This window comes from Sander vitreus, chromosome 11 (genome assembly GCF_031162955.1).
Source record: "Sander vitreus isolate 19-12246 chromosome 11, sanVit1, whole genome shotgun sequence".
NCBI lineage: Eukaryota > Metazoa > Chordata > Actinopteri > Perciformes > Percidae > Sander > Sander vitreus.
Genome location: NC_135865.1, coordinates 17,034,245 through 17,293,777, shown reverse-complemented (window position 1 = coordinate 17,293,777; position 259,533 = coordinate 17,034,245). Strand labels below are relative to the sequence as shown.

At 39.0% G+C, this 259,533-nt stretch overlaps 6 protein-coding genes across 7 annotated transcripts; 3 read left to right on the top strand and 3 right to left on the bottom strand.

Moving 5' to 3' along the window:
* Positions 1-14,265: 14,265 nt before the first annotated feature.
* LOC144525829 (protocadherin-17-like) lies at positions 14,266-25,270 on the top strand. The gene is made up of 4 exons (XM_078262894.1): positions 14,266-16,734; positions 17,843-17,901; positions 18,051-18,220; positions 24,693-25,270. The coding sequence occupies exons 1-4, from the start codon at positions 14,266-14,268 to the stop codon at positions 25,268-25,270; spliced, it is 3,276 nt and encodes a 1,091-aa protein (XP_078119020.1).
* A 19,960-nt stretch (positions 25,271-45,230) lies between these two features.
* slitrk5b (SLIT and NTRK-like family, member 5b) lies at positions 45,231-50,129 on the top strand. The gene is given in 3 exon segments (XM_078262823.1): positions 45,231-45,238; positions 47,474-47,498; positions 47,501-50,129. Coding segments are annotated over 3 exon segments (2,646 nt in total). The 3' UTR covers positions 50,114-50,129.
* A 19,369-nt stretch (positions 50,130-69,498) lies between these two features.
* Positions 69,499-73,202, bottom strand: fastkd5 (FAST kinase domains 5). 2 transcript variants are annotated; one of them, XM_078261978.1, is made up of 2 exons: positions 73,117-73,202; positions 69,499-72,046 (listed from the first exon to the last, which is right to left on the bottom strand). In XM_078261978.1, the coding sequence occupies exon 2, from the start codon at positions 72,040-72,042 to the stop codon at positions 69,598-69,600; it is 2,445 nt and encodes an 814-aa protein (XP_078118104.1). In that variant the 5' UTR covers positions 72,043-72,046; positions 73,117-73,202; the 3' UTR covers positions 69,499-69,597. The 2 variants fall into 2 exon arrangements, with proteins under 2 accessions (XP_078118104.1, XP_078118103.1); XM_078261977.1 differs by having other exon boundaries at positions 73,123-73,186.
* Positions 73,203-106,703: 33,501 nt separating this feature from the next.
* Positions 106,704-203,171, top strand: gpc6b (glypican 6b). Its single transcript, XM_078262810.1, has 10 exons — positions 106,704-106,854; positions 129,984-130,142; positions 143,622-144,013; positions 150,805-150,970; positions 175,993-176,123; positions 176,764-176,907; positions 177,916-177,945; positions 200,362-200,498; positions 202,044-202,219; positions 202,802-203,171. Exons 1-10 carry the CDS (start codon positions 106,704-106,706, stop codon positions 203,011-203,013), a joined length of 1,698 nt encoding a protein of 565 aa, XP_078118936.1. The 3' UTR covers positions 203,014-203,171.
* A 2,698-nt stretch (positions 203,172-205,869) lies between these two features.
* Positions 205,870-213,252, bottom strand: dct (dopachrome tautomerase). The gene is made up of 8 exons (XM_078262809.1): positions 212,964-213,252; positions 212,317-212,616; positions 209,245-209,345; positions 207,695-207,861; positions 207,387-207,566; positions 207,152-207,287; positions 206,857-207,058; positions 205,870-206,045 (listed from the first exon to the last, which is right to left on the bottom strand). The coding sequence occupies exons 1-8, from the start codon at positions 213,250-213,252 to the stop codon at positions 205,870-205,872; spliced, it is 1,551 nt and encodes a 516-aa protein (XP_078118935.1).
* A 19,506-nt stretch (positions 213,253-232,758) lies between these two features.
* On the bottom strand, positions 232,759-235,815 carry sox21b (SRY-box transcription factor 21b). The gene is made up of 2 exons (XM_078261975.1): positions 235,564-235,815; positions 232,759-235,418 (listed from the first exon to the last, which is right to left on the bottom strand). Exon 2 carries the CDS (start codon positions 235,401-235,403, stop codon positions 234,669-234,671), a length of 735 nt encoding a protein of 244 aa, XP_078118101.1. The 5' UTR covers positions 235,404-235,418; positions 235,564-235,815; the 3' UTR covers positions 232,759-234,668.
* Positions 235,816-259,533: the final 23,718 nt, after the last annotated feature.

The following is a 259,533-nucleotide window of genomic DNA, read 5'->3' as shown; positions in this document are numbered from 1 at the left end:
ATTTATAAGGCACTTGCTTGTCTAGTTTTACTGTCCTATTTACAGAAAATGTCACTTTTATTAAGTTCAATACAACCATGGGTATGTAGGGCAAGTGCAAACTGTCTCTGGTCACGAATGATTTATTGATGAGACATTGATGAGTGTAAAAACCATAACCAACACTGACAAACATCACCCTGACCTTGAATACTGGTTAGTAAATGTTGAGCTTTTATATGTAGCACAGCTGAAAAAATACAATTATACGTTTGCATTATTTTTCTTAGATTTCCCAAAATAGAGCAGCAACAGAATTTTAGTAAATCCAGGACACAGAGATGCAAGAAACCAGAAAGTCTAACTAAATTATGCAAGATAAAATCAATTAAATATATCACTCAATCAAGGGACCATGTCCATGGGGAGGTCCATGGGTTTTTATCAACAACTTCAAATGTACAAGTCCGCTTTAATATTGCTTTTCATCATTTTAGACTCTCAAGTTAAGTAACTGAAAGGCTAACTCACAATATGCATTTTAAATCATATTAAATACCTGTTGATTTGTATCGCATATACTAGTTTGCCACAGTATTTTGTCCTCATTATTTTTAAGGTCACTTTAAATGAGCTTTAGATGTATGAAAACAAATGAGACAAGAGTAAAGCGTTTTTTACAAACTACATAATAGCTATCTAAGGGCCAGTCCTGAAGAGAAAATAAATAGTTTCCAAAACTGCTGCCAAGGAAGAGCTGTTAGTGAAAGCTGACAGCAGACTGAGCCATTCATTTTGTTAATTAATTAATTAATTCATTTATTTATTTTCTGTTCGTCTGCAGGAGAAGGGGGCTAAAAGCAGTGTTCATTTGCATACTCATAAATACCTGCTTTTTGATAGCTGTGATAAAAGCTGGTATTGAGCGGATTAGATACCTTTTTACATAACTGTGAAGCACTAAACAGAGCTCTTACACATTACCACAATATGACTCATGAAAGAAGCACAGTGTTCAAATTATCTTTTTCCTATTTAAGTATTTCTGATCACCTTTTTAAATGGAATACTCCTAGTCTGCAAAGTCACGACAGTTTGGAAATTACAAAGTTATGAACTTTATTTTAGGCATACAGTTCGCTGAGGATTCAAGGCCATGTGATACAAAAGGCAAGCATAAGAAAGGTCATATATGTGCCCCAAATGATGTGAACTTGTCTGACAGGTAGCCAATTGCACATAGAGGGAAAATGCATTTATCAATCAATACAATATGATTCCCTTCATCATTGCTTTGTATGCTCCTTGTAGGTCAAATAGTTGTGCAATGACCTGACAATTTGTGCCACAAGGTATATTCATCTGCACAGTTTGGTTTAAAATGTGTGCCTGTTTGAAAAGTCACTGCTGGCAGGCACTGTGTTCATTCATTTCCAAATGGACTTCACATTAATGTCCTCCAGCAGCTCTCGCAACACATTTGAAATCTCCCGAGGTAATAGAAAATGAGTGTTTTAGAGACGGTTTTCAGCTCATCAACAGTCCACTGACAAATGAGTCAGATCTGCACACTTCATTTCTAGCCTCCTCACCTGTTGGTGTTTGGGGTCTTTTTTGACAAATGGCCAACTGTATGACTGTGATTACGTTGTTATAACCTCTTAGCATCTCAACTGTAAGTCCCCAGTGTAAGTGTGTAACGATGGAGCCTTTCTGATTCAATGTCATTTGGTGCTTAAGGCCCATCCCACAATGCAATATTTTGTGCTATTCGCATCTTCAAGTGTGGATATTGACTTTTGGATGCTTTGAATTGAGGGGCTGGTGTGTGAAAAAATAACACTATTTGTTTTCCACTTGACAGTTTATCTGGAAGGAGAAGCTTTGTCTATTTTATTTGCCATTAAGATGATGTCTGCTTCATTTGCAATAAAATCCCATCAAAACCTGATACTTTAAGATAGTTAAAACACGAGGAAGGCAAAACCAACAGTTTCTACTAAAGGGATGGGATGGGATGGGATGTTATCACTGGACTTTGTCATCCTTATGTAATTACTGTTTAAACAAACAGCATGTCATAGACAGAAGAACTTATCAATTGTCTGGACTGAGCTATACTTTGGTCTTTTGTCACCTCAACACATTGGGTTTGGTTTGATCACTCACAGTCCAGTCTAGTGCAGATGTTAAAAGTAATTTAAAGTTCAATATTTTGGAAAAAATGTTTATTTGGAAGTGGTATTGATCTTCTCATCTAACTCTCGGAAAGACAGCAAATAGGGCTAATTCCCCAAATGAGGAATTATTCCTAAAATGGATTAAGCACGTACCTTCCTCTGTTTTCTTGCTCACTCAATCATTCGATAAATGTTTTGATCTACGTATTCTAATCTCAGTTGAGAACATTGTTTTCTCTCTAAGCCAAATTTTGCCATATGCTTGTGCCTGCCATAGTACAAAGCTGTTCAAGTGGAAGTCTGGGCCCAGGGTTTGGATCACAAGCACCAGGCAGCTCATTGTATTACACATGTCAGAGCATCAGACTGTGGTCACAGGACGCTGTCCTCAGTTGCACTGCTGCATGATTCAAGGTATCATTTTGGTTCTCAATTGTATTATTTTATCTGTACAGTAGCTACCTTGTAACACATGGATTTTCTGTAGTCTTTAAATGTGTGGTTACATTTGTAATATTTGCAAAAACAAGATTTGCAGTAGACCTATACTTAAAGTAAGGAAGGCTTTCTAAATTCAGTGAAATAAGAAGTAAAGGCTACTCATAGTATGGGTGGTCAAATAAATTGCTCATTTTATCTTTATATAAGCATTTTCGTTCAGCTGTGGTGTTTTTTATGGAAATGTGGAGAATTGTTTTGTTTTGAAAACACTATAATGTGTTACGTAATATATTACATTATAGTGCGATATTACCTATTCTTAGAAGTGCAAAGTGCAACTAAACTTGGAAGTGATGATTGCAAGATTGAACATGTTGTAGTTATGTCACTCAATGATAAATCCGGAAACAATTCTAGCTATGAATAAAACACAAGCAATTATGTTTCTGCATCTTCTTTTATTAAATCCACCAATAATAGGCATCTGAACATACAAGGATGCAATATGATTAAAATGAAGATTGTTTAAAGCATGAACAATGAGGTGCTGTGTCTCATTCTCTCTAGACATCTGTGCTTCTGTGGGTTTGAATATACTCAATTGATGTGATTGATGTGATATATTTGCTGCATTAATATGATGTGCTAGACTTCTTTTGTATCTCGAAAGTCAGATAAGACAAAGAGAGATAAGTAGTAAGACACTAACATCAATTCATCATAGTAAAAAGAACCCATTTTAAAGGAAATGTTGTCAGATGATATAATATAGAAGTCCTCTAGCCATTATAGTGGTTCCATCAATCATTGCTGTTTTTACATTATTATGTTAGGCATTTCCTACATTTATAAATGTTTAAAACAATCCTAGACAAGTGAAGTCATTATTTCGACTTAATTCTCCAGTGGATATAAAGTGTATACAAGTACAACTATACAGTATCTATCCTAAACATTGATTATGATTTCTTTCTGTGCAGAACTGTGAGGCAAACATTCATACAGGCGAAGTAAATTTACATAGACATAACATATTGTCTGATTAATCAGTAGACAGTGTATGTAGCTTATAGCAGCACTGAGCAACATTACCAATGTCTGTCTCTTCTATTTGAGTTCTCATACCACTAGGGGGAAACATCACGCTATGCAACCTCAAAACAGGCTACACATAATTTACATGTATGGGGTCACAGTATTATATACAGCAACCTGGCTAAAACTCGATAAGAACAATATGATCGAACAAACTAAGCAGCATATTGAATGTACTGCTATTGGGATTGCTTTATTGGAACTCAAAGAACTGTCTCTGCTAAAGCTGGGAAGTGTAATTTAGGAGCTGTTTACAAAATGCCAGTTTTTTTAATGGAGTTCTACTTAATGACCCACAAAGCCTGTGTTTAACAGTAACATCATGTAATGTAGCAATATTGTGTCAGTACTGTTATATTCACGCTGCTAAAATGTGTTCTTTCATTGTATGAGTGCTTTCAGTGACAAGTTCACCAGATAGCAGTGTCATTGCTGTTTACATAATTTAATTAAGAGGTACCAGTGAGTTAAAATGGTCACCATATGTTGCATTCAAGTCCGGTGAACAAACAAATGATAAGTACATTTTGTGGGACTTTGGCAATCAGACCATTGAGTGCTCATTTTCAGCTGAGGCACATCCACGAGCAATTAAATGCTATGAATTCCATAGTCTGCTCTTTTATCTTCATCCTAAATGGAACCATGAACCAAACCCACACACAGTACAGACGCAAATTAATATTCTAGTTTTTTGCTTTCACTGTAAATTATATTCACGATTCCATAGAAACACTGGGGATAACTAATTCACATTCCTATTGAGTATATTTACAATACTGTACAACAAAAGCTCAAATCCCGATTGAGCTTGTATCCAGGATGAGCTTCAGAATGTTACTTCAGTGACAGAAGAAGAGGCAATAAAAATAACAATAAACATAAATGATCTCCCTTTAAGCCTCTTTGTTATATAGCATCCATATAAACCAATTGAAAAACAGAATGCTTCATCTCGTCAGGCAGACAACCCAAGGAATACTAATTCAGTTTATCACGGCATAGATGTACACATGGAGTGGCTGCTGCTTTCTCACTTCAGTAACAGACTGCTTGACCTCTGTCTTAAACAGTAATGGCAGTGCCTGTAGTTCTCTATCTGCAGAGTGTGTCAGCTCACACATAAAGCTTTGGTCCTGATCTGATGATGATAAATCTGTGCCAGTTGTTCACCAGTTGATTGTGGTTTACTGCTGAGCTGGGTGAGTGTCTCATTGTGTCAGTGTGGGCTGTCATGGAGACAGCTGCCAAAGGAAACAGCCTTTATGCTGTTCTCCTGCTATATGGAAGAAAGAAATTAGGGAGAGAGGGGAGAGAGAGAGGGGGAGAGAGGGAGCACAGAATAATATGTTGCATCAATCAGTCTAAATGACTTGCGTATGTAATTAGCTAACAATGTTTTGTTTCTCCGTTTCCCTGAAGTTATTAGTGGTTCACAGCTAACCTTGAAGTAATTGGAAAGGCTTTGTTGATGTGTAATGGAACTGATAGTTTATTTTTCTTCTCTGGATGGCTTCCCTCCTCTTTTATGTTAGTATTTATGAATTAGTTTCATGTCACTTTACAGTACAGCCTAATGCTAATTGGTGGTGAGATATATGGGTTATTCACATCCCACTAGGTGGCATGCTGTCTTCCTTCCTTCCTTCCCGACATTAACATGACTGAGAATTGTTGGCTCTGGTTATACTGCCGCACAAATTACATCTTCCTTGAAAATGGCATCATTTTAAACATAAATGTATACACTAACTCTGCAGCCAATGCTTCTCCAACTAGTCCCTGACATTTTAATTTGATGTTTCATCTGCAATTAGACATGCACTGCATGGCCATTGGCTAATTTTTATAAACTTTTTTGAGAATCAAACATTCACTTTGGAATCCCCTTCATTTGAAACGAGAGACTCAGTGCAGGGGATCTACCCTCAGTTCTTATTAAGTATTAATAAGTTGAACAGTGTTTTGAATGACTTCAGCTGTCATGGTTTTGATGACTATCATATCAGTGGCATGCTATGGGACACAATCCGGTTGCCAATGGAAAGATGAATGTGTTGTCAGAACGAAGATGATGAGCTGTGTATGTGAGAAAAAGTCTGCTCCTCATTGTTTGAATTTATCATAAGAAAAACATCCAAAAACAAAAAAAGGAAAAGCAATCTGTTACTTAGGGAACATCTTGGAATGTTTGCGTAGCCGTTGCTTTGTTCCATTTCTATTTCACACAGGAACATTTTTTTCATCTTTTTAATTTTCTGATAGTCCCTTGCCTCTGCTGGCCACTTTGCTGGATAGATATCTGCCCGAGAAGTTAATTTAAATGACTTTTTGAGGATGGTGATTGATCCATTGCATACTAAATAACTTTCCCAGCCTCAGATAAAGTGCCACTGCAGAAAGAATAAGGAAATGTCATGAGTTCTCCTAAATCGCACTGCTATTGTATCTATCTATCTATTACCACTGTTTCTATCTAATTTTGTAAGCGCTGCTCGTTCCATGGCTCTCACCTTCCAGAAATCCCAAACAGAATACTGAAATCTAGTCATTGTCAACATCACATATCTTGTAATGAATTCATCATACTGTTGTATACTTCTGTTATACTCTGACATTTTTTAAGCTGTTTTTCAAGGACTTCTGGCTCATGTCTAATATTTAAAATACATAAAAACAAAAAAGGGCTTTGTTTTTTGTTTCCTTTGGGATTGTCAAGGATCGTCGAGAAAGAGGCAGGTTTTCTTTTGTTTATCCAGGAAGATCACAGCCTGGGTCATATTAGAGATGTTTACTCCTCCTGTCAAAGGATAAGTTGTAAATTTTAGCTCACAGGAAATGAAAGATGTAGTGGCGCCCTGAGTACAGACACCAAAGTAATGTCACCTTTAGTGAGCATTTTTCTTGTCTAGACTGGCAGGTGATATAGAGGATAAACTCTGTTTTGACCTTGTGTTCACTCATCACAACAAAAATAAAGAAGACAGAAGAACAGCACCAAAAAAGAAGAAGAAAAAAAGAAAAACACACCTGTCACATTTCAAATATTATTGCTTCAGTCAGCTGATATCACCTGTGACGCCTGCAGATAACTGCACTTCACTCTGTCTGGAGCAATGGATGGCTAGGTTTGATGTTAACGCTGTTATTAAAAATGCAAAAAAACAACTAAACATATCTTCATTAACATTCAGTGCCACGGAGGTGTGATTGATTCCATCATCAACCAAGTCATTTTCAGCCAGCATAGGAACATCAAACACCATGACCTCCATTATTTCCCCTTTGAAAATGTATTCACTTTACTTGCCTCTCTGGCTATCCAATACCTTGAATCATTTCTCCTGGGAGGTGTTTTTTTTCTAACCTGCTGCTTCTCTGCTTCTCCTAAGAGCAGTGTAACCAGCAATTCTCTCACACTGTATGTGGGACACTTGAGCTAAGAGTGAGACAAGGCATCTGGCACAACCTTCCTGAGACTGTGCACTAGATTCAGCTGAGTGAAATTTAGACAGAGGCCCCCAAAAATAAACTGGCACACCTTATATTTTTCTTGATAATATATGATTCTTTTGTGGCACAAATCAAACTCACTTTTCGATACAGAGCACAGGGTTTGAGAAAACCGAAAATAGATAGATTTAAACATTTACATTCACAATACGTTTTTGATCTGAACTTGTGTACTCCCAAAGTCCCATTAGGTAGAGTAAATAGATAAGCTTTAGTCTCTACTTTATATGATTATTAAAGGAATAGTTCAACATTTGGGGGAAAGCCCTTTGCTTTAGTATCAAGTAAGGACAAGTGTCAAGTATACTGTCTTTCAGGTGGTGTTTCAAAGGTTTGACAAAATAATCGTAATGTATAAGGACCTTTGACCCCTTCCTAGTCAACGCTTTGACCGATTTTGGTCAAAGCTGATGCTGTCTGTAAGTCTCTTGTCCAGGTTCCTCGTCTTTTTTTATCAATACAGTCCTCCCCACAGATGTCACATGGGGTGTATGTCATTTACCACTTCAGTTCTTCACTCCAGGGAGGTTCCTATATTTAGGGCGTGCCAGCACAGATTTTAAGGTGTTGAATGGTTTATGGTAAGTGCTGACGCCTTGTGACTTTAAGACTTTGGCTAGATGTTCTGAAATCACAATGGACGTGTCAGACAGGAGAAAAAAGTGCCCTCAACTGAGCTTTCAACTGTTGTTGAAAGCCTTACTCAAAATTTCGAGCATACAAATATTATAGGATATTCCTATGAACATCAAAGACAAATACTCTTTCAGCAATTGTGATCATGTGTTATAAGCTTGTTTTGAAATTTAAGTATCAAACTGTTAGCGGAGCCTCTAAAGCTATGTGGCAGGTTGTAGAGTACTGAAGTCTAACAAGTCAGGACATGAGGTCCTTACTGAGGTTAATAATCAATATATTTCTGGATGGGTGGTTCTTCCTGATGCCTGCAATACTGTAGTCTTTGCAACTCAGGCTATTTACAATTACGGGACTAATTTGTAATAGAAATTCAGATTCTTTAATAAAACCCACCTGATTAAATGGTAAATAGTATGGATTGGCTGAAATATGTACAATGCATGTGTGTTTTGTCGCTGTTACAATAGTGTGACCGTCTTTCATTTACAAATTATCATAAGACAGACACTAATATTTTACTGTAATTGATTGTATTTTATTGTACTAATTTGTGTTCTGAACAATAGACAAAACCAGCAGCCATGACAAAGTGAAGAGAAGTGAAGGAATTATTTAACATGTTTGACCTAATGACATTTGGGTTTGTTTAAAAGCAAATAGGAACTTGCCTTGTTCTAACCCTGACCCTTTAACATCACAATATGTTGTTCAGAGTCTTCCTGTCATTTATTGTCAGAGCAGAAACTCAAAGGGTTGTCTTTTGATTCATCGAAGGTTATGGTTTGTTTTCTTGTTTCTCATAATTATATTCATTATTCCAGTCACAAATGATTGATGTGAATTGATTGTGAATTCTGTTCCAGAGAGTACAAGTTTCAATACCAATGTGTTTTGTGTTCAGAGCAGTGTATTACACACGTGTTTTCCGGACTGATTGACAAGCAGGTCATTTCAGGATTTTTAGGCGCATATTTGTATAAACCCTTTAAAATTCTCTACAGACAGTCACAGTCTTACCTCTTTCCCCCCCAATACAGATTAGGTTCAGAATTTATTAAACCCATTTTACTGACCACCAACCGAAACTCCACTGGAGGCTATAAAAATCCAAAATGCTTTCAAGTTGGACATTCAGTTTCGAGAATTTGGCAGAGGGTTGACTTAGCTATTGAAGCCCCAGAGAGAAGTTAGACAAAAACATCAACTCTTGGCCCCATACACTCTGGAGAGCAAGGCTCCACTCCTGAGTTTTGATTCTGAATTTAAATGTTGGAGAATTGGCACAATGACCCTTGAGGATTTGCATTTACATGCAAATCCACAGCTGGTCTGTAACAACAATTATTTATTCGACATGTATCATGATAACACGATTTGTGAGATGTGTGAGGCTTGTTTTGTTGCACCCACAGTCAGGCCAGCTTCTCTGCCTCTCTGTGGAAATCACTCATGATGTGTCAACCTCCAGAAATGCAGGCATAATGGACACTAGTGGAAGGCCAAGGTCTGGTAATGCTGTGTAAAGAAAACATATCTCTATTCTATACCTATATTTAGTCTTACAATCAAACAAGATTTTATTTCTGACATGTTTGCATTTAACTAACTTTGTGGTCTCTCTACAGTAGAGAGACCACAAAGTTAGGGGAGAACACAGGGGGAATGACAACAGAGGTCTCCAGCTGGTATCAAATGAGGGGTGATGCGATAACACAACATGCACATTAGACCATTACAGCAGGCCATAGTTCTATCTTAATGTAAAGGCTCATCAACAATTTGTTTAGTTTTTATAAGCTATATAAAGTTTAAATGATACAGGCCATACATTGTGAGTAGGATATTGGTGTTGCTCTTGTTATTGGATTTGTTAACGATAAGCAAAATATAGAATATCACCACACGTATCTTTGAAAGAAAAACACACATTGACACATGTTGATGTAAATACAATATTACTGGACACCCCCATACCATAGGAAAGAATTTCAGTCAGTTCACAAAATAAACATTTTCCCACTTGCCCCTAGTGACATTGAGCCATGCATAAAGTGTCAGTTTTATCTGCTGCAGTTTCAAGATGTCCCATTCTGCCGCCATCCAGACAGAATGGAAGATAATTAAATTTTGTGTTGGTTATTTAAATCATTGGATAATGACATGCAAAAGAAAAACTGCTTTCTAATGCCCTGGTCAGTCTGGATATAGTCACAGACTTCTGTGGACTACTTTCTACGAAACATCCACACACCATGAAAAGTGTGTACGGTATGTTCTGAGGATTATCCAAAGAATCTGGGAAACTGTTTCTGAAAAACATGCTGCTAATAGGCAGAGTTGGCTTAATATTACTTTAGGCCCTGGGGCTATGGATGTTTTGGAGGCCCTTCACAATATGCCACAGCAACATTAATTCAGAACTCCCTGTCATTGGACAGCTACAAATAGTAAATTAAGTGCCCTCCTACCATAATCAGTAAACGGAATAATGAAACTCATCAGTATAAGACAATACATCATAGGTCAAAGTCTTCCAGCTTTTAGGTCGTCAAAAATGGGGTCCTTTTTCAGTGTATGTCCTTTTCATCCAATATTGAGTTATAGATATGTGAGAGAGTAGAGTAAAATGTCCCCTGTGCTGCACACTGTCGTAGTCTTCTTATTTCATGTGTAGTGCTGTCCATGGTGCTGATCATGCAAATGTCACAATGTTGAGTTTGTTTTGCACTAATACCGATCTTAGCCCTCAGACTGTGTGTGTATGAATTGTAAGGTTTAATAGCGGGGTGAGACTACATGACTTTAGCATACCTTGCCATTCTTATAAATGATAGGCTGCACTGTCCGGTCTCAATTAATTCATATAGACTGAACCGAATTTTAAGTGTCATCATTAAAATATACAGTAAATAAGCATATCATTCATGGTCTTCTACCATATCGCCTGCTATTAAACAATTCAATATGAATCCATTGTTTCATTAAAAAGGACTTTAATTGTCAGGGCCCGCCCATAAAAACCAAATGCCTGGCCAATCACATTCCTCTGGCCGGGACTGACTGGAAGCAGGAAACCTCTGTGACTTCCCTGACCCAATATTGTTCATGACAGCGGTGGTGCCAATATATAATATTATAATTTACTATATATATATATATATATACATATATAAGTTTATGTCTTGTGAGGCCCCTGGTACTCGGTCGGAGGCCCGGGGCCCCCTGGGACTTAAGAGCCGGTAAGCCTGTGCATTAAGGCATTGCAGGGATTTGTCTTCAATTGTCTTTGTAGCAAAAATTTCAATTGTATTTACCCCCATTGTACTGGACTGACTGAGTTTCAGATGTGAATTTCTCAACATCTTGACACATAGAACTAAACCATTATGCATGGCTAGAGTCAACTGACCATTTAAATTGGGTACTCTGCTGAGGTGTCATGACACATGGATTATGCAGGGATATGGATCATTATAACAGTATAGAAGACACATGATAGTGGGCTAGAAACTGGAGTATAATATTTATTCATCAGAATAGTATTGTGGTAGTGGTAGGTTTAGTATTCAATAAAATTAACTTTTATTTGTGTTTACTTAGACAAACTTTGGGAAGTTACGTTATTGTTGTTTAACATTGTATTATTTCTCTTTGACTAAGATAATTTTCTTAAAATGCTGTTTAACTGCTAAAAGAAAACCTTCCTCTTTTACGTGTAAAATCAACATGTTTACACAATGTCTCATGGAGAAATTTGTTCCTAACAGACTTGTTCTCGCTTGCATTTACTCTGCAGCAAAATTCAGTGACTTCAGTGTTGATCATCATTCTCACTCACCACCATCAGGATTCCAGAGTGCTGCTTGAGGAGTGGTGCAACCAGAAAAGGGCGCAAAAACAGAATGATAAGCAACTTAATCTCACCTCTAATCATGCTTGTGCGGAGTGGTAAGTGAATCACATGAAAGTGATGCAAAGATATTGCAGGTATGCTTTAATGAGCACAGCTACTGTTTGTTATTTCAACCTCAGTGGAATTACAACAGGTAGGATTTTACACCAACATAATAATGTGCTTTCAAGTAAAAATGAATTCGTCATGAAACAATTGATGCTTCTGTGGCTTTTTACAGCCAACAAAGCAGCAGAGATGGCAGTTCATTCCAGGGTGGGTGCTTCGGTCTTATTAGAGAAAGTTATCCATGACAAAGTCAGTTCCTGCAAAAACAAGGCAGCCAAAGCAACACTTTAGGATGTGGCCTATGTATTAAGGATATGAAACCCCCTCTCTTTCAGAGTTCAGATCATATTAAATGGTATGACTGTGACAATGTAGATACAGTTGTCAATAGCAGTTATTTCCTGAGGTTTTAACATAGACAGAATGATAATTAGTTTCCCTTTGTTGTCCTTATCTCTTACCTGCAGAAATGGCCAATTTATGCAGGCTGCACCCTGTCCAGGCAAAGTTGATGCTCCCCAGAGGAGGAAAGCAGCAACGTTTCAAACAATGGAAATGAACTCAGGGACAACTCAAGGTTGATTTAGATCCTGAGCAACATGGAATTAAATGAGGAACCAGGCCACACCGAGCTCGCCCTAATGTTGACACAGCTTCCTCTACTCTCACAGTGTACCTGCATCCCCAAGGAGCCCCATGCGTCACTGAGATCTGGTCAAGTGAGAATAAAAATGCAAATGTCATATTGTTGAAATGCTGACTGAACTAAATGTCAGTCCATCTTTTCAATATAAGATATGAGATTGATGTGGATAGGCCATTGAAGGCAAGTGTGATAGCTGCAGAAGGCAGGTTATACCAACAGCTGTGATATTTGAGCTGTGAAATAAGCCTTGCTTTTTTCAGAAGCATAAGTAATTATATTGTCCTTTACAGAGATTATCCTGAAAACACCCACAGTCTGTCCTTTATTTCATCTTGTGGCTGGATTTTCTCAAAACTATTGACAAGGTGCAACACGTGAGACAGGTGGTATTGTTTTTAATTATTGAAAATAATATGTAGTTCTGAATTTCCAAAGAGATTTATTGAGAACACAGCACTCAGAGGGTAAGAAACCCAGTTAATCTTTTCATTTACGTTTTCCACACCATTTTGCCCATCTGATCCACTTCTTCTTAAGAGTGACCACTTGTCAAGTCCTCACTGCTTTTACTACATCCAATCCAGGTACAATTTCGTCGATCTATTCACAATCCCTAGTTCACATCCACATGCATTAGGAGCAACATCCTCCAGCACGTTTTCCCTCTGATGCTGCTGCTCCTCTGTGCGCGCACATCAGTAAATGAATCACGTAGCACTAGAACAGCCCTTCTTCATGCGATCTTGCCAGACCTATTGGAGAAACCCCCCAAGGCAAGATCTGTCACTGTTCACTCATTTGCTGGAATACGATCAGAAACTATGGTAAATGCACCAAGAAATACACTGGTGTCTCTTATAAATGCGTCGAGAGGATTCTGGTCAGATCTCATTGCGAAGGGAGCAGGTTTCAACAGTTGACGCGGAGAGAACTGAGCGTAGGAAAAGCGATTAATTTTGATTATCTGAAATCTTCCAGTACCTCTTTTCACGTTTTTTTTTCGGGCAAACGTTCACAGGGGCAGTGCAGAAGAACATTGTCCGAATGAGGAATGCAAGAGCACTGGGTCCAATTGGACTGGATTATGGGATTACTGGACTGATTATAGGACAATCATCGGGCAAAAGTCGCAGCCGTGCTATAGATGCTCTTGAATGACGGGAACACAAAAGGTTGGACAGGATTTACAGCTCTATATCCTGCTTTTATTCTACTTTGTGGCATGAGCAGGCTGTGCAACACGAGCAGAACCCATATGCAACAGTGTGCCGCACAGGAGAAAAAGTAAATGCATTGTGAATGGTAACATCGGACAATGCTGCATTTTGAACGGGCATGTCAGTATTTGCTGTAGCCTAGGTGTAGATGTCGCATGAGGGCAATGCGCTTTTGTAAGCGACGGTCTAACCTTCACCACAGCGATTCAAACGCTTTAACCTTGGATGCAGTAGGGAATATTAATACTTTATAGTCATCGATTATTCATCAAGTCCCCCCTCGTGAGGAAAAACAAAGCATTTCTCGTTCATTATGTTGAATTTGATCTTTTATTCATGCATTAGGTGTCGTCGGGCGGTCATCTTTGTTTACAGAAAGAGTTCATCATAGCCGAACGGCATGTGAAAGAGGTTAAAAAACAGATTAAAAGGCAATAAGGATTTACACATCGATTTAATACCCAATTAATTTGGGATCGGCGTCAACCACTTGCCTGGTTGGGGTTGAGTCCTCTAGGTTTGCCGTAATCAACAGGTTGAAAGTCAACGATTTTTTTCTTTCTGTCTGCCACTACCGCATATCCAGTTGAAGGGATGCGTCTCTCTGTACCCATTTTCTTTCTGCTGTGGGTTAAAGCCCTGACATTGAAAAATCTCAATTATTCTGTCCCGGAGGAGCAAGGACCCGGCACTGTTATAGGTAATATAGCAAAAGATGCCGGATATGGGACCATGGAGAGGGGGAAAAAATCCAACTTCAGAGTACTGGAGAATTCTGCTCCACATCTGGTGGATGTTGACCCGGAGAGTGGACTAATCTTCACCAAACAAAGGATTGACAGGGAAACGTTATGCAGGCGCAACCCAAAGTGCCAGCTCTCGATGGAGGTGTTTGCCAACGACAAGGAAATATGCATGATCAAGATTGATATACAGGACATAAATGACAACTCGCCCAGTTTTCCTTCAGATCATGTTAATATTGATATTTCAGAAAACGCAGCTGCTGGGACACGCTTCCCTCTGACTATTGCACATGACTCAGATTCTGGGGAAAATGGGATAAAGACCTACCAGGTCACGAGAGATGATTACAATACATTTTCTTTGGATTTAAAAGTGAGGGGTGATGGGACTATATATCCAGAGCTGGTGGTTCAGAGACCTCTGGATAGGGAGGATCAGAGTCATCACACCCTCCTCCTCACAGCAATTGATGGTGGGGAGTATCCAAGATCAGGCTCCATGCAAATCAACGTCAGAGTGACTGATTCAAATGACAATAGCCCAGTTTTTGAAAAATCCTCTTATGTGATTGAGATTCTGGAGAATTCACCTCTCGGAAAAGTACTCATAGATTTAAACGCCACTGACCAAGATGAGGGAAGCAATGGGCAGGTGGTCTATTCCTTCACTGGATATGCATCTGAGAGAATCCAAGATTTGTTCTCCATTGACCCCAATACTGGCGTCATCAAGGTCCAGGGAGAGATTGACTATGAAGAGAATCCAATCATAGAGTTTGACGTACAGGCTAAGGATCTCGGGCCCAATCCGATACCAGGCCACTGTAAAATTACTGTCAAAGTGCTTGACAAAAATGACAACTCGCCAATAATAAGTTTTGTCTCTGTTCGGCAGGGAGCCATTAGTGAAGCAGCACCTCCAGAATCTGTCATAGCGCTAGTGAGAGTAACAGATAAAGACTCTGGGCGTAATGGTCAACTTCAGTGCAGGGTGCTCGGTAATGTACCCTTCAGACTGCAGGAGAACAATGATAATTTCTACACGCTGCTCACAGACAGACCCCTGGACAGGGAAATGAAAGATGAATACAATGTAACAATCGTGGCGAGAGACAATGGGATCCCCTCTTTGAACTACACTAAGTCGTTTACTGTGAAAATCTTGGATGAGAATGACAATGCACCACGCTTTACAAAGACAGTGTACGTGCTACAGGTGCCTGAAAACAACATCCCAGGGGAGTATTTGGGCTCCGTTCTGGCCCACGACCCAGATGTAGGACGAAATGGAACAGTGTTGTACTCCATTCTGCCATCACATATAGGAGATGTTTCAGTATACACCTATGTGTCTGTTAATCCCACCAATGGAGCCATATATGCCTCACGCTCTTTTAATTATGAGCAAACAAAATCCTTTGAGTTCAAAGTTCAGGCTAAAGATGGAGGATCCCCTCACATGGAGAGCACTTCAACAGTAAGGGTCAATGTCCTTGACGTAAACGATAATCTCCCAGTTATTATTTTACCCCTTCTGCAGAATGACACAGCCGAAATCCCAGTGCCCAGAAACGTAGGTATTGGATACATCGTGGCTACAGTGAAAGCAGTGGACCATGACCATGGAGAAAGTGGCCATTTGACCTATGAGATCACAGAGGGAAATGACGACCACCTGTTTGAGATGGATCCGGTGGGAGGGGAGGTCAGAACTGCTCATGCTCTTTGGGAAGAGGTCGCCCCAGTGGTTGAGCTGGTGGTGAAAGTAACTGACCATGGCAAGCCCCCCTTATCTGCCGTGGCTAAGCTGATCATTAAGGCGAACACAGAACCGGCAGCAGGAGGGGGTACCAGCGCAAGCGGGGAGCAGCAGCACTGGGATGTATCCCTGCCCCTCATAGTTACCCTCTGCATTATCTCTGTCATGCTCTTAGCAGTCATGACCGCCATCGCTGTCAAGTCCAAACATCAAGATAAAGAGACTGGGAATTATAACTGCCGCATGGTTGAATACTCCAATCCTCCAGTGGGGAAAGGCAAAAAGAAAAGGATCAACAAGAGTGACATCATGCTGGTGCAGAGTGAGATGGAGGAGAGAGATTCTGCAAGCAGGATGAATGTGGTGAGCAGTCCTTCTCTCATCACTTCACCAATATGTTTTGACTACCAGAGCCCTCTGCCGCTCACACTGCCCAGGTCAGAGGTCATGTACCTGAAAACCACCCCAAACAGCCTGACGGTCCCCAGGGCAGGTTGCCACTCCAGCTTTGCCGGGCTTAGCACAGACACTCCAGCAAATAGGATGTCAGTGATACAGGTAAGGAGGATGCCGCACTGTGTTCTTTATCTGCCCTTTATTCTTGCTTATCTGCACCCGCTGCTTTGCCATACAAATCTGACAAAAGAAAAGTAATCGAGTGAAAAAGAGAAACTCCGTCACTATGAGCAGACATCATTATCACTTTTTTCTTTCCGTTTTGAAACTATGAAATATATTTCTGCATGACATGGAACTTATTGCTGGACTGTATTCATGTGTTGTTAATTGCATAAAGATAATGCTCCGTTATAAACTTGCAAAGTGTACAGGTGGCCTGCATAATCAGTAAGTCCTCTCAGTTAGACATGCAAACAGTGTGAGTCTTGAACAAGGCTGCTATGGCCCTGCCAGATCCACTGCTATAGAGTGAAAACAAAACCCTGCCTGAAATGTGGGATTGGACAGGTGTTTGAGCAGCTTGTCCGATCACATTACTGAACCAATGTGCACCAGACAGCTAGATGCACACAGCATAACCTTACAATCGCATTTTTCGCTCCCCACAAATATGGGCCAAATCCACCCATCCGCATCCAAAGTTGGCACGAGAAGGCCATTAATAGGGTCCATCCATGCCTTGTAGAGATGGCAGGGTTGTATACACGAGCCAGCTAACATGCTAATTTGACAGCATGGGCTTGTAGTGCTGTTTAGCACAGCAGAATTATCTGTTGTAAACGATGTAAATATCTAGGACAGTCTCACAGACAGTCTCATTTAGAGATGATAACACAGATGACAAGGCCTGGCACTGTCACCAGTCACTAGGGTATAGGGGTGTGATCAACACAAACACATTATTGTCAAGATAGGGGAAAGAGGATGCTGATGGCAGTGGCTAATGTTTTTCTCTTTTGCTTTGCCAAGGCGGCACATATGGTCACGATAGAGATTTGTTCTTATCATGCCGTCATCACTGGCAGGTGTTCTATGGATTTCATTGACACTAGTTATTATTGTTATAATAAAGATATAAGAATCTGAAAACCATACAAGAAAATCTCTTTTTCTGTCTCAATGTCATGTCACTCAGGCTATTGTTGAAAATTGCATGAACATTTTAAAATGGCCAATGCAAAATATTATTTCCCTTTTTTATTTCCAGACGGAAAATTTCCCCTCAGAGCCCAATTATGCTGGCAGCAGGCAGCCATTTGTTCAAAGGTAAGAGCTCTATCCAAAAGCTTCCTGACCAGTGCATTTAGCTTTTTCATCTTTGTATCAAGCTAGCTGACTATGGCAATCAAATAAGAGCGCTCGCACAGAGGTAATGGCAACTTATGTTTCTTTTTTTCCCCTCCATTCTGCTGCAGCTCAACATTTAAGGATGCAGAACGAGCAAGCCTCCGAGACAGTGGCCATGGTGATAGTGACCAGGCTGATAGTGACCAGGATACTAATAAAGGCTCACACTGCGACACGTCTGCTAGGGAGGCCCTCAAGATGAAAGCAACAGCAGTTAATGGCCAGCCTTTTGAGCAGGGTGAGTGAATGCACTCTCTTCCTGACATCTTGAAGATGCTCAACTGACTATTGTACCCCACATGTTTGTTATACTTTATGCACTGAGAACATGCAGCTCATTGGTGTTTAAGTGGAGGTCCACCAGTCCATGGATACAGCCAACGCAGACAAATAGTTAACACAGAAGATGTAAATCCACACTGTAATCAGATGCAGGTCGTGTTACTTTGTACTGCTTTACATTGCAGACAGCCTGAGGTGTGTTGCAAAGATGACATGAAGGCACTAGAGTGGAAGGTAGATGGTAGTTTAAAAGGATGAAAGAGTCCGTTGGCTGAAGGTAGAATGTTCAAACATCTTGTGTCTGATTTTGCCATCAAACAGGCTCATATGCATGGCAAAGCGTACCTCCGTCTGTGTCTCTTTTGATCACGTCATTATTTGAACACAGATTCGTCGCATGGATGTCTTGAATGACACGACAGAGACAAGAAAGCGCGAGAGTGCAAAATGACAGGTATTTCTGGTGCAACATGACAGAGTGTTTCCACCTTTTGCTTGAAAAGATTTTCTCAGTTATTATCGGTTTTGCCGTGGTTACACTGTTTTGCGTAGAGCTTTGCTTTCTGAAAATAGAAATGTTAAATTTGATTTCACAAATCTGACACTGCCAGGAGTATAATCATAGATGATTGTCAATCTGTTGCAACCTGGCTGACCTGATAGGGACTGATATATTTAGCTATTGTGGATATAAACTGAAAATATGAAAGCAACTCTCACTGGTGAGATAAAAGATAATAGGGGACTTGATTGAAGTGGTGGTTTTTCTCATTTCCTTGTGTGAGCCATGCAAGGTACTCTGGCTCTGGTCATCAGGTCCCTATGCAGTACTTTCCACAACATTTACATTGCTATGAACTGTTTGTTTGTGGGATGCTCAGGAGGGCAGAGATGGAATCACTCTTGCGACTGCGGGAAGAATGTGTGAATCTCTCACTCTATCTCACTTTTGTGTGTGTGTGTGTGTGTGTGTGTGTGTGTGTGTGTGTGTGTGTGTGTGTGTGTGCTATGAGGAATTATGGCAGACCAAACTTGACTCTGTGGGAGGTGTAAATTCAATCACAATGTTTTTTGCAGCACATTTCTGAATCTGATTCAGCCGAAGTTCTAAGGCCAATCAAAGTTTCAGTTTTTATACATGCGAGACTGAATATTTACATGTGCAGCGCTGACGCTCGCTTGACAGTAATGTCAGTTAATTTAAAGACCTGCATTTGTTAGATAAGAGAAATGAAAAGAAGTGGGGCATTGCGTTTAATATTAATAGTTTTTTCTAATGCCTTTCCTGTTTGCATGTGAGAAATGTAGTTAAAAAACAAACTAATGGTCAGATTAAATGCTGTTTTCTCTCAGGGTTGGTCCGTTGAACATTAAATGGTGTCACTGTCTGCTTAGTACAAGATGGAAGATCTATATTACGCATAATGCCCTAGACCTGATCACACAACACATCACTCTCTAACCCACACACTCCTTCTGTCTCTCTCGCACACACACACACACACACACACACACACACACACACACACACACACACACACACACACACACACACACACACACACACACACACACACACACACACACACACACACACACACACACACACATATACAGGTACATTTATTGAACAACAAAGCCACTGGTTTGCAGATTCTGACAAGATAGCGCTATTATCCAAAATGGAGACACCACAGAATTATAGTTCCAAATGCACCAACACAAAAGCTTGTGGGTTAAGTAGTATTGCTTTTATGTCTTTACCTTTACCATCCCTTTAGTCTCCTGGCTGCTTTGATACAGGTAATATATGCACCTGTGCAGCTTCCACTATCATGCACTCTGAATATTTATTCACTCTCACAGACACCAGATGCACAGTGGATATGTTGCTAGGCTTTCTCGGATTCTATTTATAATGGGCAGGCAGTTTCTTTGTTTTTTGAGAACATGTCAATGTTCTACTCACAGTTGCTCATAAGATCACAGCTATTTTGTCACTTTGTCTTCATTCTATTATGTGACTATGTAAATGCATTGGACTATATAAAGCCATTCTATAACTCCACTCTAACTCTAACTGTCATTTCAGAGCTATTACTTAACACATTTGTATTCAGTGATGAAATGGAAATGGAAAGCCAATGCCAGGCACAACAGATGAGAGCACCCTAACTTCCTCATCGTCTTCCGTCTGCCTTTTTGTTTTTAAATAATAGAAATTATACTAACAGTAGTGTTATACATGTATTTTCCCCATATTGTTAAATGTAAATAATTTATTATGTTATAGAAAAACTATAGTGTGTGATTATGACTGGAAAAATAATACAAATCTTTATCTCTTGTAAGCATTAAGAATTACATGTAAACATTCAGACATGATCCTTAAATTGCTCCTGGTTATATAGCGAGAAAAATAGCACAATGACAAAAATACCTTACTGTGGTTTTGTTTAACCTTCTAAGCACATACATTCCTTTGCATCAGCGTCATCTGCTAGCTCCTCTGCAGTGGTGATAGGTACCATGGAAATGAATTCAGCATCTCCCCGCTTCTCCTCGCTTATGCTTATTGTTTTGGCCTTGTGTATTTGTGCCTAAAAAATACTTTTCTCTGTGGCGCTAGAAAAAAAAGCTGGGAGAAACATAAATACACAGGACACAGAGCTGTAATCTGAGGTGGAGTTGCTTCAAAGCGCATCAGTTTTAATATGCAGGATCTGTGTTGCAGTTTTGCCAAATCAAAGCCATCATTTAGTTGTCCCTTTTGATGTAAAATGCATTTTGAACTGAAATGTGTATTTTCTCTTGATCTTGGTCCTGACAGATATAGCACCAAAATGGTCTATGCTAAGGATGTAACAATGTAAATTCACATGATTATGTAACACGACAGGGGGGAAATCACAGTATGCAGCCTAGAAATTAAACTTGTTTAAAAAATCTAACAGTAAAAATGGCTTGTTTTAACTTATAGTTATATGTGTGTTGCACTACAAACTCAGTACTGAGGTTAATCAACATTAATTATTAAAAAACAGACTTTGCCATTACGCTACTACACATTTTACAACTTAAACTGTAATCACCATGCTTCTCTGTTGGTTAGCTGCCTATATACCTTTTAAAAACACAATACATCTTATTAGCCTCATTACTGTGATCTAATTTTATTTTAAACCCTTTAACCAACTTCATTTATGCTACATATGAGACATTCTCACTTTTTTTTTTTTATTTCAATCTCCTTTGTTTAACCAGTAAATGGCCAAGAGGTCAGCAGAAAAACACTGTTACAACAATAAATACAAACAGCATTAACAGACTGTCACACATTGCAAAAGAGTAAACACAAAGAATACACAAAGAGTTGAGTCGGTATCCAGGTAAAATGTCAACAGGAGGAACTTATTTTATTTACTTATATACTTATTTATATCATAATAAAGGCTGTTGCATGGATTATGATGGTATGTCACATTAGCAGGTAAATCATGGGAACATTCTTTGTGAAAGCCAAATAAGGTGGATAGTGTGCACATCCAGGGGTACAGGTGCAGAACAAAAAACAGCATACATAGGAAAGGTTGAGGTTTTCCACACAGTGACATTTACAATGTCCACAAAAATGCATTAAAAACGTTACGACCTGCAAAGTCTTTCTCAGTCAAACATCCATGTGAACAAAAAGCTCTTCCTATGATTAGATTGCATGATACAAAAGGGCACCCATTATCTTACACCAGTTTACTACGCACATAAAAAACCACATAATGTCATAAGAACATTATTGTAGCCCATAAAGGACATATATGATCGATTTTTCTTGGAAGAAAATGTGGAAATGCATTTTCCTTTAACATTTTTAACGTTTCATTATTAAATCTCTAAAACAGTTACGGTGTAAAATTAACAGCCCCATTTCGCTTTTTAAATCTCCGTCAAGTCATCGAATAATTAACTGTTCCTTTTGTCATATGGCTGGAAGTGTGCATGTTTGTGTGTGGGTGTTCATGGACCTGAGCAGATAGTGGTGGCACTTTGCAAATGAGCTTGCTAGCAAGTGTGGCACATGGTGCTGGCTTTCACATCTCTTGGGCTTGTAGAGCAGAGATGGTAGAACTTCCTCCAGTAAACTGGCCGAGGCTGGCAGGGTGAGGAAGGTATTGCTGCCTTTGAACAAGAGCAGCTCCACACCTCTTCTGGGAAGAGCCTTGTCATGTGGAGCATTCCCCCGTTCCAGGCTGATATTCTCGTTCTCATCAGGGTTAGGTTTAGAAATAAGATCAAATGCCTCATTCGTCACTTCGCTCATTGTCTTTGATATCACAGAATGACATGTGAGCAAGATAGAGAGGCCTTATTTATAGACCAAAGCTATGAGAGCTGATCAGTGGAGTATCAAGCCATGTTGTGATTGGTTATTCCCATAGAAAAAAATGGTTTAATGTTTTGGTTGGAATCTTTGGAGACAGATTTATGAGAGAAAACGGATGTGAAGTGTTAATGTTTGACTGTGTGAGTATGTTTTATATTTTCTGTCATAATATTAGAACATTTGGTTCCTGTGGGGAGAGACACCAAAATCTGGGAGATGTTGCAGATGTGATGTGTGTTGTATTTTATCTTTTACCTGCTCATTCATTTATTTCATACAGTTGTAGTTTTAACAGGAAACACAATGTACACAACTTAAATAAATAACCAATTTCTGATTGATTCAGTGATCATTATCTTCATTTTGTTTGCATATCTAGCTTAAAGAATGTCATTACAACCTCATGGCAATCACAGCAAAGAAAAAAACGTGTATTTAAGAAAGATCAGTCATCAGAACAACAGGACTTATTATTTTTCTAATTAACAGGTAAACTGTCATTTACTACCAATTTATAAAGACATCTTTGAGATATTGCTTCATGCCTCTACATGCAAAATACCTTGATGCATGATTGTCAAATAAATTTTGATAGCGTAGTGTAATGGCTACAGAAATAAAAATGACACCTTCTTCATCATAACGCTGTGGAAATTGGCTCATTCTATGCAACGCTCTCTTTATGCTTATTTCATGTCTACCAGGGTTAGATGTGGTGTGAAATGTAAAAGACTGATTTATGGCATAAAGATAGAACCTTACCCATTGCTCCACCTGACACTAATACACACGCTGTCACTCGCACATGTTGTACAGTCCTGTGGCATTTGGCTTGGTGTTCAGCATCCATCAACTAATGCAGCTGACGTCTACTACAGGCATGGGATAATCAGGGAACCACTTCAATCAACAAAAAGTGGTCAAGAAGACGAGGTTACATGTTTTCTATGCATCATCAACTGACATAAATGACCAGCCCTCAATTTGAAATGCTACTACTACTAGTGTTAGTCTACTGGCACTGAGTTAATACTTACAATGTGGACTATATTTAAAGCTAATTGTTTTTCATTTTTGCCAATTTTCACCAAAGCATATCAGTTCATATGAGTTTCCACACATACAAACATAGTTTGTAGAAACTGACCACAGTGTATAGTAAACAAGGTCCTCTAGTGGCAAGGACAGGTCAAATAAGTACATTGATACGGAGTGAAATGAATCCCTCAAAGTAATTAGAAAAAATACTAAAAGTCAAACTAATGAGTGTTTGTGTTACAAATTCCAAAGCTCCAACTTGAATTGTAATCTTAGATATAGATCTGATTGTCACCCATTTTTTGGATATCCAAAATAACCACCCATAAATTCCCATCTATAAATTGTGAAAAATACAAAACTGAAAAATAATGAGCCCTAATAATATTCTAACTAACAACATTCTGACTACAGAGTTTCCCACCACTTTCTGATCAGAAAAATTGTAAATATCACTGTGCATGTAAATTTTACAGTTGTTTTTCTGTGTATTCAACACAAACATGCTGCTGCTGGAAATGTAAATGAACAACACATCACTTCCTCTGCACCAGATGATATTTTCCTGGAAACACCTACACAGGTTGTTGAGAAAACCAGAGGGGAAAAGGTTTCATGGATAGCCTGACTTACTCAATTGCTACCTTGTCTAGCATGACGTTTGTATGATGTTATCATTTTAAGGTTATATTGTGAGTGATGTCTCAAATAGAAAAGCCTGTACATTACTAAATCATTACATTGCTAAATTTGAACTCTCCAATAACTGCTGCAACAGGCTGCTTATTTTATAAAAATTATTGTGATGCATATTAAATAACTTATATCAGGAAAGATAATATTGTTGGATTTTTATATGTAGGATTTTAAGAATAGTACTGGAAATGTGTGTTTGTTGAAGTGTTTTATTATTGTTGCGCATCCTTCAAAATGTCATCTACATTTTCTTCTTGGTTGTTTGTTCTTACCCCAGCAGGGTCCAATAACAAATGTTTAACTGTTTTTGCAGAGCAAGACAAATCAGTCCACTGCACCGATGAATGTCGTGCACTGGGACATTCTGACAGATGCTGGATGCCAAAGTTACGGGTAGGAAGCCAAGCAGACAGCGCCGATAATCGCACCAACCTTTTCATCCCTGTGGGAATGGATGCCATGGTAGAGACAGAGATTTATGGCACCATCAGCTGCAGCAGCAGAAAAACCCTCAGCACGTTTGGAAAGGAACAGCGGGACAGTACAATCCTTGTGGCCAATGTCAAACCTTACTTAAAATCACAGCGTGCACTAAGCCGACCGCTACAGGAGAGTCCATCTGAGTCCACTAGTCCCACCAAGAGTAGTATGCCCCTGGACTTGGCCAACCAAGAGTCCAAAGAAGAGAGGGAGGGGGGTTCAGACAGCAGTGCCTATGGCCCTCCAGATGGCCAGTGCTCCCCACTGCACACCGAATTGGAGGAGCCCTCCTACCTGACTTGTGAACTCAGGTCTAAGTCTCTGTCAAGCAGCTTCATTCACAGCTCTGTCATCAGCCAGGAGTGTGGGGGGTCAGATTGTGCTCTTGACCCGCGGGACTCTGGTAACTGACAGGCCAGGTGATCCCGCTCGCTCTCACCTGCCAGGGGTGTGATGATGATATCACAGATTAATGACCAAGAGGTGATTTATTTTGATCCACAGAGGTGTCCAGGCACACATTGTATAACCAAAAACCATCTGCTTTGTCTGTTTTTTTTTAGTTTGTGACTTGTTGTGTTTAGGTGAAATATGTGTCCTTGACTGATGTGAAGGTTTGGGGGGGGAAACCAGTGCTTACCTGACTTCAAGTGTTTTCATGGTGTACTGTACCTGTCAATTTAGGTGTCTGTATTTTACACATTTCAAGCTCCAATTTTGTGAGGCTGTGGAACAAATTGCTACTGTTAAACTATCGAGTCCTGTCTGCTTTTGTACAGTGAAGCTTCCTGTCTCCATTTAGTGTATAAGCAACATCTCTTTGAATATCACAGACAACTGAAATACATATCAGTGATGTTAAATACAAAAGTGAAGTGTCTTATGAACTGTTAATGGTGGTTAAACAGGGAATGTCCCTTTTCATAACACCATTTGAGGTTCTATAAAAACAGTTTTTTAAGAATGTATTTGTAATTTTATTGTTGTCCTCTGCAGTTTATGTGAAAATAAGCGGAGCTTACACGTGAATGTGGGCTACTGTACTTGTTGTGTATTTTATTAAATTTGTATACACTGTTTGCATGGAAGGCAATTATTTTCGACTGGTAACAACTTCTGAAGCTGTCAAGTTGTTATGTGAGGGAAGTGAATTTATGTGTACAAGGTGCTTAATACGTGTTCATGACAAAAAGCACTCTGCAAATGTGCCATCTTTAGCTATACTCTGTATACCAGCACATCTTATCTAGCAGTAGTCTAGATTATAGTAAGGGGAATTTAAAAGAAAAATCACAATCAACATTTTACACAGTTATTTATATTCAAAAAATGCAAATAAAACAGGCACTGTGTGTGCACCCAAGATAATATGAGTTGACTTCCTCTGCTCAATGCTTTTTGATAGGTATGCATCATAAGGTGGAAATCCTGCTCACGCTTTTGTACTCTAAAATTCAAAGTCATCAGAGCTGCTGTCAGTTAATGTCTACTTGTAATAATATGTTTATTTATGAATGTGTCTGACAAATAACTAGACATGGATCTAACAAAGAAGTTCAGCTTAAACTAGCAGTTACCAGCGAAGAACTTTTTGCAGTGTATTCTTTGATGAATTAAGTGACATTTTAATGATCACTGTGGAGAAAGTGGGTCATCGCAGCAGCAAAGGCTTGAACAAATAGTGCATTAAAGGTTATCACAAGTAAATAAAGAAAAAGAGAATTATCCAGAGGTCCATCATTTGCTCTCTTTTTTTTTTATCAGATAGATATATATAGTCTTTATTGTCCACTGGGGAAATTTGTTTTCACAGTCTGTACAGGGCCTCACAAATATACATACATACACATACAGTAAACATTAGATTTGCAAAGGTGCATGTGCAAATGTTATATAAGTTTATACTATATGCATTGTGCACTGTTTAGTATTCAATCAAATGCAGAAAGGATGGGTATAGTGACAGAAGGCCACGGTCCGCAGACATATTAGAACAGCCTGATCCGCTGCAATCCATCCACATTTCTTTGCAAACATAACCTGTATTATTCTTTCATGCAGATGACAAGGACATGACTGTTGCTGTGACCAGAGTAATGCTATTTATCCACTACATCTGCTGGACATAGTCTATATAGAATGATTAAGTATAAACATGGATGTATGTTTACCGAGATAAATCACTAAACTTAGGAATCCTGGAAATGTAAAAAAAAATATTGTTTTTCATCTGCAAAACAATCACACAAAAGCCTCCTGTTTCTTTTTTCTTTATTTATGTTGTTTTTTTGTTTTTTTTTACTTAGTTTAGTTTAGTTTCTCCATCTGGAGATACTGACTTTTGTCAGTGAGCGGTTTTCAGAATGCCTTGTTTTTCATGAGCTCTGTATAACAGAATCCTGTCATCTACTGAGAGCTGACTATAAGTACGACTCAGTACTTTCTCCTCAGGGAAAACACATTAATTTGGATTTTGATTTGCATTTGTTTTGGTGCTGGTATTGACACAATTCCAGACCTAGATGTCTCATCTCAGCAGGCAGCTCTGATGAGCTCATCTGCATAAGTTGAAATACTCTTTGAGAAAGAGATTGCGTGGGTCACAGCAACACATCCCATTGAAATACAGACAGAAACATCACATCATTTTATCTGTATCAGTCCCAGGGTATCAGAACACGGCGGATGAAGACAGGTGAGCAGAATGTCAAGTAAAAGGCTTGAACCATTTGCTGCAACACTTACTCTTCCAATTGTTTAACACTATATCACTGTTTTACATCACAAGGAAGTAAAACAGGTTAAACTTCCACTTCTGCCATAATTATGCAAAATTTGCTTTGAACCAACCCATTTCTTAATTAACACTGTGCTACAAGTACAGATGCTTGACAAGTGGTATGTTGTTAAGGGGAGCTGAATGCAGATTAAGGACTAGCATGCGGTGTTGAATGAATACGACTTGTCTCTCAGAATGATTACAGTCACAGTGAAAGGGAATTACAGACAATGAAACAGATCTGTGTAATACCTCCATTCTTCTACATTTTACATACACAAATGATCTATTCAGATGAAAATGGAATGAGCAGTGTAGCATCCAGTTGTGAAAAATTGACATGCTCACCCTGAGTACTTAAGCTTTTAATTCAATAATTCAATAACACAGCCGATTAAGAGCTTGTCTTCCACCTCCACCAAATGCTATGGGAGATGGTTCCACTTGGCTGAGAACTGTTGGTGGGGAAACAACAGCGAACACAACACATAAGCATTATTGAGAGTGTAGTTTTCATTTTAACCGAGAGATGTCATTGAGCACAGCGTGCATGCCTTCAGGTCAACATATTAAAATGCTGCTTCTAGGTTTATTTGCATGTTTGTTTTAAGTGTAGAAAACAAACTTGCACATAAATAGCTAAAACTGTACCCAATTAGGTAATGTAAATGTGACGCCTCTGAATTGAATGGTAAAGAGGGGTTACTTTGAGAATCACTTTGTATAATACACACTGTTAATTCATTGAGTAATTCATTGATGCATGCATTTATTTTTAATGAATTTAAAGTGTGCTAGAAATACTCATTGGTGTGAACATTTGTCATATTCCTTTTTCACCAACATTGCCACACCAAGTGACAAAATGCCTTGACATGATACAAAACAGGTTTCATGAATAGGTTTTATGAATAGCAGGTTGCTTCATTAGTTTAAATCTGGATTAAAATAATAGCTTGACATTTTGGGAAATATGCTTTTTTATTGCAAATATGATGCTATAGCCACTGTGATCACTTATCTTAGCTTAGCACAAATACTGGAAACAGGGGGAAACAACTAGCCTGTCTCTGTCCAAAGGTAACAAAAATCAAAGTCTTCAAATGCCTCTAAAGCTCACTTATTAACACATTATATCTCATTTTTTTACGTGGTGTGTGTTTTGTGGTTTTGTGTAGACAGAAGCCAAGCTAGCTGTTTTCCCTGTTTCCAGTCTTTCTGCTAAGCTAAGCTAACTGGCTTCTGGCTGTATAGTACCTTCATATTTAGCATGAGAGCATGATATCATTCTTTTTTCACATACCTCTCAACAGGAAAGCAAATATGTCCCAAAATGTCAAACTAATCTCTTTAAGGGAACTATTTTTAAAAACCTTGAAAGCTGTTTCACAGTTTTATACCATAGTGCACAAAGTCAGAATATTTTTTAGGTTACTTGAGTTACTGGGATAGCGATGAAATTATCCACTGACAGCTCTAACATTGGTTTATCAGCAGATTTTCTAAAGCAAATTGTAAGCTCACGAGTGAAAATTATCCTCATTTTAACCATGCAAGATCTCACCCAAACTTATTTAGGTTATACCCATAGACTGTTACAGTCAATGGTTATACCATAAGCATTCCAGAGAAATATTGAGTCTTATGTTACTTGGTGATATTGAAATACAGCCTAGTCTCTTCGTTGTAGCTTTGTATCCTTGTGCATTGGTGGAAGCTTAGAAAAGTGCTGTTTTTCTTCAGAGAGAAAATAGAGCTGTTAAAATGTCTAAACTAAAAGTAAACTGGTCAAAGGAGATGATTGTGACACCCCCCTGAAAACGGTTAACCAAATTGATTAATGTGTTGTTAAAATTTCTACGGAGCACAGTGACATGGAAATAAATGTAGCTAAATGTCAACTTTCACTATTCAGTAATGATTTCCTTAATTTGGATTCAAAGTAGCTGTGTAAGATATGCATGTGTTGAGGCAACTGAACTTTCACAATTTATTTTCCCCTTTTAACTGTAGACAGACCTGACAGGGCTGTCTGGGAGGCTTTTGCAAAACACTGTCCATTAAACATTGTTCTGCTCCTGTTTTTAGAGGAGTGTGACACTGTTGACTGCATTTAGCTTTCATTTAGACCCACAGGAATTAACACCCCTTTTATTGACCCCGTCTGACAGAAAATTCCAGACTGCACAGCCATTTCGTTTGGAGAGCTTGTTAAAAAAGGTGTTACTTATGGCATTGTCCTCTGGGACGAGTTCAAATGCCAGCCAATCTGTCAATCATGACTAATGTTTAACGCCAAGAAAGGATATAGCATAAGGGAAGCGATCCGGCAGGACTTCACACAGGTTTCACTATGTGTTACTGGGTCATGACACACTTTCCTCACTTTGAATTGGGCAAAAATAGTCCTCTGCAGGCCTTTTTAGTGGCAAAGTGGGCCAATATCTGCATGAAGTGGAAAAGCTAACGCGCTCTGTCATCTACTCAAAAGTCCTGAGTCTAAAAAGCTTCACCCTTTAAGTGCTTTGTCTGCCATCACAAATAAGATGGAAAATTTAAAGGTGAGACGGAGAAAGAGAGAAAGGGAGCACTAGACAGAGAGAGCCAGATTATAGAACATGCCCAGCTTTTTAGAATCAATAGACAGTTTATTGAATCAATACACAGTTTGGTGTAGTGCGTAACTGTTGTTGTCTGACGAAAATGGTAGATGTTGAATAGGGTGCCCCGATTAAGTGTCATGCAGGCATAAGTGCGCAGTGCTTGGGGTTTTCAGGGACAGCAGGCCTCCATACTGTTTTGCTGTTGGAATCTGTGAAGGTAACAGTAAAGGTAAGGATGTTTTTAAAGTTCTGTATAGCGCTCATTAAATATTAAGCTTTGCTTTTTGTATAGCTTCTATAGCTGTTAAAGAGGAGAGTTCTCATTAGCATTTACTGTGAGTTAACTCTGCAGTCAATAATGCAGCTAAATTGGTTGGAGGCAGTTTCAGTGTGAGTTAGTTGGGCTGTTTTATGGTTTGCCTGAGTTTGCATGCATTAGCACATTAACTAGATAAGTATTTGGATTTCTACTTCCAATAGGCAGCCATTGGTTTCTATCCATTTCAATTCATTATGTAAATCAACTTCCAAAGAGCTGAAAGGTGATCTACAGTGTCACACTGCACATTTATTTACTTTTACTCATCATTGTGTTGTACTGTAGTTGCGATTGTACAAAACCTCTCTTGGTGCATTCAAAAACACTCTAAAATCCTTGATTTGAGAGTCAGCTCTCAAAATAGATTGCATTTGTGACACATATTGTCAGACAATCTAACCCACAAGACAAAAAATAAGGCAACGTGGTAGTTGTGAAGATGATAATGTAAAGTAGTTTTTTGTTCTTGCATTTAAAAGTTTGCTGTTTTGCAGCAGTTTGACTGAAATCAAAGCACTTATACCCCCATGTTCCACCCAGGTGTTTTCACTCATTTTTGCCAATTAAAACTCGCCTGAGCTGAGGACTGTGTGGGTGTGTACAGATGAGCGCTCAACTGACTCCCTCACGCTCCTGTTTTATTGCACCTGTTAGGGTCAGTCGATTTACACCTTTATGATTATTAGTACATGAGAGTTTTGGGACCTCACATCCAACAGAGGTCTGATATGCCAGAATAACTGAAAATGCCTGTGCAGCGCCTTAAAGTCTGGGATGATCAGCATCACTGAATGCAATGGATATATATATATATATATAACAAATATGAAAGTTAACTTGAATGGATAACTTGTCACAGACAAGTTTGATATGTTATAGAAAATAAAGGCATATTATCAGTGCTTTTATGGGAAAATAAACAAACACTAATAATTTATCGATTTTAATAATTATTTTGCAATTACGTTTTCAAGCCCCTAAATTAGCACCGGAACTCAAATTATTCTTGAGTTGCCTTTTCTTCCAATGTCCCTTAAGACTCTTCCCATCTAACAAACAGCTTTCTGCTGTAGGACAGTGTTTGCAGTAATTGGCTATCTTGATTTGTTTATTGTTTGTCTGTTTAAACATGCTAGATATGGATTTTTCCATTCTACTGATGTGCTACAGTTTTTGGTGCCTTATAATGCTCGAGTAGGAATGTTTGTATTGGTACCCCGAGATGAGTAAGTCACAGTTTTATCATTGCACTACACAGCTCAGTCAATAAAACATTGAACATGTCAAACTGTGACTGAAATCAAGTCGTCTGGGTCATCTGTTGGTTACAAATCAGCAATGTAATCTAACAGCAATAGTAGTTTAAGGTTCACTGGTTGCAGCAACTGGTAGACTGGGAAATTCCAAGTGTAACCATGGAGATTTTCTCTCACACACTAGCAGCTTTTTGTCCACAAACATAGGTTATGCTGTTTTCATGCAACTTTGATACACCCCTCAAATGAGAGCACAGTCATCATAAAATAAAAAAATGTTTTAAGACAATATGCTTATCCACCTAACATGGTGTTTCACCCACAGATAGATCAGTTGGTTGGCATAAAAGTATGAAAAGCAGCTTCCAGCTACCCGCTCCCTCTTTCAATGAGCAAAAGTAGGTTAACTATAACGCTGTGCAAGTCGGGTAAATATCACAGCAAGCCAAGCCTCTTAACCTCACAATGAGATAATTTGTCTATATGAACTATTATAGGCCAGTTATAGCAGCTCCATACATCGCCCAAAAATGATATGAGAATCATATCACTTTTGTACATATAGACACATCTCAATACACTGGTTTATCAGCAGAGGTTGACAAATTGTAAGCATCAGTGTTATTATAGTGGACCGCATTATTATTGCAGTGTCCATGATTATGTGTAAGCTAGTCATGAAACACACTACACACACAAAAAATTATTTGCCAGTGTGGATGAATGTTGGCAGTCTTTTCATTTTCACCAGCAGCTGCTTGATGATGGAGTCTCGCTAAATGCATTCATCATCATTCATCTACAATGCAATTTTGCAACCAACTGACTTGACATGGATGTCCTGTGGTGCTGTTGTTCCACAAGCACAGTGCATGTATAGATTAGATTACAGTTAAGTTAAATTGCTACCCAGAGTAGCCAACAGTAATGCCAACTAATAATTTTGGCAGCTGCAGAAATGCATGTAAACAGTGTGACCTTAAGCTAAGATAAAAATATGATTTGTTTAAAGAAGTGCATGACAAGGTGCCATGGCACTTGAGTGGATTAGTGCAACCCTCCGGGAAATTATCCATTTTCAGCTCTTGCATGGGTCTGAATCTAATTGCATGCAATGGTGTTATATCTCTATTTTCAATCCTGTTCATCAACACTATATCATCTGAAAACCAACGCAAAAATTATGAAGACATATGAGTTTTCCTGCAACAGCATGCATGCACTTGGACGTATCTATAATTTGACAATAAATGCCCTTTCAACAAGGGTTTCTGCTCATTTCTATGCAGATAATTGTAGAAGTGAAAGATGCATTGCTCTTTATGCTTCTATTTCATCCTATATACCACTGAAACCTCACAAAGAATATCAGTCTAAGCCAGGGACAAAAACTGAATTGTAAGGGTAAATTTGCACAGATTCAGTGACCTCTGTGTTCATCCCACAATGATAATAATAGTCCATAATTAAAGTCAGAAACCTCAGTGCTTGCGCGGTGCTACATCTATGCTGATTAGAGGTTAAAAAGGTCTCAACGTTGACCTGAATCTTAAACTCGTGTCAGTAGGCGCACTGCATGAAAGCATAAGACACGATCAAAGAACTAGTTGACAGACAACCATGTCAAATGCTAAGTCATCAATTACATATCACATCTTTTAATAGCATCCTCACTCTGCTGGGCAAAGGCCTGTTTTGTCTTTTCAGGCAATAACTTGGAGTAAATCTGGATAAGTAAATGTTTGGATCAGTGGGAGCACTAGGATCAAAATTGTTTTTGTTATAGCCGAAACACTGTTTGCAATATTGACCACGGAGAGATCCACAGTTCTGCGTCATGTCCATCTGGCTGCGCCCCTTGCAGAATTTGTCACAGTAAAATGTAATATTCTCCAGTTAAGTTTAACAAATAGTTCTTTTGTGAAATAATGATGCTGTCAAACATCTTAAGTCAGATCATGTGATGTGTTACCGTTTACATAAAGCCCGAACAAAGCCAAAAGCAGAGGCGGCTCAACTAAAACGAGCTGCATCCCCATTTCAAACCTGCATGCTTTAACTGGCACCGACTGAAGACCCTGCATCAGACAGTGATGCAATACCTCCTGTCCAATTCACTCTCATTTCAATCCTCATTACAGCCTGTCTGCAACAAGGACGCAGCATCTAACCCAACAAAAACAACAACCAAAAAAACCCTACTATAACTCTAATCGTTCTGAAAATGATAACCTTGGTAATTAGACCACTACCCAATCAAGGTCATTATTTTCTTGTTGATAAAAAAAGTGCTGGCATCTACCAAAAGCTTCACTGAAAGAATGTGTCCGTCTCTTCAAGCCGTTATCACTAAATCCTGGGCAGGATTTCATGCAATTTGTGAAGGCAAATGTGTTCTTTTCACTATTCCCTTCCCTGAAAACTCCACGTGTGGATGAAAATGGCAGCCAAAGTGAAGTTTCAGTCTGGCTTAGATGAGGTGAGGGAGCATTTACATTCCCTTGATCCCTTATTTTTTTCTCCCTTTAGTGAGGGGTATAAAACTTAACCATCCAGCATGACGTTTAAATCCTACAATCCATCCAGCCTCCGTATGAACCTTCCTGCTCATTGAAACAAACAAATCGTGTCACTGATTAAACCCAAATCAAATTAAATGAATATACAATTAATTCAATGTATAAATTTGCCAAATTAAATTGAATTAAATTGGAAGGCCTGTCAGAAGGGTTGGAAATTATGGTGGTCATGCAGAAGCAGGAAACCTGTTTCCAGGTTATTTGATTGGTCGACATGCTACCACAGCACCACCCTGGATATGCACCAAAGGTACAATAAATGAGAAACTGAACACATTTTGAGCAGACTCGGACAAATTGAATGTTTATGAGGAGTTTCCTTTGGGGATTTAGTTCTTGCACCAGAGGGTGGAGTGATTGCGTGGGCTCTCGTCATCTTTTTTTCCGAATTGATTATAAAGCCTTTTCCGTCATATGTGATCCTTTTCCTCCGTCATCTTAAGAAAGAAGATTAGAGCTGGATCTGAATTCAATGTTGTGTATTTTTTTTTCACAACCACTTCTTTCTGACCTTGATGGAAACACGTCAAGTGTGGCAGGAAAGTCAAAGTTGGGAAGAGTTGAAATAACCACAGTGCTGAAATAATCCAGCTAAAAGAAAACTTGGCATATAATGAAGTGACAATGGTTGGACCTGACACCTGAATTGAGATTGAGTGTCATCTTTAAAATATTGCTGGAGAAAGGACATGTGGGGACTGCAATATTTCCTTCCTTTCAGGACAGTGCTGCTTTTCTCAGGCTAAAGGAAATAAAAGAAGGCACTGAAGAGCCTTATATGGCAGTTTTACTATTGACTTCAGTGCAGAATCTGACAGCCACTTAAATAACTTTATCTTTAGGCAGTTTTGCATGGAGCGCAGAAGTCGCAACTCTTTTCCAAACTAGCCTTTGTTCTACTGGCCTCAGCTCCACCATACATTTTCTTATGTAGTTTCTTTTATAGCCTTTCTGTGTAATATGATAACTGGGGGTTTTCTGCCCAATATGCTGAATTTAGTCTCACTACCAAGACTTGATCACGTCATATTTCCAAAGCTAAAATAAAACAGAAATGATTTTCTCAGCCTTCAACAACAGCTACTACTCCCATGTGGCTTTGATATAACTGAGTCCTGAAACTTGTAGTTGTCCTCATCCCCCCCAGACGGATGGAAGTAGCATCACAGTGCAGAGGGTAATTGGCCATTTCAGTGGAAGAAAAGTAATATAATAACATTGTATCTTCTGACAAACTTAGTAGCGCAGAATTATAGAGAATTTGCAGCTCAGAAACTGTCATCAAAACTGAAACTTGATAAAAAACTATAGCGTATAGCCTCAAATTAACTCATGGGATATGGATAATATCTTTTTTCCTGACCAGCTTTGTGTTAGCTTTTCATTCCATTCTCACAGAATGCCCCAAACACAAGTGACAGGTATAAATGCTAAATAATACACAAAACACCTTCCTCCACATGAAATTCACCCTTTCATCCACCCCACTCCACCTCGCTCATTACTCTTGCAGCAAGATTTGGAAGATCACCAAAGCTATTCAAAGGAGGACAACATCCAGAAGAAAGTGTTTTACGTGAATGAAAAACAGCATTACTGGCAGAGGCAGAGAGTAACTTATCATCAGAAAATTCATATAACCATGAAATTCATGACAACAAATTCTCAAGGCAAATAGATTCATTGTCTTCATGCTGAATCTCTGGAGGAGGTGTGTAATGTTTTGAATTGAGTGTCTCAGTGCAGCTTTTATATATGTCACATTTATTCAGTTTGACAGCAGTTAATGGACCCACATACTGTATGAGTCAGGTTTTGTTTTCTGGGCAACTTGATGTGCTCTGGAAATTATTATGTATGGTCAAAATGATTAAAGGTCCAGGTCTGTGAAGTGTGTGTGCAACTGCTGTCTATCATTTGCCAAAATTATGATTACAGCCCTATTGTTACTCAAAAGGTTAACAAGCGACATCAAGGCATCGACATCTCCAGTATGTGACCTTGGTCTGTCAGAACAACCTTTACTGACAAACCTGATATGACATTTTGAGTGGCTTGGGTTATTCTGTGAATGAGAGTTCAATCATCTCATCATTAATGGGTTTGGAGTGGGGCCAGTCATTCATGACTCTGTGCTTTATAGCTTTGCCAGAAATCTCCGTGCTGATATAAGAAGGTTGTAGATATTTTCTATGGAGCTATTTCCTGACCAGAGGGTGCCTTTGATTAATGCATTTTTCCCTGCAAAGCCATTTAGGTGATCCAAAAGAACAATATTCTCATGTCTTTGATACCTTTAACTGAGCAGGTTGACCAGGGCTGGCCGCCCCCTCCTGGTCAATTACTCGGCTAATTCGTATTTATGGCTTTTGTCAGCCAACAAGATCTTTTAAGTCAATTGCTCTGTCATTTTGCTCTTCATTTGTGTTTACATTTGTTTTGGTACATGGTGTATTAGCTTTAGTCTACCTCTGCTGCTGCAATAATAGCCACATGTATGAATAGGTACAGATAACCAATAGATCTAGCAAGGCTACTTTGCATGATTGTGTTATACAGTTCTAGTGGCGTCTAGGCTCTGTTTTCTTAGTTATTAAAGTTTTTTTTTTTTTTTATCAGCTAAGGATTTCTTTTGCACAAGAGAGCCCCAGTGTGGACTGATCCTGTCTGTGTACTGAAGTTATTGTTTTCTGTTTTTATTTCTTTTGAACGTCATGCATCCCGTCACTCTCTAGACTTGTAAAGCTTTATAAAAAAAAGAAATCCCCCAAAATCCCCCTTCTCAGTAAGTAAATATAACAGCTTCCCTTCAATGCCTGTTGATTGCTTCTCTTGACTCACATTGACTGGGCATTGCCCTGGAGACTCAGCCAGCTCTCTACACCACAAGTGTTAACGCCAATTAAACCCCTGGCACCACCCTGTCATTCTCCACATTCTGTGACATATGAGTGATAACACGGACCCTTACCTTCAGCCCTCTGCTGATGCACATTAAATGGCACAAGAACCTGGCGTTTCCTGACATTTTGCAGAAATCGATTGCAATTTAATCAGTGTGAGCATGCTGCTATCAGCCACGCTTGCACCAGCTGTTTTTGTGTTACCTGGGCTGAGCACTTCATGCTGAAAAAAAAATAAAAAATGTCTAACAGCAATTTCAAACTCTAACAATATGAAATTCTCATTAAATGAACTCCAAAAAAAAATACAAGATCACAGCATCAAAGTTGATCATTTTAATCACAGATTTGATGCTCCTGTGAAAGCATATTTCCATTCAATTTGCACGCTATTAGATTTATTGTCCATTTTGAACACTCATTACTCCCTTTCACCCTCCCTCCTTCTCTCTCTCTGTCTGTCTGTCTCAGTGTGTCTCCATCTCTCCCTTTCTCTCTCCCCTCTGGTGGTAAGTGTAATATTTATCCCATTATTCTTTGAAGTCTTCCAAGGCCCCAAAACAATCCCCAAACATGCAAATACACGGTCCTTTTAAGTATTTGAGGTCCTAGAGGTAGCCCACAGCTGGAATATTCTCTCTTTGAAATTCCAACAGGTCAAAATAAACCCCAAAAGAACATTGTTTTAAGGAAGAAAAAGCTAGGAGCTTGTCATTTACAGGAGCTTAAACAAAACACAAATCTTTTCTTTGAGCAAAGGTATACTGAGGCCAAAATTCTACTTCCAAAGATTATCTCTGAACTCTTAGCGATGTATGCCTCTTGAATCCTCATAATACCAGCATTGCTTAGTGAAGGAGGTTTTAAAGAGACTGCACAAACACACACAGATGCCTCAAGGTAAGCATAAATAAAGTCCATAGAGCTCAGAACTGAGAGGAACAGATTGAGCTTTCAAGAGACTGCTCGGTACCAATTTCCAAATGACTTAATGGGGTGATAATGTGTTAAAATTAAAATTTGTCTCTATTTTAGGAAGACCTTGAGATGTATTGCCAGCTGCAGATTCTCACACATTCACACATGTGCAAGCACACACAAGTAATTATTCCCTCATCCTTGCAATTAAGTATGCAATACAGACTGTCATCTTACAGAGAATTCAGGCTAAATGAATATGCTCTTATTTCTATGCACATCTAGACAAAATATTGATTATGAATGGCATCAAGAAACCTGGGCTATTAGGTTGAATAACATTTCACAAACATGCACTCTCACCTTAATTGAGTGAAGACATAAATGCGTCAGTGATGACAACTATCCAAGTCCTGCCTGCCACTAGGTATTACTCTGGGTTACTGCCTTAGGCTATACAAAGAAAATGAGCTGAACATGAAAGCAACTCCATAACTGTTTGGATGGGGGATGGTCTGATAAACGTGATAGAAATACTCATGCTGTTTATGTTGTCTCAGTCTGCACTTCCCTGCTTTATAACTAAATCCACATGAGCATGGAGAGAGGTGATGGTCAGCAGAATTATCATCGTTGGTGCGGAACAGGGACACAGCACAAAGCACCAAGCAACATGTTGATACATGCATACAAACACGCACAACCTCTTAAACATACAGTGACACACTGTCAGACAACATGACACAACATGCATGCAGAAGTGCACACTGTGAGCTAATTAGCATGTGTAAACAATATGTTTGTCATTATGAAATGCATACTAAATGAGTAAACATATGCAACCCCATAATTTATTCAGTACAGAGAATCAGTTCAGTATGAGTTGGATACTATCATGGCTGCAAATGTTCACCCCAAAAGATGTGAACAGAGGCTGTCAAAGGCACAATGTGTGTTACCGTGGCAACATCAAAGAGGCCTCCATTTTCTGTGGTTGTGAACAATCAACATTGCACCCAATCCCCCTGTGAATTAAAGGCACATAGCTAAATAAAGCTCAAGTACCCTGCTGCCACACTTTTACAATCCACTGTTTGTATCTTCTCTGTAGGGAATTCTGTAACAACCTGTTTCTGTTTTGGGGAAAGTAGCTCCGTGTTAGCCAGAATTAAATTTTAAAACAATTACACCAAATACAAATCGACAAAACTGTCCAATTTTGATTGTCACATATGTATGTCACAGTGTTTGAACAGTGTCTCTCTCACACAGCTGACATATTCTTTCTTTTCTAGTCCAGCAATTTCATTTCAGTGGCCTTGCTCCGACTCGATTAAATGTAACTAAGTTCAACTCCCCACACAGTTACTTTTCCATTAAGTTCCACAACGACCTCTCTGACCAAGGTAATTACCTCGGCTCTTGATTCATCGTAGTCAAAAGATAAAGCCAGCAGAGACCTTTATGCATCAGATTAGCAGTGTGGTTTTTGCAATCCTCAGAGAGCTACGGCACAGTTGTTGATTCTAGACTTGCATGGTGATTTCTGCTTGTTTGTTTATTCATTAGCATTTGATCTGTCAGCCAAAGAAATTATGTCTTTAGTTTGCAGGAGAGTCTTGTCAGCTTGAGGAACTGAGATAAGGTGGATGTAGTATTTAATTAAGAGGGTAGGAAGCCTTCCTGGTATCAGGGTACATACAGACACCACACAACAATTGACCTTAGTGAACATGTCAAGACTTTATCTTGCTCCAATCAGCCCTAAGCAGGAGCTGTTAAGACAGTAAATAGCTATGCTTTCAGACAGCCCTTCTGATTTCCACAACCAGATGTAGCATTTTCAAGTTTGGATATTATTTTTCAGCCAAGTGAGGCGTGATTATGCTTCCTGTCAGTTTTTTTTTAAAATTCTTTCTTCTAATTAATGCGTGTCGTGTTTTTTTCTGCACAAACAATTTAACTTTTTGCTGTTTTACTTCAATATGTGTGACAGAATGCAATGAAATGCACATCATTTATTATCAAATTAAGAGAGTATATTTCCCCCGAGCTGTGCTGCTAGTTCAAGAAAGACTTAAGGGGAAAATGCAAAAAGCAACCTACAATGTTCTACTGTTGAACAATCAGCTCATTAACTTCAAACAAAAACTGTCACCATGAGATGCAAATCAGTGCATCAAATATTTTCATTAAGCATTTAATCACATGACAGCTTTTGGAGTTGGTCCATCCATGCTGAATTAGTGAATTTGTTAGTTTTTGTTTGACATATTCAGTCCAAATTAGTTTTATATTTATTGTAGCTGTGAATCATTAAATGTCCCCAAATCCTAGTGATAGAAAGGAATAACAAAGGAAAGAGAGAAACTACAGAAAATCCTTACCTAAGTCAGCAGTGACACCTTGAGGTTTGAGGTCAAATTACATGTATTGTTTTAGATTGCTTGGTTTGGTTCAGGTTAAAAGGTAATCGCCAGGGGCGATTCTAGGAACCGACCTTTAGGGGGGCTCAGCCCCTGATGAGAATGTGACACAGATATAGTGCATGCAAAAGTGTTAACAAACCCCCCCTGTTAAATCAGTAATTTCATTTGCCGATAATCTCTGAGTTAGCTACTGAACAACAACGTCAGCTAACACTTTTTGACACTATTAACACTATGATGGAACTAAACTTTACACCTTATAAGTCACAGTAATAACGACCAATTTGACACAATGTTCTAACATTCTGCAATTTTAGTTGCTTACGTTTCAATTTGGGATCTAATCTGCGCCATGGAATTACCAATTTCTTCTCTGGGGATTACCAACATTAAACTTCACAACCGTCTCCTGCTCTCCCTCTGTAAGATTAGATAGAGACTCAGCCAAAGGCGGGAATCTGGCACAATCACCTCCGATTGGCCAAAACTACATTTCTGTTAACCCTTTCCTTGACTGGGTTACAGGTGCATAGCATCGGCGACAGCAACACAGGATATTAAACCTGTTTTAAGCCCCTTTGAACCTGTAAAGGCTTGAGCCCCCCTAAACAGGGTCTAAAACCGCCCATGGTAATTACCCAATCATATAATTCTAACAAGCATAAGAGTGAGAGTAAGATATGGTAAAAGTGTCCAAAATACAAAAATAAGAAAATGAAGTACAATGAAAAAGAAACAACAATAGTCAGTAATTTGAGAGATGTGATTTCTGTTAAAATACATTCTGTATTTAACTAAAACGTTCTTCTGAGTCATTATAAACCTGCAGCTGTTGGAGTGAAGCACTCTTTTCTTGTCTTCATGTCAGAGATCAAACTGAGGCAAATGGAATTAACTGCAAGCAATTTCACTCCACTTACTTCTTGAATATTATAGGAATTAAATAGTCATACTCAAGAATACCAAATCGCTTTTCCAGTTTGAACATGACTGCTGGTAATACTTGTTTTCTGGTTTTTCTTGACCCCACTACTGAAACTCACCTCTTTAACAGGCAGTTATTTTTTTATTACACTCCTCAAATAAAAGTAAGCTAGTTTTTCTTTGTCAGTTTCTAATCCTGCAAGTGAAATTTCATTTGACCTGACCTGTAATGAAAAATAATGATTTCAATGCAATTGTTTCAAAGTACCATGTTCTTTATTCCTGTATGGATCAATAAAGACAACTCAGTCATTTGAATTTTGTGATTTCTTAGAAATGTATGAGTATGAGGTCATGATGTTTTCTAATCAGAGGGGGTAATGAGAAGAACTGTGTCTGTTCTAACTTTTTTTTAAGGATACATCTGAATACTGTTGTCATTAACCACCAGGTTAAATCCTCACTTTGTCTTTTATCCCCCCTTTTCCTTTGTATTTCTTAAATTTGACCAACAGGTGGTGCCATAGCAACAAGCATAAAAACAAAGGCTCTGATTTTTGTTCTGACCAGCTGTGTCCACACTGGGGTTCATGGACCACTAGCGGCCCTTGAAACATTTGCAAGAAGTCTCAGACAAAATGTGGGAGAGCTAAAGGTTATTAACTGTAAAGGATAAAAGACTTCAAAAACAGCATTTCCACTCACATCATAAACAGGTAGTATAACACAAACTATTTTCTAACACGTAAACGGGCATCTGCAGTTAGATGAGTATCTATTGATGGGCCCTTGATATAAAAATGTTATGATCTTGAGAAATTATGGCTACTATGAAATTAGAACAACTTTATAGATGCCACACGGGGATATTAAAGTGTCACAGCAGCAGGGCAGTCTAGTAAAAAAGCTGAGAAATATTATAGGTCATGAAAAGAATATATACTTAAAATAATGTACAATAACAATGTGGTATACCAATTAGAAATTTAACACAACTGTGCTGTAATATTAAGGTGAACAAGAAATTGAACTAAGTTGCACTTGTCCATTGTCATAAAGTTTATTTGTTTCTGCTAATACTACATCAATATCTCAATGGGCTTTATAGGCTCACAACAGCAACACTTTCTGACTCAGCTCTCTGAGAGGACAAGGAAACACCCTAACAAAGAAATCTGGGACATTGGAAAAAATAATATAACAGACCACAGGAGCACTTATTTGAAGAGAGACTATCCCCTACCTCAGGGTGTAGTCTACATCCTTGACGTTCCACTTCCGGGATTGCTCCAGTGCCGCAGGAAATTCCGCTGATTGCATGTATTTTCTGTTTCCTTCCTCTTTATTTGTGTTGGAATTTTAAATTCGCTGGATTTATGAGGACTATTGTTGACTGCTCCTCAGATCTCTGCATGGTAAATTGAGACAGCTCGCTAGACTATCTGTCCAATTTGAGTTTTCTCTCGCACAACTACAGTATTTTGCAGCAGCTCTGTGTGGAGCTAAGCGCCGCCCGTAACGATTGTGATTGGTTTAAAGAAATGCCAACAAACCAGAGAGCGTTTTTCTCCCATTCCAGAATGCTGTTGGAGTAGCCAGACAATCCTCCGCTTCTCAGCATGTGGGTTGTCTGGCAAAGCGAGAATACTGAGGGTATAATAGGAGCTGTAGATGGGAAAATACCAATTATAAGAATACAACAGGAAAACCTCGAAAGGTCAAATGGAATAAGCCCACATGCACAGACCAATGTCGGTTCTTCACAAAATCCAGGGTGCCAGGTTGGTGGTGTTAGGGGATATGTCCGAGGTCGGGGTGGGTCGGGGTGAAGTGGTGTGGCAGATGAGGCAAGAGTACCCAGTTTGGGGGGTTAAGTGGGCTGCATGGGTACAGCTTAAAAGATGAAGAAGCCCCAATGCGCTTCCAAACAAGCCAGAGGAAAAGAGTAGCTATCTTGGTTATAGAAAACAAGAGAAATAACAAAATTGAATTTCAAGATGTCTAAGGAATGTCAGTGTCCGCAGCAACAATACAAAGTCATACTACCACACAGTGTTGCATACAGTGTGTGAAACATAATGAAAGATGTATGAGATTGCAATGAAGTAAATAGGAAAGTGTTCATAGATAACAGACTCCATTGGAGTGGAGTAGAATTTTAATTAAAATTTTCATTTGAATGAGATCAAGGTGTCCACAAAGTATAAAGCAGCATTTATGTTTGAGCACAAGGGGTGATAATAATAGTGGATACCTATGTAAATTGGTGAAAAAACACTATTATTCTCTATAAGTATTGTTATGTAATAGCGGTTTTTATGGTCTGCTAAGAATAGTGGATTGTAGAGCCTTGTGGCAGCAGAGACGAAAAACATGTGCCAATTGTGCCCTTTATTTATGGAGCTGCCTTCCAGAGAAGCAGTTGCCCTGGGCACTTAAGGATCCAAGCGGGGGGTGTGAGGTGTCGTCCATGATGGCTGATAATGTGGCCATCATCTTTTTCTATCCCACCTCCTCGAGGGAGACCAGAGATACTCTGGGAGGCATGTTCTCAGACTGCCTGCTGTACGATTTCTTGTAACCAAAGATGTTTTTCATGCTCTTACAAACTCGCTCACATCTGTCTGTCTTCAGTCTGTCTTCAGTCTCAGGCTGTAACTGTTATCCCTGCCATCCCTGATCTTCTTCTTCTACTTTTTCCATACCCACCACAGTTCTTACTGTAATACCTGACATAAAAGACCTCTTTCTGTTATTCAGTAGAGACTTCAGTTCAGCACCTCCCAGATGGATACAGTGTTTTCAAAGAGTATGCATGATCTAGTGTGTCAGTCAGGCAGTCTGCAATGTCCTCCCCTTGCAGCTCACTCTTCCCAGTCGCTTGCTTTGAAGCTGCCTCTCAAAGCCTCGTCTGACCATCTCCTTACTGTCTTTGTGGTCACTTTTAACACAGACCTGAAAACACAGTTTTAGTACAAGAAATGGTGATTAAAATAGTATTTTCTTTCTTTTCCCATATTACATCCATTTAAAAAACACTTGTGCAAATATGTATAGGGCCAAAAGCTTTAGAGCTTGCATAATGTGTTGACACAATCATCTTAAAATGCTCTGTGTTGTTTAGTTGTTTGCTGTGTAACATCACTTCTGATGCAACAAAAGCTTGTGAGAGCCCTGAGAGTAATCTTCCTGCCAGACAATAGCAGAAAAGTTCACTGGGATGCCGAGTGTTCTTGTACGCTCAAGCTGGACACAGATGACAAAGTGCGACGCACCATCTGTAAGGAACATATTTTAGAAGCACTACCAATCATCCTCTGTGGCACAGCTCCAACTCCATTTGTGTATTTCTGACCTTGGAGCACATAATTGTTGTCATTTGTTATGCTGATTCCTTTTATGCATGTGCGTGCGTGCGCGTGTGGAAGTGTGTGTGCGTGTGCGTGTGCGTGTGTGTGTGTGTGTGTGTGTGTGTGTGTGTGTGTGTGTGTGTGTGTGTGTGTGTGTGTGTGTGTGTGTGTGTGTGTGTGTGTGTGTGTGTGTGTGTGAGAGAGAGAGAGAGTCGCTTTCTTCGGCTCCCATTTGGTAAAGATTATGTTCAGTGTCATGGAAGACTTGGAGAGATGGTAAATGAGGCTCATATCATGCATCGCCTGTGTGTATGACAGTGTGTGCCTCATGTTCCCTCTGCACATTGTGACCCTGGATGGACAACATGAATTACTGCTGAGAGATGCAAACGTATGTGTGGACGCAAACCAAATGCAAAGACAGAAAATTCACACAACCAAATTAGAAAAAATATTGCATTAATATTCAAAAAGTAAATGATTTCTCTCATCCAGATGTTTGTGATGACAGCTATGTTGTGCCAGCTGCACAATTTGCTTATCATATTGTAACGAACATAAATGCTAATTTATGCAGAAATGGTGGTGTAATGATGGGGTTTAGCTAATGCTGAGACTCAAGCCTAATATGCAGCGCAAATCTCTGAAGGCAGAGGAAACAGAAGCACAAATGAATTGCATGCAGCCTTCATACTCTTAATATGAGCCACAGGCAGTGTCCCTGATGTGCCTGCTCTCTTCCCATGTGAGCACGAGCCAAGTGGGGAGGATGATGGATATTGCTCCACGAGGACACATTAGTATACAAGGCGGTACTTGACATGTTTCCACATGGGTACCCCATACTACCGCATCAGGTGGAGAAGGGCATGACAGGTCTTTTTCTTTACCTATCGCTATTGTCACTAAACTGACACGACATTTCGCATGCAACACCAGTTCCAGTTCAGATGCTACATCTGATAAATGAAAATGAGAGAACTGAATAATTCACTCTAATACTGCTGCGAGAACTCATGCCAGAACTGTTTGGTTTTCATTAAGATTAGGTAAAAACAAACTCATTCTGTGTGACTCATAGTTTACTATTTCATTTTAATAAACTGACAGGCAAATATTGCAAAAAGTATTACTTGCAAGCTTTCTGCTTAATCAATGCACATCCTACCATGGCAAAGCCCTAGTGTGTTCATGCATTAGGCAGTGGATGACATGATTATTAAGGCTGTTCTGCACAGGCCATATAAGCACTTTAGTACAGCTTTTCATGAGAAATGGAATCTGTGTGGCAGTTCATTCAAGGGTTTGCTGTTACCTGGGTATTGACAAAATATTCGGACTGAACCATAAAAACTCCACAACCTCCGACATCGGACTGGCATGGGCACCTGCAGGCCAACTTGCACTGTGACTTGATCAACAGCTTTTCTCAGGTCAGATAAAATAGCAGCTGGGATGAAAATAAACTGCTCTGCCAGTGTGATGCTGGAAATATGTGATCTTTTATCTATCCAGCTCCCCATCTACAATACATAACATTACAGGATTGACAGACAGATTATAAAAAGCTGATGTAACTTGGCATTCCGGTGAAGGGGTTGTTTCCCGGATGAATAACATTATAAGCGGTTTAACAAACCGTTTTAACACAAGAGCTCGGTGAATTATTGATAATTTTTTTGGGGGGACATCTATTCCGTAGGTAGGTCAACATCTTTTGGGGGGGGTGCATCTCGATGCTCCAGTGAGCTTATTCTTTGTGCATGAAATGACTTGACATCCTCCCGACCACCGAGTGAGCTTGCGTGCGTGTGTGCGTGAGGGTCCACGGAGAGAGAGAGAGAGAGAGAGAGAGAGAGAGAGAGAGAGAGAGAGAGAGAGAGAGAGAGCGAATAAGCAACTTTAGTTACCAGGCATAGCTGTGTCTCCTCCGGCACAGCGTGGTAAAAGAGAAGCATTTGGCAGTTATGGTTGATCAGCGTTTCTTTCATCCTCTCCGGTGCATTAGAGACGACGTACACACTGAATAGATCCTGTTTCCTCCTTCGTTTTGACGGATTAAAAATAAAAGACGCGCTGAAATACCTATCTTCATCAATGTGCGTGAGGTATGTATTTCTACCAGAAATTATGCTGGCTGTCTCATGTTTGACAAAGCGTGCACTGTGAAGCAGAATCAGCTAACATTAATTTACATATCTCTACATTCAAACCAGTATGTTATTTAATTGCATTCTAATGTCTTAACAAGCAAATGGGATGTGGCTTCCCCTTAGAGCGGATTGAGACCATTGTTCTGTGCTTATGTGTTGCCTTGACCTTGCTTTTTGTTATTTAGCCTACATAGCTTGAAGGAGTTGCTTTTTATCCTGCTTTGTTTGAGCCATTTTAAAATCAGCAGCCACAGATAGAAGTAACCCCTGGGTAACAGCAAATGAACCTTTGACTCATGCAGGCTACAGCTTGTTGTTTGGAAGTTGCTTCAATTGCAATCTGCCTGTTTGACATCACCATGTATGTCTTTTATTTCTAGATGGCATTGAGGAAACCTTAGCAGGACTGTGAGCTCGGCCATCATTTTTGCAGGAAAATGCATCTTTGGATTTCATATTTTTTGCTAAGTGCAATGTCGGTGTGCACTGTTGAGATGTTTGGCAGTTATGGAGAAATATGTCAAAGACTTTGTGCCTGTGATGAGAGAGAGGGGATTCTCACAGTGAGCTGTGAAAACAGAGGAGTTGCAAGTATTTCAGACATAAGCCCAGTGTACTTCTCCCAGTATCATCTGCTGCTTACAGGGAATCTTTTGAAAAAGCTATCTGCCAATGATTTTGTTGAGTACAAGGGACTTACAATATTACATCTGGGAAATAATGAGATATCTGAAGTCGAAGCAGGAGCTTTTAATGGACTTCAAGAATTAAAACGATTGCATCTCAACAATAACAAAATTGATGCCTTGAAGGAAGAGATTTTCTTTGGCCTTGAATGTCTGGAATATCTACAAATTGATTACAATTATATCGCTCATGTTGCGCCGAATGCCTTGAGCAGACTTCGACATCTGGAGGTCCTGATTCTAAATGACAACTTAATAACTTCTCTGCCTGTGAACATTTTCCAGTATGTACCATTAACTCATTTGGACTTAAGGGGGAATCAGCTCAAAGTGCTACCCTACTCAGGTCTGCTGGAGCACATGAACAGTGTTGTGGAGTTACAGCTGGAGGAGAACCCATGGAACTGTTCATGTGAGCTGATTGCTCTTAAAACCTGGCTCGAGAGCATATCATACACAGCTTTAGTCGGCGATGTTGTTTGTGAGTTCCCTTTCCGGCTTCACGGGAGAGATCTTGATGAGGTTTCAAAACAGGAGTTGTGCCCGAGGAGAGCCATTGCTGAATACGAGATGCAACCCCTGCCACATTTGAGCACTGATGCATACTATAGGACTACGCCAACTCATGTCACAGCCTCTTTCACCTCATCAGGGATTGCACGGTCCTCATCAAGACCCACTAAGGGACCCCACCAGTCACGCAAATTAAAATCAAGGCCAACTGCTCGCATCCCATCTAATAAACCACAGAATTATGGCCAAATTATTTCATATCAAACCAAATCCCCTGTGCCTTTAGATTGCCCAACTGCCTGTACCTGCAACCTTCAAATTTCAGATCTTGGCCTGAATGTGAACTGCCAGGAGCGAAAGATTGAGCATATCTCTGACTTAAATCCCAAACCTTACAATCCCAAAAAGATGTATTTAACTGGGAATTATATCCCTGTGGTGCGTCGATCAGATTTTATTGAGGCGACTGGATTAGATTTGCTTCATCTGGGTAACAATCGAGTTTCTCGCATACATGACCGAACATTTGGCGATTTGATACACCTAAGAAGACTATACCTTAACGGAAATCTGATTGACCATCTTAAAGCTGAGATGTTTTATGGATTGGAGACCCTACAGTTCTTATATTTAGAATACAACGTCATTAAAGAAATTGCATCTGACACCTTTCAGCATGTACCCAAACTTCAGCTTCTTTTTCTGAACAATAATCTCTTGAAAACCTTACCAGTGGGAACATTTAATGGCCTGACATTAGCCAGACTAAATCTTCGCAGCAACCATCTGCGATATCTGCCTGTCAGCGGCGTGCTAGATCAGCTCACGGCACTGGTGCAAGTCGATTTGTTCGAGAACCCCTGGGATTGCTATTGTAGCATACTGGAGTTGAAGATGTGGCTGGAGCAGCTTAGCACAGGCACAGTTATAAACAATGTCATCTGTGGTTCGCCTAAAAGGCTAGCTGGGGAGGATATGAGATACATTAAGACAGCTAATTTCTGCCCTAATAACTCTGATATACTTGCCTCCATGATCCCACCCTCTGAAGAATCTTTTCCAGGCAGCACTATCACCATAGAAACATCTTTGGACTTTGACACACAATACAGCGCCATTCCTTTGTCTGTGATGATTCTTGCCCTTCTCTTCATGTTCATTGTGTCTGTGTTTGTGGCTGCAGGATTGTTCGTGGTAATGAAAAAGAGACGTCAAAAGAGTCAAAACGAGCACAATAACTCCATGAATGCTTGCATTAGCTCTCTCAACATGGAATATGGCCTTTACAAAAAGGGATCCATTCCCAAAGTCAGAACATCTGCTGGACATGTATATGAGTACATACCACCTCCCACAGAATCCACATGCAGAACTTCTGCCCAAACACCGACGGAGAGCAAATCAGCGGATGGATTTAGAGACTTTGACAAGTTGAGTTGCGCTTTTCTGGGTAACTCGGACGAAGAAGCAGCCAGTAATATAATAAGCTCAGAATACAGTGCCACCACTCCAGAGCCACCTAACAAGCCCTCCAGCTCTTACCAAGATGATCAGTGTTACTACAGAGATGTACATGAGCCTGACAAGCACACACGCTACAGCAATACATTACCATGCAGGCATGCGGCGCATTCGTCGAGTCAGTATACCTCAGACTTTGATGCAAGGCATCAATACATGCACCCAGATAGGATACAACAGACAATACTCTATTGTGCATCACCAAGTACTGTGTATGTGGAGCCCAACAGGAGTGAGTACTGGGAACTGAAAGCAAAGCTTCATATTGATCCAGATTACCTTGAGGTTCTTGAAAAACGAACAACATTTACACAGTTTTAGGAGACTTGACATGTGGACGGTCAGAGTGGATGCATTGATGCAATGTATCCTTTTTTATCAGGAATCCGACCATGTTTAAAAAAACAGGCAGAACAACTTTATCACCTTTATTAGTACAATACATTGTGAGCATTTCTGGGAATCATGTGTCACATTATGGAATAATAAAACTATTCATTTTAAAGTATCACTTATCCCTTTACCCCTGTGGTGTTTAACAGTTTGGTTTAAATGTGTAAATATGAACAAGCAACCACAAATCTGAGGCTATTATGACTCATCCCTACATAAAATACATCCTGGAGCTGTTACATTAACAATAATGTCACTGAGCTTTTACTCTCAAATTAGCAGCATTTCATGAGTGTTTATGAAACGTCCAGATGATATGTTCTTTTTTTTAAGATGATTTTTTTAGGCTTTTAATGCCTTTATTTGATAGGTCAGATTTAGGAACGAAAGGGGAGAAAGAGGGGGGACGACATGCAGCAAAGGGCCGCAGGTTGGAACCAAACCGGTGGCCGCTGCGGTGAGGACTGAGCCTCTGTACATGGGGTGCACTTTCTACCAGGTGAGCTACCCAGGCACCCCAAATGATATGTTCTTATCCCAAAATAAACCAGGTTTTTTGTTACAGTTATAAGTATGGCACCCAGTTCTGTCAAATGTATTCAAGATGAAACTCACACATGAGATTAATTCAAATTTAGTCTGCAAGTAAATTGATCTGTAACCATGAATTTGACCTGCGAGGTGTTGACAAAAGTCACGCATCTAGGAAATTGTAATCCAGGGAAAAATGGAGTCAGACACATTAGGGAGGCAGTTTTACTTCCAGAATGCACAGCTCTGGGATGATCATATTAAATGCATCACAGATTATGAGGCCAGAAAACCTCTGCTATCTTGTTTGCAGATTTGGGAGAGAATAATTAATGTATCCTAAAAATATACTGAACAGACATATGTAATCGGTGGTGTTCCCTCGGAGCCTCCCCATCTCCAAACCCACTGCACTTGTGGATTATGGACACATGTTGCACTTGTATTTAGTTAAATATCAATGTATTGTCACTGTACTCAGAAATGTTGTAACTGAAAGATTATAATCACAGCCGTATCCAGATGTATTGTAACTGAAAGAAAATGAGCTTTAAAAGGCTATATCATGCATCACAAATGTGTATTTTCTGGCAAACATACAGCTTGAAAACACTTGTCGAAAAAGGATGAATTGGAATAAGTGTCTTAAATGTATTTGTACCACAACCAAAGCACTTCACAAAAAAAAATCAGCTCATAATATATGCAAAGTTTGACACTCAGAGGAGTACATCAAAGCACATTCCTGTGTTTTATTGTACCATTACAACCTTTTTTTCTTTATTATATCTCTGAATACCCTTACAAAAATTGTTTTTCAGTTGCAATACATTTGAGTAGATTTGCAATACAATAAGAGTCTAATGTATCTCCATATACTTCTGTTTGATATTCAGCTGAAAATCTGTTGGCCTCAGACCCAAAACATATTTTAAATGACTGAATATTATGCAACTTTCTTTTCTTTCTTTTACAAAAAAATGCACTATTGACCTCTACAGGTTAACGATGATGTCACTTTCTGAAATGTACAATATGGTAACACATGTGCATATAGCCATAGAAGTAGGTTTGATACAGTGTATACATAAAAGTACCACATGTTCAAAAAGCTTGCACTATGCATAGATATATAGAGTATACTTAGACAATCTGTACAAAATGCCAACTCATTGCTCATTCAACCAACACTCATGAACATGATATTTAATAATAGTATCACATCCCATAAATGTTTATTTAAAATGTAACACTCATGTATATTCAGAGGTACTTTTGAACCACATTTTGGATAATTCATTTTTTCTAAAACTTTATATATTTTTAAGGAGTATACTGAGTGGATTTGTGTGTGTTGCATCCAGGGGCGCCATATTGGGGGGAAAAGTTAGGACAATTCCAAGGGCCCATGACTGACAGGGGCCCCAAAAAATAGGTAAAAACTTATATAAAATTATTAAACCATCATCATTCAGTATATATATTTCAAATATAATAATAAAATTAATGATCTCTGTTGCAAGTTGCAAGCCTTTAATTAGAGTTATGTAAAGCTTTTGATGGGACAGTTAGGTCCTAGAGATGTGGTGACAACAGCTGCGTAGAGGGGGCCCAATTAGATTTTTTGTCATGGGGCCCAAAATTCCTGGCGGCGCCCCTGGTTGCATCACAATGAAAAAACAGTGTCTCATTATTTGACATTGTTTGTTTTCATCTGTGGGCGCATGAAATCTGGAAATTTGACTGCAATTAGTAGTGTATCTTTCTCTCCTTTTAAGAGGGGGTGGGTGTTGTAGTGTAACAAATGTGTAAAGGTCTGCAAGAGCTTTAGCTACAAGATTGAATGCACAACAAATACATGCTTGAATGGATAAAGTCGTCTAATTCATAAAAAATGTTATATGCTCTAAAAGAATCTAAGCGCATCATCCAGTCATAATGCAGTTGAACCAATTTCTGGGTCAATAGTGTACGCCTAGAAATCAGACTTTATACACAGAGTAAATTCTCCTCATATGCAGTATTATGCACTGAACTTATCATCTTAACTCAGCTAATTAGAGGACATGGTGTATTTGGACCCTGTCTGCATGTCACCGTGTATTACACTGCAGCATTAGTCATGCTGTTTATCAAGTATACAGTCTTGGTTTGTTGCCTTTCACATGTTCAGAGTCATTTTGTGATTGTTTTATCATTTGAACTGTGTCTGCCCTTTGGAAATTCATCAGAAGAAATAAAATGAACTTGACAAAGTGCAGCATGATGTAAACCTGCACAGGTTCGTATTTTGTTAGATGGATTTTTTTTAAATCAATATATTGCTGTGAAGTTAGTGGTGAAAACACTGTAAACCTGCACAGACAAATGTTTTTTTATTGTGTTTCAGTTCAGTTTTTTTTATTTTTTTTATGTGTGGTAAATTGTGTGCAACCAAGCTAATGCAACAGATGAGAAAATACAATACAACACAATACACAATACAATACATCACAAAAAAGAAAATAATTTAGGCTGCCAGTGTATTTGAAGGAAACTGACACATTTATTTTTCATGATGTTTCTTTCAATTTGTAATAATCTTGCAACTGTGTAATGGAAAAGAGTATATACTGTATATAACAGACATTTGTAATGTTTTTCTCTTTCAGCTTTTTGCTATCAGTGACCAAATGCCGATATTTGTCACACGTGAGACTGCAAATACTAATAATCCAAAAATGTGTTAAATTGAAATGTGACTGTCCTGTGTATATGTGCAAATGTTTAATTTGCAAAGAAGAAGAGATCCAGTTAGTGTCTTATTCTTATTCCAACGTTTATGTTTGCTTTTGTTTGTTTTGTTTGTATTTTAATATGAAACAGTGGTTTTCTATGTCAACCTCTGATTTGTAAATAGAACACTTCATCAGCATTTCCATGCAAACTTGCATCGGCTCTGAAAAGCAAAAAACTGGTCTCTTATTGCAAAACCACAGTACAACTAGGAATACTGTATGTGGGGTAAATATATCTACAATGTGCTGTTTCTTTAGTTGTTAGCTGATGAATAAAAGATATGCATTCATATGCCAGTGTTTCTGTGTTCCCTTCACCCTCGAAACCATGGTGTGTGAAGTAAATATCATAGTGCACAGGGAGGACAGCTTTGAAAATGTTACAGAAAATCCCATTGGCATTTTTCAGAACATTACTAAAATTACAATACCCAATTCAAATGTTAAGATCAAGCCCATTGTCATGGTTTCAATAAGGCAAATGGGAATTAACAAAAAGGGCTGTGTTGCATAATCAACATTGAAATGGCATACTGCATGGTGCTTTAGTTTTTCTCAGTACCACCCAAAGACATGTTGACTAAGAACTCAAATGATCAATTCTCTCATGTTTAAATTCAATGATTATCTGATGCCTTAAGCGTTCAAATAGCTGCACAAATATCAGTCACAGAACAGGCCTAGGGCAGTATTACAAAATGTACTTTTGGCAAATATGAGTTTCTTGTACACTTTTGAATTCCAAATGTTTGCTCTCGAGCATCTGATAGCAACAAAAGGCGCATGTGTTGTGTTGATTGTGATGTGCATAAAGCTGGGAAAAGGTGTGACCTTACAGTAACTGTGAACACATCTGCATGCACATGAAGCAGACACCTGCACATAAACTATTTTCCTAGCAGACATAGCAGTATCCATGGAAACATCCAATTACCTGACACAGAAAAACAATTCTAGAGCAAGAGGCTCTATGCTGACAGTGATGACTGTATGTTGCATGTCACTAAATTGTACACATCGTATATGAAAGACTAAAGCTGACTTGCATGGAAAACATTGCCCTGCGTTGCATTTAGGCGTGACGGACAAATCACAGGATCTGTGTCTGAATAATGTTCATTTTAATAACCACAGTGGATCACCTTTGACTCAATATGTTTGTCAGATTAATGGTGTTATGTTGCTTAGCTGCTTGAAGACCCCAATTCTGCTGGGGAGAGGGAAATTAGGGCAGATCTACATTATGTAAGCTTGAAGAGATGTGTCAGGCAGTGTGAAGACAGCATATGACTGTAAGCATTCACCAAAGGAAAAGACCTTTACTATCTGCATACATTAGGCGAGCAAACACAGTAGAAGTACCAGTGATTAAATCCTCTTAGATACTGTATGTCTCCCATCTGGCAACATATACAGTATATGTCTTCCAGTTGTTGTCTCAGACTGTGTTTCTGTCCCTAAAGCTTTTTCAGTCTTCTGTTTCACTGTGCAGCAATTTTCTGTTTCTCTCTTTCTCACTTTGCATGTGTGTGTGTGTGTGTGTGTGTGTGTGTGTGTGTGTGTGTGTGTGTGTTTGAATGTGTGTGTCTGGGTGCATAAATTATTGACTCAGAGTGTATTCATGCTCGCCTCAAGGACTCCAGCCAACTAATGTGGCAATACCTTTATCCTCTCTTTTCGTCTTTTAACGTTTTTGTTTCAAAATCCTTCGTACAACTTACCAGCGAAGCAAAGGGCTTCAGTAATAATTGATGCAATACATCTTGAACATAAACAGACATTTATCTGTGTCCAGTGTGCTTGTATATGCTGCATGTCAAAGTAAGGTCCATTGTTTTAGATGGATTTGAAGAGAAATGCCATGCTGCTGGGGGAGAGTGGTGTTTACAATACCCAGTGAGGGGGATTTGGAATTGGAATGTGTTCAACTTTGCCAGTATATTTACAACAACTGGAAACAGTATGTCTGAGACACACTAATATTTCTGAGGGCTTATCCAGGCTTATTACTGCCAACCTGAGAAAAGTGACAAAATCCCTCTTCATCCTCCCATTTATGGTACTCTACACTAAACATGAGAGTGGTATTCTACATCAAGAAAAAAATAAAAGCTTGGCAAAAGCCGAAATAAAATGTTGTGTTGTGAATAAAGTGAATTGATATTGATATGCGTATAAGAGGCTTTTATAGCTCTTGAGTGCTCTGTATTACAATGTCAACTATTGGCTGTATGCATTATAACATCCTCTTAGATTTCCTGCCAGTATCCAGACTTAATAATATTCCCCAATTCAAAATTATCCACTTTGAATATCATGTTGTCCCTCCTTCAGTCACTAAGCACAATGTGCAGCTTGTATGCAACCCTGCAGAGTCACTCATTTTGCATTAACCTCTGTCCATGCCTGATATCCACCCTCTTTTTATCAGCCCATTTTCCTTATGGCTCTTCAGCACATCAAGGGCATGTCCTTCTCTGTATGTTGGCCTGAAGTGTCACCATAACTGCTAACAGATTGACTGGCACACTTTAGCCTGTAATTTATAGTGCCAACAGACAGGCCTCAATGGACTTGTAAATATGTTGTAAAATGTGTCTTTAAATCGAAACATTAAATCTGTTTCTTGTCTCACGGTGGGTTTATTTATAAATGTGGGACACCATGGTGATCCAGCCGTGTCTTCTCCTGATTTGAAAAAGATGTGACCTGAAAGGGCCCTGTTTGTGTTCAGTTGAGAGAGGGAGAGACACAAATCTTCACTCTCCCTGCCAGAACAATAATGGTACTCAAGAGGAGAGACGGTTAAAAAGGACATGATTTTCTACAGAAGCAATGGCAACTGACCATTTGAAAAAATAAAAACTGTAAGGAAAGTTTATACATTTAAGGTTAAAATCTAAGATTACTTTAATACAACCACACTGAAATGAAAACATATTTTAACAGCTAAAACAATTTAAAAAAAAGTTTTATTTTGTATTATCATTTGTGTGACATCATTTCATAGAAGTGTTATAATTTCACACGCCAACATAAATCTGTCTTGGCTGTGAAGCTTTTGAATCAAGTGCTATGATGTGTGAGTTGACTATTACAGCTTGCCCATGTACTGTGGCAGCCTGAATTTAAATGCAGCTATTGCTGCAGTGTTGCACATTTCCTTCTTCTCGCTCCTGACCATCTCATAAAACGGAACCGACAGCTGGAGGAAGGCAGCTAACCCCTCCTCTACAAATGTTTAAATGTTCAGTTTGTTCTGACAAGCAGCCGTTAATCTGACAATATCTTTCTATGGTGGGGGAGACTTAATATTTATTCCCCTAATGTATTTCCTATATAGACATTACATATTGTACTAAATGGCCTATATTAATAATAAGCAATAACATTAATCCATAATTGTACGTGTTGTGGTTTAAACCTTATAGTGGGTGATTCTATATCAGATTAATGGTAAGTGGAAGTGAAAGCATAGAAAAGGTGTAGTGTAAAAAGTGTAAGGGTACACTACACTATTTTGGTGATTTATTTCCCTTTTTATTACTTTATGATTGTCAAGATTATCATTGGATTTCTAAAACAATTTCTATTGTGTATTGTGATTACTGAAGTTCCCGTGGACAGATTGGAAACAACTGGATCTGCAGTGCTGTGCATTTGTATGATAATACTATCTGAAAACCTCAATCCCAGGCCTCTTCATTATTATGCTCTGAGGTACAGTACATGTAGCTGTTCGAACGTTAAACGGTTTGTGAATGTGGTACACCTTTGCTGTGAGAAATTCCCTTGTATAAATTCACATTTTATTTTGTGTCAATTTCCCTTTTTAATTTCAATAACACATGGTTTTTAGTTTAGTTTTTTCCTTTTAAAGTTTTGGGAAAAATGTATAATTTCTTAATTTCTTAATGGAGTCTTGTCATGTGTGATTATAACTATACCACAAACGACATTTAGGCAATATGAGTAAAAGCCATTTACATTTTTGCCCTGGCACAGTGTCAGATAAATGATGCGAGCTGATATGGATTTGGTTTCTTACTCAAGGACACTGCAGCTGAACAGACACTTGGGGTGACAGGGGAACCTACTGTGACCCTTATCACCGTGAATGCTTTTGGCTTCTTGTTCAGTAACTTCACGGCACAGGACATGGTTTATAAAACTGCATCATAAACCATGACATGTCAGACACAGGCTAGTGTCCACTTAAATCACTGTTCTCTTAAAGCAAACATGTAAATACCTTCTAGTTATTCCTCTGTTTTGTGTTTTCCTTATCTCTTTTCCTGTGTTGCCTTCCATTGGCCACCATGACTTACAACACCCAGTAGTTTGTGTAACTTTTCTATAATAGCAGCACTGTAAAGCTAAGTCTGACTGCAGTTCCATTGATCATATGTATAACCACATGTTTCAGAGAGATATGGAGACATTTATGGATACAGCATTGTCTACAAACACTAGTAGAAAAACGTTCCTTTCTGTTTATTGGTGGCAACTCAGACACTATTATATTTAAACTTGAAGATAAGTTTTTAAGCAGTTTACAGTTCAAGGCACATCAAGGCTCTCACATTATACTCAACTCTCGTGACAGGCTGAAAGTGTGCTGTGGTTCCTAAAAGCACTTTTCCGTGTTTCTGTCTCGCTTCGCTGGGAGTATCCTTGTGGAATTTACAACAAGCTACAATGGGTCCAGACAGATGGCAAGGTGGGGGTGTTTGTAACCATCTACTGAACCCCAGGGAGCACTGCCATATACAAGCTGTCAAAGAAATATCTTCACCCAGAGTTTTTTTGTTATAATATAATGAGATCCTGACTTTGACGTTCATTTTCACAATGTTCAGACGTCCAAAAGAACTGTGAATGCAGTGCTAAAGCCAACTCCTTGGTTCTCGTTACTAAGTTTATGCATACAGTCCCTTATTAATTATATTATTGTTTTGCCAACAGCATCTTCATATCTTCTATGAATGCATCGGGGAAACAAGGCCATTGGGAATTTACATAAAGTGAAGTAGCAAATAGGTCATGAATATCATTAATATTCAAAAAGAAGCACTTCAAAGAGTGGTAACTCAATGCCTCAGCATTAACTACATTTGACCATTCATATCTGTCCTCATTAACTACACTGGGAAGCATTATTTGCTGAAGGCTGTGTACTGCGGGTTGGTGGCAAGTGCATCAAAACAGTTCTTTCAAGTTCTTCCTTGTGTTAAATATCGTGCAACTACACAACTCCTAAAAAGCCGAAAGACTGAGAAGACCAGCTGCCAGTATATGTCAGCTGTGGTAATACTGATGAAGCTCATAGCAATTTATGTAAGACACTACTTCAGTGGTTCGCTGTTGACTGGATAATTGACAGGTTATTGTTGGTTGACTGCCAAGATATCCCAGAATTCCCAAAAGACATGTCAAATTTGTTCAGTCAACCACTAAAAGACTTCACCAGTTTTGACAAGTATTGTTTAACTTTTCTACAAACAAAAAATGTATGCCTTTTGAATAATTTGAAAGAAGTCATAATGAAATAAATTATGTTGCTTGCTCTGTTATACCTAATAACTGTAACCCTAACAACAGTAACCCCCCTCCCTCCCATTTCCCTAATCAGCCTGGCAGTATATACTATACATCCTTGCCAGATTATCTAGTTTGCATCTGCTGTAGCATCCCAGCCTTTATTTTCCCCTGCCTGGATAAGTATGCCTGATTTGACTGTTTGCCTGGTTATGACCCTTGCCTGCTTTTAGAACTCAGTAAAGTTAAATTTAAGATGGTTAACAAACCCCCATTTTTAGCGGCCATTCAATTTGGTCCAGACTTTCATGTCCCCCTCAGGATGAATTGTAATCACTTTGGTGCACCATTAACTTTTGCAAACTAGCAAATGTTGACACACTAAAGCATTTAAATAAAATTGTGAACAGGAATAACATTATACCTGCTAAACATCAGCATGTTAGCATTGTCAATGTGTTGCCATGCAAGCATTATTTAGCTCAAGTACAGCTTCACAGAGGTACTAGCATCTTGTTCTGTCATGCATTCTTTAAACAATATAAATGCGTAATGTGATATTTTTACCTGTGATCAAAAATACATTGTGTCATTGTCAAGGTAGAGCATGGCACCACAAGTGCTTTCAAACCTTTTTTTTTTTAACATATCTAAAAACACAACGCAGTAAAGGATATGAAATACTGGCATAAATCTAAGTTCACAAACAAAACAAAAAACTAATGCCATATAGCTTAGGTTAACACTAAAATGGTTCAGAACATCACATCCAAAGAGAACACTGCCAATCCCTGATGAATCTTGAACACAGCTGCATCTGCTACTACTGCAGCATCAGCTATAGCAACTCAGGTGACTGCAGGCCGACACTCTCCGTCTCACTCAGCACAACATTCAGCCATAGTGACAGTGAAGAGAAAAGAACATATCCTTTACTAGTAGGCTAGTTGAAACAGTGTGACTGTGATGGCCTTATTAGAAAGATCAAATACAAATGTTTTAATGTTTATGAAACCCAAAGCAAGCTAGTAGCTTAACAGTGTGTGTAGGAATATAGAGAAAAAGACATATTTCCTTGTAATGACCGAATGTTGCATTCTTCTGTGACCACAAACACAAATACAGACCTGCATCTAGTTGCAGGTCTGTATTTGTGTTTGTGGTCACAGAAGAATGTCAGTTTACCACCAGGCACAGACACACTGCTCTACTCTTGAAAATAGAGTACATTCTTGTGGCGACACACTCAGGTGTAAACTAAGTGATAGCCCCTCTGGAAAGCATGAAAGAAATATATAATAATAATAATAATAAAACACCCTGCAGAGCCACCTGCTGCAGCTGAGCACACTGAGTGTGTGAGGAACCTCCTTAGAGCTGTTTTGGGTTGAATGCGGCTCCTCTGCATAGCAAACTAATTTAAAGGCAATATAGATTTACGATAAATACCACCTATTCAACTATGTGTGTTACCAATCAATTTCCACACTGATTTGCAATGTAAAAACTTATAAGAATGTAAGATGAATTATTCAAAGACACTATTTTAGATTCCACAATGTCTGTTAATAATTCATCACAGATCCTGCATATTTGAAAATACCTGAGTTTTACATGCGTGTTCAAAAATTCTGAATTGAACACAGCATGTTTTTAAGAACTTAAAGAACAATATGTCCTTTTGTGTCTGTGTGCTTTTAAATGTCATGCAATGAATACTCCAAGACCATTGAAAGATATCAATCAATTCCTAGAAGATGATCTGAACTCATACGAACAGATTACGACTTCCTCCCCTTTAATCAGAGTGTTGATTGTGATCTTGATGGGTCCTTTTACCCACAGGGGGGATTCTCCCACTGGTTATAACACAGTTAAACTCCTCACCTAGCCACTGGCTATCAGATCAAAGCAACATCCACTCACAGGAAAACAGTCAAGCAGGGAAAAGGTTGGTTGCTATGGCAACTTAAACCACTTCTTGTATGGTCTCACACTACAATGTTATTATTAGGAGGGAAGCATATTAACTACATTAATCAGCTAAGCCCTTGCTCGTACAGCAACAACACCTTTTGTGATGATTGCAGGTTTTGTTTATGGACTATGTTTACTCACAGATATTACAGACAGTAATAAACATAAACATATTGTCCCTTAGCTATATTAGAAATACAGTATGGTTCAGCTCGGATTATTAATCTTTGAACATGAGATTTTTTCATGCATGTATACATGTTCCCTGCATTTTCCCTGCATGTGTCCGTCTCTCCCTCCCAGGAGCCTGGATTTCTATGGCACTGGAGGATGGCAACATCAAATATTCACACTTGGATTTACCACCAAAATAAGAGCGTCCTTGGAAGTCTGACATCTCCTGTATAATTAAGTTGTTGGGATTAAAGCAGGAATGGAGCCTAATCAGCAGCAGGATATGTTGATAAGCAATAAGCAATAATCCTCATAAATGAGGTCAACCTCTTTGGGTTGCCATACAGTCACATCCGTTAAATATGTGGTTTTGACAGCTGTAGAAACCTGTGTTGGCTTAGAACGGTGCATAAGCAGAACAGTGAGAGAGAAAGACAACAATAAATGTCCTTCATTTGTACAGAGAGTCATTGATTTTAGTTTATTTCTGAGAATGTAAAAGAATATGTCTGTGTAATACAAGACTGAACTGCAGTTTCTCTCAGACTTGACATTTCTGGGAAACTTAAAATAGCTCCTATTTTTCAATTTCTCTTTTGAATGTGAGTCTTTCTGACTATGTTTTGGGTGTGTGACCGGATATTTGTCCTTTTCCTTTTTGTAGCACATCTTATTTACTGTCCACTTTGGACTTTTGATAGCTGAGCACCCATTTAAAATGTTCCTCTCAGTCCGATTGCTGCACTTTGGCACCTACTGTAGCAAAGAAAAATGTCCTTTTTGCACACCACTTCTGTCAGAATGGCCATTAGTCATTGTTTGTCGTTAGGTGGGTATGACTCAGAAAGGCAGTACTCCTATTTGATTTACTGTAACTGAGTCTACACTGTAAATATGTACCATTCCATCACCATGGTCATGAAATGGAAATGTTCTACAATAATGTGCAACATAGCACAATGTTTTTGCAATGTCAAGGCAATGTGAATGTACTGTAAAAAATCATCAATTATTTATAAAAGGAAGTTGGAACATTGGAAAGATTTTAAATTCCTCTAGCTCTTGTATCAACTGTCTTCCCCAGTATTCCTCTTGCTGATATAATGTAGTAAGGACAGGATTAATTTAAAAATGTACTGTGTGTGTGTGTGTGTGTGTGTGTGTGTGTGTGTGTGTGTGTGTGTGTGTGTGTGTGTGTGTGTGTGTGTGTGTGTGTGTGTGTGTGTGTGTGTGTGTGTGTGTGTGCGCATCTGTCTCTGTGTTTGAATCCTGAGTGTTCGTAATAATGTAATAAATCATTACGAAATAGTTAACCCATCACTTTAAATTTGTCTGCCAGGTTTACTAGGGTCTAATTACAGACTAAAATATATATTCCCATTAAGCAGAAGATGGTTCCCGTGTGCTTAAAAGCAAGGGATGTAGACACGTTTAATTCAGGCTAAGGGGTTGGCTGTGCATCACTCGGTCGAACACCATTAAAAGATAATACACTTCTTCATTTCATGAGACAAATTCTGATTACGCTATTGCAGCATTTTGAAATTCTATCTTACAGTAAATACAACTTTGAGAGCAAAAACACATAGAATCGAGAAACTGGTTTTACGTCAGAGACATTACTTTCATGGTTGGATGTTTGTTCCAGTTCCTGATGTTGCAATTCCTGCATCACCTCTTTGTGACATTTCTGCTTCTATTTATGATAGCACTGAATATTACACTCATACGTGACATAAATACACTATACATTTGTCAAACAGAAGAACATGTCCTAAAGTCTCATTCCAACTGCCAACATTAAATATAGCCACATAGGCCACTGATATTAACCAGGCTTGATGAGCTACTAGAAATAAAATAAAAGAAATAAAAAGGCAGGAAAAACATAAACATGATGAGAAGAGCCTTTCAGTAATCTGTGCCATTGCTATCTTTTATGCGATGACTCAATGTTTTTGAATAGACTTACAATTTATTCAACACTCTGCAATTGATCTGTATCCTTATATATGTGCTTCTGGTGCACTGAGCTTTAGCTAAATGTGCCCAAAATAAGGATGTCATTGATTCTTTCTAAAATTGCAACTCCTGGTCTGTCTGTTGCAGCTGTTTCTCATCTTCACCCATCCTGCAGAGTAAGCATGAATCCTGATATGTGTCAGACTGAAGTTTCAATGCAGTGACTCAGCTGTTGTTGAAAGTTTTTAAGTGCTAATAATTGAAAGAGAATATGTGAACCCATGTAATAAACATGCAAAGAATACATTAAGCTATTCATCTGAAGTTTTTAAAACAAGCTTGCAAGATGTTGTTGATATTCTTTTGTATCCCTTGGAAATGTCCTCAGTGTTCAAAGCCACACATGAAGGTACTTAATGTGTACTAATGGAGTGTTTTCCTTATATGTATGTATATTAAATGTTTTTCTTTTTCTTTTTTGCATTTTATGAGTGTAATTAGCAACAAGAATGTGAGGGTTGATTTTCACAGTTTATACTTTAAAGCTGCACTAATCAGTATCTTATATTACAGATGTTTCCATTTTTAGATAAAAAATGTAAAAATGATTGTATAGTATTGTAATTTGCATGTCAAACCAAGAATTTATCACTGGACTCAATAGTCCCCCTCAGCTCTACGGAGCATCTTTCAACTGATTGGTTTGGTTTTAGCCGGAAACTGTTACTGCTCTTTAACCTTGTTTCCAGCAGCAGCAGGCAGCTGTGCGCTACCTACCCAGCACCAAACGGCAGACAGGCACTGTTAGCAACAAGCTGGTGAACAGCATTTAGTAGCTGAAGAGCCATATATTTCCCTTGGGGTTGATCGAGACCAAATAGAGTGTATCAGAGGGTGAGTGAATATTGGATTTTCTGTATATTGTCCAGGTGTATGCCACAACTTGATATGAGTAAGGAGGTAACTTTACTTTTATGTAAATGTGACAGCTTGTTAAGCTACCTCTAATTGGCCAACACATAAATTAATCCAGGTTTAAAGTTATAATTCCTAAGATTTCAGTAGGCTAGATTGACTTGGTGACACCTGTGGTTACGCTCAATGTGTTTTAAAACCCCAACGTCTCCTTCCAGGCAGTGCTGCAACCGTTGACTTCAAGGCACCTAACCCCTAACCCAACCTTAACCCTAACCCCTAACCATAACCATAACCATTGCCTAATCCTAGTGCCTTTCAGGCAGCGCTGCCTGGAAGGAGACGTTGGGGGCTTAAAACACCAATAAACTGTGGTTACTGGTTGTACAGTGATAGCAAGTGTGTTTTATTAATACAGAGTCCAATAGTTCACTTTCAAACGACACATGCATCAACCAGCGGGAAAAGCAAAGACACCTTGGGTGGCTACTCTGCCGGAAATGCAACCGAAGCTGCATATCTGTATACAGCGCACCCATACAAACTGTTTTGACAAAGAAGACAGTCACCAGTGTCGCCTGACACCGAGTTTATCACATTCAAAATGCATCCATAATTTCCTGTGAATCCCTTGTGCGTAGATAGCAAATTTGACACAAAACGGCATTTGCTGGGGGAAAAATGCCAGCTATAAATAGTAGCAACATTGGGATTTGATATAATGACAAACTTAAATATTATAACTTTAGGACCCCTCTGCAAATGCCATGGGAGATCTGTATTACAGTGACTCTGCTGTGCACTTCCACTGTGTTTAGTGAGCTTACATGAATCCTGCTTTGAGCAGTAATGATCTCTGTGACCTAATGATATGAGTAGAGGGACAGCAATGTGGTTGTGCAACACAATGCTGCTGTCATCTTGAACGTATCTTACACATAATGTTAATTAGCTTGAAAACACAGAACTGTTTTCCCTCCCAATACCTTCATCTTTTACAAGCTTGCTAAAACTAGCCCCTGCTGTATGATCGAGGGGATTTTTAATCACAACAGCGCTTTAATTACTGGAATTTCTTCTTCGCAAATGATTATTCATATTGAACTTTTGAACTGAGTAACCAAGCTGCATATTATCATTTCTGTTGTTTGTGTTCAACCTTCTTTCTTTAATGTGCCTTCTGGTCATGATGGATCCTCTCATGGGCCAAATGTTTCTATGGATAGCATCAATTAACTAAATCCATAATGAGAAGCAAGATTTGCACTTAAATGGAAATCTTTAGCATCCTACTACTGTCATTTCAAATGCTTTAATACAATGTCAGTGTCCCTGGTTAAATGGTCATATAATATATTTATAGGGGAGATTAGCTTAATAGTGCATGACATTGTCTCTATTTATTTTTTAAGATGCCAAAAATATAACATTAATAATCCAAATCAAGCCAAATCCACTGTGTTCTTGAGGTGAAAAGGTTGATCTCCTAATAGACGAGGAACCAAGCAGCAAATCTTGAACTTGGTTAAGTTAATAAAGGTCTAATAGCAGCAAAGACGAGGGCTGAACGCAAACACTCCCTATCAGTCGCATCCATGCAGCAGTTGGTTTAGCAGTGTGTGTGTGTGTTTGGAATCTTAAAGGCAAGGATCCAGACACATTATTGAATGCCACCGAAGGGGTCAGAAAGGAAGTGGCACTGAGAGGGGGGGGGGGGGGATAAAGAGACATTCAGGAGTAGTTAGTCCCATCATCGTGCAAAAATTGTGATAGGGTTTATTTGTCGTCACTCTCCAGGGACAATCATTTTCACTCAAACTCGATTAAGTCTACAGAGCGGATTTTGTAGTAGGTGTTGCATAAATGCTTAACGAATATGTGACATCAGGATTTGTCTGTCTCATACAATAAGCTAAGTTAAGGACTTTTAGCAGACAGACAGACAGTAGTATCTCTATGTTGAGATAATTTAAGAAATGTTGATGCAAATTTAGGCAACATTCAGGCTGCGCTGGATTAGTTTCCTGGCTGAGAAAAGCAAAAGAATTGAAATGCAAATAAGACAGGGATTACTGAGAGAGCATTCACTCCACCAGAGCCTGCTCCATTAATGGGTGAAATACTGTTCACGTTTGACAATAGTGTCTAAGCCTAATGGTGATTACTTTTGTTTCGTTGTGTTGTTGTCTTGCGTAGCAGTATGACAATATCATTCCGTGTCTCTCTCTTATAGCAGGTTAACTCACTAAATTCCTTGCCTTTAGTGAGTCATGAACGTGAATAAGAGAACGTTTAGCACCTTGTTTGGTAGATTACTCAGAATATAATATAACATCAGCACAATGATCCAATCTAAGCCGATAATCATTCCCATTACTCCACACACTCTGATCAAACTAGTGCAATGTGGCAGGCAGTCCCTTTTCCCCAAACATGTTTGCCCTTGTTAGCATCAACCTGAAAACATAATAGAGCTGACACACAGCATCAGTGAGAGAGGTAACATTTTCTCCCTACATGGATAAGGGATTTATATGGCTATCCAATGAGTTGCATTTGAATCCAAAGAGAATGGTGCTAAATGAGAAACTGAATCATCTCAACTTCAAAAGAATCCTTCCTGCACACCCACAAGTGTGAAATTTGTAGCTGCGGGGATGGCACTGACTTGAAAGTGCCTAAATGTGAATTCTCTTTTATAGTTTTTCTGATCTGTGAAGAATAGCAGAGGTATTTATTGACTCGTCTCTACCTTGTTAAAATGTATTTACTGCGCTTGAATGTGCTTCTGTCTCTTTTGTTGTTTCCGCAAATAAATTATGCTGTTGAAAGCAAAATTTTAAATGAATGTTCCTTTAATGTTATTCTGCTTGTTAAACTGTTTATCTGAACGTAGAGATGCACACCTTGCATTTATATTAATGTGAGTTACATGAAAATATTCTACAAACATATCAAGAAATCATGGGACTGTAATTTTCAGTCAGACGTGATGTGCTGTTTCCTAAGTTGAGAGTGCCCTCTGCTGGCAACTTGTAATATCTCTCTATTCATTCATTCCCCTTACTCATCCTGATCAGGGAGCACCAGAGCAACCACAATGTCCCTTTTCCCAGCAGCCTCCTCCAGCTCCTCCTAAGGGGGTCATCAAGCGCTCCCACGCATGTTGGCAGATGTAGTGTTGATTGAATTTGTCTCTCCCACTGCTCATTTCCTTTTACTTCCTTTATACCACTTGTCTCCCACTTACAGTTCAAGGTCTCCCATCAGCAAGTAACTTAAAGGAAGTGAGGGAAGGAGGCAGAAGTGAAGAGAATCAGGGCAGTTTGTTTGTCATCAAAAGTCTGTGTCCATTACTGAAGTAGTCCAAACTTAAATATTCAATCCAATAACCAATTATTAAACCAACTGCTCCAAATGCTGTTTAGGTTTCTACTTGCACTGCACTGCATCAACAAAGAGATATGAAGTGCATGGGGCAAATACATGCCATACAACTGTCTACCTTCAGTCTTGATGTCGTAGCATTAGCTCTTTAATTCTCTAAGCTAGTTGTGTCTGGGCATTAATGGGCATTCTATTAAAAAATCTCCCTGCAGGACTGTTTTGCATTTCCTTGAGACAATGCCTCATAGTCAGAGACCTTGAAGCTGTTTTTATCTTCTATTGGGACAACTGGCAAGATGGAAGCACTAACATCAGTTTCTGGGGGAAGGGGTGAAAGGAGAAACATTTTAAGGGGAACGCAACACTTGTAGTCTCTCCAGTGTGTCCGTACACCAAGGTCTTATCCCAGATTTTTCTTCAAGGAGTAACAAGGATATTCTGCTTACGGATATTCCGGAACCTGGATATGACAAGGTTTGTCTTGCTTTTCTGAAATGTCCAAAGTGGTGTTTTTGCATGTTTTAGTTCTACAAACATATTTACATTACTTGTATGATTTCTAAGCATACAATAGTAGATGGTAAGTTTCGATGGGAGGCGTCTCAGACCTTGGGGTGTTGAACTGCATTGCATTCAGAAAAATGAAATCAGAAAAAGTTTGTGAATCTGACAGCTCTTTACAATATAAATGGACCTGCTCAACAACCCACTTGTGTTGTTCTACTATTCTTACTGTAGAGGCTAACCCCAAGCTTTAAGCCCCTGAGGTGCAGTTCCACTAGTAGAGTAATTGACACACTTTTTACCTTTTTGATCAATGAAAGTCCAAGTCATATTTGCAGTTAAAACCGTTGGTTCCATTTATTTCCATGAGATCTTAGTTGGGTTTCCAGACAAATCACTGCTTGTATGTATGCCTGTGTAGTGATGTAGTCATTTGTCCCCAGGGCCATACAACTCTACAATGCTTCACAAAAAGGGAAGAGGAGAGAGAGAATTATCTGCATAGTCTGTCTGCCTCTCCTCTCTCTTCACCACTTCCACTACCTCCTATAATAACAATTATGTACTGACTGTACACTGGCCCAACGTTTACTGTTTACTGCTTACACTGTTTACTGGATATATTAGCCAAAGATTGGTTCCTATTTATACCAAGGGCACTTATTGGCTCTTACACTTACACTTCATGTTTACACAAGGTGATAAAAACAATATCCTAACAATCATGTGTCAAAAAATAAGGACAATATCTGTATTCCTCTAAACTACAGATGCAAATAAAGTGACATCTGTGAACACTCTCTAATCCTGCTGCAGAAAGAGAGACGGCCAGATGACTTCCAGAGCAAAGTCATCTAATAACAGCTTGGAGGAGTCAAACATGGGAACATCAATTGTATCTCAGTGTGTATGACTCATTTGCCAGAGTCAGTGGGGCTGCAACCAGTGGGTGCTCAGTGGGTTTCAGAGGTCCAGTTTTACATGACCTGCCATATAAATGTTTTGCTACAAAAAAGTGACAGTGGAATTTACTTAATGTCATAAATGCATTCTGTTTGTGTGAAACATTTAATATCTTTTGAGCTTTTCAGGGAGGACTTTGCACAATACTCAGTCATTTTGGGGTTGCAGTTAGTGATAGTATTGCATAGTACTGATTTGAAGGATATTATTTTGTCCACCTTGTGAATAAACAGTCCTTTTTAAATAGAATGCCTAGCCAGCATTGAATTAGGGTTTCAAGACACTTTTGGCAATATTTCTTTTTGTTTAACATCATCAGTCCATCTCAATTTAACCAACAAGTCGATTATCCAGTCAGTAAATCTTTCATACTTACAGTATTTAAAAAAATATATATGTTTTAGTATAATCTGATTTAGACACTGTATCCTGCAACAAGAACAACAGTTACAGTGAGGAGTTGAATACTTTTTAATTTGCATTATTTTCACAAACCTATCTTGAAATGTCACACATCCTTAAGAAATGTGTTTTGAACTACACATGTAGAAAAGGTCAATGGTTGGTGGGTTAAAAACAGTTCCTTAATAGACCGTTTTCTGTGCTTTGTACATACTCAAAGATTGACTTGAAACTAAAGATTGACCAGAAGCCAAAGTACGGGGTGGCGTGGACTCTTGATAATCATCGCAGACTGGTATAGATTTTGCAGTGCAGGTGTGCTAGCTTCTCAGCCCTGCTTTTCCTCAGCATAGGAAACCACTCCTGATGGCTAAGCTCCACAACCGTGTAGCCTGCCAACTTCAACTGCCTCCTCTTCATGGCATGAAGGCCCAACAACTGCTGTGAATGGTAGCAATAGTGGTTCCTGTTGGAAACTTGGATAGCAAGTTTGACTGTGCCTTTGAAGTTCTGAGGAGCTGAGCCTCGGCTACTGGGTTTGACAAGAGTTTCTATAAGGTCACTGGGCAGGTAGAGCCCTGTGTCAAACAGTCTCCCACCTTCATCAGGCTCTACTCTGTGAAGAGATGTAGGCCGCTTAACTGTAGGAGATGGGGTTAAAGGTTCTGGGGTGTTTTTGGTATTCATGAGCTGTGCTAAAAGTTCCTCAGTTATAGTTACTCCTACATTCATTCTCCCCCAACCCTGATGAGAAGGAAATGTAGATGAACTGTTCTCTGGAGATAATGTGGATGTGTGGGATGTTGGGTTCACAGGTATCGGCTGTCCAGTGGTGTTGAGATGTACTTCCAGGTCAATGGAGCGAGTGTGGGGGAGAATCATTCTCTTACATACAAACTTCTCTCCTCCGAGCAGATCCTGCAGAGCAGATTCTGCCTCCTGAACCTCTGGCTTCTGACACAAATCTGATTGAGCAAACTTCCACAGCATTTCTGTCACCTCTTCTCTCAGTTCACAGCTAAGCCTCGGGCCACTCCACTGAGGCAACTCCAGAGCCACAGCTTCATCTAAAGTGAACAAGTCTTTTTTCAGCTCCAGCTGTGTGGATTTCAGTGCTAAATTGACAAAGTCAGGACTCAAAGCTAATGCAATAAGGTCCTTTGGGAACTGAGCGACAAAGGCCAGGCCAAGAAGACCAGTAAGCAGATGCTCTGGGTATCGCTGGAATTCAGCTTTCCTCCTCCTCAGGGCCTCTGTGAGGCTCGGATAGAAGCTTGGGCTCTGGATTGGGAGAAACCCTAATGCGCCAAAGGCCCACAGCAGTTTGCATGAGTCTTTGCTCCTACAGTGTGGCACCAGAGAGGGAACTCTCTCAGCAATTGCCATTAGGATGTTATCATTGTGGTGATGCAGCGCTGAACAGGCCAGTGCCACATGCATCAGCCCCTTGACACCCATTCTGTGGGCCCGTCGAGGAACTTCCTGTGCCATGGCCTGGAACCACGCCCTGTGATACAGGTAGCTGAAACGCATAAATTTAAGCACATTCACCATGGCAAAGTCGCTTATCTCCTCGACCAAAGAGTGTGCCTTATCAACAATGCGAGTCGCTGAACCCTCAGATATTGAAGTCTGGGATTTAAAGAGCCCCAAGCACACAGCACCAACCTCCTCAGGGTACAGTTGCTGTAAATGACGCATGAGAAGCTGCTCTACAGGATGGATCAAGTCTTTTGGGTTCCGCCTACCTTCTCCCATTATATACAATAGTTGCACCAGCTCAGGGATCCCTATTTGTCCCAGGTGCAGACGGACTGAATCATAAAGGTGCTGTAAGAACTGAGGGACCTGCCTCCCAATACAACGCCACAAGTCAGCAGCTAACAGCAACTGGTGTAAACTCATCTGGTTGGCCCGGCGGCTCAGCTCGGCCTCATACAGCCCGAGAACAGTGTGGGCACAGGGCATGTCCAGCCACACAAAGGACTGCAGCACCTCCAGCAGCTGAAGATCATTAAAGAGGCGAAGGTGTTCCACAGAATACCGGAGGAGCATGATGAAGCGTTGGTCACTCCTCACTAATGACATCTTATCAGGGTGTAAGCGGCTGAGCTCCACAAGAAACTGAGACACATTAGATGGTTTCATGCTGCCTTTTAAAATAGTCACTTTTTGGAGCAGCGGCAAGGCCTCTTCCCATTCGATTGGACGAGGCCGCTGGGTGAGGTCAAGGGTTATGGAGGCATACCCTGGCCGGCATTTGAGGAAGGCACGTGTATCTACCTTAACATCTGGCAGTGTGGGTTTTCTGTAGTACGGTGAAACTGATGGCATCTCGGGTTCAGGGCCTTTGTTGAAAGCGAAGTCAAGAAGTGTGTTTTTTGAGCTGGAGAGGTGCCGCGAGCAACTCACACTGTAGCGATCGCTCTGTTGCCAGAAGGAAGGTGCGAGAGTGGAGAGACACTGTTCATCTTCATCATTATCTGTTTGGCTCTGGGAGGTTCCAGAGTTCCACACAGAGTGATGATATGAGGACGGGTTGTAATACAGCCTGTAGCCTCCTTGAGAAGAGGCATCCTGGTGTTGCAATACTCCTTTCTTCCCCTCATGATCATCAGTCTCATCCTTTTGTTTGACAGGCAGATGCTGAGCCTGGGTAGAGTCCTTTCTCAAGCCTCGGAGGTAGCATAGCCTGGGCAACCGTCGACACAGTACACAGGCAGCCATTAATCTGACAGATTAAAAAAGACAAAAGCATGATTCAAAAGACAGCAGGCAAATGCCATCCTACTATGCCTGGTAATAATTTACTGCAAAATGATATTGTTTTAGTTTTCTGTTTTGTTTTGTTGGGGCGGGGAGAGGTTATTTTATTCTATGTATTATATGTAGATCAATTTCACTTCAAATTTGGTCTAGGATGTCAAGAGGCCAAAAAAAAGGTTGCTTCTAAAAGAGGGGGAAAGGTAGATGTAGAATAATAAAGGAGTCCAGTTTTAAGCACATCAATATTGATTTAAATACAATCAAAAATAAAACTTTGTATAGGGTATAAACCCGTTTTGTATATGCTATACACTTTAGCGGTCAGTTATGAAACATTATTATAAAATCTTTGCATACAAAATATGTCTGTCCATACCAAACTGTCACAATATACATTTAATTGTACATTTCTCTTGCAAAGCCATTTGTTCAACAATGAAGGTAAAAAACATTTCTTGTCAAGCACAGTATGAACTAAGTGAATAGTGAATTTCCCTTGATGAAAACCATGATTAAGACACTAAACATTCAGTGATAATTTACATTACAGTGCTATATACAGTTCTATGTACAACACTGCTTATAAACAATTATGAATATTTCCTGCCTGAAACCCAGAATACCTGTTTGAGTGAAAACACACACACACACACACACACACACACACACACACACACACACACACACACACACACACTAGCTTAACTAGCGTTACTAATTAGAATTTTTTGAATACAAACATCGAGGTTAAACAAGTAGAGACATGTCACCATTTAGCTAACGTTATCAATCTAAACCATGGTGACTGCTTCCTCATCTTTTAAACTAGAAGATAACTTATTTTGTATAATTCAGTGATGTGCTCTGATATACGTGCACGTTATAACGTTAGTAGAGGATCAGCCATGTGGTGTCAGACAGACAGCAGGTAACGTTAATTTAGGCTTAAATTGCTAGCTATCCGGCACAATAAATTCTAAAATAAATCACATTACACACATCTAGCTATGTCCTGTAACCAGACCGTTAACTCACCTTTACCTCTTCAGCATCAACACGGGACTGTTTAAGCAATCTGAACATGTAGGTAAAAACGTCATGAAGTTCTGAGAAGGAAGCGTTAAATCCACAAATATAATACAATTACACCGGAACTCAAGTACTTCATCCTTCAAAATAAAAGAAACACTATACATTACTAGCTCGACGATGTCACCATTGATGTGCTAAAAAGCAGAAAAGATATTGTACAAATTGTAATAATGTATTGGAATATTGATTGTCACTATTGGGTTCTCTAATAAATGTGTGTTAAGTATCGTGTCGGACGTGGTGTTACATTATTCTGGCAGTTGAATGTGGCTTCCATGGAAACAGGCGTGGAAAGCATAGACAGTATGAAAGTAGCCATCGCCATGACTGAACAGAGCATGACCTACGGCAGACGGGTAGGTTCAAACTTCAGGACGACAGAATGCAAAAACAAAAGAAGTCAGCATAGCGTCACCATTGAACCAATGAATTACTATTAATATAGGATTTAAGAATTATGGCAAAAATATGTTTAACGTAATTGTTCAAACCAAATCATAAGAAAAAGATATTAGAACAAAAAAGTGAGTATACCATAGTGCAAATGTGTAATATAAATTGTTTAGCTATAACATTATAACACTAAACCAGAACTTTTACATACTGCTTAATTACCAGCATTATTAAATAATAATTGTAATATGCATTCTGTAACTGAAAACTTTTTTGTCAAAAACAAATTCCTTTGAGAACAAAAGAGTAGGCCAGTCAATTGGTACTTTGTTATTTCATTTCGCCTGATTGTTCCTTATGTTTTTTTTTTTAAGCGGAATAATATTGAAACATAATATTAGAACATTTCATTTGAAGAAATCCCTTTTACTTCATCCATCTTTAAAGTATATTTCAATTATTTTCAACTAATATTTTTTTAAAACTGTTTTATTCTTAAATCATTTCTGCTGGGAGCAAAGTTCTTATTCAAATATTTTCTGTATGCTAAATATACGATCTGTGTCAGGATCTATGCTACAGGCCATTAATAGTTCTGTTTTGTACTTGATATGAATTAATTTTGAGCATAGCACAAAGCTGTATCAGTACTGGTGTTGTTACCTCTAATAATACCATCTAAAAAGAATGTAGATTGATCAACCCCATATAAACCTGAGATGACAACATATCCATGCATTTTTGTTGTTGACTCAGCACTATGTTTTTCACTTCTGACAGAGACATCATGACTTATCACTTTGGCAATTCATCCTACATTATTCAGTAAGTATTAATGAACACATGAATGTTTTTATCCTCTCCCCAATAGCTGCAACTGGGATGCAGCGGCTGAGTTTTTTTTTTTTTTTTTAAAGCTGTATGCATCTGTTTAATGGCTCAGAAAGATTTACTTTTTTAAGTTGAGCTATGGTATGGCTTGTAAGGATGGGATCAAAAATCATGTCAAGCAAATTGTATTTGCATTCATAATATTTAATAATATGATATTGCATTGCATTTTATAACTACATTTTTTTTAGACTGAATTAATCCTAGAGATCGGACACCATATGTTTAATTTGTTGAAACACTTTTGCCAGAAACTAGTTTTCAACTTTGTTTTCTTTCCCTGTAGACCAATTATGTCCCCAAGGCAGCCCTCTAGTTTTTAAGTGAGAAGTCATTTTTGACCATTTAAAATTTAGATATACTTTTATAATTCATTAATTTAAAGCAGCTATAGATAACTGTTTCAAATGTTTCAAATAATGCAGGTAAACAAACATGTAACAGCATTAAAAAAATGTAAGTGTTGTCATCTTTCTCAGTATATTCATAGTTTTCATCATCAAACTGTGGAATGAAGTGTATCACAGAAATGCATCACAGTTGATATGAAACTAGAGGTAAAAGGTAAAATGACCCGAGGAGCTTTGGCAACACTTTAAACCATGTTGGTGGCAGTTTATTTTATTTTATTAAGTCTCTGCTGACATCAGTGAGTATTCCTAACATGTTCATCAAGCTTTGAGTGCAACTAAGTTTCATACTGATGCTGGCTGCATAGTGTAAAAAGTGGTCGGTACAATTACAGTGGGAGTACAAATATGTGGCCTTGAGTTACTTGTGGTTTTAATGTAACACAAACGCAGGCCACAATAAACCTGCATTGGGTTATTTTATTTAACATTACGCTGTAGTTTTGCTGTGAAATCAGTTTTGCAAGATCAAAATCACATTATATTATAATGAAGAAATATATGTATTTATAGCTATTTGTGTGTGTGTGTGTGTGTGTGTGTGTGTGTGTGTGTGTGTGTGTGTGTGTGTGTCTGTGTGTGCTATTAAAGTTTTAAAGAAATATGTTTGCCATTGTATTTAGATTAATTATACTGTAATAAAAAGGTATATTACTCAGTAATCAAATAACAATGTATATTGCACTTGTTACATTCAAGTAACTTTTTAATTTGTTCTTCTTGGTGTATTGTTAATATTCTGACCCTATTATATTTGTGTATGTATATATTAGTTATAACCCAATATTGTCCACAATATCAAATGGTAAAAAAAAACTTTCCAACAGCAGGTTGAACATGCCAGTTAGACACCAAGGATTCCATAAAATACTATGATTATACTAATTATTTTAATTCAGGCACATCAATTCAACAATTGTCTTCCATTTCTGAGGCATCTGTGCAACTCATACAAATTATGTTTTGATAACTAATTAAAATTAAAATATTGTGCAACTACAACCGAAAAATAGTCGGAATAAATAGACGTTTACAAAAAATCCTGTTGGAAAGATTAATACATTATATGGTGTGTGCCATATGTTAGTAAATAAATTGATTTAAGTATATTAATTTTCGTTAGAACGACAGGGTGTATTTATTTCTAGAATTCATTCGTATTCATAGGACATTTATGTCTAAACATTACGCAGGAAAACATCAACAAAATCAGGGTATAACTTCATAGGCGTCGACTAGTGCAACTCTTGTTTTGATATTGCCTGTGTTTGTAGCCTATTTGTTTCCTTGTTTTATTTATTTGTTCCTAATGAGAAATAAGTTCGTAGTTTGTGTAGGCTATTTCGCCTCCTCTGCAAGTTTATCAAAACGTGTAAAAAAAATCAAGTGGTGAAACTTGAGAGTGGCACTTGGAGAGGAAGTAGTTGATTTATGCTAATGAAGGAGTTGGGGTTTAGCTACGCTGGCTGGGAGCCGCCCTTCATTCACCACATGGTTAAGACTCTACTCGCGCCACTTTCGCAATCTTACTACGATTCAGAAACTCCTAGCAAATCATAATAGTAGCACATGGTTATGCTTTTTGGATTATATGTCCTAAGTCCTTCTTTTCTCAGTTTTGCAGATACCCCCGAAACAGTGTGAGTAAACGGTAAGTCTGTACAAGTGAGTGAAGATGGTGGATTTTTAGAAGCTAGTCTCTTATTACGCGCATGTTATTGGCAAGAAACCTGTTGTTCGCCTTTTCGGGAAATGCGGTAAATGTCAGGAAAGTGAAATGCTTGGCGCTGTATGCGACACCGCAGCCACACTTTGACGTTTACATAAAGGGAAAACCTTTTAATCGTCAATTTCCGCATTTGAAAACATGTTGTAAGGGGCGCATCGCATGGCAACCTCTCCTCCATGGTTGGAGAATGAGGGAGATTTGAAAAGCATGTGTTGCTGCTGCACCTCAAGTCGGTAACGTTATCTCGGGGAAGTGATACTCACTCGTGAAAATTAGTCGTTACACCCTTTCGTAGTTACTGCAAGTTATAGACTCGTATGCTCCGGTTGTCGGCCATATGTTGATATACTATTAAAGTTCTCAGTCCATTTGTTCGCTGTGGTGTATACTTAAAAGTGCCTCCAGAACAAAGCAGCAGCACATGGGGGTGCAGCAGGCCGCGCGCCTTTGCTACCCCGCGAGCTGCTAACGCTAACAAACCGACGAGAAGATATCGTTAAGTTGCATTACGTAATTAGTATTGACTTTATTGACCACGTTATGTGCTTACAAGGAAATGTCCTTTTCCACAAGCACTCGGGGACATGCGCCGATATTTATTATTAGCGTTCATAGGTAAGCTAGCAATACTATAGCAGCTAAGTTGGCTAAGATAAGAGAATGCAATGCTCTGGATGGAGGGTGTAAGCCAACCGTAGCATGTTAACTTAGGGTGTCTTTTAAGTTATTTGCTCAGATGACATGTTTAAATATAACTGACCTGTGGCATTATAAATTATCGGATAACGATCTCAATTTCTGAAAGCTAACCGTGCTCTGAGGCTGCACGCGCTAGCATGTTTGTCTAGCACATGCTTGTATTAACTGTTTTGATGGAGCCCTCGGGTACTACTAGCTTGCTGTGTCCTGGATTCTGGCTTAGCTAAGTTTGCAGTAGCTCGTATCATACGCTTGGTGCGCCCAGCCATAATGAGCGCGCATTTCACGTGCACCTGATTTCAGTGTTTTAACGCTACCAATTTAGTTATACGTATGTTGTGTTATCCAGTCGGTGGGTAGAAGTAGGTTTATAAAACGCTCAAAATGCAGACTCTTGGGCGCCATGTTAGCGCGTGGGGGAGGGGTAACGTTACAGTAATATGTGACTATCCTCTAAGCAGCCCTGGTTCCCACTTAGCCTTCCCATTGAACTTTTGTTATTGAAGACATTTCGACGTGTGCTTGTTTCTCATGTTTCTTCCCCCCCCATTAATGCACCTGCGTTTTACACCACAAAAAAAAATCCAGATTTTTTTTCTGGACTTAATTTCTACATGAAAATATACATAAGCAATAAGGCTGGCTGGTGGATAGCTCTTTGGGATATTAGAGCTTTGTGCAAGAATGAATGCGCTAAATGTAAATTAATCAGTCACATGACCACTGACACGATCTGCACCAAAAACTGATCAGTTTCCTATGGTCTACTTCCTTTTGAAAGTACATCCGATGTTTGAAAGATCTTTCAATTTAACAGCCCTGTAAACATAACCTCCTTAGTGGAGGTTACGAAACAAGTCTAACATAACAAGGGTCATTCTGGTTGGAGATAACAACCTTTTTGACTGAACTTCTACATTATACATTGCACTCGAAGTAGTGCTAAAGTGGATAATCAGTTTATGTAATTGACGATCATTTTCATGAACTATTAATCTTTAAACGGACAAATGGCGGCTATTCTCTTGTTCCAGTTTGTCAACTGTGAGGATGTGCTACTTGTCCCTGTTTTTATATCATTGTAAATGTATCTGAGTTCTGGGTTATTGGTCCATAAAACCAGTACCTTTACAACATCACCTTGTATTTGCAAACTTTAAATAACACGTTTCACTGTTTCTTGACATTAAGTAGACTACACAATACTAATATACTATAAAATATATATATATATATATATATATATATGAATGAAATGTATTTAAGTTGATAATGAAATTTATTTCAGCCCTGAATTGAAGTTGCTAACATACTCTTGATGCTGTATCTCATTTATACTTGCAGACACCTACGCACATCTGTATCTCCTGTGGAAAGCCCCTCATTGTGGATTTAAAGGCATCCTATTTCATTCTGTGATCGAAAACTCCACATGAACAGTTTGAAGTCACTGTAGTGTCAAAGTGCTTACAGTGCAGGTAGTTCTATAAAATCTACTGCAGTGAAGGCACTTTCAGCACTATTCTGACAATGGTAACTAAAGGAGCAGGCTTATTTACAGACACGACTGGTTTATGCTAGAACAGGATAGACTGAATCTAAACACACATCTGGCAGGACCTTGTTACCATCCTGCGGTGATGTTTGGCCCCTGCTGTTCCTGAGTGAGGCAGCTGTGTCTGGAGCAAGGCCCCTCTTATCAAACATGCTTGTTATTGTGAAACATCATGCATATTTTGCACTTGCGACCCTTCCACTAGTGCTTATGCTAAGGTGCATCTAGTGCAGATAGTGAAGTAGACTAGCACCTACTGCCCTAAGTGCTCCTTCTGGCATAAGGAGCTTGGACTCTCATCGTGTGTGTGTGTGTGGCAGTGTGTGTGTACCCACTTTTAATTGTGGCAGTGTGTGTGTACCCACTTTTAATTGTGGCAGTTCTCTGTTAGTTTTGCATAGTTGCGCTCCAAGAAGAAATACGTTGTGCAAATCTATGCAAAACTGATGGTGGCCTGTGTTTTCATCTGAATCCTCTTTATTGTTGTTTCTTTCTCCATGGTGGTCAATCATGTTTCCACTACAGCTCTGTTATTATGGCAGATGTTTAAGTAGTATTAAAGTGCTTATAGTGCAGGTAGTTTTATGAAATTCTACTGCAGTGTGAGCACTTAAAGTACTTCTTAGACGTGTTTCTTCTTGGAAAACTGCAACTGCAGAGGTAGCTTATGCACATGGGTCTCTGGTTAGTTTTGCTTGTTTGCTTTCAGCTTTTTACTGTACTGCTGTGCAAATCCATGCAAAACTGATCATAGAACTGAAATCATCTGAAATCTATCAGATGTGATCCCTTTCTGTACAGGTTGGGAGAGGTAGCAATGCTCTGTACTTGTGTGGTATTGCACTTGTCCCGGCCTGTTGAGGACATGGGGAATTGTTCTGCACAAAGGGTAATGGCCCACATGTATCTAGTATACATTTTGTATTGGACTTTTGAAATCTCATCCTTATGTCACCATCTCCATCTTGTCACTAATGCTCCTGTAATGATAGGGTTTGACAAATTCAGCATTTAAAAATAAATATTTCCATTCCATCCTCACTGAGGCATTTTTTGCTTTTTCACCAGATATATAACCTATTGATCCTGGTTGAGTGTCTGAACAGATTAAAAGAGTGCTTTCCTGCAAAGAATGTACTTGTTATAATTGTAAAAAAATTCATATACCCCCTTTTTGGGGTGTTATGTTTGAAATTCTTCAGAATATAAATACAATGCTTTTGGTAAATCAATTAAGTTTAGTCATGAAGGTGGACACTTACCAATGTTTTGTTAATGTTCCCTCAATTTTAAAATTCTCAAGTGTCTGGGCTGTCTAAGATTGTCAACATTTGTTAATTATACATTTTTTAAAATGGTTCCCTTCAATGCAAAACCCATGCTATTTTCTTCACTATACCGTTACATAACTATTTTGTTATATGAGGGTTTACCTTTTGTCTCTGGCTTCTAAATGCCTTGTAAGCTTGGTGCATGGTTGGTTGAGCTATGGTAAAATAATGTGCACAGGGTGGAGAACCATGAAAAATGGAAGGACTACATCTCTGATCTTCGTGAGTTGGGATGATTTTTACATCGTCTTTAAAAGAAAACCTTTTGGAATCGAGTCAACACAAAACATGCCCAGATAATTTATTATTTAGAAGTTATTGTTATTAAGGTCATACAGTTTACCAAACTGTTATTTGCTGTAAAACATGATGGTAAAAAATAATTTCTAGAATATAGTAAGACAATTCATTTTCAATTGAAAGTTGAACATTTGATTATCAAAAGTGTAAAAAAAAAAAAAGTATGCACTACATGTTTCACAAATTCTGTATAAAAACACTTTGCTTTCAGTGTAGCTGTTGGTGGGTGTTGTTCCTTGTACTCTAAGGCCTATCAGTGTGGGGGTGGTTGCAAGATGGGTTTTAAATGTTGGTACTATGGATAGTTTGTTCATTTGGACTGTCCCTTTGGATTGATTGTGCAGCTCCCCCTTCCTCCAGCAGAGGGAGGTATCTGTACACTTAAAGTGCTTTTCTAAGGGTAACTGCATGGTGAATGAATTGATAGTCCAAACTGAATAAAGCAGTAGGCAAATTAAACAAATTTTTTTTTTTTTTCTTCCTAATTCCAAATATCACTGCATATCATCAAATATAAATAATTCAAAATGGAAGGATATTTTCTGTTGCCTTATCACCTGAATTCTGTTGTCACAATGGCAGATTTGATTTAAACAAAATGGATGCTCCACCTATCCCACACACAAACACACACACATCCAGCCAACCTCAGACCAATGAGCAGAGTTTTCATTATTCTTCATTGCATGGTAGGCTGGCAGAGAGCCATTCACTGGAGTGTTCACCTTTCATTATCATGTCCTCTTTACTTGACAGTCAAGATAAATGGGAAGCATCCAGAAAGGACATGAACTCAAAGATGCATTCCTGCTTGTCAGCCTATGCTGATTGCTCTAGCAACCTCTATTTACTCTGATGTCTAGAACATCTTATGCCTTTATCAGACACAGATTGCTTTGTGATTATGGGTTGTCACTCAGTTGGATGGCAAGTTTGAAGTTGTGATAATGTGACCAAACTGTCAGAGATCAACTGATACAGCATTATTCCAAATCATGATATGGCATTATTCTGTGTGTGTGTGTGTGTGTGTGTGTGTGTATATATATATATATATATATAGTTTTGTTTAAATATTTAAATAGCCATTATTTGACAAGACTATATAATATTTAAACGAAACAAAAGAAAGCTCATGGAAGACAAATGCAACCCATTTTGGAAGTGCACAATAAAATACTGTTTAAAATTCTAGTTTTTTAGCCATGCTAGTGGCACGTCTCTAGCGATGGCAATGTCGGTCAGTCCGCGTCTTTGTTCCAGACAGAAATGTCTCAATAAATACTAGATAGATTTCCATGAAATTCATGGTTCCCAAGGGATAAATCCCAATGACTATGTTGATCTCCTGATTTGTCCTCTAGAGCCACTATGATGTTGATATTTGAGTGAAATGTCAAACTATTGGGTGGAGTGCCATGAAATTCAGGATGAATTGTAATCACTTTAATGAGTCTGGACACCCTGACATCTAACATCTAATTCCAATTTGTCTGATATTAATTTATGACCACCTGCAAAATTAATGGCATTCCCATTAGCCTCAGCTGTTCATGTAAAGTGCTAATTTGCAAATGTTAGCATGCTAAAGGTAAACATTACGCCTGCTAACATCAGTGTGTCAGCATTATCAGAGTGAGCATGTTAGCATGTCGGCGTTAGCATTTAGTTTAAAGTACCGCTTTGCAGCCTCAGCTATGGCTGTAGACTGTCAGTCTTTTTATATCAATATCATTCTATTTCAACCAAATTAAGTTACTTCATTCATTTCAATACATATACAGTAGGCTATATGGTCAATGAAAAGTCTCCCTTGATTGCCCTTTGTCAGCCATAGGCTATTACAGTAGAATAGAAATCATCATAATTACCCAATGACATATGATAGCATGCTCAGCTTATTAAATATTTAAATATTCTGTTTGGTACATGTCATCGTATTAGGCCTACATTTGCTGTGAGGTGGTGATTTTTTTCATGCGCTATTAGATGTTGCCATGAAAAATGAATGCCTGTCTCTTTGCATATGCCAGTTGTTAAATGCATGGCAGACTAATTAAGACAATCCTCTCAGCGCAGAAGTGTTTTTGCTAGAAGTGTTTGGCTTTTCTGTCTTTCTGCTTGATTGTGTTGTTCATCTCATGGACCTATTCCTCCCTAATCTGTATTCAGAGTTCAGCCTCTCTCTCTCTCTCTCTCTCTCTCTCTCTCTCTCTCTCTCTCTCTCTCTCTCTGTCTTCATCCATGGCTAGGAATCATAGACATTTTACCAGCCCCTTAACCCATGACTGCTATTTTTCAGCTCAGGCTTATGCAAAACTGACTTTTTATTGTGAACAGTTATTACCCTCAATCTCCCTGGATTAGAGAAGGGAGACACAACGGCCAAAAAAACAAGACTGTTTATTCATTGTCTGGATGTGATGGGATCTTCTTTCCTCTGAGTAACAAGCAAAATCTAACAGATTAAAAGATAATCAATATGCCGTCATTCCTTTAGGATCAGACTAATGGGTGTCTGTTTGTGCATGCTTAAATTTGTTGGGTTCGCTGGTGCAATTACCGTTGAGACTTTGTCAAGGACTTGAGAGAAAGAGGATGTATGAGTTTGAAAGGGAGTCATTCTTTGTGGAGGTTTGGCTGTTGTTGGTTTCATCTAAATCTAATAGCCCCAAATTCTTTGCAGATGGCTTTAAACACTTAATCAATGTAAGTCCTGAACACAGACTCTTGTCCTGATAGTAAGGCACTCATGATGGTTACAATTTAGTAGCTATCAATTTGCTGTTTTGCTTGAAGATTGTTTAACCTAGAAAGCTCAGTACAAGTCCTTTCATGGTTATCAGGGTGTGACTGATTTTACAGAAACCTGGTTAGCTCCTAGTACTTGTAGGGCTAATTGAATATTCAGAAGGGACCTTGTGTGTGTTGATGTTATGTCTCAGGGGATTGTTTAATTCTGCTAACAGACAAAAAAAAGCCTGTGTCAGCCATGCTGCTGAGGCTGCAATCCACCCCTGGCATTCACCCTGACGAGGGTCTGCTCCTTCAGCTGACCTCTGTGAGTTAACCGTGGCTCTATCTCCAGGATTGTGCCCGACCAGAGAATGAACTCCAATTTTATGTATGCATATGGCACACCGCAGCTGTCAATTTATGCTAATGCACTTTTGAATTAGCCATGAAAAACAATTAATTTTCTGAGCAGGTTGATGAGGAGTTTTTACAAGGAGCTTAATCACAATCTTGTGCCAGAACACATGCTGACTATGTGGCTTGCGACGCGAGACACGGACAGAATCCAAAGAATGTCCATTCAAGATTAGGAAACAATCTCGTGACTGCTTAATATACTGTACACACCTGATCTGTTGTGATGTCAAGATGGACCCTAGTGATTTATTTGAGTTAGTTAGAATTATATCAGTAATCCTAAGTAGATAATTCTTGCTAATAATACAGACTTACACATATTCCAAAATAAAGGATATCTTACAAGTTACAACACACAGTGTTTGAGAATTTGACAGCTTTTAGACCTTAAATGAGCTCATGTAATATTTATGACATAACATGTTTCACACACACTACTGTCTCATGCTGTTGCGCTTTGCTTAAAATGAAAGATGTTTCAACCATATAACCTTTTAACAAGAAATACTATTACAATGTAATTACTCCTATATATTTAAGCATGAATGTATGATTTGCGCAATGAACAGTGGTTGCAAGTTATATGTGGATCTTGATGTATAAATCTCCAACAACAACAAAAATGTCCTTGTAAAATATAGGCCAGTTTGGGTATGGTTGTGAGAAGCTGCAGTCTCAAGTCCCCAAAGGCATCATGTGCAACAAAGAGCAGTGCTGTGGTTATATACTGGGCTGCTAAATCACATGAAATGTCTTTAACCACACTATTTCCCAGCTACCAATCTGTGTCCTATTTTTCACTCACCCCTACTGTCACCTGTCTCTCATTTCCTGTCCTTGGGGAGTCAAAGTTCCCTTTGGCTTGAAAACCTCTCAAATCTTTTTTCATCTGCTCAACTAATTTCCAGTACGCCAGGCAGTAAGATAGTACTGGCAGAGGTTTCAGCACTGCAGATGTCGAAGCACCAATTGCTCTACAGTTTTCTGGCCCTGCAGTCTGAGAGACAATTTCAGGGGTGTTACTGAGGGGACAGTGATGTCGAGTTCGTACAACTACACTGTTTTACTTTATTTGTGATTGTGTACTTCCTAAACAGTCTTTTGCCAACAACATCAAATGATGCAAACTTGACTTTTCTTAGTTTTCTGTCCAGATTGCAGTATGGAGGAACATAATGTCTTTTCGTGGATTTAGAGACGCTGGATGACAATGCAATTGACTACTTTCTCTTGGGTTTGGGATTTGAAAGACCACACTGGGCAAATGGTGGTGAAACATCTGTGTGTATTCCATCAGTATTATATGGTGTGGATTATCCAAAATGTACCATCTGGGCTTTTGGTCCCATTTGGTCGCACTACAACACTATAATCTGCTATTTCACGTTTGTGTTTTTCTGGTGTACAATGATTTTTATCGAATATCTCATTTCATGTGTGTTATCCTCTCAGAACTAACCTACCTATACATATGTATAAGTGCTTAGCTAATATATAGGCGTATATGTATTGTACTGTAAAGTATAGTGTGTTTATCAAAAACCTTTGAGTGATGAATAACTGGCTGCTGCTGCTAAAAACAGGTTGATGAGAGCAGTGAGACTGAACTAAAACAGTGAAGTTGTGGACTGTAATTCTAAAACAGCAGTGAGCTGAAAGACGCTACAATGCTTTACAGAGCTGAGGGCAGCTGCAGAGTTACGTGATAAATCTATGTGCACAAAACTCATGTAGCTCACAGCTGAGCAGAGCAACAGAGGTCTGCTGAGATCCGCCAGACTGCTCCGAGCTCTGTGCACTGGGGCCGTGGAAGGAAAGCAAACACTGTTCATCTAAACACACTGCCCACACAAAGATGACACAGAGCTGGATTAAAATCGAAAAAGTATACCTTTACTATGGTGGCATCTCAGAAAATTATCTTAGGAATTGTTTTTGTAACAGTCACTTGTAGCAGTTTTAGAGGCACTGTGATATATGTTTTGGAAGGCAATAACAAACATTGTAATATAACACATGTTGGATATATCTCCATTATCCTCACTCGCTGGTGGTTCAACAGTAACAGATCACAGCCATTACACCTCACTTGTACTGCAAAGCATTTAACCAAAATAAAATGGCCTTCACACACAGCATTTTTACAGTATTTTGCCACCAGACTGGGTTTTGTGGGGGAAATCTGGTGGATTACTGTATAGCACAAAATAGAAAACAAGCTGTTTACAGAACAAATACAGCAACTGTTTTCTGAGGGTTTCTAAATGGCAGATGGGGAACCAAGTGAAAGCCAATACAGATATCCTTTTAGTATTTCCTTCTTTAAAAAAAAGAAAAGGAATACTTTGAAGTGAAGATCCTTATTAAAAGTAAATAGTATTATGATAAATGTGGTCCTACATTTGATTGACTATTGCTATGATGAAATGGAGGCTACCATCTACCTCAACCACTGTTTCATATGTATTCACTGTTGAAACATCAGCTTTATTAACAGTTTCTGTGCTGTTTCTGTTTACTGTCTTAGCTGAAAGCATATTCACAGTTTTACAAGAATAGCACATAGCCTGACGCATCCTTATTCCTCACCCATCCATACCTTACTGTTTGTCCTCAATTACACCTCTAGCCATGGCCATAAAAAAAAAAAAAAACTGACATTTTAAATGACAGAACATTGTGTGGCGTTGTGTGTCTTTAAGACATAAAATACAGTTTTAGAGAAATATGTATTTATTTTCCAACAGACAAAGAAGAGAAAAGATTGCAGCTGAGTCTTTTTAGCCCATTCTTATGTTTTATTATGGCAACATGAAACATTGGCTTAGTCTTATCTCACTAAAGGCATTTCACTGCTTGAGTTATGTTCAATCGAAGAGACACAAAGCTTTCATTTTAGTTCTGAACATAACTCATTTCCCTTCAAAGAACATATTCTCTCCAAACACATACTAGATGACGTGCGCTTGAAGAAAAACTCCTTTTGGCATTACATCTTTTGTGTTCTGCATTCATGAGCGATCATCTATCCATGAGAATGTCACAGTGACACAGAGATCAACTCAAGGAATGCTCCACTGATTTTATTGTTGGCTGCAGTGATAAATAGATTGGGAAACATTTACAGTAGTTGCTCATTGTGGTTATAGCTGCTTTATTTTATTCACCCTCTCTGGCTCTCTTGCTCACCAATGCTGAGCACTGCATGACGAGGGTTTGCAGGATAGTTGTGAAGCCAGGTCACCTGAGGTAACATGACCCATTTAAGTTTATACCGGCCTGACCCTCATGACTGTATTGGTCTGACAGTGAGTTTTGTTATAGCATTGTCAATCTAGGTTGTAGATTATAGTGTAGAACACTGTATTATTCCTTCAAGCAGCATAACAAGTGGTTGAACGTTCTTTAACACATGTGCCATGATCTCGGATCATCTGAGTGGGTATGTAATCTCATCGTCTTTTTACACGCTACATGAAATGTTTGATACAGAGGTCTCTGTGAAATAAAACCTTGATTTACTGACAGCTCAAATGACACAATGATTTTCTCTGAGGAAACCACACGAGAGGAGAAAGACACAAGCCTCTTAGCAGTGTCTTATTAATTAATAAATCGTCTCAAAGGGGAAAAAGAAGTGGTCTTGTCACAATGCATCTTATGTACAGTTGTGGGCACTGTGGGTGAAAAGTAGAAGACCTCAGTGATTTATAAAACTCTCACTTGGTCAGCTATAATTAAGCAACATTTTGATAATGGGACAATGCTCAGGCCATTTTTAGTCTTCAATACAATGATCAGAATTAGCCAAATTATATATCTTAGCATGATGCATTATATGGTTTGCTTCTACAAATAATGGTCTCATGTTGTAAAAGTCTATTAACATCTATTTCTTCCTGTATTGGATGTATTAAAATAGCCAAAGATTGTCACTGATGTAATTCCACATAACTCTACATGTAAATGCACATTGCTGAAGACAGGTGTGAGCATTTACAATACCCCTCCTACTTCACTCACAGGGAAAGGATACGTTTACAGTTCCACTGTGGCCAATGAATCATATAATTTGTCATTGCAGAGTGACTCCCCTCTGAGCTACAATTAGATTACTATGTCTCCTAATTACTCTGAAGTGTCTGAATTAGCATAATATTTCAGCTCCATCCTCGCAAGGTTTACAAAGTAAAGCTGCAAGCAATTATCTGTCACCATCTTCAGTCTGGAGAATTGATGGTTTGACCCCACTTGTCTGAACATCACATATGACACTCATACTCCTGCAGGCAATGTCAAATGAGACAGCTGGGGCTAACTCTGGATGACACACATCACTGGCTGCTGCTAAAGATGTACCATTTGTCACAAATAAACTAATCTTTCTTTTCAGCAACAGCTCTCTGTTCCACTGCAATTCATTGGAAAGATCTTCTGTGTTAGACACACACAGCTATATGTCTTTGTCCTCAAAGTATATCAGTCTTCCCACTAATGTGATCCAAAGAGTGCTTGTAGAGTCTGGTCGAGATTAACTGTCTGTTGACAGTTTTTACATGAAACAATGCTGCCAGACTAAATTCTGAAAGGACTTAAGTGCATTGCCCACCAGAAAGACAGCCATCACAGTGGATTGGGCCAAACATTGTGAAGACTACAGTACAGTTTATCATGGCCTGCCTTGATGGCACAACCCTGTACTCTTTTCACAACTTACCAGGAAATACACTGCACTCTTTACACAGTGGAATACACCTATAAATGACATGTCAATGTAGAGATTTGAAGAGCTTTATGCATGCATTGAATTGTAAAAGAACAGAGGAAATCAAAGAACTCCAACTATAGAAATGCGTGGGATTACATGAAAACAGGAGGCTTGAGGAGCTTATTGATGAATTAGTGGGTGGATTGTATTTCAGGCATATCTAAAGATGCATAAGAGCATCTATAAAGTATTGTTTCAGGGTGAGTCTGTTTTCCTTAGAAAACAAAATGATTTTATTACAGAAGATTTTCACCACGAGCAATAGCTGCTCATCAAACGAGCATCATTTTAGTTTACATTGACCTATAAGAATTGTACACACTAATGGAAGTAACTGAGAAGTGTATAGCATTGCTTACAAGGTCTATTTATTCTTCTGCAAATGAAGAACCTCTGTCTTAACCTCCGTCATCCCAGTACAAGTCATACAGGCTTTGAATTAATGAGCTGTAACCTCTGTGGCAGCGCCATCTCAGTAATGGAGGGAGAACGGAGCAAGTCCACATCATCTCACTGTAACTGAGCAAAAGAGCCCAGAGAGACCGGGTAAGCTTGTAAATGAAGACTGATGTGGATTTTGGTTTAGGATGGGCAAATGTACGTCATACTTTATAACAAGTTCCTAACTTACAATTACTAAAATTCTAGGTATCTTAGAAAAAGGGGTGAACAGGAAACCATTTCATTTTACACTGTGCATCCACTGTGATTGCACTATAATTACAGTACATACATATTTGTCTTGGTATAAGTACTAAATAAGTATTTTATTGATACCCTGTATATACTAAATGATGATATGTATTTATGGCTGTGGGCTGTACTCTAAACTGTTACCTAATCCTACACAGCCAGCTGACAAATTAGTACTGGCCAGTGCTAGTATTACATAAAAAGTATAAATAATCATACAAAAACTATAAAATCTGGATGGACCTTCATTACCTCAGGACGGGACAAGTGGACGTTGGAAGACCACCAAGAGCACCTAAATAACACACACACACACACACACACACACACACACACACACACACACACACACACACACACACACACACACACACACACACACACACACACACACACACACACACACACACACACACACACACACACACAGCAAACCAACGGGAGGTAAATGCACACTCAATGACCACCAAGTGCAGGGAGGAGGAAGGCCACACTCATTTACATGAAACAGGCACTCAGTGACATCTGCTATAAACACCCTGTAATGAAAATTGATATACATTTTTTTAATACAAACTCAGTAGAACAACATACAAAAATAGCACTGTGAAAACAAAAACAAAGCTGTAGCATTTATTTGGCCATACCTAAAGAGAGATCAATATTAAAAAATAAAACAATGTGTCAGGCAGGAAAGGCTACAGGCAACGTTGCAGTGGAAAGGTCCTATAATAAGAATAAAGGTAATGCTAACTTGAGGTCACAATAAGACCTGTTGATTATTTAGCACATTGCAGTGAAGTAAGATGAATGGTTGTCAATGCAGGACTGACTTCACTGCTCTCACTTTAAACAGACTTACAAAAAGCAATCAAAAATACATCATAAAATTGAAAAGCCATCACAATTTTAAAAGCCAGATAAGATACCTGTCATAAGCCATGTGTCATGTCCATGTCACCCTGCTTAAAATAGATCAAAATTTAAAACAAATAAAAAACTTCTCTGCTCTATTATATTCTCACTAACGTGCAGAGTGTTTGTAGGTTGTTACCAGGGCCACAGGGAGGAAGGAGGAGGCAGTTCTGAGTGCAAGAGCTTTCAGGACTACCACATAACCAGGGTTTATGCTGCAAAATGACTCATATCCTTATCTCCATGCCATAATTTAGAGGCTATATTTTATAACTATCACTCGACCAAACTTCCACCACAGCCTCGGGTTAAGGATGTGATAGCTAAGATTATTCCTGCCTCACAGGCACACAATGACCTCAATAGGTGCTGATGGCTTCAAAGCTCACTTTCCAAAATGGCCATGCATGATATTGTTAGACATTTCCATTAAGATGTACATGGCTTCCTCATTAGATCTCTGCTCTGGCCCATTGATTCTCTTCTTTAATTAGTTTACGGTTTATTTATTTAAATTACAGGCCACTGTAAACTGCCAGAAATCTGTCAATTGCAGACACAATTTCTTACAGATAGAAGTCGAATAATGTACCATTTACTTTTTAATTCCATTATCATCTCGCCCTTGAATTACATCATTTTTGGCTTTGACTGCAGCCGCATTGATTTCACCTCCAGTATGATCCAACCCTTTATCCTGCCAGTTATGTTCAACAATGGCAACATTTTGCAGATATTTCATCAATACCTTCGGTTAGAAAATATAATCCTAGTGTCATTCCAAGCTCCAAACTATATTTAGCTAATGCAATGTGTTTATTATTATTATTATTATTATTATTATTATTATTATTATTATTATTATTATTATTATTATTATTATTATTATTATCTGAATGAATGTAAGTGGATAGACAGAAAAGTTCCAGTGATATTGGCTCTATAATATTTTCCCCTGAAATGTAGGGCAAAAGGAACATGATGCATATCATTTACTCTAAAATGCCGTGCTTGACAACATCTTCAGTATATTCACTATACTGAAACTTGCACCTACTGTAACAGGGGCCAGCCAAAGGAGCATGTCAGTTGAAAAAGTACCACAGCACAAAATAGAACAACTTTTAAGATAAGAGATAAGATAGAACTTTATTAATCCCCAAGGAAATTCTTGCCAGAGATTGTTCAGAAATTACAACATAAGACTACATTTTGATCTTAACCTCACCTTTTACTGAAAAACTTAAATGAAGAAATCTGGTTATTAACCTTTTTCTTTTTCTTCAAGCTTGAATAAGTTTGTGACTTTCCAATAAAACATTGTCTAATTAAAATGTTGGACCATACATAGGCTCAGAATATTGAGGCTAATCGTGATTCAAACTGTGTATATCAAGGAATCCTTAAGGCCCCCTCCCCTCACATCCAACTCTCATTCATTCAAAGTCATTTTTGTTGCAAGCAGTTTGATGTTAGAAATTGAATGTATTCTTGATGAGGGAAGCTGGGAATTGGCTGGCTGTCAGATCAGCACTATTATCTGCCTTTTAGGTTTGAAGCAAATTAGACTTGGGGTCCCCAAGGTGCCTGGACCCTTGCATACTAGCAGTGTTGAATTCTCAGAGCGTGTCACTTCCTTGATGGAAATTCACTTTAATCAGAAGAAGATTCACAGCCCCTCTGGACTTGTTCACAGCTTTTTGATTTATTTTCAGGGCGTGTCAGATAGAACATTTTCACCTGAAACTAAGAAATGCTCAAGTGTATCAATTAAATACCGTATGACTTTTTGACCAGTTATTAATCTGGTGCAGGTGTTATTATTGAACTATCACACCCAATGAGACACGCATGCAACCTCAACACATGACAGGCCCAAGACTGAAGTAGACGTACTTTGATGTTGCAGCATGTACCAAGATTGTGACAGAAAAGTGAAATTAAGGTAAAAAAAAAAGAAATTCTAGGCAAAATATAGGTTAATGGATATGTACCATCTGCCATGAAAACAAATGGGTGCAATTCATAGAGCAAACCTTTCTTGGTACATAAATTGAAACACAGTTTATTATATCCCAAAAATGTGTAGTTGGCTACACAGTAGGCATATAAACTGCTTTTATTTTGTGTTTATCTTGAGAAGTATGCCAAAACAAATGGGCGCAGTGCCTTGGGTAGAACAAGATGAATGCTCTTGCTGGTGCATCTGTGAAATACACCATCAACTTTTCTGTGGTGGCCTTTGTTGAGGCACAGAAAGACAGACAATTATTTAATTTTTTTCTTGATGTTTCTTGCAAAGAATGTCTGAGACAATACACTGAGGATATCCCTGGTGAAAGGGCTTTGAAAATGTAAATATGTCTTAGGAACTGAATTTGAATACTGAAGCGCATGCTGTAATTTTGTTAATAGAAGGAGCTTTGTAAAGTGATGTTTACATCACTCTGGTGCAATTTTAGGAATCTTTGATTTGATTGATCATCGTTCAGAAAAAAGGCAACCGATTTAAGTGTCCAGCATAAGTTTACAGGAATCCAATGGCAATAACAGAAGTCAGGAAATGTAATAATCTGACCTTGATTGTTGGACTGCTTTTGTGTAAAATGCATGAATTGTGCACTGAAGTGATTTTAGTTTTGGAATCTGCCTCTTGGACGTTGGTGGCGAAAATGAATCCTGAGCACACAAATGCTCACACATTGACATGCATACATGCTGTTTTCCACTTTTTTTTCATGCCTATGCTTTTTCATAAACATGCCTGTGCACAGAGCAACGCAAATGAAACGCATGCTATCAGAGCGCTTACATTTCAGTAGCAGCAGTCTGAATCTCGTTGCGCCTTCTCTGTTCCCATCCATCTTGTCTTATCTGTGTTTATAAGCTATCAGGTGTGTTTTACCAATTTCCACAGTTAATTTGACTTGCAATATATTTTCAGAACATCTTCCAGGCGCCCAAAATAGTCCAAATCATTATGGTTTCTGGCAGATACAGAGCCAGCGAAGGATTAAACCAGAGAGGAGTGTCAGGATTTGGTTTGTTTGTCCCAGCTGTGTTGTTTACAACCCCCTGTGCTATAGTCTGCTCAACCCAGCACAACAGACCTCAGACAGCAAAGAGGCATTGGACTACAGGAGCTTTGTCAAGCACATCTCCCCCCCCCCCCCCACTCTTATTTGCAGGCTCTGTGTGTCCGCCATTGGAAAGTGATTGACCACTAGCCTTAGATTGAAATTGATTGCATAAGGGCTATAACAATGAAAGACTGTTGGTATTCTGGCAGTGGCAGTGGAGGAGTGTCAAAGGATGGGATGCCACTGTCACTAGAACAACTGGGTTCTATATTAATGTATTGTCTAGTAGTCAGATTTCTAAGATGGGAGTAGGCCTTTGATCTGAGCGATACTGTGTTTCTAATTGGGTTGTATTGATCCATCCCGCTCCTGTTCATGACGGCACAGTCGTGATGAATGAAAAACTGAATTAACCATCCAAACGTTGCCTAGGGTTCAGCTGGGTTGTCTGCGTGATGTGCGGAGCCAGGTTCTAGACATTTAGAAGAGCATGAAACTTAATTGGCAGAAAAGACATCATTACTAGTCTGTTTGGGATCACTGTTGTGGTTTTAAACCAGTTCAAGGTCCAGTGTCAGCTTGTCATTCCCCTTTTACCCTAATGATAAACAAATCCCTGCCATGTCTTTTTTCAATCATTGAAAAAATAATTCAAAAATTAATTAAATTAAATGACAGAATAAGAGGAAATTTGTTCACGGCTGCATTTTCATGAAAAAGTGCAGATGAGTAGGTGTGAATGAGAAAAAAGGATGCCCCTAAACTCAGCCTAAAGCTGTTAGGTTTATTATTATTATTATTGCATTATGGACATTAATTTATGATTTTAAAGTTACACAACCATCATTTTACGACATGTTGTGTGGCATTTATTTAATTGCTCTGAGCAATTAAATAAAAAAACATTGAGAATTAGTCAGCTTAATACATAACTTTAAATCAATTCATCTGACATTTATAACAGCAGTATAGTATACCAAAATGCACGACAAGTTTTGGATCATTTCTGGAAGTTTCATAGATCCATACCATTGACGTTGACACAGGATTCATCTAAGAGTATCTTCCACTGATTCATTATGCTGCATTAGATGCCTTGGGAGGAGAGAAGGGGCAAAGCTTGAAGGATTGCACAGCATATTAAATCTGTCTCGCTGAACATCAGTAGAATGAAGAAATGCCATGGAGATCCAAATGCAGATATAAAATAACAAGTCGCTGGTTGAAAACTAATGACTTTTAACTTGCATGCAATCCCAGGAAATGGAGGGTCGCATAAATTGCACGTCAATGTAATGTCAGTTAATATAAATGTGTCATTTTATTGATAGATGTGTGTAGCTTTGTTGCCTGCAATGTTATAAAACTGTCCATCCGCAGTCAGTGTCTTGCATGTGAAACTAATTAGAGAGTAATTGCAGAGATTACACTTATTTACTCATCATTAAATGTAATCATGAGCACATGTTTAAGTAATCAATCTTTAAATATTTGCGACATACTACAGCAACATAATTAGCAAACGTTCTTAATTATGGCCAGCTAAGTGTTTGTACTTGAAACAAACCACGGTCTTTAAACACCACTACCATGAATGAGCCCAGACTAGACTGGGGCAGCTATGGCCATCAGACTAAAGTTAAATGATTGAAATTGGCAGGTCTACTGACAGCACACTTATCTTTATGTGCTAATCTACCCAGGTTTATTGCTTTACCTTGGCTGTTTGCTAGTGTTTGCAGGTTCTGTCAGGTCGAATTTCTCTCCTCGCGGTGCTCCACATTCAGATTAGACTGCAACCAATGTTAGGAGAATGCTAATTCATTTTCTAAATCAGCGGGTCCCAGGGGGAAAGGGGTATGGGCTTTGCTTTGTAGAAGATTGGAAAGGATTATAATTTAAAACTGTGCATTGTGTAAGTGTGTTAATTACATTTTTGCTTTTGAGGTTTACAAACTACAGTTCATTTTGGTTTACCTGAACAGGGCTATGCTACAGTCGATTGGAGTAGACACACAGGATTTATCAAGGAGAAAATGTGTTTTGTTACTTGCTGTATTTGCATACTGAAACTGTTGATCGTTCTTTATTATATAATGGATTCCCTTCTCATACTTTGCCCAAGACATGCCCCAAAGACATGTTTGTTTCTAAGGCAATAAACAATTGCTGAGGTGATGAAGAATGAGTAACAAAAACATATTCAGAGTCTTCCCTTGCCTCGGGCTTGTAGAGGATGTGTGGGACCTCTCTGGCCATACTTCACAGAAGACGGAGAGGAGTTCTGACGCAGAGACGCACAATTATATCACCCATGGCTCTAATTTTGCACTTTTGTATGTACCTGTAAGGTGTGGGTACAAATATGACATTTAATTAGCTCATAAGAAGTCAGAAGAATTTGCTGTGCGCCTCTCTCTCTCTCTCTAGCTCTCTTTCTATCTATCTATCTATCTATCTATCTATCTATCTATCTATCTATCTATCTATCTATCTATCTATCCCTCCCTCCCTCTCCCTCTCTCTTACTTTTAAGGCTTCTCTGTGCCAGACCATTGGCCGTCCTGGGACCTCACTCTCTCTCCTGGCTGTCGTGCCATGTTCCACATGTTGGATCTGGGTCTCTGTCCTCCTGAGGTTTCTTCAATTTTTTTGCCTTTTGGGGTAGTTTCATACTTATCGGAAACAAGGGTCGAAAGGACAGAGGGTATGCTGTGTAAATTGTAAAGCCCCCTGAGGCCAATATAAATAAAAATGTATAAATAAAATTGTCTTGACTTGACTATGGGATATAATTAACACCGTACAGTGAACAAGTATAATTCTACCAGATGCACATGTCTTTATATAATAAATACTTAAAGGAGAATTCCGGCCAATTTTTACGTTAATCTTGATCACTATAGCTACGCGAGTACTTTCGATGTGCAATGAACAGGGCCCTTACGTGTCAACAAGATGCGTTTTCAACTCAGACATTGTTTAAATTCACCTACCCTGGTCCTTGTATCGATCCTGCCGGTAGCTAGCTTGCCCTGCTAGCTGATAGCCGTTAGCCGTTAGCTGCTGTCCAGTGAGTGTATTCAGACAGGCTTCTGTAATAATCATCCCAATAACAATCCACGGAGCGGTGGTGATGTGGATATGTCCTCCAGAGGACAGGTCATGTCACGTCTTGAAGTGTATTCCCCCCTAAAATAAACAGTAGTGCGGTAGTAGCTGTTAGCTGCTTGCTGCCCTCCGGTGAGTGTGTACAGCCAGATAGCCGTTAGCCGTTAGCTGCTAGCTGCCGTCCGGTGAGTGTATTCAGCCAGGCTTTTGTGATAATCATCCCAATAGCAGTGGTGTTGTGGCTATGTCCTCCAGTTACTGAAGGCTAGCTTTAGCTTGCGTTTGGAGCATCAAGTTCATCTGCCTGTTTCCCCTCTGTCTGTCTCGTTCTTTCCAACTCTTGTGAGGCTAGTTCTTCGTCTGTATACTCGGGTTCAAATAAATAAGGACGACCATCAAACTCAAAAGGCTCTTCCGTGTGTTGTATATCTGCTATATTCTCCATAGTTATGTTACTCCAAGCTTCTTCCCTTATAAACAACTCCGCTCTTCACACACTATGCTCCAATCTGCACACTACTGTTTACCTTTTCCTGCTACAACTGAATTCCCAGGAGACAGCGCAATGCTACAGCTAAGCTTCAGTAACACTATTACTGTGCAAGTCACAGACATCGTTTATCCCGTTTCCATGTAGTTACATAGTCACTGATATGGTCATAAACACTACAGTGCTCAATTACCTATTTTGAGGGGGAAATAATCTAAACCTTTCGCTGCGAAGGCATGATCTGTCCTATGCAGAACATCCACCAGACCACCGGGCGCTCCGTGGATTTTTATTGGGATGATTATCACAGAAGCCTGGCTGAATACACTCACCGGACGGCAGCTAGCAGCTAACGGCTAACGGCTATCTGGCTGTACACACTCACCGGAGGGCAGCAAGCAGCTAACAGCTACTACCGCACTACTGTTTATTTTAGGGGGGAATACACTTCAAGACGTGACATGACCTGTCCTCTGGAGAACATAGCCACACCACCCCCGCTCCATGGATTGTTATTGGGATGATTATCACAGAAGCCAAGCTAGCTACCAGCAGGATCGAGACAGGGACCAGGGTAGGTGAATTTAAACAATGTCTGAGTTGAAAACGCATCTTGTTGACACGTAAGGGCCCTGTTCATGTGGCACAGACATATTAATTGCATTTTGTGTCTGTTAAGAGGCACAAAGGCACTCTAAAACTTGTCCCGACCACTGCCGTTTTAGCTCAGGGGACGCTTGTAGTACGTAGCTGCAGCTTCTCCGTGTTACCTGCACTGATTTGGGTCGGGGTTTTTTCTATCGAAAGTACTCGCGTAGCTATAGCGATCAAGATTAACGTAAAAATTGGCCGGAAGTCTCCTTTAAGTATTATGTGTATTATAATGAAGGAACAACAGCAACTTCTTGTACAACAGTTTCATCCCAGCAGTGAGAAGAAACATACTGTGCTCTTTATGTGCTGGTTTTGTGTCTTTTTTTGAGATACATGACTTTGGGAAACTATCTTACATAATTATGACATAATAAAAGGTTTATTACAACAAAGCCCAAAAAAGTGGAGAAGACTTGATTCTGTCCCAATCAGTGTATTTAAGGTTTGTAGGTATTTTTTTTAAGTATATTTTTGTTTTTTAAGTTTCATCCTTGTACAGCAATCCCAAACGGAGGAACAACCTGTAATTATCAAGGATATTGTGATTTAAGATTAAATTTGATTATAATTAAGGTTTTATTTTCTTTCTAGAGTATAATTATGGTCTGTAAATTATCTTAATTTATTTGTCGTAATCTGAACCTTTTGGAAATAAGATCATAAACATAAATTCAATATTAATGTGTGACAGTATAGCAAATTATTACTTGCGCTTAAGTCTGCACATTAAAATATGCAATAAGGAAACCCTCAGTGAAAATGTAGTTCAAACTGATTTCATTAGAATCACTTGACTTGATTTCAGGAGACGGCAATTAGCTTTGCACCTGATGTGGAATGCGATTAGTTTTTTTTAAACATAATTACAATCTGCAGCTAAAAGAACTGTGTACAAGTGAGGTGTTTTATTTTTCGATTTTTAATGAGTCATGTTATCCCTACAGGAAAACTGATATTGCCATATAATATAAAATATTATAATATTTTATACACTATCAACATGAAGCTCCTCAGCTTCACAGGAGATTCAACAGTCAAATTGATGACCCCATATAAATGAAAGTTCAACTTACAGTACACTCATTGATCCCTTTCTCTGACACTTAAACTACTTTTACCACTTACAGTACATGTCAACTGACACTTGAATTGCTTTAATCTCTTTCTCTTCAAATGACAATTCAAAAGCTTTCAGGACTTCACTCAGCACTTAAACTTAAAGTGACACTTCAACTTCATTCAGTGCTTACACTAAAACTGAAACGTATCAGAATCAGAATCAGAAAAGCTTTATTGCCAAGTACGTTTTTTACACATACAAGGAATTTGTATTGGTGTTTATTATTTCAGTGCCTCCGTTTTAACTGCCATTTGAGCTTGAGTTTGTCTGCAACTTTTGTTGTTTCTGTGGGCACAGAATTGTTCAGAAATGTAGCCTTTTCAAATTCTGCTTAGAATGGTATTCCTTTTCTTCTTAAAAAAAATAATGTGCCATATGTTGTTGTGAGTAATGACAATGTTAAATAGGCTACCTCCTATATGACATCATCTTTTTGCATTTTAGACACATTAGTGGGTTAGAATAAGAATACATGACTTAAAACGTTACATGATTTTATTTGTGTTGAGCCATTAAGTTGTTTTGAGCCTCATACTTAAAGGACACCCATGGTGAAGTGGTCTCGGTGTAGGCAATAGCAATTCAAGAGGAGCTCAACAAGCAATTTGATAAAACCTCACCTGCAGTAAAATCCACAGGTGCCCACTCTCGATGCAGGCTTGGGAGTGGGTTCACACAGTGAAGGATTTGGCGACCAGGTAACCCTTTGGGCTCAAGAACTGTGTAATTGTTTTGATTAGGCAACTTATTTAGCATCGGTGAAGCCAGTGTTTGTTTATTCCTTTCTCAGTGGGTCCTCTGCTGAAACATCTCTTTTCACTGGGAGTGGATAAAGAGTCCGTGTCCTCAGAACAGTAGATGTTATTTCTCCCCACAGCTTACAGACTACTCATGCAAAAGCCTGTTGTCAAATCTTAGATGTGTAGATGGGGACACAGTTGCCAAAGGTATAGCTTGGTACAGGCTATTTCTCCCTGGGAGGCATTTCAATTGTTCAATGCCAGAAAACACAACTAAAACAATAGACATCAAATAAGAATTGTTTAGAGGCTGATAGAAAAAAACACAAACACTACAACTTTTTCACATGCACTTATTTCCCAGTTTCTAAATGTTCAGAATCCCCAAGTGAGGGGTGGGTTGGTTTGGCAGGTTGAAAAGTTCACTGCATTAAATAGTTGAAAGGATTTTTTTTAACTGAATATTGAGGCTCTCAGTTCGAAGTAAGTTGGTTTGTGGTGAGTTTCTTTCACTTGAAGAGCTTCAGAGCGAGATTAAAAGATTTTTAAGAAGTATTCTTGTCCTCTTTATTGTATTTCAGAAGGGGTGTTTAGGAGGTTTGTGCGGTTTATAGCTAGCCTGACAAGCCAGACCCACATCAAGATGTTTGGTCTGGGAACTCACCATTGGCAGTGCTCAATCCGAGTGGCGGGATAAACGGTTGTCTTTCAAATTCCCTCTGCACGCAATAGGATAGCGCTACAAGCAGGCAGAGCAACGAAGAAGGTAGCAGAGCTAGTTGATAGATTAAACTTTTGCTGTATCTGGTCGGCAAAACTCCAAACACATCTTCCTTTTTTAAGAATGATTTCAGTGCCGTTCCGTTCTTTGTTCTTTTCTCAAAGAAAAGCTTAACTCCAAGAAGGCTGCTGTTCCCAGCAGCAGCCATAAGCCCGCCCACTGACTCTATACATGATGTGATTGGCCTGACTAGAATTTGGTTTTTCCAGCTCGCAAGCCAAGGGAGAGTGCCTTGACCCCCCTGGCTGCAAATTAAATTTGCTGCCGCTAGGGTGCGTCTAGATTTCTAGGCTAGTTTATAGCAATATACAAAAACTTTAGGTAGGAGGTTATTGATGTATATCATTGTTTATGAGTTGTCTATTGCTTAGCTCTCTCTTCTCTCTTTTTTATCACTTATGAATCCGGGGTCATCTTAAGTTAATTAACAATACAATACTTCCACAATATTTTTATGTATTGTATCATGACAAAAGGAACTCTATGATATTTAATATACTGCAAGAGAGTCATCTACAATACAACATGAAATCTGTGTAGGAAAATACACTCCTGAAATAGCAAACAAAAATGTCAAAGCAGGAACCACAACGTTAATAGTGCATTATGAAGTTCCAAGTTTTATGATATAAATATAATTGATTATTTATTATTTTCTTAATGCAACCTGTATATAACCAGGCTTTCTCTTGAGATAGATTATCTGTTTGATAGAAATGTCATATTTGCCTAGTATGAACAAGTATACTCTTCATGAAAAATGTCTTGAAATTGGTGGTAATACAATAGCAGCAGTTATAGAAGAAGTTGATCTTGTGAGATTATTCCAAGGCCAGGGTGCATAGTATAAAAACGCAGTTTTGCTCAGTTCAGCATAGACTGTAGGTGCACTAATGTTTATCCATTCAGATGATCTGGTATGATAACTGGTAGAAATATTTAAATTTAAATGGCTGTATGAACAGTCCTCCTTTCAGTGTTTTCAATGTGGTCAATCCATTTAAAATGTTTGAATGACAGTGATGAGTACATGATTCAACATCCAAAAACTGTAGAATGAATTTAAAAAATGGGTGAATGGTAGAAATGACCAATCCTGCACAAATAGTCAATGTGATACATGCAACAACAAACAACAAAAGGAGCACATATTTGTTTATTTAAATGTCAATGTGATCCAGTGATGAACTGACAAAGGGTTTTATGTCTGCAGGAAAGAAAGGAACGCCTCTGCTTTAATATCACAACAGAACATATAGCAATAATGATGTCTGTGTATTAGAAATCTTAGCAAAACATGTGCACCAAATATTACAATACAGATGTTTTTGTCCCATGCCGACTCTCTAGGTAACGAGAAAGACGTCATGTGCTTTCAGCTACTGTACAAAGTGGTGTGTCTTTCTCTGGAAAACCATCCCTGCACATGCTCCTAATAACAGATTTATCTGAATATTTGCACAAACATAGCTACAAGATTGTAGCCTGCTATGGTAGCTCTATGAAGAATGTATTATGAAGAAGCCATTATTCAGACTATGCATCATAGCATGAACCCAGGACACTAATGCAACAGTCCTATATAAACATCTTAACTGGACTAATGCTTTGCTCGGATAACTGTTCTTAATTTTACCAGCATGTAAAGAAACCACTTGCCACTGAGGTAAATAACTGAGTATTGTTTGGGTTGTTTAGATTCTTTGTTATTATTTATTAAATTATGCCTTTAATTTCAACAATAGCAATGACAAGGATTTAAAGGGAGTAAAGCTCAGAGGTACAACAGGTTTCAATAGCTACCAAAAATGTCCCAAAATATTAGTAAACATTAAGGTTCAAGGCTAACTGACCAAACACAAATACATACTTCATGTGGTGCGCTCTTGGTTACAGACTGAGAACAATTCAAGAACACTTACATAAACATAGTTTCAGGCAGAGCTGCCATAACTACTGAATGAATCGCATACTTAATAAGCAAGCAAGAAAGAAAGATGTCAAAGGGAAAAAAAGGCATAATCAATTTCAATACTTATTTGAATACAGACAATCCCTGCACATCCCCACGGCCGACCAACCTCAGAAACCCATTGGGCAATAGATAACAATCACAATATTTCACAATCACTTCTGCAACAACTGGACACCTAGAAGGGTGTGATTGTGAAGGTGTAATTGGTCTTTTGTCTGACTCATAAAAAACACCATTCTTTGCAAACTTTCCAAACTATACTTGTTACCAGAGAGAGAATTACATATCAGTTTTCTTTTCTTTCTTCTTCTTCTTCTTCTTCTTCTTCTTCTTCTTCTTCTTCTTCTTCTTCTTCTTCTTCTTCTTCTTCTTTTTTAACCTGAGACCATATTTATTGGACTTTTGGGTAGTTGGTGAAACTAACCTATCAGCTGATCCAGTGGAGAGTTGAATCATATCACAAATGGGGTTGGTATGTGAAATGCGCAAACATATGATGAGCATGTGCTCACAGGGAAAACTGTAGCATTGTTAATTTGTTTACGTAGGTTAAACAACCCTTGTTTACATTTTCTTGACAAGCAACCTCTTAGAGTCGTGCAAATAACTTTCCTCTCAAACTAAAATGACAAAGATAATCATATGTTGTTTAAAAAAAATGTCCAGGGATGTAGCATTTCGTAAATCTGCAGGAAGGGTGTTCCATAAGGATGGGGCTGCAACACTAAAGGCTCTGTCTCAGAAGGTACAGAGTCTGGTGTGGGGTATGGAGAGCAGGCCAGTGTCTGAGGACCGCAGGTTTCGGGGTGGGGTGTATGGATGGAATGAGGTCAGAGAGGTACAGTGGGGCCAGGGCATGGAGGGATTTGTAGGTGAGAAGGAGGATTTTATATGTGATACAGGACTTAATTGGGAGCCAGTGAAGGTGGGTGAGGGTTGGGGTGATGTGCTGCCAGGTCTTTGTGTGGGTGAGGACCCTGGTGGCAGAGTTTTGGACATATTGGAGCCTGTCTAGGGTTTTGCTGGGGACCCCAGAGAGGACTCCATTGCAGTAGTCTAAACGGGAGGTAATAAAAGCATGAATGAGGGTTTCTGTCAGAGAGTAATGGCCGGAGTCTGGAGATGTTTTTAAAATGAAAAAAGGCTGATTTGGTGATAGATTTGTTGTGCGTATGGAAAGAGAGGGTGGAGTCCTGGATTACACCAAGAACTCGACATGCATGACATGTCTCTACAGTGTTGACCACATTTAGGAACAATACATGTGGACTTGAAACAAAAAAAAACTCAGGCAAGCTGCATCTTAAGGCAGGCTGTTGATCGGATACAAGAGTAATATCAGATTGCAGAACAATACGCTGTTTTCATTACAAGAAAGATGAAGGGACCATAGGGAAACGCTGACTTTATATAGTGTCATATAGCCTTTAGTGCCCATACGTTGAGAGAGAGAGAGCTGTGTTCATATTACTTTCCACACATGAGATCAGACCACTTCCAGTCAGGTTACACTTTGACAATTCACATATTAAGTAATTTTCCTATGGCTGTTGTCATGATTCAAAGGCGAGGCAGAAATCAGTTAGTTTTTATCTACATTCTCCATTTGCATTTTAAATTCCATCCAAAAACATAAAACCCCTCTGAGCTTTTCTGAGAAAAGAACACTTCTTCACTTTTAATATAAAACGTGTTCCACTCATAACTGAGCTGGCCTCCTTCTTAATTGATCATAGGGTTATTTTGTTCTTATCAAGCCAACTGCACATGCACAATAACCTAGACAACTAATAAAACACAATACTTTTACACAGTAAATTGTAATACAAATATAAACATAATTACAAATTGAACTCAATTATTTATAGTCAATTTTGGCTCTTACAGGTTGACCTAAAAGGGACAACTTCAACATTGGTCTTGCAGCTAAGTGAAACAACATGCACACACAGACTTGAATATAAAATACATTGAAATATTATGTACTTAAACCCCTTACACAAGCTCATATAAAACAATGCACATATGCATAACTTATAACACATCCGACCATCATCACCCACCAATATTATGTGCGAGCATTTAACAGTGAGGGGTCTCCACTGCAGTGATCCATGCTGGATCAGGTGGATGACCAAAAGAATAAGGTTGCAAACACAAGCAGCCAAATAAGGACTCTCCACAGGTGATTGTTCTCACTCTGAGATATGGTGAAAAGGTTCCGCAATGGCACATGATCTCAAAGCTGCACTATTGCCTTTTCATATTAGTCATAGCTAAGATGAGGTGTTTTAGGTACCTGGTGAGGATGTGGCGCTCTCCAAGGTGCTGATTAAGCAACTGTCAGTGAACTGAACCTGTTTAACTATTGGATAATATGAGTTATTTCTCTTGGTTGCTTGAGTGTGTGTGCCTTTGCCTGATAATATGTTCTTCATAGTAGCTATTGATAAAGGTTGACAGTTTGGAGTATAATTATATCCTGTTTGAAGCTTTCTGCACTGTCAAGTGATCACCAAAGTTGGAGTTTAGTCATCTCAGTGGCTGCAGTGTTTATTGTTATGCCACAAAAATAAAACTAAATATTTCAGTGCATCCTCAGTCTCCTTTAACTGCACTTCAGTTTGTGACTGACTATTTTTTTTTACACTTTTGGAGGAGTGCTGGGTATGACCAGCTGGAAGGAGCCCCAATATAACCTCAGAACACACACAGAGAGACTACATGTCTTTGACTGGTCCGGGAGTGCGTGGGAATCCCAAAAGAGCTGGAGTAAAAACATGTTTTGGCAACGCAATGTATCTGAAAATAGAATATGCATACATTTTATTAATTGTGTGCACAGGCAGCACTGAAGGCAGCTCATATGCATGCACACACGCACACACGCACACGCACACGCACACACACACACACACACACACACACACACACACACACACACACACAAACACACACACACACACACACACACACACACACACACACACACACACACACACACACGCACATAAACATTTCCTGCAGCTTTAAAGTTCCGTTAGGCAACTTGACAGCTATCTTAACTGAGAATTTCCCATGAAATTAACTTTTCATTGTATTAGAAAAATTAATTTGGATGAAACCATCCCTTGAGTTTCAAAGTTGGATACGTTAATTAACTGCGACATGTCCAGGTCAAAAAGTCTCACAAGAAAAGTAGAGCGCAGAATTCTTGAAGGGAGGATGGCTTAGACCACGGTCAGCATATGGGACTGCATTTGTACCTTAGATACCATAAACAATAGCATCACATGACCACACACACTCCAATCATCTGAGACAGAGATACATGGGAGTGTGCATTCTGATTCAAACTCTGTGTGGAAGTTTGACAAGGTTTCTGAATTTGATCCTCTACCAAAGTTCACAATGTCAACAATGTTGTTTTTGGCTCAGGAGAAGATACAAAACTGCTACTGTGGTCAACGGACATATTCTGACATATTATAGCCTACCAAAAAGCATTTTTCAACATGGTTACAAAAGTGACTGACTTTCCTAAAAGCAATGACCTCATAAAAGCAGTGGATTTGGATGTTTGATTCTAAATATTCCAGGGCTGTGTCACCTTCTGAAACGAGTCACTTTAAAGCACCTTTCAAAATATGGTATCCCATAGCAATAGGAACCCTACACAGTGATGGCAGTCATGTTAATCCACTGTTGATCTATCTTGGGATCAAGCTGTTCCGAAATCAATAAAGCCATGAAAGCTTGCCTTCTGGTCTTCATCACATCCTTTACATCCTCTAGTTAATACAGTTTGATACTGTGTGACTGGTGTTTCGCTTTGGTGTCAGATGAATGTGAAAAAAAAAGCTGTGGTCATTTACATTTTCTGAATTGAGTCAAATCCCAACACTGGAACATAACCACATAGGACAAAAAAGGATGGGTAAGTGTTTTAAATCATATTTAGAAACAGAAAATAGAAGGCAAATAAACCACATTTTACATTGCACAAATATATATGTTGTTAAAAAAATGCTGAAATATATTAAAAACAACATAAATAGACCAATAAGGATTTAGAGTAGTGAGAAGTTGTTACCTTATTGCACTACTAATATTTAAAATATTCCTACAGAGTTTCACAGATTCCCTGTAATAGTTAGAAGTCCATGTACAGCTGTATGTGTGTTTTATGTGTAGCCTATTACAGTAAGTTCACAGACAGTTCACCCACCATACTACCTATGTATTTTTTGTTATTTATTTATAGGCCTACAACATCTCTGCTGGTAAGTGCCGACCTGCAGCCCCCGCCAAAAAGGGGAAGAGGCTGGATTCCACTCCATATTTTGTGGCCCGCTTTGCCTCGCCGGTGAATCTGATGTGAACACAGAGCGCTCCTCTCCACACAGCATTTCCTCTTCAACAGAGCGACCAGTGGCTTCGTTTGCTCAGCGAAGTTGAGTCAACACGCCGGGAAACGCACTGCCTGGATTCATGTGGCACCTCCACACTCGCAGTCCTCTTTTTCTGCGGCGCCGGGGGACTTTTAATTAATATTGGTTGCATTAGAAACCCGTTTTGCTTTGGGAAATGTGTTGGTAGACACTAGTAGTTGAGTTGCAACCATTAAACGCCCAGTCATTAAGTACCTGCGGATCTACTGCAGGGAGTCTTTTTTTTTTTTTTTTATCAGCAAGGATACGGCAGAGAACCTTAAACAAAAAGGATCTTCACAGAAGTGAACAATGCTCAGACTAGAGACCATCATTTGCACTTTTTCTGTGCTGTCTGTTGCAGCAAGAGCAGATTTTAAGGCACGGAATTGCAGCGATGTGAGGGAAGCTTGTATCGGGAAAGGCTTCAGCTTCGCACATGTTCCTCTTCAGGAGATCCCAGGTAAGGCTGGACGAAGTGCAACTCGTCAATTAGGAGCACGACCTGCCAAATACAGCATTATAGATAACCTTGGGAATAAACAGGCTCTTGTGTAATACACGCGTCTGTATTTAATGTTAGTTAAGCTCTGGAGGGAAAAGTTAAGAATCCCCAAATATCCCATTGCAACTCATTTATAATGCAAAGTCATTCCTACATTATTACTATAGGTCTTTGATTGGATGCTGCAGGGGTGTTATACAACCACCTGTCACTGTGAGTTGCAGCGAGTCTAACTGACCAAAGTTTTAAACCGCACAATAGTCCCAGACTCCTAATTGACCTGATTGGATGGTGACAAACAGCTGGCGCAGCCTCCTGCATCAGTGAAGTTATAGGCCTGTTGTTATCAGAAAACCACTCATTTCAAACGCCTGAACCCAACTCTCCGTTAATGTGAGCTCATTTACTGATTATATATTCATGCTGCGACAACAATATCCTATCAGCCAGAATCAATAGGCTACTGGATGTGTAAAGAGTCCCCCAGGCAGCTTAGGGTAAGATCTGTGTCCAGTAGAGGTCTGCGACTGTGCTAACAAAGCAGAGATAATGAATGATCAACTGTGCAGATTAACTCCTGTCCTGAGAAAATTAAGTGATAAGGTGAAATGGAACTGATGGTTCTTGCAGTGCTTCAGTAGCAGTCCATAACCATGAATCAACTACATAATTACAGGCACGACTACCCATTGGAGCGGTTATTTCAAATACCTTACATAATGAATGTCACATTTAGTGTATTACATGCAGAGATGAATGATGCACGCAAATGATAGCCTAAAGGTTTAGTAATGTAGTAACATTTTTCGGAAACAATTTTCCAAATACATACTTTAGCTGCAAGTGGATATAAATACATTCTGTTTTAGCAGTTCAGATCATTTAATACAATGACTCATGAAACTTCTTAAACAATGTTTTACTGCAATAACATTTTGTATAATAATTCCTAAATAGTATTCTGTGATGTCACATGATCCATAGCCATATACTTGGCAGTATACTGTTTAGTAGTGATGGCGCAGTGGATATGACATATGGCTTTGGTGTGGGAGACCTGGGTTCGATTCCCACTGCCATACATCAACCAGTGTGTCCCTGAGCAAGACACTTAACCCCTAGATGTTCCCGAGGCGTGCGACCTCTGACATATATAGCAATTCTAAGTCGCTTTGGCTAAAAGTGTCAGCTAAATGACATGTAATGTAATGAGATGTCTCTCCAGGTCGTCATTGTTGTGCTTCAGGGCCAATCATTCTCTCTATAAAGCAGGAAATCTGGCACAAATCAAAAGCTGCATATCTGATAACAGGCACACCTGTTCAGAGATGGACTGAATAACCAACTGATTAAATCCTTTGGATCCATGTCCCTGACATCACAACTAATCTCCCAAATGAGTGAAATGTCAATCTCATCTCTGAGCGTTGTCACACTGAATTAACGTCTTTTGATGTGGTCTTTGAATGAGTCATAATCTTACGTGTCTGCCGGAGAGACAACGCATTATCAACACCTCAGCAAATTCACACAGTGATGGGCATGCCCTTCAGACTCGTGACTTATTGCCTCTCACTCATGCAAACCATAATGGAGCTAAGTTATTTCTTAGATTAAGTAAAGGTGGAAATACCTTTGTTTAAAAGTACAACATCTTCTGATCAAAAAGTAAAAATCAAAGATCAAAAGCAGGAGCAGAAATACATCTTCACCATTTAAACTCTGGAGATTAATCTGATGTTGAGCTGATTATAAATTTGATCTCATGGATGGTACTTTACTTTTCTGTACTATCTCCATTGAGTCTATTAAGAATAGAGTAGTTGCTTAGGTTTAGTAGTTTATTTTTTGGATAAATCTGGCATTACCTGCTTTGATTTATCATTTAAGTATGTACTTTCTCTGATTAAAGTACACACAATCATAGTATAATTACTTTGTAGTTAAATGGTCTATAAAGAACAAAAAGAGAACACTCTTGTGGTATACTTGTTTGCATTTTGGGGGTTTTGCTGACAGATTGCAACATAAACACTGCACACACACATTTTTGTAGCCTTTATTCATCATTTTCATGTAGCAGGTTTGTAATATTAGCTTTTTAGGAGCTGCCATGTGGCAGATGGAGAGCATCTTCAGTGACAAGATGACTTGGGAGTTGATATTCCAGTACTTGCAGATTAGTTGGTCCTCGTGGGACTCAGTGTAGCGGGGCTCTTAAAGCTTCCTGTATAGCTTATTGTTTCTGTCAGCCTTACAGCTGCCATCACACTCTCTTCACTCACTGATGATTTGGCAAAAACGTCAACCTTCGTGTTACTGGTCCACCTCTATAAATGGCTGCTCTTTGCTGTTTGATTTCTTAAAATCTCTGTCACTATCTGAGACTTCAACAGTAGTGACAGAAGGATGTGTGTGTGCTCCCGCTGCTTTTGATGTAAGATGCCATTAGAGACCATGTTAGACATCAAATGAGATAGAATCCACTTCACATTTCTCTTATGAAATTACATATATGCCACCTTTTCTGACATACATTATCTGTTTAAAGTTAATCCTATTATACTGGTTAATTCGTAATCTCATTTATGTTAATGAATGCTATTAGTTTCCATTAAGAGCTATTTGCCTTTTTCAGAATTTACTGTTTTTGTTGCTGTTGTATCACATTATGATCACATTGTATGTTGTTTTGCCCAATATAAAGCACTCATTACAAACATTAGAAATATAATAGAGAACTAACAGCAGGGTATTATTGCAGGAGTATTGCACTCAGTACCACTTAGACTGCTCAACCACTGCAACAATGTTTTTCACAAAGCTAAAAATGAAAAGCTTACAGTCCCATAGTTTTGGTGTTATGTTAGGTCAAACAGAAGGAACCAGGTCAGGTGGAATGACAGCAGTGGAGTCAGTGTTATTGACAGAAATGTTGTTATGATCCAAAGCCTAAAGGCTCAGTTGGTACAGTAATTCCACAAGACTTAGGTGATGCTTCTGCCTGCTGACCAGGCCAGACTGGAGGCTGTCAACAGCTATGTGGTGAAGGTGTTTTAAGCGACGTGCGCATGGACTTGTGGATAGCTCTTAAAGTCTTTAAGTGTTTGTGCATCTAAAACAAGGATCTGGTTAAACATCAGACCTGCACTCTGCAGTCTTGCCCCTGTTGTCTCATTTTCCACTCCGTCAGTGGATTACCCAACGTCTGATGGGAAGATATGGAAAGTGAGTCACGCAGCACACTGTTGGATTCAATGGAACTTCTTAGCATGCCATACTCTATGCTATCATTTGACGGCCAGCTCTGTTTACTCCCAGCCAGGAGATGGAGAAGGGACAGAAATAACGGCGCTGATATTTTATGTGATCCTTGGCGGCCTGCACAACGAGGCAAATGTTCTCTGCTGTAGCGTGTAATGTGCCCAGGTTCTCTACTGTAATGTAATGGGATGGAGAGGATTAAAAAGGGCTAAGTGGGAGTGCCTGCAGAGGCAATGGCCAGGTGACTTTGTTAGCCTCCGCAGCATACGCCACTGTTGCTGTGATGTATCGTAAGATTATTATGACCTTCCTGTCACTCACACATGTGGAGAGATCTGGGAGTCCTGAGAGGTATTGCAGCTTTTGATGGGTTTGTGTTGTGTTTTTCTGCATTTACATTTCACTCTACAAACATCAACATTTTTGCAATAAAATTGCAGATAATTGTTTTTTTGGGGATTGGCAGTTTTTGTTTGAGTTTGTATATGGTAGCACCACTATTTGAGGCTTCATTCTTCTACGTATATAATGTAATGTGAATGTGTCCTATTGAGAATCAGAGGGGGGCACTATCAGGGAGGAAGAATCCAAACAATCATCATTTTTCCCGCGGCACAGGGGATTTCTCAAACGCTGCCTCCATCTCCATGTCATCAATCATGCTCATGAATGCCAAAATGGCCTCATGATGGGCTTTCTCTGCAGGTGTTCCCTCTGAAACATTGTGTCCCGCAAAGGTTTTAGGGAACAACACAACACTCAAAGCATATCAAAGCATAAATTATTTGTATATATATATATATATATATATATATATATATATATATATTTCTTTCTTTTCTTTTTGAACTACTAATAATAACTCCCCATAATTATGTTTCTTGTTAGGCGGCGACATCTCATTGCTGAAGTAATTATCACGAGGAAGCGAGGTGACAAATTCCACGTAAGGAGGCAGGTTGGGGGTGGTGGATGAGTCAAACAAACACAGGACTTTCACTCACCGGGATTCACGCAGCGTGTGAAACCATAAGTCAGTTGTCACTTTTTTAAAATGAACTGACTTTAAGCATTACTAAGGACTTTTGTTGCCTAAACGTAACTAGTTCAGTTTTACAACGTTAACTACGCGTTTAAAACTGTGCCCATTATTAAATAGAATGTTCACATGATTAAAATTTCCACCACGGTCACATATGGTCACATGTTTTAAACGGCCACTGTGTGGCCTCATTTGCTCTAGCTATGAGCTGCTTCCATAACGGTCATATATGTTGTTTTGGGAGTCTTGACAATTGACCTGTTCTGTTATTTAATTATGAGGACGTGTTGGCCGTGGGGTCCAACATAAACACACCATTTTCTGCCAACATTTTCTTTACTTCACAGATTATTTTATTTTTATTTTTTAAGATTATTTTTTGGGCTTTTCCGCCTTTAATGGATAGGACAGCTAGGTGAGAAAGGGGAGAGAGGGGGAAGACATGCAGGAAATCGTCACAGGTCGGACTCGAACCCTCGAAGCCTCTCAGTATACGTGCGCCTGCTCTACCCACTGAGTCAACCCGGCTACAACACGTATGAGTTTTTTTACATTTGTGGTGTTGCCCTTACCAGGGGCATTGGACTGAGGGGGGGGAGAGGAATATTGTGCTACGCCCCTGGCCCTTACTATTTATGTTGTTGTATGTTGTCAGCATTGTCAATCAAATCTGATCCAACCACACCTACACATTCCTAATGAAGCTGATTAACAAATGGGAGTTTATGATGGATTAACTCTAAATAACTAATAACTAAGAATGTTTTTTGTCTTTTTTACCTAACTTCAACTTTAATGTTGCTTATGTAGTCATGAATATTTAAAGTTATAAAGAATTTGAAACCAAGTTTTCAGGGGCTGTAAATCATGTGATTGTGAAGCTAACGTGCAATCTTGGTTTATACTTCATTATATTGACCTTTCTTTACATACATGATGAGCACAGGTGTATTTAATAAACTGTTGTTAATGCATGTTTTCTTCCATTCTTTGTACATACTGTATCTGTTCCTTTATATGTTGGCTTTAATTCATCATCATCAGATATTCACACTACCTCCATCACTGTTAGTTGTATATGGGCCATTTGATTTCTTCAAATGCAATATAGAAGCGGACCACTTGCATGATCACCTTCATAGAGCTATGCAATTATCTTATTTTTTTCTGACCAACAGTGCAAAACCCAAGTTATTTCATTCTGTCAGTCTGGAACCTACAGTCTATGCACTAATGCTCTGTTCCTGCAACCAAAAGGAAGATGTCTGTTGATTTTGATGTGTCTGGGTTTCTACAGAAAAGGAGGGAAACTCATGTCTTCAGGGTTACTCTTTTTTTTTTTTTAACACTAAAAGTAGTTTCTGGATAATATTTCTAAACCCTAATCCTGTCTGTGACCCACGATTTCTGTTTATTCTGTTTGTGGCCTTCAGCAGGGTTTATGTCCAACTTTCTGCTGCTCATAACCCTGGTTGCTGAAACGTTACTACAACACACACTTTAAAATCAGGCAGTTACTAACAATGCTGTATGCATGTTTGTTTTGCTAATTTACAGTGCACATTATGTGAAGACAGAAATCATTATTCAGATGTTTTAAGTTGTCTTTAATTTGTTTCAATATAGCAACAAAGCTTTTTGTAAATTCTGAATACATTAAGATTGAAAACAAAAACATTAAAAGAGACACTGGGTTATTGAAGCTTGACCAAATACTGTAAGCCTGACGTGCCTTGTTTATACTGTTGATATGCAGCTGTTATCATAAAGGTTACTGAAGGAATGATGGTGAGAACACAGCCATAAATAATTATTGTTTGTCAAACTCATTTGAGATAAATTTACTGTGAAAATCAAGGAAAATGGATTGAAGTGATTCTCCCGAGACGGCATGGCAATAGCTGTTTCATGGTTTAAGAATCATTTGAAATGTGAAAGAATGAGTGCTCCTGTTGTCAACAAGAGATTGAATAGATATTATTTTGATCTATTAATTCCTGTCAACAACTGTCCAATTAAATTCTAACCTGGAGCCACTGAGAAAGGGCTTTTTCATTCCTCATTTAACTAGCTGGCATAAACACATTTCCTGTCAAACTGATCCTGTTTTTAGTTCTTTTTTTCTCTCCTTTTTTAAACTTTTGACCAGTACAGACTACACATACTGCATACTACATGCCTGATTTGTTACAGAAACATAAGCATTCAACTCCTTTTGGTGGGTTACATTTTATTGTAATCTGTTTCAACAAAGTTTCATTTATCATTCTGTTCACATTCTAAGCTCAAAATGGATGTTTTCATTTTTACTTTAGATTAAAGTGAAAGGTATGGAGGTGTAACCTACCTTGGATACATTGTGAGATTGACTGTCTCACCTGCAAATCCCAAAATGCCACAGGAGATACGTTCTGTGTGTGTAATATTATCGATATATAGATGACTGGCATTATTATTCAGACATATTTGGCACATATCTACTACTTGATATCTGACTACCTCATGTGATTCTATTTTTATTTTATTTTTTTTAGAATTGTTTACACATTTTCCAGTGTTTGACACAATTCCACTGTCTCTTTTCAAGCCATCACTGCCTTTTCATAAAACAATCCTCAGGATCAATGCTCTTCATTGACATGAGGAGACAAGGATCAAATCTAGGCTTTTGGCTGTGACGTATAGCTGGTACCTTTCCCCGACACTTCGTCTGCCTGGGTTAGGGTCAAAACCTAGCCATCATGAAACAAAGCCCCCCCTTGAATGCCGCGCTGCTGTCATTGGATCTATCTTTAGCCACACGTCTGCCACTCCTGTCTTGTTGACAACGTCTGACTAGACATGATGTGCAACTGGAGAGGATGCTTGCCTTTACACTGCTCCTTTGGGCGCTTCGGTGTGGCATTTTCCAGCAAGCCGCCGTGGGGAGCTGTGTGTTGTGCAGTTGTGTCCTCACCCTCTTACTTAAGCAGTCTGCTGACCTGAGGACACTTGCACTGTAACAAGTTAGCAGGGCTAATAATGGCCGCTGTCTGTACACTAAGCTGTAAATGCTGAGTGAAAGGTAATGATCAGTGCAGGTCTCAAGGCCCTCCAGGTCTCCAAACAGCCACCAGCTGCTGCCTGTAGTGCAGTCCTCTGCCATGCTCCACTTAGCAAGTTGACGCAGGAGAGAGTGGCTTGCTTGCTCACGTCTCATTCTCAGGGGCTTCGAGGCGTGCTGCCCATGTGGATTGAATAACCACACCAGCCATCTCATGCCTCCACTAGGATTGTTATTACATAGTCCTCAATAAATATCAAAGCCAGACATAGTGCTACATATGCTGATTATGCGGTACTTGTGCTGCACATGGTGTTAGGGAAATCCATACATTAATCTTAGCTGTAATGATATTGGTGCACCTTGCAGAACGATATGGCACATGAATATTCCATAGCTATTACCCTCGGGGTCAAACATATTGTACTTTTTGGTTGTATATTTATCTTCTTGGCAAAGATATATACGATGAGAAATCTAGTCTTTGTGTATTGTTTTATATGGAAGGGGATTGCCTCACTGTACGATGTAATGCAGGGCTGAAACTAATTATTAATAATCTAGAAATGTGTTCAGTCACCTTTTATCTCTTCTGTACTAGAATACAGGCTTTTCAACTTTGAACCCAAAGGAGTAATTGTAGCTTCAGAGACAGTTCTATGTTCAGTTATATGTTCAAATAATCAGTGTGAAGCCCAGTTTTGAATATATATATATATATATATATATATATTCTTCACAACAACTTCTTCAAAGCCTCTAAAAAATGTGTCTTCTGCAGTGACAGAGCCCAGCTATGCATTTATATTTCCTTTTGCAAAGAGATTTCTTTGTCGTACATTTAAAAATATTTCAATATGAAACGCCAGACCATTGAGTCAACACTTGGCTGTTTTATCATGCACACAGCCTTGCACATGGCATGTTGCAGTGGAATATCTTGACATATTCAAAAAAGAAAATACTGACACATTTGCTAGGAGAATGAAACTGTTCCAACATCTTTATTCCTGTCCTTTTTCCCTTCACGCTGACTCTCCTGAGGATGAAGAATACCATCATGCCATTGTACTGTGCTGCTTTTGTGTAGACTGTTTTATGTCACTGAGAATTCATTTCCTCTTGAACCTGTCCTCATTCACCCAAGGACATACACTCCTCTGTAACAGAATCCCACAGTTATTTAAAACACAAACATGCCTTTTATTATGACTTCTGACATGACCCAAAATGTGATAGGAATAATGTCAATTGTGATTGATGCAAGTTCTAACTTGAGCGAGAAATTTGGCTATTCTGTACACAAAACCCTCTAGAGACATTATTAAGAGTGTCAAGGAAAGACTGTGTGGAATACATTGATGTATAGATCCATGGTGCTGATGCTGAAGATCTGATCTCATTGTAGTTTTCTTAGTTTTCTTGCCAAAGTCTGATAGTCCATCAGTTAGAGGACATGTTTCAGTGTACTATAGAGTGATGGGTGAAAATGAAACTACGTACATTAAGTGCCTTGGATGTCTGAGAGTGCATGACATTGAGTGAATATGATGAGCGTTGGATAGAACAGTGATTTATAGCAACCTCTAGCTAACCTCTTGATTTATTTTCAACAAGGAGGTAAAACGATTGAGCAAACTTAGTTTGTTTTTGGTCCGATATAATGAGATCCTTACAAGGTATCATTTCTAGATGTGATGATGCTCATGAAGCCAGAAATAATTTGCATATCAATTCATTCATAGGCTACATACAGATCCAACCACTTACTTCCTTGCAGTTCGACTAATTCCTTGATTTATTTGATAATGCATTTGTTCATTTGCTCATAGTTAGCCTGTCCATGCATGCCTCCCAAGACATCACAGCTAGCCAGCGTCCTTAATTTGATTCTCTGCAATAGTGTTTTAAAGTGCATGTTGCTTTATGTTTGTGTTCGTGCTATGGATTCAATGATGTTGCTAAAATAACCTGAGTCTCACAGAGGCCAGCCTGAATCTCTTTAGCTCAGACTTTGCAACAAGATATTTTTCGGGAAAATATCCACTGAGAATCGCTCGAGCCCATCAGTTAGAAGCTCTAAAGAAGTTGAATAGAAGCTGTCTATGATAACAGAATTGAACAGCGCTGTATTTTTGGAGTGGAAATGAGTGTAATATTTTGTGTGCAGCTCTGACTGGATGAAGGCCGATTCCGATGCCCATCTGGTAAGGCAGGGAATTGGATCAGCCTTGGACAGCCTTTGTCTTGGGTAGACTATAAGCAAACATCAACTGAGCCATTTCAGACCACAGTGAGCAAAAAAAAAAGAATTAATAAAATGAATTAATTTTTTAAATAAGTAATTAATTAGTCAAAATATTTTTTGCATTCTTTTGTCATGTCTGTGTCACTTGGAGCACCAATGAAGCAATACTTCTGTAAACATTTCCAGAGCTTGTGAGAATGGCAGATAAAATGCATGATTTCAACAATGTGGTTTGGTAGGAAAAAATGGGCAGAAACTTGGACTCACTTTACTTGGAATATTCTGGAAAAAGAGTAAACGTGTTATTGTTAAGGCTGTCCCAAACGATTATTTTTTAAACGATTAATCTAGCGATTATTTTTTCGATTAGTCGACTAATCTAACGATTCATTTTTCAATTAGCGATTCTTTTCCCATTGCTCAATTATTAACAATTTACACAAAACAAATTTAAATAAGGTTCAAATCTCTATTTATTAAAATTGTTTTTAACATTTTAAATGTGTTTATTAAAACACTGCACTGTTCAAGTAAAATGAATTTGTAGTGCAACCTGAAGCCAGATGTAGGCTATCAATCCCAACAACAAAATAAAGTCACTTTCAGGAGGAATATGAAAATAAAAAATAAAAAGAGCAAGTGCAAAAAGAGTAGCCTGTATTTGCTTTTTACAGTAGGTAAAATAATGAATATGCTCTTGTTTAACATCCAAGCTCTTCTCCCTTTAATTTAACTTTAATTATTTGTATTTAAAGGCTGGTTAAGCACTGTAGGGAGGAGAAGTTGGACAGTTGTTTTTTTTGTCACGTTCCAGTGATTGGCACATCTGGGTGATGGCGTTGGATATGCGGTAGCATGTTAGATGTATTTCCACTCACATACCCAACAACTGCTGAACAACGTCAACACACAGTCCTCATCTTATCCACCACTCTCTCACCTGTACCACTGTAACTGACCCGAAGACCAGGCGGGAGGGCATGAGACGAGAGGGCATGACACGGGAGGCTCCAGGCTGCAGCCATACAGTCTCGAAGTTTTCCAAAACTTGCGATCTTAAAGAGGCCGGCGGGTCCTCTAACTCTTGTGGGTCGCCCCTACTCGCCATACTAACGCCATTTAGTGCTGCTATCTCTGACTCACTCACTGGACCGTCGACCTGACAAAAAACTGCATGTAGGCGGAGAGCTCGGCTAGCTTCAGAGCTAAGGCGGGGCTACAGATTAGGTGTCCCTAGAACTCACGTATCTAACAGCAGTTCCACATTACATTACTTCCGCATTACATTAATTAATTTGCACACAAGATTTATTTATTTTATTTAGCGACACATTATTTGTGTCGACGGATTTACGTAATCGATGACGTCGATGAATTGTCCCAGCCCTAGTTATTGTGTAAGGAAATAAGCTGTGACAAACCCCTGACTAAAATACTGGCTAATAATAAAGATGAGAGTTCTGACTTAAACACAGGCCTCTAAATCCAAGGAGGAAGTGCAGAACTATATTTAAAAAAATCTGCCAGAATTCAGAAGACTTCATAGTTGCTTTTAAGTGATGAAGTGATGTCACAAGGACAAAGAAACTGCATAAGCAATGTTGATCTCATTAAGTCCGAGTGTGGCTTCAAGTGTGAACTAATAAAAAGTTTGTCAGGGGGAACCAGGGGACACAGCAGATGGTAGAGTACATATGCTGTGGGTCTCTTTGGCCAGGTACACTGATGAATACTTCCGAGAGTTGGCCTACCTTTGCTAGAATGCCCAGGAATTTGGTCAATAATTTCTCCCGGGTGACACATAAGTTTATAAAAGATTCTAGTCATAATATATTATAGACTAAAAAACTATTGGGATTGACAAAGCATATTGAAAACAAATGAAGTACTTCTTAAGTCATGTTTTAATTTTGCTCATAAGGACATGAAACTGGAACTATTTTTTGATTGCATCCTTCTCTAGCTATCCTCCCTACTAAATTGACATTCAATTTGCTTCACCTGTGCACTCCTGCAAGAATGGTCATAGCAACCAAATAGATTAGTGTGGAAACACTTGCATACAAAGTTGACGCTGACTCTTAACGCTGGGCTTAGGTGCAAGGCTGCGACAGCTGAATGTGATAGACTTTAACTACGAACAATGATGTGTTAATGTGTGTTCGGCCCATTTCATGTAAGTTTTGAAATGGTAATTTCCTACACAACCTATTATTGTGGAAGGGGAATGGGGGAGCAGGGAAAACCTTGGAGTTTTGGTATTAACACTGAGTCAGACAGCTATTTCTCAGTTACATCAAACTTGCATTGGTGTGACTGAAGCAATTACAGAAATAGTAGGGTTTTGAAAGGCACAATGTGGAGGTGTTTTTTAAATGTTCTCAACGGTTCCTGTGGAAACGGATGCATGAAACACTGGCTTCTACAAATTTATAAATGATGAACATGAAACATATAAGCAAAAGTAAGTATATCTAAAAAAAGAGACGGAAAAAAATTGGGGTGTTATTTTGTGTCTCTGGTGCTTCCACTTGCCTACAAACTTTGAAAAAAAACAAACATCCATGCTGTTTTGAGTGAGATACGGGTTTCTGAATGTGTCCTGCCTTCAGTCTCCGGGTGAGCTGTTCAAAATCTGCATGGCTTTCTACGTAACTAGCCGAAACAAGGGGGCTAGGGGGCTAACCGTTAGCATGCTAGCGCTAGCATGCTAGCTCGTTCTCAATGGCAAAACACTGCTACAACACACACAAATTCACCCTAATCTTCAAAATAAATTGTATAGAACTACTTATATGTCCCTGTTCTGCAGGTATTCCACGCAAAGTTGGAAGTGCGCCCTCTGCATAACAATCTATATAAACATATAAAGAGAAATTCCTAAAACAAATAATAGAATTGAATTTATGATTATTCCGGTGACATTCTTTTGCAGTAACGGACATATCTCTGATTATTTCTCAGATGCAGGCATGACAATAGTTGACAGAAGAGGCAGACGTTGGGCTGGTCAAAAGTTTGTCGAAGTAACTAACTAATTTAGGCAGAAGGCCTAAAAAGAAAAAAAATAGTCTATAAACACTCTGAGCGAGTTCTTGACTATTTAGAGACAGACTGCAGAAGAAATAAAATAGTTTAAGAACACGTTCTGGACTATTAAGAGATTTTTGTCTGCAGGGCTGTACCGGGTTTTGCAAGGTTTGCGGAAGAAAAGAACTAAGCTTTGCGGTGAAGAAAAGAACTAAACTTTGCGGTGACGACCACATCGAAAATGATAAGAGTATACTAAAGGAAAAGCTTCTGTAACTATGGGGAATGAAACCTCAAAGCCGTGCGACGCATCTGGACCCATAGTGGGTGAGATGGTTAGAAAGTATGGACCGGACTGCTTGAGATATCTGTCATATTGGTCATAAAGCTTTGGCTTTCCAAAAACTGGATCACTGAGTCCAGGAAAGTTATTTTATCTGCTTTTATATATTTAACTGTTTTTAACTGCTCTTCAATGTTTAATTTCTTATACTGCACTGTAACTTTTTTATTTATTTTTTTCTCGTATTTTATGTTTTTTATTTTTTAATCTGTTTTCATGTAAATCTGTTTTTAATTTTTTAATCCGTTTTCATGTAAAGCACTTTGAATTGCCCTGTTGCTGAAATGTGCTATACAAATAAAGCTGCCTTGCCTTGCCCTCATTTAGAAGAAGTCTCCCGGCTAATCCTGCCTTGTACAGGCCGAAGTTGGAGAAACAGCTAGCTATTTTGAAGGATGGGGAAATGGTTACAGCTATGGAAATCCCAGTCATATTGTATTTGCAGTCCATAAAAAAGATCAATACTGAAATCCTACTATTAAATGGCAGGCAATGTAAAATGTGATCACATCTCAGCAGGAAGAAGGTAGAATTAAAATATTTTTTGTAGAGCATCAGCAGTGATAAGCATAAGCTTGTTGATTTGACTGACACTCCATTTGATTACAGACATGATAGTGACATGAAGTAATTGTGATGTATGATGACAGTTTGTAGGTGTTATTAAATCACAGAGTGGATGCATCAACCGCTCATTAAAACACAGCTTTGGAATTGTTCACAGTTTTGTTGCATGGTTAACACTTGTGACATAGCATTGATATGTGTGTTTCTGTTTTGTTATTAATATCATAATGTGAGCAGGATCCGCTGCTCTCTATGCATGTTAACATCTTGTGCCATGGCTCGATGCAAAGTGAAGTATCCTGCTGTTGGCCCCGGACAAATAAAGGACAGGGAATGGGTTTGTACAGTGAGGTTAGGCTGGGACAAGTCTCTTTGTTTCACCCTCACAGCCCTCTTCATTCTGAATGACTTGCCAGCTTTGATATGAGGCTAGTGGGAAATAATTCCTGGGTCACAGACAGCTTTAGGGGGTAATCAGACTGGGTGCCATACCAGCAAAAAACTAACACAAACCCCATCTGTATAAGACTTGGCTCAGTGCAGATCCAATGAGTAAGCTATCCCAAAGCTGTGCTAAGACATTTACCTAAAGGACACTTTAGTTTTTACGACTGTTTTCACAAACTCTTGGGTTACACACACATTGTTCTATCCTTCTGTTTAAAAGATGGGATCTGGGGTGATAGGAAAGCTGATACAAATCTTACAGCTATAGTAAACTTCATCATAGAAAACACATTTTAAAATCTACACAGGTATCCAAAGTCCGTACAAAAGTACAACTGGCCCTGGATTTCATAATGTGTCTCTGCATGTCTGTGTGAGTGATAGACAGGAGAGAGGAGCATTACTTTGACAATAGTTTGGATCAATGGAAGTACATTTCCAGGATAATTGTCTGAAATCCTGTGCGTGAACTAGAGCTGAAGATCTCTGCCTTGTCGGGTTCGGTCTTAATTTCTATCATTTTACATGGGCTCGGGCTTGCGCTCCGGGTTGCGCGGTAAATGAACGGTCAGGTGATGCGTTTCGATTAGCGTGTAAATGGATGCTGAGGAGGTGAAACAGAGGCTGGCCACTGGAGGACTTATTTTATTTCTTTGTTCAAACTTCCAAGTGGCCTAAAGCCTACATTAGCCATGAATAAATTATGTTAAAAAATGTATAAATTACTCATTCTTGACGAAAGACAAAAGAGCTGTGTGCGTGCGGCGCAGTCTCTTTTTTCTTTCTCTCCCCTTTCCGCCAAGTGGTGCGTGTGCCCGCTCGCTGTGTGAAGCGCGTGTCTACGCTATTCTCCGACATGTACTCTAATCACTGCTGATAGACTGCTTTTTGTACAGTACGGGTTCAGGCTTTTAAAAAGCTGTCAATCGAAATGTATTTGTCGGGCCGAACTCTGTCGGGCTCGGTCCTTTTCGGGCTGAACTTTTAAGGCCGGATTACAGCTCTAGCGTGAACCTTCTGCTCTCTGTGTGTTGCCGTTCTCAAACTCTGTTTGCTTCGGGAAAGAACAACAAACTTTGAGCTACCAAGCTACACGCTGAAAGTGGCAAGTTTTAAAGAAAATTTGGATTGTGCAATATGGCAGGCCTGCTTGGTTCTTTCGGGGAATGATTGTAAAGATTTACAAAGAATATGTTTACAGCATTTACTATCTAACTGGGATGTTTTGGGGCCGATTTGTGGGGATTTCTATGGACAAAGTACACAAAGCGATACACTGAGAGCAAATTACGTTTAACCATGTCTCCAGCTAATTTAAATAGCTCACATTACTGTATTGTGTGAACATTTATCTTCATTTAATATTGTATGTGACGTTTTCTTTTGGGGGGTGCAAATGTTCCACCAAAACGTTCCTTCCTTTTTTGCTGAGCCACCATCGCGGAAATTAGCGCCACTCAAGACGATTGTGATTGGTTTAAAGAGATGCAAACAACCCAGAGCATTTTTTTCTCCTATGCTAGAAAGTATTTGTGGTTTACTTCACAGCGCTGTGGAGAGGTCTGGCAATGCAAGGCTACTTTGACACTTTAGCAGTGCTGTAGCATGCCAATTTACAGTTTATTTAAAGAAACTTGCTGAGTCCTATAGAAATGCTAACAATGGAACTGTATACAGCCAATAATATCTGGCGGTGGACTTGATTGCATCGCCAGATCTCATCTCCAGCTATCCACAGCACAGCAGGATTTTTTTATACCTTTTCCCAAAGCCATTAACCAGCAACATATGCGTACATTGTCTCCAATATAGTAGACCAGAGCTAGTGTTACTTTAACTTAGTACTGCGACATATACTGAATGCCTTTTCTGAAAAAAATGCAGCGTGATTGTTGAAAGATCAACTACTGCAGAAGTTGGGCGATGAACTGTATTGCTGGAAAAGCTGTCAGTGAAGAAACGGCTGTATTGACTGTAGGAAGAATAAGAGTGTTATTTGTACTTTGAGAGAAAAAAAAGGATAGAAGGATTAAAGAAATCAGTAGAAAATAAAATTGAGCAAGCAACAAAAATACCATACCAAAGATGAAATGTTTTGTGCAACTTATAACTAACTGAAAAATCTTTTCACTCAGAGTTTTAACAAATGATCTATATGTAATAGTTATTGGTTCATTTCAAGCCCCATGAATTGAGCTCTGGGGTTGAATCACAATTATCTACATTGCAACTATGGGACTCACTAATGTGTAATTTAATCAGGAGAGACTTTGTTGCAGATATGCAAATATTTATTGAAAATAAGCATAATATGAAATGTACAGAGTCTTTGGGGATTAGACTCCATCATCAAACATATTTAAAGGGGTATAGAAGCCAGACATATTCCCCCAGATGGAGCCTAGACACTGGTGATGGCGGAGAGGGAACCCGGAGACTGAACGAAGGACCTGTCTGCCGGAAAGGGACTCAGGTTGCAGTGATTGACGATGCCTGGAGGTGGAAGGGGAGGAGGAGGGTTGCTTGATTGCCGGAAAAGACAGCTGATAGCAAGGCGAGAAGACATTTAAAGCAGGATGTCATGCTGTGATTGGATCATGAATTTCGTGGCCAATTCTGATTGGTTTACTGAAAAGTGAACGCCTCTTAACAGCTAAATAGTTTTAGGGAGAGAAAGTGGTGATTGTCGTAATATAGAAGTCTTCCTGAAAGAATTTGCGCTGAGCTTCATTAGTTGCTGGAATACAATTGAGGTCTATGGCAAAAAGGCGATGCTGTATCAGGCTTTTGCTGCAGGCCATACTTGTAAGTAGGATCAAGTCATTGCTGGTTTCAGTCTTTTCATGTTAGATAGATGGACTTTATTGATCCCAAACTAGGTTATTTTATTGTTGACACAATAAATAATAATAACATAAGTTAATTTGCCTTAGTCTTTGTAAGACACTACAACAAACTTTAAGATGCAGCAGTTTGTCTTTGCTGTAAAAGAACTGTCTGGCCCACACCATCCTGTCCGTTGCTAAGGTGTGGTTTGTGCTCCACTGGATAGATTATCTGGGAAGCCACAGTGCTGTTTTAACCTTGGCAGGGAATGTTGTGGCACTTTGCTGAGTGGTGAAGTCCCTTGAAAGCGCCTCCTTCCCATATGTTGATGTATGACAGTTTTATTTTTAAGTGATGTTGTTGCTCTGTTGAGACTGCTGTTGCGCATAGTAGGTTTGTTATGTCAAGATGGATTTTTTTTTCTCCTCTTGACATATCTGATAAAAAGGCTGCACTCAAACTGTGTAGCCCAAGGGTCTTGCCAGTAGACTGTGTGTAATATTAATGACATTCCTAAATCATAACTATATTTTGAAATAAGTGGTGATTTTGAATACAAATTAAATTTCCAGTCAATGCAGGCCTGATCAGTATAGAGGAAGTGTGTAAAGAGAGAGGGACCATGATGCTGGAATTGTGAGCTTCATGGAGGGCCTTATTTGACTAAACATCTGCAATGGGAGGTCCACCTGAATGCTCCAGCAGCATATTTGCACTGGAATCACCCTTTACTCCAAGATCAAAGCCTTTTTGTGGATATGCATACCCTAGATCATGCTTTGTATAAATGTCTCATTATTTTGACGGTATCTACTCTCTAATTTTCAGACACTTTCACACACCATGTTCTTGTTTATGATAACCATAACAATGCACTTTTTTGGGAGAATTAAATATGCAACATTCCCTATCCACATGCTTGGCAACACCCACTGCCTGTTGTGAAATGAAATAGAAGATGAATAGTACATTTCTATAAACAAACTCCCATTATACAAATGATGAAACACTTTTTCACACATTTGAATTCCATGCATTTAAAAAAGGCTTTTTTTATGTAAAAACAAACCCCCATGGTGAAGATGACGAAACAATTTAAAAGTCAAAATTCATACCATATAAAGTATTTAAGACACGTGTTTTCTCTTCTTTACCACCCTCTGTCTAGTTTTATGCCTTGTGTACCAACAGACACAATAATTTATCCTCACAACTTGCTATTTAATCTGTTAAAAAGTAAACCTAAGATTTATGTTTACTTTATGGAGAGTAAAGAGAAATTAACTTCACTGTTTTTATTTTCCACAAGCCTGTGTGGCTTAAGCCAGCAACTTAAGCATTTGTTCTGCGTCTCTCACTGCCCCCAGTGTGCAACACATACACAACCCCGCCCCCACCTGCACACAAACATTGCTGTACTTACTGAGAATCATTTAAATGAAATTATCAGCATAAGCACATCATTTTCTATTATGTTTTATCAACGATGCCAAACATAAATCATGTTTTCCTGTTTTATATTAAGAGAATGTCCTTCTAAACAAAAAGATGTGACATTTTCATACCAAAATACTTAAAATATATAGCCTAGGTTTTTTACCAGGGTTGTAGTTGACTTCTACAGGATGTCTTAGAATATTTAGCTTAATGCCTTAAGACCTTATCGAATTGCCAATTCTGCTCCATGGTCTACACTGTTGTAGTGTTGTAACAGTGAAATCGCTGTTTAGTTTGGTTGATATTACATTGTCACACACTGTAGTGCCCATTCTGCATGTGTTTCTTGATCTGCTTTGATATGCAAGACCCCGGCACTTAAGCCATTGGTTGGGAACCAATCTCTTATGACAGATTCCATACATTTTGGGTGTTGCAGTATAAATTTTTAAGATGTTACCTCATGTTTCCATTTGTAGATGCCAATGTGCAAAATGATTCCTGCTCATATCATATTGTTGCTCACTCAGTATGGTGCTCGCTAAGTGAAATCCATTTCTTGTTCTGTTGCTGTGCAATCTATCTGTTGCTGCATACAGTGAGTATTTTACAGTTGCCGTCTGCTTACAGCTGCTTCCCTGATTGGAAGCTCATACTGATTGCAGACGATGTACATTAGATCTGCATTTTGTGAGGGGAAATTTGATTTGGCTTGTGTGGGGAAGAGAAATCTGATTATAATGTGTGCAGGGGAAAAAATGGTGAAATATCATCCATGTAAGTCATATGACTATTTAGGACATGCAATTAACATATTGTATGCCTATATGTGTCGGCGCCGCCAGGAATTTTGGGCTCAATGACAAAAAATCAAATTGGGCCCCCTCTGCGCAGCTGTTGTCACCACATCTCTAGGACCTAACTGTCCCATCAAAAGCTTTACATAACTCTAATTAAAGGCTTGCAACTGTCTTGCTTCTTGTAGTTCAATGCAGTTAATATTGTCTGTATCTTACATGCAGGCTCAGGTAAGCCACTCACTGTTTCCAACTGTTCAGCATCCAGTACAGACCGTAGGTTGTTGTTTTTTTATTTTATTTCATAATGATCATCATGTGAGAAAATAATTGTTATTAATGTGTTTGAATTTCTGTCATTAATAAATATTTCATTTTCTTTTTTGTAATGGTAAAAAGAGCAAGAGAGACAGAGAAATCCCCACAGACTCCCTGCAATGACGCTAACTGGCATGTCATCGAACACAATATTGCTCACCTTCGTCACTGGGACAGGAAGGGGCACAGTTAGGGGAAGACTGGGCTGCTGCTGACTCATCTGTTGTTAAGTCTGCTAAAAGATGCAGGGACAATGATTTAATATGAATATCTTGCTAAACGTTTCCCTGCGCTGATTAAATGGTGATTAAATGTTGGCTAACACTAGTCTGTAGCTAGCTAGCTTATTTCACTATGGACATTAAGCCAACAGGTTAATACCACTCAGACTATAGGCTACCCACCTTTCTTGGTGAAAAACTGGGTTCCAGTTTGACTGACTGCAACTAAACACCATCACTGAGTGAGTGCTCTAAGGCAGGACCAAACCATTTCATGCAGATACAGGGGGTTGGTCGGTCAATATGGATGTTTACTTTTTGGTCAATGGGGATATTTAACTTTTACTGCCAAAAACAAGTAAGAACAAAGAGATCATTGATTTTATTATTATATTTGAAATATATATATATATATATATACTGAATGATGATGGTTTAATAATTTTATATTAGTTTTTACCTATTTTGGGGCCCCTGTCAGTCATGAGCCCTTGCAATTGTCCTAACTCCCCCTATACGGCGCCCCTGCCTATATGCATTATCGTTTAGCCTCAAATTTAAATTGTTGTGGGCGTGAACTTCTGACGATCCAACTGATCCCCTAACCGTCATCTAGTTTATTTATACCGGTATGTCAGATTTGTGTCACACCTATTCTAAAAATGTGGTCATTCTGAATGTAGCCACATCCCATAATACTTGTATTATTATTATTATGATTAGGCTTTTTTTTTAATCCCATGTGGAGTGGGATCAGATCACAGTAAACCCAACCACCTCATATCAGACTCATTAGATTTCTGAGGGCAGCATTTCATTCAGAAATCACATTCAGCCTCATCCATGAATGTGATGTATTTAGATTTTAGTCATTTAGTGTCAACTAAGCGCATTTTGACTTTTAAGATAAGACAGACACCAAATAGGCTACTGCTCTCTGTCTTCACTTGGTAAAGAAAGAGGCCACACTATCCCAGCTTTTATTTTAAAAGTAGGAACAGGATGAGTTTTCACTTCACAATTTAAATTGGGTCAAATGTAGTTACACAATTCCCAAAGGTTAAGTTGTAGATTGAGTGGCCCTCAAATTTGTTTTGTGCTCTCTTAAATCTTTTGTCATCAATACACTTCCATAGTTTTAGACTGTGAAATGGAGAAATTACAGACTGAGTCTTCTTAAAATTGCTGCTTGGGAAAATGAAATGCTGTAGATCATTAACTTTTGATACACTTCAGTTTTTTACCAACATCATCAATGATTTAATGATAGAGCATATTTTAAAGGAATGTTTTATCTGTTCACCTCACTGATTAAACTTTGATAAGCCTTTGCCAATGATAATTCTTATTGTCAGACCAAAGAAACTACCTGTGATCCTCTTCTGCAGTGCACAGAATCATGTTAAAGAACTTACAAGGCACACTGCAGTTTTTTTACTCTGTCCATTTCTGGAATCAGCAACTCATTTTCTGTACAGAGAAAATTACAATGAAAATGCATAGCCTATCACATGGGAGGAAATTATCATGTTGGTGACACCTCAAATGTTGGTTTGTGAGCTACAGTTCTGTGAAACCAAGGGTTATGTGAAAGAGGAGGAACTATAATGCACCATCTACTCTCACCCCCTCATTTGTTTTGTATAGTTTTATGTTTAAAAGTATTCAAATGTTTGAAAGGGTATCTGACAAACTGAAGTTCCAAATTCTACACAGTAACATTTGACATCACAAAATTAAATGTTTGTGCGCTACTGTAATTCATAACTGGCTCTTTTGTGGTGCCATGTCTCAAGGGAAAGGCCACAGAATTTTGCGCACACCATGTTTTTGATTTTGCAGGATATTTATGAAGTCTGAATATGTCTATGGTCACAAAGCCAATACCAAAAACGAAAAAGTGTAAATGGTTTAAACCAGTGTTGCTATCTCTTATCCATGGACAGTAGCTAAAGCCAGCGGGGAGTTGGTGATTGGTCGTTGGGTACGCACATTCACAGCTCATTCACACTTCTGTGTGGCTACTTATTGGTCGACTGAATGTACTGCAGCTAGCTAAAGTTGATTTAATCTGCTAGAGACAGTTGTCATTTTAGGTGACAAAGTCAACAGTTGCCAGCTAGAAATTAGATGCTTGTATTGTCTACCTATGTCTAAAATCAAGCACCCATTGTTTAAAAAATGACCAAGAAATTTAAGTTGTAGCCTAAATCTGTCACGGGCATCATTGTAAACTGCACATGTGCCCTGTGAAAATGGGAAGCTTGTCAGACATAGCAACATTAACTAAGTGGGGATGAGGCTTAGCAAACTCTCAATTTGAACGCATTTCAGCTAATTAAGACCTGATGGGATTTTGCAAACCACAATGGAAGAACATAAAAGTTAAATACTGTTATGAGCTCAAATGATTGTGTCCAAAATGAGACATTTTGCTGTAAAAGTTTTATTGAATCATTGAGTGAATTTTAAGCACCCGACTTGCTGGAGTGAGAGAAAGAAAGGGTTTCTTGAAGTTGAATGTTCTAATTTTATATAGCCTACTCCAGTCATGTTACATGTATTAACCCTTGTGTGGTGTTCATATTTTTGTTACACAACCAATGTTCCCAGGTCTGGTGGACCCACCACATTATTAAGCTTTTAAATCAATACAGCCATAACAATTTATGTAAAAATACTTAACAGATGTTTACTTTAGCTTAATTACAATGATATATATATATATATATATATATATATATATATATATATATATATATATATATATATATATATATATATATATATATCTATCATTTATGGTTCATATTTGCCATTTACCCCTGTGAGATCACATTTATGATCATATGATCATTTTTGTTTTTTGTGGGAAAACAAGGAAATTAAATTATAAAAAAAGGTTAAAAAAATAGAAACAAGATTTTTGATCATTATTGGTGCTTATTTATTAGAACGTAATCACAGCAGGTGAACGTGCTTGAAATGTAACAATTTTATAACTTTGTATGGGAATAGCAGGTGCAGACAGACAACATTCCCGCACACAGACACCTACACTCACATGCACACATACAGACGCACACACACACACACACACACACACACACACACACACACACACACACACACACAGCAGGCCCAGTTAGGAGGAGGACACAGTTAAGTTTCATAGCACCTACAATTATTACACAATTATTACACTTGGGTTCAGTAGACCCGGACACCTCATATGTAATAGTTATGTGTAGGGGGGGTGTACCGTGTGCAGTCATTGAAAATAAGTTATTTTTTATGTTCTTCACAGAAAATTAGCCAAGGCCAGTGAGTTTGAGTTAGAAGAAATAATAAATAGCATAATTTTTCTTTCAGCAAACATTGAAAACGGGTCCCACAGACAGACAGACACAAACACCATACAAGGGTTAAATCTGTGTATAGTTAGTGCCACTTTTAGTATGGATACAAACACTGTTACGTTTGTTTGTTGTTGCTATTTTGCAGGTGAACACCTCCGAGTATGTCCTCAGGGAAACACATGTTGCACCCAGGAAATGGAGGACAAATTTGGCCAACAGAGCAAACAGGACTTTGAGAATCTGGTTGATGAAATAAGTCATGAGTTGAGAAGCACCTTTGTTTCCAGACACAAAAGATTTGATGGTAAGTCTTTTTTTTTTTTGCTCAATGTTTTATGATGATACATTTTTCTATTTTGTCAACAGTTTGGTAAGTCACCATAAAATAAAATACTGCAATAAGGGAAAATCCAAGGATTTAAAGTGTGTGTGTTAATTTGAAAAGGTTGACTGTTGTAGTTCTGTAGCTGTCTTCCCTTAAGAGAAAAGATGTGAAATCTCATTAATATGCTTTGGAGTGGAGAACCCTCTTGTTGGATTAGACAAACATGGCTTCTTGCACAGCAGATTGACAGCTTTAACAACAGTACAGAGCCACACTCTGCAATATTAAGGCTGTTTGGTGGTCCTGTGCTCTGTGTGATCTTGTCGTAGCCCAATGGGGACTATCTTGACCACTACACATCCACTGAGCTTGGGAGGGGATGTAGTACTCATTACTGAACTGAGACTCACTGTACCTCTCCACCTCTCCCTGTTGGCATCTTCTCTATGCAGTCTGCTTCTTCCAGTTACACTTTAATTAGAAATAATAATCCCTCCAACTCCCAACATTATACTGTGTAGGAAGCAGCAGCTTATCACTGTGGACAATATTAAAGGGTGGTGGAGATGAAAATTGTTAAGCATAACCACCTGTCAGCATTGTCAAACGATTTAAGAATGCAGTATAAAAGATTTTAGGATTACAGTACCGTATCTGAATTCTCTTTCTCTCCAAGTGAATGCAGGACTCTTCCTAAGAATAGAATCTATACTTTATTGTTATTGCACAAGCTTATATACAATGAAATGTGCTGTGCCGTACCTGAATATGAAAGTAATAAATACACAAATACTCTAAAATACACTCTACCTACACTCAGGCACAGTCATCACAGTAAATAAATATATGAACAATCATGAACGAGGTGCTTCTCAGCATAAGGAAAGTGCCCTAGTGTTTCCTTTTTTAAATCAAGGAATATTGGATTATAATACTGAATGTACATTAAGAGTGATGAGACTTATAAGATGCTATCTAATATTGTTATTAGTACTTAAACCTTTGCATAGACTATACTGTATACTTAACAAGCCTCCTATATTCAAAACCCCAGATCAGTTTTTGCTTTCAGTAGTGTAAATGTTTAGTTAAAACATTTCCATTTGTAATCATGAAGAAATGGAAACTGCAACCATGTAACCATCAAACTTTGGCAGCCTTGACTGAAATAACGGGCAATTCTTCAGTGCCAGTATCAGCAACTTTATTTATTATAGCACTCTCCAAAGTATTGGATACAAAGTGCCTTACAGGAGAAAGAAGAGAGAAATGTAGATACCACACATAACATCTAGAAAAGCCAAAGAAAACAAGAGAGATTCAAGTTTAAAAAGGCTTTTGATGTGTACTGAGCCTTTTGTGGGAGTCTATTCTTCAGTCAAGGAGCAGCAACAGAAATAGCAGAATCATCGAAATAAAAGGATATTGTATGGCCAACATGTGGCCATCTACGAGCACTGTAACATGACGGTTGATAGATGTTTACATTTGATTATGAAATCAAGCTCATTTATTCTATTGTAAATGGATCATATTTAGTATGATTAATACATAATCTTGTCTTCCTGTGACATGGTTTGCTTTCATGTAAGAGCAAGGCATAAACCAAAGTTTGAGTCTTATTAGCAAATTTAGCACATTTTTCAGCTCTGTATTTTAAATCTATTTGCTTGCTTGTCATCTGTGGTATTTAAATTGCAAAATGACTGTGAAAATGGAGAAAAGTAGGAGCCATGAATCTTAAATTACCTTTGAATTCAAAATTGGTATTGAGCAGTAATAGTACTACCAGTGCAGAGCAGAGACTACAACACAATAAACGTGTTTGATCCGATGTTTAACTAAAATAAAAGGTCACATTATCTTTTTTATTATTTTTATCTTGAATAGTTGTGGTCCAGCAGTATTAGCAAATATCAGCATCTTTGATTTCATGTACTTGTCTGTTATTTGAATTAAAGGGATATTTCACCATTGGAAAGATGAATATATCTTTAAAATGGGTCACTTATGTAGTAGAAATGTGCATTCTTTTAGAAATTGGTGGCTTTTAGGCCGAGAAAAGCCAGAAAATGTGTTTTTGGCTCATGTGGATGAAAGACACCAAATCCCAGAATGCACTTGCTTCGCTGCTTTAGCGTCTACTCCCAAGCCACGCCTACAGACAGACAGTGAGACAGTCAACTCAACTTTAGTGTGTTTTATTGTCATTTCAACCATATACACAAAACAACGTTTCACCGTGGCTCAATTGGTTACACAATCAAATATTTAAAAACAATATTATATAAAAACGACATACGAAACAGGCTACATTTAGTGCACACACATGATATATGCTCCATAAAGTTCAGCTAACACATAGCTACTAGCATTAGCGCTTGGTGGGCGAATATAAAAATTTGCGTGGAATGTAAAATGGTCGGCATTTAACAGTCACAAACTCCACTAGCAGTTAGTTGGATACAAGCACCCCATTTCTGCACCAGGCAGTCCGTGTTAACACAGCCCACCTCCACTAGCTAGTCTTACTCGGCAACAGAGCAGCCGGCCTGGTAGCTGGATAGTCCGATACAGCAATTGTTTCCACAACAACAAAAACACAGCAGTCTCTGAACTTGCGTTGGGAGTTTCGTTGAAGTTGGATGTAGTCCAGTTTGTTGTCTAATGAGCGGACACTTGCAAGCAGGATTGATGGAACAGGTGGCCGACTAGCGTTAGTTTTCCACCGGCAAACTCCCCGCTGATGATGTCCCTTTATCGGCCAGAGGCTTCGAGCAACACCGCTGGTCTCCATAGCAGGCGGGCGAAGCTGTGTTGAGTATTCCGTCTGTAATAAAGTTTCCAGCATATTCTCCGATCTGTACCAATGTATCCCGGTGGTACGCATGTGCTGTAGTTTGAATGCACATACTTGTTGTTCTAAAATTTTCTTTGGGATGAATAAATCTATCTATCTATCTAAAGTTTTGATGCTGAGAAGCCACTAAGCTACGCAAGGAATTTCGGAGAATGCCGACAGTCCAACCCCCTATGGGCGGGTTGGAAATATGCGGAAGTAGGGGTGTAGTCCATTGCCTCTGGGCAAAAAAATCTTCGGATGACACAAAAATCGTCGTTTTACGTCATCGGAAGATTTTTTCCAGACCCACAATACAGAGATCTCTCCTCTCAGGGGGACATGAGGGAGGAAGCACGGTCATTCAAAAATACTACCGTGTTTCTACTGAGACAAAACTTAATGCTAAATCGGTGAAGTATCCCTTTAAGGCTTATCTTCCACTACAGTATATCTCCTATGATTCCAACATATACATTTTTATGTCAGCACCTCTTTGTGCAGCATTACATCTTTTCACCATTCACAGCTTGTGGGATGATCTTTTACCATACTGATATACATAAATTATAGGGATGTCAGCATTAACGCGTTAATCGCGATGCGATTAAGGGCCGAGCATAACGCGTTAGTTTTTTTAATCGCATTAATCACACGCTGGCATTTATTAATTTATTTTACACCTCACTCGGCTTTGCGTCATGCCTAACAGGCTACTATTTTGACCCTTTGCAGCACCGTTACTTATCATCAAGCTGCCACTTCCTCCTAACACATCCTGCTGCTGCAGGCTGCAGGCATGATGGAGAAAGACGGTTATTTTCCAAAACTCCCGGACGGCTCAGTAGACAAGTCGAAAGCCATATGCACATTGTGTAAAGCCGAATTAAAATATCGCCGAAGCACGTCAAGCTTGAGCTACCACCTACGGAGCTAAGCATATAGTTCAGTTGACGTAATGCAACCCGCTAGCATGCTACCCACTCCGGCAAAGCAGTATTTTGGAGAGTGCTACTTGCTGACCTGTTGATGAAACCAAATCCCAAAAAATTACTACAGCTCTTGCGAAAGGGGTGGCAACTAACTGCAGACCTGTCAGCATCGTAGAGGACTCGGGTCTTAAAGACGTACCACGGTTGGCATATTCTGACCCGTCTCATTGCCGTCGAGGGGGACAGCAGCCCCACACACAGCCTGTATGACACGGAGAAAGCAGCCACAGTGGAACTGCTGCAAGGTGCTGCAAACGCTGTCTCATTAACCGGTGATCACTGGACGTCAGTGAGTAATCAACATTATTTAGGAGTCACTAAACACGATATTAACTCTGGTAAGGATAGGGATTTTTAGTTTTTTAGTTAGGTACTTGGAGGAATTGTGCAATAATGACAGATTCACACATTTTTCTTTTGTTTACACAGTAAATAAATAATTACAAATCTTAAAATGAAGTTCATAAAGTAACTTTCTTTGCATTCATTTGATTCCCAATCAAGATACACTGGTAAGAATTGCTTTCGATTGTTAATATGTACTTAAAAACTGTTCTGAAATGCAAAATAATAGAATTTGAATCATGTGATAAATATGCGATTAACTATAGAAATTCAGCGATTAATCGCAATTAAAAAATTTTTATCGTTTGACAGCCCTAAAAAATTACATAAGATACTTTATTTCAACATGAATAGAACCTCTTCTGAGATCTCATGATTGAACAGCAACACTCCCAAAGTTCAGTTGATGTAAAGTAATTCTAATGTTGAGGGCTGCAACTAACGATTATTTTCATTGTCGATAAATTTGTTGATTATTTTCTCAATTAATCGTTTAATTGTTGGTCTGTAAAATGTCAGAAAATTGTGAAAAATGTTGATTAGTGTTCTGATATATCTAAATATATCCAATGTCAATAACTGAATTGAGTGATTAATAGGACAATTCAATACTCACTAGTCAATGTCTTTCTGTGCTCATTCTTTTCAAACTATCCAACATATTATATGAAACAAATATTATTCAGTTACAGCATGCAACTCTCAGATGATTGCACATTGCCCAGAAACTCAATGTCACAATGCCTGGGTGATAGCTGTCTGTTTTTCTTTCCAGGAAGGAATATACACTTCTTTAGCTCACATGTGATTCCTGGAAGCATGCATAAATAAATAAGTGTTATTTTGATCATCCGCTGTCAGGATAGTGAATGTCATAAGGAGGACTCCAGTGAGGGGAGGAAATGGGGTTTGTCTAGCAGCACTTAGATGCATGACTCCAGGCACCCCTGTTCCTCTTGGGGTTTGCTGCCATTCTCCATAATTCCATCAGCGTCAAAGCAGATGCCAAATGCAGGGTTCAGCTCTGTAGCCCTCTGCTGTCTGTAGACTTTGTGTCTGCTGATGGTCTCGACTGACCACCCGCTCGAAAATCTGACATATTGATTGCTGGATTTGAATTCCACCCTTATCTTTACGCTGCATTAATTGAGTGTTGAAAGTTGTGTGGTTTTAAGCAGGAGATATCAGTTGAGATTCAACCAGCCAATACATTTGAAAAGAAAATACATGTTTCAAGTGTTTCAAGCACAATTTGTATATTATAAGAGTCTGCATTTCTCTGACTCCATGTTCCTTAAACAGTTTTTTCTTTTCATAAAGCAGTGATACCAAAATAATTGTGTTGGCCTTGATACTGAATCGGAACACATACTGTAGTAAAGGATCCAAACAACACAGAGTTGTTAGATCATTTAAATGCTCTTTACTATCTATTTAGCACCTGGCTCTGGAGTCCCACCTACACAGAGTCAGTGTAGGCTATGTGTATATTCTCTTCTCTTTATGCAGAGTTTGTGATGAGTGTTACTGTAGCTGACAGTAGCTGGCCAGCCTACGCATACCTGACACCACAGCCTACGTGTCACAGTGAGAGGGCACAGTCTCGACTATGCCAAGACCATCCGAGCACAGATACAGAAATATCCACAACAACCCATGTTGCACTGTACAGCTGTGTGAATCTAAGAGAAACAGCATCATCTGAAAAATATGTGCCAAACATGCAGCCACTTACTTACAAATTACTGCAATGTATTAATACATTTAGCCTGTTTTGTTAATTTATCTTTCAAAAATCATCTCTGAATAATCTCATTGTTTTCAACGTAATGCATATCCTATCCCTATTCCTAAGTCCTCAGGAAACCTTTCATTTCATTCAGATACATCAGATAAATGGCCGGCACAGAGCATTCTTTTCCACTTGCTCGTTAAACACTAAGTCAGGGGTCTTAATTGCTAATCAATTGTTGGCCCTCCTCTGACCATGAACACCATGGTGCTGGGTAGCCAAATAGAATATGAATGTGGTCCAACCTCCACAATTGATCTTCTTTGGAGTTAATGACTTACTCTGATATCGCTTGTCAAATTGTCCCTGGCAGTCTATTAAGACAATATTTAGCAGCTGGCACAAAATGGCATCAGTTGTATTGTTGCATCACTGTGTCAAAATTGCAATACGTACTTACAGATATGTTAGAAATGACAGAAGACAATGGCTTATTTTGACTTCATGTTTTTGTTTTGGGTTTTTGTGTAATCTTCTGTTACGGTATATGTCATTTTATATCACGGTAACAGTATACATCATGATACAGTGATTGGTCTGTAAATTCAAATAAGAAGTGGTTAAAATAACCACACCGCATTTCATCACATTTGATTACTTTCTTCTTTTATTTCCATACAAACAAAAAACAACTGCCTCACACAAGATAACACCTGAGTTAAAAACAAAAGACTCAAAACAGAAAAACTAAAGGTCTTTCTATGTATTTTAGAGTATACCAATAAAACTGACTTGATTTGCAGAATTCGCTCATCTTTCATGTTTATGACAAAACACTGTCAAAAAAAACTACAGTGTGCAAATGTATGGTAATTATCAACTCCAGCTTCAGTATAAACGAGAACCATATTTTTTATTATTATTAAGGTTGGGATGCCTCCTCCTTATCTTTATTTACAACTTCACATTCGTTCTCCATTCCCAAAATCCTGTTACCCAGCACAACAGCGGGATTCGCGAGAATCACGAGATCATGACAGAATTACTAGATAGAATAGCTCCTATTGCCAAATCTCTACTTGTGGACACATTTCTACAGTCGCACGGTATATACCGTCATGTTACGTAACCCCAAGGTTATTTACGATTTATGATTGTGAATTGAATTGAATTTGTGTACCCTTTCGCAGTTTTGAATGTCATATGCACATTGTTTTGTACAACTGATAGATTTGTAACAACTGTGAGGTAAAACTTAAAAATCACACAAACACTCGGTAAAAAAAAGGTAATGGGTAAAGTTAACCCAGTAATTACGCTGGTGCCGTGCAGTGCTGAATAGGGCATGCTTGCTCAGCAACACTCTCCTTTATATATGAAGTCCTATTGGACTATCCAGTTGGAGAATGGAAAAGTAAGAGGGAATCAAGTAGAAATATCACAATATCCCTGTGCACTACAGGATGTGGACATGCTTGTGACTGTAATCCTTCTCTGTGGGATTTCTGATTGACAAACTGCAACATTTATGGAAAGGATTTAACTATAATTCTAGGACAGTATGCCAATCAAAGTTAATTCATGAACCAGCACTCTGTTAAACATATTCCAGTTTTCCTCCTCATGTTAAATAGTTGGATATGCTAACTTTCAAATATGAAGAAATAGAATCATATCAGATACACCACATTAGACTTTTTATTGTCTTGACTCACCAGCATACTATTCACTTTTTTATTTAGCAGCTTTGGTTTTACATTGAATTTCTTTGCTTTTAACTGCCTCTGTGTGACTTACAATAGGCAGTCTACAAGAATTAACACATGAAAATGGAGACACAAACAGTCAGCCATGTCATGTTCTGTACAATAGCATAGCACTCAGAGCAGCCATCTGTAGACCGGTGCCTCCTGTCAGGCCAATCAATGATCCACTTATGATTGACGTGGAATTAGAAGTGCTCCTTTTGCCACCAAAATTGTTAGTTTCATGTACAGGCATGAGAGCTCCAGTAGGTTGCAAACCAAGCTGTGTGTGTTATGTTACGCAGTTTAAATAATCACAAAGGGAGAGATGGGCTCCCTCTTTGATTGGCTGTAGTCCTGTAGGAGAAGACACTGAGTGGCTCTGCTGGAGATAACAGGCTGTTTATTCTGCTGCATGAGGGCCAAACAAGTCATTTTTGCAGTTGACTGGGTAGCTTCACTGATAAATTATAGATAGTTTATTATAGATAGATCTGAAAATCTTTTGTATTGAATTCATCAACTTTCTGTGAATGCATTTGGCTCTTTTGGTACCTTCTATTGGTGTATGGCCATTAAATATAATGAAGCAATATGCTGTAAACTTGTCACCACATATAAATGTCATTGCAAAGGAGCTATCAAAGACAGTGCTTACAATAGTATAGCATATTGTATATGCAGCATTTTAGTTTTGGTCAGTTCCTCAAGAAATTATATATACACAAGAATTAAAGCAAATTCAACCAGTTTCTTGCATTGTTAAACAGTTCTATAATATTTCTGCCACAAATGTTCAATTTGGAAGAATGCTAAATAATGCATGAAATAATCCAATTCAGAACCAAATTTACAAGCCCAGATCAAACATCCTGGACCTCAACAAACCAACCAATCTTGCATATGTCTTTGTATGCATGGCACCTTGTTTCCCCGAGACTCAGGCAGAGCTTACTTGTATGGATTTTCCCAACAACAAGTTCTACCAAATGATAATTTGTCTCCCTACTTCCTTGACATTTTTTAACATCTCCATTTACCACAAAATAAATTAAAAAACTGCACTATTTATTTCTGCCTGAAATTATCACAATAGTCTCTGTTGGGACTGATTGGTAACCGAGGCCCCAGCTTTGATGAATGAAGGTGAACAAATTATCTACAATGTTCCTGGGATTTTGCAGTAATTACACAGCCTCATTGTATTGACTCTTAATTTACACTCTTAAATTACACTCTGAGGCCCTCTTTATACCTATAGCTTGTGTCCAAATACTGTGTATATGGATTTTGTCTGAGACAGGTTAACACACATGTTGAGATATCCATCCCAATGCCCATCTAAAAAAACATCTTGCTAATTATAAATAATTGCTCAAGATGTAAAACTGAAATTTAACTGTGCTACTATATGGTCCATTTCCTGAAGTTTTAAACATTGACTATTAATCCACAGACTATTATATGGAAACCCATTTTAGGTGTTAATTGCAGCCATATGCTTTTGATTACTTTGTAGTTTGTAGGAGAATGTAGTCCAAGAATGCCACAGTTTCCTCACCACACAGTTTTCTTTAATCATAGATTGATATTACTCAACTGAAGAACAGTGAATTGTGGTGGGAGACCAACCCTTTTTATCCTCCTATATTGTGGCTGGTTACAGTTCAGGAGACATTGCAGGAACTACTTCTCCAGGCCACTTCCCATGAGGCTCCTTACAGTAGATGTCTTCCCATCCACAGCTCCCTCAGTTGGTTATGTGCTCCATAGACTCTATTGTTTCCAAAAACAGTGATCTGCTTATAAATAAAAAAGCATGCAACTTGCCTTCTTTTCCATCATCTAGCTCAAATGTTTAAAATAGGAGCGTTCTGTTTCAAGATTGTTGAAATTGAGACTACTACTGACATATCTGACATCTAGGGGAGCATCCCTCACTAGGTTTCTGTGAGAGCAAGCGGCTGTGGAAGCACGGAAACACATGCTTTCTCTTTCTCACAGGGAGAATGGCTCTGCACAGCTCTGTGCAGACAGTGAGGAATTTGAGCCAAACTGAGCTTTCTTAGAGAAATGTAATAAACTCTGCATGTCCAGCATTTCAGCATCATTATCCTCTGTTTGCAGCTCTCTCAGCCATTCATTTGAACATAGCTCTTAATTACTGTGTTGAGGATTCATGTAAGCTTTCCTGACAATTTTTGTCTTCGACATTTCACTAAATTTGTTATTGTAAAATATGATCCCTCTTATGACTTTCCCCTATTTAGATTAAGTTGTCTGTTTTTTTACTAAATATACACTCTTAGTCATTCAAAATGTAATTTTTCATTGTTATCACTCCAAAACAGAGCTTAGAATGATATCAAATATACTGTCCACATTAACGATAAATACTGCCTTAATAACATTGGTTATATTCAATTAATATTTCAGCCACATTGGGCAAAGAACCAGACTGCATTTCTGAAATGCACATTTTTTTAATGAAATTAGTTTTGAAGATGTCATTAATCAGTGTGTATATCGCTCAGCACCACTGACTATTTTCATTAACTAGTCTCTGAAGCACAAATCATGCATGGAGCTTTGCATATTTAAAGACCTGCTCACTGTGGTCTTTAACTTACTATAGTCTCAAGAATTACTTTGACCAACATCACAAGTTATGCGTACTGTATGTGCTACTGAAAGAAAAAGTCCTGTCCTCTTAAGATAGAAGGAACATATGTGAAAGAGTAAAGCTAATTTACTCAGTTCCCCAGAGGACATCTTACAGTTAACACTCACTGGTACCTAATAAGACATGCTAATGAACAATAATTAATTGTGATAATAGTAGAGAAAGCAAGTCTTTAACAAGCATATTGCATGTGATAAATCAGAAGCAGTTTTGGACTGAATAGATTTATGCATGATTGGAATCTAGCATTTCTCCTGTGGCAAATGTGACCTTAACCCTCCAAGCTAACATGAAGTGAGTTATAGTAGCTGATGGTTACAGCTAAAAATACATTTGTATCAATCAGATAATAACATTATGAAATAACATCCTGCGTGTTCTACCTTGCAGATGAGTCATATTTTACTTTCTGGTAGTGTGTGCAACATGGGCAGCTCTTGTTAGACTATCTAACCAGATGGGATTTGGTGTGGTATCATGGAGAGTCATACCATTTTGTTTCTATGCCGCTGTCATTTTTAATTTCTCCTGCATTGCTGAGCACTAATGAGCACTTCAAATCCATTACAGTTCTGTCAGGGCCATTTCGATAAGTGAATGTAATGTGAATGACTCAGAGGGGAGGCTCTTAGTGGATATTTGGTCATATGACGAGCTACCATGAAGTGATTTACAGATGCTAATTCACACCATGCTGATTGTAAGATATGCAAGGGTGGCAGTTACTGTTTAGAAAAAACACTAGACAGGATTCATGGTATCAATAGGCCGCATGCTGTTACAGGAACAACCCACACACCTCATTATTTTTAATTATCCCCACCTTTTTAGTGTTTGACTGCTGGCTTTGTTCACACCTTCACTGCTCTTATCACTAGGCCCTGTAGAGTGAAATTAGAGACTTTGAAGCTGCACTAATTAATTTTTCTATATTAACAATGGCTGAAATGACAATGTGTGATGTGAAAGGTGTTGCTCGAATGACCAACCCACAGAGAATTATAGCCTCAACTCCCCAAAGTCTTTTAGAGTCTCTCAGCACATTGTTTTTGGTTTTGTGGCTAACAACTTTACTGTTATGATTCACTCTCTCTGTTCTCATCAACCCTTTTCCAGATGCAACAGGTAGCTGTTTTCAGTGAGAAATCTCTGATAAACACACTGTACACCACCTTCCCAGCTAACGGCAGACAGACAAAGTTATAGCGACTGGCTGGTGTACATAGTGCAGCATTTAGCACTATGTTTACGTTAGGACTTGGCAGAGACCAAAACAGAATGGAAAGGAAAGTAAATATTGGACTAAAATTTGTGTCCAAAAACATGATTCCAATTAAATACTTATCTGTCTGGTAGATGTATAAATAGGCGACTGTTTGCTAACATGTTCACCATATCAACGTTATGAGGTGATTATATGTCAATATTGTATTTACAGCTTTCCGCTGATTCCAAGTGGCAAAATGAATTCTGCTTTAACGCTTTGGATGGGACATATTGCCCTATAAAAGACAATAACTGAGGAATATAAAATACTTTCTGTCACCTCCATCACCCTTTATGGCACTGGAGTCTCCTCTGTCTAGTCTGAATCTATTTCACTTTGCAGTTAAATGTGCAGAGTTTTGAAGCCTATTTAAATTTTAATTTTGGTCCTTGAACGCCAGGACTATCATTATGGATAGCAGATGGTCAGAAATATTATCATATCTTCCCAATTTGTGGTGAGTCATAGAGGTCATGAGGCAAACAACAAGTGGTGCCTAAAAAGGAGAATGCAGGAAGGCTGCAAACCTTACAGACAAACTCTATTGTGGAATCATAATCATATTGAAGGACCATGTATTGCACTTCATCTGACAGCCTTATGCTTACAGCATATGGAGCAATACTCCAGTGCAAATCTGTGTATAGGATAGGGCTGGGCACCGAACGTCGATACTTTTATGGCAAATGTGAAAAAAATACCCGGATCCTATTGAGTATCGAAAAATGATTGATGGGCTGAGGTTGTAAGGAAAGGCAACTTTACTTCTACAGCACCTTTCAGCAACAAGGCAATTCAATTACATTCCTTTGCACTTAAGGTAGTGCTTCATTTGTTCAATGAACAGGGCAGTCACCAAGTTTATTGTTAAAGGTTTGTGTCATTATGCAGTTTGCACTAAAAAGTCTTTGTTGTTTACATTCCTTAGCATTTTAATTAGTTCAATATTAGCCTGTACACAATGTTATTTGTTTATTTATTTATTATTTATAATATGTTCATGTTGTGGCAAAAATATTTCTCTTTTTTTTGTTAATTTTTGAAGTTCGGATTGATACCAATCCTGAGTATCTTACTGGTGCACCCCTATCCAAAAGCACAACCAGTTTTATTAATGTTACTCTGAGTGAGCAGTGTTACCAGAATTTTTTAATTGTGATAACTGTTTTGATTCACAAAATAAAAGTTGTGTTTAATGTATTTTTGTTAATGTTGAAATGGATTTTAAAACATATGGTATCGAAAAAGTATCGTTAAGGAACCGGCATCGAAACTGACGTATCGAAATTGGCACCGGATCAAAATATTTTGAACGATGCCCAGCCCTAGTATAGGATATCATTCAGCAATATATAGCCTTTTCTATCAAGGTACAGAAATGTGTTTTGGGTTCACAGGCGATATATGGACAATACAGACCTCATGCACTGCAAACACAGAACTTATTGCTTTCCAGAAATATATATGAGGAAGGCTCCCATTGCAATGACAAACGTAGTTTACTGGAGATAAAAATCAACAAAGATTTGAAGTTTCTTCAAAATGAAATCAACATCAGAAGCCCTAATTGATTTGCTATTTTGGTGTTTTTTGGTTGTCGACGTTTTTGCCGTCGGCATCGCAATCAAGCAGTTCCTTTTTATGCGGAATTCTATCTTGCAATCTGACACAGTTAAAGTAATTTTGCTGCATGTCTATTTTAATCACAAATTAAAGAGAGGTTCCCAGTGCATCTTATCAAGCCATATCTACAGTATGTTTGCCATGTACTGTATAGTATAACCTATACCAACACAGTCACACGTGAAATAAAATCAGACAATAAGTAACACTTTTTCTTTTCTTCTTAACCCAGAATTCTTCCTGGAGCTATTGGAGAACACAGAGAGGTCCCTTAATGAGATGTTTGTGAGGACTTACGGCAAGCCTTACATGCAAAACTCAGAGGTCTTTGAGAACCTGTTTGCAGAGCTGAAGCGCTATTACACAGGAGGAAATGTTAACCTGGAGGAAATGCTAAATGACTTTTGGTCGCGGCTGCTGGAGCGTATGTTCACACTGCTCAACTCCCAGTACGTCATCACTGAGGACTATCTGGAGTGTATCAGTAAGTACACAGACGAGCTCAAGCCCTTTGGAGACGTGCCCAGGAAGCTCAAGGCTCAGGTTACCCGGGCATTCATCGCCGCACGCACATTTGTCCAAGGGCTCTCTGTTGGCCGGGAGGTGGCCCAGAGAGTGTCTAAGGTAACAGTGCTCACCACTTAAATAAAATTTAACTGGATTATAAAACACTCAATCAACTGCATGCTTCTGTCATTTCAACTTAAAACAAAACCATATTTCATTTGATTGCTCTCATTGCTCATTCTGATGGAAAAAGCATTTTTAAAGATTATTTTAGGCCTTTAATTCCACAGGACAGATGAAGACATGATAAGGAATGACATGCAGCAAAGGGCCCGCAGCCGCTGCACCGAGGAGTAAACCTCTATACGTATATGTGCGCCTGCTCTACCAACTGAGCTAACCCAGCCACAAAGATTCAGCATTTGACCTCAGCTGAAATTAAGACTTGCTGTGTATCTACACAGATTTTCACAAGATCTTGTTTGGTGTTTCTGCAACAAGCACATATTTCTCCCTGTTTTTTTTCCACTGCAAACAAGTTTCTCCCAGATACTTTTCTGACTAGTGCTCTCTTGGTGCATGTCTTCAGGAAGTTTAGAGCTTGAGGCAGCTTGTTCAGGTGCTGTCTAGAACACAGTGTTGAAGGGTATGTGGATTGGTCAGTAGAAATGCCCAGACAATGAAAAATAAGAGAAAAGACATGTTGTGCCATCACTGTTTATTGCTCTATTTTCTAGTATGTGTTTACCCAGTCTACAGAAGCCATTAATCATGCTGTAGCCTTAGTATTCTGTTTGATACAATGTAATCTTAATGCAGCTTCTGCCATATATCACACTGCTCTGGGAGTGTGTGTAGTTTAGATCATGTAGAAAGTAAGATTAAAGGAAAAGCAAGAAGCTAAGGCTTGGATTTAGTCACACTCCACAACAACAGGGCTCTTTCTACATGCCTTCTTGTGGGCTGAGAGAAGCGCTGATAAGCACTATGCTGCAAATCCCCAATCACCCTGGTTTCTTTTCACTACTATATTGATATCAGTTAGACTGGATTATCAACACTATTATGAATATTTATAGACCTGCTGTACAGTATATAAACAGAAGGCAAGGTGAAAATATAGTAACCCTCAATCACCAGAGACAGAGAGGAAGACACTAAGGAAAAGACACTACTTTTATCTGAAACAATTAGTTTTCTTGTAGCCCCACCATGATGCACTCATTGAACTTTAAACATGTTCCCTTCACTGCATGTATCAGTTCCCCCTTGCCAGTAGTAGTGGTAAGGCTCATTTAGGAGCAGCCACAGAGGATGTGTTGTTAGTATGCGTTTACTGAGTAACACTCTGTGTTTCTCACAAGCCAGCATGTCCCAGCATCACCTCTTGACATTTCAGTGGGACCTGAGATCCAGGTCATGTGTCTGAGACTGCAGCCCTTTGATTCCCAGGGTATAAACTCATCATGAGGGATTGGGTGTAAGCATAATTAAATAAGACACCCTGCTAGAGGTGTCTGTTGCACAGCACCTCTAAGATGTGACATCCATGCTTATTGCTGTTGGGATATATATTTAATTAAAGTAGATGATGTAGCACTTTGTTGCTTTTCACAGCTTAAGAGACAATACACAAAACCCGGCGGAGCTTTGAGGAAGCTGTGTTTGGACTCTGCATCTCATAAGCAAAGCTCATACTTATCCCAGATCATTACCCAAACAGTTCATCTGTTTCTTCTTATCTGAAGTGATTCAAATCATATAATCATTGTTCTGGTTATTACTACTTGCTATCTGAATGCACTCACTGTAGTAAGGTGCCAATTAATTTGACCGAAGCAAAGGTGTAAGGAATGTGGCAACATTGTTCTCTCTTTTCATTAAAGTCACAGTGGCCGTTAATGGGCTGAATCAACGTTGTAAAATGGAAATATTATGTTGCCAATCTATATTCCTAAGTGAACCATTGCCACAAGAGGGTTCCTTCACTCTATTAGTCACTTATTTGCATTTCTATTTCCATACAGTACAATGGAAAAATATTTATTGATTTCATTCACTTCTATTGTTACTAGTGTTGGTTATTATTATTTAGAAGGTTTTTGGAACTCACAATGTGCAGGAATTTGACACACTTCACTGTGTTTGTGTAGAGTTATTAAAGTGTGAAAGATTTATTTATTATTATTATATATAAAATATTAAAATGATTTTATCATTTAAAATACCAATATATCACTAATGAATGTGATGATTCATAATGAATGATAATAGTAACACCAATGATTATTTCTCCTCATGACCTCTAAGTCAGCTGAGAACTGTCTCCTGTCTATTTTGTAAGGCTGCCCTACCCCTGTATCAGGTGTGATAGATGTTGGCAGGAGCATTTCTACAATATTCTGTGTCAAGTTAATATGTGACATGTCACACCAGTTGTCTGTGAGGTGATGTGTGAGGGTTGTCTGTTATTCAGGGCGGGTGTGTTTGAGCCTTTCTCAAAGCCTGACTCTGGAGCTACAAAAATACCTCCAGTCCTCTCTTTATGATACTAAGCACTGGGCTGAGAAATAGGTAGGGGTTCAGGCACATCAAACATTAACACATATGACTAAGATGAGGTCAATTCTCTTATTTGCAGACCTAGAGAAGGTCCTCCATGTTTTAACTCCTCCAGGCTTGATTGTAAATGTAACTCATTTTATTCTGATCTTACCAGGCAAAATATACACCGGCTAAGACAAAATGTTGCTGCCAGAATTTTATCACATTCAAAGAGAATTGTCTTTAATAAACCAATCTTTGCTGCATCACACTTACCTGTCTGTTACAATTGATTTGTTAAGATTTTGTTGCTTGTTTTTAAAAGCTTTGCTTGGCTCCTGCTCTTTGATCAGCTCATTCTCCACAGATCTGATCACTACTTGAGATCTTGTGGCAAAGCTCTTTCAGGCTTTTAGTGGGTCCAAAATCTCCGTTTGTTACAAAAGTTGTTGTCCCAGCTCCGCATACTTTTCTTTTTTTTGGAATTGGAATTTTTTTTTGTCATCCCATTCTTATTGTACTTGCTTAACCATCCATTGCTGTATTATCCCTGTTTTACTGCAAATTACGTTGCAGCATTGTTTTAAGAAGTGTTTTATAGATAAACAACGTATTACAGTTAGAGATGGTCCGATACCATTTTTTGCTTCCCGATACCAATTCTGATACCTGAACTTGCGTATCGGCCGATACCGAGTACTGATCCGATACCAGTGTGTCATTTATTTTATTGTGTTTGTGTGTTTATTGTATTTTAACTGTATACTACTATCCCTGTATGGATGTGATATGATTTCTATCTTTGTTATCGGTCTGGCTCAGATTAAACTCTTTGTGAAATATGAACAAACACAAACAATGAATGCCACAGAACTTTCTTTTATTATCCAGTTTGACAGTCAGAAATAACGGAAAAAGAACATAAATAAACTACTTTAACGTAGATTTTCTTTAGGGCTTTATTATGTGGTATCAGATCGGTGCATAAACTCCAGCACTTCCCGATACCGATACCAGCGTTTTAGGCAGTATCGGAAGCGATACCGATATGTATCGGAACATCTCTAATTACAGTCAGATGCCACTGTCAGAGTGAAACCTTCAGCAAAGTGTAAATTCACTTTACTTGTCAATTTCCTTTCACTTGACATAGTAAATGCTTTAACAACGTACTTGCAACAATACTACTATTCACTTAAAGTGCTCATATTATGCTTTTTGGCGTTTCCCCTTTCCTTTATTGTGTTATATGTCTTTTTTGTGCATGTTATAGGTTTACAAAGTCCACCCCAAAGGGACTTACCATCTCCAACAGAAAACACTGTTCACAAACTGCTCCAAACAGCTCTATTGTAGTCCAGCCTTTACCTCTGTGACGAACATGTGTCACTTTGTAACACACGTTATAATGCTCGCCTAGCTGCTAGTGTGGCACGCCTTCATGCTCTGCTTATGATTAGCTAGTAGTCCTTACCTAGCTACTGCGCATGTGTGACTCCCAACAAACATGGAACAGAAGTGAGATGTCTCACTCTGTAGCTAAACAGAGAGCTCAACACACAGGGTGAAAAGAGGAGCTGCAGCAATGTGCAGTACAACAAAAATATGGTGTTTTTTGAAAATTAAACAATGTAAACCTCTAAATACAATTATGAACCTGAAAATTAGCATTATATGAGCACTTTAAATAATTAGATATAAAGCAGTACAGATTCTTGAGAATAGCAGGTTGTTTTTATAGTATCACTTGTTTTGTGACGTATTGTTCAGCCACAGCAATCGTATTTGGCTGTTGTATTTTGGCTAAATCATCTGAAACTTATATCCGCAACATAGAGGAAAAGAATTGCGTCAGCGTAGCAAAATGCCATGATCACAAAGTCCCGTACAAAAACCATAGCCTATTTATTAATATTTCATATGGTTGCTTTTTTCTATGCTCTGAGAGCCGACCATCGGCTAATTCTTTTGTTGCCTAGCAGCAACAATACAGCAGTACTGTATAGGATGTTCTGCTTTAAAAGCATACACTGGAATGGTCTTGTATCCCTGTGTGATATAGGGTTCATATTCCACTGAGACAGAGAAATAACATTCATCATCCTGCTACGATAATGCAGTTACATTCAGTTTCCATTTTGTATACTTTGTTTAAACTCATTGATTGTCTTTTGTGTGGCTTGAGGTATGTCATCAGATAAAGAAACCTATGACGTTTGGTGTATATTTTCTATTCCATGTAAACATATTCACATAAGGCATAAAATGCGATAGACATTTTTTTTCTTAGGGGTCTTCACATTGCATTCATTTAGCAGAAACTTTTGCCCAAAGTAACTTACAATGAGTGCATTCATCGTCTGTAGAAAAAGCTGTATCTCTTTAAAAATTGTTAGTGCATCCCTTAAAAAAACACTACAGCAAGAGTGTCTTTAGTGCAACAGTACATGTGCTTAGAGTAACATTTCTATTTGTTTTATGAAAATGAGACATTAGTAAGTGCTTGCATGGCATTGTATGGATGTAGGCTGAAGAATTGGGTTTTCAGCCTGTAAGATACTTAATAAGATGCTTGTTGGTGCTTCATAGAACACAGACAAAAGTCCATTAGCTGTGACCCAGTCTGGCTTGTCAGGCTACTTTACTAGGTCACGCAGTCAAGTTTGTATTTGCTATCTGAAACGTCACTATACAAGCTTACACGTGGCAAAACAAACAATCACTGATAAAATGTTGCACTTTAGGATGCACGTAGTCTACACATGGCCTGAATGAAATACAGCAGAGTGGCTAATTTAGCCAACGGTTAGCTGTTTCCTGTAGTTTGTTCTCTGGGTATTCCATCACTATCACAATACCTCCTGAATGAGAGAGATGAAAGCCTTTTCTTCTTTATAGCTTGTTCAATCCCTGCTGTTCACAAAAGTCACAAGACTCAATTGTATTTACAATAAATAGAAGAATTTGTGATTTTAGCTTTATAATTTGTACAACAAATTATAGTCTGTGTTGGAAAACATATGGAAAGCATCAGTGAGTTGTGTTATGGGTAATGTGCTTTTGGATTAACAGCAACATTTTATAAAATGAATTTAATCATTGCCACAACTGATTGCTAATTATGTAGTTGTTTTTCACCCTCTTCAAATGCATTATGCATTAAATTGTGGCTAATTAATTAATTAATTTAAATTTTGCCCACTAAAATAATAATCCTGTGGTTCAGACCGAAACCACTTGAATGTGCATCCAAACGTAATATTTATGACTTGTGAACTGAGACACATCTATACAAGGAGCTCTTAAACACATCATAAGTAAGAGATCTGTGTTAGTATTGATCATATGTCCAGAAATACATTATTTAGTTTCAGTATTTCTAAATCAATTTCTGTAACATAATCCTATTTTAGAGGTACTTTGAATATCTGTGATATATGTTTAGGCAAAAACACAAATGCAGGCTCAATTTAAGAGCTTTGAAAGCTAAGTGGTCAGTAAATTGAAACCAAAAGCTAGGATGAAGAGGAAGTGAACATAGGTGCCTCTTACAGCCCACTCCATTACCTATCTACTTTATTATCTATTAATCAAGTTACTACAACACAATGGTATTTCAATGTGTTGTTGGGCTGCTTAAGGCCTATTGCAGTCTTTCTTGTGAGCCAAATGAGTAGCTAAAGTAAGGACGGGGTGCTAAACATGTTTTATAAAATTGTATTACTGTGAAGTGATTATCTGTGAACACACTTACGAAATATTCTATCTGTTATTTTTGCTTATCTTGTCTATATCGTGCTATTTATTAGTCCTATCCTATCTATCCTATCCTTTTTGTATGTGAAGTAATGGAAACAAAAAAAACAGAGAAAGATGAATAAGTGAAATACAAAATGCTTGACAGCTAACTCTGGCTGATGTGTGGGCAAATGAATAGTTGTCTTTATTTAATATTTTACATTTAAATGCAGGTTAAATTGTCTGTCAATTTGTCACCCACACTGTGATTGACATTTCTCACAAACGTCTATGGTCAGCAGAACATCTCTCTTGTCTCGTCTCTTCTGGCATTTTGGAACGTGCACACTAAAAACCTTTTATCAAAATAACAAACTGACAATATAATTTGTATAACTGGTGGTAGACTCTTTTTTGGACTCCATTTAAAATAGCCAAGAATCCTCAATTGTGGTGCGTTCAGTAACATTAAGTAAAAACAAGAAGAAAAAAAATGTAAAAAACAATTATTTAAATCCTCCTTGAATCAATGCAATTACTAAAGGACAGAATGTAATTCAAATTATGATGGGTTTTGAAGGAACTGTCCAGGTGCTAATGACTGCCGTCACACTGTGTTCTTGCAGGTAAGCAGCAGTCCAGCATGTATTCGAGCCCTGACCAAGATGCTGTACTGCCCCTTTTGTCAGGGCATGCCGGCAGTTAAACCCTGTAAAAACTACTGCCTGAATGTCGTGAAGGGCTGTTTGGCCAATCAAGCTGATCTGGATCCAGAGTGGAACCTGTACATTGGTAAGTCTTTTCAAGTGTCACTCCAGCCGTTTTTCACCTGGGTCTCATCAGACCAATTAGATATTTTTATATGTACAAAATGACCAAATGGGTCTAATGGATGTGGTAGATATGGGGGAAAAACACATCATATTAGCACTCGCAATAATGACACATTTGTAGAATCAATTTTCACATTCACTGTTGTGTCATAGCTGCAACTATGTGTTGCTTAACACAGTGTTGCATGGTAAAACAAAAAGCTGTCAATGAGCTAAAAACAGTTTAAAGCATAAGCTGAAAGCTGCAGACTGGAGTATTGATTGGGTGAGATTGGCAATAACTGCAAGCAACCTTTACACTACAGGGAGTAACTGGATTCAATTTATTATCACAAATATTGCTTAATGTGGCTTTACACCTTTTGTCTGTTAACAGTGGCAGCGCCGGAGATTTTCTTTTGCTGGTGCTATGGGGTTGCTCGACGTTTCAGTGAGGGTGCTCTAAAATTTAGAGTTTCCCTTGACACACATGCAAACAATACACACACACACACACACACGTGCACAGATACACACCCACCTCCGCCGCGGTTTACTAAGCGAGCGAACGAGAGGGAGAGAGAGATTGATTTATGTTTTTTAACTAAAGTTCAAACAAAATTTGCCGATACAACAGCACTATAAAACTCTGATTAGCCCACCGAACATATTTCAAATACCAGCCAACAAGCCGCGTTTACACAATCATTACTGCAGCTTTCATACAGCAGCTTATATTTGCAGAGAAGTAGCCTAATGCAGCAGGCCAAATACACCACAGACAGCCAACCACACACATGGTAAAAATAATGTAGTCTTATCTGTATATAACAGATACTGGTTGACATTTAGGGAGTAAAAAATGACACTTTGCTAATGTTACACTCACTTCGCTAGTCCTAACAGCTACCAAATGTTGTGTTGTTCTTCTTCTATGTAAATACGTTACTGCGGAATTAAGGTCAAAAGTTTAATGTGTGCTGCGCCCATTGGCCAAATAGGATCACCTGTGTTTACTTCATGTTTTTTTAGTCTAAAAATAATCGGTTTTAGTAATGTATTTATTCATTTTTCAAATATAAATTATACTATTTACACATTAAAAAAAATATTTTTTTATAAATAAACCACAGCAATTTCTTGGGGGTGCTAAGGGGGTGCTATGGGAATCCTAGAGGTAGCTACAGCACCCCCAAGCCCCTCCCTGGCGCCGCCTATGTCTGTTAAGCTCATGAAAGAGTAAACACCTTAGTGTTTAAACATTAATTATTTGGCACTTTGAGGCTGATGTTTTATGGTCACAAAGAAAGGCTGGTAAACAGCAGTCCTCCAAACCATACAATAATATAGATACTATACCCTCTAATACGACCCACAAAAGCGTTTTTTTGTTTGACCCATCCACCACCACATCCTGCCTCCTTACATGGAATTTGGTGCTCCTATACTTCGATACCTTACTTTCTGCTTTGCTCCCGTCATAATTACTACGTCCACTACAGGGCACCGTCACTAAAAACGTAAATATGAGACGTAAATGCTGCTTGAACAAACAACTTAAGCAGGTGTTTTTCGGGGGAGGATAGTCTTAACTGCAAAACTAATGGTGAAACGGAATTTATAGTACTGAAAAACTTTCAGCAGAATAAATTTCACATAGGTATTGAGTTGCTCATAGGATATTAATTATAATGGCCTTTCTTTTCTTCCATAATTTTGGGTGTTTTTTGGGGGGCCGAAGCAAGCTGAGTGTCAATGTAAAATGTTTTTGTAAAGCATTTTACACTGGTTTTTTTTTAAATGGACTGATATGATAAATAATGCTAACCTTGTAAGTCTGCAGGATTACAGAAATAGGTGTGTTATGATGTTTAGTTTGACTTTCTATTTTGAGAGAGGTTACAGCTGGTGCTGTGTTGTTATCATGTTTTGACAACATCTGTTCCATTGACACACATTGGGCCCTCGGATAAGAGGCTGCTTTATTTGTCATTCTTCTATCAGCGTTTTCTTGCATGAAAAGATTTTATTGATGGGAGTCTGCTCTCCTGCTGGGCTAAATGGGGACTTGTAATAGGGCAGAAGTGCACAGCGGGGAGTGTAAGGTTTTGTGAGGAGAAGTTCAATGGGAACTTGTTCAGCTCTGAGACAAAAAGTACAAAGATGAATGTAATATTTATATATTTATTTAATATATCATAAAATGCCTAACACAGATGAATCCCACTGTCATTTAGATAAGCTCATCCTGTAGGATTGAACTAAAATTGTGACAGTGAGAATGTGACTAGGCTGCTGTGTTAAACAGGAAAAGGAGCTCCCAGCACTGAAATTGCAGAAAATAAGAGTGGGAGTTTTTAGCAGAATACATTAAAATGAAAAAGTTCTGGAGGCTGTTTCACAAAAGCAGAATTTATAAATCCAGGATAATCGATAAAGCGAGGCTCGACCTAGTCTAATCTGTGCATCCTGGCTAGGTGCGTTTCACGAAGGCCGAGCCAGGCTGAGGAAGAGCGACTAGGCCAGGATGAAGTAATTTGGATAGATTGCTTAACAGACCGCGAGGTTGATAACAGATTTACTGATGCTAAAATGGAGAATACACATTGTTCATACTTTATACAGAGTGAGCAGCAGCTTCTTGTGGAAGTATGATAACGTGAAACACATTATTTGTAAAAAAAGAAACACGGCCGCTGTAATGAAACAGCAAGAGACAGCGTGGCAGACGATCGCGGACCGGCTGAATGCATAAGTAGCCTAAACATATACATTAACTGACCACTGCTCTGAATTCATAAGTCAAAGTCATAATCATACCATTCAAGGATTAGGTTATCATTTGCACAAATTAACCATTGTACTCTTTGCCTTAAACGTAAGCAGAAGATAATGTTCCACAGGAAATTTACCATGAAGATCAATTTTCTACAACGCTAGAATATGATGCGTAAATATCTCTTTTACTTTGTTTCTCTCTCTCTCTTTCATGGGCTAAAATATAAATGTCATAAGTCATATTAACTTCCACTGCTCGCTTTTAATGCAAGGTGTATAACTGTTTGTTTTTGCAAATGACAAGTGACTCATTGAATGGTTTCAGTTAAGAGCAGTTGTTCGTAAATGTATATTTTTTGACTATCATTCAGTCAGTCCGCTATTATCTGCCATGCTTTTTTCGTTGAACGTCAAAAAGTAAAGTTACCTGAAAACAGCGTGTAGTTTCTTTTTAGCATCTCACATCACACTTTCAGTCACTGTGACTACTACTACGGTCAGAAACATTTTGCCAAAATATGAACAAATGAGTGCGGATTTCATGTCGCGGCTTTCGTCGCTGTTTGTCACTTTGCCTAAGATTGAGTGAGAAGTAGTACTCACCCTGTTGTTTATTTGGTTGCCATGTGAGTGATGACGTCCTGTCAGTGTTCCAGTTGCTCACCCTAAACATGGACCCTAAAGGGGAGAGAGAGCGGATTACAGTTTGCTTGAGTTCAGTAGAGCAGACGGCTCTGCAGAGTCATGTTATCACGACTTTATGACTTTTCATAAACAGCTGAAGGAGCGGCAGTGCGCGGTGTACATGGTACCTGTTGTGCGTCTGCCCTATTTCTGATACCGTGGCGGCAGAAATTTTACCGTAATGGGCCGCCATTATCATATCAACATAGAGAAAACACTGCAGTACAGTAGTCTACTACACTATATAGTTATTGTTTCAGTGAACTAAGACTGTAATTAGGGAGGATTGTACAATTAGGATATGTTCTTAAAATTAAAGAATACAAAAAAATGTATCAACTAAAATAATTTAAGGTACATTGGTCCACTATAGAAACACACATTTACAGCACTTTATATATTGCCCTTAGTAAGAGACTTCATTTAAAACACATTGGACAACTTTATCAGCCTTTTCTAATTATCTCAACAACTGCCTTAATACACCAAACTTCTAACAACAATATGAACAGCATTCTTCATACAGCAATATAACCGTAACAATGACTGTCACATGAATAATTATAAAAAATAATGGTCACAACTTTAAATAATAACAGTACTTAAATGACCTGTCGCGCGCCAATGTGACGTCATAGGAGTACCCTAACTATTTATACTCGCGCGTGGTGGTCACGACACTAGTTGCAGTCTTCTCCTGAACAGAGGTGTCACTAATGAGGAAAGGCTACCGACTTTGCTATTTCTACGGACTAGAAGAAGAAGAAAAAGGTAAACAATGGCAGAACTGGCAGCAGCATTGACGTCAGTGTTTCGATTTGATTCGATGACCTACTTCGTCGGATCAAGCCTTTCATTCATCATAAAAGAACTCATCTTAACCCAGTAAGTTTACAAGAGAGATTTGCAGTCGCTCTGAGAGTCCGGTTGCCCTCCAACTCGTCCATGCTTCCTGTTTCCGCTTTGTAGTGCGCCGCTGAAAAAAATAGAGTGGTGTGCCAGCGACAGGTCAGCTGCAGCGACTGTAAAAAGGCTTTTAGCCTGGTCGGGACCAGGCTAGCTGTAGAGAATAAATCTCCATGGTAAGGTGTCTCTGCTTTTGTGAAACCAAGTCAAGGCTAAATTGAGCCAGGATAACTGGGAAATCCCGGCTTAATCCCTTATCTTGGTTTTGTGAAATAGCCCTCTGGTCCTGTGTCCATGTGTCAATGGCTTTGTTACCTCTTGTTCCTATATTGTATCTATTGTAATTAAATAAACTTCATTGATCCCCAAGGGGTAAATTGCATTTTTACACACCGTTGATATTACACAGAAAAGACACACACATGCACATTAGGACCTATACATGCATTAATGGAGTGATGTCAGAGTAGGGGGGATGCCCATGAAATGCGCCAGGAGCAGTTGGGGGTCTGAGCTACCGCTGTCCCCAAAAACCATGTCTGGGCATTTATATTGATCTAACATCGCTGGTTGAGGATTCTCCAAAAACGAATTCTTGCAAGTCATGCTCACTTTTGAGTGATCAAAACCCTGATTTGATCAACTCCCTCTCGAAATGATTCTCTTGCTCACATACTCTGTTTCACTCTGAAATATGTCACATAACAGAGCTAATGCAAATACATTAGACATTTGTCTAACTTTGTTTCTCTGGGATTTAAGGCTAAGACGTAAGACTCACAGAAGCAGAGGCCTACTTTATCCGCTTATCAAGACTGTGTTAGCAAACAAACAGCTACTTACCCTTCCAGCAGATTCTGAGCACTTGATGCATGTACCTCCAGTATCCACTCTCCTTCTTAGCTCATGTTTTTATTTATTCTTTTCTTTTGGGCTTCCTTGATGTTTGCCAGAGTGCCAGTGCCAAAGACAGCGAGGGACTGGTGAGGAGGGCCCTCACCAATCCCTCGCTGTCTTTGGCACTCTGCCATTTTATGTTGGGCATGTAGTGTACAAGCAGCTTGTGCAAGCTTGTGACCTTGGAGCGGCTGGATAAAGTTTTGTGCCCGTCTTTGTGAGAGCCACTGGGACTGTTTGGACCAGCTGACAAAAACAATGACCAGCTCAAAGAGGGTAAAAGCCGCAAAGAGCTTCAGGGTGGAGGGTTGATTCTCAGTTGGATCAGCAGCATTAGCAACATTTTCCCATTACAGAGTCATTTGATTCAGGGTTCTTATTACAACTATCTCAGTGGAGCTTTGACATATACTGTATTTGATGTAGACTTTGAGAAAAAAGGTGAGGAATGAGTTTCAACAGCAACAACCACAACAGAGATGTCTGTTAAAGTGCATAATGAAAAATAAAAGCAAATTGTTTATTTTGTCAGTGTATAAAAAGCATGTGACTTGTTTTAGTCTTCATTTTGTTAGTAATCAAGAAGGTCAGGGGTATTTTGCTTGTTTTGCAAAGCACTTGAAAACAACCATTTTAACAGATTACTGTGATCATATGATACATTATGTACTCTACCTCCATTCATGCTGTCTAACAGTTTATTTATGTGACTATACATTGCATGACAGGAAGGAAAGAGAGCAACATCTCTAGGTGTTTGCTGTCAATGCGCGCACTGATAGCGATGTGGAAGCAGAACTGTTTGAATGACCTATGGTGGCCTGAATGTCTGTTTTCAACAAGCACAGGGCAAAGCAGCTACAGTGCTGAAGGAGAAAGGACAAGATGTCTGGGAACTTTCTTCTAAAAGCAGGGGTGTAGTGGAGTGTAAACACACATTATCCCGGTTAATATTCCTTTAGTGTTATCGTTCAGGAGGTTTTTACCAGGAGCTGAATTATATATTCCAAAACAAACCGACCAGGTGATTAAAACTGGTAAAAACACTGAATAAAGCATTTTCACGTTGTAAATCAGTGTTTCTCTGATGCTGTTCGGCTCATTGCCGCTAACGTTAACGCAGCTTGTTTCTCTAAAAACTTAAGATCCAGACGTTCAGGAGCAGAGATCTCCTCCTCCTCCCCAGTAATGTAGAAAATGTATTGCTAAGAACCACCTGTCACAGCTTACATTCAACAAGCAATCAACAAAGTAAATGGGGCCCCATCAGAAGTTGCATTGATATCCCTAAATGACAGTTTCAACTGGCCCAACAGCTGTTAAACTTACCTGTTCGTCTGTATGTCTGTACTATAATGTTAATCTATTATTCCTCTTCAGTGTCATCAGCCAAGTGTATTTCAATCTAACTAAAAGGGTTCTACATTTACTCCACTAACGAGGAATATAATTCCGACACGGTTCCACTTGAATTTGACAATTTTACATTTTTGCCAATGACCGTTGTGCAGCAACCATTTGTCTTCATCAGGACTCTTGTCAATTGGATTATTGTTCCTCAGTGTAGATTAAATGGCAGTTCTATATCTTTTGGCTCTGACATTTCACGCTCATTATAGGTTGAACGATTTTTAATTAGCTTAAGGTCTAACCACAAAAAAAGGTTTTGACTTGGCTTGTGGTGTTAAATTGTCAGAATGTGTCGTTATCTTACATACAACCAAATGATTATTACTCCGACATTAGTGTTAGTCTTCTTGCCGTTACTTACACAGTGCGATCAAATAAAAATGGGTCATATCAGCTCACTGAAAAAGAATAAGAAGTTTTGGCTTGAGGGCTCAGAGAGAAATTGGGAGAAACACCTGAGAGTCCTGACACAGAGCCAGTACAGACTTGAAGCTAAGATCTTGATTCCTGTTGCTTCCATTCAGACCAACATCATATACCTGCTCCACTGACCAGAGAAGACAAGATATTGGGGAGCGAAAACTAATCCAACCAAAGAGTGACAAATCCTTTAAACCTAGAGGCTGTGCCCATGATAGCAACGATTTTTTCCCAACACCTTCTCACTGAATAACTCCACTTGCACCTTCTAATTAAATGAATCCCAACTTGTGACAGAACTTCACATTAACCAAGGTCTCACCTTCATTTATCTATAAATCATGTGTGGCACTGAAGAGACGAGCTGAAACAGATGTTTGAAGGGCAGCTGCACTGCTAAATACTCCTCCCACTTGAATTGATTCGCTGTAGCTGTACAGCATTTTTATAGAAAGAAAAATAACTGGTTCAGTGTTTCTCATTTTTGGATGACTTTCTTTGATTTGTTGTTGAGGCCAGTGTGCAATAAATTATGGAAAAATTGCCATCCTAAATCACATCATTCCCCTGTATTTGATTTAATGTGACATACAGTATGCACCCGCATCTCGGTGAGGGAATCTTTAATGTATCAATGAAACAACCTCTAATCAGTCCTTGTGCATATTATGCTTGTTTTACTTGCCCCTGAGCATGAGATTAATTAGACAAGCGAATAAGATACAACCATGAAATTTAATTTAAAACATGAGCTGACTGTAGGCTCCAAAAGGCAAATGTTAATTGTACATACACTTGTCGCACATTGTCATTTTGAAAGGTACTGTTCCTGGAACTTATATAGCTTTAGTTCCAGAGGGTCAACTCATTATTAATATTGATATAAAACATTTTTGCTCAGTAGTGTTACTAAATATGTGTTGCAGCAGCTATAATGATACCTCTAGTTTTAGGAAACATAAGATAAACAGAGCTAGAATGTCAGTCTGTTGTGTATATTTCTGCCTTAATGTTAAACTGAATAAATCAAATCTGAATAAATCATACAGTAGATTAAATGGGCTCTGCTGAGTAGTCAGTCTCTAATCCATTTGTTCCCACTGGAGAACAAATCCTTGCTGACCTCTCCCCTTGCTGCGTCTGAAGACGAAACTTGCTCAAGGCATTCATTATGGAACCAGATACTAATTAAAGAATGTTCATAAGCAATATATTGTTTTCCTTTTTAATAGCAAATACCAACATTTTGAAATTCATTTGTAATAAATACTACTTTACTTATCATCATAAACCAGCATTAAAAAAACAGTACATGTGTGAAATTTGATGAGATTAGGAGTGGGATTAAATTTTAATTACATGAATTAACTGAAGCATGGAGCGTCTGATGAAAAGCTGTCAGTCTGTTCACCGCACCTGAGAACTCCATACTGAACATAATCAGGACCTACACGCTAAGTCCTCTGGGATATATAGAGCATTACGCTTTCTGCATAAATCCCTGGATATCTGTTTTAAGATGATCACTTTGTGTTGTTAAAAAACTCTTCCGGTTGGGTATTCTTTTTGTTGAACAATGTTCTGAGGCAGGCTGTTTTTAACCATTTTGATGTTATTTATCAGGCTGTCTACACGAATGTCTTCTTCAGCTCTTTTAAATATCAGTCACATGCTCTGGTGATACATATTGTCCCCTGCAATTTACACCCCTTGTGTTATTAACTTTTTATGTGTGTGGACAGGTAGTTGACACCTGTGATGGAACTTTTCCTCCTCGACCTTCACAGTATTCTCAGTGACACTCGTGATTGGTTTAAAGTCATTCTTCAGTGAACTGGTTGACTGTGCCACAGCTGTATTTGTAATCTTGTGGCACTGGTGTTTAAAGACTGTTACTGTTCTCCCCGGAGAGACATGTTAACACATTGGAAGTGATCTGCATCGATTCTATCTGCTCATTTCTTTTAAATTAGGTAATTTGTTTCACTTGGTAACTGGAGCCAGCCACAACATCACTGTTTATGAAAATTCAAGCCACCAACATATCCTCATCTTTGTGAGAAAATGCCCCATGAATAAAACATTGAGTGGCAAAACACACTGTGAGTGGAGAGCTTATGGCTGAAAGGCAGACCACACAAATAAAAATATTTTCTGCTCACAAGGATGCTGAAGGGTTTGGAATGTTGCTTTTAGCAGCATGAATTCAAACACTGAATATATAACTTATACCTTTACACTTAACCATCATTTAGGCAAGCTAATACATCTTTCACACCTACACAGTAAAGCAGGTTAAACATGCGTTGCCAGCCAATCTAAATAGGTCAACTCACGTCACCTAATCTGGCGTAGTAACCCTCCTCCGACCAAGTTTGAATGTGGTTCAGAGAATACTATTAAAGTGCTCATATTATGCTGATTTTCAGGTTCATAATTGTATTTATAGGTTATTGGTTTAATTTTCAAAAAACACCATATTTTTGTTGTACTGCACATTGCTGCAGCTCCTCTTTGCACCCTGTGTGTTGAGCTCTCTGTTTTAGCTACCGAGTGAGGCATCACACTTCTATTACATCTTTGTTGGGAGTCGCACATGCACAGTAGCTAGGTAAGGACTAGGAGTATGAGGGCGTGCCATGCTAGCAGCTAGGCGAGCATTATAACGTGTGTTACAAAGTGATGCACGTTCGTCACGGAAGTAAAGGCTGGACTACAATAGAGCTGTTTGGAGCAGTTCGTGAACGGTGTTTTCTGTTGGAGATGGTAAGTGCCTTTGGGGTGGACTTTGGGCTTTTTCACTTTGTAAACCTATAACGTGCACAAAAAAGATATAACACAATAAAGGAAAGAGAAAAAGCCAAAAAGCATAATATGACCACTTTAAGCAAATTAATTTAATTTAGTGTTATTAATATTTAACGAACTATCCAACTGATCTGACAAAGGAAGAAAGAGACAGAGCACAAGAGTGGGCGAAAGAGAGAGCGAGTGCATTGAAAAAGCTAAAACGTATCTCTGTCTGGTACCTATGCAATATAATTGTACGTATTGAACTATAGTCGCAGGCTTGAGTGTTTGAACGGTAACAGCCACCGATTAACCTATGACAGTAGTCTCTTGTTAAATAACCAGTGGTGTAGGAAGTATTAAGATCCTTTATATAAGTGAAAATACTAACGACACTTTAAAAATGTGAAACATTTTCAGTTACTTCTGTCTTTATTTTGACTATTGTCTAGCAAGTGGTCACTGATTTGTCTTGGATCAGCCTCTCTGCTTTGTTCATCCTGCATTCTGTATCACAAATTTATTAGATGGCCTCCAAGAAAAAGGGAGACAGAAAGCTGCATGCATCTGATCTGTGTCTTAAAACACATGTGATTGTGCAATCAGAGCTACAGTGGATTTAAAATCAGAGAGCTTGAACTGTCAGAAGCAGCAACGATTCAACCAAAGATCTTTTATATTTAGTTTGCATTAAATCTGTTTAACTCCAAAGGTGTGGGTGAAGTGGCTTTTAGGCACTGCTGTTCTATATCACTGCTGTTCAAATGCATCTATCCTGGATGGGAATTCAGACCTCAAACAGGAAGGAAAAACATGAAGAGAATAGAGGATGCAGTTAGTTTGCAGGTACCTTTGACAGTAATTTTAGTTTGACATTACATCACAGATTGCACCCCAAACAGGGTGAAGACAATTATGGCCAGTCACATTCAACCTTGGTCGGAGGAGGGTCACTAAGCTAGGTTAAGTGATGTGTGTCGACCTATTCAGATTGGTAAAGGTAAAGGAGCTTCACCAGCAGGGTGTAACTCAACAGTAAACCTTGACCCAAAGTTATACAGAAGTTGTGTTCTCTTAAAATAAGGCTTACCTTTTTTTCAAAAAATGTCTGAGTAAGTGCAATTTTTCTTAAAGCAGCTATAAGAATTATTTTTTAGCAGTGGATCAAATTACATTGTAACAATGGCAAAGGGATCACTTGTAGTGATGAACCACAGAGAATTATCAACTGAATCTGCAGCTCCCCTCGACTTTACAGAGTTGTATAGACAGTTTCAGCTCATTGTTTAGTTGTCCGGCTGCAACCTTACTGTTTTGGTTCACTCTCACCGCTCTCGTAGAGTTTTTTCGGCTGAAGCAGGAAGCTGTTTTCAGTGAAAAAGTTCTAAAGCCCACAGTATACCTGCTTAGCACCAAACAGCAGACTTTTTAGCAGCTAAAGAGCCATTTTCCTCATGAGTTGGTAGAGACTAAAAGCAGAGCTAAAAGAGAGGGAATAATAGACTTGCAGGAGGCCAGAAACATGACTCCAAATGAATGATAATGCTTCTCTGTAACTGTTGGCTGTCTAAATAGGTATTTGCTAACAAGTTCCCCAACTTAAGTTGAGGATATGTCAATGTTGTGTTTACAACTTGGTTCCGTTGCCCTCAAATGTCCAAAGAAAACTAGTCTAACACTTGTGAGGCAATCTACCTTAAAAAATTGGTTCCGATTGTTTCCAAGTCTGCCATGTATGTACGTTGAGAAAGTTATTGATCCTTCCTGTTTGTTCTGGCTGTGAAGCGAACTACACTGTAAAACATGAAACCATTAGTGTGAAATCCATGCAAACAACTTTCAGACTTACAGCTTGTACTGAAAATAGAGTGAATGTCTGAAAATTCAAGACCATTTACCTTGACAAAATTTTAAATGGTGCTTGATAAGATTATTGATCTTGTATTAGAATAAAATAATATGTGATCACTCTTAAATAAGATATATCAGTAACACTTTACAATAAGGGTACATTAATTAGCATTACTTAATGCATTAATAAGCATTAATTAACCATTAATTACAGTTAAATAAGATGTCTAATAAACATTTATTAACAATGCTCATGTTTGTTCATGTGAACTAAGGTATTAATTAGGGCTGTCAGCATTAACGCGTTAATCGCGATGCGATTAAGGGCCAAGCATAACGTTAATTTGTTTTAATCGCATTAATCGCATGCCGGCATTTATTAATTTATTTTACACTTCACTCAGCTTTGCGTCGTGCCTAACAGGCTACTATTTTGACCCTTTGCAGCACCGTTACTTATCATCAAGCTGCCACTTCCTCAGGCTGCAGGCATGATGGAGAAAGACAGCAGCATTAACTCTGAATGGAGCTTTTTGTTTTCCAAAACGATAGTTACGTTATTGTAACTCCGGATTCTATGAGTATAGGCGTAGCCCTCTAAGCTACGCTATGGGTTTATCCCTTCGCGCATGCGCAGTTGTGAAGATTTTCTTTCCCGCCCTTGCGTACCGCTCGGGCTTCAACTACGTCCGCAAATACTGTATATAAACAGAGCGGATCCGTTGCTCTGCTCCCAACATAAGCTTTTTCTTCAGCTAATGTAACTGGAGCAGGTGGCCCGGATCTTAGAGGGCTACGCCTATACTCATAGAATCTGGAGTTACAATAACGTAACTATCGTTCTATTTCATATAGGCTTCGCCCTCTAAGCTACGCTATGGGTAGGTAGTCAATGCCACCTGCAACCCAGAAAATAGTGGAAAATAGACTAAGCTTTTTTCCCCTCACTGTCTCTCTCTCATGCACTGACAGGAGACTGTATCAGATAAGCCATTATCTAGGTAACGGAGCCTGCCATGGTAATGATTTGGCCTAGCTGGCTGTAAGGCCCAAGCCGAGAGTGCAAGCATGCATGATTGGTGAGGGTAATACATGATTGATAATTATGGGACGAGCGAGTTCCTTCCAGCCACCCAGAGTGGGGGGGGACCCCAGGCAGTACACATGCAGCGGCACATATCATGATTGTAGGCGTGCATGGTAGTGAGAGAGGATGTGTGATAGTGACAAAAATATATACATATGTACATTATATATATATATATATATATATATATATATATATATATATATATATATATACATATACATATACATAGGCTACACATATGTGGGACGCCGCTCTCCTCCCGGCACCCGGCAGCAGACAGAACACACATACGACGGGGCATCATTCGTCGTTGAGTGAGGATAGGACCGAGTGGGTCGAGTGGGTCAGAGAGATGATGAAAGGGCATGGGGGATGCAGATGTCGGCTACTGACATGCCTCTGAACAGAGCTGTTGATGCCGATAGTGCCCTTGTAGAATGTGCCCGGATGCCCTGGGGGGGGCTACGCCCCCTCCGTGTTATAGGCCTGGGTGATAGCCTCGCACAGCCAGTGAGACAGGCGCTGTTTTGACAGGGCCGCTCCTTGGGAGTGTTCCCTATAGTGAACAAACAGCTGCTGTGTCCGCCTTCGGGCACAATCGGTGGGAAACCTCCTCCGCGTCGTTGTTATGAGACGGGGGGAAAAACCCTCGACCGAAAGGAATTTGTTAAAATTTTCGGTGTGAAAGAAGGGTTAGGCTGTAGGGTGGCTGTGCTCCCGTCCCCTCTAATGGAGAGGCAGGACGGCGAAACTGACAGCACGCATAAGTCGCTCAGTCGCTTGGCGGTGGAGCTCTGCGAGCAGCGGTGACCTGGTGTGTGCTTGTGAGGAACATCTGTCATGACATCAGCGTAATGTTCAGTGGGAACAAGGGCTGCTCGGTTGAAGGGAAACTGCTTTTTAGAAAGACTGAAGTGGCCCTTAAAAGGGCCGTTGTGTTTCCAGTTTTCAACCGTGGAGGGACAGACGTTCCCCGTGGAGGGACAGACGTTTGTTGGGTGGCTCGGGGGGTGGGTTAGACCAGGTGGGGGCCGCCTTCATGGTCCCCCGGCTCCGTGAAGCCTGCCGGTCATGTGGGGCGGGCAGTCACTGCGAAGGGGGGCCAGGCGGAGGAGCGGAGCTCGAAGCCTGGGAAAACGCAGCCGCAGCAGAGGCTGTGGCGCGCGACTGTTGTCATGGCGACGGTGCTTCTGTGGAGGAGCCGTCTTCCAAGAGCCGAGCATTCGAAATCGTTCCGCTCAGTGCAAATGGGATGTGACTGTCTGTAGGCTGGGCCCAAATAGTCCATCAGGAGCTATGGGGCCGTACAGAAGCTCGCGTCTGATGTCAGCGGGTAGCTGTGTCATGTGGAGCCAGATGTTTCGCTGGGCCACAGTCTGCCACGCCATGACTCTGGACAACGCCACCATGGTCAGGGTGAGGATCGCGGTCATAGCTTTGCCAATCTCCGTGGCTAGCTCCGGAGGAAGAGCTCCCGGAGTAAAGGCCATGGCGGAGACTGCGGAGGCTAGCAAAGCTATATTGTTCTGTGCCGCGAGACCCTGGGCCGCACATTGGTGTGACCGGTCAGTGACCTGAGCACATACCTGATCCTGGGGCGAAGGAGGCATAGGCTTCCGGTGGCCGAAAGAAGTGGCCTTCGGGAGCAGGATGGACGCCAGGCTCTGCTCCAGGGAGGGGGGGGACCGAAGGGAAGCCCGCTTCGGTGTCGCCTTGAACCCGAGTAAACGGGGCGTAGCGAAAGACGGGAGCCTTCAGTTTCCCGGGCTGGGAGAGTGCCTCTTCCACAAACGGCCAAAGCTCCGTGAAGCGCGGCCAGAGTGGAGCCCATGAGGAGGGCGGCTCCTGAGCGTAAACATCCCCGCTCAAGAGGCCGCGAGCGGGGGCTGGAAGCTCAGCCGGGAGCGCTATGCCTCTCTGGTCTGCCGCCTTTTTGATGATCTCCGGCAGATCCCAAAAGAGAGTCTTAGCGGTGGAAGGTGGAGCCGCCTGAGGCAGAGGGGAAGACCGCCGGAGCGGTGCCCTTGGCCATTCCGGAGATGGGGAGAGCCGCAATGGGAGGGCATCGATCCCCGTTTCGAGGCCCAGTTCTCCCAGGGGGGAGGAGGGACAGCCGGTGACGGAGGCGTTATCCGAGGGAATCGAGCCATCGGACTCGTCGACAAAGCTTTCCTCTGGCGGATCCAGGGTGTTGACGGATTGCCGTCTGTCTGCCCAGCTGCCATCCCCTTCCCCGCTAGCCTGACACTCCAGAAAAGCTTTGGCCCGCCAGTTAAGCTCTTTAGATGGCAGGCGGATGCCGAACTGGCAGGAGGCGTAAGTGGCGCCAAGGCAGGTCTCACAGCGGGGATGGAGGTCCGGCGGCAGGATGCAGCTGGTCTGGCAGGTGGGGCAGAGGCGAACACCGCTGGAAGTCGAGCTTGTCTTCATACTGCTAGCTTGAAGAAAAAGTGGGAGCAGAGCAACGGGTATTATATATATATATATATATATATATATATATATATACAGTATTTGCGGACGTAGTTGAAGCCCGAGCGGTACGCAAGGGCGGGAAAGAAAATCTTCACGACTGCGCATGTGCGAAGGGATAAACCCATAGCGTGGCTTAGAGGGCGAAGCCTATACGAAATAGAACTCCTGGACGGCTCGTAGACAAGTCAAAAGCCATATGCAAATTGTGTAAAGCCAAATTAAAATATCACCGAAGCACGTCAAGCTTGAGCTACCACCTACGGAGCTAAGCATATAGTTCAGTTAACGTGATGCTACCGCTAGCATGCTACCCACTCCAGAAAAGCAGTACTTTGGAGAGTGCTACTGGCCGACCTGTTGATGAAACCAAATCCCAAAAAATTACTACAGCTCTTGCAAAACGGGTGGCAACTAACTGCAGACCTGGCAGTATCGTAGAGGACTCGGGTCTTAAAGACGTACTACGGTTGGCATGTTCTGACCCGTTTTATACACTGCCATCGAGGTGGACAGCAGCCCCACACACAGCCTGTATGACACGGAGAAAGCAGCCACAGTGGAACTGCTGCAAGGTGCTGCAAACGCTGTCTCATTAACCGGTGATCACTGGACGTCAATGAATAATCAAAATTATTTAGGAGTTACTAAACACTATATTGACTCTGGTAAGGATAGGGATTTTTTAGTTAGGTACTTGGAGGAATTGTGCAATAATGACAGATTCACAGATTTTTCTTTTGTTTACACAGTAAATAAATAATTACAAATCTTAAAATCAAGTTCATAAAGTAACTTTCTTTGCATTCATTTGATTCCCAATCAAGATACACTGGTAAGAATTGTTTTCGATTGTTAATATGTACTTAAAAACTGTTCTGAAATGCAAAATAATAGAATTTTAATCATGTGATAAAATATGCGATTAACTATAGAAATTCAGCGATTAATCACGATTAAAAAAAAACAATCGTTTGACAGCCCTAGTATTAATTGATGCATTATTTACCATTAGTTAATGTCTTAACTAACTGTTAATTACAGTTAACTAAGGTGTCTATTTTACCATTAGTTAATGCAGTAATAAGCCTTGACTAACTGTTAATAAAAGTTAATTAAGGTGTGTATTTTAACATTAGTTAATGTAGTAATAAGCCTTGAATAACTGTTAGCAATAGTTAAATAAGGTGTCTATTTTACCATTTCAGTCAGGAGAGACTTTGTTGCAGATATGCAAAGATTTATTGTACATATGCATAATATGAAATGTACAGAGTCTTTGGAGATTAGACTCTATCGTTATAAAATCATTTTTAAAGGGGTAGAGAAGCCAAGATATATCGCCCCGATGGAGCCTAGACACTGAGGATGGTGGAGAAGGAACCCAAACACCGAACGAAGGAGCTGTCTGCCGGAAGCGGACTCAGTGTGCCGTGGTAGACGATGACCAGAGGTGGAAGGGGAGGGGGAGCGTTGCACGTTTGCCTGGAAAGACAGCTGAAAGCACGGAGAAGACATTTAAAGCAGGATGTCATGCTGTGATTGGATCATGAACTTCGTGGCCAATTGGTCAGTTTACTGAAAAGTGAACGCCTCTAAACAGCTGAATAGTTTTAGGAAGAGAGCAGTGATTAGAAGTCTTCCTGAAAGAATTTACGCTGAGCTCCATTAGTAAATGCAATTTTAAGCCTGACTAACTCTGTAAGAGTTAACTAAGGTGTCTATTTTACTATTAGTTAATATAATAAAAAGCCTGGACAAACTGTTAGTAACAGTTAACTAAGGCATCTATTTACCAATTGTTAATGCCTTGACTAACTGTTAATAACAGTTAAATAAATGTGTTTATTTTACCATTAGTAAATGCAATATTAAGCCTTGAATAACTGTTAAAAACAGTTAACTAAGGTGTCTATTTTATCATTAGCCAATGCAGTAATAATCCTTGACTAACTGTAAATGTTGACAAACGTCTCTTCATAACATCAACTAAGGGTTTACTTGTTAATTAAGGTATTTCCTAATATTACTATGTGGTTGATAAAGATGTTTGATAGCATGTATGTTTTAAGGTTCACAGCCAAGCCATCTCATTATGAGAAAACTGTTTTTATTGTTTATTTACGGGTTATGGTTGTCCAATACGCCCCATACGCTTAGCTACCAGCGGAGCTAACTGGTAGATTAAACTGTCGTCATCTGTTTAGCTCACCTCTGGCCCGCCTATATCAGATACACCGATGTGATTGGTGCAGCTCGGCTACAAGGGCATAGTATATGTAATAAGCATCATTACTCAAGGCCAGAGTGACTTGTTGAGCAAATTCAAATTGTGCTTTCGCAAGAACTCTGGATTTCCAGGGTAGCTCTTTGATAGCCTTATTGTAAAGTTGAGAACATATGCACATTAACTATCACTCTACTAATGTATAATAATACAGAATAAGCATTACTAAACCATAACTAAACAGTTATTAATGCTCTTTCATAGCCTTATTGTAAAGTTGAGAACATATGCACCTTAACTATCACTTGATTAATGTATAATAATACGTAAATTGAGACAGCTAGCTAGACTATCTATTAACTGGTTCTTCAGCTCAAGGAGAGGAAGCTCATAGACATTGCCAAGCAAAGTAAACAAGCTGTTGAGGCTGATGAAGCCATTTTTTTAAAAAGTACAGCAGTTGAAGGCATTTATATTGTTATAAAGTGATACAGTTCATGTTCAAGTTAATTAATACCCAATCCTAGTAATTGTATAGACCACTGCAATGTTTTCTTTATGCTTAATTCCTTTTGGAGGCTCTTTAATTTTATTAGAAATTACAAAAGCAAGTGACAATTTGTAGTGATTGTTGATATACATTTTGTATGACGAATAGTTTTTTTCTTTTAACATGTAGCATATGGTCTCTTTTTTGGGTGGATAAAAGATGGTTGTCCAAAAACATATTTCCATTTGGTTCACTACTGTTGAACTGTTTAATTAATTATGGTGAATTAATGCATTAATCAAGTGTTACTCAAGGGGTATATGCTTTCATCTTTACAATATTGCTCACAAAGAGCATTAATAACTAGTTAACTATGGTTAACTAAGTGATGTTTTAGCAGCACTATTATGCATTTATCAAGTGTAGGTTAAGGTGCATATGTTCTCAACTTTCCAATAAGGCTAACACAGATCATTAATAACTGTTTAATTATGGTTTAGTAATGCTTATTCACTATTATTATACATTAATCAAGTGACCAATTATGGTTAAGTAATGCCTATATAGCATGCACAATAATTTTAATAGGTTGGGCTTTAAGTTAAAGTCTACATAAAGACAAAGGAACAGGCAAACCTTTACATGGAGACTATGGAGTCTTTTCACTGATCTCACCCTCTACCAAAAGTAAGTCATATGTTGGAGGATGGACAAAAAGTAAGTGGAAAACCATAACCTGTAAATAAACAATAAAAACAGTTTTCTCATATTGAGATGGCTTGGCTGTGAACCTTAAAACATACATGCTATCAAACATCTTTATCAACCACCTAGTAATATTAGGAAATACCTTAATTAACAAGTAAACCCTTAGTTGATGTTATCAAGAGACATTTGTTAACATTTACCTAATGTTTAATATTGTATGATTAACTGTTAACTGATGCTTATTACTGTAATAAGTAATGTAAATAGCATCTTACAAACCATTAAACAATGAATCAATCAATACCTTAGTTAACATTAACATTAGTAAATGATAGTTAGACACTTTAGTTAGCTGTTATTTCCAGTTTAGGCTTATTAGTACATTAACTAATGTTAAAATAAACACCTTAGTTAACTGTTATTGACAGTTAGTCAATGCTTATTACTGCATTAACTAATGGTAAAATAGACACCTTAGTTAACAGTAATTAACAATTAGTTAAGGTATTAGCTAATGGTAAATAATGCATCAATTAATTAGTTAACATGAACAAACATGAACATTGTTTACAAATGTTTATTAGACACCTTATTTAACTGTAATTAACGGTTAATTAATGATTATTAATGCATTAAGTAATGCTAATTAATGTACCCTTATTATAAAGTGTTACCGATATATCTTTACAATTCCCCTTATTTCAGTATTTGGAATAAATATACAACTCACCCATACAAGTAATCTATTAATGCTTCCAGCTGTGAGAAAACTGTAAACTTTGAATTGAAAATTGAGGGCTTAGGAAATTATATTAAATTATATAGCTTACACACAGGAGTTATTTCTGGCAGAGTATAGACCCAGCCAGTGCCACCCTTTCACGTCATTTGTCTAAAAGCCTCGAACAAATATTGGGCAACATATTGTGCTCCTTCTCAAGGCAGCACCAGGTCAACATTGTGCTCTCGCTCTGTTTCATGTGCAAAGGCATTTGTAGCAACATTAATTTCCATTTTGTTTCATAACTCTTTGCTTGCGTAATCCCTCACAGTTACATGAAGATGTGGTTGAGTGGATCTAATTGCAGACTCATGTCCCACCTGTGCAATTACAAATCTACAGAAAGATAGAAATGTTGTGAAGAGAAAGAAATGATTCTCTCTGGTGTATTTATGATCAGTGAGGCCTAACATTGTCTTTGCTCAAAGCTGCTCCATTGTCTTTGCTGTTGAGCCTGTCCAGATCATATAACGTGGATTTTACAAAGTGAAAGAAAGGATACTGACTGTGGGGATGGGCTTTTTCAACATATTTGTGTACAAAATTGTTGAAACACTCCTGTCAGCATCCATAGACTGAAATTCCATGACATCTTTCCAACCCCATTAGTAACACAATATGCTTGTGAATGGCTCATTATTGGATTATGCTGCTTAGTTTCATTAGCAGTGCAGTATCAGTGCTGCTCCAGTATATGGCTTTTACATTACTAGCCTTGCATACTTTAGTGTGCTTTTATCACTCAATTGCAAATATGTACTGTAATAATGGAAAAAGAATGACGATGAGTGTGTCATGCTTTATTTTTAAACACGACTAAGAGTCTACACGCCAGCAGCTCTCTGAGGCTGTACTTAGCCACAGCTGTGCTTTGAGCTAAATGCTAATGTTGGCATGCTAACATGCTGATGTTTAGCAGTTCATGTTTACCATGTTCACCATCTTGTGTTGCATCCTAGCATTTGCTAATTAGCAGTAAACACAAAGTACAGCTGAGGCTGATGGGAATGTAATAGATTTGCAGGAATTTTGTCATAAATCAAAGGAAATACAAATGTTGAATTGATGATGGCTCTAGATAAAGTTAATACAAATCCTCCTGAAGGGCACATTGTTGTCGGTGCCAAATCTCATGGCAATCCATCCAATAGTTGTTGAGATACCTCACTCAAAACCACACATTCTGACCTCAGGATGGTGCTAGAGATAAGGCCAAGGAGATCGCCAAAATCTTATGATACATTGTCTAGGAACAACCTGTTCTCATGAACCATTTGTTCAAAAACCTACATAAAGTCAAGCACTGTAATTCATAAGCATTCCACGTTTTTTTGTGCTGTATTCACAACATTGACAGGGGTGGATGGTTGGGTGTTAACATACAGGACTTTCAAGCCAGAGAGCGGCGTTCGCTTCCTGGAGAAAATTAAAGCCTTTCACCCAGGAAATGCGTGTTCCTTAGGAGTGTTTTAGTCCTATGTAGCCTACTGTACAGTCATGACATCCTCTTTGTAATCCTTGTATCAGCAGAGGATATTTTGATAAAGGCAACAGTATGTTGTCCTTTTCTGTGGCTGCCCTTAACAAGTCACTGGAGGTTGACAAGACAATAATTACCACCAGCCATGGAGAAAATTCATCTTCTATTGTAAATATTTTTATTCAGAACAGAATAAATTATCTTTTTGAAAAAGCTTTTAAGGTTTGGTAAGACAAAATAATTATTGATGGTCTGAGTTTGCCATTACTGTTTTATTGCTATTTACTTTAAAAGTGAAAGCTTGTTTTTAACATTATGTGGAAGTGTGTGCGTGTGTGTGTGTGTGTGTGTGTGTGTGTGTGTGTGTGTGTGTGTGTGTGTGTGTGTGTGTGTGTGTGTGTGTGTGTATGTATGTGTGTGTGTGTGTGTGTAAATGAGGGTGATGAAGGTGCTTAAAGTGTGCTGGGATCTAGTTGTGTGTGTGTAACCCAAAGCCAGTTGGCAAATCCACTTAAACGCAGTATGGTGTGTGTGTGTGTGTGTGTGTGTGTGTGTGTGTGTGTGTGTGTGTGTGTGTGTGTGTGTGTGTGTGCGCGTGTGCATGCACATACATGTATGTTCAAGGACTTTTTTGATCAGGTCTAAGTGTGACCAAGGAACAACATGCATTTTCTTTGTATCCATTTTTATACCGTTTTATATAGCACCATTAGTTGGTTGACTGAACCACAGATGAGCTATGCTTTACAGAATCCAAATTACACTAGAGCCATTTTTCATTCTGTGGAGCTCGTCACAGGCAAAGAGCCATAGATGGGCCTGTTCACTTTCCTTTTTTGTCCTTGTCTGCTGGAGGTTGCCGCTGGCTGACATAGCCTGATTTTAAGTGGACATCAATCTCGATGAAGAGACAGAGGCCCAGAGTAATATTACCTTCTCAGATGTTTTTAGCTGTTGAGCAAGACAATGCAAATAAGCATGTTTCACATGCCAAACTTAATCATTAACGTCCAATATTAAACAAAACAAATTTGGATAATGCTGCGGTTTCAGGCCATTGTGACACTGTTTAGTTTTACATGTCATGCAGGCACAGTCTCAGTTGTTATTTTTAAAATCCTCAGCTCTGAATAGGACAAGATGCGTCTATTTGCATGGCTGTGTCGTGATGATAAAAAGATTTCCTACGGCTGGCCAGTGGCCTATCTCAGTGCTGCAAAAGTGATGCAGGGAAAATTTGGCTCAGAGTGGCAGCCATGCCACAGCGGACTGGACTTCATGCACTCCTCATAAATGATGGTCATTAATTCTCCATGTAGGTAGAGTTTTTTCCACATGCGGTGTAGGAGCCCTTCCTCTGGGACAAAGCCATACCCTCGCCTGACTCAACCCAATCAGCACCACTTCTCATTCTCCTGTTTGCTTCTTGCTCTCTCTCTCTCTCTCTCTCTCTCTCTCTCTCTCTCTCTCTGTTCCTGTCGCTCCCTGTCTGCTCTCCCTCAGTTATGTATGAAGACAAAGTTCCTGGCTCCCTCTGTTTGTCGAGCCCATCTGATAAGTTGCAGAAAAGTCACCATGGTTTCCATCGTCTCTGATGCTAGAGGCACTCTTATTTTCTCATGTGAAACATGAGTTGTTCCCAGTTGGCTCTCTTGACCTACATTTTCAGTATTTGCACTTGGCAGTTTTTAAGCTTACGCTTCAATTGAAATTTTTTTTATGTGTTTGTTATCAAGTAAGCAGACATACCTGAGGCAGATGAATGAATTTACATCATAATCAGATTAAACAGCAAGCTATATGGCAATGTCAGGTTCAAATTATAAAAAATACAAGAACACAAACAAAGCGTTCTGCCTAAATTCCAGTTTAGCATCATGAAACACATAAAAGAAGCGGATCAGCATAAATGCTAAGAGACTATTAGTATAAAATCTCAATTTTTTTTTTTTTTTTTTCTGCTGGTACAGGTGTCATCTACACTAAGACCATATGGTTGCACAGTGGTGCGATTGAAGTGCTCCTTCAGAAAACCATTTGGCTCCGACATAGTCTGTGTATCATCGTTTTCTTAGTCTCTAAATGGCAGGATGACCTTATTTAGCATGGACATAATTGTAGAGTCATTACAACAGCCTAGTGGTGAGGTCTTGTCCTGGGAGGTCTATGGATGGAGAAACCTCTCCTGACAGACTACTTAAGTACTGTCTCCAGATCTGGGACTCGCTCAGTTATGAGTTAGTGGTTTGGTGATGTCCAACTCCCTGTGGCACGCCATTCAAATGCAGAACTGCCATTACAGAGACAGTGGCACATTAGTATCACATTAGTATATAAACCCTGCGAGTGTGAGAGCACTTTACCACTGTTTCTGTTTCATGGCAATATCAATTGACGCACTTAACCTCTAAAAGTCGACAGCTGTAGCCTAACCACTTTGAGCTACTGTGAAATCTGCACCATCACAGCTGTAAATATAAAAAATTTTAACTGAACATTTCTTTTTAATATGATCAGATGTGTTAATTGAAAGTGATGAAAACAAATAGAATCCGTGGAGATGATAATGTTAAGTGTCTCATGTTCAACAAGGCCTTCTGGCTGGTGTCCACACAAGGATAGTAATGAGCCATTGACCTTATAGTATTCATGGCCTGCCTGGATGTAAAAAAAAAAAAATGCTAGGCTTTCAAAAGTTTAATTAAATCAATTACTCATCAGCACTATTTGTTGCATGCAACATAACAACATTTTGTTGACGTGATTGAATAAATCTACATAAAAATTGAATTTGCCCCGAGAAGCATTCATGCTTCATAAGTGTGTGTTGGTGGACTGTGATGAGAGGTGGAGGTAATGGACAATGCTGTGTAGTAATCAGAAGGCAAGATACAATAGGTTGCTGTTTGAAGCTATGACCGTTGGCAAGTCAATGCCTAAGAAGCTAAGGATTATTTTTATTATTGGGTTTTTTTTCAGTGTATTAATTATGTAGTCTTTTAAATGTCAGAAAATAGTGAAAAATGCCCATTACAATTCCCCAGAGCCCAAAGTGATGTCTTCAAGTTGCTTGTTTTGTCCGACTTACAGTCAAAATACCCAGAATATTCAGTTCATAGTGATATAAGATAGAGAAAACCAGCACATCCTCACATTTGAGAATCTGGAATCAATTTTGGTCATTTTGCATAAAACAATGACTTAAACAGTTGGCAATAAATATTCTTTTGATTAATTGTTTTAGTACTGATTAGGTAGGCATAGCATTTTAGCATTTAAAAAAATTCATGTAAATACAAGTTTGCAATATGGAAATTAAACCTTATTTTTTTAGTTGTCTAAAGAGTCAACCTGCTTCTTCTTCTGTGCGAGCTGACAGAGCCTGGCACAATGCCACTTAAGAAAACACAAGCAACGTGGGAAATCAGAAATAAATTAGGAAAACACTAACAGCAGTTTGAGAACTCATGCATTGCATTTTGGAAAGCACTTCAAATACAGAAAACATAAGCAAATACAGAAAACCCTTACAAACTAAATGCAAGCAATTACTAGCAGAAAATACACGCAAATGCAGAAACACTGTAAATGCACACAACCGAACTGATCTGCATCACAGTATCCAGGGACATAAGTGGAATCCTTCTTGCTTGTGTTTTATGATTGTGTTATGCTCATTTGCAGTGAACTTCTAATTGTGTAATCAAACGTGTGAATATGTTTTCTCTATTTACTTGTATTTTCTTAAATTGCAGTGCACTGGGTAATCTCAAATGCTACTAATATTGGACCCTGCCACATTATCCATGACAGGAGTATGTCACTGATCATGTGAATGGGACCACATAATACATCTTGGACAAAATTGGACAAGTTGTGCTATGTTGAAGGTTATTTTTGTATGCAAGTGCTTGACCACTTAGATACCAGTGAAAGGGGTTTCTCCAACTGAATATATCTCTGTTCTCCTCCCCCCCATCCCTCCCACACCCCACCTTTTTTACCACTGTTATTACAGATGCCATGCTACTGGTGGCACAGAGGCTGGAGGGACCTTTCAACATTGAATCTGTCATGGAGCCTATTGATGTCAAGATTTCAGAAGCCATCATGAATATGCAAGACAACAGTGCCCAGGTCTCCTACAGGGTATGTCAATTGGGTTTATTCCCCAGAAAACTAAAGCAACACCTCCGACAGGCTGTTGAAGTCCAACTTGAAGCAAAACTAAGAGGGGATCTTGGGGCTGGGCTGTGTCTAAGGTGTGTAGTTCAACACGTTCTAATTATGTCCAAGTTTAGGTCCTATATTTGAATTATATGTTTCAATTTGGTCAGATAATCTTAGTTCAACTAACAGTAGTTAATGTCTTTCCTGTGTTTTACTGCATTTTCTTTGCCCACAAAATTGTATCTAGAAAGAAAAAAAAATGTAGGTGGTTGTGAAGAATTTTTTCTGCCTATGCAGTTTTAGATGCCTGTTTTCATTCAAAGCTAATTGCTCTGTTGGCTTTCCCATGCAACAGATGCAGTTTTGTTTAAGTATATGTGGTTTTTTCCCAAAAGCCCGTAAAAACGTAACTCTGTCATCCTAAATAGCATTGGTCACAACTCCTAGTTGAATCACCTATCTACGTGGTTACCTCAACTTGACAAAAAGCACTGTCAAGCTGGCAATGTGGGGTGAATGCTTCACAAGACCTTAACAAAACAGCATGTTTTCCCTATTTTCCACTTCCCAAGTAATTTAAACCCCTGACAATTGGGTGCCCATGTTTTTGTAATTGCAGGTTTTTCAAGGCTGTGGCCAGCCTAAACCCGCAGGAATGACTAGGTCTACACGCGGTGTTTCGGATGTGTTCAACGCTCGCTTCAGGCCGTACAGCCCAGAGGAGCGGCCTACCACTGCAGCTGGCACAAGCCTAGACAGACTGGTAAGGAGACAGAGCCAATGCTGCTGTTTTTAGGCGAGACACTGCTTCAGTGTAAACATAATTTGTCTTTCTGACTTGACACTGTTGATTAAAGCTGGTGATTTGCCGTCGTAAGCCCCTGGAGCCGGAAATTAATTCTTTGTACTCGTCCTCCATTCAGGCGCCTCTATCGATTTGTGTTTGTTAACGAATCAACAGCTTTACCCCAAGAGGGCAGCGGAAGGTGCGCTGCGCTGCGTTCAGTGCCCTTCTCATCTCTGTGTACTTGGCAAACAGAAAAGAAAGGGATGAAAGAAGAGATGGATAGATTTTGTGAGGCTGACCATATTAATTGTTTGCTGTAAAGCACACCTTTATTTTCTATCAGATTAGCTGTATGTTTGTTGGATTGAATCTTGATACATGGATTTCCATCTCAAACAACCTTGAAACCTAAAATGCTGCATTGGGGTAAAGGTTAACACGGAGCTGACACACCAATTCAGCTGAGAGACAGTTCTCATCATGGATTACCTTTGCAGCCACAGTGCCCTTCTTTACTCCCCTCTAGCCCTTTTCAAAGTAAATCTTTTCAAATTGTATCTTAGCTATGTTGAAGAAACTAGAAACCAAAACAAATATTTTTTTGCATTATTTACCTATTGACCTGAAAAGGAGCAACTGTATTAATTCAGTTTACTGGAATGGCAGTCTCGCCCACAGTGTTTAAAACATGCAAAATTAAATGTCTCAAAAGCATTGTGTCAGGTTAATAACAGGTTGATGAATGCATTATTTGAAAAGCAGCAGTTTTTGCCATCTGGCTCTTTGAATCGCACAACAATTAATTAGTTATTTGTTTTATTCAATACTAATTATGTTTTTGCGCAATCTAATTTATTCTCCACATTTTTGATGTCTCATATGCAGCAGTTGTCTCCATAGCTTTGTATGTCCATCAACGATTTCTTCCCCATTCACTGAATTAATTAAGACTTTCTGTTTCCCTGCCTTTATGCTGCAAACCAGAGGATTGTTTGGAATGTGATGCAACACAGTGTAAGGTTCAACATTTTATACTTATTTCAACTCCATCTGCAACTGTTTGATGCATTAACTGACGTTTTAATATTGTGTGGTTGGGGATACATATTGTGTTGTCAGCATTAGAGATTTACAGCAAACAAGCATTGTTAACTGTGAATCCCAGTATGTGGCACTTGCTGTGCTAAGTGTCAGTCAGGTTCTCATTTCCATCTCACATGGGAGACAGTGTCACCTAGTTGCATAGGATTTCCTATTTTGTCTTTCATTTATTAGGGGATCTACTGCAGGAACTGTTAAGACCTCGATAATAGCTGCTGTGGTGTATTATAGCATCAGAGTATCAGCTGTTAAACATGGCATTTTACAGTTGAGTTGCTAACACCACAGGGATTGTTGAACACATGCCATGGTGTCCTCAGCTAGTGAGGATTCCTCTCTGGAGATCCAAAACGAACCTTTGTCAACCACCCCATCTATTCTAGAGACATCCCAGTTAAAGACCCTCGTTGCTATAACTAATAGAGTCAACTCCTCGAGGAAGGCAACCAATCAGCATGTGACCTGCTCCGTCAGAACTGGCAGAGGTGAGAGCTGTAAAGAGTTGGTGGGAGAGTGTTGAAAACAGCATCTGCTGTAATGGTACAGTGAAGTAGGGGCTCCAGACTGCTCATGAATAACCGGGCAATTAGCCTGCTTGGAGAATCTAACAAGATGGAGCTAAGTGACAGGAGCTTATTTCTAACATGTGATAACTAGACCAGTGTACCTGAGCGTTTTAATATTATTATTATTATTATTATTATTATTATTTTAAATTGGGGGGCTTTTGCCTTTAATTGATAAGCTGTGAAAGGGGGGAGACACAGGGGACGTGCAGCAAAGACCGCGGGTTGGAATTGAACCCGGGCCGCTGCGGTAAGGACTGAGCCTTGGTACATGGGGCGCACGCTTAACCAAGTGAGGGCGCCCAGAGCAGCAAATTTTATTATCAACATGCCTGTGCCTGAGGAATCCATGCTGATCATAGTGGCCACAGGAAGCTGCAAATCGTGACAATTCAGTAATATGCTGTAATGGGGGGTTGTTTGGTTCATAGAAAGAAAAAGAAAATGCTTAGTTTGTCTTTTTGCTCGGTGCAGTTCACATCCATCATTTCAGCCGCAGTCAGAACCAATTCAAATAAAAACAGAGCAACATTAGCATTCATTTGGAGCCATAGTTCAGAAACATTAACAGATATTCACTCTGCTTTTAGCTCTGTTTTTGGTCTCCACTAATTCCTGAGAAAATATCTGGCTCTTCAGCTGCTTAATGGTCCACAATGTTCACCAGCTAGCTGTTAACTTTTTCTGCCTGCTGTTTGGTGCTGATCAGGTAGTGTATTCTGGGTTTATTAGGGCTTTTTCCTTGGAAACATCTGCCTGCTGCGTCCACAAAAGTCGTTGTTGATCAGAGTGGTGAGAGTGAACCCAAAAGGTAAAGTTACAGGTCTTAAAGCAACACTATGTAACTTTTCCTGCTTCGGTCACACTACAGGTTGGAAGCGGAATTGTCCATTACATTACATTGTCCAGTTCATTCGAACTACAGATCAGCTACCCGATCTGGCAAACTTGCATGATGTAATGTAATGGAGAAGCCCGCTTCCAAACTTTAGGGGGACCGAAGCGGGAAAAGTTACATAGTGTTGCTTTTAAACCAAAACAATGAGCTGATACATGCTATAAAGCACAGTAATCCTGAGGGTCAAGTGGTCTTTTGTTAACAAAGAATTATTGATTATAGATGCCTATATATATATATATATATACAATTTGTCTATTAATATTGTCAGTTAGAAAAAAGTCACGCACTTGCAAATGGCACTTCATATCCACTCATATTTGACTATATGTGGCTGTTAATCACATCAGATACTGTGTAAAGTGATACAGCACAGCTGAGTGTGGAAATACTGTATCATAAGGTGCTGCTCTTCTAACTGCAACTAGATGCTGGCTCAAATAATACTGACACTGTAAAGTCCATGATAAAAACTCCAACTTGTCTCTAAAAATACATTGTTAATAACTATTAAGATATGATAACATCAATGTTGTAAAAAGAAATATAAAAATAGCCAACAGCTGTCTTTTATGGTGACAATTGTGTAGTCCCTCTGGATTAGGTTTCCTATAATGAGCTGTGAAACGAAATATTAAATACATAAAATCATGTCAGAATGCCTTTATAGTCCAAGCTGCTGCATGACATAAACCAAAACTTACAGCATTGTATTTATTCTAAGTCTTTAACAGCTGCTGAAATGTCCCTCCTCTGTGTTTGACACAACTTAAAGGTTTAATTTAGACAATTATGGCACACTTTTGACAGTCAAAACTTTTCAAAACTGATAAGTGTGTTATACGAGTACTATAACAGTAGTTTCATCTCATAAATGAAAACTGACTGCTTAGAGCTTGTGACATAGTTTTTGGTTACAGTAAATGGAACAGCCACAGTGGTAGAGTATTAGTCAGCATTAAGTATTCTTAACTAAAGGTGGTAAAAGTTATATTCAGACAGTGAGGCATAGTCTTTATCATTGTGATGAGTCATGTTGTGGGAATATTTAACTAATTGGTTTGCTCAGCTAACATTGAACTACATTGGTCAAGGTTATATTTTTTAGAAATCACACACATCTGCTATTAAGTCACTCCTGCAGCTTACCTCCAACATTGTTGTTAACATATAGCAAGCAAGCAAATGCATGGCAAGAACAAGTAGACAGATGTCCAAAAAAAGCATGAATGGCCTGGATATTCATACATTTCTTGTGAAAACTTTGATGTATTTCTATTGGGGTCCTACAGTTACCACCACTGCCTCCAACAGCCACTATACTGGCAGGCAGAAAATACGCTACTCTCAATCTTGCTGCATATAGTCGCATTAATACTGACTGCTGAGGTAGCTAGTTTGCATGAGATAATCTTATTAAAGGACATTTCCACTATAGTGAAAAAACTGAACGAATGGAAGAAGTAGCCTACCTTTGCAGGGATCATTTAAAAACCAAAATGTCTTTAAGAGAAAAAAACAGCATTTGCATTTGTTAGAGAAGGTATGGTACAATGAGACAGGCAACATAGAGTACTAAACTACTGTAGCCATGCTGTGGTCAAATGAAGATTGCAGCAGGATGTGATCTTCACTATGGTCGCATTAGCTTATTAAGAAACGTGTTATGGACTCATCAGTAGCCACTCATTATATATATATATATATATATATATATATATATATATATATATATATATATATATATATATAACAAGCGAACAACACAAGCGAGTCAGTCAACGAGAGAGACAGATATGGCGTTATGAAATCAAGGAGAGGATTAACTTTTCCTGCTACAGATTTCCCACCGTGGTCAGAAAACACAGGGGAGACACTTTGTTTCTCTTACTATATGACTCTAGAGTCGGTACTCGCTCGAAAGCTAATCGCTGTCACTCTCTCACTTCTCCCTCGCTCGATCACCTACTTGGAGGCTAGTCTCACTTTGTCCCACAGCAACATTAAAATACTTTAGATTTGTCTACATTGTTCTGTTAATAATGTCTTGTTAAGTGTCCATTTCATTATAATATTCAGATTTATCATAAATAATTGAACATGCACATGTATTTTAAGTTACATTAAAGAGGGGTAGGTGGAGGTGGGGTCAAATTTAAGCATTTAAAAATGTACTTGTAAGTAACGCAATAGTTACTTTCTGAAGTAACTAGTTACTTTCATAATTTGTAACTGAATAACTAATTTAGTTACTTTGTTGAAGAAGTAACTAGTAACTGTAACTAATTACTTTTTAAAAGTAACTTGCCCAACACTGGTCACACTGGTTGTGAAATCGAAATCGACCGAAATTAAGTCACAATCTCGAATTTCGAATAATAAAATGGAATCGTCGATGCTGCCACGCCCCCATGTCATGTCTGGTCCGCTTGTCAAGCGGAAAAAAACACATGTTGAAGTGCTGCAAGTCAACCTCCTCTAACTTAGCTACAGCCAGTCAAAAGTTAGCATGGCAATTGCAGATGCAGTAGACCCATCAACAGAACTTGGAGCCCCTCCTCTTTCACTGAAGTCGCCGGTTTGGAAGTATTTTGGATTTCCACTGGAACTCAAAAATATACACTTATATAAAGATATATACCTCAAACCTGAAATATGAATATGGCTGAATATAATAACCCTTTGTGTTAACTGGAAAATTTGTATTCGTATTTAAGCTACATGCAGATTACAGTTACAGACTTATTATCTTAATCATTTTGTTATTTCACCTAGATAATTCACAAAGAGCCATGGAGATCACAAGGAGCATTGCTGAGATGATCGTGACGTTACAAGTGAAAAGTATCGGTATCGGCAATACTAGCCCTGTATTTACATTGGTATCGGATCGATACCAAAATTCCCAGTATCGCCCACCCCTAAATCCTAATGCCGACGTTGGGGACTTCAAACACCAAACACCGCTGTGCTGTGAAGCGTCTGCCCTCAGCATTGTCGGCTAACTTTTTTTTTTCTTTTTACTTTATATTATATATATATATATATATATATATATATATATATATATATATATATATTACTTTATAAGATATAAGTTATTGTTACATTATGTTGTTATTAAATGTTTTAAATTTGACGTATGATGTAGTGTGGTACATTGCGACCAAAGGTCAGATATTATATTGCATAAAAGTCTAGTCTAAAAATGGCATAGCAACCTGTGCTTTAAAAAAGTATATATAAAAATCGAGAATCGAACAGTGACCTTAGAATCGAAAATGTAATCGAATCGAGGATTTGGAGTATTGTGACACCCCTGTTTGTCTGAGGTAGCATTAGGATGCATGCTATTATTTGTTTGGTGTATATATAGCAGCAGGCATCACATGTATTTCCTGCCACTTACCATTGTATCTCTGTGGTTCTTCAGAGTAGGTGGTGGTCAGTGGGAAGCTTGTATGAAAAGCAATGTATTAGCCATTATTTATTAATTCTGTTCCTGCAGTACCCCAATATGTTGTTAGTAATCTTTTTGAAAGGGTTTTGGGTTTTGAACAAATAGGTGTCAGTCTGTAACTGCTGTGGTCGAAAAGTTTGGCCGTGGTTCTCGATTCTCTTTTAATATCCAGCATGAACAAAACAGAAGTTTTAAATGCAGGTTTCTACCAGCTCTTGGATGCCTGGTACACCTGAGAAATATTACAAAAATACGATAAACAATAGTAACTTTTGTTTCTAGCTGAAGCTTTCTCTCAGTATGTATGTCTTAATTAAAACTGCTGCCAGTTATGTGTTCATGCCTTTATGCTGTATGCTCGGAAAAGGGTATTAGTCTCATGTAGCTGCTGCCTCCTGTCATCATTAATGTGGCAGCATTTATGTGTAGCAGGAACATGACTGGGTTCCCAGAGAAAGGACATTTTTGTTGTCCCACACACTGTCCTCCTTTACATTCTGGCACAAGATAATTACCTGCAACAGTGACACTACTCAGCCTTGTAATAGTTGACAATTGTTTTAGTTGTCCTTTGATAAGAACTTCTTGTCTGGATTTAGCGGTACGTTTGTGAGTCAAAGAAAGTGTAAGGAATGGCAGGGAGAGCCTGCATTCATTTCTTCTGCTGGCTATAGAGAAGCCTGGAGGAGCTGGCCCACCTCCAGCTCAATGAGCCATGACTGTTTAATTGCCTGACATTCTGTCAGAGCACACGCCCTCAAAGCTCTGAGAGAAATGGAGATTTGAAAGTCCAAAGAGGGGATAAAGGCACAAACAGACTGTCAGGCTCAGAGGCACATTATAGATAAGAGGTGGAGCTTTTAATTTGACATTTGTCACAAGTTTGGTGCAATTTCATTCAGTGTAGATTTATTGGTCCTTTTTGTCTCCCTTGTATAATACATGGTTCACATGTTATCAGTATGGCACTATAAACAATAGGGGCAAGACAAAAACAAGACCAGACTGTAGAAAGTGCCTGTAGGGAACAATATCTGTCAAAAAAGGATTCCTTTAAGGATTATTCGTTTAAGGATCCATAACTTTGTCTGTTAATGGCATCGAAGCCTCTTTTTACATAGCTTTCACATGGTTTTTCTTGAAAATCAATCAGATGTATCTTTTTTTTTTTAATTATTAAGACCTCAGCTATAGGCTTATTCATGTACATGCTCTTCCGTGATTATTAATAAATAAAACCCAAGTCATCAATTACCAGCGCCAACATCCTTGATGGATTCAGAAAGCCGTCTTCATTAAGGCTCGGTCAGTTCATTTATGTGTGTGCCTAGACTCGTTGGGTTTTTACAGAATTTCACGGAAAAATATCAGGAATGTCTGGAAGTTTTAACAGCACAGAATTAAGTTGTGTTTACTGGTACAAGAAGAAAACTATTCTCAGTTTACATAAAACAAGGCATTCTTGCAACTTTCAAGAAAATGAGACAAAACAGAAGAAAATACAATTGAGGTTCTATTTACCTTTATTGATTAAGTACTATATAGTCCGTTTTTGCATTACAAATGTTTCCAAATATGATTTTCACCAAAATGTTAGCATTTTCTTAAATCCCTGTTTACCTGCTTCTCGATATTCAAATATGATATTTTGTTTTTCTGTGCACACAAATATCATAGAAGCTTGATGGTTGAAAGACTACTAAGCTATAATTGTTAACAAATGATAGCTCCCCTTTCATCTGTGCAGATATAATTTATCCCTGCGTTCTCTTTTTCTCCTCTCCCTTTCTGCCTCACCCTGTCAAACATTTTTTGTACTGTTGGCTTAAGTAAACATTTTTGAAACCAAAGTCAACAATCAAGAGTGGCTATCCAGCATGCATTCAGCCACAAACCCTAATATTAGTCTTAACTTGTCACAGCAATTTAAACAGAAAAACAGTTTACCTAATATTGTAGGAAATAGTCTGTATGGAAACTGCTTGACACAGTGGTTTCCAACCTGGGATCACAAAATAAATATGAGGGGTAACATGAGGATTAACAATGTAAAACGAAAATGGTGTGTTTGTTTTTCTTGGGAATTACTGCATATTTTTACTTTTCCTGGCCTCTGATAATTATTCAAAGAAAACCGTAAGACTTGGTTGAACTGCTCACTCTTTTTGAAACTGGTACATGCTGGAATCTGATTGGCCAAACTAGTCGTGATGTCACAAATCATGCTCTCACGTACATGTCTTAAACCCAGATTTAAGGTGAGCACAGAACCTTTCCCTCTTTTAGCAGATGAATGTGAAAACAGCCGTCTGAAGTCCGACTGTGCACATACTGTACATCATTCTGCACAGTGAAGGTCAAACATCCAAGTGAGCTAAATGTATTTAGCTTGGAGTTGGACTTTTTTAGAAAATAATAAAACGCCACCTCCTACTGTGACATTAGATCAACGACAGTTTGTCGTGTGTTATATCCCCAGGTTTGCTGTACACCTTATTGTGCCAATGTGCATTTCAGTAGTTGGTCCAAGTCCGAAAGAGACAATCACTCCTGTCCTCTTGGCTAGCCCTCTCAGTAAGAAAAGGTGGCAGCATTGTAGATCAGTGCTTAGAATTTCTGTCTTACAGCAAGAAAGTTTTGCACTTTAATCTAGGTTTTCCCCATGTTTGCTACTGTTTTTTTTGTCTCTCTTGAGGTACTTTCCTATAACCATGGCATGCAGGTCAATAAACTGCAGTTAGGTGTGACTGTGTGATTGTCTGTCTCTGTTTGTTAGCATTGTGAGAGACCAGTGATCTGCCCAGGGTTTTTCCTTGTTTTGTTTCCAGCCTTCCATGACTCTGATTAGGGTTAAGCGTGTGAAGAGTGTGAAATAAAAGGTGCAAAAAGGTAGTTTTTCTGCTACGTGGGAGTGATCTGACTGGATTGCCATGTCTGTCAAGCTGCTTACCGAATCTTGTGAAATCACTTTTAGTTTCTGCTCACATTCATGTTTGGATAAATTATTCACTCATACACTTAGTACATGGGTAACGTGCAATAGTGTAACATTAAGTAAAACGGAATATCCATGCACACAATACTTTTTTGCCATGTTCAGTTGGAAACACTGAGTAAAACATCCGTGTGTGGTTTGTGAAGTCAGAAGCACAACCACTCCTTTCCCAAAATCTTGACCCTGGCATTATATTTCTGCAGTCCAGGAACATGTCAAGCCACTGAAACATTCTTGTTTTGGATACAGCTTAATGGAAGCAAAGTGGGCCTATCCACAGCTCCTTTCTCTGAGTTGTTGTACCTACTTACTTTTGCCTAAGCCATGCAATTATGAAGATTCCACAGATTCTAACATACTTTTTTTAAGACCACAAAAAGTCTAAAAGTGCATATGTGGCGTGATAGTTCAGGGCATTGTTTGACCGTAAATTTACCTTGAGCTTGATTAGGGGTGGCACTCAAGCATAAATATTTGATAGTAAAATGATCTGACCTGACAAATTCCAAATCTACCTTTAAATGTAAATCACCCCTTCAGCAAAAACCTATTTAAAGAAACCTGAACCCAAGCACTTTTTTAATTAATTATTACTAGAGAAATGTGAAAAACAAACATGTATTGAAAAAGGTTAATTATGACTGTATGATGTGTATTATGGAAGGTCTGTGACCTCTTAAAATGATCAGTTCCCTTGTCAAGCTAACTCTATGTGCCATACACAATAGTCATGCTTTTACTAGCGATGGTCTTTGTGATGAATTTTTAAAATGAAAGACCCAAACATAAAACTTACCAGTCAAACAGATGTATATACTGTTGGTAAACACAGCTAGGTTTGCTGCTTGTTGCCAGTTAAAGAAGGGTGGAGCTGATGTGGGATAGGGTTGAATGCTAGGAATTGAGGTTGTGGGATTTCCCGGGATTTCTCGCTAAAATATGGCCCTGTTTCCCAGGGGGAAATACCTGCGGTAGCATTTAGCGCATTTGGTATAATAATAATTTGTAAAATAGTGGCCATTCTCAGGATAAGTCCTGAACTCCATCAGAGCTGTTGGGACGTTTTAATTCTCAGCAGAAAATCAGAAATCTGTTGGGGTTTTTTTTCACCTCAAAGATAGTTTACTCTTAAAACAAACTGCTGTTCTATTACTACATAAACTAATGAATATGGAAGAAAAACCTAAAATTACAATAACACAGTAGGCTTATAATAAATGTCCCGCAGCTCTGGGGTTAAGATCTAATATCATTTATGGCAAGCAATCCCGGGAAAAAGAGTGATATATTCCCGGGAAGTAATAATTCAGTCAGTACCACTGTTGACGTATCTTTACGTATAGTGTGGAGTAGAGCCCTGTGGAGTTTTCTTCATCCCGCTCCCGCCCGCTCCCGGCGAATTTCTGACCATTACCGCCCGCACCCGCAACATGTGTGTTACACTCCCGCCCGTTTCCGCAAAACTCTGAGAAGTTATGCCCGCACAATAATAGAGATGTATTGATGTTTTGTCTTCTCCCGTCCCGAATGAGAAAACACGTCATTTTATAGGTTAATAGGGAGAAGATGCAGGCAAAGAAGGCAGGTGCTTGCTGCTGTTAGACGGGGAGGAAGGAGCAGAAGATGAGGGAGAGAGGAGAGGGAGAGAGGGGGAGGAAGGAGCCGAGGAGCCGAAGATGAGGGAGCGGGCGGACGGTGGACGGAGCCTTGGCTCGGAGCTCCCCCGTCCTGGGAGGCTCAGACACGCTGGTGTCTGCTCATAGATGGCCTATACAGTATATACTCAGTCAGTATATATGTATATCTATTGTTTCTGCTGGCGTGGGGGGGGGGGTGTTCCATGCTACATCCCGATCCCGCAGTGTTTTTTTTAGCAGCCCGCTCCCGCCCGCAGCAAAGTTAAAACCGCCCGCCCCCGCGAGATTTGCGTTGGGTCCCCCGGCGAGACCCAATCCCAATGCAGCCCTCTAGTGTGGAGCAGGACATTAATTGAAAAGAACATTCAACCTTATAGAATGTAGATAAAGGTTTTGAAAAAGGCCAGTTTGTGTGGGTGTGTGTAACCATGCAGATGAGTCTCTTTTCTTGCACACTAAAAAGCAACAAAACACTTTGTTTCTGAATGGACCTCTGGGATCTGTACTATATTTAAATCCACTTAAGATGACAGGTAACCACAGTAACCACAGATCACCACATCCAGTACACAGGAGTAGATGGATTCCAGGAGGAACACTTCATGATCTCTTCATAAATGTATCACACACCATAATAAAAAGCAGAGACAATTGTGGCTGTGTGGCCTGATTGCATGAGTGAAAAGTCTCACCTTCTGAGAGGGGGAGAAAGGAGCTGTGTGTAGAGATGAACAGAAAGCAGAGCTCTCCCTCATTACATAACCATCATTTTCTGTCAGGTGAAAGGGAATAATTACATTATGCGTCTGATGAACATGCAAGGAGACGTATCCCATAGCGACACATCTCAATCAGACTGCGTAGGGTTACAGCCTTACAGTACACCAAAGCTTCACGACATTGGCCCTGTAGTGAGATAAAGACATCACATAAGCTGTATTAAGCCAAAAGGTGCAACAACCATATAATAGCTATCAGCCACAGTTCACTTCTGTCATTCACAAGGCAACACAAGTAATGTTGTCAAGAAAGTTCTAGAAAGCTGTGGCCTCACTAATGCTAACTCAACAACTCATAGGCTCTATAATTATCCATCCATCCATCCATCTTCATCCGCTTATCCGGGGTCGGGTCGCGGGGGTAGCAGCTCCAGCAGGGGACCCAAAACTTCCCTTTCCCGGGCCACATTAACCAGCTCCGACTGGGGGATCCCGAGGCATTCCCAGGCCAGGTTAGAGATCCCTCCACCTAGTCCTGGGTCTCCCCCGAGGCCTCCTCCCAGCTGGACGTGCCTGGAACACCTCCCTAGGGAGGCGCACAGGGGGCATCCTTACCAGATGCCCGAACCACCTCAACTGGCTCCTTTCGACGCAAAGGAGCAGCGGCTCTACTCCGAGCTCCTCACGGATAACTGAGCTTCTCACCCTATCTCTAAGGGAGACGCCAGCTACCCTCCTGAGGAAACCCATTTCGGCCGCTTGTACCCTGGATCTTGTTCTTTCGGTCATGACCCAGCCTTCATGACCATAGGTGAGGGTAGGAACAAAAACTGACCGGTAGATTGAGAGCTTTGCCTTGTGGCTCAGCTCTCTTTTCGTCACAACGGTGCGATAAATTGAATGTAATACCGCACCTGCTGTGCCGATTCTCCGACCAATCTCCCGCTCCATTGTCCCCTCACTCGCGAACAAGACCCCAAGGTACTTGAACTCCTTCACTTGGGGGTAAGGACTCATTCCCTACCTGGAGAAGGCACTCCATCGGTTTCCTGCTGAGAACCATGGCCTCCGATTTAGAGGTGCTGATCCTCATCCCAGCCGCTTCACACTCGGCTGCGAACCGATCCAGTGAGTGCTGAAGGTCACAGGCCGATGATGCCATCAGGACCACATCATCTGCAAAAAGCAGCGATGAGATCCCCAGCCCACCGAACTGCAACCCCCCTCTCCACCCCGACTACGCCTCGATATCCTGTCCATAAATACTACAAACAGGATTGGTGACAAGCTTAGCCCTGGCGGAGGCCAACTCTCACCTGAAACGAGTCCGACTTACTGCCGAGAACCCGGACACAGCTCTCGCTTTGGTCGTACAGAGATTGGATGGCCCTAAGAAGGGACCCCTCACCCCGTACTCCCGCAGCACCTCCCACAGTATCTCCCGGGGCACCCGGTCATACGCCTTCTCCAGATCCACAAAACACATGTAGACTGGTTGGGCATACTCCCAGGCTCCCTCCAGGATCCTTGCGAGAGTAAAGATCTGGTCCGTTGTTCCACGACCAGGACGGAATCCGCATTGTTCCTCTTCAACCTGAGATTCGACTATCGACCGAACCCTCCTTTCCAGCACCTTGGAGTAGACTTTACCAGGGAGGCTGAGAAGTGTGATACCCCTGTAATTGGCACACACCCTCTGGTCCCCCTTTTTAAAAAGGGGAACCACCACCCCAGTCTGCCACTCCTTAGGCACCGTCCCAGACTTCCACGCAATGTTGAAGAGGCGTGTCAACTTGAAGAGGCGTGATAATTATAATTATAATAATTAGAAATTATAAGAGAGGAGTTACAAAGTAATAGCAAGTCACGAGTATGAACATTTAATCATATTGATTTATTCTCTGAGACAAACCCAGACATATTCCATGCATGCACATGTGTCTGTGTAGTGTGAAACTAAGGATAACGTTTCTATAACCATTTCACACACTTTAGACCTTTCACCAATTCCAAAGTCTAATCCAAGGTGGTTGAAAGTAAACTTCAAAGGGATACCAATTGTGGTCTGTATCACAAAGTGTGTTCTGGGCCTATATTTATCACAGTTCTGTGAAGTACATTTTTAAAAAAGCTCTTTGGAGCCAGTGTAGGAGAAAGGAAGTATCATACTAGAAGGGAAAATGAAGACAATTTTGTCAAAAACTAATTCCTACTTACAACAAAGTGAAACATTTAGGAGTAACTCACAAGCTGTCACGTGAACATGACATGTTACTGTATACCCAGAGATGAATGGCAAATCAAACACAGGCATTTCACATAATGTTTGCACTACTGTATATTCTTTCAAAGAATCCTTATGTTTCCTTAGTGGTCTGTTATTCTGCAAATGATGATTTCATTTTTTAAGTTGATTTTATGTGTGAGCGTTTGAGTAGCAATTACCATGCCAAATTCACAAGTAGCTACCAACCATAAAAAAATAGGGATAGAATAATGAGAAACTTTTCAAAATGGAAACAAAAGGAAACCAAACTGGAGCAGGAAAGGCTGCTGCTGAAAGAGGAGGTACATCTGCCTCCTGGTTTCCGTCCTCACTGAAATTCATTGACATATACTTAAGTGTTACGTTCATTTAAAATCACTATTTTAGAGTTCATTTGCCCATACTGAAAATAATCATTTCATAATAATTAAGCTAAAATGGTTCAGTTTTTACCTTTTTCATATGCCATAATCATGGCGATATTCAGTACAACGTGTGAATTTTACAATGTATCCCTGTGAAATCAAAGTCCAAGTCAACCATCAGTTATAACGCCAAGACTTTCACAAAAGAAGCTCAGTGATTTTATTAAAATCATTCCATGCATCGTCCCGTCTTTTAGCGACTGATGCTGGTGCCATAAAGGCTCTGCTACTTTTCATATCTGTCAATACATTAATGAGGCACATTGGCTCCATTAGACTCTAGGCTGCCTGCCTCTCTGGGGAACAAGGGCAGCAGGGAGAGAGCAGGCTTGCTGATGATTGCTCTGTTCTCCACAGAGCATAGCTTCCCTTTAATCATCTCCCTTTTTCAAACTTCTCCTGTCGTGGCCTTGGGCGAATCACAAGCGCAAACTCACCACTGTTTCATTAATATTCTGTCATATTTTCTCACTATGGGATCATTGTGTGATACAGTTTGCTCACTGTGATACACCATATTGGGACTGAGCAAATGGTTTGAGGCAATATTATGCAAAAAAGCGGGCCACTGAGTATGTCCTATTGTTCATTGACAGTATGTAAATATTACATGTGCTACAGCAATGTGTCATTTATGAGAGAAAAGACCTGATGCGTGAAATAGAGACAAAAATGAAGTTAAGGTCAGTTAAGGTTGGGCTTTGACAACACCTGTGTGTTGACTCATTTTAACGACTGCTTTAGCAAACATGTCCCTAAAATCACAAGGGATAGCTGCAAGTTCAAGATATCATTAGTGCTTTTTTTTAAATGTAATATGTATATCTTGGGGATTAATTCTCAGTAGAGTAATCAAACCTGATCAAATTGGCCTAAAGAGACCAAAGTCGTTCGTTTGTAATTATGCGTCTCTCGTAACAACACAGCTTCTGCTATTTTTGGAACCAGCATTATCTTTTTCTTTTTCTTTTCTTTTTTTTTTTCAAGGTACACAGAGATTCACCGTCACATTAAATTGAAGGCATGATGAATTATTTCTCCTATAACAGTCATGAAGATTGTTGAAAGTTGAACATGAAGTTATGCCTCCAGGGTGTCAAAGAACTGAGCGATTATATGCAGCTTTCTCTCGCTAAAGTATGGAATCAAAACTAAATTTGACAACTTATAGTCAATATAGCCAATATGGCAGCAACTCCAAGACAATGTACTTGAGCAATTACATCAACAAACTTTTGTTTGAACTATTGTTCAAGGCAGCAGTTTTTTAAATCTTAAGGTATGTGTAAGACTGATAAAGTGATAAATATTCATTACTCTTGTTTATTGCCTCTATAGTATTTGTATCCCCTCCCCACTTTCTGTCAGATACACCATTAAGATGGATATCACAGCATTTCTGCTACTGTTCAAAACCCAGGCTGCAAAATCAAAACAAATGCAAAATAATGGCAATTTTTGAATAACAATATAATTTCACTTTATGTCAAGTATCCACTCCCAGGAAGCAGCATAATAACAATCTCACAGTGCTGTCACCAGGAGATATAAAATAGATATATGCACTGCCGCCACTGACGCTTTGTCATGATGTCCGTGTTAAAGTCGTAGAATTCTGCTGTGGCAGATTTATGCTCAGACATAATCATTTGTAATCAGGGAAACAAGGAGGGCGGCTCCAGCTGACAGTTGAAAAAAGGGCAATGGCCCACACAATGCTGCTAAAAATGGGTTTATCTTGAGCAAATGTAGTGTAACCTGGAAGCAGAGGACAGAACCACCGCTGCACTCATATCCAACCACTTTTTAGTTTGCAAGTGGTTATGCTGTTTTCTAACTATGATTTGCTTTGGTGTACCATTCCAGGGCTCCAGACTGCGACCAAGTGCTTGCAATTTGCGACCATTCATTTTAAAGCAGTGCAAGTATTCTTTACAACATACTCGGACATGTGCAACCTGCAAATTTGACTACTTTCCTTTTAATTTCATGTAGAAAAAAGAGGAGGGAGCGAGTCTGCAAGAGTTGGCCAATGTGTGTGAGAGAGGGAGGGCCGTGAGTGATTAGTCAAAAGTCAAAAGTGCACGGTCACGGAAGGCTTGTATCATGTGGACGCGCCGACAGTTTTGTTGTCATTACTTAGAATTCCTCACGGGGGTGGCAGAAACTACGCACCATAGCTTTAACAAAGAACTTGAGTTTTCAATTTAAATAAATAATTATATATTTTCATTCTGATAATAATGTTATTTGTTCAGAAGCTGTAATGACAGAAAAGTGATCACTGACCAGTGACCACTTACCTCAGGTTTACATTTCTTTTTTCTACATTTTTGGGTTTTTGCACTCTAATGACAGTAATAATACTTTGTTTACATTTCTGAATGTCCATTTGTTAAGCACCATTCAATTAAAATGTGAACTAAAATAAAACAGCACATTGTAGTTTTTGTATTTATTACCAAGGCATTTATCAGTAAAACAATTAAAATGGTGAAAAATTGCGTTGCAGGTCGATTTAAGATATGCACCCCTTAATTTTCTGCCTGTGCACCTAAAATATTCACTTAGGGACTGCAGTGCTCCTAGTAAAAAAAAGTTAGTCTGGAGCCCTGCCATTCCCATCTGTGTGAGTAGTGCAAGATAAACAACTGGGCAATGTCTTTCTAGTCTCATCTATTGTGAAGTCACAGAGGGGAAACGTATTTGCTCTTGCCCTCTGTTGATGGATATTGATTGGATGAAAACAGCCCACATCTATATGCACTCTGATAGTTACCTGCTCGAAGCAACACTGCCAGTCACCTTTGAGGTGAATGTTTCCAGACAAGGACAAAACGAGATCTGACAAAGGGGGGACAACTGCTACTCAAAACATTATCACAGAGGTCATTTACTTGGTATGCTTTAGGCTAGCCAATATTATTTCTACTTTACCGATTTTTTAATGTGCTAAAAGTGCTTTGGAGTCCAGATGGCAGGTCTTGGATGAGATAATCCTGCTGTTTATGAGTAGACCTGAACCAGTGAGGAGGACTTTATGACGTGTTAGACACCAGATTAAATAGCCGTGTCCAGGAACATGCACCCACAGGGCGTCAGCACCCTGATACTCGACACTGTGGCAGTTGATCAGTTGGCTACATGACCACATAGTGCATCCAGATTTAGAGAGGAGAGTGTATTAGTTTTTTAGGATTGGCTCAGTCAATAATATAACCTGATGAAGAGGCAGAGTTATTCTTACTGTGGCCTTCTTTCTTGTAAGAAACTATTCGGGCCTGTCCTCAAAGTGGTCACTGGTCAGGGAGAGACTTATGGCATGGCCAAGGTCTTGGTATGAGCAGAACCGACTCCCTGACCTCTTTCATTTGATACGAATGCAGTATTCTTCCTGCATCTCAATTACAAACTATTTTAACGCAGACAGGAGCAGCAGTTGCCAGGGAAAATAAGTTGATCGAGGAGTTGTCTGCCCCTTGTGGTTTGGTGGTGAGACCTGCTGCCAAGTCTATGATTAGATTGAACATGCACTAATTTAGCTCAGACTTGCAGCAGACGGATATGCTCTTTGTCAAGCAGCGGCGACATCCCCAGATAGTTGCTTGAAAAAAGGAGTAATTGGTAATTAAACAAGATGCATGTGTTATAACTAGAATGAGACAGAATGCCTTATTTGTGAACGCGACAGAACCAGCTGACAGAACAGTCAGCTGAACACTGTAGGTCAGCTTTGGCAGTGCTGTGAGCGTGATGCTTTTTGAGACTAAAAGTTAGAGAGATAGTCTGTTGCGTTTTTTGAAAGGCAGATAGCACGTATAGGCATCATCCCACGGCCAGATAAGAGCTTAGGCTGCTGACATTGTGCTGTTGCCAGGAGTGTGAATGCAGCTTCAAAGCCAGTGACACGTCAGCTTTTGATCTGAGAATAGGCAAAGGCATCTGAAAACCACTGGTCAAAGTACAGTTCACTCACATGTTTGTGCTGAGCTGAAAGGTGGCACACATCTGCCACCCTGTTCACAGAAAAATAAACCATGACCTGCCTGTGTGTGCACAAAAACAAGAAATACATGGAGTATCTGTAAACAAAGACCTTAAGCCTGCAAACGCCTTTATCTCATTAATTCATACTGTTGTTTGTAGAAATAATTATTCTTTGTCAACGCATTCCCATGTTTGTCCATTCAAGCCAATTACTTTTCTACAGTGGGTAAACATTGCACTGTATATACAGTATGTTTGTGTAGATTTTATTTGTGGTTAAAAAAAAGAAATAAATAAAAGGTCTGGATGATGGCACACTAAGTTGTGTGACCTGTAATACATTATGGGCTACGTTTTAGTGCTGTTTACTGCTGAATAGATCTTCTGTTTTGAGGATTAGCTGTTTAGTAAACATCCTGTTTTCCTGTTCCTAAAGAAACAGAGCAGGAACACAGAGAGAGAAGAACATTATAGATAATTGATTTGTTACATTTATGAGTAAATTAATATTTATTAGAAGATGAATCATGTACTAAGTGGCAGAAAAATTAAGAGTCATTGCCATCATGCTCTACAGCTCATTTCCATTGTGGTACTCAAGGAGAAAAGATGGGAGAGGACAGATGCTATACAGTCCAGGGATGTAAGAGCACACACTGTTATATAAAGACCAGGGGCTTTTTTCACAAAGCTTTTTTAAAATAGGAGTCTGGTCTAAGATCACGGGTCAGCTAGCCATGAAACCTTCACGTTCACTTAGGACTGTGGGAACAGGAAGAAAGTCCGAAGAGAAGAGAGACGAAAGTCATAGCGAGGGGGCAGAGAGTGAGAGAAACAGCATGAAGTAATATATGGTTTGTGACAGGAAGCAGGTAGACGATGGAGAGCGAAAGAGAAAAAATATGGCTGAGGAGGAAGAGCGGGCAAAACTACACCTTGCTGCAGTATTTTATCCTCAAGGTTTAAGTTGACACTTAATCATGAATCTCTCCTTGTTTTAGCTAAGTCTCAAGAAAAGACAGAAACCAACACTGAATTAATCCTTTGATTATCTCTGTAGCCAAAGCCTGATATAGCTCACAGTATTCCTCTGTGCCATGGAGCTGCATTGTTGTCCAAAAACTATTAAAACATCAATTAGCCAATTATGAGTGGCATTATTTTGAGTCGATCCCACATACACCGTCCTGCTGCTGTAAATACTCACCTGGGTACCAAATGGGTATTAATCCGGTACTGAAAATAGTCCCCAGCAAAAGCAATATTTACTCCTGTTTGAGTTATATTTGCTAAAAACTAATTTTTAACAATGAAACTATATATCTGTGTGTAACCTGTTTTTGTAGGAACCAATGGGTTGAGGCTGAATTCCACACATGGGGTCAGGAAGTAAGAAAGCATTTAAAGAGACAATACATCAGTGTTAAGTTTGGTCTTTTGATGGTATTTGCTGACTGGAGAATATAGAATAATGCCAGACTTATCCTTTTAAATTTCTTTTTCAAGGGTTTGTATTTTGCAAAGGGTGAGACAAATATCTAAATTGTCCAGCTGAGCTGCTGGAACCTTTTGCACCTCCAAACCTGAAATATCATAAATACATTCTCCAAATGTGCAATGCTTTTAATTCCTAATGTGAATATCTAGCTGTACAGTACTGTACATCAAAGACAACTGGATTTTCTGTTTTATAGGAAATTAAAATGAAAGTAAACTGTTAATACTAAAATCCACTTACCTTTCTAAACATCCTACAACTGTACCCGGATGACTAAGAACCTTCATAGGCCTTAATGTGAAGCAGAATATTGTGTTACAATTTAATTATTAAGACATCTCTAGATGGGCATTTTCACAAATTTGCAGGGAATATTATACATCATGCCTGTAAGAAATATAGAGTATAGATAATGTGATGCATAAAACAGAAAGAGAGCAATGCCGTGTAAAACCCTGTAGGATGGGCCAGCCTTCCTCGTAAAGACCTTGGCAAAGTGGAATATATATTCAATTATTGTGTTATTCATTTCAGTGTAGATCACTATATGATATAAACTGTCACAACATTATTTTATTTTTTGAAAAAAATCATTGAGAATACAAATCTCTTTTTCAAGAGTGTCCTGGCCAAGACTGGCAGCAGTAAAATCACACATACACACAAACACAAAGTACACAAAAACATTAAAAACATAAAACTGAATCAGCAAACATTTCCAAGGTCAGCCACAATCATAAATACAGCAGGCAAAACATCTACAGCAGATGTGTCTGCCTCCAAGTCATTTAACATCCTCTTAAAAGGAACAATGAGATCAACTCATTAGGTTTTAAGGATTTCTTTAACATGTTCCAGGTAGAGGGAGAAGCAAACTTAAACGGCTTTTTATATATATATATATACATTTAGGGATTTGGGGTTTTTGCAAAAAGAGAAAAAAGAGAAAAAAGAAAAAAAGATGAAAAGAAATTTGGTTTTAAAAATATAACCTGTGATGAGTTGGGTCGAGGGTTAAATCAGTGATCTAATTATATCCAATATGAAAGCAAAACTCCAAAAACAGGACTTTATCTACAATACTTTAGAGTCAGTTAAAGTAAAGTGTTAAATTTTTCCGATAGTTTGATGGGCTTTTAAGTGATTTATTTAGCTTATGGAATATGATAATGTATATCAAACCATAAAGGAAAACTATACTGTATATCCTTCAGTTTATCTGAAAATTTCAAAATCACCAAATTTGGAGATGCATGTTTTTTTATTCTACCATGATAATCACATTCATGTGCTAAGTGTGTGTGTGTGTGTGTGTGTGTGTGTGTGTGTGTGTGTGTGTGTGTGTGTGTGTGTGTGTGTGTGTGTGTGTGTGTGTGTGTGTGTGTGTGTCTGTGTGTGTGTCAATATGTTTGTGTGTGGGGGATAAAACATTCTATTCTATCAGTGGAAGACTGCATTCAGTAAAACACAACTACTGCTTGCTACTACTACAACTTTCCCGCAGTACTTGTAATACCTTAAGATGCATATATTGACAATGTTTTAATATTTTACTTAAGCTTGTGAGGTCCTTTCAAGGAAAACCTATAATATAAATGGCCATGGCTTGCACATCCAGTGACTGCCCTGCCGTCCAATTGCCTTGTCAGCCCTTATTACAGAACCATAGGTATCACACACTAATAACAACTTTAATGTCATAAGATATTTAAATAGCTATCACACTTCACACACATGTCACTGAAAACAAATGCACTGTAATATCCAAATGTGAGGCGACCTATGTATGATCTTAATTGTGATTATGTGATAATGAGAATATCAACCCTGTCAGTTAGGAAAGCTGATGATGAGGATCTCTGATCCACACACATCCTCTCTCCTTTCTTACATACCATCACTACTGGGATGATATTTTCCTGTTTAAACTGTAGATTGTTTGTACGTAAGTCTTTCATTAGTCTTTCTACTTTCATCTGTTTCCATGGTAATTACAAGTCTTCGTGTTATTGACCACATGGAGATCCATGTGAATGTGAAGTTTGGTGTGAAAGAAACATCATTAGTAAACATCTCATCTTCTCTCTGTATTTTCTTTCTGGTTGCTCATCTGTCTCCCCATTTCTCAAAGACATAGTGCCATCTAGTGTGCATTGTAGCCAGTTGCATGCCAGGGCTGCTTGTTGCAGTCGTATTATTTATTTATGGGCAATGCCCAATGAAGAGAGAGGCAGAATTTTCCCAGAGGCATATTTATTATTGTGTGAAAAGGCTCAACCTTTCCTCTTCTTTTTAAACATGTTTTGCTTTAAGCATCATACATTTTAAGGCATTCTAGATCAATCAAGTACTTTTATTTACTTTTTTTTTTTATTTTTTTCAGTTTTCCATCTTAATAGGGAGTTTTATATAACTGCTAAGGCTATGTGTTTGTTGTGGTTGTTTGAAATGGAAAACATCCAATCACTCTGTACAGTATATTGGATATATGGCTGAGTACAGCTTTGTGTGTCAATACTGCACATTATGGAATCATTAAGACATTGTTAGTCATCTCAGCCTATTAAATAAGTGGACTGTTTATCATTATTTTCAGTCACATGAAACATGGCGGTATCATGTTTAGTGAAGGTGCTAATTATATATTTGCATTACCTTAAGGTGAGTTTGTCATTCCCAGTTCAATGCACACTTTTTACAGGTTTTGCCTGCAGATCCTGAGAAAAACTGTGAATCTCTCACTTGTTAAACTAAACTTAATGTTTGAGGTTTAGTCAAACATTGCCAGTCAATCTCTTGCATTGAGTGCAGCCTTGACCCTCTGGGCAATATCAGAGCTGCTGAAGTGCTTTGGCATCAGTGTGACAGGATTAACACATCAAAAGCAGAGTCGGGGCCTACAGCAGCGTCACACAGTCAGTACAGCACCTTTCATGTTCTGCTCAGGTTCACTACAATTTCACGTAAGCCAACAGCAAGTCAGTCAGAAAAAGATAATGGGGCCAACCTGCTGCTATCAGGCTTTCCCTCAGCTTCAGTGAAATATGTCAAATTCTGTGTTTGATAAAAGATTGGAGTTCAACAGGCTCAAGTCAGAAAACGATATCTGACTGTGTCACATGGCCGGGATGCAAAGGAGCATTTAAGTCTGACATTCAAGATTAAATTATTGCTGCGAGCCTGCATGGTCTTACTTTTCATGATGCAAACATTCGATAGTCAACATGGAGGGGAAATTAAACCCAAATCATTTTGGGGGAGTCAGAGAGAGTTAAAATGTCTCAGGGTTAAATCCCAAAGATTTATAATCCCTTTGATAAAATGTGGTAATAAGTGACGCTGGGGCAGTTTTATAATGAGTTTACAAATGAGATGTATCCTGAGTAAGGGAGAGTTTTTTAAAAGACTAAATCTCTGTTAAGACATAAATGCTAGATTTGTATACCTTCAATCTGTCATACCGTATACATCAGAAACTTCAAGGATATCTTTTACTGTCTGCATTTTCTCTCAGATGATTCTACAAAGGATATGTGGTAATTAGGAATAGTGTTATAATGCTTTGGGGGCTACAGCATAAATAAAGGAATAGGGATGTGTCTTAGGTTTGTCATCAACTTTTAAAAGAAAAGGCATCGTTCACACTCTGTGCAATATTTCTTTCTTATTTTCTTGCTCGGAATAAATAATGTCTGATTAAAGAAATTGTGTACAAATGTGCATCCAATTAATGTTTTAGTTTTTTTGTGTATTTCCTGTATTATGTACTATGCATATGCATCATTTCCAGCTGCAAATGCTATATTGGAACACAGACTTGATTAGTTTATTCAGGTTTTTTTCTCCTACCATGTATAACAACGCCTGTCTTTGTTTAGGTGGTTGACATAAAAGAGAAACTAAAGCTGTCAAAGAAATTTTGGTCCAACCTGCCTGAGGCGATGTGCATAGAGGACAGAGTGACCGCTGGAAATGCCAGTGATGACGAGTGCTGGAATGGACACACCAAGGGCAGGTGAGTGCACCAGGGCCTGGGGGTTAACGCAGGCTGATACAAAAGGTTATTAGAAGTCCAAAGTCTGTTCTGCCTGACGAATGTTAATCAGTCTAATCCTAAAATTAAAGACCAGATTATTTACTTTCCCTGAATTAAACTTGCGCAAGAGCTTGGCATACTTTGACTTTTGTTAGTCAACTGAACAAATAAAAAGTGGTCTCTTAAACACTTAATAGTTGATCACTCTGGTTTGCATTCACCCTTTACTATAAATTAGGGATCTTCCCCTAGGGGTTCCTCAGAATCAAAGCAGGGGGGCCTCCAAATTATTGTTAATTTTCAAAAGTGTTTTTAAAATTAAAAAGTCCTAACATATTAGCAAATATAAATCCCCACTGATGGCCATACACATATACAGTTAATGCTAAGGATTAATTTGGCCACATGTATGTTTAACATGAAAATATGATTTATAAAATCATGCCAGCAATTATTAGGCTATTTTCATAGCTTGGTATTCAATGCAAAAAAGGCTTTAGGCTGCCCTACATGTTATGGTAGGCCCAGTTTAATATGCAATTTAATTTCATACAATATATGTAGTAGGGGGTCCCTGTGCCATCTCTTTTTCAGTTAAGGGGTTCTTTGCTTACAAAACGTTGAAGACCCCTGCTATAAATTATAATCGCTTTTTAAATTCTTTTTGCATTTCTGTCAATGTTATTTTATGGAATTGTGTTTTGCTTGTTATTGTTGTTTAAAATGTGCCAGCATTGTGTGTTCCTGATAATCTGATTTCATTTCTTCTTTTTTCAAGGAAAGTTTTTGCACGACTGCTCCAAATGCTCACAACCATGGGGTCACAGTTAATAGATTTGTGCTACTTTTATTCATACCATCAACTGTATGATCAAAATACTTAATTCATTCATATTTTTAATTACCTGAATAACTCTTAAAGCTGATAATTCAACCCTGTATATTGGTATTGGGTGTGGAAGCTGCTGCTATTTTCGGGGACCAAAAGGAAGAGAATATCACCAGTTGACATCAAATGTTTCCTCCTCTAACTCGCCGCGTTTTCAGAGGTGTATATTACCCAAAGTGAGCTGGCCTAATGGGACACAAATGCTGTTGTCTGAGACACTTTGTGGAATGCCCTCACACAATGACCAGCTGCTTATTTATCAGACATGTTTTCCCTAGAGAAATATCCCACAAATATGTCGGAACATTATCCCACATGATTAGGTCAAGTACTGCCAAAACTGTTATAACCTCAAAGAGCCACTCTCGAGTGCAGTATGAGAATTAGACACATGGCTTAAAACAACAAAATATGTGTGTATCAGTCCACCCTTTCTCTAGCCTTCTCTTTGTTTTTATTGATGTAGGAGAATAATTTGCACGTGAGAGAGCTCAGACTCTTAATACGTTTTTAATGTGTTTGTCTAGTTTCACAAAAATTCTTTCTCATTGACTAATGATCTCTCACCGGATTCCTTTTAACAAGCTCCTTGTCAAAAATAAGTCATTAAGTTTAATTTATTTGATGTATTAAAGGTACTTCCCTGAAGTTCAAAAGGATGGACTGACCAACCAGTTGAATAACCCTGAGGTGGGTGTGGACATCACCCGCCCAGACACCTTCATCCGCCAGCAGATCATGGCTCTGAGGGTGATGACCAACAAGTTGAAAAATGCCTACAATGGCAATGATATCTACTTTCAAGACTCAAGTAAGCAACTTGCCACTTTCCCCATGCACACACACATGACAACATGCTACTTTTTGTCTTAAGGCAGGAAATGTATTTTTAGTCTGACCATTGGTCAAGTTCATGCTCCAACCTGTCACTCATCTTGATAAGCTGTCTACTATGAAATACTACGTAACCTTGAGGCAGAGGTAATCAGCATCAGTAAAGCCACAAGAGGCACTGAATGAGCAAATATCTAACATGGGCAGTGTGGAAAAAAAACATAGTGGTCCATTCTTCATCAAGGTATGTGAAGACTTGATGAAGACAGTTATGGAAAGATTTGGAGGCAGCGTATTAGATGTGCAGTAGTCTTCTTCATTTAATATCAGTCCAATACAGCCCATCCATCACATATTTAGGATTTGGCTCAACAGTCGTATTGAGATTTACAAAGAGCACAGAGTCATAAGCAGATACAGACTGGTATTATACTGTATATGGCATTTTATTGTTAAATCTCCATAAATAAAAACAATGAGCTGAAAGAGACTTGACTGTGAAAAAGTTGTCAGTGAAAATCAGTGATGTGCTCATGGCTTGTGTTTTGTTATGTTGCAGGCGATGAAGGCAGCGGCTCAGGCAGTGGCAGCGGCTGCACAGAGGTCTGCCCCACAGACATGAACGCCGTGGGTGCTGCCACCGAAGCCCCGGTGGTGGAAGCCGACCGGAGGGGGCCTGTGGATGACTCTGCCCCGCTCCGTGCACCCTCTGTTGCCCTGCCAACCATGCTGGCCCTCTCAGCCCTGGCACTCCACCGACAATGGAGATAATGCTGGAGGAACCGGCTAAACATGGACAGCAGGGTTTTTTTCTTTTTCTTTTTTGCAGTTTTTGTATTCAGGCAGATTGGAGCTACAGTCAAGCAGACAGTATTTAGGCTGCCAGCCTGGAGGCTAGAGGAGTCTGCTCTGAAAAAGAGAGCAGTCATGCATCGTGATTTCCCACTTTCCCAAAGATTGTGCAGTGCCAACCTTAGACTTGATATTTTATGGCATCACTTCACCATCTAACATGCCGACAAACTCTGTTTCAGAGATTCCTTGCACATATGGCAGGTGTTAATGTAGGTCTCCATGTGGAAAAATATAACACGCACTTTGATTGTTTTGTTTCTTTTAATGCAAAAATTGTTTGTGTTGAGAATGTGGTTATTTGATGCACCTGAAAGAGGAACAATGAGTTCAACATGTGTTTAACATTATATTTTGAAACAAATACAAAGGATAATGACAGAAAATTCAGGAACATATGGTTTCCACCTACAATTTTAATTGAATCCTTGTTTCATAGCCATTAAATAATGTGCCAATTATTGATTTATGATGAGAAGCAATTGAATATTCATCAAAGTCATCATAAATCCGTGTTTGTTTTTAGATCAGATGCCTCCACTGAATCATGTTGCTTCATCTTATGTTTTACAGTCATTTCAACCATGACGTTTAGCAAGATTGTCGGTTAAGTATATAATTGGTTGGTCATGTATCTGCTCTGTTTAACGTCCGCCTTGTGCTAAAACTCACTCTTTGTTTAAAGAAATAAGATTGACATTTTTATATACTCATTTGCCTTGCAACAAATTTACTATCTGCAAAATATTCTCATATCATGCTGGTTTCTCAAGCTTGGCTTTAGGAATAGACAGCCGGGACAGAATTTATATGGAGAATTTATTGACACAGAGAAGGTGCCACCAATATACAGTAATACCATAATGATGCTGGTTCTGTAGTGTTGTAGGGTGCATGTCCTGGTGTGTAATTAATGATTTAATGTCAGAGGGCTAAATTAAAATCCTCACTTATAGATAATGATTGATCGATAATACATTTATTTTTACCATTAGGGTTTCATGTCCCCATTAAGTGAGTAGTCACTCAGCTTCCACCTAACCACTTTATAGCATCAGTGACCTGCATGCAAAGCCACTTAATAAAGAGATTTTAAAAAATTATATAACAATAACAATAAAATAACAATTTTTAAAATATATTAATAATGTTCTTAAACATACTCTGCTGACATTATAAAGCCTTATAAAGGCACAGTGATTAAAAATCATGTATATGTGTGAATGGACATTGCTGTATGAAAAGCACACCCGTTCAATACAGAATCACCATCATAGACGGGAGTATTTTGCTGCTGTAATCTTTATATTCATTTGCAGTACTTCAGGCCTATAACATTTGCTTCTGCATCCTCAGAATAGTCTACACGTATTACACGTGAATTCTGTATTTGCATATACAGGAACAAAAAAAAGGTACCACTTTTGCATATGTGATTGAATAGCAAAAGCTTATCCTGTAACAGCTTTTACAGTTCCGATAAAATAGCCATATGCATTGTGGTGTTTATAAAGCTAGAAAACTGAAATACTGTCAGACAGTAGTCACAAATTAAGTGTTGCTATTACTTCAAATATATTACCACCTTTGTTTAAAAGGTGAGTGAATTTTTAAGAGAAGACGTAGCAAACAGCACACAGTGCTTACTGGAAATGCAAAGAAAGGGGCCCTAAATGTGTCTGTAAAGCTTGAATGGTTATGTCTGCAGCACAGACTGGCTGGAAGCCGACCACAGTCACCTGTGAAATGAGAATCTGTGGAGACCGGACAGGCCTGAATGCTTCAGTGAAGCTCCTCAGTAGAGCGTACTTACAGAGAATGTGAGAGGCCTGGCACTGCTGAGGGGGGTGGACAAAACCAGCCTGTATGTATGTCCACTGTTCTCTGAGAGCCCGTCAGCTCCATAACCACCAGGCCAGCTAAGCTTACATATCCAAGGAATTAACCAGTGTTATGCCCTTTCTTCGCCGTATATCAGTGAATATTTGTTGAGCTTTTCTTTATTGCATTTAAGTCAGTGTTTGCATCCACATCGCAAGAACAAAAATACAGAGAAAATATGTCAAATGCGTCATTAAAAGGATTCTTTATTATGAATATTCATTTTACAGGATGCCCTTTTTATGTTTTGTATCATTGAACTTTTAATGGTAATATTTTTGCAATAAAATATTAAAAATGGATGTCTGTCAGACAAATTATCTGAAAAATAGAATTAGCATGAAATGCTATGAGTCTTTTTTTTTTTTTTTTTTTACAATCAATGCATTTCTGTATGAAGTAAAATCCTAATGAGATGAAGTGTGTTTGGAATTTCAAACTAAGAGGGGTGAATAACTAGTTAAGCAAATATGCCTTATTGTTTTCCAGTGCAATTAATATGATTGCATTTGTGTTTTGTTACTGTTCTTGAGAATAAATATTTATTTAAAAACATTCCAATAGATTTCTTTGTAGTGGCTGTTACAAAGAAATTGTAAAATGTTCATAGAAATGGGGTCATGCTTTTGTAAGCTCACAAAATTAATGCAATTATACATTCATTTTGATTGGTGTTGGGAAGTTTCTATTACTATTGCCAATCAATATTACATGATTCACATAATTGTTCTTATACGAAATTGGATTTAATCTAAAAGTCCAAGTGTAGTTCATATACAGGATTAATATTTTCCTCTTGCATCACAGTAGGGCATACAGAACATTGGTGATTGGCTGCTCCATCTCTCTCAGGTATTGAAGTATTGAAGTGTGTTTCAGAACAACAGGCAAAATCTAGGCTTCCTCTGTGTAATTTCTATTTGTGAAGTCTGCTTTTATCAGAGGTTCAAAGCCTCTATTTCTGTGTTGACGCAGGTAGAGCACAAAGATAAGGAGAAGCACCAGGAGACCGATGAAGACTCCCCCCAGAGTGGAGCCCAGCACAAATACAGCCGGCCCTCCATCTGCATCTGTAAAGATGAAGGGCAGGTGGAGATATTCATAAAAAACCTTTTTGCAGCAGAAAAAAAATAAATGTATATCATGTCAGGCATTGTGTTAAAATAAAATGTTTAAAATAGGGATTTTGATAGATGGCTGTGAATCAGTGTTGGGCAGTAACGTATTACTTAATAATATATCACTGTAATGTTATTACTTTCCATAGTAACGATTAGTGTAAGGGATTACAATTTCCAAAACAGTAATTATATCACAGTTACTAATCCAAGTAACACTGCGTCACTCGAATGCAATTTGTTTTTGTCCCAGGTAGGCTTTCTTATGATGATGAGACGTGTAGCCTTCGCTTGCCGTAATTTAGCGCATGGCAGGTCATGGCCAGGGCAGGTCATATCATGCCGGTAGACAAAAAGCTAAACGAAGGATCATGGAGAAAGGAATAATTTCAACAGCTGGGGGCATGAAAGTAATATAACAAGTAACGTAACTAATTAGTAAATTAGAGTAATTAGTAAAGAGTAACATAATACATTTCCCGAGTAACTTGCCAAACACTGCTGTGAATCGACATCAATGACTGGTTTGATATTTTGTTGTACGGATTAGACAAACTTTAGGGGTGCAAGTAGGCGGAATTTATTACCTTCGGACAGAGCCAGGCTAGCTGTTTCTAGTCTTTGTGCTAAGCTAAGCGAACCTAGCCTCATGTTTACCCTACAGATATGAAAGCTATTTCGAACTTCTCATCTAACTCTCGGCAAGAAAGCAAATAAGCATATTTCCTAAAATGTCAAATTATTCCTTTAAACACTTGCTCACCATCCATGGAAATGGCATAGGAATATCCCAGCTGCTCAGATGTAACATATATCTCCTCGTTGGTGATCGGCGGGAAGAAGGGAACCATGTTGTAGTCCCTGTTGTGACCAATGGGGGCCATCTCATCTGGGAAGGTGGCGTTGGATGGAACGAACCTTCTCATCCACTCGTCAAAAATGGCATCAGTGAAAGCGTGGAGCACCTGCAAGGTAAACAAGTGGAAAAGACACGGTGATTTTAACGACAGGAACTTTACCCCATCATTTTAAAGTAAAGCATGAAATCAGATTCTGACCAGAAAGATGGGGTCGTTGGCTGCAGAGTGAGACAAAGCGCTGGTTCCATTGACCATGGAGTGGACGAGGTTGTGAAGGTTACTGACCGCTTCATCCAGTTCTCCATCTGGTTTTTCATACCCTTCAAGAGCATTTCTGTTGGTCGCAAAGCACACGTCTTAAATCATAGTTGTGCAAAAGAAATAGCAGGTATACATCTCAAATGATTATTTATGCTAACTAGTAGAGTTGTACCTAAAACTAAAGGAGGAGTTGGTGAAGTACGGAGGGCTGTCGAAGTCTTTCATTCCCAGACAGCTTCTGACGTCGGTCATGGTGGGCAGAGACATGTTGCCTCTCTCCATTATCCCTCTCCGAATGGAACCCTCACTGGTGCCATTACAAAGAGTCACCATGCGATTGTACTCATCCAAACTGCAAATTCATAAAATATCTGAAATATTTAAAAACGTGCATTCATTTGCCCCACAATGTTAATTTCATCATAATCCAGCCAACAATTATTAAGTCTGTTTCTTTTTCCATCTGTATTTTGTGCTGACCTGTCACATACCACCCCCCATCTGGAGAATCTGGACTGGTTACTGACGAGGGATGGGTTGTCTGGGTTTCGGCCTCCCAGCAGAGAGTCGGTACACACATCACACTCATTTTGCCCCGTGGCAAAGTTCCAGTAAGGGATCCCAAAGTTCTCATTGCTGGTTAATCTCTGCAATAGCACATTTGTTTTTACATTAGTATTAAATTCAATATCAACAATTTTGACAGCCAATATATGAACCATGATTGCTACACTCTAACTGTGACTTCCTCAGTTTGGAACCAGTCTCAGATCTACGATTTCCTCTACTTCTCTTCCCTGAGCTTTACATCTCTCGCTTCCATTTTTCAAAGTTTTGACCAATTATCTGCGTCTTAAAGATCTTCCACAAGAATTCACCTGCATGTGGCATTTAAAACTATTATACTGTAGGAAGGTTATCTGCTTCTTAGGGCAGACTCGTTACATCAAACAATTCAATACAAGCGTCTCTGGTATGTAGTAACAAAAAATAGCCGGTGCAACACAGATGTCCTCTTACTTGATGGTTTTATTACATAAGGTATACATAACGTTTCGATGTAGAGTCAAGGACTCTGATGAAGATGTAACTCCACATCGAAACGTTAGTCACTGTTTTGCACCTTAAGTAATAAAACCATCAAGTAAGAAGACATCTGTGTTGCACCGGCTATTTTTTGTTACTTTATACCGTTTTTGTCCTGTCTTGGTTGGTAGACACTGATGTACCAATACTTAGTCCACTTTATGATTTAAAATGACTTACAAAAGCAATTATTATATACATGGTAATAACACATTGAAAAGCTGGTCACTCCAAGGAGAAAATTAAGCTATAGCATAAGTTCAGTCAGGAAGACTATACTTTTGCATGCTTAGGCCTTTTTTATTTCTCATGCATCTCAATTCAATCACACACATGTTCATTCACCCCTTGCTGTCCTGCTGCTCTCATCAGCTGGTCACATCAGCTGATCTCATCTATTCAATAGCTCAGTGACACATCTTTATTGTAAGCCTATCATCCTGCTTCTGCCTCAGTTTCAATGTGATTCTCTGTGCATTTATGCTGTAGTTATGCATGCGGTGCGTCAGGGCTATTTAAATCTGTTCTCCTCTCTGTTATTGTCAGCAACCATTTCACTGCAAATTGTCGCAAATCGCAATGCGCCCCATCAATGCCAGTTGTCGCAGATTCTTCAGCTCCATCAGCCTCATCAGAACCATCAACCAGTGTCTGGACCCCGTATGGTGATTTATCTGCAAGTCTCCCTGTAGAGTCTAAGCACCAAAGACTTTCTACCAAGACAATACCAATAGCACATATCTGTAATAATACATTTTCATCTTTAATCCATTCACTTGTCTCTCCTGATTGAAACGTGAATGTTAACAGTGATACAAGCCTATTTATATATTCCCAACTGTTTGGTTTAATCAGAAATCAACTCTTGTGTTGTTACTGATCCAATCCAGTCATGCCACAAAAAAGATTAGTTTAACGACATGTTTTCAAAAGATTACACATACCTGTAATTCTCTTTCCAAGCTGAGGAGGTGATACCTGTGCCAGGTGATGAATGCTGGTCCTTTGTGTGAGAAATCAATAGCTTTGAACGGCCGACCGGGACCTGCAGGGAAACCGTAGTGAAAGTGTTTGATGAGCTCTTTGTGATCACAAGGCAATCATGTGCACATCAGCCAATATTATATGTAGAGGAATATTATTTAATCCATGTATGAGCAAACACATTATTTTTGATTTATATCACGGAAAATGATATCATTAAGTCAAAATCGAAACAATACCTGCTGTCCCTCTTAATTTGTTTTTTATTCCTAATATCTTATTCTATATGTTTGTTTTCTGATGCTGTTCAAAGTTCGATTACTTACTTAATCTTAAGAAACATAGTAACAGACCTGTATTTTCAATTAGGATCAACTAAGAAGTTAGAATTTTTCAGTTAAACTATAATTATAAATTTGAATTAAAGCTGCAAGCAGCATTGGACGGGCCATCGCGCCTCTGCGCGCGTCGGTGTTACTGGCAGATGCCACTCCTTGTGACCGTGCATTTGCACGGCACTCAGACACTGCAAATCGTCACCAATGAAAATGGAACTCCCTGCTGAGTTCAATGATACTCTACGTCATACAGTTCATTAGCTGTGAAAGGGGGCGTGGCCAAAGCATAGGGGTCGGGCCAAACCTTTACCATTAAAAAAGGAAGTCTCTGCTGAGTTCACATAAGACTCTACCTTAAACGGGACACCAGTTATGAAAAGGGTTGTGGCTTAAGCATAGGGGGCAGGTCAAACCATCACCAATCAAAAAGAAACGGTTCAAATGTTATAAAAGGGGGCGTGGTCTGAGTATGTGGGCGTGGTTAACATATAGGGGGTGGCTCAGTTTCACATGTAGACCACATATAAGTTTCATGTAAATCGGATGATGTTTGTCATATAAGGCTGATTTCCTGTTGCCAGCGGGGGGCGCTATGACCAAAAGTCAATATTGGCCTGTATATGTCCTCAGGCCTGGACTCTTTTTGATTGTGGGAAATTTCAAGCAGATATGACAATGTACACTGTAGTTACAGCCACTTTCTCGTTCGTAGCTAAACACTTAAAATGGCCGCCACGCCCACACTGTTTGACGAAAACGTTTTATTTTAATAACTTTTCATCTGTAAGGTGTTTAGATGGTACAGACCAAATTTTAAGTCCATTGGATGAAATCTCTAGAAGGAGTTCGTTAAAGTCTAGCACCTTGACTTTTAGGCCTACTTCCTGTTGCCACTAGGGGGCGCTATGACTTTGAGTACATTTTTTTCAGTAAATGTCCTCAGAGTCATAGTCTTATGAATCCTGAAAAGTTTCGAGCCAATTGGACAATGTACACTCAAGTAACATCCACTTCCTGTTTCGATGGCGAAACAGCACAAAATGGCCACCCCGCCACGGCCATGCCCTACGACGAAAAGTTTTTCTTTTAATAACTTTTCATCTTTAACGTATTAAGATGGCACAGACCAAATTTGAAGTTGATCGGATGAAATCTCTAGGAGGAATTCGTTAAAGTACGACGTGGAAATGGCCAAAATCGCACTAATTTCGAACATTCAATTCAAAATGGCGGACTTCCTGTTTGGTTTAGGGTATGGCTCCAATGATGTTTTTTGTATGTCTTCATATGCTACTTACAGTCCTGTGAAAAAATTAGGACACCCATGTTAAAGTTGACTAAAATCATCTTTTGGAAATTGATCTTAATGCCTTAATTAGAAAAATGAGGAAAAATCCAACCTTTAAGGACACCAATTTTGTTTGTGAATGAATAACGTATTGTAAATAAATAAATAAATGTCCTTCCTTAAAATACAGGGGGCATAAGTAAGTACACCCCTATGTTAAATTCCCATAGAGGCAGGCAGATTTTTATTTTTAAAGGCCAATTATTTCATCGATCCATGATACTATGCATCCTGATAAAGTTCCCTTGGCCTTTGGAATTAAAATAGCCCCACATCATCAGATCCCCTTCACCATACCTAGAGATTGGCATGGTTTTATTTCAGTTAGCCTAATAGCTGGTTTGATTTGCATTGAGAGATGATTTTATGGAAAGTACCCCATGCCAATATGCGCTTATCCCCAAAACTCTTAAAATACGTAAATTTTCACCAAACTTGATGCGACCGCCAATTTTGGTGAGTTTTTGAATATGTTAAGCCCCTCAAAAAGGCAATTAATTTGCCGTAATAATAATAATAATAATAATAATAATAATAATGATAATAATAATTCCTTCAGTTTCAATAGGGCCTTCGCCGCTGACAGCGCTCGGGCCCTAATAAATCTCAATTGTATGTTTTAAAAAAAAAACTATAAGGATTAGGTCTACATAATATATTAATTCATATTATTTGGAAATGTCTGGAACAATCTTAAATAGAGCTAAAAAATTACCCGGTGGAAGAAGATGTATATGATCAATATCTGTCATAGGGCTGCACAATATAAGGAAAATATATAATATGCGATAATGTTGAATATTGCGATAACAATATTAGGTGCAATAAATACACAGATACTAAAGTGTTCTCAGTTCTGCCTTTCTGTTGCTTTCAGTATTCTGCTAAAATTTAAAACAGAATTTAAAACAAATGACAGGAAATCATTTCCAACCTTCTTTTTCTGTACAAATTAAACTTTAAATGAAATATAAAAGGCACCACAAAAAAGTGACAGTTACATTTTAAAGTGCCGTTTTCTACTCATATTTTCTTTCAACTAACACAATCGCACAAATCTCTGAGTGTCTTTCCCGATATGTCGCAGCCTTTCGCAATGTGTTCATTGCGCCAGTTGATATCATGGTGACGATAAAAAAAACGATATATTGTGCAGCCTAATCTGTCATACATCACCAGAGCTCATTTAAATAAATGGGGATGTTTCTATAACATATTCCTATGTTATTATATTCCTAATAATTGTGTTTTCATGTTATCATATCCCTAATAAACAGACTACTGAAAATAAACCACATGAACTAACAAGTTGCAATAGTTTTCAGCCACGAAATGTGCTCATTTACCCAGAAGAGTGTCTCGGACAGAGTAGTAATGTTGCCAGACAAAGAAGTCGTAGATGGAGATGTTGGCAAACTGGGGCTCAGTTCCATTTGGTCCCAGGAGTCCCAGCCAGTGCTGGGTGGCAATGACATAGTCTGGGTGGGTGGTGGTCTTAGAAAGGTCCAGAACATCGAGAAACTCCTGAAGCTCTTCTGGGGTCAGGGAGTGGATGTTCTTCCGTACCACAGGGGCTTTCCTCTGGTCACAGTTTGGTCCGGTCCAGCCAAATTTACACTGACCACAGTCATACCCTGCAAAGTTAGCTGCAACACAGAGAGCAAACTAAACGTGTCAAAACATATTAATGTTGTTATCTAGTTGACTTTATTTAAAGTGGCTATATGCAACTTTCAGTTTGTGTTGATTCAAGCGGCCGCTTTGGTGACCCGTCAGAATGTGTAACTGTAGCGCCGTGTCCCTGCCGCAAATCTAACCCTAACCCGGGCAGAGGCCTTACTGAAAACTATATAAAAATGGCGTTCTTTTCACTGTTAGTCTCGTTTGCTGTTATAGGTCATTTAAGACCATTGTATGAAAAATGGAAGAGCTTCAGAAACATTAAAAAGTTACATATAATCACTTTAATAAAAGTGTAGACTACATGACTCACCAGTACATCTGCAAGTCTGATTGAAGAATTTGGTCGGCCACCTCTCTCTGTCATCAACATTTCTCAGTCTGTACGGTCCTCCCCACGGTTTGTTGTCGACTCGAACAGCCGAGCAGCTTCCTCTCCCCGACAGAGAGCCACACACATTGGCTGCATCTGAGCCCAGAGCGGGGCAGCACTGCTTGGACACGATTCCCTCAACTGTGCAGCACACTCGAGGAAACTGAGCCTCTGCAGGCTCAGGCCAGAGGAGCAAACAAAGAAAACCAAGACCCAGAGCGTTCATCATATCTCACCTGTTTGTTTCCTCCAGTCAGTGGTGACAAATCAGTTAGTAAGCCTACTTCAACTTGTAGCAGTAATACGGCCAATTAGTTCCCCCAGAAGAGTGTGCAGTCTCAGTCTGCTATGGCCCCCAATTGTGTATCTTCAAATTAGATGCAGTGATAGTTTTAACATCTGTGGAAACAACACTTAAAGCCAAATCATGTTGTGTTCCAGTTGGTTACATGCACATTAAGAAAGCCTCTAATTTCTGTTCTTGCTTTTGTAGAGCTGAGGAGGATTAAGCCTTTTGGTCTTGTGATCATCAGGTGACAGAGCTGGCTCTACACTGGAGTAAGAGCTGGATGAATAGGCTGTAGGGAACTGCCTAAAGGGTTATATAATGTTGAAAGGCCACTTTGTACTAAAAGACTAAATTTTTTACAAACACTATTAAAACGCACTGAAGGCAGATCATTCTGTTAATGATTGTAAGTAAACTCATCTGCGTCAGAATTCTTCAAGGAATCAAGTGGATGATACTGAGAATACATGAATGAATTTCATGGGACCATGTGTCTCATCCAACAAGTCCTTTAAACCAGAGATATTCAACAGCGGGTCTGTGACCCCTAGGGGGTCCTCAGAGTTAGTGGAAGCCGGCTGCCAAACTATGTTTAAAAAATAATGTTGTACTTCTTTCAAAAATTAAAATGTCTGAAAAGATACATTAAAAAGGAATCTAACATTTTAATAGTAAAGATAAATTGACCTTTTTGTGAAAAAAAACAAACATTTAATGTACACATTGAAGAAAAGCATATTATAGGTAAGGTAGTCACTATGGTTGCCATTCAGTTAAGCCATTCATTTTCATCCATCTGGCCCAGTTTAATGCAACTTTATTTTATACAGCACATGTATATGAGAGACAATAGGTCCCTATTCTGTCTCTCTTTCAGCTAAGGGGTCCATGGCCTAAAACGTTGAAGACCACTGCTCTAAACCATATGACGAAAATGGTAATTTCCCTTTAAGACGACCCACAGGAGCATTCCATAAACAATCCTAGCGTTGGCAGGAAATACAAACCACAGGAGCGTTTTTCATCCTCATATCTAAACCAGAGAACATAGGTTGCAGTTTTAAACACATGGTTAATGTTGTGAAGCGGTCGCAGTTTAGTTAGCTTTAGGCACAGAAACTAGGCCTACTTGGTTATGATCGTAGTTTAGGTTAAAATCTGAAATGTCTGTAGATATCTGTAGTTGCATTTGTATAATGCCAATTGTGAATATCTAATTAAAAAAATCTTAATAAGCCTACAAATTATGAATAGTAACAATGTGATGTTGTAGATATCTTAAATTGGAGTTCTTCCTCATAAACTAAAATTAAAAGTCCAAGAATTATAACCTATATTGCAGATAGGCCTATCTAGTTTGTAGAATGTTCATTATGAATAGGAAGAATAACTTTATAGATAAAAAATAAAAATAAATATCCATTCTAGCAATTACAGTATGTTAAAAAAAAAGGCTTGCCATAGGCGATCGCCGCCCCCAATTCATGCCATTTAGATTTGTATCCAACTTGATCCCATGCTCTGACGTCATGCACATGTGGGCAACAATAACCCCCAATATCGAGGCGCCCAGGCCGCAGTTGCGCAGTATCGGCATCTTGACTTGAATTGGACACAGTCCGGAAGAGAAATAAATAAACTAATTCAGCTGATTTCTTCGTCTTTTTTTTACCCACCTTGGTAGCACTTTATAATAACTACACATAATTCATAATTTATTAAGCATTAGTTACCTGTTAGTTAATGGTTTGTCCACCATTATTAATTTTTTGTTCATACATAATTCATCATCAGTAAAACATTTGCTCACACAGTTATAAATGGTTTGTTCATAGTAAATAAGCCTATCTAGAAAAATACGTTTGTAAGTACATGATTTATACTTATGTCACAAATTGCAGGGAATGGAGGACCCAAATGCAGAGAGCGTTTGTTGTTTAAGGATTTATTTAACCAAAAAAAAAGAAGTACATACCAAAATAGTCCAGAAGGTAACAGGCAAAAACTAATTCCAGTACAACAGAACAGGATCTCAAAACTGGAACTCAGAGACAAAAGGTTGACTCCAGGCACAACACACCAACAGGAAACACAGCAACAGAATACAATGAACCGACAAATTAGCCACAAAAGGCTAGCGGACTACTGTATATTACCTGTGAAAAGGCTAGTTAGACTATCTATTGGTTATGGTAACTAATGTTGCTTTTAAACACTATTGCTAGCTGTGGGTATTTTGTTGAATGAATGTTAGTACAAATTGTGAGTTTAATTGTTTAACTGGAGTTTATGGTGAAGTAGCTAACTTAAAGAGGCTAATTTTTAGTGCATTCTTTCTACTGTTACCAGTACAGGGAGGGATAAATAAGCATGCATGTCTTAATGCCTCTAGATTACAACACTGTAGCTTAAGTTATGGGAAACTAATACAATTTGAGAGATTTTTACATGCAATTTATGCAATTGTATTTAGGAGAGTGTTAATGTTACTGAGGTAGGTTCCATAAAACTTGAATTCGAAATGCATTTCTTTGTATAAAGGTTGCATGTTAATTATTAATGTACTTTTGATACCTGAAAGGGATTTATATTTTGATACATAAGAGAAGACATTTAAAAACAGTTTTACAACTGAATAGAGATTTAGATATTTCAATATGGATTAACTGAAATATTATCTGATTTTATTTTCATTGTAGCCTAAGCAATTGATTTTATTACTGAATAGTAATTGAGAGAAATGAGTTGGCCTTATCTACAGGTGGAGGAGGTGGAGATTTGAGAAACGCTACGCAGGGGAGGTCTAGTCCACAGATGGATATTGAATCACATCAACTCTTCAGATCCCAGAGACTTCCAGGGTTTAGCGATTCCCAGTTCAGTTGGCTGGGTGGCGAGCTACAGGATCAAGACTCTGAACTTAGACGGATTGCCCTGGATTCCTTCTTCATGGTGGTAGGACAAACAGAAATCAAACTCAAATGGGCCCCAACATTGAACATCTCTGAACTCTTGTCATAAAGGAACAATTGAGCTCATAGAACTGAAAAGGGTTTCTGTTATATGCGCACTTAGACCTAGTTTCTTTATTGATGTTCAATTCTCTGGCTCTTAACAATCTAGTTTTCTTCTGGTTCTGGTCCAAATTCACACTGACATCAATTACATAACACTACTACGAGCTATTTCATAAATGTACATTCTTACTACATTGTAATAAGGGTTACAAATACTTGTTTTACTTGTGTCTCTTTGTATCTGCTAGCCTTTGCAACTCATTTATAAATTCTTTGTAAAGCATAGCAAGTCCTCACTTTAGATGGGCTCATGCCATGTAGTCAACTAATGAGTAGTAACTCATGAGTTAAGCATGAATTGATGTGTTGATAAGTGCTTGTTAAAGATGCATTAACACACTAACTATCCGTAGGCATATTTCTGAAGGCATGTCCAAATAGAACAATACGTGTGTGTCCAGGTTCTGTTAGACTTTGCAACTTATTTATAAATGCTTTGTAAAGCATAGAAAGTGCTAACTTTAGATGGGCTCACATAATATACTTAACTAACCAACAGTAACTCCTGAATTAGTCATGGATTAAATTATTGGTAGGTATTTGTAACAGATGTTTTAACACCCCAGCTATTAGTTTAGGCCTATTTCTAAATCATAACATTTTATTTAAGGCATGAACAAATGTAGGTCTAGATAGTCTGTTAATCATTAACTTCCTAGTTTTAACCAACCTTATACATTCCTGAGTAGCTAGTTAATAATGCTAAAATTTCTTCATTTACAAATGGTTAATGCATCATTTATGAATTATTAAAAACATCAACTCCTAAATGTTTTACCTGGGCTTACTTACTATGGACCAACCATTTACTAACTGTATTTACAAATGCTTTACTGATTAGAATGAATGTAGGAACTATGCTTTACAAATGATAAACAATGAAATTACTAATAGTTTGTAAATAGTTTATAAAGGGAATATTATGAAATTTACCAATGGTTTTTGGAATACTTATTTAGTGTCAAACTTCTATTTATAAACATAATTTTTGAGAGCCTTATTTACTTTGAACAAACCATTTATGAGTGTGTATACAAATGCTTTATTTATGAGAATTAACATAGGAGCAATGCTTTACAAATGATGAACAAAGAATTTAGTAATAGTTTGCAACTGGTTTATAATGGGAAAATTATTTCATTTATAAATGGTTGTTTCATTACCTATTAAGTATAAATCATGTACTTACAAACGTATTTTTCTAGATAGGCTTATTTACTATGAACAAACCATTTATAACTGTGTGAGCAAATGCTTTACTGATGATGAATTATCATCAGTAAAGCCACAGATCGTATCCATCACCTCTCACACAACTTGAGAACCCATGAGATGGGACTTAATCACTTGATCTTTATATGGAGTCATTATTAAGTGTTTTTTTACTGCCCTCATATGACCCTGCTAGAGTTTGTTTTTAAGCCTTTGTTTATTGTTCTACACCTATTAAAGAAGCCTCCTGATGCTTCACCTCTTTAACCAATGCATTCCAGTGGTCTGACATGGGACTGCTGACAGCTAAAGTGCAGTTAAGGGGAGTATGTATTCCACCACACTGAAGAGAAAGTCATGGAGTGCTTTCCAAAGTCGATTACTTATTACTATTGTTATATAAGTTATATATTGATGAGCTATAAGCATATCATAACTGAGGCAAGATTAAAAGATTAATACCATTTGGAAATGTATTCCATTACTGTCCCTCCCCTGTCATACTTTTTCTGGAGTCCTTGTATCAGTGATAGAGCAGTCAGTAATACTTCAATCATATAAAAACATTGTTTTCCAAGCATTTCCATGGAGTCAGCTTGCCTGCTTACACCCATCTCTCTCTAAATGCATTGGGAAAAAAAGAGTTTGTCATAATATAAATCCCAGGGTCTGAATCTAAATGTACCAATATAAATAAAATCAGAAAAGTGATAGATTTAAAATCAGTCCAAGTCCAAAATACCTTTAAAGTATCATATAAATGGGTTGGTACAGCACGCGCCCATATAAAGAGGTTTACTCCTCGATGCAGCAGGCCCGGGTTCGACTCCGTCCTGCGGCCCTTTGCTGCACGTCATTCCCCCTCTCTCCCCTTTCATGCCTTCAGCTGTCCTGTCAAATAAAGGCCTAAAAATGCCCAAAAAAAATCATCTTAAAAAAAATTAATTAAAAACAAAAGTATCACATAAACATGAAAGTCTGGACATGCAACAGACATAAACGTGGCCTCATTAGAAAAGTCATGTGAGTGTTTTACACAACATGCCTTGTGAGGTTCATTGCTCTCAGCAGGATTAGTGAGCATCATTTCTGGAAGAAGTCAGATGGAATGACTCTATAGAAATGATTTCAAATTTATGTCAGTAAAAAAAAGAACTCTGCAAGTGTGTAAGTGAGAGCAAAATGAATGCTCAGACCCAGGGTGTATGTGACTCTTATGAATTTACCAATGACTTGATTGTTGTTCATTACAGTCATGGCTCGATGTTAAGGAAAATGTGATGTTTTGCATGAAAAAGCATAATGTATAAATCAAAATAAAGACAAGATTAAAATAAAACATACCTGCTTAAATGTTTAGCAAACTAATTAGGGAAATGAAAAAATACATGTAAATGTGCATGAATGAGAACCTTTACATAATACAAACTCACACTGGTGCATATACACATACTGCTACAGTTGGAGTTTTTGAAGGACAAAAATTGTTGGATTTAAGATGTGTTCCTTATATTTTCAGCAAGTTATGGTTAACAAAGATTTGGTATTGGCAGTTGAATAGTATTTGTCACTCTTGTCCATGTTTAAAAATACAAAAATTCAGAACAGAAACAGAATTGTAAAAAAACATATTTAATTAACTGTAAAAAGTATATCAAACAGTGAACACTCGTTAGTAACATTTAAATTGTTGTCATTTGGAAATGTTTTTTTTAATTGGTTCTCTTTTTGGTTCTTTATTATTCACTTGTTTAAACCTTTTAATATTATGTACCAATTTTTTGCAATTTAGTTGTTTATTCAAAATAGTTAGAATTCAAATAACACTGAATTGAACAAGTCATCGGATTGACCCTAATCAATACAGTGTGTGGTGCTCAACAAGCAGATGCATACATTAGATTAGATTAGATTCAACTTTATTGTCATTGTGCAGAGTACAAGTACAAAGACAACGAAATACAGTTTGTGTCTAACCAGAAGTGCAAAAAAAGCAGAAAAGTGCAATGAGTGATATACAAAGTATAGACAGGTGGTGCATAGGCAGGACAAGAAATATATTGCAGTGTTATAAGAGCAGAATAAATATGGCTATGTTATATGAACAATGTATGAACAACATGTACAGATATGTGCAATGTAGTAGCAGTGACATTATAATAGTAGTAAGAATAATATAGATATGCAGTGTATTAGCAGAATATATAATAAGAAAAACAGAGTAAATACGGATATTCTGTATGATGCAGAGCAAGAGATCAGTAGGCCGACAGCCGCAGGAAAGAAGCTTCCTCTGAACCTGCTGGTACAGCTGCGGAGAGACCTGAAACGCCTCCCGGAGGGGAGTGGGGTGAACAGACTGTGGTTGGGGTGAGAACAATCTATCCATGTAATGTTAAATTATCCAAACAAAATAATTATTCTTTCAGACATGTAGTTTCCACTATTTTAACTGGCTATTGGACATTTCTTCTACCAAAAACCGACTTCTTAAAAAATGTGTAAATAAACAGAATCCATTAATCCTACTGAAACACATGATGGTGCCAGAGAGCCATGAAGAAACACGCCATGACATATAATGGCACGGTTGTGTGAGTGGCAAATATTTTTTTATAATCTAATATTAAAAAATATTTTATCTGTAATCTTATGCTGATCAATTTAGAATAATATAAGAATAACGGTCAACATATTTCTATGATTATCTAAGGATGTTTTGAGGTGACATGATGGAAAGATACATTTTTAACTAAAAACAAAGGAATAGTGGCAAGAACAGATTTTGATTTGCATATCACTTAGTAGTTATAAAACTCATTGCATCTATTCACTGTCTTTTCATATGGAGTTTCCAACATAAGGCTGAGCATACTGCATCTTTGAAGCAGAACAAATGAAAACATTCTGTTAATAGTCTTTCAAAGAGAATCACAGGCGGAGGTGAAATGATCTACTTGTTACGTGGATGAAGAAATGCATTCATTTTCTTGACAGCTTTGTGAATATTGTTCTTAACACCTAACCCACTCTGCATACATTTTGTAGGAACATGTTCTAGCTAAATAAAAGAGGGCCTTTTAAAATTGTAATTGAGGCCACTTCAGATACATTTACACAGAACAGAGCTCAGTGTCCTAGAAACTGGTTAAAACCAAGCGATTCACATCACGCTTGTTTTTATTTGGTATTATTTCATTAATGATGTGTAATGTGAGGAGCCACTCGACAACACCTGCTGGGCTTTTGGGTTTCTTTTCCATATTCATATTAGTTTTTTTCTAAAATGAGCACATACCAAATGTAATGCACTTTTACTCTTGAGAAAATGCACAAACACTAAACTTTAAAAAATATGAAGAAGCATGGACAACAGGTCATGTAAATGCTGTTGTGGTTTAGTCATTTTTAGCCTTGAACCTCACATATACAAAACAAAATTACTAAATGAAATAAATGAATGACTTTAAACAAACACACAATAAAACAATATCTGCTTGTAGTTCATAATTAGTTTAAAAACAAAGCACAGGTCTCATGATCACCTATAAATTACATAATGCCGCACAATACTTTTATTGTAGTTATCTAACTATTTAACAAAATACCAACCACTGTTGAGATTGAGATGAAGCTCTTTGCATTTAAAACATCCTGGCATGCAACATTTTTACAAACTCCACTTCCTCTCCACAACTGAAAATGATTCTATCCTATCAGAAAACAGTAAATCCACTGTATGATTACTCTCTCTTATTTATATTTATAGCACACTTCCTCTTTTTACATTGCAAAACAACACTGTGTTAATCTCCTGCAAAAGTGTCTTATTTCTTTTGTGGTGTTTTCAGTTATGGTTTCTATATTTATTTATTTTCTGATATTATGTGAAGATGTTCTAGTTGTGGCTTTTGTCCTTTTTGTGTCAAATGTCAAAAAGGTCTTTTAAAAAAAGTGCTATGCAAACATTAAAAGTACCTTGTGGTAGTATGCCTCCTTTACATTCACTATGTCAGCATATTCTAGTGTGAAAGAAGGAGTGATACTGTGCAGACAGAGCGATGCAGTGTCTGTAGACAATAGCAGGGGGGCAGTGTTGCTGTGTCTGGTGGCCCTGGTTCACTGGAATGACTGGCCCTAACAGTTTGCATTTCCTTCAGGATGCTCCAAGAAATATGCCATGAAATAGTCTAGGATTGGACATCTTTGTACTTTAACTGTCACCATTTCAAATCTCAACCATGCCAAGCAGTGACTGAGAGTATATACAGTGGGCTGGGTGGTATGCAGTCGTATAATATGAGTAGCCTGCATAGAGTTTTAATCCTCTTTAGGACTCCTATCCATCTCCAAATTAATATCTAGGGGCCACGTATCCATCTGCACTAGTTTGTGCTTGTATAACCCGCTTCCCTTGCAAACTGATCAAATTATCCACTGGAAAATAAGATTAATAGTTATGCTGCGAAACATGCTTGAGGTCAATTATTTGGGAGATTCCAATGATATACTCATTACACTATAAAGCCAATTCAAGGACGAGCAGCATGAAGAACTGTGTTGTAGATTATTTGCCATTAAAGGTCAACATGCGTTCAAATTGACGAAGATGGTATCCATTTTATCAGTATGAAGTGCACAGTATATGGGGAACCTATAATGCTCATTACATGCATTTAAATGAGTCTCTCCTAATTACTAATCAGTCTCTTGTACCATTAGAGATGGAAATTAGAAATACTAAACAGACCTCTGGGCATCGTTCACTCAGAATATATTATGTTTCCTTTATTCCTATTAAAACCCACAACCCTTGAAAACTTTTTCAAATATATTTCAAAGCCGGGAGTCTCACTTTTTATTACTTAAGCTAAAATCTCTGGAAGTGTGTTTCACTAAAGAACTATTGTTTTTCAATATAACAGAGGAGTGTGATGTATTTTTATTCATAAACAACAACAAAAACTAAACATCTGGCCTCTAAAAAACTAAATTATACTGTTTATTTTGCTATGCCCCAATCAGAATATTGGCTAGACCCTTCAGTGATTCTTTCTTCAGTGATTCCCGCCCACTTCTCTGGCAGCTTACAGATTTACATTTGAGCATAATGCAAGCATTAGAGGAGGCACAAGGCAGCCCTGATAAGTTACAAAGTGCTCCAGGGGTAAACCTCGTAAGAGAGGGTTTGGAGTTATTTACAGCGTTCAAATCCTTCAAAAATTCATGTCTGGAGGATGAGATTGGTTTTGCAGTTGATGCTTTGCACACAAAGCAAACACAATGCATATGGAGGGTGTTTAGCTGTAAATGACCAGATGACATTAATTCTAATTGACTGATCTCATCCCATGCTTAGGACCAGTGTGTATGATACTGCTCAGGACACAAGGGTCCTGTCAAGGCACAATGTTACACACAAAGCAACAAAACAGAAACACTAAGATTGGCTTAAGAAATGAGGAACACAGAGGACTAAAAATGATTTTTAAATGCAATTTAATTTTCAATGAAGCAATACTTGTTGTATGGCATTTTCTATTCAAAGATATGTTTTGATTGTGCAATTCTCATAATAAGAGTGCTCAAAAATTGCAAAGCCATTACAAAGGAGGTTAAAGGCAATGGAATTCCTTCTTATCACAAATGCTTTCTGTACAGTTGTTCCATTTGAAATGCATTTAATTGCAAATAGAAAAGAAGAGAGAGAAAGCCAACAATGCGAGGGTCTGAAGCATTTTTCTCGTCTGCTTTGAGTGAGTGTATTTAAATCTAAGCGGGCAGACAATGAAGGAAAGGAATCGTGCTCTGAATAGCCTCTCTCTCTCTCTCTCTCTCCTTTTCATTCCCAGGCCAATTCACAGCCTTCCTCTCCTCTGCTGTTAGGGGCGGGCTTTCTACTCACAGCTCAAACTTCCTCTGTAGAACAACACATCCACCTGATAGCATAGCACCACACATGTAGTCAGTATTCATCATGTCACTGTGAGAGCCCTGTGTGGGAGTCTGGGGTCCTCTGTAAATACTATCTCTGACAATCTTGAAGACATACTTGGAGTCCATGTTTTGCTCTCAGAGAGCTGTTCACCCACTTGTTTGACAAGGATGCAGCTCCTCGCTTGCATCAGGCTTAGCCAGGCCCTTCCTCTGAAGCCACGGCCAAGCCTTGACCCACGATCCCTCTCCCCACTCGTTCCACTGAGGGGAGGAGTATCTTGGGATGGGGGGGGGGGGGGGGGGGGGGGCACAAGTGCTTGAAGCTTGTGTCTTTGTTGGGGCAAGCAGGGAGAGCACTCCCTCAGTAGATATGCTGACAGTCTCATGGGAGCAACAGAAGAAGTTGAAGCAAGAAAGTGCACCCTTCAAACTTTCCAGTGCAGTGCTAGGAATTCTATTTTTTCTCAACAAAGATTTATACATATTTATACAAGCCCAAATACTGATAGGAAGGTGGTAGAAAAAAATCTTGGAATTGCAGAGGTAAACTATATGTAAATGCCATAAAGTAATAGACTTGTAGTGCAAATCACACCATTTTATCTTTAATTTTGCTTTCGTACCCCCCCCCCCCCTCCCCCCATCCTCTTTCCTCTGGCTTAAAGGTGCATCAGAGATATGCATTTAAGCATATTCAGAACACGGGGCGTGAAATTAAATGTGTGGCAGAGTGAGAAAAATATACAGACGCTGGAGATGCCTTAAAAATAGTCATTTATGCAGATGGAGAGGAGTGAAATCATTTGCAATGGGATGACCCTCTCTCCAAGCATTTCTCCCCTCACTGTTCTTCCCTAATCTTGGACTGTATCTTCATTTTTCATTGAACTCGCCAGTTTGCTGCTAAGCAGCCTTGTAGATAAGGCAAAGTGCTAAAAGGAGACGACAGAAGGAGCTCAGTGGGCCCGTTTCTATTGCACTTTCACCCAAGGCAATGGGCAGAATTTAACGGATTCCTTCCAACATATGTTTTTGCCAGATAAGTAAACAGTGTGTGTCGGAAATGAAAAAAAAAGCATTTGCAATTTAATGACATTACAGCTCCCAGCTTAGCCCGCCGTGCTGCGAGGCGAGGAGCAGAGAAAGGGGAGAGCGGAAGAATGGAACCGGGTGTCATCAATGTTTTTTTTTTCTTTTCCCTTGCAAGAAGCAGCACTGAATTCTTCTTATTCTTTTCAAACCCCTTCCCTTCTCCATCCCTTCCTGCTATTTTGTTCTCTTGCCCATAGTTTCCTCGCCTTTGTCGGAATGAAATTATCTATTATTTTATTCAGAAAACTTGCCATCCCCTGCCATTCTACTCGCTCCAACATCTGATTCTCTCAGATTTTCTGAGCTAAAAAACACATCCACCCTGGCCATGGGTGCTCGCTCTCTCTCTCTCTCTCTCTCTCTCTCTCTCTCTCTCTCTCTCTCTCTCTTTCCTCTCTTACACCCCCCACCCTTACCCTCCTTTGTCTGGTTCATCAAAGTGCAATAGATGCTTGGCACAATAAAGAAGAGCAAGCCTCCATGTTGTCACAACGTTCAGACCTAACGTGAGGACCAGTAGGTGATGAGTTGGAGAGAGAATCACCTCAGAGTCTATATTTCAGTGGCAATAAACGATCCATCCATCCTATGTGAAACTCAGTGATTTCACTCTTTTCTCTCTGCTGGCTGTCAGGCAGCTGCATTATTATAGAAGGCTAATTGTGCAAGAAAGCAGATTATGAGAGTGGTAGGATGTACTCCTTGACCATGTGCTAATGTGATGACAAGTTTGGGGACCCTCTAAGCAAAAAGCGTCGCACGCCAGGGCACTTTTGGCACTGGCTATAATCTGCCTTTGGTATTAACTCAGTAAACCGGCTTGTTTGAGTATGGATCAATCGCTCGCTCATTATTTTTACAAGAAAGCTTTATATTCAAGGCGCTTTCCTGGTGTTGATCTCTCATTAACCATGCTATGTAAATGCACTGGCAATCCCTGTGTAAAGGATATGTCACCCCAGGGCCCAGGCTTGCAGAAGCATGTTAAGGAGAATAAGGGGCAGGAAATTTGGGTCAGTTGCTTTCGCCAAAACTTGAATTTCAGGTTTTGCTTAAAGCCCCCTGGTCAGCTTTTCTCTTTTAATGTGTTTTTGTTTGGTGATGTTATGTTTTAAATGTCAGCCCTGGAGCTGTCCAGCAATTTAGGAGGCACAAAAAGCTCTGTCTCAGTATCGCTTCCAAGTATTCATGTTACCTCTGTAATCGCTGCTGGCTGCAACATTACACACACTCCATTCACTCATGGTCTTTTATCACCTCTGAGTGTATTGACTGTACAGGTAAAAGGTTAGATAGGGTCAGCATGAGGTGATAATATTACAGGACAAATAGAAACACCTGATTCGCCGCATTGAGTGGCGATATGGAGTTATTAGCCGCCTGCCACTAAATTAACTTATTTATCTGAGCAGAAAGGACCTGCCATTTGACACTAGATCTTAGAAATCTGCATGAATTGAATTAGCTGTCAAGATGCATTGTGCATCAAATTAAGGGGGAAATATTTCAACTTGTTTACTCATTTCTTACATACGCATACAAACATCCAACAATTGCCTGACAAGAGATCATGATGCATGCAGTATAAGAAATAGAGGATTCTGCCATATTTGGCTTCACTGTGCGCTGGCATGGTAAATGACGCAACAGGAAAATGAACCTGACAGCAGCAGGCAATAGCTCTGCATTTTCTTTGCGCCCTACATACATAAATCTCTTATTATTGCTCTGTGTAAGCTGTGTATATTTTTACACCTGTCTGCACTAATATCAAAGTGCAGAGGTCTGCTTTTAGACATTCAAATTCATTTGTGTCTCCTGTAAGAGTTTGTGTGGGTGCCCTCGCTTTGAGATGCTGCTATTCCCAGGTTTCTTTCCGTTTTAAAAAGGACTGTCAAAGGGCACTGTTCCACCTGACCCATTTTATTTTTCATACAAACAACTTCAGTGTGCTTGAATTAAAATGCTGAAAGTTCCAGACTTGTCCATGCATCTGTGCATGTAGCAACATTTCAATGTAATATGCTTCTACTCTTATTATGTATATGGTACTTTTAAATGCTAATAGTAACTTGGGCAGCATTTTACATTGCAGACGAAGAGGCTGAATAAAACCATATATCTTAGATATGGAATAATAAAGAAAAATGTTGAGAGAGGAGGACCTCTCAGTGGCGAGAAAGAGAAGAGGCAAAGATGTCTCTCTGTCTGCAAGTACTTCAGCAGCTCCTAGCCTTGTAATATTTTGTTAGCAGCACAGTGAGAGTGAAGGCCAGACTTTTGATTGCTTTCCCTATCCACGTCCTTTTATAGATCCATTTTCTTGCCATACACAGGCAAACAACGAAAGTAATACAATGCTCAAAAGCCATTACGTTCAATGTAACCCTTTCTGTGGTAACAAAGAACATGGACAATGTCCAAAACACAATATGACCAGGAACAGCGTTATTATGTGGCTAAAGAGTATGGGGTGTCTGAAGGACCCCTGCATGTGATGTCTGGTTGGACCATTCATAATAGATTTGTTCTGAGGACCTTCACATTACTTCCCAATTAAGGTGTGAAGTCATGCTCCTTCATCAGTATAACTAATGGCACATTTCATGAAGCAGCCATGTTTTGAGATTAAAGACATGTTTTGCAAGTGTTGGATTTTCTGCTGAATATGATAAGGTGTCCGTACGAGTTATTGCTTTGCTGTCATCGAGGTACATACACTTGCATTCTTTATATCGTCATTACTGAGGCATCTGTATGGTTGTTCCAGTGCATTACACCATGGCTGCAAAACTGTGTGTGTAAAGAAAAGCAGCGACACACATGAGATCAATGTCAGCAATAACATTTAACAACTACAAGGAAATCACCTTCTGCAATTTGGACTGGAGTCTCTTCAACCGAAAAGTACTGCCCACAGAATGACAATCCGTCCTCCACTGATAGAGACAAAATCCAAGTTTCCATCCACTGAACGCATTCTTCAGTATTCCAACATTTCAGTACACAAAGATTAGCTATGGAGCGACATATCATTTGGCAATGATCTATTTTGCCACCGTTAATTACAACAAGTCTGCAGAATTTGACTGCTAAACCACGATATCACAATACAGGGTGTGAATCCCAAATCAAGCTTTGCACACCATAATCCTGTTAAAATGTAATAAATAATCCCTGTGAATGAATGTTGGCAATATTTCATTTTAATAAGTTGTTGAAAAAAATTGAGAGAGAGGGAAAATTGATGGCATTACAGCTCACTCACTTCAAGTGTGATTGTGAGTGTGCAGGAGAAAATCATCCCTTCTCATTAAAGGTGCAATCTTCGAGCCCCGCAGATCTTTGTTGTAATAACTGGGGGAAATAATCTCTTTTATTGATAGGCACATGTAGCAAAAGTATGCCAACTGACAGGTACTTATCTTTTGCCTGTGTCCTGTGCTATAGAAAGATATAATTCTTTGTGACTGCTCCTCGGGGCATCAGCTCTTCAACTTCATTATTTCTACTTATGATAGATATATTTTTCCTTCAAAACCTGAGAATTAATACGAGAGCCAGCAATCTCTGCCAGCGGTCATTTGGAAATGGAACAAAAAATGTCATGTCAGTTTTAAGAACTTTTTTTTAAGGCTGCTTACTGACATTATTCAAATGTATTGATGGATTCATAAAATAATCCTATGCCTCATGTTTTGGTTTATTAACTTAATGATTTCAGTGACTACCTAGTAGCTATATGATCTTTTGAAAAAGTCTAATCATGTCAAATATTCAATTGTGTCACCTACAACATCTGTTCTTCTTTTTTCCTCAAATATAAATAAATGTGCTTGTATATAGTATTCTCATGTTAAATTGTATATTTTCAAACCAGCCTTTGTAGTGTCTGATCATGGCTTGTAAAATAATGTCCCTTCTTATAATACTGAATATACATATAAAGTTAATAGTGCAGTGAGTTCCTTTAGACAGCAGTGGGAGCTTCAGAGTCTTGTTCTCACTTATCACATTTCCTTGTGTTTTTAAACTGACTGGGATACAACAACCTCTTAGTCTTCATGGCACACTTTAAAATTGTTCCTCCGATGTGTTCAGAAAGACAGCAGAGTATCTAGAGATGATGATTAAAATCTATTTTGGAAATTCTTCAGTTTTTGTATGGGGGGGGAGGGGGGCATTAATATCCATTGTTCATTTATTGATGAGAAAAGTAAACTCTTGTGTTTGGACATTTACCGTACATTACTTCCTCATTGTTTGGGGTTGTGCAACAATAATATTTAAGATTGCAAAGAACTTTTTTTATTTATTTTTTTTTTATTCAATTTTTATTTTATTTGACCTTGACCCAATATGTAGAACTAACATGGTATTGGTAGTGGTATATCTTCCCCTCAAAACTAGGATTGCACATTTGATGAAGGTGAAAAAAAAAATACAAGGACCATACAGCTTTGTTATTACACAAAACAATAACATTGTTCAAGTTTTATGTTATATAGGTTATGAATAAGGAAATACACATTTCTTTTGTTTGCCAAAAAGTCATTAACAGACAAATAAATGTACAGTATGTTGGCCTAAAGAATGACGTTACTTATATGCGAGGTCAGTTAGATGCCAGAGAGGTTCAACTTCCTGTTAGACTTCTAATGAGAAAACTGGTACAAAACTCCAATAAATCTGAACAGAATATTGAAGTATAATATATTAATATTGAAATAAGTGTGTTTGTGAACACACTTAATTTAGATTTGGCACAAAAAGTTCAGATATAGAGCATATAAAAAGTCCATTTTACTAAACCATGTTTTACTGCTGAGACCCCAAAGATAACTAACATGTAATTATCTGTAGCGGAGTTCAGAAACATGTCATCTCAAAAAGTAATTCTCATAAAATTAGGAGGAAAAAAAAAAGATAAATATTTAGTTGATAAACTAATGTTATTTATATGTTTTTGAGCTGTTAGGAAGGGCATGGAGTCTCCAAGACCCCAAACAGAACAATAGAATTCCATCATCCACAGTACCCGCAAAATAGTGTATTCTCACATCAGCAATGTGGCCAGTACTGTATGTTTCCACACAAGGAGTATCATTTCATCAGCTACGATCAGGGCAGAAAAATTCAAGAAATATTCTTCTGACATAAGAAGTGTCCTAACATGTATTTGACGTATAAATAACAGTAGGGCTATGATGATGTTGCTAACGTTCTTGGATGCATTAATGCCGGACAACTATGAGGGCAGTTCAATCGTCTCACCTGAAAACTCCAGATTACCTCAACTACCCCCCAACCCCCCCACCACTACCACCACTCCTCGCCCCTAACCTAATTCAAGCGTTCCCTCTCTGAACTCCAGCAGGGGTCCATCGACTTATTGCATTATGTACTATTAAACAAACTTGGACTTCTTTAAAGCAGAGTCAGACTTCAGAGACTGTGTGGCATATTTATAGGGAGTGTCTGTACAGTACACAGAGATTTCTCATTTCTCCTGGTGACCTTGGGCACAGCGACATGTACGGTTTTGAGGCTCTGATTTGCCACGTAGAGGGGTTGCGGAAAAGGTGCAATGCAAGATAATTTTGGCATTTTTTCCCTCCTGGGAGCATAGAGAAGTAAGAAATACAGCACTTCATACTCTGGAGATTACAGGTAATATGACACACAGCCTTCATAAACATTCTTGGCCCAACCTGATGATGGAGATATTGCTTCAGGAGAGACTTTTCACACTTTGATTTGCCTAAAATGAGATGGAGGAGTCAGTGATCAAGACTCTTTGAGGTTCCTCACCGAGAAGCCAGCACTGGCTGTATATCTCCCAGCGTTGCACACAGCACACACATGTTATATGACAATCAGGTGGGCAAGAAGCAGACTACTGCAAACAAATAGGGAAAATATCCTATAAGAGATTATATTGATGTATTATTCATGTCAGAAAAAATACTAAAATGATCCATCTCAAGCCATTGAAGCCAGGTGATAATCCACATGCTTGTAGGGCAGCCCTGGGCAAATTAGGGATGAGGAAACCATTGTATGTCCCTTTAAGGTCAACACAGTTGAACCGGTGATACATATGTATGTTAATTTGCCTAATCTCACTTCTACAAATGTCTTACAGGCACATAAAGGGTTTAACACTAAGACATAATGATATCAGGGCATCAGACGGGGGGGGGGCTTATGAAAACATGAGGCAGCCATATAGCTTTAAATCTTCTGTAGGAACCTTTGTATCGGCTGTCAAGTTACAGTCAAATACCAAGGCAAGTGGTTAGGATTTTTAATTTCTTATTAAAATATAAACTCAATTCCTATTTCTTATTGTTTGTCTGCAATATATCTTAAAACACACATAGATTTGTTGTTTGACTCATTGCTGCTTTACATTTAAAATACTCTTGGCGTTCTGCATATTGTTTTCTTGAAACAGCAAAGGTTTCATTAAAACCACTTAACGGTTATCTTTTCAGAAATTAACTTCCTGTATGTTCTGAATTAAACAGACATCAATAAAGGATGCAACTTAAATGAATACACTGCTTAATAGACTGCTTCTGCAGGAGGACCAGTCTTTATTTCATGTAAACACTGTCAGTAAAGATATACATTCTCTATTTTTAACTCTTTCCTAATGCAAAGAGAAATGTATTATAACTGACACATGACTGAGTGGCTAATGACTAGTTTGTTTAAATTAAATAAAGTCTTCATTAAAAGTCTTCTTCACCCCTGGAGTTTATCTAGTGTTTCTGCCAAGTGCTCACATTGTTCAGCACCTTCACAGCTTCTTATGTCAGGGCCAGATCACAATGCCATCTAGGCTATATATTCATGTACCATCTATTAAAAAGCTATTCTCACTTTTAATTGTGTGGGTTGAGAATATGTAAATTAGTAGGCCATATGTAAAAAAAAAAATAATAATAATAATAATTTATTAAGTTAAGTTATTAAGTTATTCCTTGATAACAATTATGAAAAAAAATATTTGAGGCCAACAAAAGTCAAGGAAGAGGGAAACCCAAAGACATGACTTCTGTTTAGAATAGCTATTCATTTAAGTTTGATTTAATACAATGTGATAATCGCAGAATCTGAACCTTAATCTTACCCTGGGAAACAGATTTTATTGCCACTGATTTACTGAAGGGATCCTGGAATAAAGAGTGAAAACATTTTATAAGAAAAGTTTTCTCCCACTTATTTCCATAGTTGCATCTCCACCTTTCCCATTCAGTTCCCGTCTTAGACAGAAAAAAAAACATAGGCTATCTATTCAAAAGGCATTTAGTCCATTTCTTTCTTGGCCGGTAAACCTATTCATCAATTGTTCTGGCTTGTAGATTGCATTCTAATGCTAATCTAGCGTGTTAAATATCTTTTTGTTCCCCTTTCACCGTTTTGTCATTCAGTTTATCCAGTTTTGGCCACCCATTTTATTTATTTATGCGCCTGCTTCTATTCATGCGCTCATGTATTTTTTATTATGTTGTTTCACTGTCATGCAGTGTCAACTCACTCTATTCAATGTGGGCTACTTGAAGGGCTTGGAGGGACAAAGCGTGTACACATTGCAGTGCTATTCACTCCGGCCAGCTGGATCGGCTGAAAAAAAAACCTTGTGAAAAGAAATCCACCACAACGGACACAGAAGAAGTGCACAATGCTAACAGTTTTCCAAATACCACTGATTGCTTTCATCACAATGAGGGAAAGCAGCCGCTTTTGCTGAGCTCCACTTCAACAAACAACACTCTCACAAAACCTCCCAACCCACGTTTTGTTCCCAGACAAAACCTCCTCGACCGTCTAAACGCTCCCAGAGTTGAAAAAAAAAGTTCTTTCAGCTTTCTTCCCTTTTTCCTCAAGGAAAAAAATATATAATAAAAAGGCCAAAGAAAGAGAAAGAAATGGCCACTGAACTCGAAATGCAAGTTCTTTTACAGACATGGCGACCTTCTCTGTGTTTTGATCAGACAGCTACTGGCTTGCACTTTTATGATGCCTACACTTATTTTAAAAGAAAAAAATAGCCTTTTACATTTTGTTATTTACACATGCTTGAAATCTATTTCATTTGGTGACATAACAAAAATAACAATAACCATTGGACTTTTAATAATAAATCATGAAATCAAAATAAGAAGCAACAAATGATGGTGTCAAAAATAGCCCACATGTTCGCACAGTTTCCAGACTGTATGAAACACAAGGTCACTTGCGCGTTATTTTCGGGGCCAAGAAGGAAGTTCCGTGGAGAGAAGTGTTCGGGGTGTTACAATAGAGAACATAGTGGTGAAAGGGTTTAATTAACCGTGACGGAGATAATTATCCCTGGACTGTCCAAATTAGTTTTGCATAATCGCTCTGATCCTTATGAATTAATCTCTCAGTGTAACCTAGGAGGGGCAGTTTGCTTAAACAGTATAGGCTACATTATACGTTATAGATCTAACAAGAATTACACACACACACACACACACACACACACACACAACTGCTACACGCACGCGCACGTGAGAACATGCACTCTTTAGGACAGGTGATCGATCAGCATGCTTTTTTGTAATGAGCGTGTCCATTAAATGTACTTTGTTTTTCTTTTCAGACTTGAGTGCGCACACACATTCAGCTCAGGTTGTTTAAAAGCCTCAAAGACGAGCTTGTTCTGCAGCCTAAAAGCAGCTCTCTTTTTTTTCCTTCTCCCTGCATGGGAAAAGAAAGCTCAGAGTACCACACAGTTTTATCTTCCCTCCTATTCACGATTAAAATTGTGATAAATAAGGTTTTGGCTCTTGATTACAATGGGCTGATTTAGATCCCCCCCCCCCAGTAATGCCATTCAAAGCGCGGACAAAAGCGGCCTTTGGAGGATACCTTACACTTCACCTGGCCTGAGGAGCAGGAAAAGAAAAGATAACAATCTTGTTCATCTCATCAAGAACTACAGCCGCGAATCCTTTCCGTTTAATCCGAATACGCTTTATTGTAGTCCTTTGCTCAACAAGTGAAGAGTAGCAATAGGTTGAAGTACATAACGGAGGTTAAAGAAACACAAAACATACAAATTCCATAAGAGTTAGTTAAAAACGTTTTTTTTTTCTGCTGCACATGATACGAGGAGTGGGAGGATGAGGGATCAACAAATGATGCACTCCTTGAATAAACTTCCACCTGTATTTAAATGTTTACTTTTTTTTTTTAACTGTTTGGAGGGAGAAACGGTTTGATACATCAAGCCCACTGAAATGCAATATCACCTTCAAAATAAATTAGCCTACATCCTCTACGTTTCATGTGCAAATATAACAGAACTAGTCTTGTCCTTTTTAAAATTGTCTGGGTCACCATAGAGTCCACTAAACAATAAATATTACAGACATCTATAAAACGGTTTAAAAACTCAAAATATACACCGCATTTCTAGTGAAATACGTAGGTTCCTGGCCCTATCTCAAACACTAAGCCTATAACGGCAAATAAGAGTCATTTTTATCTGTACACATTTACAGTCATTCAAGAGGGGACACATGTGACAAATCCTCCTTGATCCATGAATTACAACCCATTAGCCTACAACAACGTATCTGAGAGAAAAACCTGTGATTAATATGGTCATTGAATATGCTGCCCTGGACTCCAATAGGTTATAGTCAAAGCAGGTGCAACTTGCAAAAGATAGAAATCGAATTCAAAATGTTTTTTTAGTTTTTTTTTTTTTTTTTACAAAATGCTCTGATACCATTTCCTCTCAAATGTGTGCATTTCTGCCATCACTGAGTTCTTTCCCTCTGCTCTGGGCTGTGAGAGGTGATGGCTAATAATAGATTAGAGAGTTCTCTAAATAAGCAGTACCTTAGATAAAGGCATTAATCAATATACATACACATGTGATATCTGAGACGACGAGCACTTCATCACATGTACAAGTTTGTGCATGCATAATAAAACTCTTGCATGAATAGCTTTTTTTTCACATTTCATTTTCTCAGAAGTCCAAAGCGGGCCTTATCATAATGCTGCAGCATATGCAGGGTACGGTTCAAGTTGAGGTTTTCCCATCCCGGGGAGCAGGATGTATGCTAAGGGCGGCTGGAGTCCTGCTGAGGGCCAGCCCGTACAGTTACAAGGGATCATGTAGCCTGGGTTTCCCGGGGACGGGTGTGAGTGAGTGTGGGTGTGCGTCCCGCCACCAGTCCCGGTGAAAGCCGTGGCGCCTCCCGGCGGGTAGCCCAACGGAGACGCGTACGAAAACGAAGGTGGGGAAAGCTCAGTCATCTTGGATCCCAGGTCGAAAAAGGAGTAGGGGTTCGACATGGACGGGTTGAAGAATACCCTGGCCGCTGCAGCCGCCGCAGCCGCGGCTGCCTTGTCAGGGTGCCCCATGATGGACTCGGAAAGTGCTCCCGCGGAAAGCCCGTTAACTTTGAGTGCGTCGTGCTCCCCGAGATTGTAGGGCACAGGGAAGGAAAACTTATCTTTTTTCATCAGAGTCTTGGGCTTCCGCCTCGGTCTGTATTTATAGTCTGGGTGTTCCTTCATGTGCATCGCTCGCAGTCGTTTGGCTTCGTCGATGAATGGCCTTTTCTCAGACTCGGTGAGAAGTTTCCACTCCGCTCCTAATCTCTTGCTGATCTCGGAGTTATGCATTTTCGGGTTCTCCTGAGCCATTTTTCTGCGCTGGGCTCTGGACCAAACCATGAAAGCGTTCATCGGGCGTTTGACGTGATCCATTGGTTTAGACATGTTGGCACAAACTCTCTGGAAAAATAACGTAGAACAGAGAAGTATAAATAGCCTAACTTTAATAAAATCGGAACAAAATCACACCCAAGACTCCTTTAACAAGTTCAACAATTACGTTATAAGTTTCACAACAACTGCAGCTAATGTTTTGGCTACTTACTTAAGACTTCAGTTCTTCATCCCACCGATGAATATCTTCAGTGAAGTACAAGTGGCAGCGTCCTTATAAATGCTCAACTTATGTTTTCTGCTTCATGGTGGCATCCACCAGTGATACGCCTTTAGTTAAGAAGAGAAGGAAAAAAAACTGCTGTCTTGTTTTCCTCTTGTCGCCTGAGACTGTCAACCACCACTCTGCAGCAGCGTTTACGCAAGTGGATGAGAACTCCCGCTTGCCCCATGTGAAATACAGGATTGTGTGGCAGGTAGTGAAAGTGCAACTGGCGCATGCGCAGTTGGTGCCGGGTACGCAGACTACTTGCTAAACGATTTTTGAAAAAAATCCCACCCTGTTTGAAAGGAAAAACATCCCGTATTATATAGGCTATGCTTATTTATTTTGTGAGAGTGTTTTTAACCCCGGTGTAGTTTCGACCCATTAGCTTCATATTCTATTTATAATAAGCAAATCGGAATTGTTCATTTCAAATAAAGTAATTAGTCTAACTTTTTAAGCGACGGCTGCACCTGAAATTCCCGAGGGTGGCAGCAAGTATTAACCTTCCACCATTATTGACAGATTTGGTGACTGTTGTAAGCTATGTTGTTGAAGTTCAACTTGCATTGGCATTGTATCTGAGGCATCAAACACTTGAAGAAAACGCACGCGCTCTCCTTTATTTACAACATTTATCATTACACGCCTGATCGCCTCTTCCTCTCTGTTTCATGTGTTTAATTGACAATCAAACCGCTGATGTCACTCCACTTTCTCACCTTTCATCCTCACCGGTGTGCTGTCTCTCTGCCTGCCTCTCTCCTTCCCCATGGCTGACACTGCCATTGAATAGTGTGTAAGACGACAAGAGAGGTAAAGAATGTCTTCTTTAATTTTCTGATATTGTGGCATTTGTCGTAAATACACAAACGCTGAAGAGGTCTGAAGTGTTTCTAATCGTGCTGGGTGAAATTAATTACTTTCCTGAAATCCCCCCTTTCACTTCAAAGGACTTTCCCAAGGGCAGCGAATCGACAAGTGAAATTAGGTTGTCGAATATTCAACTAAGCAATTATAGTTATCTGCAGGACTTGTTGAGTAAATTGTAGGTTTAAGTGGTTTGTTCTCGCACCTTCTCCGTTGTACAATTATAAATGTACAAAAAAAGGAAATATAGAAGGGCTGTATCGAACAATATTATAAATGAGGAATTAGGCTGCAGGTGGAGCGTTTAAATTAGGATATAAATGGATGTCTAATTCAGTTCAATGTACTGTTGTTCTTTTTTAACGAGTTCGCCTAAAATAAGGACAGTTTGCACAATATATAATGTGGAATTGTTATTATTATTTCCATTATTATTATTCAATAAAATATTGGACAAATAATGACTTTCGATAATTATAATGAGCAGGTTGTTGAGAGGGTGAAAGTTGAGTGATGACGCTGACCTATCCCCAAGTGATGCGCAATTTCTAAGAGACAGCGCCCTTTTGATTGCTCCGGTTTGAGATTGTTTAAAATGTTTTGTTAACAAGGATTAGGGCTGTTTTATTGCAGCGCAGAAAAAGCTCACTGAGGGATCGCTCTTTTGTCTCAAGTAGGAAACCTGACAAGGTGAGGATGATCCGCGCCAAGAGGACCAGATGAGAGACAAACATGCTGCCTAAACTGAGTCGCAGCATCTCTCAACACCGTGCGCCCCTTTTGTCGGCTTGTCATTCACCTCGATAACATTACTGCAATGAAGCGCTCCACTCACTCCGCAGGAGCACATGCCTCTCATGACACAAACGGGCAAAAATTGCAATGAATTATATGAATAAGTTATGGTGGAAAGTTCTTATCGGGAGGTGACAGTTATAGAGGTGTGCAATTCAGTGTCTGCACACATTCTTTTTTTCTGGCCCCCTGATTTCATAATGTTTTATTCCTCTCTGCAGTTTTATTTATTGTATTATTTTGTTTAGGATTGTTTGACAATGTAGAGAAATACCTCCCCTCACTGCCTTAAGCATGGCCTCTTTTTTTTTAAACCATGTGTTGGAGGATTTCAGATGATGTAGGGCCTAGTTGAGCCTGTATTAATAATGGGAGCAGGCGCAGCCATGCAGCATGTTTTCTTCTCATCAAAATGTCAAGTTTTGTTGTATCTATTCCACAAAACAGCTTGTTATTTTGCAGACTGATAAAACCTTAATTTATTCAATTTAGTAATTTAAGGAAGATCTGATTTAAAAAAAAAAGAAAAATAACTTGTGTTTCTCCCCCTCTTACCTTAGCCTGAATGCTGGAAATAACACTTAAATAATTCAAGATGAGTTAGTGAGAGTGGGAGAATTACCTGCCGATAAAGCCCGGGTCCAGCCTCTGAGACGGAGCCAGCACTCCCACCTCACAGCACACTGATGATAAGACTGAATAGAAAAATATCATGCAAATAGAAGGCAGACAGCAGCAACAACAAGCACATGGGGACATATTCCTTCCCACAGAGATCGCACACAGTTCACTCTAAAGTGCTAAAGCCATCACTCTGAAATAGGAGCCCCTGGAGGAGCAAGAATCTTCATGATAGCACCAAACTGTTTATTTTGCTCAACACTCCACTAACTCTAGGAGAAAGCAGAACAAATTATAGAGAGACTTAATGAGGATCCTTGGATAATCCCAGTTTGCATAAACATACCTTATATATTAAGATTATTGTAGGATGGAGGAAGGGGACTCAAGTCTTTAAATAAATAGATTTTAAAGGAACACAAGTTGACCTCTTGCTATCAGATGGCTGTTCTTTGACTGGTGGTAAAGTGAGCATGCAGGGTAAACAACGAAATCTTCTGTTTGCCACTTCAAACCCCACATAGTGGAGAGTATTTACAGCAAGATGAAAGTTTGCTCATTATCAGGGAGGATTGAAGAAAGGGAGAGGGAGGGGCCCTGATTGTGTACCTGATGTGGTTTCATTCTGCTTGTCTGATCACAGTTCTGCCTGGATCTTCCCCTTCCTTTTCAGCTATGGGCTGTAGCTGCTGCCATGCAGGCCAGGGCCAAGGCAGAAGGAGTAAATGCACCTTACAGTAAAATGTAGTCATCTCATTTTCATTTGAGGATTTTTATTCATCCTCATATATGAACATGCCAATACGTGCTCCACTTTTTACAGCTGATTTTCAGATTAAGGATTTATGCTGCAAATAAACAGCATAAATCTAGACCAAAATATTTCATTAGTTTTGCTAAAAGAAACTATTTAAAACCATGACTGGCGTTATATTACTGAAGCTTTAAGAAGGAAGAAATATAATAAAATAAAATATAATATTGTTTAATTACTGTGTATTTTCAGTTAACTCTTTTCATCATGTAGCCTATTTTTATTAATCATTGGCTGAGATAAATTCCAATTGCGAAAGATTAAGACAAAGGTATTCATATCAAAGATGTTTCTGAACAAGGAAACAAAATCAAAAAATTCAAGCAAAGCAAATATGTTACACAGGCTAAGGGACAGCAGTGTTTCCTGCATGATGTGGAGAGTATTGAAAGTCAATTTGTCACTATCACATGCCATTAGCTGCAGAGTCTTATCTTATGTGAGCCTTTGATAAAGTGCTAATGACAAACAGTTTAGCGTTGTAAGGGATCCAATTGATTACTATTTAAAAATGACTGCATTTGGATCAGAAGTCATTTTGTCTAATGAGGTTTCTTTACAGCTTCCACAATATGTAGAAAATATGCTTAAGTGCAAGGTAATATAATGATCGGATTGGTAAAGAGACAATGCCGACTTCAGCATCACTTCAAATGAGTCACACAAAATGTCTGAATAAATACATAATTAATGTGAATAAAGTTAATATTTTTTTGTGGTTTAAATATGTGACCTATTTTGAACGTTGTGTTCTCAAAATATATTCAATAAGTGCCAAATTTGTTGTGCAGTTCTGTAATCATTCTAATTATACAGTCTTTATTGCTCCTTAGGGCATACTTTCGTTTCTTTGTCTCAGTGGGAATTATTTTGGTGAAGAACCAAAATATTTACTCAACCACAACCTAAATATTACGCATATCAAGAGGAATTGAGAAATAATCCTCTCATAGAGCACAGTATTAACTTAATCACATTAGTGAAAATACTATTGATAGTGGTCATGATCCCTAGTGAGGGAATCTCTAATTCACAATAGAACAGCCATACAAGATAGAAAACACTGCGGTGTGTATTAAATACTGGGGAGTGGAACAGGCAAATGGCCCTGAGGATTGAGCAAGTATGAGTGTGTGTGTGTGTGTGTGTGTGTGTGTGTGTGTGTGTGTGTGTGTGTGTGTGTGTGTGTGTGTGTGTGTGTGTGCGCGTGTGAATGCTTGAATGATGGTAAAAGAGGGAAGAAAGAGAAGTGATTGTCAGTTCAATCTTCGAGGACCTGAACTGACAGATACAACAAACTTTGAAAGCACATTATGGAAGGAGAATGGCTACATAGAAGGATGTGGAGTCCGCAAGGTTGATAAGACCTTCATCTTTAAACCGCCGCTTGTCAAAGTATTATATGTAATCTCACGCTGCAGAATATCTCCACACCCTGAGGGGCAAACAAAATAGTAGCGGCAATCAAACGACTTCCACGATCATTAAAAAAACGCCCCATCCTACCCTTTGTGAAAAGTCAGATTTTTTAACTCTGATTGCTGCTACCCCCCACAGGGTGTATGTTTAGCTTAAACCTTCCACATATTTTCTGACGCAGAGCCCTGTGGTTCAAATCCACAGATACTTGTATTCCTCCAGGCACTGAGATGACTTTTCCCATGATAGACAATTTTGAACCATTTAGCGGATACATTATCGCTGGCCTTTCTTCCTCATTATATTCCCCTTATCTCCACAGCATCACTGCAAAGCCCCAAATAGAGAGTTGTAATTACCCAGACTGCCACCTGATAGCAGCGCTTCTATCAGCTTTATCACTCCAGGTCCTGCTAACTCATCATTGGGACAGAGGGAAGAAAAGGCCTGCTTGTGGCACAGCCCGCCACAGATAGCTCATCTCTCAGATACATTTATAGTTCCAGTTGGGATCAGAGAAAACTGATGCACCCAGGCAATTTTTTTATCCACCTTTTCCCTTCAACCCCACAAAGACTGCTCTCTCTCAGTCCTCTCCTAGTCTCTCGCTTTTTATGTGGAAGCTGAATTGAGACTGCTTCGCAAACAAAAAGTGATCCAATCTCCTTGAACCCATGGCAGCACAGCAACATGCTATTTGGGCTTTCATAGTGTGCCGTCGTCCTTCAGGAGCAGAAAAAAAATTGAAAAATCCAGAGGGTAACTTGTTTGTCTTTAACATTGCACACAACATCAACACACACACACACACACACACACACATATAGTGCTTCCATATTATTAACCATCTTTGACCCTACCGCTTTTCCCTGATGTTATGAATAGGAGATGAAGAACGAAATATAAGGATTTGTGTTCATCTGGTTTGAATGAACATAAGGTGAAAACACTGAAAAAGTAAAGTTCAAAAGTTAAAGGTCAAGATGTATTCAAGTTAAGGGGCTTTTCAATGGGCAGATCTGTAGAAATAAAAAGTGAAAGCAAAATATGATCAAATCAAACTGCAAAACTGTATTCAATAAACTGAAGTATTCACTCTGTCTATGGAAGACGACCTCTGATTTGGCTTTGCTTTTGTGTAAATCATTGCCCATTGTCAGTTCGATCTCACAGTCTAGCCAAAAATTAGTTAACAGGCTAAATAAAAATTGCATACTTATAAAAAAGAATAGGGGAAACCTGATAATTTAATTAAGTTTGCATAAAGTCAAGGAAGAGAATCAAGCTGTAAAAGTTCTTTAAAAAAGGTCGCACCATTGCTTATTATTATCTAAATATATTCTGACAATTCAGGGTGCGTGTCTGCATTTGCATGACACATTCCCAACCCTCCATTTCTTCCTGTCGTGTATTGTGCGTGTAGCCATGCTCTTCTCTATCACTTGTAACAATGAAAGGGCCTTTGTGCGTCTACTCATCAGTATGTCAAAGAAGCAGCCTGAGTGACTGTGACCTCCATCAAATGGGAAAATTGTGAGGATGCATTGGAACTCTATGGTTCCCATGGCCTGAGCACCTTCTGACAGAGACACTCTTACACTGCCTGAAAGGACAAATCAATCTTATTTGAGGAGATTAAGTGACCAAGATAATAACCATGTCATTGAGAGGGGCGGAATCACTTTTCAAAAGGAGTGAAATAAGTGAATTTCTTCAGATGGCTCATTGTTGCGTCATCTCTAGGTGAGCCCTTTATGACAGTGATGTCTGACATATCTCAGGGACAAAACATGGCCATTCCAATAACTAGAGTAAGAGTTCATTATACAAGACAGATAACACAGGACAACATTAGTAATATTTTCATTGCATTCCACCATCTGTATCCAAACACGTGTGTGTGTGTGTGTGTGTGTGTGTGTGTGTGTGTGTGTGTGTGTGTGTGTGTGTGTGTGTGTGTGTGTGTGTGTGTGTGTGTGTGTGTGTGTGTACATGCGTTTCCTAAGCACCGACTTGAATGACAATATGATCAATGGGAGGGCAAGTGTCCTGTCAGCACGTCCTGTTCGAGGGTGGGCGGGGAGGGGGGGGCGGTGACAGTGGCTGTCTCAGGTGATCTCATTATTTGATGGACACAGCAGTGGAGAGGCCAAATTCATACTAGCCTCTCTCGTGTGGCTCACTTTTTCAGGCCATTACTCATGCAGAGCAGCAGGGGCACTTATAGGAAATATTGATCATATTTTGACAGAGTATTCTCCCCTCTCCATAATCAGCAATGCATTACTGCCACTGATGCTGATTCTGTGCACACAAACACATGCAACAGCATCATTAGATGCCATTGCAGAGGGGTTACACTTATCAGCATTCCAAAGCAGGCAGTCTGTGTTTGTGTGTTAAGATGTTTGCCTAATGATTTAAACTAATCTGTGTATTTCCAATGTTTATCTTAACATACTGTAAGGGGAGGGATAGTAAAGCAAGGAGCACAGCTTTTCAAAATCAGAGACTTCAAAGCACTAATCGCCTGCGTGAAGATTAATTAATTACTCTTACCAATCCTCCTCTCAGTTTGTCACTCGTGCAGTTCTCTTATGTTTGGCTAAAGTCAATACCCGTGCAGAGCTACACTCTGAATAGATAGCCAACCCGAAGGCCAGGACCCTTTGTGAGTCAGATCATCATCCCATGGGACGTTTGCTAAAGATGCTGTGACACGCCTAAAGAGCAAAGCTCCAGCAGGTTCCCTGAGGGCTGCTTGCATTTGGCAGCACAAGCTAAAAGTATCTTCTCTGTCCAAATTAAGCCTAGCCAAGGGTCAAGTGAAATCAATATGTTAATCCATAAATTGTCCAGTGTGATAATTACGAAGAGGAACTGTAATTACAAAAGACATTAATTTACTTCTTAGATTTTGTGCCAGGGGAGAGTTTCACCCAGCCTTGATTCATGTGGAGGCAAACAATTCACGGAGGAAGCGTCCCCTTTTTTTTTTAAAGCAGTGGTCGATTCTTTTAAGGAACAGTAGGTGCACACAAGCTCTCAGTCAAAGCACTTTTGGATATGCTAAGAGTTGTTTGAAGGTCTTTGAACCCCTGTGTAGTCAGCTCCAGGGTTCTTACATTGATCAGTCAGTGATGACAAAGGTTTCACAAAATACACACTTGTTCTCTCAGACAATGTGCCTTGGACATTTGCATAATAATAATATAAAAAATCTATTCGGGCTATTAAGGGATAAAACCTTGATGTCCTCAGCTAAAGACACATGGAGCGCCATACAAAAGCCACAGTGCTTTAATAGAACGACAACCTGTATACATTTTGATCTTTTTCTTCCCAACCACTTTGAGGCATGGCACAAACATTGCACAGGCATTCTTTTCTAAACCCCAGGTTGCAGCTGGTCTGCCACTCGCTGTGCATTGCCAAGTGCAAGAAATGGGTCTCTTTTATCAGGATGGTGCAAATCTGGGCTAATGTGTCTGGTAAAGAGTGTCCCAGGGAGCCCCGCTCTCCCATTCTTTGGCCATTCTTTCCACTTTTCTCCTCTCCTGCACTTGGGATAATTGCAGTTTAATTGGGTGACAAGAAATGAAAACTGTGTCCACATTATCTAGGATTATCTCTTTTTCCTCCAGCCTGCCATCAATTCAAAGAAGCCCATTTATCAGCACAGGGAAGCTGATGCTTGGTCAGCGGAGGAGAGGCTTTGAGCACCAGTTAGCAAAATGAAGAGAGAAAGGGGCTGAGAGCAATGGGAGGGGGCCTGACAGCTAAGAAAAATACTCTATGTAGCTTATCGCAAGCGTACATTCATCTTCAAGATGTATATCTTTTGCACACTCTAAATCAATACAAATACAATAATACTATTCTAAAGAATGATTTCTCCCCAAAAAAGAAATACATATATATAAAAGTATATCAGTACTGTGATTGTCAGTTCCCTAACTCAAATTCAACAGCGATAGTTTGCAGTTTTGAATCTGAAGTTTAATTAACCAATTAATTAAACATCTCACAAAACCTACAACACATCACATCACTTTAGCAACCTGGACAAAACGTGTTAATGAATACCAATATGTTTCCCAGCACTGTGGCTTGCATAGGCTTTATAGCCAGCTTCATTTATTTCCTCAGCATTCTTGAATTCTGCATGGCAAGGTTATAAACATTGAGTCAAACTGGATCCAGCCGTAGCTCACCTTCCTTTTTATTTGAACCATGCTCAACCTTAAAAGCCTCTTTCAGGATGCATGAATGCACTCTATGCTCTCTCTGAGAACTTTGCTCTGGTAGCTGAAAAACGAAGGTTGTTTAGAGAAGGAAGGAGAGACAATGAAAGAAAAAATGAAAGCTTTGAGCGGTTAACACTGTACTTTTTCTTCACAATAATTCCCCTTTGCTGTAATAAGCTTCCCACTCGCTCAAGCACAATTCTAAATAGGCCTTGCATCAGGGCTACGGTAATACAGTAAATACTAGAAAAAATGATAGAGGCATTCTGGGGGAGGATCAGGGCAAAGAGAGCAGATCAGAAAACGTTTTTTGCTAGCTTCTGCACAGAAGTAGAAGAAAGAAAAGAGACCTTGCCAATGTACTACATACGTACCTATTCAGTCTCAGGTGCAACATTTAAGATGGCCTGATCATTTGGTGGAAAGAGCAGGCTTTGTGTAGCACTAAAGCATAAAAATCTGCTGTACAATGACCGAGTTGGAGTGCTTTTCACTCTGAATGCAACTGAGGACCTACTCTAAATACAATACATTTGAAGGTTACAGGATGCATTGTCTGTTCTTAGGAGTGTGCATGTGTGTGTGAATGGTGTCTGTATGCATATGCATGGCTTGCACATAAGTCATAGACAAAGTAAAATGTAAAAAACAGTGTAATAAACTATAATAAAAAATGGCTTGTATAATATAAACGTAGTCTTGTTGGGTGTGTAGAAAACTTTGAAGGAACAACTTCACCATTAAAAACATTGATACAAAGTTGGGTCATATTAGCATGCCAGTTAGCGTTTGTCAAACCAAAACATATGTTTTGTGATGGTCAAACTGTTCTCTTCATAAATAAGGATTTTTTTGGGCAGAGGTTTTGGGCACTTAGGGGCTTTGTTCATGTACAGGTTGCTCTAAAAACCCCAAGTACCTGCTACTGTATACTTCATCTACCAAATACATTCTACAATTTGGCTTTTAATGTAATATTACAAACCTTTGTAGCAATGTTTGGGATTTAGTGTCTTCCAGGATCAAGTATATTTTAAGCAAGTGTTTGCATTACTTTGTCTGACCCCTCTGTACAATGTGCATTCCATGCTGTTATATTTTGTAATTTCACATATTATTTCTGCCTGAATGACTGCAGATACATATAAGATCTACTGGGCACAATTCAAAGGAACAACGGAAATTCATACATAGATTGTTTTTGCTAAATATTCATTTAAACTTCAGCTGCCAAACAGAGATATGATCAAGTCGTCTAAGAGATGTTGAGAGGTGAATTTCAGTTTTTTTAACTGTATAAGCCAGCCATACAAAAGACGTATGCATTGACACAAATGGTAGTCGTCTTGCCTACTCTGTTGTGACCAATTGTAGAGACAGTGTAAGTTCTGTGATTACTTCCATAAGGCTTTTGAACATGAAGTACCTTTTCATAGCTGTGATTATAATATTTGGCTTATAGCAGTAGGACTGATACCAGGTTTAGAATCAAGGCTATGCAGGAATACAGCTGTGGTGAATGTCTGCCACATCTATCCAGACAGTGTTAATCATTTTTATGCAGGGCAGCAGTATAAAATTGCTAAAGGAGAATTGCTTCAGCCTGGTCAGTGCAGGGAGCAGTTTGTCTAATCAGAGTGCAAATAAGGTTTGATCACTGTCCAGTGTAATCTGGCCCACAAGCAGCATTTACAGCACTAAATCAAGCGTTTGGGAAGCTGCAGGTGCTGCCTCACAGACAGGCATCCCCCTGGGGGCCCTGTGCCGGGGAATAAACAGCAAATAAATGGCAGTGCTGGGAGAGCGATGAGCTGATTAACTCACTGCAGGGCAGTTTCTCATTATCCCCTTAACCCAGACGGAGACCTACCCAATCTTACACCCTGTCTCACTTACAGTAGGGCACTGTCCTGCGTCAGCTTGGCTGACATTGTCTGGGTTATACTTTCAGTGAGATAGAGTCTGTATAGATGATGTATAAAAAAGTGAGTGTGTGTGTGTGTGTGTGTGTGTGTGTGTGTGTGTGTGTGTGTGTGTGTGTGTGTGTGTGTGTGTGTGTGTGTGTGTGTGTGCGTGCATGTGTGTGAGCTAGTGTGAGTGTGCTGTGTGGTCCATCTCTGGGGAGACTGCTAATGTGTCAGCTCCATGGCTCATTTCTTTCAATTACAGCGGCTGGACTAGGAGAGCCTACCAGCGGTCCACTGACAGCTCCATATGGGTCCCATCACCGCTTATCATGGGCCACTCGTGGATAATTCATTTACCCTTCATTGAATATGACATATTACCATCAACAAAAGCAGTTATATATCACACAATTCACACATTGTTAATTAAGACCAGGTTATCATACAGTCATTTTAGATGCAAAATTATTCTATTCAAACAGAGGTGGGATTATTTATCGGAGCTACAGAAGAGCCTTTTAGAATTTACCACAGAACAGGAAAATGGGTTTTTGAAATAATGACTCTCCAATATAAAGTTAAGAAAAAACTGTATTCAAATAATGAAAAGTCACTTTTTGATTGTCTCTGGCACTTTAAAGGAAAATGGGTTTTTGAAATAATGACTCTCCAATATAAAGTTAAGAAATAACTGTATTCAAATAAATTAAAGTCACTTTTTGATTGTCTCTGGCACTTTAAAGAGAAATGTGATTTTTCTACTGTAAAATGTTGATTTAGCATGTCACCTGAATATAAAGCATCCTCAGACATACTTTGAAATGAGCTGCACTGTTTTCCATTGTGCCTTCCGCTTGTGGTTTCAAAGTGAATTAATTAACATGATACAGAAATAGGTAGAATGCAAATGTTGGAGCCCTCACTTTATGCCCGGGTATCCTTTTGTTCCCCCTTATTGTACCAAATTATTTAATTGGGTCTCTCTGATTGTGCACAGACACAGGAAGGAACACAGGCCATTGTTAGCTTCCATACAAGCCACAATGCAGTATCAAATTCAATTCCCATCAAAACGGCAGGCTGCTGTAGAGCCCACAGTGGCCCCGGAGATTAATGAAGATCTGCATCAAGGCAAAGCGCTGGTCTGAGATGGGAGATTTCTCCCAAATAAAAGACCCCTTCACCAAGAACAAAGGGGGCCCTGAAAAGCAACGGGATGTTCAGAGAGGATGAAATGAATCAAAACAAAGACAAGAGTTTGGGGTGGAGAGGGGGAAAGCTCTGAAATAAACCAATTTTCTTCTTGTCATTTGATTAAGTTAGTTCAGTCAACAGGTTGAAATACTTGAGACAAGCCTGATGTTTGGTGATGAAATAAATACAAATAGTAATACTTATTTTAAATGCATTAACAGAATGGTGTATCATATTTAAATCTACTAACAGCACAAAAAAGGGAACACTTCCATAATTATGTTAGCGCACAATCATCTCTCAATCATGCCTCAGTTTTAAATGACATTGTGTAGGCATGAATGGGTGGTGAAGAAAAACATGTTACTGCCTTAAAAAAATCAAACCAGTCACGGTTCACCTTGATTGCCGTGTGTTCATCAAACCATGAGGGACTAACAGTGGAGTGAAAGCAGTGACTGACAGGGTCTGAAGTGAATTAATACACAGCCTTTCTCGGTTTTTGTTCTTTCAAATAACAGTCATCTGAAGAGAGACACGGAGTGTGTGAATGGATTTCTTCTCTTCACTCACTTTGTATGAGCTTCAACAACTGAATGACTTGTTCTCTGAGTGCAGCGAGTCGACAGGTGGGCTCTTTCAACTGAACATAGCACAACACTTGTTTTGTTTTTGCCTAACAGAATCCAGGCTTTTGAGCGGATTGATAACCACAAATAGGAGACTTTTTTCCCGGAAGTAGACATTCAATTTTCATTTCCTAATACATCTGGCAAACTGTACTTTTTAAAACTGACATTCATTCATATTGTTATAATAACTAATGCAGCATTACACGACTACATTTGGTGCCACGATTCCAAAAGAGAGCCACAAAGGACAGATTTTAAGTTTTTGGTCAGTGCCACCTAAACGCTGCACTCCACTCTTTCACGTTCTGCACATGGTGTGTCCCAGCCAGCCATATTTACTTCATTTCCCCCGATTCATAGATGCTGCTCGCTGGACCAGAACATTCCAGCTGCCACCTCAACATCTCATTATTTTTTTGAAATATCAAGCTTGTATCTTCTTGATAAATAATTCGCACTAGTATAATGTATCAGACTAAAACATATTTTCAGGGGGGCATGGAGGTTAAAGTGCCAATCTCACCTTTTTAATTTTTTTTCGGCCTGAAGACAGAGATTTCCATATATAGAGTGGCCATGGTTTGTGTTGAACATGAGCAATCGGGATGAAGCGCACAGGGACACATATTGCTGTCAGAGATTGGAAATGAGGCCTGCTAACCTGTAGGCAGCCTCCCCAGACCAATCAGCTTTACACATTGCCAATGCATTTGCCGCCTCTAAAAAGAATTGTGACTGTGAAGTTTTTATCGGAGTAGTTGACAAACATTACTCTTTAATGCAGTTTTGTAGAAATGCATTATTATCCCTCTTGGAAGGCATTTATCTACTTGAAACCTGCAAAATGGTTGCCACAGGGAAGGATTTCTTTTAATAGACTACAATAGGCTCAGTATGGGACACATTCTGATGCTGGTGATAGATAGGGGGCCCAGCCATATATTCATGGGAAATTGTTTATCTTCAAGCGGGAAGAGTGAAAGGCTATTTTACAATAGCATTTCAACTTTCATCTGAAACGATTCTTTTGACTCATATAAATTGTTCTGTAGAATCGCAGACAGGTGCTTTTCATAAAAAAAATAAAAAAAAGTCAATCTGCAAAATGAGATGTCACAAAACATAAATACAAACCACCCTGATAGAATAAAATGTGTGTATACGTACATAAAGCAAAAAAACAAATATATATATACAAATATACACACACATATATATATATATATATATATATATATATATATATTCTTTATACCCCACATATTTTTAATTGTATATATTAAACCTTTATACTATATAGTAACATTTCTAATATTATGTGTAAATGGACGTCTCATGTTAGAATCTAAACGGTTGAAAAATGCAGAAGAGAAAAAAAAGCCCTCTGTGGGAGGCTAATGTCCCAAACCGTCTACTATTCAGACGGAGCTACATTGTGCTGCCATGCTCTCTCTCTGGCCTTCGTACGGCTGAAGCTTTTTTTCTTGTGGGGTCCTTGTGATGCTTGGGCAAGGCCCTTCCTTGGCCTGTCTCTGTAACAGAAGCCAGTAACCAGCGACACAATGTAAGAGCAGGGCCTGAAGACGGGGGGGCCTTGTGCACTTTTAACGGCACTCTCAGGAAGCGGGGACAATAAATCAATAGACTGTCCCTCTCCAGTAGGGGCCAAATGTAAACAAATTGAAAAGGACAGAGAACAAAACAGATTGGTGACTGAAACAGACATACTCAATAGGGGCACTGCTACAAATGAAATGTCTTTGTGGTTGTTTCCTTCCAGCCTTCACCATGATGTGTGCCATTTACGGCAACATGACATGTGATAGCAAGTGTGACCAATTTCAAATTTTTACAAAAAAAACAACAACAGGTGCAAATAATTTTATAGAATTCCTTATTGGTAGCTTATTTGAGTATCAGTGCGTGCGTCAAAATGAACATCTGCAATGCAATGAGATGCATTCAGCATTGGAGGTACTTTAATTTGTCAGCGCACTTCTTCTCACAGACCTGTGCCGATGATCCACAGCAACATCTTACACTGTATAACATACAGCGCTCAAGGGCACAAGCACAGAACTCTTGTGCATGTCAGAGCTGCATGCTACAAGTTAAATTAATGAATCTTTAAAAGGTTTAGGTTTTTTTAATGAGAGAATCTGTTGTAGCTTTTTATCAAACCTCTTCATATTTCACTGAGGTGGAATGGTGCACCACATTTGCGAGGCAGAACTAATGCTAAATAAATCTCAAGTAATAAGTAGGCCCTGGGGACATCATCTAAATGAAGATTTTACACCAATTTAAACCTGCCTGCAATTTGATTCCTGCCTTAAGTGCATTTGTTTAACAGGTGCTGGAGATGCAAGCATTTCCCTCCAAAGTGTCGCTATGTCTCCTTTATTAATTTCTGGATTGCAAGTGGGCGGGGGAGTATGAAGAGAAAGAGGAGTTGACAAACACTAATCAAAGGTTCAGAGTGGGCTGATTCTACCATAGAACCAATGTACTTTTGCTTCATTTGCAAACTAATGATTTTAAACCCCCACAATCTGTTTGAGGTCAGCTCCTGTGTATTTTGGATACGCTTGGCTATTAGCATCACTGAAAGCTTCAGATGTGTCAACCCCGCTCCCCCTCCAGTGATAGTCACCTACTTTAATTTCCCTGCAGGCCTCAGAGGGGGATGAATTCAACTAAAATCACAAGCTGTTTTGTTGGCAATCCTTTGTGGCCTATAATGAATCTAATGAATATAAAGAGAGGAGAAGGGAGGGAGGGGGAAAGGGATGGAGGAGAATACATTTCAACCACGCTGTGTTGCTTTTACTTGACGATTTGTGACCCGCAACAATGGGACAATGGCGAGTGTTTTTGTACCCTTAATTTGCCTTTGTGTTTCAGCTTCAGCTCTTTCACCGCCAAGCATTGAAAGTCGTCAGTTGAAGAATAACTGCTGACTCCACGGTCTGTCAGACAAAGGGGAGGTTTTAAGATGAATCCCTAACTATCAGCCGGCCAGAGGAGCAGAAAGGGAAAGGGGCTCAAAGACAACAACAGACAAGTCAAAAGGTAGAATTAACCGGGGTTCCCAAACAGGCCTGAAGCACTTCCTCTCTCTTCCAACACGCCACAAACAGCGTTTCCACCTCCTAAAAGCTGCTGAACATTGGTATTCGCCTTCAGAGAGGTGTTTGGCACATGAATTAAAGTGGCTCATCTGATAAGGCAAAGGCTAGTGAAGGTAGAAGCCCAGTGGAGTTGTGGTGGTGCTGTTAAAGCTGGCATGTTTCTGATTTCACAGGCCCCTCAGGTGGCAGGATCGTATTAACAGCCTTGTTGTTCTCAACTCCAACCCACACTCAGCTCAGGACAAGTTGGAGGGACTTTTACAAATGTTTCCTAACATTTGGGTCTGTTCAACAAGCAAATATATAGAAAATAAAACACAAATAACAAATCAAATACAGTGGAAAATGACCACAGCTCAACTAATGCCATACTAAACATTTCAGCACATGAACTTTTAAGTGCTGTAGTGAACGCTGGGTAGATGATAAAAAAGTTCTGTGTCACTGGTCCATGTCGGTATGCTCCCTAGTCCCTGTAATGATTTCTATTCATAAACATGCAGTGTGCTATCCTCCACCTGGCAGCTGCCTCTGTGCATATGAGATTACTATTATGCATCTTCCAATCCCAAGGATAAACATCTCTCCACTTTTGAAGTTTGCAAGCATGAGGCATATTTTAGTGCCATACGACTTAAGCATCCCTTCAGGTATCACTTGCAATCTATTCTCATTCTATATACATTGTTCAACTTTAATGGGTATCTAATTTGTGTTATCAGCTAACAGGGCAATAAGTAATAATTTGCATGGCTGCCCTAAGCAAATATGCTTCCATAAGCATCCCATAGTATAGACACTAGAATGGATTAACCTCCATATTGGCTATGCCCCGACGGTCAATGCTTTTTTAGAAATAAGTAAAACAGATAGTTTGGTGGCAATCGTGCAGTAAAAAACTGTCTGGATTTACCACAAAACCCTTCTACCTTCAGATGCTATGTTGGATATAATCCTTGAACCCATGACAATGGTGAAATGACATCCGTGGATCATGATTTCCAGCAAAGTCAAGGAAGGTTAAGGTTAAGGAACAAACACATACTATGGGTTTGTACTTGAATTATTTTATCTCCTCTGGTGACACGCAGAGTGTACTGTCATAAGTGGGCCCTTTTTTCCTCTTGTAAATCCAGTTGCCCTCTAACCTGACTCAAAATAAAAATGACTGAATGTCGTATGCCTGGCCTTTATTTGCTACTATCTATGCGTCTTTGTAGGTATTCAGGCATTTCCAAGCTATTTTTTTCTTGCCCAAGCAGTGATAACAAGCTTGAGCAGTGTGAAGGTCATAACGATGTTAGCATGTTCGCTGTACCTAGTTTCATTCACTACTAACAGTCCTTAAGACACAGAAAAGCCCTATTGAATTAGTCTGACAGGCTCTTTTCCCCGTGACAAGGTCTCACTAGTCCCTGACGCAACAGCTCTCTCTATCCCTAATGAATTTCAAATGCCAGTTGCACTCCCAAAGTAAACCCTGTATCGATAAATGACGTGTAATGTAATGATACCGGCGAGAGTAAAGATCCTCAGTCCAGAGAGGTAACTTAATCAACATTTGAAATTAGCCTGCACATGTGTACTGCGTGTTCACAGCAGCACCACAGGGTAAACGGGGATACATCTAGGAGCTTGATATTCTACTGGCTTGCATCAGGCATGTGTGTTACGCTTGTTAGCTTAGTAGACAGTTAATTGCCATGGTGGGTGGTTAGAGTGCTAGGAGCCTGATCTTAGGAATATGTCATATTTGTTAATCGGACATGCAGATGCAAATAATGTGTGACAGACTGTGACCAACACTACCGGAACATAAATACTGTTAACTTCAGAAATGTTCTTGGCTCAGAAATATCACTGCATAAAGGCTATAAAGACAACCCACTGTTTATCTATTTATTTATTGTGTTTAGCTATTTCTGTTCATGGGCCAATGTGACAAAAGAAGTGTGAGGACAAAAAAAATCCTACTGGAATAGTAGAGTGCCAGATTATGCTTTGTTGTGGGCTCTGTGTACTACAATCCCACGCTTTTGGGAATTGTTGGCCTGATTACATTAGCTGAGGCTAAGAATTCTTGTAAAGTAAATTCTGAGCTGTGTACACCATGAATGGAAGGAACACTCAGAGTTGCACAACCTAATTCATATTCGTAGAAGGATTTGTAATTTGCAAAACGTATCAGATATCTGACAGGAGGGCACAGCCTCTTTAAAACTATGCTATTCAAACTTGCATACAGTTTGAAAAGCTCGTCCATAAAGATTGATTCAAGTTGTAAAGATTTTGCATCAAAAGGGGTTCTGATTAAAGCGCTCTGCCACTGAGATGCTACTCTTTTGCATCAGACCTGTAATCTCTCTTACTTGGTGAAATTGTTGTTAATGCAGAAATAATATCAATGCAAACTATATTAATAACCATGGTGTGAGAAGCTGAAGCAATGTCACTTAATCAATGAAAACAAATCATGTACACCTTGCTATGATTATCTGGAGGAGTGTGAATATTAATGTCTCGGTCTGAATCAATGTTGGGGTTGCATATATTGCCTCCTGTGTTTACTCATGGTTAAGACATTTCTTTCTTTTATATTTCTGCTGCGTCCCTGAGAGTGATCAATGAAATACTAAATAGAGATATGATACCAGCTATTACAGTAATTCAACAACAGTAACAAAACACTAGCGATTGGATTATTGTAAACTATAAAGATGGGCTGTTCAAATTTCAATTAACTTTGGTTTGTATTTGCTGATATTAATTAAGAGGGCTTGTGGAAGGACACAAAAGAGACAGGTTTATTGTCTCAGATTATTCTCATGAAAGCAGCATTAGTATGTAGCACAACACTACCTAATTAACTGGCATGAGAGGCAAGACATTACACTGGGAACCTTTTGATTTGTGGGAGGTAATAGCATTGGGCAAGAAACAGATTATTTATTTCATTATTTGATAAGAGGGCCTTTAATGAAAATATCAGCCCAGGAGCAACGCAAGTCAACATCACTACTTTGGTGTGAGAGAGGGGAAAAAAACTTGCTTCAAGGAGTATTGTTGCAGGCAATGATTTACCTCATAACTACAGTTCATTAAATAAAATGTGAAACACACCTGGTGGGCTAATGGAGGTCAAATGCATAAGCAGCAGCATGAGCGTTAGGGGATGTGGCAATCAGAGACAAAAGCAACATCTAGCCTCTCTCTGACAGGCTAATGAAACGCCTGCTGCTAAGTGTTGGTGTAGTGAGACTAGTCTCAGTCACAGTGAAGGCTCTCCTGTATCTGGAGTCAGAGATGTGGCATTGTTGTATCAGTGTCACTGAGAGCAATCATAACATTCCTTTTCCTTCGAGTCCAAAGGTTGTTTTAAATTCCCTTGGCAGCAGAATGCTTTAGGGGGTCAAACACACCAAATCTCCGAACAATAATGGGCCAACTATCAGTTACATCACTCACCTGTAATCATTGGCCGGCATTAAAAGCATCTTTTTTTCTGTTCTGCAAACTTGTGAATGCTTTTGAAATGAGAATAATCTGTGCCGCAGATATCTTCTGCTTTTGTGCATCTATCCAAGAAGTGAATGGTAAGGCCTATCAGTTACTTTCTGGAGGTGATGTATACGCTTTCTAGAACAATGCCACAAACAGATGAAGGCTATAATATGCTGCCCATTCCTGCTCTCTCAATTTTCAGGGTTATTTTGTTTTCTTTTGGAAAAACATTTTAGGTGTCGCCAACGTTTTTTTTTTCTTCTATAGGGAAAAAGCTTGTTTTTTAGTTTAAAAAAAAATCAAACTTAACTACCTATGAGCAATACTATTTCTGAAGTGCTCTGGCAGCAACCTCATGCTAACTGAACAGTAGGATGTAGAGCAGGAACTACTAAAACAGATGGGCCACAAACTATAGCTAGGGCTATAATGGGCCAGAAAATATAGCTATCCTAGCATAAAGCCAAATGTACATGAATTGAACCAAATGCACAATTTTGTTTGCTTCTTATCTTTTTCCAAATCATCTTAATCAAATAAAGTTGTGATACAAACACACAGAAATCCATGTTAAAGTAACTGATCGGCGTCACAAAACAGAAAATTCCCATTACAAGACATATCGTTTTGACATTATCTTTAAGATTTAAAAGATTTTTATTCTTTGACTGTGATGTGTGTCAGATTATCCACCTGGCTGTCTATCTGTATTACCCTTTCATTTTCACCCTGATAGTTTGAAGAATAAAGACACAGGGTTTAAATACATCTCCCCACTGAATGGACATTCTTCACCTGATGTGCAACAGATAGTGTCAGTCTAATCTTTCAAAGCAACTGTATCAACTTTACTATGTATTTATTACAAAAAAAGAATAATCCTCAGATTATAATTTAAAATCAGCTTTAAGGTTAAATTTGACTCTTTTCCAAACTTTCTTTTAAATTATTACATTTCAGGGAGGGGGAGGGGGTACAAAAAATGCCTTTAAATCCTGAAAATCAAATTAGAGAGGTGTGACCTTTTCAGTTTTCAGATGGAACTACAAAGTTGAAAACAGATATGGACTCAGCAGAGGAAGAAGCCATTTGAGTAATTATAGAGGGACATTTAGTATACTCTTTCCCACTTTATCAGGCATCTTTAGCATTGTCCATAGGGAGTTAACTTTTAGACTGTTTACTGGCTCAAAGGCCAGGCATGCATCTGAAGCCACATAGGCAAGATAATGTAACCCAGGCTACAAAAGCAGGCAAATCACTGTGCATTAAGACTGGGTACACAATAGACAACAATGGCTTGCATAAACACTATTTAGAACTATTCACATGGCATTGAAGAGATGGGCGTCGACTCACTATTGCTGCAAAGCCGGCGCATTGTGCGGAGGTGAAAAGAAGTCTAATGAACAGGAAGCCTTATTTGAGAGAGCTGACAGTAACCATACAACAGCCGCATTGTGCGCTTGCCACCAACCCTGTGGGTCTCTACATTAGGAGAAATGATGAGAAAGTAACCCGAAAAGACACAGTGGGCCCTTGGACCCACGTAAATGCAACCAGACAATAGTGGGGAACACAAGCTGTCCCCACCTTTACCCAAAGCTGCACGTTTACATGCACAGAACATCAACCGCTCTCATGGCCAAGGATAAAAGCCCCCTGGCCAGATGGAACTTTGAAGTACATTTGGGTTAGTTTACCTCCAAAGACGGCAATTTTAGTGCAGCAGCAGTTAAAATATGTCATACATTTTAAATCAAACTCTGCAGGGGAAAGTTACAAACTCTCGAGTTTGGTGCACTAGGCCTCCTCCTCCACACTTATGCACATTCACACTCACATTATGCCCCCTGCTTCAAGCTTCATCAATCTTCCACAAAGGGATGACATCACCAATAAGCATAGCCTTTTATTGCTTTAAGCAATAAGCCTTATTTACTGATGAGATAAGCCCTCTGCTATTGTCTTGCCATCCACTTTGCTGCTTTCTCTCACAGTAGTCTCACAGCACTTTTGGAAGGTGACAGAGCATGCCCAGGATTTAAGGCTAAAGCATGCCAAGAGGTTTCCTATTTGGTGGCCTTTCAAAGGGCCACATTAGCCAGTTTAATTCAAAGGAGCAGGTAAGATTACAGAAATCCAGGCAAATCTTCGTTCGGTTTCTCTTAATTTTCTTTTCCATAAAAAAAGGTTACTCTTTATGCTTTAAAAATATAATTAGATTCACTCTTTTGTTTTGTGTGCAAACTGTGTACTCTACACAGTTTGAAATAAACCACAGCCTGGGGAGTTTACGAAGCACAATCATCCATTACACGTGACCTATAATTACTGTTTGTAGCAGTATCAGTCGGCCAGTCCGGGGTGGTCAGTAAACTGCTGAGGCACCGTGATACAGTGGGGCTTATTAAACCTCACGTGTGCATGCGCGGAAGAACTACTTGCAGTTAGTTGCAGTTGCATGTTTCAGTTTTCTTTTGGTGAAGCATGATCAAAGAGAAACTGCTAGTTATAAGCCCTCTAATTAAGTTGAAAATCAACATGGTAGTTGGTGCTACTTTCACAAAGTCTGCCACGGTAGAAACTAGGTCTAACTAGGTTGTTGCCACAATCTAAAAAATTTGGCATCAACATATTCCGAATTGAGAACCTATTTTTAATAAGATAAAAAGCCATTTTCTAACACAGTGCATCCAGTGTCACCACATGTATCTTAAAAAACGTGCCATTTGTTGTTTGTTTTTCTTAGCTCCACACAGAGCCATGTCAGGCCTTGGGAACTTGTCAGATATTCAGTTTGTAGTCACTTTAGAAAGGCTGAGCGCAGTCTCTGGGGAATCGCTCCAGTCTCCCCATCTCCCCCACCCCATGTCACCAGCCAGGAACAAAGCCGCCATAGTCAATTCTCCTAATTTCACTGCAGCCTGTCGAAATCCTGTTTTCCTTTTCTTCTTCTCTTCAACAAGTACTTTATGCTGGGATCAGTCAGGTCTGAGTCGCCCACAAAAACCTGAGGCTCTCGCTTCATCGTCTTTCAGCACAGAGTTTGACACTCCCCAACTCCCTGCCATTCAGGCGCCTGCACCATGCAATTTGTTTCCATTTGTCAAACAGCAGTATCCGTCACAAAAGAAAATGCTGGCACAACAAAGTTTGTGAAAATCATTGTCTCCTCAACCCAAAATGGCCTTGAGACTACTTATTTATTGGCCTGTAACAAAACAACCTTTAACAATTTACACCACTTCCGTTGTTGTAGATACTTGTTACATTATTTTTCTCTCAACTGACAGTGAAACATCTTTAACTGAATAGGATGTTTATCTCATCCTCAAATCAGCATCAACGTATCACTCCTCTCTTAAAGTGTGGATTGGCTAAATGCTACGGTGTGAATGCACCATTTCATTCACTACCTCCACATTGTGCTGACTCTTATTTTGTGTTTTATTTCTTTGGAATTAAACTTCATTGTGTGAACAGGAAGGTTTCTCAGACATTTATTTATTAAAGCTACATCAGCACTATGTTGACGGCATTGCTATTTGCACACCTATTCAGATATGTCTTAAAATGGATCCATTATTGGGCAACATAGGAAGATATCTGGTTAATAATACTTATTGTGCAAACTTTTTTGTCACCATTCTTGTGTTGGCTGTTATCGAGGGGAGAGCAGAGAGGATATATGCTGACTGATGTAGATAGTGCCATGAGTATTCCTATTGTGGCAGCTGCAGTGTGGTGCAGTCCCTGATAGGGTTTCGAATGCTGTCGATGCTGTGTCAGGTGCATTAGCACCTCGGAGACCCATGATGCTCCAGCTGCTGTGTGCCTGTGTCTCCCCGGGCCTTGGCCGCCAGCCTGACACCCGACACAAAGTAATCACAGATCACAGCGTTTAATCACTGAAACAAGCACTCTAGAGGACCTCTCTGTCAATATCCCACTCTCTCATTATCTGTTTGGATTGCACATCCACACTGTCAGATAAACAGAGTGGAAAATTAAGATTAAAAATATGGTAATTTCATTTCAGGCAGCAGGCTCCTCTCACTGGCCCATTATGCTATTGATTACCTCTGAATTCAATTTATCTTTTCAATGTAAACTTTAATCTATTCGCAAGCCAACAATTCAACTCCCAAGGGGCTATTTGAGAGTAAGTAACCATTTAATATGACGCTGGCTGAAGATTCACTGGCTTTAATGAATTGTGTAAATCACTCAGCTTTTAAAGGAACTGATGTCCTGCAGTTCACAACCCAAATCTGTGCCTGGTTAAATATAGCCTTTTATAGCAAGCTAAGTGTTTGCTGACAGACATCTCTCAATGTGTAATCACCAGCTTTGCTCTTTTCTGTATGAAGGCGAGTTATCTTCTAATTGAGCTGGTGATGACACAATTACATTTTAAATGGGACTTAATGATCATATTGCACTACCAAAATGCCAAAATGAGAGTACATAGCTGCACCACTTGACTACACCACCATAAAAACTGAATTTAAAAATCACTTGACTCAACAAGATAATACTAGGTTGTGCTCCTTAACCACGTACCAATTTGTAGCATCTTGGTCAAGACCAGTTGTAACCACTGACCTGAAGCAAACACACCATTCAGACATTTGATGAGCAACAGCGGGAGGAAATTGTTAGTGAGTCAATGTAATATCAGACAAGACAATGTTTTAAACGCAAAATGAAGACAGTACTGAAACGTTCAAGAAATACTGTTTTATTATATGTAGTAATTAGAATTTTACTTGATCTACATTA

Bases quoted from the DNA above. Each gene is read 5' to 3' on its own strand.
- gpc6b (XM_078262810.1), top strand. From the start codon at position 106,704: ATGCTCAGACTAGAGACCATCATTTGCACTTTTTCTGTGCTGTCTGTT. The intron at 106,855-129,983 runs GTAAGGCTGGAC...GCTATTTTGCAG, and splicing joins TCCTCTTCAGGAGATCCCAG to GTGAACACCTCCGAGTATGT. The intron at 176,908-177,915 runs GTAAGGAGACAG...GCTGCAAACCAG, and splicing joins GCACAAGCCTAGACAGACTG to AGGATTGTTTGGAATGTGAT.
- LOC144525829 (XM_078262894.1), top strand. From the start codon at position 14,266: ATGCGTCTCTCTGTACCCATTTTCTTTCTGCTGTGGGTTAAAGCCCTG. The intron at 17,902-18,050 runs GTAAGAGCTCTA...ATTCTGCTGCAG, and splicing joins AGGCAGCCATTTGTTCAAAG to CTCAACATTTAAGGATGCAG. The intron at 18,221-24,692 runs GTGAGTGAATGC...CTGTTTTTGCAG, and splicing joins TGGCCAGCCTTTTGAGCAGG to AGCAAGACAAATCAGTCCAC.
- dct (XM_078262809.1), bottom strand. From the start codon at position 213,252: ATGATGAACGCTCTGGGTCTTGGTTTTCTTTGTTTGCTCCTCTGGCCT. The intron at 207,862-209,244 runs GTATGTGTAATC...GTGCTATTGCAG, and splicing joins GCTTGGAAAGAGAATTACAG to AGATTAACCAGCAATGAGAA. The intron at 206,046-206,856 runs GTGAGCAAGTGT...TCATCTTTACAG, and splicing joins CTATGCCATTTCCATGGATG to ATGCAGATGGAGGGCCGGCT.
- fastkd5 (XM_078261977.1), bottom strand. From the start codon at position 73,181: ATGACGTTTTTACCTACATGTTCAGATTGCTTAAACAGTCCCGTGTTG. The intron at 72,047-73,122 runs GTAAAGGTGAGT...TTAATCTGTCAG, and splicing joins CCCGTGTTGATGCTGAAGAG to ATTAATGGCTGCCTGTGTAC.
- sox21b (XM_078261975.1), bottom strand. From the start codon at position 235,403: ATGTCTAAACCAATGGATCACGTCAAACGCCCGATGAACGCTTTCATG.